The sequence below is a fragment of the Pseudorasbora parva genome, chromosome 4 (assembly GCF_024679245.1).
Source record: "Pseudorasbora parva isolate DD20220531a chromosome 4, ASM2467924v1, whole genome shotgun sequence".
In the NCBI taxonomy this organism is placed as follows: Eukaryota; Metazoa; Chordata; class Actinopteri; order Cypriniformes; family Gobionidae; genus Pseudorasbora; species Pseudorasbora parva.
The window spans coordinates 30,658,537-30,946,894 of NC_090175.1; the positions used below are offsets into that span (position 1 = coordinate 30,658,537).

The following is a 288,358-nucleotide window of genomic DNA, read 5'->3' on the forward strand; positions in this document are numbered from 1 at the left end:
CCGACTCCGTGACTGAGGAAAGATCAGCAGAGGAGAATTGCTGAAGGTATGTAATTAGAGTGTAATTACAGCAGAAGCTGTAATGTGCTGGCAATGACTGTGCTGGTAATGACACTTTTGTCAAAAACTAGCCTAAGCAAAGATCAGGACTTAGAACGATGACAGCTAGCTTTCTACATAATGTACACCATTTTAACTATTAAAGTGATAAAAATAATCCAAAAATGTTTAAAAATACAGAAATACAACACATTAGTGTACATGCCCAACACAAAGAATAGACCTCAAGGCATCAGTCTTGCAGCTTGAAATCCATGTGCTCCACTGTGAAAATAGGTAACCATGGCTACCAAATAAACTTTTGATGAAAAAAAGTTGGAAAGTGCCTATATGCAGAGCATGTGGGTAATAATGACTAAACCATGGGACTAAACCATTAAGCAAAATAAAGTACAAAATGCATATATTTGCTTAATCTGTGCATGTAGTTTATTAGTTCAGGTAACATTTCATTCATATGCATTTTTTTATTTATTATTAATTTGTGATAAATAATGTTTGAGATATGGCATAACATGTGAAAACTCTGGTGACAGACAACACCAAAACAGCTAATGAACCACAAAACACCAATAAAATGTGTTAAAATCATTAGTGAGAGCAGCGAAAAAAAAAAAAAAAAGTCTAGGCTTGTTTTTATTTATACTAGTGGTGCAAAAATGTATTAGATTTCATTTGTTTTTAATAAAATTACACCCTGTGGACAGAAATAGGTCCGAATTCTGGGAAATATCCTGGTATTGGTGTAGGAGTAAATGTGGGGGGAGAGGTTAGGATTAGGCAATCAATAGCGACTTCAAAGAGGGAGGGGGATTATAATTTGGCAATGGATCGAAATTCAGCATCAATACCTGTTCAGGTGGCTATCCAGGTATTTTTCAGTTTATTTGCACCAACCCATAGGCACCATGAAAGTGGTTTGGCTTTTAGCAGTGTTCATCGCCATTTATTTTATGCTCCACGACTAACCTGCTCCAGGACAGGTTATGTTCCAGGTAAGTGAACAGTAATTCTGTTAATTACTTAAGTGGTAAGTAATTCTGACATTCAGTTTGGAGTTCACAGGAGATTGTCTTGACCAGGACCACACCCCTAAATGCATTGAAGCAACTGCCATGTGATTGGTTGATTAGATAATTGCATTAATTAGAAATTGAAAAGGTGTTCCTAATAATCCTTTAGGTGAGTGTAATTAAAATTAGCTGGATAACATCACTGTTTTCTCCAGAGTGGCTGTACAGATGATTGAAATTATGTTGCATTATTTCCTTGTTAGCACTGTGAAGCTGCTTTGAAACAGATGGACTTAAAAAGCGCTATATAAATAAAGGTGACTTGACTTCCTGCCTCCTGAGAGATGATCTGATCGATTTTTGAAGGCAGCATAGATGTATCCTTCGCTACTTTTGATATCCCACAATCCTATGTGTTCCATTCGGTGACAATTGAGCTAGAAAAAGAAAGATGGCTTCAGAAAATTGCAGTTGCTGGCCAGTTTGTGTGTAAATGTAAATTTTTGACCAACATTTTCCACTGCTGATGTCATTTCTAGCGAGAAATAACTATTGTAGTAAAGATAATTTTATTTTGCAGAAGACTGCTTATGCTGCCTCAGAAGTTCATGCACTTACGCTGCCTTACAAGTCTTTAGCTGAACAAGTCCGCTGCCTAGGTTTTCAGATTCTCCTTCAACTATCAGTTAATGATTGTACTAAATAACTTCCATAGCAGCGATATGTAAAATATGTATAGTTTACTATATAGTGCATAATACATTTGATAAACTGTTACTAGTGTAATAGCCTAATAATAACATATTAAGTGAATAATTGAAGATCATTATATTATTCTTATAACTGAATTATGGTCATGGTTTGAAATCATGCATGACATGGAAGGTTCCCCTGCTTAAACCAGCCAGGCCCATCTTAAGTTTGCCAATTGACCATTTGGATGATCCAGAGGAGTCATGGGAGAAAGTCATGTGGTCAGATAAAACCAAAAAAGAACGTTTTGGTCATGATTCCACTAAACGTGTTTGGAGGAAGAAGAATGAAGAGTACCATCCCAAGAACAACATCCCTACTGTGAAGCATGGTGGTAGCATCATGCTTTGGGGGTGTTTTTCTGCACATGGGACAGGGCACTGCACTGTATTAAGGAGGGGATGACCAGGGCCATGTATTGCAAGATTTTGGGGAACAACGTCCTTCCCCCAGTTAGAGCATTGAAGATGGGTCGAGGCTGGGTCTTCCAACATGACAATGACCTTAAGCACACAGCCAGGATAACCAAGGAGTGGTTTTGTAAGAAGCATATCAAGGTTCTGGCATGGCCTAGCCAGTCTCCAGACCTAAACCCAATAGAGAATATTTGGAGGGAGCTCAAACTCCATGTTTCTCAGCAACAGGCCAGAAACCTGACTGATCTAGAGAAGATCTGTGTGGAGGAGTGGGCCAAAATCCCTCCTGCAGTGTGTGCAAACCTGGTGAAAAACAAGAAATGTTTGACCTCTGTAAATGCAAGCAAAGGCTACCGTACCAAATTAACATTGATTTTCTCAGGTGATCAAATACTTATTTGCAGCTGTATCATACACATTTTTATCATATAGATTTTTAGATTATGTCTCTCACAGTGGACACGCACCTACGTTGACAATTTCAGACCCCTCCATGATTTCAAGTGGGAGAACTTGCAAAATAGCAGGGTGTTCAAATACTTATTTTCCTCACTGTATATTTCTCCAAGGTATAAATCTTACACAACCACATCAAGACTCCTTTTGAAATGACACTATCAATGTCTTCCCAATTTAAAGGTTTAATATGAATGTTTTATCAATTATTAATCATACTATAAAGTATCTTCAGAATTCAAATTGGTCTCCTTGAGAGATTTTACTCCACTTAGGTTAAACAAAATTAATCAGAACATTCCTGACATGCACATCAAATGCTCAGCTGATAAAGACACACTTTTGCACTGCATGGTAAATTTGAATCTAAGGTGCAGAAGTTTTGAGATTTTTAAAAATCTGAAACCAGATATTTTTATTTTGGGGATTTTTCTTGAGAATATTGTTCACTGTAGCAGCACATAAACTCAATAACATGAATATACTTCAAGCAAAGCATCTAATGGCTATGTATTCGAAGAAAGTGGAAAAGTGGATCAATAATGTACTTTTGTTTGTTGATGGAAAAGGTTACATATATTTTGAATTTGTCTTTTTTGAGAGTATTTGAAAGCCTTTTATATCCTTTATTTCAAACTCTGATTTAGTAATATAATGAATGAGGTAGAAAGATGTAATATGGCTTGATTTGCTTGTTTTGTATGCATGACCATTTACAGGTCCAAATACAGGTTGTGAGATAGGAATTTTGGGTTTTCATGAGCTGTATGCCAAAATCATCAGTATTAAAACAATAAAAGACCTGAAATATTTCAGTTGGTGTGCAATGAATCTAAAATATATGAAAGTTTAATTTTTATCATTACATTATGGAAAATAATGAACTTTATCACAATATGGTATTTTTTTTGAGAAGGACCTGTATTCTTAATGTGTAGATAAGTGTGCCAAATGTTCTTTTTTTTCTCTTCAACCGCGAGATCCATTTTACACAAACAAAATCGTGATTCTAAATTTATCCAGAATCGTGCGGCTCTAACCTGAAACAAAGAGGTGCTAAACCCTAAGACAAAAAAGGGAGAGATAAATCTAAAACTAAACTCATGGAAACGATTATATTTTCGGTGGTACTGAATAATATTAATTATGTAGCCTACTCACTATAGGTTTTATGGTATAATTAGGGTTTGGTTGCATCTAATTATGCATAAAATACTACTTTGGTAAATCCATGTAACATGTAACAAGGACACTGTGAAATACAGCATTATCTAATTTTCTATTATATTTCTATTATATTATCTTTCCACCTTATTTTTAATGTGAACATACAGTAGCCTACTTGATAGTATTTCCTACTAATTGGTCCTTCAGTAAGTTGCAATACATAATATGTACTCATGGTGTTGCTATTGGTCTACAACAATAATGACAGTGACAGATGCACACTGAGGAATCTAGTCTGTAGGCTGCCCCTCAAACGCAATGAATGTGACATTTTATTAAAATGACAAAAATGTATGTGATGGGAATGTTCTCAATGAAAATATTCAGTTTGACTGGCGTATTGGGAATCACAAGCTTTTTTTTACAGTCATCAGATGGCTGTACAAATCCCTCCTAATATTATTAACTTGAATGTGTAACTGCACTGCGGTTAATCATAAAACATCCTTTGCTTGAGCTAGCAATGAAAAAGTGTCAGCTTTGGTTGTAAACTTCATAACATGGGTTTCATATAAATATTTCAATGTAAATTTGTCCACATCAATTTTTTTTCTTTCTTGCCTCAGTTCCCCAAAAATTACCTTTACTGGAATATGAAGAATAGGCTGTCTGTCTCTTGATCTTGCTCTTCCACCGAATACTGTAACTATATAAATCTATGTTATATGTTCAGACTGTGCATTACAGGCATTACAGTATATCTGAGAGACCCAGCTGCTGTCACATCTTGTTTACAGAGGAGCTCAAACCCAGCAGCTGGCAAGCTCAAGGCATCATCTCTGCTCATTATGTTGTTTTGTTGAAGATTAATTTGACCGTAATTAAACCCTAATTAGGACAAAAATAAACATCAATAAATAGTTGTAGCGTAGTAATTTATCTCTAATAGTGGTCTAATGCCTTGTAATTTATATATATATATATATATATATATATATATATATATATATATATATATATATATATATATATATATTCCTTACTCTATTTATTAAAGGGATAGTTCACTTTAAAATGAAAATTCTGTCATCCTTTACTCACCCTCAAGTTGTTTCAAATGTGTATGTATTCCTTTCTTCAGCTGAACACAAGGGAAGATATTTTGAAGAATGTCAGTAACCAGTTAACTGGAGCCATTGACTTCCATAGTATTTTTTTCCTACTGGAAGTCCATGGTTCCATGCCGTTAACTGTTTGGTTACTGACATTTTTCAAAATATCTTCCCTTGTGTTCAGCTGAAGAAAGGAATATATACAGGTTTGAAACAACTTGAGGGTGAGTAAAGGATGACAGGATTTTTCATTTTAAAGTGAACTATCCTTTTAACACCTGTATGCAACTGTATAGTCCTTCAACCAATCAGACCACAAGAGGCATGATTAACGGGCAACGACCCATCGCTTCTCTGGCTGCGTCCAAAAACCTAGGCAGCTGACTTGTTGCCTCGCTGCCTTATCAGACAATGAGTTGTAAGGCAGTGTTTTGTGCATGAAGGCATCTCACAAAACTAATTTTGGACAGACTTCTAAGGCAGTGTAACAGTTTAATGATATACAGAAAAATAGAGTGAGCTTTGGTGATAACTAAACACATATTAAATTACTACATTAGTAATTTCTTAATGACATCAGAAGTGGAAAATAGTGATAAAAACATACATTTACACACAAACTGACCAGCAAATGCAAGTTTCAGACGCCATCTTTCCCCCCCAGCTCAACTGTCACTGAATGGAAAGCACAGGATTGTGGGATACCAAAGGCAACGAAGGATACATAAATGCTGCCTTCAAAAATCGATCAGATGAAGGTATCTCGGACACAGCCTCTATCCGTCATCATGTTAAATCGGTCAATAGTGCTCAGGTGGATAAGCAGTCTGTGACTGGTTCCCACAAAAGTGTAACAGACACAGTAGAAATTAATGTACAGGTTTCCAGACTGAGTTGCAGGACAAAATAAAATCGCCGGGCCCGGCAGATCAGGCTGGGTTTACCCAGTCCAGACTTATGTTTCACAACATTTTTTTCTGAATTTGGCCCCACCCAATTGTGATTATGCCCGAGATTGAACCCTCTGGCTTCATCACGTGGTTGCTGGCTGGTCTTAAACTACCCCAAAAATGAAATGTATTTATGTTATTCGAATGTGTATTTATTCATAATTTGGATCGCCAATGTCACTGCATGTAATTGATGCATCCGAATAATGAATCAATAAGCTGATTCATGACCGTTTGAATCTTTATTTGAGGATTGAAAAAAAGACAATGCTGAATAAAGTCATAGTTTTTGTTATTTTTGGACCAAAATGTATTTTCGATACTTCAAGAGATTAGATTCCAATTAACCATCTGATGTCACATATGGACTACTTTGATGATGTTTTTATTACCTTTCTGGACATGGACAGTATTGTGTGCATACACTTTTATTGAAGGAACAGAAAAGCTCTTGGACTAAATATAAAATATCTTCAACTGTGTTCTGAAGATGAACGGAGGTCTTATGGTCGTGGAACGACATGAAGCTGTGTCATTAATGACAAATTTCATTTTTGGTGAAATAACCCTTTAAACACCAATACTACACCAAATGCAGAGGTTTGCCCTAACCCGACAGCAAGACATCCACAATCCTTGGCGTCTTTTTACATCAATCTCTGCCATATAATTTTTTTTTTTTTTTTTTTTTTTTTAACGGTTTTAAGTGCTACCTAACTCTTTCCCCTCCAGCGTTTTATTAAAAAAGTTGTCAGACAAATTTGTTACAAAGTTTTCATGGCCCCCAGAATATTTTGTTGTATTAATATCTTAACATGCAATATAGTAAACAAAAGAACAGTGCTTCTGCTTTTATACAAACAAAACACTAAAACATATTTTTTATCCTAGCTTAGTGCATTCTTTTTTATCAACATGAATGTGGGTAAGTTTCACAAAAGCAACATTGAACAAAAAGCTAAGAAAATCTTGTTTTTCCTCCAAAGACTATCCAGATCAGATTCAGAATGATGATCAAAACATGGATGGAGTAGATTTAGCTGAGACTGAAATCAGTTCACATTTACTTCAATCATCTCAATCCACACACATCCACAAATGTGTTGGTTGTGTTTGGATGGAGTAGATTTAGTCCATTAACACCATGTATGGTTGCACCGTCCTATAACTCGTCCTCGGTCAACATTTCATTCGGCAGCACCAACCTACAGTTGGGTTATGTGTTGGGTTATTTTTAACCCAACATTTTTAAGTGAGTATACAGACTTACCATAGTCGGCTAACAGAATGTAAAGTGGCACCAAGCAAACCTGAGATAACACTGCTGGTTCGTCAAGAGGTAGAGAATTAGGAAGAGGATCAACCAGAACCAAAGGCTAGAGGTCATTGATCAGCATCATCTGGACTCCACTGAGGTGCACCAGCTTCTGGACCAGTACCCCTCATTGTTCCATCAGAGGCCTAGGTGGACCAACCTTGTACAAACCCGATTCCAAAAAAAGTTGGGACCCTGTACAAATTGTGAATTAAAACAGAATTCATTGATGTGGAAGTTTCAAATGGCAATATTTTATTCAGAATACAACATAGATGACATTTCAAATGTTTAAACAGATACATGTTTATCATTTTAAGGAAAAAGTATGTTGATTTTAAATTTCATGGCATCAACACATCTCAAAAAAATTGGGACTAGGCCATGTTTACCACTGTGTGGCATCCCCTCTTCTTCTTATAACAGCCTGCAAATGTCTGGGGACTGCGGAGACAAGTTGCTCAAGTTTAGGAGTAGGAATGTTGTCCCATTTTTGTCTAATACAGGCTTCTAGTTGCTCAACTGTCTTAGGTCTTCTTTGTCGCATCTTGGGTATTGCCATTCTTTCTCAGGCCCGATTTTCTTCCAGCCTTATCCAACCCGACACAAACACTCACCTAAAGCATTATTAGGAACACCTGTTCAATTTCTCATTAATGCAATTATCTAATCAACCAATCACATGGAAGTTGCTTCAATGCATTTATGGGTGTGGTCCTGGTCAAGACAATCTCCTGAACTCCAAACTGAATGTCAGAATGGGAAAGAAAAGGTGATTTAGGCAATTTTGAGCGTGACATGTTTGTTGGTGGCAGACGGGCTGGTCTGAGTATTTCACAATCTGCTCAGTTACTGGGATTTTCACACACAACCATTTCTAGGATTTACAAAGAATGGTGTGAAAAGGGAAAAACATCCAGTGTGCCTTGTTGATGCTGGAGGTCAGAGGAGAATGGGCCAACTGATTCAAGCTGATAGAAGAGCAACTTTGACTGAAATAACCACTTGTTATAACCGAGGTATGCAGCAAAGCATTTGTGAAGCCACAACACGCACAACCTTGAGGCGGGTGGGCTACAACAGTAGAAGACCCCACAGGGTACCACTCATCTCCACTACAAATAGGAAAAAGAGGCTACAATTTCCACAAGCTCACCAAAATTGTATCGTTTAAGACTGTAAAAATGTTGCCTGGTCTGATGAGTCTCGATTTCTGTTAAGACATTCAGATGGTAGAGTCAGAATTTGGTGTAAACAGAATGAGAACATGGATCCATCATGCCTTGTTACCACTGTGCAGGCTGGTGGTGGTGATGTAATTGTGTTGGGGATGTTTTCTTGGCACACTTTAGGCCTTATGCTATCCTATCAATATGGGCCAACATTTCTAAAGAATTCAACCTTGTTGAATCAATGCCACATGGAATTAAGGCAGTTCTGAAGGCGAAAGGGGGTCAAAACAGTATTAATATAGTGTTCCTAATAATCCTTTAGGTGAGTGTATAACCTGTGTTCACAAGCATGTGTTTTATATTACATATTATAAGGCTTGACTATTTCCGGTTAAAGTTTTATAATTCACATGGCCGATTCTATCTGGCCTATATATTATGCCCTCATTCGAGGCCCACCTTCGTCTGCCTCCTTGGGGCTCACTGTACCCATCTTACGCGTTATAGGTTTTTTCCTCAGACCATAGTTTTGGGCAGGTAAGCATGCACAGCATTTTGAAAGGGGTTCCGATTCGCAATATGAGAGAAGGGGTCTCGAAAGGGAACGCACTCGGTTGCCCATGTAACCTGAATGAGTATTGCGTAACACCCTTAGCTTGTGCTTCTCAGGATATCGCTTCAGTTGATTTTAACCTAAAATCCTATGGCTGAACACGGTACTTTATGGCCTCAATATGCTAATTCAGGCGACCCTTTAGAGTGGGATTTTACAGCGACCCTTATTGACTCGCTCTCTTAGCCACCTCGCCATAGGTTCCTGCAGTTGCCAGAGAACAACTAATCAGCGCGTAGCTCGCTCTGTCGTATATGCTGTGCAGCTGCACTATTGCTCCACTATTTTTTGCCGCAGCATTGGGGAATCGGTTATCCTCTGCCCATCTTGACTTCTGAGACACTGCCACTCTGAGAGGCTCTTTTTATACCCAATCATGTTGCCAGTTGACCTAAAAATTTGCTAATTGGTCCTCCAGCTGTTTGTTATATGTACATTTAGCTTTTCCGGCCTCTTATTGCCACCTGTCCACTCTTTTTTGGAATGTGTAGCTCTCATGAAATTCAAAATGAGACGATATTTGACATGACATTTCAAAATATCTCACTTTCAACATTTGATATGTTATCTATATTCTATTGTAAATAAAATATAAGTTTATGTGATTCGTAAATTATTTCATTCCTTTTTCATCCTCCTTTTTTCCACAATTTGTAGTGTCCCAACTTTTTTGGAATCGGGTTTGTACAACATTAAATCCACCTTCTTGATCTGACTTTTTTTATTTTTATGGTTTTATTTTTTATTTATAATGCATGAACACATAAATATATAACATTATAATCATTATTTTTCTTATACCAAAAAACAAAAAAGGCACCAAATCTCTAAAGGTTAGAGATTTCTAACATTAATAATAATTTTCTCAGGGGGATCCAACACCTTTTTGACAGAAGCTGTATCAAGTATCTGAGAGGCTGGTGGCAATCCTGGGAGCAGAAATCAAGATGATGCTGGAACTGGGAGCATAATTGGTGTAGAGTCCTTCAAGATAAATGGAGTAGCCCAATTGTAATTGTCCCCCAAAAAATAAGACCCTAAACATCTGCATTGATTTCAGGAAGCTGAATGCTCAATCAAGGATTGCTCCATACCCAATGCCACACATCTATGATTCAGACCCTAGCATTCAGAACCCACTGGGGCTGTATCAGTTCATGTTCCTACCATTTACAATATCAACAGGTATTGTTCCACACAGGCTGTGGAAAACCCCAATAAAATCCAGCTTAATGTGAATGGGCAAAGTCTGAGCCAAACTGTCTTGGGTACCATCTGGGAAACGGAGAGCTTAAACTGCAAGTTGACAAGATCCACAAAGAAGCTGTTAGACTCAGCCCAAGACCAAAGATGAAGGAGGAGGACTGATCTTTTTTGGTACTGGTGGGGTGGTATCATCGATTCATTTCCAACTTCTCTACCACAACCGTCCCACCCCCTGCTAAGGAGGAAGTTTACTCTTGAGACAAATCACCGAAATCTGACATGGATCCATACCATAAAGTATTATAATTCTCATGTGACCATATGGTACCTCTCTCTGCAACCATACCAGTTTAATGTCAGATATCAACCTGGACCCCAAAACAAGACAGCTGACTAGCTGTCTTGGTATCTGGTCAGTTTGCGGCCTGGAGAGGGAGGTGATGTGAAAAGAGCGACTTGTCCCTGTTGGTAAGCGCATACACAGCCTTATCCCTATCAAATTGTTCTAAACTTTCCGGCCAGTTTAATTTTGTGATGCACATAATTCCACAAGGCCGCCTCTTTATATCACACCTTCTCTTGCACGCATCCTTAAAAATCAAATCAAGAGCCTATCGTTTTTCTTCAATAACTTAATTTCTCTACCCATTTTATGTCCATCTATTCCATCAGCATCAGGGGATTTGATCAAGTGCGCTTGGTTTGCCTCTCCTTGGCCTCCCTAGCTTTTGGACATGGCACATGCCTCTTCTTCCTCAGTGTTGTTTGAGCTTTACCCTCTCGTCATAGCAGAGAAGGAAAGTAGGGAGAATGAATATAGTATTCTAGCCTAGGTCGTTTTTACTGTGATTAATTCTAAGTGTGAACATGTAAAATTATGTTAAAGTTTGGAAGAAGCATGTTCAAATTATATAAATATGCAAATGGACATTTATATGCACTTTATAACATATTAAGTGAAGATAAGCCTCACATTGATGATGGTGATTGGCACAAATAATGGGAGCAGGTAGCAGGAACACAGAACATCCAAGATAGTATTTAGCAAATTATTTTTATTTACATGCTGTTGATTAAGGATTAAACATCCCGGGGACCAAAAAGATTTTTTCCATTAGAACTCCTAAGTCTCTGATAGTACTGCCTTTGCCTTCTCATTCCTTGGTTGACTGAGCAGCTCCTCTATTCGTTGAAGGTCATTATCAGTGTTCTGATGTTTCTCACTCCTCATTTCTCCAACAAGATCATCTGTAAGCTTTAGACGATCATTCCTGCAATATCAGATATCAGCTCAATTATCTGTTCAAATGGATAAGTGTCTATTTATCTGTACATTTAAAAATTCAGTTTTCTTGGTGGAACTAACCATTCAGCCACTCTCAGCTCATATAACTCTCGTCTTTCTCGTCGCCTCCTATCACGCATAGTCTCGCCCCCAAGCCTCTGCAGACCCATGATTAAAACCCCAGCCGGCAACCTGTAACATTAATTGAATTAGGAAGAACATATCACATGAGCAAGAGTCTCTACTGAATATGTAGCAGAGACGATCAAAATACACATCCAATATATATATATATGAAATGTATAAACACCAAACAAACAGAATGAATATTTCTTGACAAACTTGAAAGGGGACCTATTATGATGTAATACAAGGCTCTGGTGTCCAATTTCAGCTCAAAATACCATTTATTTCAATATTATAACATGTCCAATTTGCCCCTATTTGGATGTGAGAGCAAAAACAGTTTTTGTACCTTTAAAATGCAAATGAGCTGCTGCTCCCCATCCTCTTTCCATAAGAGGGCAGAGCCTTTACAGCTTATGCTTTGGATACTCTTTTCAGAGGGATATATTGGGCAGCAAGTCAACATTTTGCCCTCAAAGCTGATGTGTTAGAAGCAGGAAAAATTGGCATGCGCAAAGATTTAAATGAGTTTGATAAGGGCCAAATTGTAATGGCTAGACGATCACAGTCTGCAATGGTCTATTAAAAGTGGTCTAAGGAAGGAACAGTGGAACAGTGGGGAACCTGTGATAAGGTCTCAAGGCTCATTGATGCACGTGGGGAGTGAAGACTGGACCATGTGGTCCGATCAAACAGACATGCTACTGAAGCTCAAATTGCTCAAGAAGATAATGCTGGTTCTGATAGCAAGGTGTCAGAATACAGTGCATCACAATTTGCTGCATATGGGGCTGCATAGCCGCAGACCAGTCAGGATTGCTTGGCTTATGTGCAGCTCACTCAGGGTGGGATCTATGCTAATATGGCAGACATGACATCATGACTTTGCGTAAACATACACGCAACTTTCTAAAGCCAACTGGAGTGTTCTCTGTACGCATTTTGAGCTATCAAATGTATAATCAAAATGAAAGATTACCAGCAGAAATACAGCCATCAAGGAATCATTTTCAGCCCCTTGAGGTCCGTAAGTTCTCGCCACCATTGGAAAGCCACGCCGATATTTACTTGCGTTTGATTTCTTTGTCTATCCAAAGACTTTTTGTACATTGCCTTTTCTTGTACTGTCTTCCTTTTTTGCATTGTTTGCCTTTGCTGACTACAAAACCCGGCACTGTGAATTTTGAATGCTTTTGCTCTTCCTAGGGGTGTGCTCATGTGGGCAGATCCTGTAGCAAAAGGGGTGGTAGCCATGGTAGCGAGAGAGAGTGACAGTCGCCCAAGCCAATCACTTGTTTTGTCCCGAACGAAAATAATGAGCGGTTTTTATTGCAGATTAAAAAGTTTAGAGTCCTCGATTTTTATACTCTCTTTTTCAGAGTACTTACATTTTAATTATGTATTGACATATGAAGAGAGTTTAAACAAATTTGGACAAAAGTGTTTTAGATCATTCTTACCTACCTTACCTTTAATAGCACGCCAAAATGGCATACAAATTGGCATGTCATATATACGCCATTTCATGAGACCAGTCTGGGGAAGACTGTCACCTGTCGTGGGCAGGACTTGCCCCTTCTTTGACATCACAGTAGGTGGAAATCTGAAACAGCGCATTTCAAACACTGCCTCTGATTTATGGGGATTATATTAAAAAAAAATATTATAGTATTTGATGTTTTAATTTAATTCTATTGTATGTATTTGTATTGTACATTTAATTTTTCTAGTCTCTGGTTTTTTAACTTTAATTTTAACATTTAAAGGGCTGTCTGTTATTGTGAAGCAATATTGTGTACAAGTTATTATAATAACTGTTATTATTTTTAACAGCATTAATTGTCTTCTCACACAGTCTAGTGTTATCTAGTGGCCTTTTTAGGTTTTATAATACACCATGTATCCAACACTAAAACAAAAAAAGTATGGCCATTCATTTTATTTTAATTCAGTTCATACGAGTTGTACATTTTAAATACATACTTTTAGATGTTGTTTTATTTTTTGTTACGCTTTCCAAGTCCAATAAAAGTGAGCATGTTACTGTATTTACCTTCACACTATGTAGATCATGCTGTACTATATATAGCTCTTTTTCAATTTGCTGCCCATCTTGTTGTACCATTAAACGGTAATAAAGTCTGTTTGCAATGCTAAGCAGTTGTGTGAAACACCTTTAACTTAATAATATCTGGGTTAATAAAGGGAAAGGGGGAACAAGAATGAGGGAAAGAACTAATGAACTTAAAAACAAAAAGAAAAAAGGAAAATAGCAACAACAACAAAATGCAGCCTAGCTTGGTAGTTCGATCACAGTCTTCTGTTAAGCATATGGGTACCTCTGGCAATGCAAAACAAAGAGGGAAAAGAGGACTGGAGGAGAAGAGCAAAATGGGGGGAAGGGAGCTGTTTTGGCTGGGGATGCAGATGCAAGACAGAGGATTACAGGGGAGGCCACAGCTGACTCACAGAATGCCCTCAGACTGGATGAAAATATAGATGGGAAGTGTGAGGAGGAGGGAGGGCAGTGTTGCTGCAGGGCAGACGTATCTCCCCAGAGAGAGCAACAGCACAGCACTGATACTGACTGACTGAGATGCGCGAACACACACACACACATTGGTTTTTCATGTTTTATGGAGACATTTTATAGACTAACTTTATACTGTACAAACTTTATATTCGAGTCTTTAACCCTAAACCCTATCACAGTAAACTTATGCTTTTTTTACATTTTCAAAAAACATTACTTTGTATGATTTCTAGGCCGGTTTCCTTATGATGACCAAAAAATGGTGGGAATACCTGAAACACACACAGACTAGTCATAGTTCTCTCTCTCTTTCTCTCAGAGTTCTACTCACCCCAGTACAGCTCCTATGGCTGTACCAGCCAGCAGTCCTCTAAGTCCAAGATTCAGCCTGAACAATCCTCCTGTTACAGCTAAACACATAAATCTTTCATTCTTTCTTGACATCTTAGTATAAGCAAAAATTCAATGAAAAATGAAAACTACTAAAGTCCAGAGAAAACAAACAGTTTAAGTTTATGAACTTACCTCCTGCAACAGTGAAATGGCTCAGAGCATCTTTGTCTCTATAAACTGTCAAACCAGTATTTACAGTGCTGTGTAAAAAAATAAAAATACATATTTATATATTTGAATAGTATAAAGCATGTTTCATTATTGCTGAAACTGACAGCTTTATATCTGCAGGGGTTTTTCAAATTCAAGGATTTCTGAGATCTTTTAACTGTGCGCACAAAAATCTAAATAACGACTTTATCCACCAAGTTATTGAGGTGAACTTGATGCATGCACGAGAATATGAAGCAGATCCGCCGTTCGAATACATGACCCGGAAGCGAGGAGGAGCACCGCTATGATGTGAATTCACGTCCAAGACCTACATGGAAGACAATAACTTGGTGGATACAGTCGTTATTTAGATGTTTGTGTGCACAATAACTATTTTCGTCGCATTGTAAAATTATTGTACAGCCACTGTAGTGAGATGGACTTTGTATCGATGTGTTTAGTGCCTTTATGGGTCTTGTGAGTGTAAATGTACTGAATGCCAATGGAGGCCTATCTGAAGCCTTTCTCAGTCATCAGCTTTCAACAAAAATATCTTCATTTGTGTTCCAAAGATGAATGAAGGTCTTACGGGTGTCCAACAACATGAGGGTGAGTAATTAATGAAATAATTTTCCTTTTTGGGTGAACTAACCCATTAAGGCAAATTTCTCTGAAATGTGATGAGTTTTTAGTTGACATAAACATTGTAAGGTAAACACATATTATAATTCATCAACAGAAGATCATCACATTAAGCCATATTGCCATTCTTGTTTTTCTGTTCCCAAATTTAAGTGCTCTTGAAATTATAATTAAGACTTTTCTTTAAGTTAATTCAAAAGTATAATTAAATTGATTCACAAATTTGAAATCAGGGTCAAAATCACGGTCAAAGCTGATTCGAAAGACCGCTGTTCGACATCCTCTGTGTTTACTAGTAGCAAGCAAGCGCAACTCAGCCGTCATTATGTTAAGCCCCGCCCACAGACTCTATACACAATGTACAATGTGATTGGCCTGACCAGAATTTGGTTTTTACAGCTCAGAACTGTATTAAGAGTTGCTAGACAATACTCGCGGCAGATTAGATTTGCTGCTGCTAGGGTGCGTCTAGATTTCTAGGCTACAATTCTATACTTACTTAAACAGGGTCACAAATGCTGCTACCCTCCAGCTCCAACGCCAGCCAAAGCTCATAAACCCACGAATAGCTGCATTATGTGCGGAGCGCTGGTAAGACAAAATTGGACATTAGTATTTGCATATTTAAGCCTAGGGCTGGATGATATGGCCAAAATTTATATCACGATATATTTCTTAATTTTGGTCGATACGATATAATTTCAATATCTATATGAACTATATAAAAGCTTTAGAAAAACTACCAAGAACTGCCACAAGGGATTTCTGTACCTACAAACTTCTGAAAAATTAATTTGCCAAGTCTATGAAACCTCCTCCTATAAAACTATATAATATTTTAGAAATAAAAACGGTACAAATAAATTAATGTTCACCTTTTATTTGTATTTAGCCTTTATACGAACAAGAAATGTGAAATCACCGTCAAATAAACAAGACTCTCACTTCGCAGACACAGTTTATTGAGCATTTTCTTTTAAGTTTTAAATTTCAGCGAAGAACGATTCATAGCGCTATATTCTCCTTTTATGCAAAACTATAGACCTTTATCTACTGATGCACAAAAAATAAATAAAAGAAGACTCAATTCAGTGGCCTATTTGTGCTCTGTTTGAGATGAGTGCACGCTGCTTTTTGCAAGGCTTTAAACAGGAGAAAATGATAAATTTTCGTGAAGCCATGTCTGACCGTCTTTCACAAGCTTTGAAAGGTAATTTAAACGAGAATGAACGCATTGGTGTTAATACATGACATTGTGTGCAAATGTGGAAAGTATTAAAACAAATGTGCCACTTGCCTCATACATAAATAGTCTACATGGATTATTTGTAACGCTTGGCATCGTATTGTTAGACATTAGATTGATGCATCTATGTCGATGTATTGTTACACCCCTAGTCGGCACCTCTCCGGCACATTTTTCAGCACACTGAAACCTGAAGTTTAATATCAGCCCCATTCGCACGGGATTCGTATTATCTGGGGACCTCTGGTGATTTGTAATAATTGCAGAGAATGTCTGTGATCTTAATCCCGTGCGAATCGGCCATGTCTGTAATTTGTAAAGTAAAAATTCCCCCGCAAATTACCTCCCATATTTCACCGAACACGAGGTCCTGTGATAATATTATTCCCGTGCGAATCGACATCTCTGTGATTTGGCCAGGATTAGGCGGATTGTATATCATTTTTACAAGCTTTTTCTTCCTGTGAGCATTTCTATCTTTATCTTTCACAAAGAATAAAGTCTGCATTCATAATCCGCACCATTATGAATTCCCGTGCAGCCGCGCCCACATGGATTATACTTTCACTTTAGAATGATTATCAATTTGGGAGTAATCTGATTGAATGGTGTGTTTAATATTAACATCAATACTGTTCTTAATGAAAAACATAACAGAACAGTATAGTACAATTACAATCTTGTTTAAATAGGCGCTTTTACATTTAGTTTTGAAACTGAATCTTCCGCCGTATATCGTCAGCTTTTCACTCGTGATAAATTAAATCTGATTACTGCCACTGGTCTGAGCTCAGTTCATGGCGTTTGTTCACTAACTGAACGAAATTATATTTATTTATTAGGCTACTGTAAAATAATCAAAACTATATCGATGCCTGTTTATGATTTCATACAGCAACAACGAAGTCTTGACATCATATCCGGGAGAAGTCAGTAAATACGGGTAAAATCACAGGCTTTGCTTATCCCGTGCGAATGCGCCACGCAAAACTCAGATGTGGGGGATAGGGCTGGGAATCGATTCCAAAAAGAATCGATTCCTCGATTCCAAGGCGTTGGGAATCGAGAGTCGACCACCGCGGGGAATCGACTCCTCTTTATTCACTTCTCTCTCGCTTACTAATAATGATTGGAAGTCTATTTAATTTTTGCAAAATGTTCTTTTGAACAGTTAGTTTCAAATAAAGAGTTAAAAATAAAGCAATTCAGCTGTTTTTATGCGTCATTGCGCGATGACGTCCCTTAAACTTAATTCTAACTACTTATTTTTATATGTATGAAATGTTCAAATCAAGCCATGTGAACGCATATCGCTGATTATTACTATACCTTTCATTCACTTAGTTTAATAGTGTTTATTGTCATTGTTTCCTTCTGTGATCCTGCATCGTGGACAAGTTTGCTACATTTTGCACACAAAAACTCCATAATTTTAAATTGTGAAATGGTTCTGTTGTCCACAACGGTAGGTTTTGAGCGCTGCTTACAGATGCAGATGTGAGGGTCTTATTTTAATTTTCTATTTTCTTTAATCCATTGATAACTGAAAGAAAATGCGCCTAGACTGGAGTACAGCTTAATGACCGAGTCTAATGTTGCTATAGTAATGAACGCAACTTGCTCGCACATCTTATTGACAAATAAACTGCGCACTCTTATATTATTGTTTTTGTTAATATTGTGGTTATTTTGCCTCGTACATTCTGTGCAAAAGCACTTATTTGAACATAGCCAAGTCATTTAACTTAACTGTGCACATGCATTTTAGACATGTCCTGTAGTTTTAAACATGCAATAAATGCACATCCATGAATAATGTGCTATCCTTTTTATTTATTAGGCTAAATCGCATTTACTTCTGGGCTATATGGGCCATTTCAGGAGAATCCATCATTTAAAATTCATCGAGTTATGGAAATGTATCATCATTTTACAAATAAAGTACGTCATCACGCAAGAAGCCAATCGTGTTCTGCTCTTTCTGATGGCTGCGCGCTGAACGTCAGTCATATCGAAATATCGGAAATGTGTTTAAAAATCATATCACCGTTATTGAAAAAAATTATATCGCGATATATATTGATATTGAATTATTGTCCAGCCGCCTCATAATAATAAGAATAATAAGAATAATAATAAGCTTTACAAATATACCGGTTGTAAAACAAAGCAATTCAAGCCTTTAAAAATGGAAAATTAGAGCAGATATCTGCATGAACAAAACATGACTCTGCTACAAACAGATTAATATATATTCAGCTTCTTTCTTGTGTCTTACCACTGCATCCACCCTGTTTTGGTACATTTCAGCCTGGCTAAGCTGAATAAATCTCTCACGCGCATGTCTGGCTCCTGGTAGGCCTCCATAGACCATCCCTACTATGGCAGCAGCAATTCCACACTTCACTATATTCTTGGACTCCTCTGCGTACATTCCACCTTCACTGTGTGAAGAGCAGAACAGAACTAAAGACAAGCAAATGCACCATGCCCACATAGTCCATAAGAGTGTCTCTTATCTGCGACCACAAAACGGTAACACACACACACGGGTGAAAAGTACATACGAGTAAGTAAATTAACAAAATTTCACCTGCAACAATTACAGTTGCCAAAAACAAACACACAAAAAAACATATCTGAGCCCAAAAGGCATAAATGAAGAAGAAAGCCAAAATATTAAAGTGGTGATGAATTGAGAAATCAACTTTCCCTTGAGCTTTTGATATATAAAAGGTCATGGTAATATAAGATTATCCTGTAAGTTTCAGAGCTGAAAACATCCTTGTTAGTCAAAAGAAAAGCTTTTATAGACACCAGGCCCAGAAAATGAATGTTTGCTTCTACTGATGTCAGTGCGCAACGAAACACCGCCTCTACAGAATAATAAGCTCGTGAAGTTCAGTAGCCCCGCCCACCGACTCATGGGATCACGCAAGCAGCAGCAATAAACAAGCTGAAGATTATAGCAAGACACTGCGCTATTCCTGGTTGTGGAAGAACACAGTCGCTGCATAAGCTTCCTTTAGATCCTAATATTAGGAATGTGTGGTTGAACTTTATTTTTAATGAAGTTCCAGCTCACGTGGGGGAGACATGGTGTTCACTTATTTCACCTCAGGATCGTTTGTAAACAAATCTCACAGTTACAATACTATTCTTTTATATTGGACCCAACAGGAGGAATGTTGCAACACACTTATGTGAGTAAAACGTGTTTTTTTTCTATGTAATAGTATTGCATTGATATAAATCGTTTTGCTTATGTGTAAGTGTCTAAAAGAGCATATGGGCCAGGGGTCGCAAAGCCCAGCGTCCCAGAGCTGTGCGTTTTCCAAAACGGAAGCCCATCGCAGATGAATCTCGTAATATTCTTTTTGTTCTGCTGTCTCTTTCGTGACATTTTAAGGGTGTGCACGTGTATGTGTGCGCGCAGTTCGCGCTTATATCGACCAATCATGTGGGCCATGTAATACAAAAATAATAGTCCAATCAATCGCAGGTAGATGAGAAATAAATCATTGTGTTTGTTTGATAAAGACATACTTGAATTAGTCCGGTTGCCGCTTTCAAATAACCCCTCCCTCATGTGAACTGAACTGACAGGAGGTAGATATGACAGCAGACCTGAGCTTATTAAATATGCAAATATTATCCAAATATGCAAATATTATCCAATCCTAGACATTTATTTCCAAGTCTCAAGTGCGGCACGCCCGTCAAAACACAGCGTTTTGAAGAGAGCCTTAAAACCAGTGTAGAAAATAGCCTATTACTTATTAGTTATGATGTTTTTGAATGTAAAAACCACATGAACGTCATTAGTTGACATCAGACAACAGTATAAAAAATAAAAAAAAGCCAGTTCATGACACCTTTAAATACCATGGATGAATAAGAAGAGTGGGGAAAGACTTTGGAAAGATGGCAGCTTCATACGTTTATGTTTTCACAGAGATTGGCAAGTATATTAGTACAATTTTTGTAATGGGGAAAAAAATATATATATTCCTAGTTTCAAAATCAGCTGTATGCAAGCAAAGTGTACCCGTTTTTGCCCAATTTAAAAATGTACTCATGAAACCACTAATAGACCTACCAATATCTGTGTAGAAATTAAATATGGATGCTGCCATCTTTAGGTTATTTTCCTACTCCTGTAATTTGTCTATCAGGTGAATTTTTTTATTTTGACCCCCTCTACAAAAGTGTGGATTACTCGGCAAATATGAATTAATTCATGGTATTTTATATTTTGGCTTTCATCCCTATTTTTTGTTTGCCTTTTGTCATATTTTATTTTATTTGTATAAATAAAAGAAAAACACAGGAATTACAGAAATGTTTAGTTTTGCTGAAATATTGCTAATGTTTTTACATATACAATTTGTGCTAAGAGTATGTCTGTATGATATTAATCAAATAGCATCACGATAGGCCACATTGCACATCATATTTGACAGTATAATATTATAAACTAGCAGACAAGCCAGCAAACTTTGGGCAGTAGAAAGCAGGAAGTACAGCAGGAAGTATAGTCGCAATATCAAAAGCCCGCCCACACTCTCACAGATGCAGAACAATTAATTATGTTGGTGTGAAATAAACAGTTATGGAAATGTAGAAATTAAAGCTAAAGCTCCAATCTGCTCCCAAAAATCCAAAAAAAAAGTCAGTTTAGTCCCTCAGTGACAACTTAACTCAGAGAAGACGTTGATCTCAGCTATCAATCTTGACGTCACACTCCCCGTTTTTATAGCATCAAATAACTAACTAAAACTAAACTTATTTTAAAAATGAACCCTTGAAATGAAATCATTGTGATGATAACTGCCTTCAATGATATAATCTTACTTTGGGGGGAAAATATTTGAAGTGTAATTTTATTGTTTTGTTTGCCTCGCGTCCATTAGAAAACACAGCGGGGCAACTATACTGTGACCGGTCAGAGGGGGGCGATCGAGGCGCAAAAGCTTAAGTTTCTGAGAGGGGCACTGCAGGCTTGGTCCGAATTCACAGCACTCATAAAAGAGTAGGCAAAAAGTACCTGAATTACCTACTTCTCCCGGTGAGATTGAGAGCATATAACGGACACTTTACTATCCCATGATGCAATGGGAGATGATTTATGAAGTCCAGTAAAGCAAAAGTTACTGCTACTGGTATGCCACATGATAGTGACAACAGGGTAAAGATTATCCAGATTACATCTGTACTGCACACATTCATACAACATATAACATATTTTGTAATTATTAAAGCACCTACTCAAGAGAGTATTGCGATTTCAGACACTGCTTCTGAAGGGAATGGAAGTTATTTTGATTAAGAATTACAAGAGCACATGAATACAAAACATTTCAATAATAAATACTATGTAGATGAATTACGGACCGTCGGACACTACTTACCCCCTGCTGAAAAGATCTTTGATGCGGTCCCATCCTGAGTCAGGGAACTCTGGCTTGCCTATGTGGTGTGGTAAGGTCTGTGCAGAGGTACCATCAGACGCATGTACGCAAGGAAGAGTGAACCCAAGAAGAGCCTTGAGAGGACCCAGATGTGAGCCCCTGGGTCCATTTGCATCTGTCCCTCCACATAAATCCTGCCGCCTTGCAGTACACATCAACAAGCTGTTAATTCATTAAATGAGAGAAATAAGGCCAGAGGTATAAGATCGCGTTTATGCACTTTCATCCACAGTGACATTTATGCCCTATGGTTATGACAGAGAATCATACACACAGGCTACATTTTAACACCTGAAGCAACGCAGCTGTCAAAAAGAATTTCTGCATCACAGAGGAATAAAGGGTCTGTTACCGGAAATAATATCCCGCGACCCCTTAAGAGATGGAGGTTTGTGAAGAATGCGATCTTTACCTTTCAAAGAAAGAAAGAAAAAAGTCAAGTTAACGTTATGCCAGCCGTACATTCGAAGACACGCCACAATATGTTCAAATCATTAGCAAACCATAGTGAATGTTACGGTGAAGGTAGGCAAAACGTCAAACACAAAGTAGTATTAAACATTCTAAACAAGAGCAGAGAAGAATGTTTAAAATAACCAATTCAGCAACAGACACATCGTCGGCGCTTGTCTTCGCTAATTGTTTTTTGTTTATCGCATTTGTCGGGTCTGAGAAGGGACAAATGTATGATGTCCGATATGGGCAGCTTCTCTAGGTGCAGTGCAAGTTAAATACCTTAAACAAGGAGCAAATTATGTTTCACATTCTAAACAAGCTTTATTCTAGTCGTACGTAACGTTAACGTACGCCTTTACAAATAGAGTTGACTCCTTAACTTACTCCACGCACATTAGCAAAAGGTAGCATCAACGTAAATTTACTTAAATTGTTTAACATTTTTAGCATTAATAACTCCTGTTCTGCCGCAAGATCCGACATATCTCACCTTCTTTCATTCAGTACTCCTTCAGCGTCCATTACAATGTCAACATGTTCGCCGTCTTCCTTACACACAAGAGTCCGGTTGCTCCGTCTAGTGGTGGAGGACCCACATTTTCGAAACGATTTCGTGTGTAATAAATGTGATCAGTTTTGCTCGAAAAATATATTTCTAATGTCTTTTTATTAAGGGGTTAGCTCAATGTTTAAAAGGCAAAAACTAAATGTACAATTATGTTCTAAATGCAACACTTGTCATTAAATTTGAAGACACTTACAACCTCAATAGTTCTAGGGTCTTATTCCATTGTCGAAATCAATGAAAGAAATAAACATTTAAATGAAAATAAATCATTTGTAGTGGTATACAAAATAACTTTTATTGGTGATGATTATCTTTACTGACAAATTACCATGATCTGCTCCACACCATCTGGGTGATAAACAAAAATGAAAACAATTTCATATCATGAGTCAAGACAATTTTCTACAGAAATACTGAAGCATATTCAACACCTCAGTTTCAATTTGTCTCTATTCTGCATTCAAATGTTCCTCTAGTGGCACTTGGATGTGCATCCTACACATCAACTGCAAGATGTTGAAGATCTGATTCTAGTGTTGAATCAGACTACCTAATACTGTTGTACTGAGATTTTACTGGTACTGTTGCATTGATAGTGACATAGAAAACATGTTACATTTCTATACAAATTATTAGAAAACTTGGTATCAGTTAATCCAAAAATACTAATAATCTGGACCTGGATATTTCCTTTAAAAAAAAAGAAAAAAAATTCTGCACTGGATCAAAGTAATCAGATTTTTCATGTACCAAATGTATTAAAAATTGTGTTATGTTACAGGATGTTCTGAACCAGCTCCAGTCTTGAATCTTTAAATAACCGGTCCGTTACGCTACCTCTAAAAACACTAAGTAAAGTAACCCCATAAATCTACAATGCAAATATTTTTTTTTTTTTACAAACTAAGAAAACATCTCACAGGAAAAAAGTATGCACTGAAACAATGAGGAAAGAGAAATGTACAGTACTCAAACAACCAAGAACTTCCACCAAAGCCATTATTTCCGATGTGCAATATTGCTGACAATATGCATAAGGGTCTAGACAGGACTTTTTTATATATAAATATGTAGATTGCTGTTAAGAGCTTAAAGCACATGTTTAATTGATTTCCCTTCAGTCTTAACCTTAGAGCAAAATAGAGACATTTGTCAGGATTCACTGGATTAACTACACAGATCTGCCTCTAAATGCTCTATTCAGTGATTAATACCAGTTTAAATGGCAATTGTGAAGTTCAAAAGGATGAAGAGAATAAAGGCAAAGAAAAGGAGAATGATCTCCTCATTAAGATTTCTTCAAGTCAGAGTTCAGATCGGCTGGGTTTGTGGATGATCTGATTGTAGTTTGATTTTCTCTTAGGTTTGTATTTGAGCAGCTTGCTGAAGTCAGTGAGCAATCTCTCCCAGTAACAAGACACATCCTCCATACGGAGATGTTTCAGAATAAAGTTCTGACCCCTAAAGAAATACAGAGTCATGAATATCAGTTTAAGTATCAGCACCTGATGACAATGTTGCAAAATCATTTTGTCATACAAAAATGAAAACGGTCATTTACTTAATCAAAAAAGATTATATTTTGAAAAATGTTTGTAACCAAACAAATATCTTCTTGTATGTTCCACAGAAGAAACATTTAAAACAGGTTTGGAACAACATGAGGGTGAGTAAATGATTTTGGTGAACTATATATTTAAAGCTGTATATGCCTGACAAAGCATTAAGAGAATAAACTCATTAAAAGACTTAACAAACTGTTACCTTGTAGCAATTTCTTCTGCCACTGCATCATTTTCTTTCACAAACTGAAGCAGCTCTCTAACAAACAAAAAATTAAAATGATAATTACATTTTTTTCAACAGGTCCAGAAAAATAGGACAGAACAAATACATCTAAACAAATATATATAATAAATAAATAAATACAAATATAATAACATTTTCAGATTAAAATACTATACATAGATTACACATATACCCCTAATCGTAGACTTTTAACATTTTTCAAAATTGGCACTTTGGCATAACATACTTTGTGAAATGCTAAATATTTTGAGCATGAATTTAGACTGGAACCCCATGGGCTAGATCTGCTTACATGCATTTTTTATAAACTAAAACCTTGTAGTTTTTTGGATTTTATTAAAGGACTTATGCCAACTATGTAAAGCCCAGTGTGCTGAAATGGGACTTTGTATTGTGTGTAATACTGTACTAGTATTTGAGTGAACGATTTTTACGTTTATTCTGCAAAAATAAACTTTAATTCCTTCAGCTCATAGAATTAAAGCCATGTAAATGCAAAACAATCTGAATGTAGTAATAACAAGGGTACAAAGGGAAAAGTTTGGATATCAGCTACCCTTTAAGTTACCTGAGGTCAGACAAGTCCTGCTTGACAGGGATGTAGTGAACCCAGGGCTTGAGCTGAGTGTAGAAGAACTCAAGCCACTCCTCCCCAACATGAAAAACCAGTGAGCCACAGAGGAACAGATGCTTCAAACGGAAACTAGCAGCAACACCTCTGAAGTTAAAGAGGTATCTGAGAAAGATCAAGGGAACAGACAATCTTTTACAAAATATCTTAAATGCTGGTTCACTGACAGACATCTGGCTCACTGCTAGAGCTCTTGCAAAAGCAGAAATGAGGCTGGTCTTACTTGTATTCACAGTGGTCAACTAGGGGAATTTCCTTCGCTGGTGGTCTACCTAAAGTGTCCTAAAAGTTTAACAAAAAACAAAACAGTAGTTCTGTAAAGTCTAGAGCAGAAATACATTTTGATTGAGATATTTCCATAAATATTAAAGCACTTCAAGTTTAGTCTAGATACATGTTTACAAGTCTTTGGCCCCTGTACACTGCTCATTGCAAATTTCTTCTAAATTTAATGGGTTGGCATGAAATGAAAAATTAAAAGAGAAAACAAACCTTCTCAGACTTCCAGGCCTGGTTCTTGGTGTACTCTGCATCCACAAGGTCAGGATTTTCTCTTGAGAGAAGGATCAGAGGGTCCCTCTCTGAACTGGTCCTACAAACATTGGAAAAACTGATCAGCTTTTGCTGAAAACAACTCTGCATTAAACTGAATGCTGGAGACACAACAGACCTAGAGCCTCTGAAGAATCCTTTTGGGCTTTTCTTCTTCCAGGGCCATCGTGCAGCTGATCTGAAGAGTGTAAACTAAAAATTAGAATACATCTAATGGCCTTAAATTGACTATAATGTAGTTTAACCTCTGTATACTCCCAAGCATTCTTAAATCTGAATTTGTATAATATACTGAGATGTTGAGATGAGAAAAAGAATTTAAATATTTTAATTTGTTACCAACTTTTTCAGGTCATCCCTCATCAGGTCCCATCGGCCCAGTCCAGTGGGGTAGATGGGCCATACAGCAGGACCTCCCTCCCAGAATGTCCATGCAGGGTACATGATATCCTGGTATTCTAGCGTCTAAAGAGTGAACAAAAGTATAACTACACTTTAATACAGTTAGAGCCTGACTAATACATATTTAATACAATATGTATACAATATCAAAATATTGATATACACTATATTGCCAAAATGTTTTGGGATGCCTTTAAAATGTAATTGTCACATTCCATCACATTCTTAATCCGTAGGGTTTTATATGGAGTTAGCCCATAATCTGCAGCTTTAATAGCTTCAACTCTTCTTGGAAGGTTTTCCACAAGGTTTAGGAGTGTGTTTATGGGAAATTTTTGACCATTTCTTCTAGAAGCACGTGTAAGGTCAGGCATGTTGGACAAGAAGGCCTGGCTCGCAGTCTCCACTCTAAATCACCCCAAAGGCTTTCTTTTGGGTTGAGGTCAGGACTCTTATGCAGGCCAGTCAAGTTCCTCCACAGTAAACTTGCTTTGTGCACTGGTGCAGTCATGTTGAAGCAGTTTTTGCTTGACTTGGCTGAAGCTTCGTGCTGATGCGACCGTTATAGTGGCAACAGCCAATCACACGTCTGCTCTAGGGTTGCATGAACACAATTGGCTAGCATCTGCTCTAGGGTATTTGCATAGGGCGATCTGATTGGATGACACCTGCGTTGATGCTTAAGTTGATAAATCTTAAACTTCTGCCACTTGTAACGCGAGTGAAGTGGTGCAACGGAACCCACAATTCAGTTTGACAATACATGACGTCACCCATTCAAAGTAAATGAGAAGCATTAACACTGATGCCCTGTGTGAATGCTGCATAAGGGTCCATCTCCAAACTGTTGCCACAATGTAGGGAGCATGACATTGTCCAAAATGTCTTAGTATGCTGAAGCATTAAGAGTTCCTTTCACCGGACCTAAGGGTTAAAAACAACCCAACCCCTGAAAAACAACATAACACCATAATCCCCTAACACCATAATCCAAAAACAAAATTTTACACTTGGCACAATGCAGTCAGGCAAGTACCATTCTCCTGGCTACCGCCAAACCCAGACTCATCCATTGGATTGTCAGACAGAGAACATTGGTCACTCCAGAGAACACGTCTCAACTGCTCTAGAGTCCAGTGGCGCCCTTCTTTACACCACTGCATCCCACACTTTGCATTGTACTTGATGTGTAAGGCTTGGATGCAGCTTCTCAGCCATATAAACCCATTCCATACAGCTAATCTGAAGGCCACACAAAATTTGGAGGTCTGTGTGTTGGTTGGTGACTTCTGCGCACTGCAGTTGGCCATGGAATATTTAGTAGTGAGGAAATACCATGAATGGACTTATGGCACTAAGCACTCTTAAAGGGATAGTTCACCCAAAAATGAAAATTAGCCCATGATTTACTTACCCTCAAGTCATGCTAGGCATATATGACATTCTTCTTTCAGACAAATAAAAGTTGAGATAGATTTAAAAAGTCCTGGCTAATCCAAACTTGATAATGGCAGGGATAGTTGTTCTGTTTTTGAGGTCCATAAAAATGTCCGTCAAATAACGTACTTCACACAGCTTCAGGATGTTAATAAAGTCCTTCTGAAGCAAACTGTTGCACTTGTGTAAGAAAAATATCCATATTTAAAACTTCATTCATTAAAGTTCCGGCCGATCACGGCCCGTGGAAAAGTGTTGAAAGTGCCTTCTCGGAGTTCAAGATGCGTACGCAACGTCAGACGAGCATACCTGGTAGCGTAAGCCTTTGAACTGCATAGGCACTTTTAACACTTTTTCCATAAACTAAATACGGAAGGCGATCGCCGAAACTTTACTTAATAAAGTTTTAAATATGGATATTTATCTTACAATGTGCTTCTGAAGGCATGTATTAACCTCCCGGAGCCACGCGAAGTACGTTATTTGACGGACAGATGTACTTTTATGGACTTCAAAAACAGAACAACAATCCCTGGCATTATAAAGCTTGGATTAGCCAGGTCTTTTTTAATATAACTCAACTTTTATTCATCTGAAAGAAGAATGTCATATACACCTAAGATGACTTGAGGGTGAGTAAATCATGGGCTAATTTTCAGTTGGCTGAACTAACCCTTTAAAGGCGGAAACTCCGGAAAGAGTAAATTACAGTCTGAGAGAGCCCCTGTGAAAGGTGGGCTCACATGAAAATAAAGCCCAGCTTCACTCACTAAACAGGGGATTTTGATCATTCAACACGCAAACTCCAATCATTTTAGAGGGGAGAGAGCTGTGTTCATACATTAATTGGGACTGTGAAGGGACTGTAAAGTGGTACGCTGTGCCCATAAAGCAACCTCAGAAACACTCGTGGTGATCTGAAGCAGGCATTCTCCAGATGCTATGCGATATAAACAATCCTCCGGCCAAACTCCGAGAGGATCGGTTTCTGCGTGAACAGTCTAGGGGGAGCATTCTGATAATACACTCGGACGGGGGCATTTAGAGCTTGAACGACAGATATTATAAACGGGTGAAAGAACTGTCTTGAATTGTGTATTTTCCCCCATCTTAGAGGGGTTATCGTACAAGAGAAAAGAGTTCTGATATAGAAGCACTTTCTGTATTCTTTCAGCTTTGGTCATACCACACAACGCCTGCAACGGGAAGGGAAACCGAAATGGTAATAAGAACGGGTAGACTTTACTGTTGAAGTGTCTACAATGCTACGCAGCACTTTCCTTGTGTTGGGGATGGATTGCGTTTTGGCCACGAGTTCTCTTCATAGCTATGGGGCTGAGGCAGGACTTTGACAGTTGCAGTAGAGCACTGTGCAGAGGAAGAATGCTGAAAACATCATCATAAGAGGGCTATGACCGACGGCAACGCCAGTGTATACAGTGTCTAGTGTAAGCAGCACAGACAGTGTTTATCATAAAAAGGCAATGAACGGCGACAGCACCAGGGTATGAACAGCGGTAGCTTCGGCGTATGTGAATCAGTGGTTAGTGAATGAGTGAGCAGCCAAATTGGCTGGAGCATTTTGTACTCTGTACATGGCAAGTCACCGCACTGAAGCGGGGAGCTGCGTTATGAGATTGAGCGAGCGACCAAAGCACCTTGTGCTTTATGTAAGGCAGACTGCCATTCTCAGGGGGGCGTCATATAAATGTGTCAATAAATGAGTAGTTGTAGCTTTTTGTGCTTTGTACTTGGCGTACCACTGAGTAAGCAGCATACTAGCTCGATGGCATACTGTAGATGGCTTCTTGAAGACAGTGTAGCTGTCTGAAGGAGAAAGAAGGGAATGGCATTCAGCGTCTCTTTACAGAGCAGAGGAGCCCGCCTCTATTTTGCACGCTTTAATGCCATTGGCAGGCGAATTCTCACCTGCAAGATTTCATAGGGCTTCAGTATTCGCGCAGACAAGGTGTTTCCCCATAGCATCATCAGCTACTGACAGAATGTGGAGTGAACCGAATTCGAAAGGGAACAAGTTCTATGTGAATGGCCCTTAACTGATCAAAAGATAAACATACAGCATATTCTTATTTCAGTTTTGCTATTTAAACAGACAGTTTCCCAAATCCATTAATTTTAACAGAAAGCCAGAAGAGAGTTTCAACTGAACTGTAGCACAAAATATTTATGCTAGTTTTTGCTCATATGATTGTCACCCTCTGCTTTTCTGCAACTGAGTGTATAAGCCACCTTGTGAGTGTATAACGCACTTTCAGCTAATATAAAAAAACTGTTTTTTGTTTTTTTTTTTTGATTGGTTGGGGCATTTTACAGCCCTTCATCAAACTTCTCAACACACAGCACCCATCTGGTAGGAAAAAAAAAACAGATTAACACTATCTGTGCCTAAATTGTAATTGGATGGGCATGGCAGATGTTTGGCTAGGCAAAGCACACCCTTTCCCATGCCGAGATCTGGTGCTCAACACACCCCAAACTGATTAATAAAGAGGGTGGTAAAAGATACATTTTGCATTACTTTGCCTACAAAAGAGATGAAAAAGGTGAACCAACAGACCATACCGGACCAGTCATAAACGTTGCTAAAAGGTTGCTTTAGGTTTTGATAAAATTTGCACATGCGTTTTTATCTGAGTTTGGAAAGAATAAAGAGATTAGGAATATTATTTTTAGTAAAAGTAATATGAATATTATTAATATGAATGTTTACAATAAAACGATCTCCGTCAACATTCACAAAGTAACCTGGCTGAACAAAATTAATCTAGGTCAATAATCATTTATAATATACTACTACATGTTTAGCATGTTAACATTACTTCATGCATTAAACTAATATTAACAGGATTAACCAAGATTAATAAATGCTGTAAATGTTGATTATTCACTGTTGATGTATGACAGCTAATGTTTTATATGCTATTTCATTGTGCATTTCTCATTTTGACACCAACAGAAAGGGATGACCTTCAGGTCACCAGCCTCCTATTCTAGAAGTACCATCAGCAACAAGTTTTTATTTTTATTTTTAATGTTGATACATTTTGATTTCATTGCGCCAGTTTGCACCATGTGATATACAAACTACTATAGTGAGTATGAAGCACTTAGAAAGTGCTTTTTTACATTAATTCTTGAAAACAAATTTAATTCAATGTTCTTAATAGATTTGTTTTCAACTCAGTTTTCTTTTGAGGCTGGTTATTTTTCATCTATTATATAGATTTAGTATCAATACTGATATATTAGAAAGACAATTTTGCGCTATTGTTTTTAAAAAAAAACGCTTTTAGCTGCTTTAAATCAAGTGTTAAATATAGGATTGCGTTTTCATTATCATTTAATTTTATTCAAATATACAAAATATTTTTTCAAGGCATTAGACGCGTTGAAGACAGTATTCCAAAAGTGGAGAAAGCAAGGCACAACAATAAAATGATCAAGAACAGAGTGTCCCTCCAAAAGACAAAAGAGAAAACTGGTCAGAGGAGCTGACAAGAGGCTTACAGCAACATTAAAAGAGTTGCAGCTCTTTCTGGCAAGTATCGGCTGTAAGCACATGTGATAACTATATAACTAAGGCTATGGCGCAGGGTAGCAAGACAAGACTTTTCGGACTAAAATATATCCAAGCCCGGCTAGACATAGTCTCTCAAAACCATGTGGAAAAATGTGTTGATTAGACCAAGATCAAACTTTTGGCCAAAATTGTAAAAGGTATGTTTGGCACAAAAACAACAGCACATCAGCAAAAGAACACTATACCCACAGTGAAGCATGGTGGTGGTAGCTTCATGCTCTGGGGCTGCTTTTCTTCAGCTGTAGGAGGGAATTATGAATAGCTCCAAAGTACCAGTTGATTTTGGCACAGAAACTTCTGGCATCTACTAGAAAGCTGAAAATGAAGAGAACTTTCACCTTTTTCAACATGACCATAATCCAAAACAAACATTCAAATCAACAAATGAATTGTTTCAGCAAAGAAAGATTAATATTCTGGAATGACCCATCTAAAACCCAGACCTGCATCTTGTGGGGGACCTAAAGAGGGCTGTGCAGAGGAAATGCCCTAGCAATTTAATAGATTTGGAGCAAAGAAGAGGGACCATATTCCCAAGACAAACTACCAACTACCTGTCTAGACAGTGCTGTAATAAAAATCAAAGTGTACTACTAGTTCAGAAGTGTGCAGATTTATGCAGTTAGTAATCAGCTGTTTTAACAGGGATGTGTCAGTGTTAGTAATCTGAAGGTGGGGGCAAAAAAAATGTAAATAGCCTTACAGGGATGGAAATTAGCACCCGCCACCAGCCAAATGCAGGTGATTTTGAGGTGTGGCAGGTAAACTCGCTTCACCTACAGGCGACAGTTGCGGGTAAATAAAAATTGCTTCTGTTTCACCTCTTTGTAAATTTTGTTCAATGCATGTGAGTGCTGCCTTATGTATGACTATGACCAGTCGTTTTCGCCTTCATCACCCGGATGTAGAGCCAGAAGACGCGAATGAGAACTCGCGCGCGCTGTGAGAAGATCTGTCTCTGTGCAATCATCCGAAAGCACACACTCGTCTCACAGCGCGCAAATATTGAGTTCTCTTTTAAATCTTGTGCTTAAACGGACAAACTCACACAAAAAGTATGTCAACATGTCCATCTTGAAGAGTATCCTGAAATTTATACAGTCGAGAAAGACAACGCATATCCTTGCATTAGGTCTTAAAGGGGCAGTAGCCTTTACTGCTGTCTATTTAATGTCAAACAAAAGGACATCACTCACTGCTCTTGATTGAATAGCTTTTGTAAGTTTAATAAGGATTAATCTTTCATTTAAACTCTTCTGACCTCTTCTGGCTGTAGGATATACAGAGATCATGGCAAAAACTTTAATAAGCAGACTAAACATGGCGATGTCTGGATGCCCAAATAGATCCGTGGACGTACCTCGGTTAAATATGCAGTTATTTTACATTTGAGTACTTTATTCAATTTTTGTAACATTCTGCAGGCCAGTAGGCCTGTACATTATTATTTAATATACACATGAGTGAGGTCATTTTAGTTTGAATTTTATTTTATCCTGCGCATTGTTGCAATGTGCTAAATTATTTTTTGCATAATTTGTAATTTATTTATTATTTGAAGCTTTAATATTAATTTATGCAATTGCAATGCCTTGATTTTTTTGTAAAGTTACACAGTCAAAGCATTAGCCATAAATGCAAAGGTACTAATAATTGTCATAATTTCTTTCAGTGTTTTGGTTTTCGGCCTTGGTCTTCTCTTTTTCAGTTTTGGCCAAGAATTTTGATTTCGGTGCATCTCTGACAATGTTCTGCTCAGTATGTCGTCAACCCGCTTCAGAAGATGCCAAAACGAATAGTTTCATTGTTGGGACTAAAAACTTAAAACTGGAAACCATAAAAGACTACGAATCATCCAAAGGCAGGTGGACAAAAAAGTAAATTTCCATCCCTGTTGCCTTAATATTGTCAAGTTACTGATATACCATAAAATCAATTTAAGTAGATTGTTCTTGGCACTTTGTTGGGGTAGAGGGGGTACGAACCTTACTAAAGGAAAGTACAGGCAAGACTGGCTGAACCCATTCAGGAACCTGTGGATAGTCACGCACATTAATCACCACCTCCAAATCTGGCAACGTGTTAATCACTTTTAGGATGAAGTGTTCAACACCACTGCATCTGCAAAGAAAAGATAGGCTAATACCTATGCATCTTTGCACATATGACAGGATCATGACTACCAAAAAAATTCACTTCACCAACCTTGCTGGAAACATGCAGCTTTGTTCTCTGTACAGCTTGTTACCGATGATCTGGTAGTGCGTACCAACACCTCTTTGGATCGTGTCTGCCATGAGCCCCTCAGATATGCCATTTTTAAATGGTCTAAGGTCCTCTTTTAAGACACTGCAATCAAAAGAGTGATGGAGGAAAGTCTAAATTATACAGTATTTCAACCTGTACAGGCGCATAGGCTATGCATATTCTATTGTAAGATACTCTTTATATTTTCTGACCTCAGATGACAGCTGCAATTCTCCTGACTACATGGTTGGTATTTATTAGTGGCTTCTGTGATCCTCCTGATGAATGACTGCCAACGTTCTGCTAACAGACAGACAAATAGACAGATAGACAGACCAAAGGCATAAATTGCAAACAAAAACGAACGTTCAGAAAAAGTCTCAGACGTGTCTCAACATTAAAAACTTGAATTACAGTGAACTTAAAAAGGTGTACAGTCTCTGCTGATTTAATATTTAGCCTAAACACACAGACGCTGACAATTATGCAAAGACATGCTGCATTTTCAAAAGAGGAATATCAAAAAACATTAGACAGATTTGCTTGGTCTAACTTTACAGAGACGCTAATGCTAAGATATCGCAATCACAGACACGTTAATAAATTAAACCGTTAATAATTTAAAAAAAATATGAAAGACAGATAATTGTCAGTATCAAAACAAAATTCTACAAGTTCTCACCGTTATCAGAAAGACAAAATTCAACTCCATTCAGCAAAAGAATGAAAAACGGCATGAGCAGCCACAGCAGCTCCATTTTTCTGCATCAATTAACTGTGACTGCCTCGATTTGAGGAGAAATCGATCAATGTACTAGTATGGTCTGACACTAGATTAGAAGTCCCCGCCCTATGTCCCCGTCTCGGCTCAAGAATATTGCACTCATATATGGGCCATTCTACAGAATTGGTGCAAACTGCTGTCCTACATCAAAAAAACACATTTTAAAAGCATTTAATTATTCAAATCTTAGATGTTTACTAAGATCCTTCAATTATCTATTGAAACCCACTATAACATTTCAAATATCAATAAGCTTTATATATATAAAATCATAATTTATAGGGTACTTTACATTGGGAGGTGGCTGTCCCAAACCCTAACATCTAAATTTCAACTTGTGAAAATTATATTGAAACATTTTTTGTAATTTTTTTCTTTCTTGTTTTTAAACATATCTTTTTGATTGTTTTAAAAAAATGAAGTATAAAAAAATATACATTTTATATTTTATTTTTAAATCATGAAAATGTATGTAAAAAAATGTGTCCCTTATTTTCATGTCACTACCGAAACAGTGAATGTTTTAGTCCACTGGCTGAGACTGATTTTAACCACTCCCCTAATTTTTTGATGTCCCTCTCTCTCATATGCTACTTGGTGAAAAGATTTGTCCCATCATTTTGATGTAATTGTGTTTTAAAGTCTGAAAATCTGTATGTAACTTTAAGGAATGTCACTACCAAACACATTTTCTCTGCGATTAAGAACACTTTTTTGGATGTTATTCCATAAAATTTAGTTTTTATATGTGTATATCTGTTCTGACCAGTAATTGCTAACCGTGTGCTGATTAGCATCTTCGAACAAGGCTCAAAAATATCTAAAATTGTCACTACCAAAACAGTCACAACCGAAACAAATCTTGAAGTTTCGGTTGTGACATCATTGTTTTGGTAGTGACAAAAGGGAACAAATAATCCTTTATTTTGATAATTAAACTACATTTTAGTACAGTTATGCAAATCATTAGTATTGTAGTATGTTTTAGTAGTGGTTTAGTATGCAAGTTTTAATTCTGTAACCTCATCACATTACAATTACTTAAAGGTGCAGTCCATGATACTAGCGAAGTGTTGTTAGGTTGTTGCCAGTAATGTTAATTTATATAATTAACTTGACAGGGAGAATTACATTTCTCACTCACTCACTCACTCACTCACTCACTCACTCACTCACTCACTCACTCACTCACTCACTCACTCACTCACTCACTCACTCACTCACTCACTCACTCACTCACACACACTCACACACACACTCACTCACTCACTCACTCACACACTCACACTCACTCACACTCACTCACACACACACTCACTCACTCTCACTCACACTCACTCACTCACTCACTCACTCACTCATTCACTCACTCACTCACTCACTCACTCACTCACTCACTCACTCACTCACTCACTCACTCACTCACTCACACTCACTCACACACACACTCACTCACTCTCACTCACACTCACTCACTCACTCACTCACTCACTCACTCACTCACTCACTCACTCACTCATTCACTCACTCACTCACTCACTCACTCACTCACTCACTCACTCACTCACTCACTCACTCACTCACTCACTCACTCACTCACTCACTCACTCACTCACTCACTCACTCACACATACACTCACTCACTCAATTCAATTCAATTGTGCTTTATTGGCATGACATACATGGGTACATATTGCCAAAGCATTTCAACACTCACTCACTCACTCACTCACTCACTCACACACTCACACACTCACTCACTCACACACTCACTCACACACTCACTCACTCACTCACTCACTTCAAAATTAACATGAAATATTGGAATGGAGGTTATATTTGTTCCTTAATTTACTCTAATTTTAGGCTATAGATGGAATCCATTTTATGTCATTTTTAAGTGAGACCATTTTGTACACTTAAATAATTCTGATGTCTATTGCAATGGACATTTTGTAAAAATAAAACAGTGATTCTGAAACAATCTACATTGTAAGACGTTTTTAGGTAAAACAATCTGTGCATACCTCGTCTCACTTGCACCTCAAGACCCAAAGTATAGAATAGCTCTAGTTGTTCTTATCAGATATTTACTGTCAGATGTGTCTGCAATATGTGCTGACTGCATATGTGCAACATAGTTAGTTATTTGTATTAACATAAAATGTTGACAGTCTGAATAAGCTATGACAATTTAAGTATTGTGGTCACTACCAAAACAGTACTGTCACTACCGAAAATGAGCTGTCACAACCGAAACGTGGGATGTTTTGTCAAAAATAACGTATATTGAATTATCAAATAATATGTTATGACAGTGGTTGGTTTAATGCATATGTGAACTAATGAATCCTTATGTTTAGAATCAGTATGATAAACTTTATGCCTTCTACATAAAAAGATTGGATTCAAAATTCAACAAATCTCATAAATTACACTTTAAATATTATTAAAATTGTAATTATTATTGATTTAACCTGTAAAAATATTTTTTAAAAATAGAAAAAAAATATTTTTAGTAGGTAGATGCAAAAAAATCGTAATAGGTCATTATAAGCCTTCTTAATAAATTATATATTATTGTGTTTCGGTAGTGACAAATTTGGGGAGAATGAAAATATTTCAGCATTTTCTGAAAATACAGTATGAGAATTAACTGCACAATTACTATAAATGTGTTCCTTGCATATTATACAATTTGCATACATGCAAAATTTGTGAAAAAAAAAAAAAATTTCAAGATGTTTCCACCTCTGACTTTGCACCAATTCTGTAGAATGGCCCATATCGTAGTTTTTTGTTTTTGTATATAATGTGGTGCTTTGGACCTTTTAATATGACATGGATTCTGCAGTTCTTAACAAGTCTTAATTTAAATCTGCACAAATTAAGGTTTAATAGGCCTAGATACATTAAGGCTACTTGAGATAGGCTAATATGAAGTGGGAAATTGGACAAAATGAATAATAATAATAATTTATGCTTAAAATAATAACATAATAACAGTAAATGAGTTATACAAACTTCCCTTTGAAATTAAGTAGATTTAAGGCCACTGGCAGATATTCTTGTTTTAATCATGGATGACATGTTGCTGTTAAGCCTCTTGACTGCTTCCCTTACCAGTTTTCTCTTTGTCAGCAGCCATATCACCCTGTAGCCCAAGACTGGTTTCCCACTGAAGCTAAGCAGGGCTGAGCCTGGTCAGTACCTAGATGGGAGACCAAATGGGAAAACCAGGTTGCTGCTGGTAGAGGTGTTAGAGAGGCCAGCAGGGGGTGCTCACCCTGTTGTCTGTGTGGGTCCTAACACCCCAGTATAGTGATGGGGACACTGGACTGTCAAAAGAGCACCGTCCTTTGGATGAGGTGTTAAACTGAGGTCCTGACTCTCTGTGGTCATTAAAAATCCCAGGATGTCCTTCGATAAAGAGTAGGGGTGTAACCCTTGCATCCTGGCCAAATTTGCCCATTGGACCCTCATGTGCCCATTGGAGGCACATCATCATGGCCTCCTAATACTCCCCATATAATGATTGGCTTCATCACTCTTTATCCTCTCCACCAATCAGCTGGTGTGTGCTCAGCTGCACATTGGTGGTGGTTGAGGAGAATCCCCCTTCTATATGTAAAGCGCTTTGAGTGTCTAGAAAAGCGCTATATAAATGTACTGAATTATTATTATTATAATTATTTGTCTTCTCATCAATTTTAGAGGGCTCTTTGTTCCTCATAATGTCAACTGTTGACGCTTCTTCGTAAGCTCTCTGTGTGGCCTGTAGCACTTGTAGTAGCATGCAACCAACCATGTCAGAAAAACTTTTAAAATTATGTTCCGTTATTTAGAGGCAGCTCAGGTGAAGAAAAGTGTGTACTTTTTTACATGAGCTTGATGATTAGTTCATTCTGAAGACAGCCATAGCCCCAGTTATAAAGGGTGCATGTGCACACATGCATTTAGGACATTTAAACTTTTTTTTTTGATTGTTCTTCCCCTCTGAAATGAGTCACTGTGGTTTTCGGTGGCAAATGTTCTCATATGATTTATCTTTGTCTATTTTTTAAATAAAAAAAATAAATTAAAAAAGTGGGGCTGTGTAGACGTTTTATATCCACTGTATTGGAATAAAAAGATTCAAAATCTTTTTAATTTTTAGAATGTTTGTTGTTTAAACTGCATGAAGATCAGAAATGTTTTTTTGAAAAAGTTTTTTTTGTGTGTTTATTTTAATATTTGGAACTGTCTTGTCCTCCATGCAACATCTGCATTTCCTTTCATCACATTTGTCTTATGTTTTTGCCGTCCTTATTTGTTGTTTACTCTTTATTTTTGACTTATTGTTTTATTTTACATTTGGTTACCGTTTATTTCAATAGGTCATTATACTAACTATAGGTATCTTTGCAACTACATGTCAAATAACTCTCATTAAAGTATTAGTACAGTGTTATATTAGGGTTAAAGCTACACTGTGTAACTTTTTTAGTTTATTCTTAGCTAAAAACACTTAGTTCTTTCAAAAATATTTGTGCTCATTAATGTATATTTACTTCTTTCAAGTAATAAAGTATTCTCTTAAAGTTTATAATATGCAATTGAAAATACATACTGGTGAGGGGTTTGAATCATAGACAGTAAAAGAAATGGACACAGCGACCCCATTGACGTCAACGGCGAAATAATGAAGTCAACCTAGGGGCACTCACTTCCTGATGGCTGAGCGAACTGCGCAGGCTCAGACTGAGCTTGAGGACGTAGATGTGACGTGAGCCTCCTGTCTGACAGCTGTAGGTCTTCTAGTAGTTGTGGAAAGTGAAAGCTGAATCACGTTGTTTAAATATTTTCTCCCGTTGCTTTTGGCTCACTATGGGCTTCTCCCCATTCTTCCCCCTTGACTTTATCAGACTTTATGTCTCCACGTCCCCCCGACTGTCTCATAGACAGTAAAAGATTGCCTGCGAGCGTCTCCTCAGGTCTATACGGTAATTTCTCCACTGTGCGACAGAGTCGCGTTGGTTATGATGCAATTGTTAGCCTATTTTTACAAAAACAGCTTCTGCGGGGCGATAGTGTAAGATACAAGGTAACGGAGCCTTTTATGCATTGTCGTGTTTCTTTAGAAATAAACAATGGACAAATGGAGTCTTTAAACGTCTCAGATGTAAAGTTATTCATTGTCAAAGTGACTCAAAAATGAATGGGAGTCAATGGGATGCTAACAGCAGGTGATGGCTTGGTTAGCAATGACAGCCCCTAGGGGTGGAACGCTTTCCGAGCGCTAGATTACCCCCTTGGTTCGAATGCTGGTTGCCATGGTGCCCCTCCATCTTGAAAGTACATTAGCCAAAGAAGGACAAACCCGTAAATTCAAGCTTCGCTTTTGCTTTTTTTTAACACTCGATGGCACCATGTCGAATGTGAAGAGGGGGATTGCCATGTTAATCTTGGACTAAATCGGCCACCGAGTTAAAACGAAATCAGAATTGAGAGGAACAGAAACTATTATTCTCTGGATGGTCATATACCTTTTCACCACTAGATGGGGGAAAATATCACACAGTGTAGCTTTAAGGTTAGTATAATAAGTTGACATGAACTTGCAAAGTTACTTAGTCATTATAAGTTTGTATAGACTGTTGGGGGACTATCAAAATTAAGTGATATTAAGCAGATAGTCTACTGATACTCTAAAGACTTGTAATTCTTTGTGACCTATATTTAGATTTTATTCATCTAATTGTTGAGACTTGAGAGACTTGTACTGTGATTCCCTATAGTACTCATGTCTGTCCTCTTTTCCTTCAGCTCATCATTTATTTTTAGCTTTCAAATGACTGGGTCACTAAAAGAGGCCTAAATTCACCAGGGACATACTCATTGGAAAGTCTATCAAATATCCTATCATGGCTTTGCCTAATTGTTAAGAAGAGGTGAAGTCGTAGAATGGGAAAGAGAGCATAACATTTTTTTAGTGCCGAAGAACTGCACGTTGAGTCTCATTTTTGTGTTTAGCCTACTGTCCTGCAAGATCTCACCTGGACTGTTTCCATCAGACTCTTCTTTTTATTCGCTTGTTTAATCATTGCTACTATGCTGGCAGTCTGGATTGTCTTGGTTTCCTACATGGATTTTCTCTTGTACTCCTCTGCAGAAGAGGGTCTGGAGTTTCCCAGTTTTGATGGCAGAGACAGAGTTCTTAATGTCAATGAAAGGAACTACAAGAAGGCATTAAAGAAGTATGACATGATGTGTTTGCTGTTTCACGAACCCCTGCCTTCAGATAAGGAGCTCCAGCATCAGTTTCACATGAGGGAGATGGTTCTGGAGGTAAGGAATTATAAAGAGAAGTGTGCTGACTAAATAATTTAGTGGATGAGTAGGGGCTGATATATAAGATATTTGTTTAGAACCCACCATCCTATCCGTTGAACATGTTGTCAGTTTCTAACACAAACTGAAACACAAACAGTGTTCAAAGCATATGATGGTATGTTCTAAATGTATACCATACCATATCTTCCCCTATACACCCATCTACATTCTTTAGTCATCCCTGTTCTCTTTATAATTTAAATGTAAAATCAACTATTGTTTTAGATGTTTACTCCAAATAAAATATATGTGACTAAAGCTACAATTGACTGCAACAGGGGATCAGACTGTACATCTGTTTTCTGTGTCTAGACAGCACCTGATGTGCAATTTAATGGGAAGACAGACCTGACTTGGAGGCTGACAAAGTCTCCACAAACTTGCTGTGCTCGGTCTGCTTATGATAACACTGCTGTCAAGTATACTTTTGACTATACAAATATCAGCCATCAGAATCTACAAAACTGATTCAGGTTCAAGATTTCTTCTTAGATATACTGTGGAAATGTTGCTCCAGACTGAATTGCTATTACAGATTCAAGTTGGTTGTACAGACTCGCAAACTGGCATGTCTTGACATCTGAATTTTAAAAAAAATTCTTTCTCACGCAATGAATGTACTGATGTGTCTCTTCCATGCATTACTAGCTTGCTGCTCAGGTTCTTGAAGACAAGGACATTGGCTTTGGAATGGTAGACTCACAAAAAGATGCTAAAGTTGCCAAAAAGCTTGGTAAGAAGCTTTGTTTCCACAAATTACTCTGCTAATAATAACATTGCTTTTTAGATTACATTTTCGTACTCTACCCTTTCAAGTAAAATGCCTGACATGTCTTGGTATCTTTGAGGATCCTGATTTAAATGGGATTTTTGTCCATTAGGTCTGGAGGAAGAAGGAAGCATTTATGTTTTTAAGGATGAAAGAGTGATCGAGTTTGATGGAGAGCTGTCTGCAGATACACTGGTTGAATTCCTGCTGGATGTGAGTGAAATTTGCTGGGCTGGATAAGTGTCAGTTCCCTGACTGTAGTTGATTTTCATGATCTTAGGAGAGTGAAGATTACTTATTGATGAACAGCAAGTATTAATAATAAGATTCCTGTTCTGGATCAGTATTATTGTAATTTGTATATACACTGATAAAAACAACTTGTAAGATTTACTTGATAAAATCTTTGTAACAATTTGCACTCAGTTTTTCTAAGTAAAATTTACTGCTGCGATATCAAGTACAACTTACTTGCCAATATCAAGTAAAATGTACTTAACTATAAATGTAACATTTGCAAAGACATTAAGTAAATGTTACTTAATTATATTTAACTTAGCATGTTGTATTTATTAAAAGTAATCAAGTAAATTTTATTTTAAAAGGAGCATAACTATTGTGAATTTTATAAATCTGTATTATTTACTCTTATGAAGTAATTAAGTAGATTTTATAATGTTTGTCCATTTGACATTTTGAATTACTTAGTTTAATTAATTTATATTACTCACTATTATTATGTAAATGTTGCTATTTTAAACCAAATAAATGTAATAATGTTCTCTGCATCAAATACATTTATCACAAATCACACATAAATACAATGAAGTTGAACAGTTTATTATGTCAAAATTTACAATTAACCATTAAATCAGTAATGTTCACATCAACTGATTAAGTAGTTAAGTTACATTCATTATAATTTACAATAACTGTAGAATTAACCATGTATGGTTCAACTAAACATCAGCAGCCAACAGTGGCATAACTAACATTAAAGGGTTAGTTCAGCCAAATATGAAATGTATCACATTTGAGTCCAAAAATAACAAAAACTACGACTTTATTCAGCATTGTCTTCTCTTCCGTGTTTGTGTTCAATCCTCAAATAAAGAATCAAACGGTGAAGAGAAGCCAATGCTGAATAAAGTCGTAGTTTTTGTTATTTTTGGACCCAAATGTATTTTGGATGCTTCAAGAGACTCTAATTAACCCACTGATGTCTCATATGGACTACTTTGATGATGTTTTTATTCCCTTTCTGGACATGGACAGTATAGTGTGCATACACTTGCATACGCTCTCGGACTAAATATAAAATATCTTAAACTGTGTGTTAAGATGAACGGAGGTCTTACGGGTGTGGAGCGACATTAGGGAGAGGAGTTAATGACAGACATTTCATTTTTGACTGAACTGAACTAACTTAACCCTTTAATGACAAGCACATGCATAGTCCAGCTGAAACAGAATGGTCACTTTTCCTTAATGCTCATTCATCGACTGGATCCTCTCAATCAGCTCCATGGACGACCATCTTAAGGATATGTTCAGCGGCAACACTGCGACAGTCCTCCTGCATACAGTTTGTAAGAAAGAAAGAACACAATTCCATTTAAGAAATAGATTTACATTTATAACATTTTATTTTCATTAAAAAGGTGACCGGACCTTCATGTCGTTAGCTCACTAAAATAGAATTGCTGACATTCATGCACTTGTTGCTAACGTTATACATCAATGCTTATTTGGTATTAGAGTTCACCTGCCATCCAAACTTTCCTTCTTTAGTGCAGAGTGCAGACTAACTTATGCTTTGATATAATAATTGCTGTGAAATTTTCAGTGGATATAAAAACAACTTACTTAAGACACTTTTAAAAAATGCTAACATTAGCTAGAGGACACACACACCGGCAGCCAGCACTTAATCACGGCCAGCTAACATTAAATTATTTTGAAGTTAACCAGACAGGGTGACTTTTTCTACAAGAACGTGGCTAACTACATTTAATCCCCTCTATCTTTGACTAAACACCAGTCTCAACTTTATAGAAGTGGATAATGCTTTAGCTTTAGCTACCGTTATTGTGATTAAAACTCACTTTTAGTCAATTTTAAACCGTAACGTCTGTGCAATAATCAAACCATCAAAACGAAGTACATCGTTATCACAAATCTAAAATAGAAAGGTCAGAACTTACCGAGAATAAGTCAGCCATGTAAAAGCAACATCCCAAACCGACCGTCTCTGCCACTGAACCGGGATCTTTTTGAGCAACAACAAAAACGGGCGGGCAGATTCAAACACACTTTGCTTTTCAGATTAAAATTTACTTAGTATTTTTAGGTGAATGTGCTGTGACTATAAAACATTAAATACTATTTGTAAATATATGGTAAAATTTACTCTTTCTTCTCAGTTAATTTATTACATTAATAAATTGTGTAAATTTTACATAAGATATATAGTTCCAACTTAATCTTGATTTTACAATGTATAAATTACATGAATTAATGTAATAGATTTTACAATACCACAAAGTCATTTTTTTCAGTGTACTTATTGCAAGAATATGCACAAACTTTAGAAAAAATAAATAAATGTGCATACTGTGACTGTATGAGTATTCACATTTGACCTACCTTCCCTCTCTTTGTGCATGTCACATCATTCTTTAGCTCCTGGAGGACCCAGTGGAGTTGATCAGTAACCCTATGGAACAACGTGCTTTTGAGCGAATGGATGAAGACATACGCCTTATTGGCTACTTCAAGGGTGAAGAATCTGAGCGTGAGTGGCATTTTTGTGTCTCTCTGAAGTATGTATGTAAATTAATTAAATTATTATATTTTGTGGCCATGATCTAATAAGTATGACTCACTTGTTCTATTCACTGTGGATTCATGAGGTGTTTATGAACTATAGTTATATAGTGTCTTATTTGGTCCAAAGTGTTTGGCATGGTAATAGATGACATGTTGGTCTTGGTGGAATAGATCTGCTTTGCTGCTGCTATTGCAGAGCAAGAATGGGACTTGCTACTGCCAATATATACATGACACACTGCTGTGAGGAAGTAAGCAGCTGTACAAAATATAGCATAAATAAATAACCCGTTATGAAAGTGGTGTTGTACAATGGATGGAGTTGTAAACAAAAAACATCTTTATTATAATCCACGAGGCAAACACAGGACAATGTTGGAGAACACAACCACGAAAACACTGATGATACAGGAAAAGGAACTAAGGGAGACCTCAAACAACTACAAACAATCAAGTTAGAAACAAAACGTGTAAGGGAACTAATTAATAACAACCATAAAAAACTAGAGACTGCAGACTGGAATAAAACCAAAACAGAACATAAACATGACGTGTATAGATCTATACAGGTGGAGCTGGGGAAGGTGGAGGGATTCTGAAAGTGCACTGAAAAATGCTTCAGCAAATGCTGACCAAATATTTGAAGGTTGAGTTGTGAGGTCATATGCTACTGATACAGCAGGAACCAATCAGCTATGCCCTATAGAGAATGAGGGGATTGTAAGCAAATTAAGGATCTATCAGTCTGCGCCAGGTAGTTTCTTGAAAAAACTTTGTATTTATGATATACAGAGCATTATCAAGCGGCAACATCCCACAGTTTCTCTTGAAGCCAATATGGAAGTGACTTAAACTGCAATTCCTCGACTGGCCAATAGGGACAGGCTCCAGAAGGGAGCAGAATCTCATTCAGGCCCCAAGTTAAAATCATAGACTGCAAAAAAACATGGACGTAGAGTCCGTGATGCCACCCATAGGATTCCGAATAGCCATTCTGAAGCAAAAAGTATGGGCGAGTTGGCCGTTTCCATATTGCTAGTGCGTCATCGCGTGTCACTCCCGGATAAGAAAATGGGCAAAGAGGCGGGATGTGGGCAGGGCTTATGTGACGCAATGACTATATACGTTAGATCATTGGCTTCCCACCTACAACTCAGCGTAACCATGCCCTTAATTATGCAGAAATTTAAGGCTTTATATAATTTAAACGAATGAATTATAAAAAAAAATCACCCCCCTCAGAGTTCTAATGAAGGGCAAAACTAGCCGTATAGACCAAAACCACAATTTGTACCAGGCTGAAAACATGTTTTTTTTTTTTTTTTGCTGTAAATTTGGGCATTTTAACATGGGGCTCAATGAGATTCTGCTCCCTTCTGGAGCCTATGACCCTAGTGGCCAGTATAGAAATTGCAGTTTACATGAGAGAGAGAACGTGGGAGGTTGCCGCTTGGTTAAAATGTCCAACATATTTACAGCCTGGTACAAATTGTGGATTTTGGTATATACAGCTAATTTTGCCCTTTATGACAACTGTTAGGGGGGTGAATTTTTTTTATAACTCATTCGTTTACATTATATAAAGCCTTAAAGTTCTGCATAATTAAGGGCGTGGTCACTTTGATTGACATGTTGCTAGTCATTTATCCCCCGTCTGTTGGTCATCATGTCACCTCAACTCCGCCCACGTCCCACCTCTTTGCCCATTTTCTGTTATCGGGCATGACGCGCGATGACGCGTTGCCAAGATGGTCTCTCAGCTCGTTTCTACTTTAGGTTTAAAAACTGGACTTTTTCCATATGGGTGACGTCACAGACACTACGTCCATATTTGTTTACAGTCTACGAGTATGACTTATCACTATCAGTTTATTATCTCTGATTTTGGTGATGTTATGTTTTAACATAATTTGTTGCCATAGGTCTGTTAAGACTTTTCTTACAGTATGTCATGTTAAATCGTACAAGTCCAGATGTCAGCTTAACTGGGCTCTTTGGTAACCCCACATAGGCCTACTATTAAAAGCTGTCTTACTGTTTAAAGAGATTAAAAAAGAAAATCTTTTTTTTTTTTCTCTAAAAAGGGCATTGCAGAGAGTTAATCTTCTTTACATGGCTGCTATACTGCTTTTATTAAAATCCCTTTTCAGCTGGGAGATTGCTGAAGCCTTTCAGATTGTGACCTCTGGATATGATGTGAGAGCACAAGCTGCTTGATGCTTCAGCACTAAAATGTTCAATTTCCAGTGTTTAATGTTTTATTACAGTTTTTAATGGTAAATGGTTAATTATATTTGTGTTTATATTTTTCTTATACTCTCTTTTTATTTTTCAGACTACAAAGCCTTTCAAGTGACTGCAGAGAAGTTCCAACCATATGTGAAGTTTTTTGCTACTTTTGACAAAGGGGTAGGTTTTTTTTTATTCTTTACAATAAAAAAAATAAAGCCATGAGATGTTATTCGGGTGTGTTATTCTGGTATAAGTGACACGATATATGTTGAGGAAACAGGATTATGTGTTGACTCTTTATAACCGTTTCATGCTGCAGGTGGCTAAACAACTGACTCTAAAAATGAATGAAATTGATTTCTATGAGCCCTTCATGGATGAGCCTGTAACCATTCCTGGCAAACCTAACTCAGAAGAGGAGATAGTGGACTTTGTTAATCAACATAGAAGGTAATATCAGTGGTAACCTCAGAACTAGCCAAATACCATCTAGATATTAGCTCAAAGATCATCTAAAATATTCACTTTCCTTCTAAAACACAATGTTTGATTTTCTCCAGACCCACTCTGAGAAAGCTTCGTGCTGAGGACATGTTTGAGACTTGGGTGAGCAAGATCTGTAGATCTGAATCTGTAGGACTCATCTAGTTAATGTAAACTGTTGATTAAATGGCTGCATGTTCACGGCTTGAAGTGATCTTTGCCTACTCAATTAACAGGAGGATGACATGGATGGAATCCACATTATTGCCTTTGCTGAGGAGGAGGATCCAGGTTGTCACTTCAGAAGCTGAAAATTCAGAATGATTGTATTAATAGCTCAATCACTTAATTTGTGCTTTCCCCCCATATCATAGATGGTTATGAATTCCTGGAAATTTTAAAGGACGTTGCAAGGGACAATACTAAAAACCCAGATCTAAGCATAATGTGGATTGATCCTGATGACTTTCCTCTGGTGAGATGTTATCCCATCCATGTCTGCTTGAATTGAAACAGTTGTGATAATGTTGTAATAGTTATTTATCTGCAGTTAACTACCTACTGGGAGAAGACCTTTAAGGTGGATCTTTTCAGACCCCAGATTGGTGTGGTGAATGTGACTGATGTAAGTAACTTTGGCCTTCAATTTTAAAGTTAAGTATTAAGCTTTTTTGTCCTAGCCTTTATCACTGTGAAAACAGCTTGTGTCCCTTTAAAAACTTTTCTTAAGCTATTCTTAATTTATTTTATTGTTTTATTTGGATAAATACACTACAGAATAACATTGCTGCAATAATTTGAGCAGCAGATGCTCTCTGTAAATATGCTTAACTAATCCCTAATTTGCAGCATGTGTGTCTTATGCTTTTTTTCCCTTATGCTTTTTACTAAGAACCCAAGAAGTCTAAAAACCAACAACCAATTTAAAACATATAACAGTAATACAATGTATTAGTAAGAAAAAAAAAAAAAAAAAAAACGCACACTCAGCAAATAACCAATTGTTTAAAGCTTAAATATTCATAATGGTTTGAAATTAAAATCCTGTTTTACTCGTTACCTGAGTGTCTCTGTGTGTGTACAGGAATATGTGGTTTATGAGGGCACAAATGTGTATAATGACAGTGGTATTATTTTTTATGACACTTTCATCTCCCAGTACTTTATAAAAAATCATGTAAATTGAAAGTCTCCAGAAAAACAACCAGTGTGTGCGTGTGTTTTACAGGCTGACAGTGTGTGGTTGAGCATGCCTAATGATGAAGCTCTACCATCAGCGGAGGAGCTGGAGGACTGGATAGAAGATGTTCTTTCTGGAAAAGTCAACACTGAGGATGATGATGACGATTATGATGATGATGATAGCGAACACGATAGTAGCGATGAAGACCATTATAGTGATGATGATTAAGTGGCATACACTGTATATTTATACACTGTAAAAAATCTGTCAAATTCATGGTAAAGAAGCGTCAGCTATGGTTGCCAGACCGTTACTCTAATGACATACGGGAAATATTTTAAGTTTTATAGACTGAACCTAAATTTATAGAAAAAACAAATGTATTTCATTAACTGAAAAAGTGTTAATATATCAAATTATTAAAATCTTTATTATACTGACAACCACACATGAATCAATGAACCTTTATTGCCCCGAAAAAAACACCTCACCTTCAAGAGAAAACCACATGCATCAAAGGCCATCACAAGTAACTGTTTCCACAAGCTGAGGTAAATAATAATATATAAAATGTGCACACATTGTCTTACACACAAATGGAAAAACACAAATTTGAAACCCTTTTAATATAATATAATATAATATTATATAATATAATATAATATATAATATAATATAACATAATATCTATATATATGCTGTAGATGTATGTGTGTGTATATAATAATAACAATAATAATAATAATAATAATAATAATAATAATAATAATAATAATAATAATAATAAAACACCTTTAAATGTGAAGCTTCACAAATGGAATTCTCGGAGTCAATTAATTTTTTTTCATTGTACATTTTTAGAAGTTGTTCTTGTTCTTTTTCACTTCCAAAAACTGTACATTCAACAGTATTTTACTGTAAAATTACATGAAATGTCTCATTATCTCTATTATAGCTTTTCACCATAGAAAGTAAGAAAAAATAATAAAAGTATCAGGTTTTTACTTTAGCATTTTAGTCTTTTACTGTTAAATTTATGATTATGATAATTTTTTACAGTGTAGAAAAGCAACAATCATAGAGTGCTGAAACTCAAAACATATTCTTTACACATTGTATTGATGCTATCCATTTAAATTACTTTATTTACTGCAGTTTACTTAATTCAATTATAGAATTGTCTGCATTGCCAGCAAGAGACATTTGATGACGCAAAATGCAAATATATATTTACTTATATTTTTGGTGTTGTTTATTCATCAGATAACTGGACCTATACATTGTGCATTGTGTGTTACTTGTGATTTGAGGAACATGTCCAGCAAATGTTAACATGACAAATAAAGAACACAAAATTGTATTCTATTCATTCAATCAATCAATCAACTTTATTTATCTAGGGCTTTTACAATGACGGTTGTTCCAAAGCAGCTTCACAGTGTTAAACAGGACAATATTGCAACAAAATTTGATTTGGCTGTAGCAGTTGGTCCAGAGAAAAACAATGTTATCAGCTCATTTTAATTTTTCATATAGCGACAATGTTGGCAGATCAGTATTTTAGTTTATAGAATTAAATAAGACATAAATCATTAATTTTGTTTGTATATTTAGTTGAATAACTTAGATCATAATTTTAGAGTCCCCAACTGAGCAAGCCAAGCCAAAGGCAACAGTGGCAAGGAACCAAAACTCCATCAGGGCATGAGGGAGAAAAATAAACCTTGGGAGAAACCAGGCTCAGTCAGGGTGCCAGTTCTCCTCTGGCCTATTATCAAACAGTGTATGATTATTATTCTGGCCACCTTACAGGTGAGAAATCATATTAGATTGGAATATTCAAAGTTTCTTGGTATCACTCAAGAGATGGTTTTATTTAGGATGGCGCGTCGATTACACAAGAGTATGAATACTTGAAAGATCGGAGTCATCGCACCGGAGACATGTTTATTGAGGATGACGTGCCGCTATTATATAGTCTGTGCATATTAACATTGGTGTGTATTTTGGGGACAAAGATTTTCCTAGAAGTAGGCTAAATCTGACAGAAGAAGAAAGAAAAATGTCCCTTTTGGGGACATCCAGCAATATCCTAATTTGTAAAAACAATATACACCGACGAGGCATAACATTATGACCTAATATTGTGTTGGTCCCCCTTTTGCTGTCAAAACAGCCCTTAAAGTCATGGACTCTAGACCTCTGAAGGTGCAGTGAGTTTAGCTCCACCCTTTTATACTGGATTACTGTGCTAGGTACCCCAACGGAAGGGTGCCAAAAAGTGATACGGTTTGGACTATTCACAACTTCTAACAATGGAAACTGCAAAAATTGCGGTACTGAGATGTACTGAACCGTATCGCTTGGTGGAAACGAGCCATAAGTTGCGATGTGGGCCTCCATGGATCGGACTTGTTTGTTCAGCACATCCCACAGATACTCGATTGGATTTGGAGGTCAAGTCAACACCTCAAACTTGTTTCTGTGCTCTTCAAACTATTCCTGAAGTATTGCTATTGTTGCTTTCTGTTGAAGGAGGCCACAGCCACCAGGGTATACATGTCAAAGTAACATCCACATGGATGGCAATTTCCCAGCAGAACACAAAGCATCACTCTGCCTCTGCCGGCTTGTCTTCTTCCCATAGTGCATCCTGGTACCATGTGTTCCCCAGGTAATTGACACACGCACCCAGCTATCAATGTGATGTAAAAGACGGATTCATCAGATGAAAAATCCAGTCGAATAACAGAAAAGGCGTCACACAAGATAACAGAAAATGGGCAGAGGCAGGAAGTGGGCAGGGCTGAGGTGATGACTAACATACAGCGGATAAATGGCTATCTACCTGTCAATCAAAGTGGCCACATCCTTAATTATTCTGAACTTTAAGGCTTTATATAATGTAAACGAATGAGTTATAAAAAAAATTCATCCCCCTCTGGTGACCAAGCCATCTTTTTCCATTGCTCTGTGGTCCAGTTCTGATGTTCATGCCAGTTGGCAAATTTGGTGGTGGACAGAGGTCATCATGGGCAACCTAACTGGTCAATAGCTATGCAGCCCCATACACAAAAGTGTGATGCACTGTGACTGACACCTTTCTATCAAAACAAGTAATTAACATCTCGATCAATCTGAGCTACAGTAGCTTGTCTGTTTGATTGGACCACACAGGCCAGCCTACACTCCCCATGTGCACCAGTGAGCCTTGGCTGCCCATTTTCCGGTTCCTCATTATTCCTTCCTTGGACCACTTTTAAAGCCATTCTAAATTTAGAGTGTGATATTAGTAATTACACTAAGTATTTACTGTCATAAGGGATGAATAATTATTATCTGGCCTACATGGTGAGGTAATTGCAGTGAGCTTATGAACTAATTAAGACCAAAATGTCAAAATACAGTTGGCATCAAGTAAACAAGACACTTTTTAAGACTCTGCCTATAGCAAAGATGGTTACTTTTAAACCTTAAAGGGGGGGTGAAATGCTGTTTCATGCATACTGATCTTTTTACACTGTTAAAGACTTGGAATCCCATACTAAACATAGACAAAGTTTCAAAAGTTAAGGTGGACGTTTGATGGGAGTATTTCTTTGTCAAAAATACTACTTCCGGTTAGTCAAAAGTTTCTTTCGATCATGGGTCCACTTGACGTTAAAAGGTCGGAATTTCCTTGTATGGGCCGTACGGACAATTCTACCGGAAGAGCGTGAGAGAGAGAGCGAAAGCAACAGGCTACGCCCATCAAAGCGGGGCTCGTAGGCTGCGCTGCACAGGTGATGTGACTTCAAGTCACTAAAAAATTGCGTTTTTGGTTGCTGGACCAAGACAGTCCTGTACAGATTGCCAAAAAACCCCGCGTTAAGGCAACAGTGGATGGAATTTGCTTTTCCGGATCAGCAACTGAGTTGCGCGAATGTTTATATCTGTTCGCTGCATTTCGGTGCCGACTGTTTTATAAACAAGGCCCAGCTCGACGCCGGATTTTCCGATCGCCTAATGCTGAAGGATGGAGCAGTCCCAACGATAAAGGTCCCAACGTTAGAACCGCAGGCTGTGAGTAAGACTGATTCAAATGTCTGTTTTTGCCTATGCTCCTCAAGTAGCCCAAACATGATCACGTATAGTTAATTGATCAATGGAGCATGCGATGTGTAGTGCGTGTACATTTGTTTAGCTGGCCACTATATGTGTAACTTTATGTTTGTGTATTGTAAAAGCACTCCAAACAACAATACAAAAGAGTGGGGAAATATGTTGAACTAAATAAGCGCGCTTCTTCATTGAAATGCGCTACTATTCCATGTCTTTCTATGTAAACACTAGCCTGCCGTGCAAAACCAGTCAAACCACGCGTAAACAAACACACACACGTGCACAACTGCACTTCCCACATGTACACCTTCAAAGACAAAAATACGACGATATAATTCAAGTATAAATATGTAAATAACACAAGCCGCTAAGCATATTATATAGTTAGTGTATAACTTGTACCACATAGAGACGTCCTGCTCTAGTCGTTTTTGCTGCTGCTCCTGTTCAACTTCAGCCTCTGGGTCTGATTCCGGATCATAGATATATGGCTGTATCTGATTAAAAGCCATATTTTTATTTTGAAAAAAGTTTTTTCCCGCTGTTAGGGATGACACAGCTTTACGACGCACTCAACCCAATAACAGCGGCGCGCACACGTCATTATTTAGCTCCGCTCACACGTCACGCCCCCACCCGCTCGGCTTTTTTCGGAAAGACTCGGAACAGCGCATCTTTCTTATATAATTCTAAAAAAAATAAAAGACTTTTCAGAGATATGCAGGATGCAATGCTACTCTATAGGTACTCAAGATTGACATGACACTGACTGAAACTGAGTGTTTCACCCCCCCCCCCTTTAATTACAAATTGCTTACTTGGCGGTAAGAAAAATAATAGATGCAGTTTAGTAAATTTTGTCTATTCTCAAATGCTTTATTTAAGTTTTGAAGCATATTTGCTGCCAAAAAATTAGGCAGAGTGGCCTTTGGTAACTGAGACCGAGTAGGAATGACTTACCACACATTCATACACACATTGTGTAAAAGCAGAGGCACAGTCACTTTATGAGAGTGGTTTATATAAAGTTCACACCAGCACTGTCTTAAAGAAGAAGAAAAAAACCCTCTTAATATAAAAGTTTCAGTAAAAAAAGAAAGAAAGAAAAAAAAGAAGCATTTGATAACATTGGGGAAAAAATGAGAATGAGGGTCAAGTGAAAAATAATGTACCCATAACAGTGTAATTTGAAATGCCAGTCTACAAGCCAAAACCAGATCAATGAAAATATTGGCAGATCCATTTGTCCCCTTAAGAGGGTGCTGTGCTTGTTAATACTTTCAGCAGTGAAAGAATTCCCTACTGAAAAAAAAACAAAAAACAAAAACAAAACAAAAAAAACAACAACATTGATAATCCTTTCCACAAAATATTACAAATGCCCCCACTCTGCTTCAAACAAATTTTGCTATCCTTAACCAGGGCTAACAGCAACAAAATTCTTGTTGAAATGACAACAACATTCTTGTTAAAATTATCATTGTCATGACAAATTATCTTACAGACATTTCTCGATGTTATGGTAGACAAATCATTATAGTTCTCAGAGTGTACATTCTTTTATTTTTTTATAGACCTAGATGACATTCTCATGGGCCACACTCATGAGTTTTTATAGCTACACTGCCATGAAGCATAGAAAAGTAAAGAGGACAAGACACAAGAGATCACACATCTTGACTCCAGCTAAAATTGAATCCTTGTCTAATTACAACTCCCTATTGACTGCTGTAAAGAGCACCTCTTAAAATATAATGATATGCAGGATACAGGCCAAGCACCTCTTTATTCCCAGAGATCTGGGATTTAAGCATATGCTTTTAGTGATCATATTTCCATCATGAGGGAAAAAACAATCAAAAAATGTGAAATGTATAATGTAAATGGTAATTTGCTCTGTTAATAAAATCATGACAGTATCCCTCAGCACAATTAGTAGTCTGTGTAGTAGTAAAACTGTAGTCTCATCGTTTTTTCTCACCAGTCTTACCACTTTGCAGTGTAAAGTTAATAAAAAATGAGGTCTAAAACTTTGATACAACATCTCTGTTTTGTACTGTGCTACATGTGTGTTAAAATGTGGCTGGATGAACATTTGCCTTACTGCTTGAGAAGATATTACAATCTTTGCGTGAGTGGTAATCTTATTAAGATTTGTGCCCTTTCATGCTTAATAATCCAAACAGTCCAACTGTTAATAATGAGAAATGATTAAAAGCATTCTGATCAAGATTTTTGAGTGTGTTAAATGTCTCAAACTCATTCTGTATGATTTATAAGCTTTTGTACCCCTGGGGACCTCAATTTAGGTCTCCACGGTGACTGTCTGTGCGCATTCAGGTTGAATTCCCCACCAGGATAGAAAAACATGCCCCCTGCCCACACCTCCCATTTGTATACAATGTACACGCACGCACACACACACAATAAAATTACATCAGACATTAGAAAACAAGTGTTCTATGAGCAGAAATAGGTTTGTTAAAAATATAAATTGAAAATTTTGATATGCATTTACAGTAGTAAAAGATTGTCATATGGCTATGATATGCTTGAGAAACATATGATGTGAAAACTTGCAGAAAATCTGTGGTCTGTAGAGTTGGATTCCCAGAATGTGGCAGAGAAAATGTGCCCATTTGAGTGAGTCCATCCATTTCTCTGAGTGGTCCACTGAAAGTATTATTGACAAAATAACTTTCCCCAATCCTTTATCCCCAATTTTGTGTTTTACAAAATGTTGTTAAGTAATCTTCAATATTTCTATTTACCCTCCATAACAAATGCATCTGGATTTTGAACACAAAATTCTGCTATTAACACACAAGCACAAACCAAACAAACTCGGAAAAATGAATATTTTCAAATATCTGATATACATTTAACATATATGAGAGGAGATGTGCTCAAGTGTTGTGTCAAGAACTACCACTCCCACTATCCCGAGAAGCTAGGGGGAAAGATTTTAAGGACCGCAAAGTCCAGGGAGCCTGAAAGAGCAGCTGCAGCTAATGAGACTGACAGCATGGTCTAAAAAAAAAAGAATAAAAAAAAAGAAGGTGACGGTGAGTTGTGGGTGTGGCTGGAAAAAGACACGCACCTTTGATAAAAGGAGAAATAAAGATGATTAATAAAATGTTTTGTGTGCTGAAGAGTTTTAAGTTGTAAACCTGAGACTTTCTGTTTGGTTAATATACCACACCTGCATGTTGAAGAGACTGTTGAAGCTGTGTTAATTGAAAAACTACGCAAGTTAAAGATCCTCAACTCTCATGCTATCATATATATTATTTTAAAGTAAAAAAATTGTGGAAAATTGAGATTTCTCTAAACTGAAGTCTCAGACTGCAGTTGAAGCACAAATTTGTGTGACTTTGGGTCAATGAATTCTTCGGCAAGGTGAATGTAAGGTATCTTTTTGGTAGTGACCACTAGGCTAAAGTCAATGCATTTAAGCAGAAAAACAGTCCCTTCTTTTAGACCACTGGTAACTGGGGCTTCGCTGATAAGTGTCCACTGCCGAGCAAGCCAGCGGTCTTGTCCATACTGCAGTGTAGGGCCTGGGGTCAGATAACTCTCCAGAAATGCCTGAGAGACAAAAGTACACAGCGCCTTTAGCATTACAGTAATTTAGCATTACTTTTTATGTCTATGGCTGCACCCAAAAGCATAGGCAGATTATTTGTTGCCTCGATATCAAGCAATGAATTTACAGGTAGCGTTTGCACTGGTACGTCCTGAAACCTCCTGATTTTGGACAGACTTATGAGGAAGTATAATGGTCTAATGATCTATAACAAAACAGAGCTTTAGTCTATGTTTAAAGGAAGTGTATGTAAGATTGTGGCCAAAACTGGTACTTCAATCACTTTCAAATTCCTGTAGAGCGGTATATCCCCTCTCCCCCTCCCCCCTGACTCCAGGTTGCCAGATAGACTGCAGGATCCAGCAGGAACGTTTATAGCTGCAGCTATGGTAACTAGAGCAGAGCTGGCAACCCGGATGCCGGAAAACTACTGACTTTGTGATTGATAGATAGGTGGAGGGCAGAGCTTCAGGCCAAAATACAACATGTCAACATCAACATCAGTTGAGCACTGCAACAACAACTTTTAAATGTCAATATCCTGGCCGGACTATTGTTGACTATTGTATAAGTATTTGAAATGAACATGATATCTTAATGTCTAGGTGACATGTCAGTGCCATTTTATGATTAATTGAAATACATTTCTTACATACAGTTCATTTAATTTCTGCAATACTAATTTCCCATAAAAAAGTGTAAAAAGTTAGTCAAAAACATACATTTACATAAACTGAACTACAACTCTCAATGTGGAATTGTGGGATATCATAGGTAGCAACAAATACATCAAGGCTGCCTTAAAAAAACAGATGAAGGACTCAGTAGACATATTGCATACATTATATTTGATTGAAATGCTTGTAATTCTTTTTACCCATTTTAGATTTACCAATGATAAAACTGCTAGATGGTGAGTTTTGTGAGAAAGGGGCACTGGTACCAGACTTTAAGCTCCTGTGTGTTTATGATTACTACTATATAGTGATTTTCAAGTTTAAATTGTATATAACACATAACAGTGACTGTAATATATCTATTTAAGTTATAGGTGCTGGTCAAATAATGACCTTGTATATTATATTAATTCATTACACGCAGACTGATATATTTCAAACGCTTTAATTTTGATGATTATAACTGACAACTAGGAAAATCCCAAATTCAGTATCTCAGAAAATTAGAATATTGTGAAAAGGTCCAATATTGATATACTTGGTGCCACACTATAATCAGCTAATTAACTCAAAACACCTGCAAATGCCTTTAAATAGTCTCTCAGTCTAGTTCTATAGGCCACACAATCATGGGAAAGACTGCTGACTTGACAGTTGCACAAGAAGGGCAAGACACAAAAGGTCATTGCAAAAGAGGCTGGCTGTTCACAGAGCTCTGTGTCAAGCACATATAGGGGCGAAGGGAAGAAGGGAAGTGTGGTAGAAAAAAAGTGTACAAGCAATAGGGATAACTGCACCCTGGAGAGGATTGTGAAACAAATCCCATTCAAAAATGTGGGGGAGATTCACAAAGAGTGGACTGCAGCTGTAGTCATTGCTTCAAGAACCACTACGCACAAGACGTATGCAAGACATCGGTTTCAACTGTTACATTCCTTGTGTCAAGCTACTCTTGAATAACAGACAGCGTCAGAAGAGTCTCGCCTGGGATAAAGACAAAAAGGACTGCTGAGTGGTCCAGAGTTATGTTCTCTGAGGAAAGAAAATTTTGCATTTCCTTTGGAAATCAAGGTCCCAGAGTCTGGAGGAAGAGAGGAGAGGCCCAAAAAGAGCCCCGACTAAGATGGCCAAGATTTCTAAAAATTCTTTGTATTGGTCTTAAGTAATATTCTAATTTTCTGAGATTTTCATTAGTTGTCAGTTATAATCATCAAAATTAAAAGAAATAAACATTTGAAATATATCAGTCTGTGTGTAATGAATTAATATAATATACAAGTTTCACTTTTTGAATGGAATTAGTGAAATAAACTTTTAGATGATATTCTAATTATATGACCAGCACCTGTATACTATATTTAGTCATATTTTAAGTTTTGATGTTTGGGCTAGGGTCACTGGGCTAGTTTTGTTTCGAAGTTGCCTCTTGTTGCCTTCCTACCTCTGTACGCTGCCTGCGGAGGAAGCATTCACAGCCTTTGGATACAGCCTTTTTATTTACTTATTTGGAAAGTGTAATGTAGGAAAATATACAGTCAGCCAGTCTTTATTGTAAAATTAACCCTTTCAAGATGATACATGATCACCATATCTGGCATCATTTTGCGATGAAAACCATCTGACTGTATCTTCTGTTGGGATGACTCAAGACCTCACCTTGGGTGTCATGTTGTTTGTGATGCAGAAAGCCAAGTGCTGCTGTATGCTTTCCATGCTGTGAAGGTGCTGCTGTCTGGTGGTGCGAAGGTACTTCTGCAGCGCTCGGGCCATGGAGGGGAATATAGCTTGAGCCGCATCGCGAGGGTCCATCACGTCACTAGGTGACTTCTTCTGTTCTTCCTCTTGCATGCGCCGAATGTGTGTGAACGCCTCCTCCACTGCCACCACCAGCCTGGGAAAGTAATGGTGTTGTCACATTGTCTGTATTCAAATTTTCTCCTGACAACTATCTTCAAATCTCTAGAGCAGTGGTTCTTTGAATTTCTTCTTTCCCACCTTATTCCTGTTATATATTATTGAGGGCCCACTGTGCTGCGCTTATGTAAACACACATTCTCATGCATCTGCTACTTTAAAAAATTCAAAATATGAGAACCACTTCTTTAGATACAGTCATCCTAAAATAATATTTTGTCTGATTTAATCAAACAACAGATTAAACTAATTATTTTAGTTTCATGTCATACTATATCGTTTCTACCATTATTCAGTTCATATCATGAGCTGTCACTATCAATGTTAAAAAATCTTATTGTGAGTCTCTATTGCATGGTATATAAAACTTATCTGTCAATATTAAATTGATGAAGAATTCAGTCCTTATAGATATACAAAGTTTTGTCATGAAACTCTAGATGGTGCAGCTAATAGGTCCATTATCTACCCGTTTGTAATCACATCATCATCTTTAGAGCACAGCTGATTTGTTCCTGCTGTATCAGTAGCCAATAGTTGTAGCACGGTTCACAAAAACCTGTTGTTGTTTTTTGTTTTAATTGTTAACCCTCCAGAAATTTTCTACAGCATATGATATAGTTTAATTATCCACAATTTAGGATACAGTATTTTAAAAAAGTTCATGTAGAATCATGTAGAAGTTGTTTCCTAACTGGCTGTCTCCTGCTTATGCTGTCTACTGAGTCCAACACATTGGCAATTTTGATCAGAAAGCACTGTGGCTTTAATTCAGCGTGAGCAGCTTTTTGGCCAAGCTTCAAATGCCTGTTTACATTATTAAAACTAGAAGCTTATCCTAACTTTAATGTTACATTTACCATGTGAACTATACTTATACAACACGTTATATGCATGTGTGTTTGGGACAGAGGGGAACATGGTCGCATTTGCAGCGGATATATGCTGCCCATAATTCAAAGCAGGAGAATGACCGGTGTCAGAGGAGAACCCTGGAAAAGGTGACAGACTAGACAACATTCGTCTGTATTTGCAGTACACAAGCCCCGCGGTTCTGCTGCGAGAGACAAACGCTGCTCTCCATACACACTTCTTCTGCCCTGCCAACACACTGCTTGCATGTGTGGTGTAAAGTCGCCGTTATACGACGCTAGCGCATCCTCCAACTCCGTCCAGTCTTCCTTATCTCTCCCACCTGCCATTTTACACGTGACGTGACCTGCAGCACTCCACTTTAACTGTCTTTTACTTCTTTTACTGTATGTCCACACACCTCTTATTTTGCGCGAAAAGGACACCCACTGTCTAAGGTAACATACGGGCATGAGGCTATGCGCAAGCGTGAGACACGCTCCGAACCTAGACAAGCGAACAGAAGGTTTTTTTTTTTTTTTTTTTTTTTTTTTTTCATGAACCGTGCCACCCCTAGTAGCCAATGAGCTTGCATGCACAACCTTCAAACACTTGGGTAGCATTTGCCTTAGCAGTGCAGCATACTTTCAGAAACCCCCACCTTCCCTAGCTCCACCTGTATAGATCTGCTACAGGTAAATCATGTATGCTCCATTGTATCAGCATGTATTACTTGCTCAAAGCAGTGTTGTGTATTGGCAGTAGCAAGTCCCGTCCCGTAACAATGTCATACCCATTACCATGCCTAACACTCCAAAAGTTATGACAGAACATTATTGCTCATAACTAAAAGAAACAAATTAGCCAATTGGCAAGCATTTGTCTAAATCCCTCCACCAAAGTTCTCTCACCTAGCCTTGCGTTTGCGGACACGTCTCTCATGCTCGGCCTCTTCGTAGTAGAGTTCGTTATGACTGCTGTCTCTGCGGCGGGCAGCAGCAGCAATCATTGCTCGAGACTGAGACTGGGCTATACCAGTTGCAGCATTATTCCCTCCTGGACCTAGCCATGGTGGGACACACATTGCATTTAGATTGTTGAATAGGTTCATGCCAACTGACAGTCAATTCATTTCGAACCATTCAGTTTGTATTAGCAGTTGCTGTGTAATAAGGTGTGTATTGTGGATGCAACTCATATTGTCATAATAGATGAGTATGTTACAGAAAAAGAGTAATGATAGAAACATGCGAGATGCATTTCATGAATTCTAAAATATTTAAAGAAATAATTAAATGAAACATGAAAATTCTGTCATCTTTTAGGTTCCCCTGATGTAGTCCCAAACACATATGACTGAAACAGAAATAGACCTTTTATTTGTAGAATGTCTTGGGCTACATTTCCTGATAATGAAGATCGTTGCTCTTGAGATTGTTCTCTATATGTATGATTGTTTGTCACTTTTTTGAGTTTCTCAAAAATGTACTTAACATATACGTTCAAGTAAGAGCTTTGAGTGTTACTTAACCCTTGTAAAGTCTGGCAAATTAACCAATAGAAAACTTTTTTCTTAAATGGAACAGTTTATTCAACCTGTAGACAAAATAAAAAAATGGAATAAAACATGTTCGCTTGTTTTTTTTTTTAATGTTTTGAATCATATTTGATACTTCAGACTTGTATGGCCAATATAGTATGATATAGAAAGAATATGGAGCTCACACTCAAGGACGAAAAAACACCAACTTTTATTTTAAAAACATGCATTTTGGTGCAGATATACAGCCAAAAATTAAAATGAAATTTCCGACAGCTTGTAATGTAAATTAAAGTTTAAATTGTACTAATGCTACTTATAATATGGTATTAGTAAGATGGTATTTAAATGCTTATTTCCTAAAAAGCCTTTTACATTTTAACATGATTTACAGAAAAAAAGATGCATGGATAATAAAGTAAATCTAAATCCAGTATTTTCAATTTTCATACCAAAAATAATTTCTTTTACCTTATATATATATATATATAGCAAAAAGACACGTATATATATATTACCTGTGTTAATGCATATTTAAACAATCAAACAGTTATTTGCATGAGTGCAATTTGCTCATTTTTGCCTTTCATTGACTTAAGTTAATAGTGTTTGTGTTCACAGTTGATTTATTTATTCTTCACGTGTGTGCAAAACCATAGTATTTTTTTTATTTCTTCATGTTTTGATAAAATGAAGGCTTTTAAAAAAAAACATTTCTCTTAAAGGGATAGTTGAATCCCTTTAAAAAATGAAATTTCTGTTATCATTTACTCACGCTCAAGCTGTATTAGTTTCTTTGTTCTGCTGAACACAAAAGAAAATATTTTGTAAGAAAGCAGATAGAGCAACCATTAATAATAATAATAATAATAATAATAATAATAATAATAATAATAATAATAATAATAATAATAATATAATAATAATAATGCGTTCAATTTATATAGCGCTTTTCAAGGCACTCAAAGCGCTTTACATAGAAGGGGGGAATCTCCTCAACCACCACCAATGTGCAGCATCCACCTGGATGATGCGACGGCAGCCATATTGCGCCAGAATGCCCACCACACACCAGCTGATTGGTGGAGAGGAGACAGAGTGATGAAGCCAATCAGGATATGGGGATTATTAGGAGGCCATGATGGACAGAGGCCAATGGGCAAATTTGGCCAGGATGCCGGGGTTACACCCCTACTCTTTATCGAAGGACATCCTGGGATTTTTAATGACCACAGAGAGTCAGGACCTCGGTTTAACGTCTCATCCGAAAGATGGTTCCGAACTACTACCATTGTATTTTTACCAACTATGGTAGTAAATGGTTGCTCTATCTGCTTGGTTACAAACATTCTTCAAAATACCTTCGTTTGTGTTCAGCAGAACTCATAAAGGTTTGATACAAGTTGAGGGTGAGTAAAGGATGACAGATTTTTCATTTTTGGGTGAACTATCCCTTTAAGTTAATGGAATTTGTGATAACATGATCATTGTAAAGGCCAGCCCAAGTGGATGCTGTCTTCAAAGCAAAAGGGGGACATACCAGATACTACAATGTACAGAAATTCATGTTCATTTTTCAGTTTAACATTCAAATTGTTATTTTTATCATATTATTTGTAATTAAAAATGAATTAAAAAAAGAAAGATACAAAATATAATTATTTTCATCAATGATCTAAGAGGCATTTGGATCCCATTGTATATATCATAATTTAATTATTGAAAAAAAAAAAAAACAAATGAAGTTATGAAAATTCTTATTATTTTATATAATATTTCGTCAAAATTCTTGTAGTACATTCTAAAAAAAGGCTTAGGATGAGCTTGGTAATTGAATTATTCTAATCACAACGCTAAAGTAAATAAACTGTTTATCTTGCTATGGTGACTGGTAGTATGGCATTCCATCACTTTACCAACTCCTTTATTATTACTATTTATTATTATTACCACTTTTATTTGTACACAGGCAAAATAAAGACAAATAAAGTTATGAGAGACGCAAGACAAAAGATTGTTGCAGCCCTCGACTTCTGCATTTTTAAGGCTGTGACACATCAAACTGACTATCTTGTTGCAATTCAACACAGTGTAAAGATTACAGCCAACTAGAACAGCCAAGTAAGCATCCATGTAAGTAGAAATAACTGTCTATACCACATAGACTTTATTAAAAAAAAAAAAGAGTGAAGCTTTGGTTAAAGGTGACTGAATGTCAACTTTACACACAATTGCCAGCCTGTTCTTGAGACTCCAGAGAGACCAGCAGCTTCAAATACCTATTTGCTGCTAAAACAGTGGCTTTTTTATATCCTTTTAATGCAAATTTGTTTTACAGAAACTTTCCTCAATACATGCTGTAAATTATTTAAATCTTATAATTCTTTTATAATCTTCATTCCGTTTCCACGAAATATTAATTATTATTTTTATGCCTTTTGCATAACATTTCACAATTTCACGCTTTTGATTCCAAGTTAACTAAAATACAGGTCCTTCTCAAAAAATTTGCATATTGTGATAAAGTTTATTATTTTCCATAATGTAATGATACAAATTTAAAAAAAATTAGATTCATTGCACACCAACTTAAATATTTCAGGTCTTTTATTGTTTTAATACTGATGATTTTGGCATACAGCTCATGAAAACCCAAAATTCTTATCTCAAAAAATTCATGAAATCATGACAAGGTTCTCTAAACAAGGTTCTATTAACCTAATCATCTGAATCAACCAATTCACTCTAAACACCTGCAAAAGATTCCAGAGGTTTTTAAAAACTCCCAGCCTGGTTCATTACTTAAAGCCGAGTGCTGTATCAAGGCACCTCAGTGGGAAGTCTGTGGGAAGGAAAAAGTGTGGCAAAAAACGCTGCACAACGAGAAGAGGTGACTGGACCCTGAGGAAGATTGTGGAGAAGGACCGATTCCAGACCTTGGGGGACCTGCGGAAGCAGTGGACTGAGTCTGGAGTAGAAACATCCAGAGCCACCGTGCACAGGCGTGGAATGGCCTACAGGTGCCGCATTCCCCAGGTCAAGCCACCTTTGGGCTACAGAGAAGCAGCACTGGAATGTTGCTCAGTGGTCCAAAGTACTTTTTTCAGATGAAAGCAAATTTTGCATGTCTTTCGGAAATCAAGTTGCCAGAGTCTGGAGGAAGACTGGGGAGAAGGAAATGCCAAAATGCCTGAAGTCCAGTGTCAAGTACCCACAGTCAGTGATGGTCTGGAGTGCCATGTTAGCTGTTGGTGTTGGTCCACTGTGTTTTATCAAGGGCAGGGTCAATGCAGCTAGCTATCAGGAGATTTTGGAGCACTTCATGCTTCCATCTGCTGAAAAGCTTTATGGAGATGAAGATTTCGTTTTTCAGCATGACCTGGCACCTGCTCACAGTGCCAAAACCACTGGTAAATGGTTTACTGACGATGGTGTTACTGTTCAATTGGCCTGCCAACTCTCCAGACCTGAACCCCATAGGGAATCTGTGGGATATTGTAAAGAGAAAGTTGAGAGACGCAAGACCCAACACTCTGGATGAGCTTAAGGCCGCTATCGGAGCATCCTGGGCCTCCATAACACCTCAGCAGTGCCACATCCTGCAAAAGGATTACCGACCAAGTATTGAGTGCATAACTCAACATATTATTTGAAGGTTGACTTTTTTTGTATTAAAAACACTTTTCTTTTATTGGTCGGATGAAATATGCTAATTTCTTGAGATAGGAATTTTGGGTTTTCATGAGCTCTATGCCAAAATCATCAGTATTAAAACAATAAAAGACCTGAAATATTTCAGTTGGTGTGCAATGAATCTAAAATATATGAAAGTTTAATTTTTATCATTACATTATGGAAAATAATGAACTTTATAACAATATGCTACTTTTTTGAGAAGGACCTGTATATGGAGAAATAAAACAAGCAACCACTTTCTTTGAAAAACTAAAATCTAAAAGTTTATTGTAAAATCCTATCAATTGCATAATAATTTGGTATTTGGTATAATAAATAGTGTATATTTATAATTCAAAAAGGGACGTCCATACTACAATTGCAGAATTACAAACCAACACTTTTATTTTGAATATGAATCTGTTGGTCTTCACCTCATTACAGATGGCCATGTTGTTATTAAAATATTTGCATAATTGAGTAGAGCATGCCAATTCAACATGCTCAATAAGCCAAAGAAAACAAAAGATGTTATCTCTTTTCGTGTTTTCACTTGTATACGGTAGGGGGCTCTATGGCATCCTCTGAAAAAGTACTGAATCTCCTGACCAGAAGACACATGCACTGTAAAATCCAACAGCTGTTCTTACTAAGACTTTTTAGTAAACTTTATTTAATGTCCAATAATTTGATGAACTTACTTAAAACAATTTAGTAATCTGAACTATTTGCATGCTATGCCTTTGTTACTTAGAAAACCCAAGTAAACATTACTTGACTGGCTTGAGTACCATTTTGCCAAAGGAAAAATAAATAAAATAAAAACAGGTGGGCGGACAAACGGTTGAGACGAGGCAATTCTGAACAGACTTTTCACTAATTTCCTCAACTTTATATACATCTACATTTATATATAATGTGATGCCAAAGAATTATCTTTTAACATTTTATTGCTAACACTTATTACAAACTTTTAATTGTTGATATAATACCTCTATATTTGTGACGATATCCAACAATTGACCATGCTTGAGTCACACACAGACTTCAACATTCAGCATGCAAAACACAACAATGGTAAAACATTTTTTTTTTTTTACACTTAAGACCATTACCAGTTCATTTGCTGTCATTATTGGGGTTTATACTGACAAAAGACAGCAAATAAAATGGTCAAATAAAGCCAAAAATAATAAAACGTAGTTACGATTGTCCTGTGATTAATTTATTCATGCTGCAATGCATTCTTCCTCAAGTGCACTTAAAGTACACTTCCTCAGCTCACAGATAGAATTATGTCGACCCAACTTGAATGGTTTAAGTAAGAAAAACTTGATGCAATTAAGCTTACTTAATTGAGTGTTAAGTTCAGCTTACTTGAGCATTTTAAGGCAATTGGTTTCCTAATATTTTCCTAGTAATGTGAGCACTAATTAAAAGTTAACACAACTAATAATTTTGAGTTAAGTAAACTTCATTAACAAGTTTTCTGTGCAAATTTTGTTAATTTTGCCAACTAAAAAATAATACGCTACTTTACTTGAAAATGCTAAGGCAATTGGTTGCCTCACTTTTTCTAAGTAAAGTCAACTTATTACATTTTACAGTGTGAAGAGGAAGCAAAAACAAGTGATAGTATGGGTGTTTCTAAAACAGAAGGCTGCATCCTATTGAGACTGCATCTTTCCCAGTTTAGTCCTTTTTAGCCATGTAGGATAGTGTCCACCTCAGCAATTAACCACTAGAATGAGACAGTCTAAGTGTGCATGGCTAGGCCACACATGTTCCCAACTGCACGGTAACAGCACGAAAATACTATTAAAACTTAGGTACTTTCCGGTTCACACGGAGACGGGTTTAGCTGTATACATAAAAATTGTGTATCGTATCAGCGTTTTGGGAGCCCGAAACCGGTATTTTTTAAAATCGGGTCCCAGAGTGGATCAATCTGAAACCAACACCTTTGCGTTTTCGTGTGTACTGCAGCCAATCCGTATAGTTTGTGAATGATGATGTCATCACACCATGTTAAGCATGCTCCAAATCTTCTTCTCTATTTTTAGTATATTTCTGTGGTAGAATTACACTGCCACAGGTCTGGCATACTACATTGTTTTGAGTTTCAGTGGTTTCGTGTGTACGCAGATATTTCTTGAGGCTGGGGGAAAAAAGACTGGATAGGGAAAGCTCTGGCTTCGTGTAGATGTGGCCTTTATTTTGGAAAAAATACTTTGTATGACAATTCTTTATATATTAACTCTCTCCCAGGGGCTTACATTATTGTCAGTTTAGTGTTATGGATTAATTTACAGGAAAACAAAAGTTTACATTTATGCTTTTATGTCCGAGAACATTATTTTTGTCTTACATTTCATAATGAACTCAGACAAGGCCAGTACTGACTTGTTTTCTATCAGTTTATTTTCATGAATTTAAATGGGTGCAAAGGATTGTGGTTGATTTAAGGCCGCGAAGGATAGGCCTACATTCGATGCATCCTTCAAAACAGGCCAAAGGAAGGACACGAAACGATGGCTGCCTTCCAAGGATCTTTCATCCTTCTGTGAAGTTTGATGATGTGACAGCTAAGATATGCAGCATTCGTAGGATGCAGCCTTCCATTTGAGAAACACCCTATATGCAAGCAGATGCATATGTAAAATAATGCGATCATCAACAATAAACAGCATATAATCAAAACCGCTTAATGTTACTGAATGAAATGTCAACACAGGAAGTGGTATAGGACTGTGCAAGCTTTGGGGGTGTTGCTGGACTCTCTACTCCGTCTAAGATTTTTATCACCATCCTGAAACCAATCTGATGTAGTCTTTTATGTTGTTCTCAGTTTTTTGCTCAAATGTTGTACACTGTTGTTATGTGTTAATTTTTGCTCAAATGTTGTTAACAAAATACACTGTTAATAAAGCCATACACAAAGTATGAGAGATATAGTCATTTGAAGTCTGTTGAAACATTTAGTTGTACAGGCGTGGACACCAAAAAATTAAATAAATCAATGAAAAAAAAAAAAAAACAATCTGATGAATGAATATTTGTGCTTCCACACTCATAAAAACATCAGTCACTACTGGTGACTAAATGCATCGCTTATCTGAAAGATAAGGAGATCTGAAATACTAGCATGTGCTCAGTGTAGTTTTATGGAAATACACTATATTGCCAAAAGTATTGGGACACTCTTCCAAATCATTGAATTCAGGTGTTTGAATCACTTCCATGGTCAAATGTGTAAAAATCAAGCACCTAGGCATGCAGACTGCTTCTAAAACATTTGCGAAAGAATGGGTCACACTCAGGATCTCAGTGAATTTAAGCATGGTACCATGATGGTTTGCCAGAACTCGCCACCTATGCAATTAGTCCATTCATGAAATTTCCTCACAACCAAATATTCTATGGTTAACTGATAGTGGTATTAGAACAAAGTGGAAGCATTTGTGAACAGCAGCAACTCCGCCACAAGGCGTTAGGCCATGTAAAATCCCAGAGTGGGGTCAGCGCATGCTGGGTTGCACAGTGCACAGAAGTCGCCAACTTCTCCAAAGTCAATTACTACAGACCTCTAAACTTTGTGTGGCCTTTTTAATTAGCTCAAGAACAGCTAGTGTATAGAGAGCTTCATGGAAGGGGTTTCCATAGTCGAGCCGCTGCATTCAAGCTTTACATCAAGTGCAATGCAAAGCGCAAATGATGAAAAGCATGCTGTCACTTTACTCTAGAGCAGTGGAGACCTGTTCTCTGGAATGAGGAATCACACTTCTCTGTCTGGCAATCCAATGGATGAGTCTGGCTTTGGTGGTTGCCAGGAGAACGGTACTTGCCTGAGAGCATTGTGCCAATAATAAAGGTTGGTGAAGGGGGGGTTATGGTGTGGGGTTGTTTTTCAGGGGTTGGGCGTTGCCCTAGCCTGACAAGCCAGACCCACATCAAGATGTTTGGTCTGGAAACTCACCATAGACAGGGCTCAGTCCGAGGGGCGGGATAAACGGTTGTCTTTCAAACTCCCTCTGCACGCGATAGGATAGCGGTACACCAACCGGAGCAACGACGGTGAAGGGAGCTCGCTGACTGATTAAACATTCGCCGTATCTGGTCAGCTAAACTCCGAACACATCTTCCCTTTTTAAGAATGACTTCAGTGCCGCTCTTTGTTCTTTTCTCAGAGGAAAGCTTAACTCCAAGTCTTCCGGAGGCGCGGGCAGAGCTGATTCGAAAGACCGCCGCCGTTCGCCAGTTTCTGTGTTTACTAGAAGACTGTGTTACTAGAAGCACGCAAACGCAACTCGGCCGTCGTCATTATGGCCCCGCCCGCCGACTCTATAGCCTACCTACACGATGTGATTTGGCCGTCCAGATTCTGAGGAATACAGCTCAGATAGGAATTGAGAGTTGCTAGACCACACTTGCGGGCAAATTAAATTTGCTGCCGCTAGGGTGCGTCTAGATTTCTAGGCTAGCGTTGCCCCTTAGTTGCAGTGAAATTAAATCTTAATGCTTCAGCATACCAAGACATTTTGAACAATTTCATTTTCAACAATTTCCCAACTTTGTGGGAACAGTGTAAGGAGGGCCCCTTCCTGTTCCAACATGACTGCGCACCAATACACAATGCAAGGTCCATAAAGACATGGATGAGTGAATTTGGTGTGGAGGAAATTGACTTGCCTGACCTCAACCCAAGTCCTAACCTCAACCCAACAGAACACATTTGGGATGAATTAGAGCAGAGACTGTGGAGCAGTAGCCTGGCTCTGCCCTCCTACGTACTTCCGCTCAATTTTCATTTTCCTTCAGTACTATGTCTGGGACTGCTGTGTAGTCTTAGGTTTTATCCGAACAAATTTTTACCGGTCCAATCAGCGAACAATGGGAGTGGCTGAGTACGATGACGTTGATGTCGAGCGCTAGTTTGAGATGTAGTTCAGTAATGGCGGCAGTGAAAGATGCAAACTAAACCATTCATTGCATTGTGGCACCGCTGCCGAATATCCAAAAGTTAAAGCCAGAGCAATAACAGTCTTTGCTGGGGTTTGTTGGTGGCCATGATGTTGTGGCCCTCCAACAGGGTAAATTCGGGAAAAGTTTGATTTTCCAGATCGCTTCGTTAGTGATGAAGGAGTTGGCTGAAGCTATTCGGATGGTAACGGTTTCTCGTGGGGTCGGAAGGCATTGCCATCATTTAAGTTACAGGGACTGGTCAGTTATTTTATTGCCGTCCGTCTCTCACCACTCGCGTAAAAATCCCCGGCCGAGTTACCTACTGCTTTTGACAAACGCAAGGTCGTGTTGATGTAATAGCTGTCCGAATCCACATCTCTGAGTTTTCAACAATATATCACTTCAAAATTCACTTTTTGTAATCATTTTTGACCACTGCAGAACACCATACGGTTGCTTTGCTGTTATTAGGATGCATTTATAGACTTGTATTTCCTTAAAATGCTGGCAAGTATTTAGAAGAGCAATGTATTTCATCACCGCTCAAACAAATTAAAATAAAAGCACTTAAACATTTGAATTGGTCCGTTATTTATAGCAGCATTTATTATCATACCAAGCATATGACATTTTATTTACAGCATACAATGATGTTACGGACCACGTGAGCGCCACGTTCCCGATCACAAAACTCTCCTCTCCACCGTGGCGTGAATAAATCACAATCCGAATGCACGAGTTTTAGGTTTTATCCTATAGTTTTATTACTGAGGTGGCATGCACATGTGCACTTTTATTTTGTCGGATTTCCATGAGTGAAACAGGCGAAGGGCGCATGACATACGTCACGACCAAACGTTAGCGATTGGTTATGGCAGATCCAGAGTGGTTCAGGGCAGATCCAATAGTTTTAAACCTCAACAGGGTGCCCGCCTTCGCGGAAATAAACCCTTGTCAATGGAGAGTGGCCAGACTCTATGTACAAATGAAATGTACGAGAGTCTGGTAAAACCAGGCTAGTGGAGCAGGCCATCTCATCCAACATCAGTGCCTGACCACACAAATGCCCAAAACAATTCCCATAAACACGTTGAACCTTGTGGAAAGCCTTCCAAGAAGAGTTGAAGCTGTTATAGCTTCAAAGGGTGGGCCAACTCCATATTAAACCCTACAAACTAAGAATGGATGTCATTAAAGTTATGGGCATGTAAAGGTAGGCATCCCAAAACTTTTGGCAATATAGTGTGTGTGACTTCAATAGCCCAGACAAATAAACAAACCAATAAATATAATAATACAATTGTTACAAAACTACCACTTTAGTGCTCGATTATTCACCAGTGTGGTCATTCATGAGTGATTATATGCATTAACAAAGTGTTCAAGGTAAACAAAAAAAAAAGGTACTTATAGTTTAATGATCCACTTACAGTCCAAAAGGTAAGCTTTCAGTTTCAGTTTAAAGACTTTTAGGCAGGGACACAAAACCAGAGATGTTAAATGTTAACAACATGATCTTATAGGTGGACACAAACAATTCACCATAACATTAGTAAAAATCGCAGAACTGGAAAAGTATTTGACAGGATAAACATTTTCTGCAAATGGAAATTATTCTTGTATACCTGAGTGGTTGTGAACTCACCATCCACGTTGTAGACTTTGAGGCCTGCCAGGTGTTTGGTGGCACGGGACTTGGAAGCTGTTAGCATTACAGGGTTATGGACAGGGAAGTCTTTGTAGTAGTTCTCTAATATAACCACAGCTGCCCTCTGGATGCTACACATGAAAAAGACCAGAAGAGGAGTGATCATTATTTTCCTGTTTATCTCTGTAAATATTCTTTAAAACAATCTGTATTATATAAATTGCTATATAAATTAAGGTGGCTTGATTTGACAATATATATAAGGTAACTGTGGTGCGCTAATGACGCAGGTGATGCTCATTAGCACTCGTACCACCGATCTCGCTCTGTTCCCATGGCTCTAGGCTGCACCCTGCTTGCCACAATAACACTTCATTTTGAATGTCCACTTTAGAAATTCTGCTAACTATAAGTAACTTTGCATCTATGTCTCCAACGTTTCTCTGATGAGGAGAACCTTCCAGAAGATCAACCATCTCTGCAGCACTCCAACAATCAGGCCTGAATGTTAGAGCAGCCAGACAGAAGTCACTCCTCAGTAAAAGAAACATGACAGTCCACCTGGAGTTTTCCAAAAGGCACCTGAAGGACTCTCAGACCATCAGAAACAAAATTCTCTGGTCTGATGAAACGAAGATTGACTCTTTGGTCTGAATGACAAGTGTCATATCTGGTCATGCACCGGTCATCACCTGGCCAATACCATCCCTACAGTGAAGCATAGTGGTGGCAGCATCATGCTGTGGGGATGTTTTTCAGCAGCAGGAACTGGGAGATTAGTCAGGATCAAGGCAAAGATGAATGCAGAAATGTACAGAGACATCCTTGATGAAAACCTGCTCCAGAGCACTCTGGACCTCAGACTAGGGCAGATGTTCATTTTCCAACAGGACAATGACCCTAAGCACACAGTCAAGATAACAAAGGAGTGGCTACGAGACAACTCTGTGAACTGTCAACTCTCCCATTTTTTTTTCTTCTAAATTTGCAAAGATTTCAAACAAACTTCTTTCACACTGTCATTATGGGGTATTGTTTGTAGAGTTTTTATGAAAATATTTCAGAGAAGCACATAAAAGTAGACTGAAAGTACTTTCTTAATTTTAGTTTTAAAGAAATATACCAATGACCACTGTTTCACTGTTTTAGTTTTTCTACAGTGAACTCAAAGGATTAAGTATACCATGCAAAAACATCAGTCACACAAATCAGTCTTTTCAAACTATAGACATTACACTGATGTAATTCTGCTTTACTGGAAATTCTGTGCTATACCAGAGGATAAGCAGCAATATAGTGTTGTTCCTGTTTTTCAGACTTATATTATATATCATATTATATTCAATATTAAAATATTATAATCTTATTAGTTAACGGTTAACAATCCATTAATGAGCATCGGTTGTCGGACTCGGGTCGGGAAAATTAACCGAAATGAGCATCCCTATTTCAAATGCATTGATCAATATGCTTGTGTGGACTTCACTGTAGCCTATATGTGCGCTGCTACCTTTCCATGAGAAAATATCAAGCGCTTTAATTTCAGAGTCCCTGTAATCAGATCTGTTGAAGATGCTGTTCATGTTTGTTAGCCCAGGACATTTTACAACACAGTAGGCTACAGTTAGGGTGGTATGATTTAACCCATGATATAAGATTTTGGCCATATACATATCCAAGTCCTCCATCACAGACAGAATCAACATCAGTAGGCTATGCTTATTGTATTTCGGCCACACCACAAGGTGTCGCTGTGGCCTCACCATTTCATTCTCGCCTACTCTGAGCTCGATTGCTATGTCTGAGGTAAACGCTGCCCTGCTCATTACCCTACGCACGAGTAAATGTAGGAAGAAATAAATGCATAAATAAATAAATGTAGAAATAATTAAATGTAGAAATAAATAAATATAGAAAATAAATAAATGTAGAAATAAATAAAAATAGGAATGAATAAATGTAGAAATGAAAGAATAAGAATAGAAATGAATAAATAAATAAATAAATATGGAAATAAATGTATAAATATGCATTTTTTTGGGCTTTTCTATGAATATTTTTGTATACATTTATTTATTTATTTATTTTTGCTTTTTTTTTTTTTTTTTTACATTTCTTTGTATATTTATTTATTTGTAATATCGGCAGCCTTGACTTTCTATACTTGGCAAGTGTTGTAGGATATTTCCTTCTTAAGCTGATCTGGGACTAGTGTTGCAGTGTTTGCGGGATATCAGTATAAAGATTAACAGGCCTATGGGTCTATGGAAGTGTGTAATTATGCATACATGACAGCATCCATGCCAGACGCCTAACAAGAGACACAGATGTATGAGCTCTAGCCCTTCCAATGGTGACAAAGTGAAACTGAGCAGAGAGACCAGGAAGTGCTTAACTTGAACAGTAGTACAGGGAAAAGGAAAAGATGTGTAAATCAAAAAGGATCTGTATGGCTGGTGGATTTGGCACAGATATGTTGTAGTTTGAGTGAATGATTAAATCATGTTTGCAGACATGGAAAAGGGAGGGAAATAGTGGATGAGAAGAGGAAATTAAATAGTAAGACAAAACTAAAAAAAACAAAGCACAAAGCAACTGGTTGTTACACAAATGATCACAAAATAAAATGCACAACTGTATCCATGTTTGTATGGCTTTAGAAGATTATAAACATTGTTTCCTTAGAGGGCACCTATTATGCCCTTTTTTTACAAGATGTGAAATGAATCTCTGAAAAAACATTTATGTGTGTATCCCTATAAATGCAAACGAGCTAGTGCTTCTGGCCCCTTTTAAGAAGAGGATGGGGCTTAAAAAGCTTGTGTCAGGACAATCTCATGTGAAGAATGAAAAAAAAAAGAATGACAATGTCAGAACAGTAACTCTCAGTAGCTGAGTTCAATTTGAACACTGGAGTCGGACAATAATGGCTAAAGAGCCAGAGATAAATGCTGCATGGAGATAGAGCTGATAACGTTTTGTTCAATTACGGTTATAATTTATGTCATTTTGCTTTTATCCACCATTAGTACAAACCTGTTTTAGAGGAGCTCTTCCGAATGATGGCAAAAACTTTACTGATGATTTTTATGAAGTTTATTCTACTTCACACAAAATCAATGTAAGAGCTAAATAAAACACAGTAAGTTACAAGAAGTGTGCATTAAATTATTGTCCATAAACACTCTCTCCCCCACGTATTACGATCAGTATACACAGTGAATTACACAAAAACACTTGTTACAACTAACAGTAAACAATATATACAAAACTTTTCAGGGGGTGCTTGAATGGGTCATATAATGGTACATTCACTTTTACAAGTTGATTGCATGAAATGTGTTGGCAGTGCCTGTACACAACTATCCTATAATGATAAAAATCCATCCAGTGTTTTAAAAAAAAATCTCCTTATATGTTTTCCCTTGTCTCAAATCAAGCCGTTTGAGTAGATGGTTTATAACGGTGTCTGTTACTGTAAAAAAATTGTGTTGTAACAGTTTTTACACTGCATAGATTATGTTAAGCATCACTGACAAGCCTACGTTTACAGAAAAAAAGCTTTTACTGGCATTAGCTGTAACATGTTACCCTACCAGAACAAAATAGATCAAAGTGACATTACGCTAACCATTTAGAAACATACTTTTCGAGCCTTAATTGTCGAATTTCGTTGGGGCTGTCATCTTGTTCTGGGTCCGACTCCTGTTCAAATTGATACAGTTGCACAGATGTGTCCTCAGAGACTCCTGTCGCCATTCTTTCCCCTCAATTGTCAAGGCAACACTCCATGTGTGTTGTGTCAGTAGTGATGTCCGGTTCGCGAACGAATCGTTCTTTTTAACCGGATCTTTATAGTGAACCGGTCGAACCAGTTCACCAAATCGAACTGAATCGTTCTAAACGGTTCGCGTCTCAAATCAGGGCTGATCCCACAAATACTGTAGATATTAACTTTCTGCCATCAGTGACAGTCTCTCAAACTAAAAAATAAAACGAATATCTTGAAGTAGATGTTGTAACTCCAATCGTTAGCTGAAGTGAGACATGTTTTGCTGAGAGATCTGATGAACTCACGAGCAGCTGATACTGAGCATGCGCGTGTAACCGAACGTACCGGTTGTCGGATCCTTGGATCAGCAGTACAGAATCAAAACCGTTTCTGTCGGACACGTTCGATACTTAGAACCGATGAGCCGATGAGCTGCGCATGCGTGTTATTTGTTCAGAGGAACGAAATGCAGGTTAAGTGTATTTAAAACTAATCACGTCTGGAAACATTATAACAAAGCTGTCACTGTATTATTTTAAAGTTTTGGAAACAATAGATTGTAAAACGGTCAAATTAAACATTTATTTGTTTTATCAATAATGCATGATATTTTCAGGAACAGCTTTTATCTTATTTAATTTCTAAGTCGATAAAGATTTTAAAATAGATGTAATCAAAACAGTAGGTTTGATATAGACTATTCAGCTTGCAGCAGTTCGCAGCTCAGCACCCTGTGCTCAACACACACACACACACACACACACACACACACACACACACACACACACACACACACACACACACACACACACACACACACACACACACACACACAGAGGTGGGTAGAGTAGCCAAAATCTTTACTCAAGTAAAAGTACAAGTACTTACGGAAATATTTACTCAAGTAAAAGTAAAAGTAACAATCGTAATAGTTACTTGAGTAAGAGTAAAAAAGTATTAGATGAAAAAACTACTCAAGAACTTAGTTACTAGTTACTTTCGATCTGATTGATAAGATCCAAAAACCCTGAATTTCAGACTACTTAGAGAGCTTTCACACACCTCCAAATATATATATATATATATATATATATATATATATATATATATATATATATATATGTGTGTGTGTGTGTGTGTGTGTGTGTGTGTGTGTGTGTGTGTTTAATGGTTAAACAGTGTAAATTAATGGTGTGCTGGGCTAACCACAGCTCTTTTTAAAACATACTTTGTTCTTATATTTTTATAAGTATATGCATTCTTAAAAATACAGTCCCATTTTTAAACGTATGTATACACTGCAGACTGTTGTCTGTCCGGATATGTGTATAAATGCAAGATGTCACATTAGGCTATTCAATTTGTTTCGTTTTTAGCCTGATCTCATCAGTACCTGTGGCAACGTTTTTGCAAACCACAAAATATGTACCAATACGTACATATTGCGACAGTTTCAAAGTGAAATGTCCACTGGGTGGCGCTAAAAGCTTATTTTTTTCCAGAACAGATTTGCGTGAATCTGACATGTTTTGTTACGTTGTGTTTTTAACCTAGCCTACACCCACACTAAACCTACCCGAAAGTGTTAACAAAAGCACATGTGACAACAATAAAATTGTGTCCATGTATTTTTAGCTTGTGTTTAGAACTCGTCTTTGAGCTCTTATCATGACTCGTTCTACATGGGGTTCGTTCTCAAGCTTTTCGCATTGCAAATACAAATCTGTATCAGCTGAGCTATCGAGCAAGTCTGGTGAATCAGAAAAGCAGAACATGGAGCTGTGACGCAAAATTCAAAATGTTTTACAAACCATAGACTAACAAAAAATGCAGTTTTTCTACCTATAGTGTTCATTTCTGTTGGAATTCCTGCAGTGTGTATTGGTACGTATTTTGTGGTTTGCAAAAACATTGTCACAGGTACATTTTGCCAATGAGGTTGCTCGTTTTATGAGAAAAAAAAAGATATGTAAATGTGCAGATGTGAACGTTTGTTTGTGGACGTGTGTTCGGAGGATTCAAACGATTTGTCAATGCTTGCACAAGAGCGCATATGAGGAAAACACTCGGACAGTGTGTGAAATAGTATTACAATAAAGGAAAAGTGCCCATAGTTACCAAATTACCATTAACAGTGTTCAAATATAGGCATCATTGTTACACTTACCACTGCTCTCTCAGGTTGGAGCTGGAATTGTTGTATGCTGAGATGTCAGTTCATACTGGTGCACACAGCATGCATTAAATTATGAAACTGTTCTTTTTGACGTCTTGGACTGAAAACAGGCTGAACATGAGGCCACGTACGGATGATCTCCCGTAGCTCACACACATCTCCCTCTGCTTCGGCCATCATCTTCTGACTAAACGCGCGCTAATTTTATGCGGGTGATGCGTATCCACCTCTCGCGAAGCAGCCTCTCCAACGTTTCGCGAGACTTCCGAACAAGTCATAACTTATTTTAAAATATATAATTAATTATCACCATTGACAGTAGCGGAGGAACGCCACCGAATGTAACTAAGTAAAAGTACAGTTTTTTCACAAGAAATGTACTTGAGTAAAAGTAAAAGTACCCATTTTTAAATATACTCTAAAAGTACAAGTTACCCAAAAAATGTACTCAAGTAAATGTAACGAAGTAAATGTAATTCGTTACTACCCACCTCTGCACACACACACACACACACACACACACACACACACACACACACTGATACAGCGGTTCTCGAGTCAGATCGACCGGTTGCAACGGATCACCGGTACAGAATCGAGAACCGTTTCTATCGGACACGTTCGATCTTTCGGACATGTTCGATTCTGAGAACCGGTGAGCTGAGATACTGAGCATGCGTGATAGCGTCGTAACCGAACTGTTTCTCTCGGACTGGGACAGCTGATGGTGATAATACATGAGCCCGGGTGAACAATGAGGATTTGTGTAAGTAGGCCTATTATGTCAATGTATGTTTATTTAATCCGTGTAAAACATCAGTGTTTGCACGACAGTGACAGTCTCTCAAACTAGAAATAAAACTAATATCTTGAAGTAGATGTTGTAACAATCGATTCAGTTCGATTTGGTGAACTGTATTTAGTGCAGTTGCAAAACATAAATGAAAAAATGTTTCCAAGATGATGATGATGTCAATTATAATTATTACTATACTAAGTTTTGATTACAAATACTTTATATGGATGTGTTTGAAAGTATTTTCATCCGCCGGGATGATAGAAATGACGTCATTACGTAAAGACGTAAAAGAACCGGTGATCCGGTTTTTTTAACCGGATCATTGAAGCGAACTGTCCGAAAGAACCGGTTCGCGGAAAAGAACCGAACTTCCCATCACTATGTGTCAGAACCATCCCACAGAACAGAGGGGCGGGGTGAGCAAAGCTCATTAGCATTAAAGACACATGCACTGAAATGGCTTACTGAAAACTGAGCTGTTTTTGACCAGGTAAAATTTGTGTTTTCTTACAATACTAATGAGAATTTTTAATTCAAGTATATTACAAAGGTTTCATTTATACACTAAAGAATCATATTAACTTGTACAAAAATTCATTATATGACCCCTTTAATAAACTGGTAAACTTTATATATTTGTAAAACAACTCTCATGAACTGCAATAAAGTGAGTGCTATCCTTTTCATTATTGCTGTATTGTTCCGGAGACTATGAGCTGGATCACAAACAATTGGTGCTGATCCATCCTTGAGTAACAACTTTTTACATGAGACAAAAGAGCACAGCGCAGGTCATATGGACAAGTAGGCGAAGCAGGGCTGGACTGGTAATCTGGCATACCGGGCATTTGCCCGGTGGGCCGACGCACTTTGGGGCGGGTAATGTTTTTTTTCAAAAACAGTTTTCAAAAAAAAAAATGTTGTACCACTGACAAAATGCAGCGACAGCGGCCCATTGGTTTGTCTTCTGAATTGACAAGCCGAAGCGAGAGAGACCTCCCCTCCATATTAGGCGCTTTTTTTCTATTTATTTATTTATTAGTATTTGAGCGCATGGAACTGCAAAGGTGAATATCCGCACAGCACAGCCGCTGACGAACGTACGATGCGTTTAAATGCTGCTCTATACGGCACTGTGACTCCGAATTTTGTTCTATACTATCGTATGATAGCCTATGGGAACATTACAGGTTCTCTTTTGAATCAGCTGAAAACAGCCGCGAGCATGTGTTCATGACGAGGTAAAGTGGAAAACGGCAACACACACAAACGTTTCACTTTAGCAGAACCACAATTTACATGGCAGCTAACAGCGAAGAAATGTGGTGTTTTGGAAGAAACATTTATTAAAAATGTTGCTATATTACTTAAATTAATATTGCAGAATATAAATCACTTTTATAGAGTCTGTTTTCATATTTTCTACAGGTGTTTACATTTTTTAACTTACAAATATAATAGTTTATTATATATGTTTTAGTTTTAGAAACCATATAGCCATATAATGAGAAGCTAGGTTTTTACAGTCTATGTTTTTTACCCTGTGACTGCCATGATCTTACATTTAAATGAAACAGGCCTACAGTTAAACTACAGTCTATAACACAGTTTTAAAGTCTGGATCCCATGAATTAAGGACAAAGCTTTTTTTTCTTTTTAAAAGTTTTATTAACTTTTTTTTTTAAATAGATTTAATGAAATTGAATAGCCTCATGAAAGATATATATCAGTGTCTTACTTAAATGATGTGCTAACTCTTGAAAAATATGATTGTTCAACCCAAAAATGTGATCATTTACTCACTCTCATGTCATTCCAAACCTAAATGAATTTATTTCTGTGTAGCATAAAATAAAATAATTTGAGTGTGTTTTTTTGTTCATGCAATATTCAAATGGTAGCCTAACCAAAATGGCTTGGTTGCCAACATTCTTCAAAACATCTTATTTTGTGTTTCACAGAAGTCATACAGGTTTGGAATGACACGAGAGTGAGTAAATGATGACAGCATTTAAAAGCAGTAAATTTACTTAACTGCATCCTAGCTCAAAATCATCAGTGCTTTACTGCCAAGGGCAATTCTGTGTGACAAAAAAAGTTTATCTGCATTTGCAGCAAATGTGATAATATCTATCATTATTTGTCCTTGTCCTAGTTTTATTTATATACTCCAATTTAAGGCCCCAACCCCAGCAAAAACATTCACGGGGAACTCATGGGCCGGATGCGCTGGGTATGCCAGAGCCGAATTTTAGCCCCAGTCCAGCCCTGAGGCGAAGACAACAAAACATATCGAGTCCATTTACATTCTGCACAGAATGCTGTATATCAAAGCAATTTGGAGGAGATTTTGATGATAAATGGTTAGAGATTCGAAGGAATCTGTGGCTTTACCAAACAGAAAGGCTCTAGTCAAACTGTGGTATTAACAAAACGCTACTGGCGGTTTTAAAAAAGGGGAGGAGCTGCTAACAGCTGGAGTTGTTTCAGGGAAAATTACATCAACACACTGAATAATGCTGTGCGTTTCAAGGCACTTCAGTGGCCCCTTAAACCCCATTGACTTTCACTGTATGACAAACAAAACTGAGACAATTTTGAAACATCATCATTTGTGCGCCACAGAAGAAAGAATTACATACAAGTTCAATTTTTTTCTATTTTTTATTATTTTTCTAAAATATTCTAGCCCTTAATGGACAGCATAAAAGAAAGAGAAAAACTACAGTCTAAAACTCAGTGTACACTGCTTGTCTGTTAAAGCTTGATTCGCTCATAACCACAGATTGTTGCTATGATACAGATAATGCAGTCGCAATCTCTCCAACATCCAACATGTTGAATGTTGAATGGTATTGAATGTGGATTTAACATACACACACACACATTATATATATATATATATATATATATATATATATATATATATATATCACATAAATCTACCAGCACTTGACAATTTTCTTACCTGAGTTGACCCAAATTATAGTGTTTGGTCTCGCCATCCATGGAGCGTGTAACACACAGAGAGAAGAAAGGCTGTAACTGTCTGAGCTCCAGCAGCACGATGGCCAGGTAGTGGATAAAGAGAAGAGCATCCACTAGTGAAACAGCATACTGCACAATCCCCTGGTAGTCCTCATCCTGGGACAGACAGATAGACAGAGTCAGTGCATGTTACATACACTAGAGCAGTCGTTCCCAAATGTTTTCTGCCGGGGGACCACATTTTGCAGAAATAAATATTTTCAAGCTCCCCCCCTATATGCACCCACATAAAGACATTACACTGTTTGCAAAATCCTATTGGATTTATTTGAAACATTGTAATTAATATAATACTACAACTTCTTGAATTCAGTAAGGTTCTCTTGAATGTGAAGTCTTCTGCTTGGGATGTAAAGCGGCATCTTTTCAGCTAAGTTAATATATTGAGGGAAATAAAACAGTGGTCTCCCTTCATTACCCACTGATATGACCTGTCATATTTTCTCACATTGGATGCGACAAAGCAAAAGCTGCAACTCAACTTGTTCTTTGTTTAAGTAGCAGCACAAGAATTTTAGCACAAAGGAAGCTTAGGATTTTTTTTTGTACCTGGCTTGTTTGGAGTGTTTGCTTAGAAACTTTAGTTTGGTTTAACAGCCATATTACCCTGTAGCCCAATACTGGTTGCCCACTGAAGCTAAGCAGGGTTAGGCCTGGTCAGTACCTGGATGGGAGATATTCATGGGGAAATTAGGTTGCTGTTGGAAGTGGTATTAGTGAGTCCAGCAAGGGTTGCTCATCCTATAATGCCCCAGTATAATGATGAGGACACTATACTGTAACAAGCACCGTCCTTTGGATGAGATGTTCAAACCGAGGTCCTTACTCTCTGTGGTCATTAAAAATCCCATGGTACTTGTCGTTAAAGAGTAGGTGTATAAGCATGGTGTCCTTATTGAGGAGATTCCCCCCTTCTATATGTAAAGCGCTTTGAGTGTCTAGAAAAGCGCTATAGAAATGTAACTAATTATTATTATTTTATTATTATTATAAATCATAGCCTCTTAATACTGCCCATTAACTGAATTGGCGCTATCCCTCTATCTCCTCTCCACCTAAAGCTGGTGTGCGGTGAGTGCACTGACACTGTTGCATCATCCAGATAGATGCTACACACTGGTGGAAGTTGAGGAGAGATCAATAACATGATTGTAAAGCACGTGCATATCATGAGTGTACAGCAATACAGGAAATGTGTTATATAAATATTTAATTCTTTCATTCATTCTTTTAGGCATATATGAACATGGCAATCATTGTCTCTGCATAAGGACTCTGGAGCAGTTCAAATATGTTGAGAAAGCAATGCGACCCAACGGATCACACTTTTAACCTCTCACCTGTGAGTCCAGGATGCGTATTCCATAGAACAGCCAATATGAAAGTACAAACAGTAGCACCAATGTGGTCAGTAGGGCTTGAAAGACGAAGATTCTTGGCAAGCTAGTCCGGGGTGGCCTGAAGAATAAAGCCCATACTGCCAACAACAAAATCAGCAGTTTAAATGCCACGGATATAAAGAGACCTTCACAGGCTGTTCCACAGGCTCTCAGTCTATCAGGCCAGAGGAGGTGAGGCAGGATAAGGAAGGCAAGTGGAGTCAGAAAGACCACCAGTCCCAGGATGACAGAAAGAGTGACACTTAGATAACGTTTGCAGTCTAAGCCCACGCTGTCGTCGAGGTCTTTGCTGATACGAACAATGTCCTCCTGGGATAGAGAGTGTTCTGAGGTGCCAGTGACAGCTGTTGTAGTCTCACCCCAGTTATCATCCTGGAAAAAAGAGGGAATAGGGGGAGGGAGAGAGATATTAGACTCTAGTCAATAGTTTAGCTTCATTTGCATTTGGAGATGTAACTATTGGGATATGACTGATAAGAGCTAGAGAGATTAATATTATATGATAATCTTTCTTCAACTTTGGGAACCTTTGGTCCAAAGTTTATGAAAGTAAATACCCACAATTGCATGTCATGGAAATTGTTATTGAAATTACATTTTTGGAAAAAAATCTTCCTGTTGAAAGTCCCGCCCCATTGTTTAAAAGTGTGAAGGAGGATCGTTCAAATTTTATTGCATGTTTAATTACATAGGTTTCATTTATCATTGTTTGACCTGTTTTGTTAAAAAAGCCTTTGAACGTTTGCTTTGTAAACAATGGGGCAGTACAGCTGCCCACGTTCAGCGTGACCTTTTCAACATGCGTTACGTAATGCCTGGCTCATTGCAGACCAGCACAAGTCCATTGTGATGAATACCCCCCCCCCCCCCCCCCCCCCAACAAAAAAACCCTTTTTTCCCCCACTAAAGATAGGAAAAAATTCATTAAGACAAAGACATGGGCATCATTGGGGTGAGTAAATCATTTTGAGGTAAACTAATCCTTTAACAATACTATTACTAGTATTTTAAGAGGTACTGATTGGAATTCTTCCATGCCAGTTAAAGATTCTTATTGAGTGTCACTATTTCTTTAGCACCGAAATGAAACGAAGCATGAATCTGTTCCAATTCCTTCACAATGAACATTGCAGTTTTTCAAGGTAAACCGAGGGTTCATTCCATCTCACTTGCACTTCCCCAAGGGGGAATCTTCCTTGTGGATATTGAAGTGCATAATGTCAAGTGGAAGAGGGTAATTTAAATGGACAGACCCCACACAACTCTAGTGTATAATATATTAACTATTTAATGCAATAATATATATATATATATATATATATATATATATATATATATATATATATATATATATATATATATATATATATTTTTTTTTTTTTTTATATATATTTTTTTTATAAAATAATACTTAAGCTGACTGTTTTTGTCATATTTATTGTATTATTTTTGTGAGGAATATTTATAAAAACATTTTTATTCAACAGCCCAAACATGCATACAGAGAAAACAGAAAGAGGGAAGAGAGAACAAAACTCATAAATAATAATTGAATAAATATGTTCCATAGTGGATTCCCAGTAATGAAGTAATGGCATTTAGTCGCATGGGCTTAGAACATTGCATTTCAACCCACTGATTTCACATTTATTTATATAATGCTTTTCACAATACATATGGTTTCAAAGCAGCTTTACAGAAAATACATATTTATACATTACAATGTATACAATTTAGAGTAATCTGCTATCAGATGTGACTGTGTTCAAGTAATAGTCCATGTCAGAAATGTACAGTTCTAAGATAACACAAATCATTAAAGCAATAATGTTAATTTAGAGTTGGCATCATCTGAAGTCCTGGCAGGGGTTGGTGTTATCTCTTCACATTTGTTGAAATATCTGAAATCTCCGTAAAAGGCTATGTAGTGATTTTACTTTCGTCAATCCAAGGATGCTAAGTAAGGTAGTGATTGGTACTCACGTCACCGCTGACGTGTGATTTTTGGATCACCTGTCACTTGAAGGGGTGGTAAAACATGATTTAACTTTTCTAACTTTAGCTAGTGTGTAATGTTGCTGTTTGAGCATAAACAACATCTGCAAAGTTACAACGCTCAAAGTTTAAAGCAAAGGGAGATCTTTGCTTTTAAAGAAATCAATTTCTAAGAACTACAGCAAACAGCCGGTTGGAAACTGTAGCCTTTTCCTTTAGACTTGCTGACATCAGCAGCTCCAATATTTTTTATAAAACCCTCCTCTTAGAATATTAAATAAGGGGGGTGAGTCAATTTTTTATTGCTCTGGAGAAGAGTAGGCTGGAGTGCGCTAGGCGGTTAGCGAATCACAACACAGCTGGGCCAGCTAACCAATCGGAGCCCATTGCGTATTTTTGAGGGACTGGCTTCATAGAACCAGGAAACAATCAGACTGTTTTTACAAGGAGAGATATAGCAGTGTAGAATAAATGTAAAATATATGCAAACATTTTTTTAAAACGAAGCATGAACACATGTTACAGTGCACCCTGCAAACACAATCAAGCCATCTAAAGAATGTGTTTTACGACCCCTTTAAAATATGGTTATAAATACATCAGATGACCACCTCTTAGTTTGGGAGACTTGTCAAGGTCTTTTACTTTGGCTGTACGAGGACACTCCAAATAGGAGGCTGTTCAATCATTTAGAATGAATGTAAAGTGGGGAGAGTTGGTCAGCAGATTTATCTGTAAGATTTGTACGAATTCTAACTTGTAGAGCCGTTTCTGTGTTATCAGCACAAGGAAGACACAATTGTAAATAAATAAATTAACAAAAGATAAACAACAATAACTAACACAATTACTAAATGAATATAAGGAATGGTAAATGAATTAAGTGCATAAAATGCATACAATACATGTGATTAAGTTGAGTGTGGCTATGGAAGAGTTGCATTATCTTATGGAAAGATAAACTGTTGTTTCTCTGAAACTAAGGTGAATAACCTTATTATTCAGCAAACAAGTAAACAAAAGATGATTTGTTATTAACTAGCATCAGTCGTATTACCTCTAATGTAAATTAGAAAGTCATATATTGATAATATACAACAATGGATGGTCTCTGGAAAGAGGTTTAGTTACTGGCGGTAAGTGATATTTACGTTTCACATGGTCGAGTAAGCAGTCCAATGGTGGTGAATACTGGTTGTGCTGGGAGACAATGCATTGAGAAAAGGAGCTGGAAACATGCAGATGAAGGAACCTTGAGGTGAAGGTTTGCTCTCCTGAGCTTAACCTTGTTGCAAATGTATCTGTGTGTCTTTTGCCTCTCTGGGCTAGACACTCAAGACTTTGTCAATCCGCTTTGGTCTCTCTGGCATGGAGACTCAGGACGTGCTGTAGTTGTCTCACTTGACTAAAACTCAGAACGTAGTGTTTGTTAATGTCTCTTTCCTCGCAGGTTGGAGGCTTAGAATGTGGTTGCATCTGCTGCTGCCTCACCAGCTGTAGACTCAGATCCTCAGATCTTTTGTTGTCTCGCTGATTAAACCAGAGGCTCAGAATGTTACGGTGTATCTGTTGTCTCATCCTTGCAGGACAGACTCAGAACTTGGTGAACTGTCTCTCTCTCTCGAGGGGAGACTCAGAACAAAGGAGTGTCTGTTGAAATGGTACCTTTATCCCTTTCCGATGAGGAGGAGAATGCAATTTGGCGCTTCTCCATTCCAGTGTTACAATTGGCTGCTGGCATTAAAGGGGGCACACAGTGTGGCCCACCATTCCTTTCCCTGTGGAACTCATTTGCATACTGTACACAGTTAGAAGTCTTTAAAGTGTCTTTAAAGTTCACCAATGCATTTACCACTTTAAAAACCACCACCAGAATAATCTTGGCAATATTCTTAACAAACAGTTTGTAATTATAAAATTAATGTAATTATAAAATTACATTAAAAAAATATTAAATTGCTCGTATCATGAAAAATTGTTGGTCATCCCAACCTGTTCAGAAGTGAAAGGTTAGTGAATGATAACATGATTGATAATGTGATCTCTGTAAGGATGTTCACACTGGCATGTAGTTATTATTATAAGAGGAGGCAATGGACAAAAACCAGGGCAGGAACATGCTGGCCAAGTGAATTTTTAGTAAAAAAAATAAAACAATGAATAAAAAGTTCTGTTGTCATATCTGTTTTTTTAAACCGCGGTATCGATTTAGTATCTGTATCGAGGTATTTTAGTCTTGTATCATATCCAAGTCATAATTTTGGTATCATGACAACACTATAGGAGAGTCTCTTGAAGCTGTGACCATCCCTGTCCTGATGATGCTTTCTCTGTTCAAAGCTATACAACAGGGGATCCCTACCAGCTGAACCAATGGTGCGGGGGTGCACACTTAGTGGTTCAGGTTGCTGCTGGGGGAGGCCCTTGACTATCCTTTTGACTATCTCTGTCTTTATGCTCAATTTGAAGCCTCTTTTTCCTCATTGTAGGGGAGATGAGTGGTACCCAGTGGGGTCTTCTGCTGTTGTAGCCCATCCGCCTCAAGGTTGTGCGTGTTGTGGCTCCACAAATGCTTTGCTGCATACCTCGGTTGTAACGAGTGGTTATTTCAGTCAAATTAGCTCTTCTCTCATTTTGAATCAATCGGCCCATTCTCCTCTGACCTCTAGCATAAACAATGCATTTTCGCCCACAGGACTACCGCATACTGGATGTTTTTCACTTTTCACACCATTCTCTGTAAACCCTAGAAATCTTTGCGTGTGAAAATCCCAAGTAACGGAATAACATTTTTGAAATACTCAGACCGGCTGTCTGGCACCAACAACCATGCCATGCTCAAAATTGCTTAAATCACTTTTCTTTCCCATTCTGACATTCAGTTTGGAGTTCTGGAGATTGTTTTGACCAGGACCACACCCCTAAATGCATTGAAGCAACTGCCATGTGATTGGTTGATTAGATAATTGCATTAATGAGAAACTGAACAGGTGTTCTTAATAATCCTTTAGGTGAGTAGTGAAGAAAATACACATTTGAACACAGGAGGGATTTTGGCCCACTCCCCCACACAGATCTCTAGATCAGTCAGGTTTCTTGCCTGTCACTGAGTACGTTTACATGGACTGCAATAATCTAATTATTGACCTTAATCTAAATAAAACAATAATCTGATTAAGCTATTTACATGAGTTTGTTTTAGAATACTCCATTCATGTTCCCGTTTTACATGTTACGGAACATAGCTCGATTAATAGCACACGTCATTGATTACGTCACCATACCACACCGTCCTCAAGAATTTTACGCATACAGTTCGTCTTTTCAATGGTACCACATACAGTTTTCAGTGTTTCATTTTTAATTTTACGAGAGCTTCAAGTGCAGTTAATTCTGCATTCTATACGTGCAAATAGACGTCGGCGGACACAAATTCTACTACAGCAACAAGCCGCCTCTGTGCTTTCAGTTGGCGGAATGTCATTCATGCCACCACGACAAACTCGGAGGTACTGGATGAGAGTACGAAGTAAGGACTGGTGGGAGAGAGTTGTTTTAATGGAATTTAATGACGCCGAATGGAAAGAGAATTTTCGCATGTCCCGGAGATCATTTGTAAAAATGTGTTCCGTGATGGAGGGTGTCATGAGTCCTCATGAGGTGACTGTGCGTGCACCTGTGCCCTTGGAGATGCGGGTTGCACTGGTCCTGTATCGACTCGGTAGTTGCGGTGAATACAGAGTAATAGCCAATCAATTTGGCGTGCACAAATGCACAGTCCAAAAATTTGTGTACATGTTTTGCAAAGGAATGGTATCCTACGCAAAAAATCTCATCCAGGTTCCTAGTCTGGATGACGCAAATGCAATTGCTCGCCGATTCGAAATGAAACATAAGATTCCCCAAGTAATCGGATGCGTTGACGGGACGCACATTCCCATACTACCGCCGAAGGATGGATATAGGGACTTTGTTAATCGCAAAGGGTGGCCATCATATGTGCTACAAGCAGTCGTGGATGAACGATATTGGTAATTAGCCAAGGATACGTTTATTTACTTGTATTGGTCCACATTAATCTTGCCTTTGTGTATCTGCTGAAAAATGATTTTAGTGTTATTTTATTTTGTTACTTGTTTCCTGTCCAAATATATAGAATTTCTTAAAGTAGTAACTACACAAGCAAAAGTTATTGTCTTGGTTTGGGGAAAAATAACTTGCAATTAAGTAAAAAAATTCTCTTAAAATTAGCAAAATAATTTGCCTTAATTCAAACAAGATGATTTTGCAGACCCACTGCCAGATTATTTTGCTAATTTTACCCCCCCCACACACACACACACACACACACACACACATACACACACTTACTTTTCATGAAAGTGTATATACTTTCAATTTCAAACCTTTATATCGTACATAACATATTATAGCCTAATTTGTAGTGTAGGCTTATCTACTAATATGAGCAATAAACTGAGTAGCAGCTATATTTCTGTAATGTTAAGAAATTATTTTTTTCTTTTTAATCTAGCTTTTGGAATGTCAACTGCCAAGTTCCTGGAAGTGCACATGATGCCAATGTACTGCGTCAATCACAACTCTTCAAAAAGGCCCATCTACTCCCCAGGGTAAAAATGTTACAAGAACTCTTTCGTGGTATCATTTTTTCCTCACATTAGTGATATCAATAAATGTATGCTGTTGTATGACATTTAGGGAGTGAGGGAGATTCAGGGGAAACCTGTGCGTTTCTTTCTCCTCGGAGATCCAGCTTATCCACTCATGGACTGGCTGATGAAGTGTTACCCACAGTCTCCAGGCCTAACACCTGAAAAAGAGTCGTTCAATGTTCACCTCAGCTCAGCAAGAACCACGGTGGAAATTGCTTTTGGGAGGCTTAAGTCTAGGTGGCGGGTACTCCTGAAACGCAGTGATTTTCACTTTACCTTCTCACCTTGCATGATTACAACATGTTGTGCACTGCACAATTTTTGTGAAAGAGAAAAAGAGCAGGTCCCCCAAAGCTGGTTGGAGGAGGCAACTGTTACAGAGAGGGCCTTACCTCAGCCCCACAGTGCACCACAGAACCACACTCCCAGTGCAGATGCTGATGTCATGAGAGATGCATTATCGGCATACATGGCAGCACATTTTTCCCTTCGTGACAGTATACATTAGGTACAAGTGGTGAACTTTCAGTCTATTTGCTTTCTTTTAGGAATATGCAACGTCACACTTAGTATTTGTTCAACAGTGTTATGTGTAGTCTCTGAAGTTAACTGCATTCAAGGTATTTTATGAAGAAATGCAATACTTTTATTTTAATGTCAACTATTTATTTGTAATTTGTAAAACAAGTATTTTGTGTAACAAAAAAATTCATCATAGAAAGAAACACAATTTCATTTGGTTTTGTATGCTTTAAATACAGAAACACTGCAAAGAAATGAAGATACAAAAATTACAATAAGACTTCTTAAAGTTCTGGTCACTTGTGTTAATACTTTACACAAAACAAAGGTTTAAATAAAATATTATTTTACAAAAAAAAAATAGTAGTTTCACTTTTTAAGCAATTTCATATAACAAAGGACAAGGCACATTCTTTTCCCTGTAACAGGCAAATAAGAGGTAGGAAAAATTTCAAACATATCTAAACTCAAACCAATACAGGCATTCACAAAATATTTTGCATAAGCAGCTTTTATGCTAGCCTAATGGCAGGCTGCTCACAGGTGACTATATGATCGGGCATAGTTATTTGCTTCTTCTGACCCATGTTCCGGAGTGGATGTGTTTGACACAGTAGATCCATGCATATGAAAGTTAGATGGCTGTGCGTGATACCCTTGAAAGTGTGGGGGGTGCAGTGAAGGAGGTGCAAACATTGGCTGTGTGCTTCGGAATCCCTCAACAAGTACTGACATAATGCGCTCGGTGGAGCGGGCATTGCTCTCTATTAAAGCACTAAGTAGTCTCTCCTCTCTTTGTTCTGATTGTTGGATTTGGTCTTGAACCCATTCATTCTGTTGCCTCATCATCTGCACCATGAACTGTTGATGCTGAGAAATCACAGTGCATCTCGCAGACTTTCTTCGAGTGTTACCTAGACATTTCCATAAATAAAAAAAAGAAAGGTCACTTGATGTAACAGGCTTTGATAGTAGTACCAGCTAAGTCTTGGCAAAACAAACAAACAAAAAAACATTTTAAGTATTTCCAAGTTTTACATTATACATATTTTAAATGTAGGACAAATTTGTGCTGCATAGAGTATATCTAGCCTATTTAACAACTGCTGAACATGATGGACAAGTCTGTTATAAAAGTAATATCCTACAACGAGTTGTCTTATAGGCCTACTTAAATATATAGGCATAGATGTATTATATTTAAATCCAGTTTACTACTTTCCTTGCTTTTGCAAGTTTAGACTTGTAACCGAAATTACATTTACATTAAAAACATGTCACCTTTTGTCCGGGGTGGATCAACGTCTGGTGCAGTGGCTGAAAAGCTTTCCTCTCCACTAACGTTAACAGACGTATCAGCTGATGATGCGTCTTCATCTCTTTCCTCATACATTTCCTCCGGGAGAACTGGAGAAGTTGCATCATTTCCAGTGCTACTCTCTATGTGGCAAAGTAAATACATAAAATTAGCAATATACGGTATAGATTATTTACTGTAACATACTAGTTAATTAATAGCAGAAAAACAAATACAACCAGCTCAAACATAGCCTACTTACCATCAACTGCATTCGAGTGTTCCGCCTCATTCATGTCCCCGTCAAACCCAATGTCCACTCCATTTTCAGATACGTTAGACAAAGGTCGATGGCCGAGTATGTCATGCATAGTTTCCAAATATGGGAAGGATGAAGGGTTGGAACCGCTGGTGTTATTCTGTGTTTTCGCCCTATAGTAGCTACTTTTTAGGATTTTCCATCGGGTGCGAACTTGTTCAGCCGAACGTACGTAATTCTCCTCCCCCATTCGTTCTGCGACTCTTTTAAATATGTCGCCATTCCTGTTCTTACGGCCATCAAAGCACTTCATAATATCCATTTCGTTCAGAATTCGTAACATTAACATCGTTTCCCGCTCACACCAAAAATGTGCCTTCTTGCTTGAAGCCATGCTCTCTTGTTTGCCGTCAAACGTTTGACCACCGACTGTGTGTGTCCTGTCGCAAAATGCAGCGAAAAATCCCACACTAGGTTAATAGTTAGATTAAGGTGTGTACATGTCTGTAATGGTCTCTGATAATGCGACTAAAATAGGCATACTCCACATGTCTTAATCCGATTTCTGGTTAGTTAGATTATGACTTTAATTAGATTAAGGTAATTAGAAATCGCTGTCTACATGGTAGCCTCTTAATCAGAGTATTGTCTTAATCAGATTAATATCGGAGTATTGTTGTCCATGTAAACGTACTCACTGAGAAACAGTGTGTGCTCTCTCCAAAGATTCTCTATTGGGTTTAGGTCTGGAGACTGGCTAGGCCATGCCAGAACCTTGATATGATTCTTACAGAGCCACTCCTTGGTTATCCTGGCTGTGTGCTTCGTCATTGTCATGTTGGAAAACTCAGCCTCGAACTATCCATCTTCAATGCTCTAACTGGGGAAAGGAGGTCCCCAAAATCTTGCAATACATGGCCCATGTCATCCTCTCCTTAATACAGTGCAGTCGCCCTATCCCATGTGCAGAAAAACTCCCCCAAAACATGATTCTACCACCCCAATGCTTCACAGGAGATGATTAAATCATGTTTGCTGACATGGAAAAGGGAGGGAAAGAGTGGATGAGAAGAGGAAATTAAATAGTACGACAAAACAAAAAAAGCAAAGCACAAAACAATTGGTTGTTACACAAATGATCACAAAATAAAGTGCACAACCGTATCCATTTTTGTATGGCTTTAGAAGATTATAAACATTGTTTCCTTAGAGGGCACCTCTAAGATGTGAAATGAATCTCTGAAAAAAACATTTATGTGTGTATCCCTATAAATGCAAACGAGCTAGTGCTTCTGGCCCCTTTTTGCAGAAGAGGGTGGGGCTTAAAAAGCTTGTGTCAGGACTAGGGATGCGCGATATACCGGTACTGGAAAAATACCGGTATATATTTTATTTAAAACGGTACGATATCATGATTTGGCACATTTCGGTATATGCTGCTGTTCCGAAGTTCACCGCTAGATGGCAGCGCTCTACCCAAACTGACCCGAAACAACCGGCAAATGTGACAACAACATAGACGGACAAAATGGATAAATCAGTTGAATCTCACTCAAGATGCCCAAAACGAATTAATAAAGAGAGGAGTAGAAGTGACATTTGTAATGACTTTGCTTATAAAACTGATGAAGAACCATCAAACCTAGCCAAGAAGCATCTGTCACTATCCTGACTTTAAGACTTCTTAAGACATCGACAGGTCAGTGAATAGTTCAAACCATCTCATTTAGACATTTATTTTCTTTTAACACTGATCAACGCACACACATAGCCTAACTTAAGATCGAATATCACAATCTCCAGCGTTTGTTTCAACCAATGACATTTAGATCTCATTATATTTGCACGCGTACTATTGCACTATTTACATTCGCGTTAGACACAACCGCCTGTGTTTATGTGAATACTCACTAAAGACGGACATTTGTACATAATTCTGTGTATTTAACTGTTTAAGGAAACTTAATGTGTAATGTGCGAGCGTGACTAAGTGACAGGTGTGTGTGTGTGTGTGTGTGTGTGTGTGTGTGTCGTATGAGCTCATATCTCCTGTAACTTACGAAATGCTATAAAATCTCTTGCGTGTTCAAATGATTTCCGTTCTCCATCCCGAGACGAGCGTGAAATGTTGAATCGGATTATGCAGATTGCTTTAGTGTAGTGCGATGTCTTTTGAAACCAGAAGCAATTTGTTAATTTTGAGAGATTTTTGCTGAAATTATTTCTCACAAGAAAGTTTTCAAATGACTGATTTGATGTGATAAGCTTTGCTAATTAATTTACTAATAAACATTTGTGGTAATTTCCCACTTTATAAACTCAAAACGTGCATAATTGTTCTCATTCGCGTGTAATAAACCCGCGCTAATATCAGACCTTGTGGTATCGATTTAATATCGGTATTTCGGTATTAGATTGTGGTACCGTACCGAAGCCAAAATTGTGGTATCGAGCCATCCCTAGTCAGGACAATCTCATCTCAAAGAATGAACATGTCAGAACAGTAACTCTCAGTAGCTGAGTTCAGTTTGAACACTGGAGTCGGACAATAATGGCTAAAGAGCCAGAGATAAATGCTGCATGGAGATAGAGCTGATAACGTTTTGTTTAATTACGGTTATAATTTATGTCATTTTGCTTTTATCCACCATTAGTACAAACCTGTTTTAGAGGACCTCTTCCGAATGATGGCAAAAACTTTTTTATGAAGTTTATTCTACTATTCGACTAACAGGTCCGACTCCTGTTCAAATTGATACAGTTGCACAGATGTGTCCTCAGAGACTCCTGTCGCCATTCTTTCCCCTCAACTGTCAAGGCAACACTCCATGTGTGTTGTGTCAGAACCATCCCACAGAACAGAGGGGCGGGGTGAGCAAAGCTCATTAGCATTAAAGACACATGCACTGAAATGGCTTACTGAAAACTGAGCTGTTTTTGACCAGGTAAAATTTGTGTTTTCTTACAATACTAATGAGAATTTTTAATTCAAGTATATTACAAAGTTTTCATTTATACACTAAAGAATCATATTAACTTGTACAAAAATGCATTATATGACCCCTTTAATAAACTGGTAAACATTATATATTTGTAAAACAACTCTCATGAACTGCAAAAAGTGAGTGCTATCCTTTTCATTATTGCTGTATTGTTCCGGAGACTATGAGCTGGATCACAAACAATTGGTGCTGATCCATCCTTGAGAAACAACTTTTTACATGAGACACAAGAGAACAGCGCAGATCATTTGGACAAGTAGGCGAAGACAACAAAACATATCGAGCCCATTTACATTCTGCACAGAATGCTGTATATCAAAGCAATTTGGAGGAGATTTTGATGATAAATGGTTAGATGGTGTTCTTGGGATAGTACTCATCATTCTTCTTCCTCCAAACATGTTTAGTGGATATTTTGGTCTCATCTGACCACATTAATTTCTTCCATGACTCATGGATCATCCAAATGGTCATTGGCAAAATTAAGACAGGCCTGGACATGTGCTGGTTTAAGCAGGGGAACCTTCCGTGCCATGCATGATTTCAAACCATGATGTCTTAATGTATTACCAAGAGTAACCTTGGAAACGGTGGTCCCAGCTCTTTTCAGGTCATTGACCAGCTCCCATGTGGTCATACTCCCATGTAGTTCTGGGCTGATTTCTCACCTTTCTTAGGATCATTGAGACCCCATGAGGTGAGATCTTGCATGGAGCCCCAGTTCAAGGGAGATCGACCGTCATGTTTAGCTTCTTCCATTTTGTAATGATTCCAACAGTGGACCTTTTTTCACCAAGCTGCTTGGTAATTTCCCCATAGTCCTTTCCAGCCTTGTGGAGGTGTACAGTTTTATGCAGCTAACGACCTCAAACAGGTGCAAATACTTATTTGCAGCTGTATCATACAAATAAATAGTTAAAAAATCATATATTGTTATTTCTGAATTTTAAAAAAAAAAATTAGATTATGTCTCTCACAGTGGACATGCACATACGATGACAAATTCAGACCCCTCTGTGAAGTGGGAGCACTGCTGAGGTGTTATGGGGGCCCAGGATGCTTCAATAGTGGCCTTAAGCTCATCCAGAGTGTTGGGTCTTGCTTCTCTCAACTTTCTCTTCACAATATCCCACAGATTCTCTATGGGGTTCAGGTCAGGAGAGTTGGCAGGCCAATTGAGAACAGTAATACCATGGTCAGTAAACCATTTACCAGTGGTTTTGGCACTGTGAGCAGGTGCCAGGTTGTGCTGAAAAACTAAATCTTCATCTACGTAAAGCTTTTCAGCAGATAGAAGCATGAAGTGCTCCAAAATCACATGATAACTAGCTGCATTGACCCTGCCCTTGATAAAACACAGTGGACCAACACCAGCAGCTGACATGACACCCCAGACCATCACTGACTGTGGGTACTTGACACTGGACGTCAGGCATTTTGGCATTTCCTTCTCTCCAGTCTACCTCCAGACTCTGGCACCTTGATTTCCGAATGACATGCAAAATTTGCTTTTACATGAAAAAAGTACTTTGAACCACTGAGCAACAGTCCAGTGCTGCTTCTCTGTAGCCCCAGAGTGGCTTGACCTGGGGAATGCAGCACCTGTAGCCCATTTCCTGCACACGCCTGTGCACGGTGGCTCTGGATGTTTCTACTCCAGACTCAGTCCACTGCTTCCGCAGGTCCCCCAAGGTCTGGAATCGGTCCTTCTCCACAATCTTCCTCAGGGTCTGATCACCTCTTCTCGTTATGCAGTGTTTTTTGCCACACTTTTTCCTTCCCACAGACTTCCCACTGAGGTGCCTTGATACAGCACTCTGGGAACAGCCTATTAATTCAGAAATTTCTTTCTGTGTCTTACACTCTCGCTTTGAGGGTGTCAATGATGGCCTTCTGGACAGCAGTCAGGTCGGCAGTCTTACCCATGATTGCGGTTTTGAGTAATGAACCAGGCTGGGAGATTTTAAAAGCCTCAGGAGGTGGCTTTTGCAGGTGTTTAGAGTTAATTAGTTGATTCAGATGATTAGGTTAATAGCTCGTTTAGAGAACATTTTCATGATATGCAAATTTTTTGAGATAGGAATTTGGGGTTTTCATGAGCTCTATGCCAAAGTCATTAGTATTAAAACAATAAAAGACCTGAAATATTTCAGTTGGTGTGCAATGAATCTAAAATATATGAAAGTCTAATTTTTATCATTACATTATGAAAAAAAATAATGAACTATCACAATATGCAAATTTTTTGAGAAGGACCTGTATACTAGAGAAGATTGTGCCTATACTAGTAATCATTTCACTAAGTTATTGTGTTTGGGTACACTGAGCAGCTGAGGCAGGTTATTTGTGAATCTATCTTTAGGGTTTGGGATAATTGTTCTACCTGGTCAATAACGCTGAGTGATATGTGCGCACGCACGCACGCACACACGCACGCGCACACGCGCGCACACACGCACACACACACACACGCACACACACACACGCGCAAAGGATCAGTTAAAGATTGTTTTACCAGTTAGTTGAGTCCCCAAAAACCTTGAGGAATACTGGTTTTTACTGGTCAAAAACAACATTTGTATAATGTAATAATTGTTTTATTTTTCTCTTGATTTTTTAACTGTTAAAGTAATACATTAGAAAAAGACATCTGGCTGCCAATTAAGCCTTTCGGTAGCCTACAGTAAAGTAAAAAAGAAATTTTGTTGCCATAAAATAATCCCCAAACAGCCATAAATATCAAACAAAAATAGAATATTTAAAGTATTTTTTTTTTTTTTTTAACACTGTCACTACATTGGCACAATCATATGAGATTTACAAGTCAAAAGTTCTTTGCAAGCAAGTGCAAAGTTTCTATGTCCCTTTAGGGGCTCCGTAGAACACTAACAATCCAGATTTGGTCATCTCAAAAGGTGTATATCTAGATCAGGGTGATCAAATCTGATTTTGCAGATTTTAGAAAACCATGGGATTTCCAAATCCAGATCATTCTGGTCCAGATTAAACTTTTTGTAAAGAATAAGGTATACTTTGGGCTTTAGAGAAAAGCAGAACACAGACCTCATATTTAAATAGCAGTCTTTTGTGTTTTAATGATCAAAGACATAAGTCTGTATCACAATTTGAATTAGTTTTAGAGTTTAACCCTATTTTTAGTTTATTAAAACATAATTTGCCAAATGCTGTTATATTTTTGGAAAGATATTAAATAAATTAGAGAAGGATAAAAAAAAAAAAAAAAAAAAATTCATCCAAAAGCAAAAACGGTTACATAATTGTAACACAATTATTTGCAAGTTGCAAGTTTGTTTACTTTCCCCCTCAGTAAGTATAAAATAAACAGCCTACATTTATGTGATCACATAAGCACAGGCTGAGCCCAGAAAAAGACAGTCACTGAAGCATTCAGTGCCTTGGGCTAAAGTTATAGTGGTGTAGTAAATACAAGGGTGCAAGGGAAACTTAGTTAGAAGGAGGGTATCTGAATAAGTAAAGGGAAAGTCTTTATCCATGTATTCAAATTTGCTCAGAGGCTGAGAAATTTTAAAATAGACAGCTGATTTAATTAAGCAGATCTATATTATTCAGAATGACTGTATATTAAATTAATTACCTGCAACCCTACATATATGACAAGCTGTTTGAAGAATGGATGAATGCAATGCAGTACTGTCAAGTAATACATCAGTCACAGATGAAAATGAACCCAATTGAAAGGTGACTTTAGAGAGGACTTTGTTCAAGGTTTTTCAGAATGAACAGAGCTGTGATTCTCAACAGCATTTTGAGCTAAGTTGACAGTATAATATGGAAGCAGAAAAGACTCATTTCACGCAAAAAACGCGATGCACACGTAGCCAATTTCACATGTATGAAACCAAATTCACATGCACAAAAATGATTCACGTGCGCAAAATGTGATATATTCATAAAATAAATTTCTAAAATGTAAAACACAATTCATAGATTTGCAACTGCACAAAAAACTTTTGAATGTTTAAAATTTACAAGTTTGTCGTTGAATGTGAATGTGCAAACCGTCATTGGCGTGTGAATTGCCTTGGATTTGTTTGTGTGTATTTTGAGACTTTCCTTGCAGTGCTCTCCTCCCACCCGGATCGGTCATATTCTTTAGCCAATCAGATTTAGGCTTTTTAATCGGTGTTATGTCATCAGCTTTCAACCACAGTTCATCATGGCTAAGCAGAGGTATGCACAATTTGTTCTGATAATTTCTGTTTAGTTAAACTTGACGTTAGAGATCAGTTGTAGTGATAGCTTATTAAATATTAACAGGTGTAAGCAACTGCTGTGGTAATCAGATGTCCCACATGAAGAGGAAATTATGCTTGTTTTGTTGTATATTAGCTGCAGGTACAGAGCCCCTCAGACAGCTCTCTCAGCTCATCTGGGTGGCCAATAGCTCCCACTCAGCACTGACCTCATCAAGATTGTTTTTTAAATAGTGGAACATTTTTTTATGAGCACTCATTGTTTAGTGATAAAGATATTTTGCCATTTGTGCAACAGTATACGGTGTTCAATTATTACACACTTATTTTTCCCCTGTATTTTTTAGGATTACACACCCTTGCCATCTGGATAGCAGTCACCTTTCTGTATTTGTGTTTATGTTTATATATATATATATATATATATATATATATATATATATATATATATATATATATATATATATATATATATATATATATATATATATATATATATATATATATATATATATATATATATATATATTTCTCTGTACTATATGTTGTGCTTCTTCCTCCTTGAGATTGTCAGTTCATCATTTACTCATCCTCAAAGTTGTTCCATACCTGTATGTATGCATTTCTTTGCTCTGCTGAACACAAACGAAGATGTTTGAAAGAATATTTGTAACCAAGCCATTGATTACTATAATAAAAAAAATTGAATTAATAAAAACGTATACATCAACTGTAGCAAAAATCTTTTAATTCTGACATAAAACAAGAACATTTAATAATGCACCCGTAGCTTTATTCCTTGAATGTGTACATTAATTCAGTAACAATGCATTACTTGCAACATGACTGTTTTGAAAGAATTACAGTAGTAATGGTAAGGCTAAGGTACTTTTGTCCAAATTTGTTTAAACTTTATTAATATGTCAATACATAATCATAATTAAAATGTAAGTACTCTGAAAAAGAGAGTATAAAAATCGAGGACTCTAGACTTTTTAATCTGCAATAAACACTGTTCATTATTTTCGTCCGGGACGAAACAAGTGATTGGCTTGGGCGACTGTCATTCTCTCTTGCTACCATGGCTACCACACCTTTTGCTACAGGATCTGCCCACATGAGCACACCCGTAGGCCTGTCGTGATAGTCAATAAATCAATTTATCTCACGATAAAAAAAAATGTGCTTGATCATTTTCTCAGTCGCGATAATTTCCATTTGAATGCTTGTTTGTTTTCCTCGTCTCTCGCGCTGACTGCGCGCGCCTCGTCCATTTAGGGAGGTGTTCATACTTGACGCACAGACTGGGTGCGGCATGATGGGACGTCATGCTAGGCCAGATTCGCCTGGACCTCGTGCTTCGGTTGTGGAGCCGCACGCAAAATTACAAAATTTGACATGCACACCGCCAAGCGAAATGGGGTCTCGCGCACATTTTTGCAATGTTGATGTCATTTTTGCCGCGCATGCCCTCGCGCTCATATGGATGCGCGTCAAATATAAACAAGGCTTAAAGCTACACTGAAGTTGGCAGTTTGATAAATGTTAATTCTTCAGTTCAATCTTTGTGTGCTAAAAAGGCACATAAGTTCCTGTGGAGAGCAATACACATTCTCCTTTTTTCCCCACATAAATGAAAAGCATGTCATCAAGGTCTTCTCTCTTGTTGTATCAAAATCTCGCATAGCTTTCCTCAGAGATGGTCAAGTTCAGTTTGTGCATGATTACATGATATAACAGTTTTTTTTTTATATATTGTATCCTAAATTGTGGATAATTTAGCTATATATCATATGCTGAAGTACATTTCTGGAGTGTTAACGATTAAAAGAAAAAAACAACAAGAACCATACAGAACTGAAAACAGTGAAATGAACCGAAACGTGGGTTTTGTGAACTGTGCCACCCCTAATATGCACCTAAAACACAATCATCCGTCTGCACAGCGTCAAACACACCTCTTGTCTAGTCCTCATTCCTTTAATTGCTCTCATCAGTTCCCTATGTGATTTCCTCCTTTTATGTTGTGCTTACTTTCCTCTGATGCTTGCTGGTTTGTTTTGTGCCTCTCTGTTTCCCATCTCTGGATTTTTGCTGAGCTGTTTACGAGTGGCCTGACTGTAGCACTAACCCTTTTATGGCCTTGCAGATTGGAGCTTTTTGTTCAGAGCTAAAAGAGGTGCACTTTACAGTCTCAAAGAAAAAGAGAGAGAGAGAAGGATGTAGGTGCTTTCAGATGGAAAGTTATTGACATATATAGCACAAAAAATAAATAAATAAGGACAGTCTGTTTCCACAGAATTACATCATTCACCCATTGAAATCTCTTAAACTAACAAACATGTATCGGAAATGTGATATAAGGTAGTAATAAAAGATATGTGACAAGCAAAGGATAAAAACAAATCTACATAAGCAAGCAGTCCTCAATCATATTCAATTTTTTTTTTATAATTCAGTAGATAGATTAATCTACAGTGTTCTACCATGTGTGCTTGTTTAAATGCATTAGTCTAATGTATCTCAATTAATGTTCATTTGACTGCCTTAATGTTGAGTTCTAATATTACCAGTAACCTGTCTTTGGAGTCATACAGAAAAAAATACATAGTGACTCACGCTACTCTATAAAAGTATTGTTGGCAAACCTTAAGCAGTCAAGAGATTTCAAAGCAGGCACCTTCTCAACATACTGTAATTACTGAGATTAAATAGCTATATGGGAATAGATGTGTCCTACCTGACAAGGTTCTCTAGGCAGTGATCTCTGCTGTTCTGAAGGTGCACTACCTAATACCGGTTCTTCCATATTGATCTCAGTCAACCCAGGTTATTCAGTTACAATGTAAAGTATAAATAGGTTTTTAATCATGGTTTTCCACTCCCCGAAACAGAAATCAAAAGCATTGTCAAGCGAAGCAAACACTCCACTCGGAATCTTCTCACTGACTTGATTGCTTTTGTATCAATGCAAAAAGATACCCATCATGCGATCTGAGCTGCTTCATGCCCATATTCTCAGGTTCAATAAAAACGTTTCAAAGAGTTGAGGGAGGGTAGGTCACATGTTATGTCCGAGGAGAGAAGAGAGAGAAGCTGGGAAGAAAGAAGAGGGAGGCAAGTCCATTAAATAAAAAATTCTGCTCCCCAGGGAGACAGGGCAAACAACAAAAGTGAACCATTAGGATTGCTTAGGGGAAGGGCTCACAAAAATAAACACATACATACATACATACATATTATATATATATATATATATGTTTGACACTTTTGCCTTCAGAAATGTTGCTTTCAGAACTGCCTTAATTCTACGTGGCATTGATTCAACAAGGTGCTGAAAGCATTCTTTAGAAATGTTGGCCCATATTGATAGGACAGCATCTTGCAGTTGATGGAGATTTGTAGGATGCACATCCAGGGCAGGAAGCTCCCGTTCCATCACATCGCAAAGACGCTCTATTGGGTTGAGAGCTGGTGCATGTGGGGGCCATTTTAATACAGTGAACTCATTGTCATGTTCAAGAAACCAATTTGAAATGATTCGAGCTTTGTGACATGGTACATTATCCTGCTGGAAGTAGCCATCAGAGGATGGGTACATGGTGTTCATAAAGGGATGGACATATGTCAGAAACAATGCTCAGGTAGCCCATGGCATTTAAACGATGCCCAATTGGCACTAAGGTACCTAAAGTGTACAAAGAAAACATCCCCCACAACATTACACCACCACCAGCCTGTAAGTGGTAACAAGGCATGATGGATTCATGTTTTCATTCTGTTTACGCCAAATTCTGACTCTACCATCTGAATGTCTCAACAGAAATCGAGACTCATCAGATCAGGCAACATTTTTCCAATCTTCAACTGTCCAATTTTGGTGAGCTTGTGCAAATTGTAGCCTCTTTTTCCTATTTGTAGTGGAGATAAATGGTACCCGGTGAGGTCTTCTGCTGTTGCAGCCCACCTGCCTCAAGGCTTTCTCGATAACGATAATTAGACAATATTTTGCTGAGCGTGTTATCGTGCTGGAATATTGGTGCTGGTGTTTTTTATATTCTTCATATTCTGTGTGGTGGTCAGTTCACAGCAGTGACAGAAATCATCTTTTCCAAAAAGTTTAAATGTATTTTTTCCTTTTATGAGCATTTATAGATTTCGCGGTGAGCATTTTCTAACACAGAAGTGGCATTTACACAGACTTAGAGGTGACAAATAACCTGCAGTTATGCATAAATGTTTTGATGTTTTAAATGCATAACGTTGAATACTGATAATTGAAATTATTTAAAACATAAAACAATACTTTAAAACCGCCAGTAGGTGGCAGGAAGTCACTGTTAATTAGAGAGTCATTGAGAATCAAATGATTCATTCAAACAACTGATTCATTCAGGAATTAATAATTTGATTTTAGTCACTGAATCATTGATTCAACTGATTCGTTCAGAAAGCTGATTCATTCAGTAAGGAAACACTACGTGTTGCTCAGAGACGCAATTACAGTGCTCTGACTTTGTTTTAAACTACTGGCTTCCTCAGTTGGGGACACTCAAATTATGATCCAAGTTATTCAACTAAATATACAAATTAAATGTATTAATTAGGGCATATTTAATTCTATAAACTATCCAAATCAAACTATCCAAATCAAATTTTGTTGCAATATTGTCCTGTTTAACACTGTGAAGCTGTTTTGAAACAACCGTCATTGTAAAAGCGCTATATAAATAAAGTTGATTGATTGATAGATATTCTCGTTGGCGAAATAGAGTAAAATGTAAGTCACCTAATATTAAATTCTTGTTTAGCAAACTTGTATAAAATAAATATCACATTTACGATATAAATATAGACTCACACAGTGAAAGTGTGCACTCGCACTAATCTAATCTTCAAGACTACATCACAGTGGCCCTCATTCATCAATCTTGCGTAGAAACGGGCGTATATGTTGGCGTAAGATTATGCTTATACTCCTCTCACCGCCTGATTTATGAAGTGTTGCGCACCTCTGCAATCCAGGTGTACGCAATACTTGCCCTTGATAAATGCATTTTACACCATGGACACACGGAAGACGGCAAAGAAGCGAAACTTCTCCGACGTGGAGATCGGGCGCGCCTCAATCATCTTACTAGTCCACAAGTCAGGGCACTGATTAGGCATTAGTCAATAGGCTGACTCCCTGATCAGTGCCCTGACTACTGAACTAGTGAGATGATTGAGACGCGCCCATCGAGACAATTAACAGGGAAGTGGAAAAAAGCTAAATTGTTTTATTTGGGAGTTTAAAGAGTGGGATTATTAAAGGCACCCAAAAAACAAACAAATATAGACCCAAATTACGAGTACTGTTAATAGTGTGGAGGTTGAGAAGCACACTCCAGCAGTTTTAAGCTGTTTGGATGATAAATTAGGCCTACCTCACAGTGCATTATTTTACAGCACATGTTTTGAAACAATTAGCGTTTAATTTCGTATCACAGCACATGTGTACGATATGATGATGTGATGTGGAGTAGCCTATCATTCATTCACATTAAAGGTCCCATGGCATGGGTTGTTTTATTGTTTTATACTGTTTCCTGGGGTGTACTTATATTGTTAGTATAGTTTTTACATCAAAAAATGTCATAATTTAGAAATAAAAGCCATTTTTCTGTACTAATACTAGCCCTCGGTTTAGAATGCTCTGTTTCAAGAGGCGTGTCTGCTGTGAGTCGTCAGTGAAAACACCCACTGTTGTGATTGGCTGACATCTTTGCATTTGAAATGAGATTACGTGTGGAGGGGGCGTGGTTTAGTTATGCATGAGCTGGAGCAGCTGCAGCGCTGCCAGTGGAGAGAGACAGACAAGAGAGGGAGCTGGGGAAAGATTGCTGAGGAAGTGTTATTGTACCGACTTTTTGAGAGCGCGAGTTTATTTTGCTTGTATCTGAGAGCTCTGAATAAACACGAGTTAACTTTGCAATGTTATTTCTCTCACAAAATGCTTTCACCATAGCTAACAACAAACACGACATCGACATGAATACAGTAAGAGCTTTTGTTGAGCATAATTACTAGAGCAGCGTCATTCAAAAGGGTGATTGACCAATCCGAACATAAAAAAAGAGTGTTCTTTGAATGCTCTCTCTAGCCTGACAAGCCAGACCCACATCAAGATGTTTGGTCTGGAAACTCACCATAGACAGGGCTCAATCCGAGGGGCGGGATAAACGGTTGTCTTTCAAACTCCCTCTGCACGCGATAGCGCTACACCAACCAGAGCAACAAAGGTGAAATAGAGCTTGTTGATAGATTGAACATTCGCCGTATCCGGTCGGCTAAACTCCGAACACATCCTCCCTTTTTAAGAATGACTTCAGTGCCGTTCTTTGTTCTTTTCTCAGAGAAAAGCTTAACTCCAAGTCTTCCAGAGTCGCGGTCAAAGCTGATTCGAAAGACCGCCGCCGTTCGCCAGTTTCTGTATTTACTAGAAGCACGCAAACGCAACTCGGCCGTCGTCATTATGGCCCCGCCCGCCGACTCTATACACGACGTGATTGGCCCGTCCAGATTGTGAGGAATACAGCTCAGAAGGGTATTGAGAGTTCCGACACTTGCGGGCAGATTAAATTTGCTGCCGCTAGGATGCGTCTAGATTTCTAGGCTATGCTCTCTCTAGTTTAATCATTTAAATAACATATTTGTTTCATGCTACAAACAGAAATGACGTGAAGTTGATGGTTTTAGTCACTGGCTTGATTCACTGATGCATCAAGACGGCCAGCAGCGGGACTAACAGTTTTAAACGACTTAGAAAGAAAGTCTGAACTTGAATGATTAGCTACACATCAGAACTCACTGATCCCAGATCAGGCATTAATGAACACTGCTACTCACTGTTTGTGGTGGTGCTGTTGAATCCGTATGATAAAGCCTGTGCTGCTGACATCCACTGATAAACTGACTCCTTTCTCTACTAATTCTCTGGGCGGGCAAAGCAGAGGAAGGGGCGGTAACCTTTCCTGGTATGACCTCATAACAGGAGAATTCAAGATCAGCTCGTCTGAGCTCTCATTTTCTCAAAGGCAGAGAAAGACAGCCAGAACACGTTTTACACTGATCAAAATTTCTAGCTACTTGAGGACAACATTTAGGCTAGGAGAATTCATATTAATGTTGAAAAACCTGTCATGCCATGGGACCTTTAATAATTGCATGACAATTTGTAAGATTCTTTTTATTGTATTATTATGATTTTTTTTTATTAATGATGCTTATTGTTATTTAGAAGAAGAATGTCATTATTATTTATTTTATTAATATTTAAAAGAAGAAGAATGTAGTTTTTATTATTTTGTCAGTCTGAATTATTCAGTCCCAGTCCGTGCGCAGCTTCCGCACAGGCTCGCAACTGGAGGAATACATGCCTCAAATGCTTTGGTAGCCTATAGTCATACAAATTAAACATTGAAGTCTACTTTGCACAAAAATAAAAACTGAAGTTTATAATTACAATGTTGTTGTTGCTGTTTTTTTTACAGTGGGTCATAATATAGCATATATTTGTCAGTGCGTTTTGTGGTGTTAGAAATTGTTTTTCTGCGCATTTTCGCACTAACTCCAAACGTGCGTACACCACCTCCTGAGCTGGCGTAGGATTTTTAGCGTGCCGGACGCCAACGTCCATATTGATAAATCTCAAAGTCACCGTGGGTTTGGGTGTATGCAATGTGTACGATGGACCTGGCCTGTAGACCCGTTCGCAATTTGGTGTTGGGGGAATTTCTCATTTGAACTGAGTTAGTGGGTCCCTAGACATGAAAAATTACAGAGGTGCTCGTCCGCCATAGTGCCACGAATGACGTAGAGGTCCAATCAAATATGGCTGCCATCGGATGACGATGAAAATCCAACATATTTGTTTCTGAATGTTTATACACATGTAATACCTCTATTTTGACTAATTATGGTATGTGGAATTCATTTCTGCTATTGATATGACCATATTGGGTGATTTTGACCTTAAAGGGGGGGTGAAAAACAAAGAATTTCAGTCATTCTCATGTCAGTCTTGAGTACCTATAGAGTAGTATTGCATCCTTCATATCTCCGAAAAGTCTTTTCTAGTCTAAAAAGTCTAGTTTTATTATATTTATAAAAGAAATATGGGCTGTACAGAGTCTTTCCGGAAAAAAACGAGCGCCTGGAGGCGTATCGAGTGGGCGGAGCTAAAGAATGACGAGAGCGGACAAAGCGTTGACGTCCTCAAGCGTGGAGAAACCCATGGCTATCTCAGCTAATAGATATATGATCCAGAATCAGATTCGGAGGCTGAAATAAATTGAACAGGAGAAAAATTAACAGCAGGATTTGTGTGTGTTTACTCGCAGTTTGATTCGGTTTATGGACTATTGTGTGCGACTAAACTTAGCAGTAGCAAGCAAAACGGTTTTGCACGTCATACTAGTGTAACGTTATACATAGAACAACAATGGAGTAACCGTTAGCGCATTTGAATGACGAATCACGCGATCGTGTCGTTTACTGATGTTTACTCATGCGACGATAGCCAACAGCACAGACATTTGAAGCAGTTTTACTCACCGGCTGCTTCCAAAGCAGGACCGAACCTTTATCGCTGGGACCGCTCCATCAAAAACACACTTCTTTGTATGATTTGGTGAAGTCCTGACAGCAGTAAGTGTAGAGATCCACTTTGCGACGCGACTGAAGCGATGTTGTGAAGCTTCCCGTAATTTCTGCGTTCAAACCGGTTCAAATGCAGCACAGCCTTCCCAGAATGCTGTGCTGAAGCATTGAAGTCGCTTGATGTCACTCATAGGAATAAAGTGGAGAGCGGCGCGAAGTGTTTATGGGCGTGCATTTCCTCTCTCGCTCTAGTCACACGCGCGCGCTCACCCTACCGGGAGAAGAGCCCGTACGGCCCATACAAGGACCTTCCGCTCTGTCCACGTCAAGCCGAGCCATACTCGAAAAAAACTCTCCGAAACTTGTGAGAAACCGGAAGGAGTATTTTTGACACAGAAATACTCCATCAAACGTCCAACATTAGTTTTTGAAACTTTGTCTATGTTTAGGATGGGAATCCAAGTCTTTAACAGTGGTAAAAGCTCAGTATGCATGAAACAGCATTTCACCCCCCCCCCCCCCCCCCAAAAAATGGCATGGTCATAGTCATTTTCCTATTTTGAAGAATCTCAAAAGACATGTACATGCGAACTAACTAAATTTATAGTCTGCCCTTATACTGTGTATTGTGTATACAATACTAGAGTTCACAAAAAATAAGAGGACAAGATTTAACTTTTCTTGTATTTTACCAGGAGTATCAAAAGATACTTCTCACTTCATCTCACTATTGAGCATCGCACCAATTGATCAACAGTGAGCATGCTATCATCTTGATGCGTCACTGACAAAGACAGTGGTTAAAGGACATATTCTGACTGGAGATGACTGTATGAGCAACGTGGGGACTAAACATACTGCTATGGCTTCTGACCCAGTGCAATACTTAGCCAACTTTGAAGAGGCAGACACCTTGACAGAGCAAGATGCAGCTAAGACATTTGATGATTTCAGGATAGAAATCTACACCAGTGGAAGTTCTGGAATTGATGCTCTCCCTTCCACAAGTAGTGGGATCAGAGGCCACATCCAACGAGGGGCTTTTCTGGTTCATACAACATGCCACTTGCTTGCAACTGTGGCACACCCCTGCCATCAAAATGTCTGAAGTCCATACCACCAAGTCTGCTCACAGTGAAGCCCTTTTCACACTGCGATTCCGGCAAATACACGAATAATGTGACCCGGCATTTGTTCCCGGGCCGCTAGATTTGGCCCATTCACACGGCCAGCGAAATGCCGTAATATGTGCGCTTTCACACACAACGCTTAACGGTCCCGGGTCGAGTTGACACGTGACATCCTGATGTGACGTATAGCGGCGAGCGATCTCAGCTTCAGCGCAGATAGTAAGGAGCTCCGTGGTCTCGACTTGTGTCCAGTTTGCACACATTTCTGCTTGTTTCATTTTAGTTTCTTTTGTATACGAACACTCTGCGTTTAAAAAACAGACTAGCTCTTCTGGCACTGCAGGGTTGTATTATTGAAAAAACAAGCTCTAGGAGTCGCACGATAACTATGTACACGTTGCGGCATTAGTTTCGGCTTTTGTTCACACAGCGCACGTCCCGGGTCGAATACCGCAATATTACTAGGTCCCCGACCCGGGTCGAATTCGGTAATCAATCCCGGGACGTGGTTGCTTTCACACAGAAGGCGACCCGGCAATGTTCCGGGAATATTGCGGGTCCGACATGCAGTGTGAAAGGGGCTTAAGTAAGTGTGCAGGCAAGTGTGACAATCGCCGATGTGGCTTTTGTGCTGCTGAAGTTCATGCACCATATTCTGCCATGGAAAAATCATCCTGTAAAAACCCATCCCACTAACATGCATGAACACATACAGCACACTTTGAGAGAAATCAGACTATATTGTGCACTTTTAGTTAATTTGATATGATGTAATTTGTATCAGTGTTATTGCTTCTTTAGCTTAGAAATCTAGACACACCCTAGCGGCAGCAAAGCTAATTTGCAGCCCGGGTAGTCTAGCAACTCTTCGTTGAATTGTGAGCTGTAAAAAACAAACTCTGGTCAGGCCAATCAAATTGTGTATAGATTCGGTGGGCGGGCTTAATATAATGACGGCAGAGTTGCGGAGGTTCCGCGTGCTACTTGTAAACAAAGAAGCTGGCAAACAGCGTTCTTTCGAATTGGCTTTGGCCGCGACTCTGGAAGACTCAGAGTTAAGCTTTTCTTTGAGAAAAGAACGGTACTGAAATCATTCTTAAGAAAGGAAGATGTGTTCGGAGTTTTGCCGACCGGATACAGCGAAAGTTTAATCTATCAACTAGTTCCACTTCACCTTCTTCGTTGCTCTGGTTGGTTGTAGCTCTATCCTATTGCGTGCAGAGTGAATTTGAAAGACAACCGTTTATCCCGCCTCTCAGATTGAGCCCTGCCAATGGGAAGTTCCCAGGCCCAACATCTTGTCAGGCTATTGCTACATTGTTTTATTTGCACCCAATTGTTTTATTTTATATCATTGTACTAACACCCAATTAAACTAAAACTTCAAAGAGGATGTTTATAATTGTTACATTTCTTCTCTTCATGTCTTGTTATAATTAAAACAAATAATTGAAGGAAACAATAATAAGTGACTATAAAGAAAAAATATTTTTTTATAAAAAAATATGTTGACCTTGATATTTCAATGACAAGATGATCCTTAATGTTAAAAAAAAATATTAGCAATGAATGTTAAATGTCAGATTTAGTAGAATTAAATTTATTGCATCTGGCTTTTATTCCTAATAATGGCCAAGTTATGGCCAAGGTCTTCTGAATAGGAAAATTACCTTGACCATGCCTGTTAAAGGTCAAAATTCAACCATTATGGTCATAACAATATCAGAAATTAATTCCACATACAATAGGAAGTCTAAATGGAGGTATTACATGTGTATATACATTCAGAAACATAGAAGTTGGATTTTCATCATCATCCATCGGCGGCCATATTTGATTTGACCACTACGTCATTCGTGGCACTATGGCGGACGAGCACCTCTGTAATTTTTCATGTCTAGGGACCCACTAACTCAGTTCAAATGAGAAATTCCCCCAACACCAAATTGCGAACGGGTCTACAGGACAGGTACTGGATTTGCGAACGGGTCTACAGGACAGGTACTGGATTAATACTCTGGGTGTGTGTGAGGGATATACTCGATAATGTCAGATTGCATATCGTTAAAACAACGATTACGATATTATCGCAGACAATATATATTGCACACTCCTACATTCAAATAGAGATTTTAAAAAGTAGGCTAAGTGTTACTAATTAAACAAGTATATGTTCAGCTAATTATTAGCCTCTTACATGTCTTCATCTCGAGAAATTGCACAATTTAAACGACTAATGATGTTTTTTATAAATAAAGTTCAGGAGGAGCACTATCTAATCAGCTTGAGTATATTATACACAGCATACTCACCTAGTTACTTCGAAAGCTTTCTGCATCCCTCAGCCCCCCCGCGCACCCAAGCCGCCCCCCCAAAACCGAATATTTTATTTCACCATTTGAGATTTCACCTGCTGACAGGCTTAAGTTTTGGTAGCTCGTCTTGAAAACACAGTTTCGGGACTACTCTTACATATAAAAAAGACGTATTACTCACATAAGTGTGTTGTACTATTCCTGTTGGATCAGATATAGAAGGCACAGCATTGTGTTTTAATCGCAGTTTGTCTGCAAATCCAGCTCGTACTGAGACTTGTTTACAAATGATTCCAAAGTGAAATTAAGCGAACACACGTCTTCACCACATGAACTGGAACGTCATTAAAGGACAACTCCGGTGAGAAATGAACCTAAGGGTAATTAACAGATGGTTACAGAGTAGATTGTTCTCTGGGATGCGTTTTCATGGAAATCGAATGTAAAGAGTTTTATCTTTAAAAACAGATTAGCTTATAACACTAGTCTATGGGGCACAGAGTAGTGAAATTAAATCGCTAGTTAATACCACTAACAAGGCTAAAAATAGCCTCTCACTAACACAGTAGCATAATGAGGGTCCCTACATGCAAACCGAAGCATTGAGAACTTTGTAAGAGTACAAACAGTTTAATAAGAAGACACTTTATAAACAGAGCGCATTTCGCGTTCACGAACAGGCGCCATCTTGGAAAACAGTCTCGACTCATCGAGCGACGAGAGCTCTGCTAAGTGATGAACTGTGACTTGGAATCTCATATGGTCCGTTGTTTCCGGAAGAAAACACTGAACACAACAGAGAAAATAAATAAATAAAAATAAAAATGTCCATGTTATTACATTTCACAAACTTAATTCCTATCGACCAGCTCACTTAGAACAGCGCTCGTAGATCGATTCATCGAGACTGTTTTTCGAGATGGTGCCTGTCCGCGAATGCGTAAGGCACTATGTTTACAACGTATCTTCTTATTAAACTGTTTGTACTCTTACAAAGTTCTCAATGCTTCGGTTTGCATGTAGGGACCCTCATTATGCTACTGTGTTAGTGTGAGGCTATTTTGAGCCTTGTTAGTGGTATTAACTAGCGATTTAATTTTACCACCCTGTGTCTACCCTGTGCCCCATAGACTAGTGTTATTAGCTAATCTGTTTTTAGAGATAAAACTCTTTACATTCGATTTTCAAGAAAACGCATCCCAGAGAACGATCTACTCGGTAACCATCTGTTAATTACCCCTAGGTTCATTTCTCACCGGAGTTGTCCTTTAAAAAGAAATGAAGTATCACACATTCCTAATATTAGGATCCGAAAGAAGCTTATGCAGTGACTGTGTTCTTCCACAACCAGAAATAGCACTAGGACTGCAACAAACGATTATTTTGATAATCGACTAATCTACTGATTATTAGAACGATTAATTGACTAATCATCGATTATTGCCATCACCGTTGACGACTAATCTGTACATTTTGAACGATTATTCAATTAGTTAAAACATTGAGGTATACATATTCTAACAATAATATAAAAAAAGAAAATCACTTTAGCTTTTCGAAATGGTTGTTTTAATGAACTTTGAACCAACTAAACAGGTCATTCTCTCAAGTCAAGTTCTCAGATTTCTGTCCAACACAAATGCTTTCTACGCATTGTTTAAATATTCTGTTCTCTTCCAGTTGAAAAATAAAAAAAATAAAAAATCAGCTGCAATTGCTCTGACGAAAAAAAGTGATCAATAATAGGTGCTGCTTAAACTGGACATTTACTTCAGGAAACAAAGCATGGTAAAATATTAATCTGCAAACAATTATTACAAGTATACAAATTACACATTTTTTACATGACAATTGAGCTGACAGATTCTTATCCGCTTAAACTCTGGGACCACTTTTGGGGATTTTCGCCTGGATTTGGCCTACCCAAATTGAAAAGATTCCTATACACACATACAGTGGTCTAAGTTCAAAATGTTGGTGTCATTTTACAGGAAACCCTTTGAAGTTACATAAAACACTGCTAAAAGTGATAAACATGTAAGTATGTTGTCTAAGCTGTAATAACCCCCTCAAAAAGTAGGCGTTTTTTTTTAAATATATAAATTCATTTTTGAAAGTGTGTAACTCAGGCTCTGTGTGCTCTAGGTTCATGCAGACAGTTTGGGCTGTTTCCACCAAATTCCCGAAAATAGTGGGAAAAAAAAAAGTTTGTGTCATGTTGTATGCAAGATTTATTCAAATGGCAATGAAGGGATGACCCCCCTTTTCATTTAACAGTATGAAACAGTAACTGACATGAATGATCCTATTTCCTTTTGTAAGTCTTCAAGCATATGGAACAAAATACAGGCAAGTGATAAGACCATAATACCTAATAGTGTTACAATAAGGACTCCTAAACTCGATCAAGCTTTATTCTATCCAAAATAAATCACATTACTGTAATTATTATTAATAGTTTAATCATTATTATTAATATTATTACTATTATTATTAGCAGTATTGCCTTCTCTAATAAAGAGATTTTCCACTAATCAGTTAGCTTCAGCTGGAGAATTCTCCTCTCACCGGCTCCTGGTTTCATCTTTAAGTGCAACAGCCTGCACATCGTGCTCCCATTAAAAGTAAGTTGCCCCTTGTATGTATTGCACACGACAACATTCTTGGTTCAAAGTTTTAACATTCAACATTCAACAACTCTGTTAACAAACAGAGCACTTCTGTGAGGTAGCTTGAACAATCAAGTAATAAATAACTAGGGGTGTCCATGGTTAACCGATTGACCGATTAACCGTTAAAAATTGCGTAACCGAGTGAAACATTTTGCTCGGTTAAGTGGCGTCAATGACGTGCCTTGAATTTAGTTGTAATATATGTTTGCACCCCTAGAGACCGCCAGAGCGCTCCCAGACATTTGTAATATCCACAAGAAGAAGTCATGACCAGCTTTCTAAGCGGGCAAAGAAAGCGTGGGAGCACTTTAAAAATGAGAGTGACGGGGCAAAATGCAAGTATTGCAATGCAGTGCTTACCGCATTTTTCAGGCTATAAGTTGCTCCGGAGTATGAGTCGCATCAGTCAAAATATGCGTCATGAAGAGGAAAATAACATACGTCGCACTGGACTAAAAGTCGCATTAGGGCAGAAGCAGAGCGCGAGTCGCGCGCGCTGTGCATAACGGAGCAGAAGAAAGAAAGTTTGAAGTGAGAAACTTGTGAATGACTAGAGAAAAGCAGACGTTACTTTAATGGTAATGAAGAAAACAAAAAAGCTAATCGCGGACTGAAAGCAAGATGGCCAGAGCTGAAGGGACGAGACCACAGATGCTTGAACTCTGCCGGGAGAGGCTCAGCCCCGCGAGTCAAACGCTGTGCGAATCATTCTCGCCTGCATATTTTAGTACATGCCCTAATCATGCAGGCGCCCTCGCGGCCACTTGCATTGCTCGTGAACTGGAGCGCATCTCATCCTAATTTAACGAAACTCAGCGTACGCCTCGCAGACATGAAATAGATCTTAAGAAACTTGAAATGTCTTTTAACAATTTAAAACGAAAAGAAATAGGCTACTCTCTGATTGTGTAATCCATGATGTGCATTTCTCTATATAGGCGCGTTCACTACGGAGATGGTGGTCGTCAAATTAATAAACTAAAAATAACCCTGACGCACACTATGGTTAACCGAGTATTAACCGCTAAGGACCTCGGTTAACGGTTAATGAAAAACTTGAAAACGTGCAGCCCTATAAATAACATAAATTCTTCACTTTTGGATTTTAGTGCAACAGCAAATATAAAAAAATTCTGGGACCGGAGTTGCGCAGTAGAGAGCAGGAAGTACAACGGCGATATCAAAAGCACACCCACACTCTCACAGATGCAGAACAATAAATTATGTTGGTGTGAAATAAACAGTTATGGAAATATAGAAATTAAAGCTAAAGCTCCAATCTGCTCCCAAAAATCCCCAAAAAAGTGTTAGTGCCTCAGTGACAAATACACTCAAAGAAGAAATCGTTCTCAGCTGTCAATCATGACATCACACACCTGTTTTTATAGCATCAAATAACTAACTAAAACTAAACTTATTTAAAAAACGAACACTTGAAATGAAATCCTTGTGACGATAACTGCCTACAATGACAAAAAAATTACTTTGGGGAAAAAATATTTGAAGTGTAATTTGATTGTTTAGTTTGCCTCACGTCCATTAGAAAAAACTGAGGGGCGGCTATACTGGGACTGGCCACCGGGGGGCGATCGAGGCACCAGTGCTGCAGGCTTGGTTTAAAAAACAAAAAGTGATGTCATTCCGTACATTGCTGTTTCTGTGTGGAGTTAAAGGAACACTACACTTTTTTGAAAATAGGCTCATTTTCCAAGTCCCTTAGAGTTAAACAGTTGAGTTTAACCGTTTTTTGAATCCATTCAGCTGATCTCTGTATCTGTCGGTAGCACTTTTTGCATAGCTTAGCATACATCATTGAATCATACAGGTCCATTAGCATCGCTCTCAAAAATGACCAAAGACTTTATTTTTTCAAAGATAATATTTTTCCTAATTAAAACTTGACTAATTTGTAGTTACATCGTGTACTAAGACCAATGGAAAATTAAAAGTTTAGATTTTTATACCAATTTAGATAGGACCTATTTTTTTCGTTCCTGCGTAAGAATTATGGAACTTTGCGGCTGTACCGTGGGTTCAGCGGCGCGATGATATTACGCAGCGCCTGAAAGTAGTCCTCAGATAGGTAACTTCCAATGACCGGCACTATGTTTGTGTGGTTGCAGCCAGCAAATTATGTAGTGGATTTACTGTGAGATTAACCATATGGTTCTGTGTGTAGTAAAAAGCTGTGATAGTGAGTCAAAGGTGTATACTACTACCATCATGTTTCACAGACCAATGAAAATCAAGTAATGAAAGAATCAGTGGTTGACTGCTCTGAGCCATAGATTTCAAAACACCGGTAGAGTCAAACAAGAAACTGTGTGTTTGCTCAAAGCATTTTGGACCAGATGACTATTTGGAAAACATGGACAGTGTTACCACAGTGCGGCATATCTAAAGGATATGGCCAGACAGGGCGAAGTGCATCATCCCCCATGGCTGTAAGTATAACAATATTTAACATATAAATATTATAAAAGCAATATTTTTTTGTTAGCTTGAACGACCAGATTGAAAAGCACTCTTATTGTCTTTAAGTTAGCTAACCTGTGAATGAAATCACTAAGCGTTGGGGTTTTGCCCGGCCATTTGGTTTATACAGTATATAACGTTAGTAGTTTTATTTTTAGCATTCTGGTGAGATAGTGCATAGTTTTGATTAATACAATGTTGAATTGCCGGTATTATTTATCTACAGTTTCTATGGTACAAAATACTACGTTAGTGATGTTACATTCTGTTCCAAGGCTTCGGAGTGTCTCTCATGCATTGAAAATCATTTGGGGGCCACAGAAACAACGGAGAGCACGCACTCTCTCTGTCTTTATAATAAGCAGTCTTAGCATATTTCATTCACATATTACGTTAACAGTTAGTTAAAATCAAAAGATCGGCAGACCGAATCCATGTCAGACCATTTTTCCTTGAATTTTGACTCTTCTTTGACTCACCAGTTTGAATCTGCTCTCCTCGTCCCTTCTGCCTCAATCTGTTCAGCCACACTTTCTCTTTCACATTTCAAAAGCTTGTCTTCAGTGTAACTGTTATTCCGGTTCAAATAGATACGGTTCGGGATCTGCACCAAAGTAAATATCTTCTGAATCGTCTCTCACAAACGTCTCCATGGTTACAACGCACTCTCTGAGCAAGCAGATCGTCATGCTGGTTATGTTGACAGAAGAAGGCGCTGTGTAATCATTGCGCCGCTGCACCAATGACGGCCACAAAGTTCCTACGCCGGAATGAGAAAGTAGTTCCTAGCTATAACGGTCTAAAAAAATAGAAACTTTTAATTTTTCATTGGTCTTAGTACACGATGTAACTATAGAAGAGTCAAGTCTTAAATAGGAATGCTAATGGACCTGTATGATTCAATGATGTATGCTAAGCTATGTTAAAAGTGCTACCGCCAGATACAGTGATTGGCTAAATGGATTCAAAAAGGGTAAAACTCAACTGTTTAACTCTAAGGGACATGGAAAATGAGCCTATTTTCAAAAAAAGTGGAGTGTTCCTTTAAAAGGGTCTAATGCTGTGACACTGCATAACTATTGATGTGTTAAAAAAAATATGAGAATATACATATATATCCGAGTCCGGACAGGGAGGTAATGTCCGATTCCGATCGAGTCTGAAATCACGTGATCGGGCCCGATTTCAGATCACGTGATTGGATAGGGACATCCCTACTTGTTAACTATATCTTACCAAAATTTGAGTGTGCAACTGATTTTTACATCCAGTTGGACGTGTGACCAGTAAATTTGTGCGTGTTTATTCAATAGATCACTCCAATTACATGCTCTCTAGAATGCTATATTTGCTTATGTGACACAAATGAGATCTATTAAACCAATACTGTCATTTTTTTTTTTTTCCAGACATTTTATAGAAGTACATAACTCAAACGTAATGGTAATTTTATTTAAAAGAAGAAACCTGTTCAAACATGCAAAATACAGTTCATGCAAAATTGAATTCGTTCATGAACTAGATCTCTCGTTCAGACTCAAAAGTATCTTGGTCAGTAAAGGGCATATTCGTTCACTGAATTTAACAAATCACATGCTCCGTCACATCTCACACTCGAAACGCTATTGACTCGAGATTGTCATTCTTTGAGTATTTATTAGTAATACAGTGGAAATTAGCATTTTGATTTATGGTATGTGCCCCTAGCCCCTTACATTTTCTGGAAATGTTAGCCTGGAGCCCTAAAGCATGTGTCATGTTTAGGACAAATTGTATCACGCAGTTTTTTGCATCAGCTCATTCTACATTCTTCAATATTTTTCAGATGCGCTCATATCAATCTACTGTATATCGATATACAGGGTATTGCCTCATTCGGTATCATTTAAAAAAAAAAAATATTGATATATTGTACAAACTCGATATACTGCCCAGCCCTATCTGGTGTTTTACTTCCAATATGCAATCTGACAGCCATGGGTGACAACCTCTTGCCCACGGATGATCTAAAAACGCCAATAAACAAGTAAATCTCCATTTGAGATTTTCTGCTTAATGTGTCATTCAGGTGGTCTATATTCTGTCAAGACTCACAAGGAGCTTGTGCAGTTTGTGCGACTAAAACCAAATAACTCATATTAACTGATATTGTCTTCTATACTCATTGCTAAACTGACATCAAACCTTCTCAGTGGTGAACTGTAATAAATCCAAGCATGGATCTCTTAACTATTTGCGATTGTGTTTGCTGAATATTTGCACTTGTATGAGCTACTGAAATGAGCCTTGCTGTAAAACAGCCAATCAGCACAGAGCTCAAAATCATTATTCATGACTTTCAAATAAAAACAAACCATTTAATCCTAGGGTTGTAAATAGACATTTAAAACCGTATCTGGAGAATTTTTGCCCTTACCTGAGCCACATAACTTCTATGTAGTTGTCAGAGAACAATCTGAAATATTGTTGTATCAATGCATTCTATGGCATCGGTTCCCAACAGGGGGGTCCCGGCCCACAAGGGGGCCTCAGCAAGTTCTGCGGGGGGGTCGCATCATATTTTTTTAAACTGTTGAGCGGTGAGCATTAAAGCCTAGTTCACACTGCGCGATTTTTCCCCCCGATTTTGAGTCGCCGACAGGTTTTCGAAATAGCTGACAAATACCCGAGATCACAGGCAAATTGGTGCTCGTGCACGCGAGTGACAATCACGCAGTGTGAATAATCAAAGACGTGATCAGAGAGAATCGCCGACGAGTGGCCGACGCCGGTGAGATATTTGGCATGCTAAATATCTGGACCTGTAGGCGATTCAAACTCCTGCTGTGTGAACTGCGTTCTGACTGAAAATTACATCGGCGATGACCGACAGCCAATGAAAGAGTGAGATACGGGGCAGCAGGACATTCAGAGAGGAGTTATAGAGCAGAATATCAGTATTTTAATAGATATATTTACAATTCTATCAAACAGAAACAAAGCCCAAACATTTGCACATCCAGCCGCAGCAGTACATTACAAAATGGTTTATTTACCTCAAACTGTCTTTGCAGAACACAATCCTGGCTCCCTCTGTCTCTCCAACAATTTCTTCCGCCATAATCTTTTTTCTTTTTCTCCACAAATCAGCGGACATACAGTTTGAAGCAAACGTTGTGCAGTTTATCATTTTAAATAACAATTCAAAGTCTCGCGCGAGAACTCCGGTCTGACGCACGTGTGATCTCGTGTTGTTTACTCGGCACATCGCACGTGTAGTTGGGAAACGTAGTTTGCGCACCGGAGAGAGAGAGAGTTGTCGGCAATTCTTCCTCTTGTTCAGTCATGCAGTGTGAACTCCTCTGTCGTCAAACCATCGTGCAGTGTGAACACAGCAGTGACTGAATGATACCCCAGATAGTCATGCAGTGTGAATAGAGCAGTGACCCGACTAGTTTGAAAATCGTGCAGTCTGAACTAGGCTTAAGGAGAACGATCGATCACATTACATGAGCTAATTGTAACCATGACCCCGTGGCTGACCAAAAATGGACAAATTTGTAATTCGTCCTCCACAAAAACGACAGAGTCCCACTGATTCGCCTACAACAGCTGATGGTAATGACCCAGGTGAGGAAGCTCCCACCAATGCAGGTCGCAGCAGCAGTGCTAGCAATACTGGAAACTCGAAATGCAGAAAATACCAAGATAGTTACCTGAACTATGGTTTTATTTTATTTTCTCGTAGCAAAGAGTCCCTGCCCCAGCCACAGTGCATTATCTGCGCCAAAGTCCTTGCTAACGAATGCATGAGGCCAACTAATAAGACATTTGCAGACAACTCATCCGCAATACCGCGACAAGCCCAGGGCAATTTTTGAGCGCAAGACAAAAGAATTGACACACTCCCAAAATGAGATGAGGGAAGTCACAGCTACTGACAAGAAACTTTTAAAAATATCGTATACAGTTGCTGAAAAAATTGCCAAACAAAGAAAGGGCACACAATTGCAGAAACTTTGATTTTGCATTGCATATGTTCGTTATGAATGGGAAAAAGAGATAAAAGAAGATTTTTTGTTTTGTAAAGAGCTCCGTACTACAACGATGGCAAACGACATTTTTGAAACTTTGGATAATTTCATAAAATCAAATGAGATTAACTGGAGCGACTGCATTGGGATCTGTACTGATGGAGCTGCCGCGATGACTGGCAGGCAGTCCGGGGTAGTTCAGCGCATCAAAACGGTTGCTCCCCTTGCAGTTTCAACGCACTGCTTTCTGCACAGAGAGGCGCTTGCCACAAAAGAAATGGAACCTAGTCTTCATGGAGTTTTAGATGTGGCCGTAAAAATCGTGAACTTTGTGAAAGCCAGAGCCACCAACTCCCGGTTATTCACTGCTCTCTTCGAAGAGGTAAGCGCTGATTACCATACCCTGCTGATGCACACTGACGTGAGGTGGCTGTCCAGAGGGCGGGTGCTGATACGCCTGTTCAGCCTGAGGGAGGAGTTGACTTTCTTGTGGACAAGAGACCAGACCTTGCAGAGTTTTTGGACGATGACAAATGGCTTGCTCAACTCAGCTACCTTTCAGACATATTCTGTGAAATTAACAAGCTTTTCCCCCATCATTTCTATAGATATTGCTATATTTGGCCATGATACTTGTGTAAGGAAAATCTAATATTGCGGCCCTAACTTGACCCAAGACAGCACTATGGGGTTAGTGGACTTCAGTTTGAAAACCTTTACACTATATAATCCTATAAATAATAGTAAAACTCTCTCACCTGAACCTCTTCTCCTCTCACTGACTGGTCTCCTAACAGTGGCTCTGCTGTTGGAGCGTTGATAGTAACAGACTTCTCAGAGCGACTGCTCCCCTTACTTCGGGATTTGTGGCGGTCCCGGCTACGCTCTCTGAGAAACAGGAACACAACAGTAAATGTCAAGGAGATAAATTTTCCTTTAAAAAAGGAATAATTCAACCAAAAATGTTAATTCTTTTAGAAATTGCACTTAGGTTGGGGATGATATAACAAAAACAAATTTTCCCACGATAATGATACATATCACAATATAGTTATTTTTGCTTAAAATAAGGTTTTTACAATGTTGATTTTCGTCATCAATAGTAATACCAAAAAAAAAAGAGAAGAAAATACTAGCCTAACTAACATAAGTAAAACTACAATTATATATCTTCCAACTTCCGGTGCGCTGCACAATGGAGAACTGCATTTGTATACTATTTTTGCAGTTTGTTTGTCTAACGTCTATTTTCAAGTGTTTGTTTGGAGGCCTGTAAAAGTGGAATAATTAAGGCTGGAAGAAATGTACTCTTGATTTAGATTATGTGGACAATTAGCCTCTTTGGACTATGTTTGAGGACGCAATTTCCAACTGAAAGTGGAACCTCAACAACATGCAGTATCACAATGCCATCTACACGCATATACAGCCAAGAGACTTTGCTGGAGTTAAACTTCAAGACAACTCAAGGGATGTTAACAGGCCAATTCAAAGATGTGTTTAAAGATATTCCATGTCAGCTGGTGAGAAAGAAACGAAAGAAAAGAGGAAGAAGAGGTAGAATTCAGAGTCAACTGCGAAGGAGATTTAATCAACCACCGCTGCAGTTTATTGTCTTCAATAATCTGCGTTCTCTGGATAAAGTGGATATGATAAGATTGCACACAAAGTACTGTTATGGATTTTGTGAGGCATCTTTGCTTTGCTTTACAGAAAGTTGGCAGCAGTCTACAAGCCCGACTTACTGTTTGCGGTTCATGGATTTACATTAGAATGAGCTGACAGACACAATGGTTCTGGGAAAGTAAAGGAGGTGGCATTTTGTGTATATAAATGACACACACACACACACACACACACACACACACACACACACACACACACACACACACACACACACACACACACACACACACACACACACACACACACACACACACACACACACACACACACACACACACTTATATGTTATATAAAACAGAAACGTTAAAAAATACTAATGTATTTTTAAATAAAAATAAAAAGTATTTAGGAGTTATAATAGAAGATATGTTATCTTGGAAAGACACATTGATACTCTCTGTAAAAGAACAAAGCAGATAATTTACTTACTTCGTCGTCTTAGGTCATTTGGAGTAAGAAAGCACATTCTTCTGCTTTTCTTAATGTGTGTGATAATGAGTATACTGCAATATTGCAACTCTGTTTGGTATAAGAGCCTGTCTGTTGTGCTAAAACGTTGTCGTCTAATCAATTAAAAATCAGCTTGAAGATTGTAGGTCAGCCTGTTGAGAAGCTTTATGAGTCAGGTTATTATACCAGTTTGCCAGGGCTGGCTAATCATATAGTTTCTGATCCTAATCATGTTCCAAAATCTACTAATGGACACATTCCTTGCCCACCCCTAACACTGGCTTGAAATGGTAAGTTAGTTTTGCCACGGAAATGAATTAGTTTATGTGTTATAGTGGATAAGATTTCATTTGTATCCACAAACTGTGTTGTGTGTCAAACCATTTGAAAAATACCCTAAAGCCTTTTTAAGGTCTAGCTAAATATTAGGTTTCATAAACAAAGAGGAACACGTTAAACAATCTACCCAAATCAGCACGAGAGGAGACCTATGTATATAACTCACCTAATATGCGTCTCAACATTTTTTCCGCATCCCTTTGCCACCACGAACTCCTCACTCTTGGCTAGTTCCTATCCCAGCCAGAGATACAGGGGGAGTACTCTGGGTTCAGGCCTAATTCCGAGCTTGGAGCCCTCCCCTCGGATCTGATTATTTGTAAGTGTGAACTCGTGAAATTAACTATGGATTATGGATTATGAATGTAAAAATGGCAGAACACAGGAAATCCTGCTGTTTTGCCTGTAAAGAGAAAAATATAATGCTCTTGGTGTTCTGACTATGTGCATACTTTGAACACGCCATGTCAGTCTCTCTAAAAACATAACCAGCAACTAGGGCTATGCGATTAATCAAAATCATAATAAAATCGCGATTTGAGCATGCGCGATTTCTAAATCACTTCATAGGACGTTTTTTTCTGCACTCCTGGCCCCAACCTCCCAGTATGCTATCTGAACCAATCAGAATGCAGTGCGCTTAAATTGAGTTCGAGAACAAAACAGACCAGGCATAACAAATCAACATATGAAATAAATATATATATATATATATATATATATATATATATATATATATATATATATATATATATATATATATATATATATATATTATAGGCTAATATTTAAACAAAGCCTAATAAAATAGTTACGATTTTTACAAACTTTTTCTTTAACCTATGGCCGACAAATTTGGCGCATTCTGATAGACATTGTCCTTTATGTGTTATGGTTTATGGGATATAACTCACAATACAATAGACATTTTTAGCCATGTGCAATAATTATAAACTATAAACTATCTACTTTTATTTGTGTACACTTACAAAGGTCGTTGATTTAGAGAACGGATTATTTTGCATCCACTCACTCCAAACACTTTTGTTTATTTTGTTTCCAAATTCAGTTCATATTTCTAACAAACGAAATTCAAAGCTAAAATAACGAAAAAATAAAACTTTGAATTACCACCAACCAACCAATCAATCAATCAACTTTATTTATATAGCGCTTTTACAATCACGATTGTGTCAAAGCAGCTCCACAACGTCCAACAGGACAACACTGCAACAAAACTAGACTCGGCCAAACTAGACTTCAACAAAACTAGACTAGACCATTCAAATTCAAACATTTTGTTCTTTTAATTTTAAATAATGCGTGGATAACACCCTTCCATTAAAAACAATGGCTATTGCGGTGCTGGGATATATACAAAATTACCAATTTTAGAGACTTTAGTCTGGGTTGTTTGTTGTTGTTGGTTTGATTACTCACATTAATCATTGATGGACAGGTCGATCCAAAATGAGCTGGTGCCTGCAGTCACCCGCGGTTACTAGTCATTCAAAAATATTTTTAATGATATTAGGGTCGCGGTTTGAAATAAAGATGGCAATTAAATCTTTGTAATTTATATAGTACTATAGACACAATTTACTATAAAAATCCATTGGCATGGAGGATCCTCTGCATTCAAGCATGCAGCATAAGTGCAGCTGACACACATTCAGCTCCGCAGGTCGAGTCATAGAGGCGAGAAGAAACCGTCTCAACCCAAGGACTGCTGATTCATTATTTTTTCACAGCGCGAGGAAAGCTAAAAATAAGTAGACTAATCTTTTATTTTAGGCCACCAACGGCACCTTATAGACCTTTTAACCCCTTTCCTGACGCGGGACAAAATGCCCTATTGGCGATATCCCAACACGTTGAACTGAGCAATGCCATTGTTTAATTTTAATAAGCTACTTTTAAACGAATAGTTGAGTAATGTCAAATTTATGTATTTTCTGAGTGGGCGGGATTAGAGCCCTGCACGGGCCTCAAATCTAGGCCCTAGCCCGGCCCGTGTTCGACAGCTTATACAAATTCTCGGCCCGAGTCCGACTGGAGCCGGATTTTGTAATTTTTTTTTTTTTTTTTACATTGTTGCAGTCATTAAAATAGTTCAGTTTTGTTTTTAATGTCAAAGTAGTTATATTTTGTTTAGTTTCTTTATTACGTTCATTTAGAAAAATGTTTAGAGCGATTTTTTTGTTTGTTAAATTAAAGTTTTGATTTCTTTAAGTGATGGCCAATGGCCGACAGTGAGTTAACCGCATGTTTAATCTATTTAGCCTTTTAAATCAACTCTTGACTTATCTTGCCTATAATAAAATCCATAGATATAAAACACTTCAAGCATCACAATGTTAGTTCATTTAGCTTACTATTACCACCACAGTAAAAGGCATTTTTGACGAGCTGAAGCAGGCTGATAGCCTACTGCTTGCGCAAACAAAACAAGCTAAACAATCTAAACAAATAAGAATAAAAAAGAACATGCAGGTTTTCTTATACCTTACAACTATATAAAACCGATCTTTAATTCCCGTGGTACTATAACCATTTAACGGAGTTCACATCAACGAAACCAAAAGATTCAAGATGCATTTATTCAGCAGCTCATTTCAAATTCAAAGACAGCAATACGAGAAAGAGCGACCTAAGCACTGGTAAGATCATTAGTCTCATACATTTTTTTATTGAAGATGATTGAGTTTTTGAGCACGTAAGACTTATTTTAAGTTTAATTTACGGCCATTTGCGTTGGCTTGCTTTACAGGGCTCTAGACAGGATTTTTTATGGGAAGGTCGGGGGAGAGACACACTTCGATTATGGATAAACACATGCAGCATCTTAATTGTTAAGAAAATGAAACAAAATAAATTAATAAATTGATACTACGATGAGCATATGCTACTTTTAAAAAATGCTGGTCAGGAAGCGGGTTCGGTAGCCTACAATATTTTTATTTTATTTTTTTCGCGGTTGCGGTTGGTTGAAAACGTCGGTCAAGAGCAAGTTGTTTATTCATTATTCTGCTGTGAATGATTTTCACTGCTGAAATAGAACAAAAACACTAAATATTGCATCTAAAATGTAAGTGACTAAGTGAATGTTAATTAGTTGTTTATGGAATTGTCATATGGAATCAGTGTCCTTTTCAGTCGTGATGGTATTCAGGAAAACGCTCAAATGTTGTAATTTCTCCTCGAGAGGCTGCACAAGCGTCAACAGCCCGACCTTATTATCGTCAGTTAATTATATATTATTATTCACTATCGATCGCCACTTACACTAAATGAAAAAAAAAATTGTTTTAATCAGGCTCTTGTCTGTCGGCAAGTAAAATTCTCGACTTTCACTTGTCCCCTCAAAAAATCCACTTGTCCCTTACAAGCGTTAATTTCGAGCTCCGCTTTGTATTCGTTATAAAGAGCTTTGTGGTGCCGCTTTAAGTGATCAGACAAATTGGTGTTTCTTATCTTGTGGCAACAGCTTTCTGACACTCCATGCAAAGTACCTCTTTTTGGTCAACATTCTCCTTTTTGTAGCCGAAATAGACCCAAAAAGATGATTTCTGGTACGAAACCTATTTTTGCGGCGGATCTTCTTCGTCGCGCATTTTAGATGTTAAAACAGTATATCGTTCAGCCCTACCACACATCTACATACACCACACTATCTACATCTACCTTACAGTAGGGGTGTAACGATACACTTATGTCACGATTCAATATGTATCTCGATACTGAACTCACAATACGATATGCATCCCGATATTTAAAGCCAAAATAACGTTTATTATTATTATTATTATTTGTGTTTTATTATCAGGACCCACAAATATTCCCCCATTGCATTATTATACATATTCAACATTATGTATAGTTGTAATATAGATATGTAATAAGATTATTAATGTAATAATGTCACAAACTCTAAACTTGAATTTTTTTCCCTCACACATTATTCACGCTTTCAATGCAGGCAGCATCTCTGCCCATGCCTGCTATGCCCTGCCTCTCCCGCTATTAATGTAGTGTGCAAAAATGAACCATCTGAAATGCTTTGAATAATCATACTACTAAAACTAAATGTGATCTGGTTATTTAAATGATGTTTGCGCTTTCACTAATGAGGGTTGCTTTAAATGGTGTTTGCGCTTTGACTTTGAGGAGTGTCGCTTTAAATAATGTTTGCACTTTGCACTTTTCACTACAGTATGTGCGTCGTGTTAAATATATCACATAAATTCATTGTTTCTCTTCAGAAGACTTGAAGACTAAAGAAGATTTGGATTAGACACTCGATTACTTATTTTTACTTGCCTTATGACATTCTTTGCATCTTTTAAGTTTGAGAGGAATGGACTTTAAAAATGGAGGGACATAAATCCCTCTGGTTTCATAAAGAATATCTTCATTTGTGTTTGGAAGTTAAATAAAAAAAACGACATGATGGTGAGTACATGATGACAGAGTTTACATTTGTGGTAGCCTACATTTGTTAATTTGTGTTTGGGTGAATTATACATTATAAATAGGCCTACTACAGCAAGTTGAGCCTTGGATAAAACAACTATATCGTGAATCATATCGTTTCCATCAACGATACACATCGTCATATTTTTATATCGTTACACCCCTACCTTACAGTACAAGCTGCTCAACAGAGCACTAGTCACTCTCTGCTCTCTCCAACGACGACATTTTTACCCTGTGTCAGCCCCCATAGCTTCTCTCTGAGCGGTGGGTTATTGGAATTTCCAACCTCACCACTAGATGCTGCTAAAATTCACACAGGGTATCTGCAGGTTTCACCAAGTCAACGGGGAAAGACAAGACGTTTTAGTTGCGTCATTAAAGCAGGAAGTGCAAGGGTGTAGTCCAAACCGGCCGTTCGCTGTAGGCTTTTAAAGGGAACTTCTGTTAAATAAAATATCTCACTTGGCATTGAACTTTGAGCTTTATAATTTTACAGGTATTATTTATGCTCTAACAGCAACATTACACACTAACTAAAGTTTGAAAGATGGAATCGCAAAGAATGGGACCTTTAAGTTTAGGTAGGCTACAGTTTTTTTCCCCTGTTGTTGTTGTTGTTGGTTGTTTAACATTAACACACATACTGTCACATGCCTGTCCTGTCTTGTGTGCACATGTGGGTTTTGTCATGTCTCCGGTCTACTGTCAACCCCGCCCTTCTTGTTATCTGATTATTGGTTTATTTGTCCCACCTGTTCTCCCTCATTATCTGCCTTGTTTGTTCCCTTTATAATCTCCTTGTGTTTGTCAGTCTGTGTTGGATCCTTGTGTAATGTCTGCGTCTCCCCCCCAGTGACTTCTGTTGGTATGTTTTGAGTTTTAGTTTATGTTCTATTATGTGTTTTGCCCCCTCGTGGGTGTTTGTTTTGTATTTATGTTTTATTTGTTATAAATAAATATATCCTTTTCTGCACTTGAGTCCTCGCACCATTTCCTTTGTGTGTACGTGACAGAAGGATCCAACCATACAATGAGGACTCAGCAGAGAAGTTCTCCCTCGGTGCCAGTTCCGGGGGTCCCGAGTCCGGGAATCCCGAGTCCGGACATGGCCTGGAGGGCCGTAATGGGAGGGTTTGTGGTGGCAGTCCTGCATGCTTGGGAAAAGCACAGGGTGTCATCCACCACTCCGGTGGTCCCAGTTCCGGTGGATCGTGCTCCGGTGGTCCCTGTGCCGGTGGATCGTGTTCCGGTGGTCCCTGTGCCGGTGGACTCCGTTCCGGTGGTCCCGAGTCCGGAAACGGCCTGGAGGGCTGTGATGGGATGCTTTGTGGTGGCAGTCCTGCATGCGTGGAAGGAGCACAGGGCTTTATCCGAAGCCCCGGAGGCAGTTCCGGTGGTCCCAGTTCCGGTGGATCGTGTGCCGGTGGTCTCAGTTCCAGCGGATCGTGTTCCGGTGGTCCCTGTGCCGGTGGATCGTGTTCCGGTGGTCCCTGTGCCGGTGGATCGTGTTCCGGTGGTCCCAGTTCCGGCAGATCATGTTCCGGTGGTCCCAATGCCAGCAGATCGTATTCCGGTGGTCCCAGTGCTGGTGGATACTGCTGGACTGGAGAAGTTTCCCCAACGCCCTGCCTGCGCCGCTGAGGCGTCCTGCTCTCCGTGCGCCGCTGAGGCGTCCTGCTCTCCGTGCGCCGCTGAGGCGTCCTGCTCTCCGTGCGCCGCTGAGGCGTCCTGCTCTCCGTGCGCCGCTGAGGCGTCCTGCTCTCCGTGCGCCGCTGAGGCGTCCTGCTCTCCGTGCGCCGCTGAGGCGTCCTGCTCTCCGTGCGCCGCTGAGGCGTCCTGCTCTCCGTGCGCCGCTGAGGCGTCCTGCTCTCACCGCTCCTCCCTGGCGCCCCCTGCACTCACCGCGCCACCCAGGAGTCCTGCTCTCACCGCGCCACCCTGGCCGCCTGAACTCTGCAGGCCGCCTGAACTCGGTGGGCCTCCCGACCTCGGCGGGCCGTCCTGGCCATTCGAACTTTGTGTGCCACCGTGGCCTCTTGAACTTTTTGTTTTTGTCCCTCCCTTGTTTACCCCTCCCTTGTCTGTTTCTTCCTGGTCTGTCCCTCCCGTGCCCCCCTGGTCAGTCCCTCCCGTGCCCCCCTGGTCAGTCCCTCCCGTGCCCCCCTGGTCTGTCCCTCCCGTGCCGCCCTGGTCTGTCCCTCCCGTCCCGCCCTGGTCTGTCCCTCCCGTCCCGCCCTGGTCTGTCCCGCCCGTCCCTAGTGGAGCGTCTGGTAGCCGCTCCTTAAGGAGGGGGTAATGTCACATGCCTGTCCTGTCTTGTGTGCACATGTGGGTTTTGTCATGTCTCCGGTCTACTGTCAACCCCGCCCTTCTTGTTATCTGATTATTGGTTTATTTGCCCCACCTGTTCTCCCTCATTATCTGCCTTGTTTGTTCCCTTTATAATCTCCTTGTGTTTGTCAGTCTGTGTTGGATCCTTGTGTAATGTCTGCGTCTCCCGTTCCCCCAGTGACTTCTGTTGGTATGTTTTGAGTTTTAGTTTATGTTCTATTATGTGTTTTGCCCCCTCGTGGGTGTTTGTTTTGTATTTATGTTTTATTTGTTATAAATAAATATATCCTTTTCTGCACTTGAGTCCTCGCACCATTTCCTTTGTGTGTACGTGACACATACACAGCGGCGTAGCACCAAATTTTGGGCCCTGGGTACAAACCATCTTGCTGGGCCCCCGTACCATGTATGTGTTACGTATAGAACTGTTGTTGTTGGTTGTTTAACATTAACACACATACACAGTGGCGTAGCACCATGATATTGTATGATACAGCTGCAAATATGTATTTGAACACCTGAGAAAATCAATGTTAATATTTGGTACAGTAGCCTTTGTTTGCAATTACAGAGGTGAAACGTTTTTTGTAGTTTTTCACCATGTTTGCACACACTGCAGGAGGGATTTTGGCCCACTCCTCCACAAAGATATTCTCTAGATCAGTCAGGTTTCTGGCCTGTCGCTGAGAGTTTGAGCTCCCTCCAAAGATTTTCTATTGGGTTTCAGGTCTGGAGACTGGCTAGTCCATGCCAGAACCTTGATTAAACTTCAGTAAACTGAGGGAAAGAGGTCGTTCCCCAAAATCTCACAATACATGGCCCGGTCAACCTCTCCTTAAAACAATGCAGTCGCCCTGTCCCATGTGCAGAAAAAAACCCCCAAAGCATGATGCTACCACCCCCATGTTCACAGTAGGGATGGTGTTCTAGGGACGGTACTCATCATTCTTCTTCCTCAAAGCACATTTAGTGGAATTATGACCAAAAAGTGCTACTTTGGTCTCATCTAACCACATGACTTTTTCCCATGACTCCTCTGGATCATCCAAATGGTCAGTGGCAAACTTGTGGCAAACTGTGCTGGTTTAAGCAAGGGGAACCTCCGTGACATGCATGACAGTAACCTTAGTTACTGTTGGTAAACCAGCTCTTCCAGCAACGGTGGTCCCAGCTCTATTCAGGTCATTGACCAGCTCCTCCTGTGTAGTTCTGGGCTGATTTCTCGCCTTTCTTAGGATAATTGAGACCCCACGAGGTGAGATCTTGCATGGAGCCCCAGTCCGAGGGAGATGTTTAGAGCAGTTATGTTTAGCTTTTTCCATTTTCTAATGGTTGCTCCAACAGTGGACCTTTTTTCAAGTTGCTTGGCAATTTCCCCGTAGCCCTTTCCAGCCTTGTGGAGGTGTACAATTTTGTGTCTAGTGTCATTGGATAGCTCTTTGGTCTTGGCCATGTTAGTAGTTAGATTCTTATTGATTGTATGGGGTGGACAGGTGTCTTTATGCAGCTAACAACCTCAAATAGGTGCATCTAATTTAAGATAACAAATGGAGTGGAGGTGGACATTTTAAAGGCAAATGGCCACATTTCAAATGGCCACAAATTCTCCAAATATTATCAGATTTCCATGGGTTACACATTGTTGGAGAGCTTGAAGACTACACCCTCAGAATCTGTGAATTAACTCAAAATGCCCCAGAAGCAACTTTTGTCCCTACTTTCCATGATTGGTCACATATCTTTACAATTAAAGGTCTGATTTAAAGGTAGTTATTGCTGAAGATTCACTGAATGAAATTGTGCAGACTAATTTCATAGCAACCAGCTCGATGGGAGTTAATCACTCAGCAGCGTTGTGTTTTTAATGTGCCGTGTCAAGTTAAAATCATTATTTCAAAAGAGCTTGTCTCAATATGCAGCTCTCTATTCCACTGATTTGTGCTTCATTTTTCTTGTGCTCTCTCTAGAGTGAATGGGTCCTGTATATGTGTGTGTGTGTGTGTGTGTTGCTGCCTGTTCTAGCTTGAGTAAGCACGTCATCTATGCGCAAATGTGTTGCTTCAAAGTACTCTCAAACAACTCAATTAATTAATTACTTTTTTTTTATTACATCTTTTTTGGTATTTAAAGATAGGTTGGAGGTTATCATTTACAATGATTTCTAAGAACTTTCTTAAGAAAAAAAAGGTAAGAACATTTTTAAGGAAAGTTTTTTGAATACAATTATCACCTTTTTTTTAGATAAGAATTGGAATTTTCAATTTGAATTGTCAATTTGAATGACAGAACACATTTAATATACTATTTTTCAGACCTTGAAATATGATACTAAATGTTAAAATGCTCTGAAGTCTGATTTCTGAATAAAAAAATAAAAAACTGCCATACAAATCAATAAGTAAAACTCAATCATCTAAAAAAGCCACAAGCAAATTATTATCTATAATAATTGCATGACTACTAATTTAATATAATGGTGGTTTATAATGATGTTATGTAATGCTGCAGAACCTAAAGGAACATTTGGTGCATGCTGCAAGTCACTGATAATATATGGGCTATACCAGTTTAGTGACAAGTTATTTCATAATTGAGTCAGTCGAAACCACCTTCTGTCTCAAAAATTGTCATGCAATAGTATGTGTAGCCATATAATTCTTACTGTGTTGCACTGCACATGTGTGTGTGTGTCTTCTGACCGCATACATTAGTGAGTTTTGTATGGTTTCTCCAGATGCTTGCAACTATGAATCAAAACTTGGCAGAATGACAAAGGAGAAACCAGGATAACCAGTTTCATGTTTCAAATGCAGTCTACTCCCACCTAACCTGGTACGGCTCACAGATTATCAGTGTAATGACTAAGATTCACTTCATGATCACAGCATTCACTAATAGTTGAGTACATTTGACTACAACTAGTGTATTTAAAAGTTATACAATTGTGTATGCACTGAAAAAAACTTTTCAAGAACAAAATATTACATTATGGTGGTGGTGGTGATGATAGATGTTAATTTGTTTTAATAAATTCAACGTTCTGTCATTAAATTCTAGATGTTGCAAGCTGATAGAGCTAACTCAGTCTGGTAGCAAATACACTATTCTCTACTTGTTGCAGCTGATTGTTTTTTGTTGCATCAGCAGGCAATGAGATTGCTGCTCAACAGAAATACTTGTTCAGTGTTTGGTCTAGCCTTTTATAACATGCTTTCAGAAAGATTCTGAAGCACACTTCTAGAAGTCCTCTGAAATTTAACATCCAAGATAAGTGAATGTTCTTTTACTCAATATCACCGTGCATGATTGCGTGGTCTGCCTTATTAATTCCTAAATGAGCAACTATACACAGTTTATTACATTAAGCCATGGTGAGATTTATTTTTCCACAAAGCGTTTTGTCCCACACACTTAACATTGTACGCAGTGAAATGCGCAACCTTGTGCCAAATTTCCAGAACTGTGAGATACAGATCATCTAGGAAGCAGAAATCAGAAATTTACCATAACATGTTTCTTCAAATTAGAGGAAGAATTAAATACTGATATCTTGACTGAATTATTTTTGTCCTGTTTACATTCACATAAGACATAACAGACTGTGTTTGCATTAATGCTTGGCATGATGGGCTCATACAGACACTTGGAGTAATGCATAGCCAAGCCATATAGCACAAGATGTGACTGTTCTTCACAGCATGTCAGCATTTAAAAGCAGCCAACTGTCAGACAGAAAGTGCAAGGGAAAATGCACATTTTCGGAAACATTTAAACTTGGGGTGGGCAATATAGCCTTAAAATGATATCACGATATTTCAAGAACATTTGCAATAACGATATTTCGGACGATATAGAAAAAAATATGGAACGTTTTATTGGTGACAGCCTTTATTAGTGCAAAAAAAATTAAGGGCATTTGTTATCCTTTTCCAATGAGCTACTGTCACTGATCAATGTACGAAAACTTGATACGAAGTGTCAAATGTATTGTCATAAGGTGGCAGGGAAATACTGGATTTCCGGAGTGTTGGACATTGTTCAGTACGGCACTACCGGATACTGGAACATCTGAGACTAAGGAGAAGTTAGCAGCTGTTTATATACTCTGGCTGTTGGCTGTTGATTGGAATATTAGATGGGCTCACTCCCTAAATTACGTTTAAAATTATTTCACTTAATGCACAGGTAGTTCCAAATCAGTTAAATCACTGTTCTATATTAATACACCATTCTATATTAATGCACTGTTTTCATTGAAGTGCACTCGCACGCACACACACACACACACACACACACACACACACACACACACACACACACACACACACACACACACACACACACACACACACACACACACACACACACACACACACACACACACACACACACACACACACACACACACACACACACACACACACACACACACACAGAGCGGAGATCTCTCTGCACATTCAGGAGCACAGAAACTTGTTATCAATGGACTTCCAGGACTTTTAGCAATAAAATGGGTAAGCTACTGCATCACTACATTATATTTCTCAGCAACGATTGGGTTATATTGCTATTTTTAAGTAATGAACGTACATCTTCGTTGTTAAGAGAGGCGCTGAACAGACACAGTCAAGCATGTATGAATCTCTCTCTCTCTCTTTCTCTCTCTCTCTCTCTCTCTCTCTCTCTCTTTAATTAAATGTACTAGTACTACCCTATCTCTGTGTCTGATTCAAAGGAGGCAGAATGCTCGAATGCCGGTCAAATATTGCCTTGAAAACATCAATAAAAGCTTTAAGTTGTCAATGTTTTGTCAGTTGTCAAGAGGTCTGACCACAAGTAGCTCTTTTTTTAGTTACGAAATCTGCTGCTCTTATTCTCAGACAGGTGTTGTCGCTGTGCGCACTAGGGAATGTAAATGCACCATACGTTATTGCATCGCTATATCATTGATATTGCGATATGTATGGAAGTAAAACTGTGCCACTGGATTTTGAATTCTAATTTTTAGCACTGAATTTTTTTACATCGAATTTTTAACAGTGAATTTTATTTTGCATCTAAATCAGACTTTGAATTTTAAAAGCCATCGAATTTCTAGCACTGTTTTTTTTGCCTATGACATTTTTTCAATGTTTAAAAAAAATTCAGTGTAAAAAGAAATTCAACGTCTCAAAAAATTCAGTGTAAAAAAATTCAACGTCTCAAAAGATTCAGTGTAAAATAATTCAACGTCTCAAAAAATTCAGTGTAAAAATATTCAGAGTCAACATCCGGGTAACCAAGGAGAAGCAATCGATCCCTGTATCAAATCATCCAACATCCAGCCAATCATTTACGCTCCATTGGTCATGAGTAAACTCACCGAAGCGCCATCGTGTGTGTTCTGAGCCATGCTGCTGAGCTCTGGAGCTCACCTGAAGTGAACTTCCCCGCCTTCCTGTGCTGCGTTCCACTCCACTTTAAGACACGCACTTGCAAACTTCCCTAAGCACTTCCCCTTGGGGGAATCCCTACCGCCATTTTAAAGTGCGTTCCACTTCGTGAAGTGGACAAGGGAAGTTTATATGGACAGACCCTTGCTCCCTCGATTTTGACCGAGTGAGCGAGTCTACTTCATATGTACACTTCAGGCAGCTTCATATACCACAATGCAGCGCGATTGTGACGTCACCACATATCACGTTTAATTTACCCCACCACAAACAACTATAACTATTTTTAAAAACATTTAAAACAACACAAACACATCCATATACATATAGAATGCTGCATTAAACAATTTCGTAAAGGTAAAAAATAAATAATAAATCAACTCCATAGTGGATTCCAAGTGATCAAGGGCTTAGGGAGTTCCAGTTCAGTCCATTTGCAAAGTTTCCGCCAGTAGTGGGCACTCATGCAACGTAGGCATGACGCACATCCGAGTGAACGAGACAGAGGGAAGTTTGCGAGTGAAGGGCATGATAAAAACGAACTGGAACGCAGCACTGTTTCAGCGTCACATGACCAATGGAGCGTAAATGATTGGCTGGATGTTGGATGATTTGATACAGGGATCGATTGCTTCTCCTTGGTTACCCGGATGTTGACTCTGAATATTTTTACACTGAATTTTTTGAGACGTTGAATTATTTTACACTGAATCTTTTGAGACGTTGAATTTTTTTACACTGAATCTTTTGAGACGTTGAATTTTTTTACACTGAATTTTTTGAGACGTTGAATTTTTTTACACTGAATTTTTTTAAAACATTGAAAAAATGTCATAGGCAAAAAAAACAGTGCTAGAAATTCGATGGCTTTTAAAATTCAAAGTCTGATTTAGATGCAAAATAAAATTCAGTGTTAAAAATTCGATGTAAAAAAATTCAGTGCTAAAAATTAGAATTCAAAATCCAGTGGCACAGTTTTACTTCCATAGATATGACACTATTTATCATTTAAACATTTATACCAGTGTTATTGTGAATGGTATGACCCCTAAATGAAACATACGTTTCAATATTTGTGGTAAATTAAACTTCAAAATTTAAGCACAGTGAACTTGGATCTATAGTGTGTAAAAGCATTATTATTTTTTAGGTTGAGTTAAAATTAAAGTTCAGTAAACTTAAAAGAGGCCTGTCATTATGTTTTCTAAAATTCTGATGTTTACATAATTTTTTTTCCTAAACTGATTCTTCTCCACTAGAATTACCAAACGGAATTGTAAAAATAATGGTCAAATAATGCTTAAATTGAATCAGAGCTCTCTCAATGTAAGAAATTACAGTTTTTCCTCCAACTGTATCTCTCAATGTCTTATGGTGACACCAAAGAATCTTAGTGTCTTATGGTGACACCAAAGAATGGTAGTGTACAGCAACAGACTTGAGAGAATGGATCTGCTGGACCAATCTGTGTTGCAATCCATGTCGAACATTTAAAGTGTTAGGCAAAAGGGACCTGAGTGAGCCTTATAATAAGTAACCAGATGTTGGCCCATCTGCTGAATAAGAGACGTGGCAAATGACACAGGGAACTAGAGATTAAATGGAAGATGAATGAGAGGGCAAAGACAAAAGATTGACAATCTCAAAGGAGGACAAGGGGGATAGTATTCAGTAACCTGCTGAATATCATTGTATCCTCTTAAGAACTTGCCACTTAACATCCGATAGAAAAAAAGATCCCTCATGGATATTCTTACCCATGCCTTTGAGATCCCCTCGACCGGCCTGAGTAGTACGAGTAGCCAGAGTAGGTGGACTCTGTATCCATGGTGATGGTGTTTTGCCCCAGCGAGTGGCTGAGGGCTTTTTAGATTTTGACAGGTTGGAGAGCAGTCTTTGGGCAGCCTTATCTGAAGGAGGAATTTACTCAGGAGAACAACAAAGAGACCAGCCAGCTATCGATCCTGAAAGTTCAATCTGAAAAGACAAATAATTTGATTTTTAGTTTTAGTCAAATGAGTCAACCCTCAAGTGCAGCAGAAGATGGTTGTCAGTCCTGTTTCCTGTATTTAAATCAATAGATATCATTTAGAAGTCAGTTAACTTTCCCAGACTTTTTTTTTTTTTCCTTCTGGTGTCTAAATGCGTGTATTACAGCAACAAAGTGTGAATAGGGTCCAAATCGTTTTGTGATCTGATTCATCAAATCAAGCACTTTCAGAGTTATCCATGTGCTGCATTATGCCAATATAGCAAAAACATCAAATCACATTTTTTTCACCATCCACAATTTTATCACAATTTGTTTTATTTATTTTTTTATTGATGGCTCATATTATTTTGCAAGTTACTGAGTAGTGTATCAAAACTAATTTCCTTATTTTAAAAACGTACAATACAAGTGATACAAGGTAACAAAATATAAAAGAAAAAAAGCATAAGGCCAAAGTAGAGGTGGACCAAAACATATTTCATTCATTTTACTTCCTTATTTTATCTTTATTAAAAATAAGAATATGCAAATTACAAATAAGACAAATACACCATACAATACAAATGAAATAAATAAAGTGCTTAAATGGTGTAATTAAGTAGCATTTGATAGCATTTTCATAGACTTAGTTTCATGGATTCCTATAAAGATGGTTAAGTTATTTAGTAAAGAGCAGGATGTGATTTTCTCTTTGTATTTTGTTGTTTGATTAACATTAAATGACAAGCAGTAGGTTTATTAGGCTTCGGTCGCTAAGACCAAATGCACAGATAAAATACACAAAGACATCTGATTTTCTCCCAAATTTTTACGTTCACTAAAGACACAACTGACTGCATTTATGAAAATCTTGTATGTTTTTGAGCATTTGAATGAAATGTGAAGAGACAACTAAAGGGATTTATATTCAGCAGAAGAAAGAAATTCATACAGGTTTGGAACTTGAGGGTGAGTAAATGATGAAATTTTGGGTGAACTATCCCTTTAGTTTATTAGTCACATGCTGTTTGACAGGCTTTTAACGTGCTTGCACTTCAGGTGTATGCGCTCAAAAAAGCTTATGTGTTTTAAGAACAGTGTGCAAATAAAAAAAAAGTGCTTAAATAGCAAGACTTTATAACACATGTAAATAATAAACTTTAGGGACTGCAAAGAACTGCAATGTCATGTGTGTGAAATAGGGCTGAACGACATATCGTTATCGTATCTATATTTAGGTATGAACTTTCAAGATATTACTATCGAAAAAGCAACGATATCGGCGATATAGATTTCCCCTCTCCGCGCTCACCCTGCATACAACTCTGGCAGTCACAACAAACATCAGTTTTACGAGTGCTCTTGAATACATCGCTAAAGCCAGTGCGCACACACTACCAGGGACGTGGGAACTAGAGAGGGGGGTGGCATTTCCATGGTGACGCGTCATTGCTCGTCACGTGACACCGCAGCCGCAACAGCACTGAATGAATGAGGATCTGCTTTTATGTAATTTTTCCTTTTTTATTCAGAATATTCACAAATGTGTTAGCTATGGCATGAAATATCTGATATTCCGATTGTCAAATACATGCGAGTGTAAGTATATTTTTGTTTAAACCCCTTTAACGATCGCGTTAGTTGAGCTGTGTGCGCAATGGGCGCTGGCGTGTTATGTGCCGCAGACGCAGTTCAGAGAATCGGATCTGTTGGATTTACAACCTCTATGATTACAACACGTGAATTCATCCAGTAAACATTGAAGTTACTTACACAATGTGTATCTGATATGAATAAAACATGTCGAATTATAATGGAAAGGATTATTATTACCTCTTCCATAGACATCAGTGTGTATTTTACAAACTCTAAATGTATTGTTTTTTTTAGTACTTATGTGAATTTATATGTTTGAAACCTAAAATAAACAGTATGTGGTTGAAAACACTGAAAAGTTGTGATATATGACAGCTCTGAGCGCGCCTGTCTCTGGCTAAACTCAACATTTGGATTTAGCAGATTGTTGATCGGGATGCACTTGATCATAAGCTCCAGGGACCAGTCTAGAATGATTACACCTATGTGATAGTACATGCGAAAGGCTTAAAAACAATACATTTTCTGACACAAATTTTTTAAATGTAGGCTTAAATCTTTTTATTTTTCTGAGAAATGCTTGGTTTTCACCGAACACATAGTATTATCATATTGTATCGATAATATCAAGATATCTGGCATGAAAATCGTGATATGAAATTTTGTCCATAGCGTTCAGCCCTAGTATGAAACCCTGCCACTACATTACTTGTGATGTGAATGTACAGTCCGGAAAGAATTCACAGCGAAAACATAAATCGGCGCCTATGAACACAAGGGAAGATTTTTTTGAAGAATGTCAGTAACCAAACGGTTACTGGAGCCATTGACTTCCATAGTAGGAAAAAATAAATACTATGGAAGTCAATGGCTTCAGTTAACTGTTTGGTTACTGACATTCTTCAAAATATCTTCCTTTGTGTTCAGCTGAAGAAAGAAATTCATACAGGTTTGAAACAACTTGAGGGTGAGTAAAGGATGGCAGAATTTTCATTTTAAAGTAAACTATCCCTTTAAGCTCGACCTAATATTATGTGTGATTAATGTTAATCAAACACCAATTAAAAATTGAAAACCACCACATGCTTGGCTAAATAACTGAAATATATTTATTAAGAATCAGTGTCTAGTTAAATTATAGAGTGAAGACAAAGTAAGCAGTTTTATATTTGATTATAAAAAAAAATTAGTTAAATAGACCTAATGTAGCTGAAAAATAAAGCACTGTTTTTGTCATATTGTGTGTAATTTGCACTTTATGCTTATTTTTAAAAACAAAGATACAATTAAAAATCTAAAATTACATTTAAAAAAATTTAAATCGGTATCAAGGTATTTTAGTCTGGTATCATAATTTTGGTATCGTGACAACACTAGAGCCAATCAATTATTTATTTTTACGATGCCTTTATGACTTTGTTGGGATCTTTTACATTTTGTTTGCTACATTCAAGAAGCATGTTTTCTTTGAGCAGGTAAAATTAAAGTTCAGTTAATATAACTGACTGACAAATTTGTATACATTTTTCGATACTCATTGTATTGGAGTTTTTCGTTCGATACCATAAAAGTATCCTCATTCTGTGCCCATCCCTATATCGAATTGAACTGAATCAATGACATGATAATCGTAATCAAACCAAACAGAGAGACCAGTGTAGGTTCACACCCCTATTGGACAGAAAAACATCCACAACTCCACTTCTAGCATCTGTAAAACTGCATTCTACCATCTTAAAAATATATCTAAAAGCATTTTGCATTGAAAGCATGTGCAGTAAAAATATATCTAAATTACTGCACATGCTTTCAATGCAAAATGCGTTCATGACCTCAAGGCTAGATTATTGTAATGCTCTACTGGGTGGTTGCCCTGCTCGCTTATTAAATAAAATGCAGCTAGTCCAAAACGCAGCAGCTGGAGTTCTTACTGGAATCAGGAAGTATGATCATATTAGTTCAGTTCTGTCAACAACAGTGCACTGGCTCTCTTTTAAACATCGCATACATTTTAAAATCTTACTTACTGCTTACAAAGCACTTAATAGTTTAGCTCCCCAGTACTTGAACGAGCTCTTAAAACAGAAAAAAAAAACGGTACAGTGCTGTCACTGGGGTGGTACCCTAAGGCCACCCTTAAAAATATTTTGGTTTGCAGTAACAGTAAAAAAAATTATAAAAAAAAGGGTCGGTAGGTCTATTTTTTTTTTCTTTTAAAATTTTAATGTAAAAAAAAAAGTCAATTTTTGGTGATGGTGATTATGTAGGTATTCAGACAGTCTTCAAAACGATCACCGTCTTTTTCTCACTTGCACATATCAATCAAAATCAACTGAACCGACACAATGGTAAAAGGTCGGAAGACTGAATCCATGTTCCACGTGGCGCTTCCGCTGGCGCTTCTGCCGGAGCACGCTTACGTCATTATGGTGCGACGGTTTCGGGTTTCAGCATTCGTGCCGGAGCACGCTTACGTCATTATGGTGCGATGGTTTCGGGATAAACAGAAAGAGCGGCGCTCTCTGAACACAATGGAGTAGGGATGGCTCGATACCACAATTTTGGCTTCGGTACGGTACCACAATCTAATACCGAAGTACCGATATTAAATCGATACCACACGGTCTGATATTAGCGCGGGTATATTGCACGCGAATGAGTACAATTATGCAAGTTTTGAGTTTATAAAGTGGGAAATTACCACAAATGTTTATTAGTAAATTAATCAGCAAAGCTTATCACATCAAATCAGTCATTTGAAAACTTTCTTGCGAGAAATAATTTCAGGAAAATATCTCTCAAAATGAGCACCTACACTAAAGCAATCAGCACAATCTGATTTAACATTTCACGCTCGTCTCGGGATGGAGAACGGAAATCATTTAAGCGATTTTATAGCATTTCGCAATAACAGTTACAGGAGTTATGAGCTCATAACAACGACACACACACACACACACACGCCTGTAACTTAAAGCTCGCACATTACACATTAAGTTTCCTTAAACCGTCAAATACACAGAATTATGTACAAATGTCCGTCTTTAGTGAGTATTCACATAAACACAGGCGGTTGTGTCTAACGCGGATGTAAATAGTGCAATAGTATGCATGCAAATATTATGAGATCTAAATGTCATTGGTTGAAACGAAAGCTGGAGATTGTGATATTCGATCTTATGTTAGGCTGTGTGTGTGTGTGTTGATCAGTGTTAAAAGAAAATAAATGTCTAAATGAGATGGTTTGAATGATCACTGACCTGTCGATCTCTTCAGAAGTCTTAAAGTCAGGACAGTGACAGATGCTTGGCTAGGTTTGATGGCTCTTCATCAGTTTTATAAGCAAAGTCATTACAAATGTCACTTCTACTCCTCTCTTTATTAATTCGTTTTGGGCATCTTGAGTGAGATTCGAATGCTTTATCCATTTTGTTCGTCTATGTTGTTGTCACATTTGCCCGGTTGTTTCGGGTCAGTTTGTGTAGCACGCTGCCATCTAGCGGTGAACTTCGGAACAGCAGCATATACCGAAATGTGCAAAATCATGATATCGTACCGTTTTAAATAAAATATATACCGGTATTTTTCCAGTACCGGTATACCGCGCATCCCTACAATGGAGTCCATCGCTCTGTTTTCTTTGTGGATAATTTTGTGTCGTTTGGTCCACGGTGGTCCACAGCCCTCTCACACAGCCCTCTCACAGCCTGTTGTTAAACAGATGTGTCGCCTTAGTGGCGCGAAAATGTTCACGTAATCGTGCTGCTCGTATTATGAGGTTTGCAAGGTACCAGCTGAAGTGCAGCAAGGACTTTGCAGCTTTGATTACGGACTCCAGCACGGTTAGCGCTCACACTGCATGTGAACCGTGCCCGAGTCCAACTGAATCGCGCTCTGGCCCACCTCTTCCAAGCGGGCCAGGGCCGGCTAATCGAGCCGCGCCCGGGCATGGTTCGGAGCACTCACACTAGTCAAACGAACCGCGCTTTGGTAGTCAAACGCACTCGGGCACGGTTCAAACTGGCTAGTGTGAGTACACCCTCTTAGGTTTTTTTAATGTTTTCAGTGGTTGTGATACTGCTATTTTACCTATCCCTGTATCCCTACTGTTGCTAAATGCAATTTCCCTATTGTGAGACAAATAAAGGCTTAAATACTACTACTAAACTCCAATGGTGGAATGTAACGAAGTACAAATACTTCTTTACTTTACTTAAGTACATTTTTCACGTATCTGTACTTTACTTAAGCAGAATAAATAGTGCATACTTTTTACTTTTACTTCGTTACATTTTGCAGCAATTATTATACTTTCTACTCCCACTACATTTCTACAACGTTTCGTTACATTTTCGTTTCATTTTCTGATCAGTTTCAGGGCTCGAGATTAAGGCTTGCCCGGATAATAATATATAATGTACGTTATAGGCTAATGAATTGACGGTTGCACTGTTGAGGCTCGCGCAGCCTCTCGAGCAGAAATGGAAACAAATCAGCCCCGCTCACACAAAGAAACTCAGTAACATACTGCATTAAAAATTCTAAATGTTTAGTTTTTATATTTTATAACAGTTGTAAAAACATCACATGACACGACCAACGAGTGTAGTTTTCCTGAATACCATCACGACAGAAAATGTGACACTGATTTCATTTGACAGTTCCATAAACAATTAATTAACATCAAGTCACTTACATTTGATTGATTGCTTTATTGCTTTTGTTCTATTTCAGCAGCGAAAATATTTCCAAGATCAGATTTCCACATCCGAACCATAACGTATTGCACAGCAACAGTGCGTTACTGAATCAAAGATTCAATGCCCTATTCATAAACGACTGCCTCATTTATGAACGAATCAGCCGTTTGAACGAATCGACTCAATGACTCTCTCATAAGGATTCACCTGCCGCCATCTACTGGTGGTTTAGTTAACTTTTTTTAGTTAAAACAATCTCATAGCATTATTTAGTGCAGATGTAATTTTTCAGTGTAATTTATCAAATTATTTAATTTGATTGGTAACAACCCTATTGTATCTTATTCTAATTTAATTTATTAATCAAATTTAAGAATATAAAGGGAAAGCTAAAGCAAAGCCTATATTTAATAAGATTAGGGGAAAATGTCCTTTATAAAAGGTAAAAATATCATAAATATGAAGATTTAAATTCATCAAAGCTGATGAGAATGTTGCTTCAGAAAAATGACATTTAACTTTGCAGATAACCAGAATTGTAAGTCAGAATGTAAACTAGGCAAAAGATGGTAAGAACAATTACATTAACCCAAAACTAACTAAATTAAAATGCCACCGCTCATACTGTTTTCTTCTTTTTAATTATTAGAATTTGAATTATTAGAGAAAAGAATACATTTTTATGCAAGTACTTTTACTTTTAATACTTAAAGTACATTTAAAATCAGGTACTTTTTACTTTTTACTTAAGTAGGGTTGTCGTTGTAGTACTTCTACTTTTACTAAAGTAAATATATTTCTGGTTACTTGTACTTTTACTTAAGTACTGAGATTCAGTACTTCCTCCACCACTGCTAAACTCACAGTCTTTCAGACGGAGCAGAGTTTGCTCCTGATCACAGAGACGCTCTTCACTAACACACTGGGCATATATTTATTTAATAAAAATCGCAGCCTTTACGTTTTTATAATCGCACATTACCCAAACCGCGATTGAGGTTCGATTTCGATTAATCGTGCAATCATACTGGGAAGCAAAAACTACTGCAAAAACAAATATGCCATATACCACAAAATCTTTTTATTTTATTTTATTGAAGTGCAAGAGGTAGTCAGTTCATGTAGGAACAAAGTGCTTTTGTGACATTTAAAAAAAAAATCCCTGATTACATAAATAATAATCATGTAACTGTAAAATAAAATAATAAATAGTGCCTTATTTTCATTAATTTTTATGCTTTCAAAAGATAAATCAAAGACTCCCTTTTTACAGTTAAAGTAAACTAGGCATGTGCCGATATCCATTTTTCAGTTTGCGATTAATTGCTGAAGCTGAAATAAGTTGCAAAAAAAGTGTTGTCATAGCATAACAGCTTTAAGGACTATTTTTGTAATAACAAAAATAAATGAATTTTTAAATACAATAATACAATGCACCAAAAATATATACAGCTCTGGAAAAAATTAAGAGACCACTTACCAATTAAGAGACTGCTTACCATTGAGAAATCAATGTTAAGTGGTCTCTTAATTTATTCCAGAGCTGTAAAAGTACAATTTTTAAACAGATTAAAGTGCAAAAGAATTAGGCTATAAAGAACAACAGGTAACAAATTACAATAAGTTCTCATTATTTAATGCATTAAAAAAGATTGAACAATAGCTACATTTGTAGGGCCCTATAAAATCTGTTTTTATTTTTCCCCAAATTCCTTTTTTCCGTTTTAATTTTTGCAGATTCCTTTTTTTCCGTTAAAATTTTTGGGAATTCATTTTTTTTACCCTTTACTGTTATAGTCAAAAAAGAGTGTGCTTTTAATGTAAATTTAATAGAACATAAAACAAAAAATAGGAATGACCTTAAATTTATTGAGGTAACAAACCACATTTACTTTTTAGGACAAATACTGCATGACGCAACATAACACTGCACTTCAAATATTAATGGTTATGAGCTTTAAACTTTCCAGGAAAATACATTATATTAGTTTACATGAAAGTGCTCCATTAGCTTTTTCTTTCAAGTAAAAAAATTAATAAAGAACTAAAAAAAATCATAAATCATCTTTTACATACAGTACATTAAGTAAAACCTTTAAAGCTGACAATTAACATAAAAAAATAACACATTTCACCATGAAATCATCTAGTGAATTGTTCTGTGGGTTTAACAATCACCATTATTATATCCAGAGCTGTGAAAAATAAAAAATTAAATACACGAAAACACAACACTGCCAGAAGTTTATTTCCCAACTTCAAAGGCCCCTTTAAATGATTAAAACGAGAGGCTTATCTTAACTTTAAGGTTACTTTTATCATGCAAACTACCCATATACAGCATGTTATAGCCTATGCATATGTGTTTGGAACAGAGGGGAACACCATCACATTTGCAGCAGATATGCTGCCTAATGTGCCTATCATAAATCAAAGCACGAGAATGATATGGGTCAAGCAGACCATCGGAAAATCTGACAGAATGGACAATATTTGTCTGTCTTTGCAATATACGAGGTGTGGTTCAGCTGCGCGCGACCAATGCTGCCTGAGCACAACGGGCGTGTGGCTCCCGCTAGGGCTGCAACGATTCATCGAGTAACTCGAGTTAATCGAATCAAAAAAATCCTCGAGGCAAAATCATCTGCCTCGACGCTTCGCTTAGTCCATTTAACTACACACAGATATTGGAGAAAGACATTTTTTGTGTAAGGACTCGGAGTATGAGCGGATTGCGGTTATATCCGCGGTTCAGGTGCGTAAACATCCCAAACATTGCAGGTGGATGAGAGAAATCGTTAATATGTTGATTTTAATAAAGACGCGGAACTCTCATATCACGCTAAAACACAATGAATGCGTGTCGTTCTTTAACTTTCGTTTTCAGCTCATGTCGAGATCCAAAGACCGCAATGCGAGAGAGAGAGAGAGAGAGAGAGAGAGAAGAGAGAGAGAGAGAGAGAGAGAGAGAGAGCGGGCGGGCATCAGCACTGGTAATATCATTTAATATCGCTGTTTTTAAATGAAGAAAACTGTGTGTTGAGCTTCAGGATGCGACGCTGAACATTTAAGTTTCATTTGCGGCAGTTCACGCGTCAGCTGAGGAGATACGAGCAACTCCAAACACATGAACGCGATGGAGTTTGCAGCTTTGCACATGGATCACCGTCATTGTGATGTGTGTGAAATCTTTAATGAGACTTTATATATCCTACTTGATAATATCTTCGAAATGCACCATTAGATGTTCTCAATACTAGGCGCAACAAATATCAGAACAAGCTGTAACGCGCGCGTGTGCGTGTGTGTGTGTGCGTGTGTGTGTGTGTGTGTGTGTGTGATTAGCAGCGCTCGTGCTTTCAGAGCTCAGAGCTGCATGCTTTCATTGATTTGTGTAATTTAAATATCACACTTTAATCATATTTATAGCTACTAACTTAAAGCAAGCTGTGTTACAATGATGAATGATTAGCTCAAAAGATCAGCATGTGTGATGTACTTTATCTGAATTAAACATATCTCGCGTTTGATCACGTTCTAGCGGTTATTCCTCCCTGTGATGTATAGGTTGTCGACCCTGGTTTATGTAAATGTAATTTTGCCAAAATAATTTTTTTTGTTTTGTTTAGCAACCTACTTCAGTGTAGCTAATATGTGACGATCGGGTGCGGGAGGATGGTTTGCTTCTAACAGCTGATTCGGTGACGATAGAGCTGATCCACACATCTCTTGTTCCAAGTTAACCTGTCCAATATGTTTTGCTCCAGTAAAGGAGTAAACAAGACAGTAAATGCTTATGTCATGCCTGAGCTGAAGCTGATACATGAAAGTTAAGTTGCACAACATAAATACAATGTTTAGTTATTTATATTATTTATAGAATATTTATAGAATATTAGAATATTTATATTATATAGAATTTATAGAATATTTATATTATTTATATTGGCATTATTGTTATTTATATTACTACTATTTAGATTTATTGGTTTTAGGTTTAGTTTTAGATTGAACTATGTTTACCCTTTTAAAGTAATCTGAAATAGATTTTTATTTAATATAATATGGCAATTGTATGCATTAAAATTGTTTAGTTTCACAGTTATTAATGTATGCAATTTCAGCAATAAAACTTAATTTTTCTAAAAAGAAGACAAATTAGATGTTAATTTTAAGATACCCGTCTTATTGTCTCTTATTGCTCTTTAATAAAGAAAAAGTAATTATTATCCGATTAATCGATTAATCGATCGATTAAGTGGTAGATTAATCGATTACAAAAAGAATCGATAGCTGCAGCCCTAGCTCCCGCTCTCCATATGCAAAGCTTCTCTGCCTGCGCGTGCAGTAAAACCGCCGTTAGCTTTGAGTTTCTTCAACTTTTCGCTAGGCATGCACCGATACCATTTTTTCAGAACCGATCCGATCTGAAAATTTCAGATGGGATCGGTTCTGAAATTTCAGATGAGAGTATCTGTCGATACTAGGGGTGTAAGAAAATATCGATACACGTGAATATTATGTTTGTATAAGAACGTATAACTGACGCGGAGCCGGAGAAGCGCAAGGTGAAAGTGCGCGCATCACTAGTGCTTAGATTAGCAAACCCAGCTCTCAAGACGATAGAATTATTCCGCTCCTGCAGTATACAGAGCTGAAGTGTGGACTCATGTTGGCTTCAGCTAAAAAGAAGCCACTAAGGAAATCGACAAGAATCATTTTGTTTGTAAAATAGGCCAAGTTATAATCTAATACTCGGGAAACACATTGAAACAGAGCTCGCTTAACATCCTGATGTCACCCGCGCTGCTGAGAAGTGTTTCGATAGAATGTACTGCACGTTTTCCTCTCAGTAACAAAATAAACACACACCAAAACTGACAGCGGTGGCAGGAGAACGAAAGATAATAGCGATGTGGATATGGATGCACCAGCTCTGCAGCTCAGTAACGTTACTTGATATAGACTGCTTTATAGAAAACAGCTTTAGGGTCCGATCACACAGAACGCGTTTTTCAGGTTCGAAAACGCGAGGCGCACTGCACTCCCTTTTTTGGTCGGCATTTTCTCATTCAAAAATGAGCAGTGCGCTTCAATGTTTCTAGGCAACCCCCGAATCACCTGTAATGTCAGTCAAATCAATGTAACGGTCAACACAACGGAAGGCCCGCCGCTTCATTCATTCGATTGGACAACAGAAAATAAGCGCAATGATGTTGCACACTTTTCCGCTCAGAGTTGACTTTTTTTCAACTTCATGCGCTCGGAGCGCCAAGGTTATTATAGTTTTGCTTTTTGAAATTAGTTTTTATTTTAGTATCGTTTTCAATTTTGCTACAAATTTCAGTTTAGTTTTAGTTAGTTTTACAAATGGTTTTGCTAGTTTTAGTTTAGTTTTTATTTTGCAAATACATTTCTATTTAGTTTTTATTTATTTAGTTTCAGTTTTAGTTTTAGTAATTATAGTTTAGCAGAGTTACCATAATGAAGTGTAGAGACCAAATCAAGGTTTTTAATTTCAGCAAAGTTTAATGTTTGCACAGATTAGAGTTTAATCTTACTAAACATCCTTAAGTGAAATAACTTGATAAACGAGCATTATTGTTTATACCCAGGAAGGTCTTACAAAACATGCATAAAGTTGGGTCTTCACCTTTGAGCAAAAAAGCTTGAGTCAAACTATGACCTATACAAACAACGATCTGGAGATTAAAAATGAAATAAATTATATTTTGATATTAAAAAATTATATTTGACAGTTTTGACATAGATCCTCTGAATATTAGCCTATCTTAAAGAATAAAATAAATGCAACGTAAAAAATATAAAAGTAAAAATTATAAATTCCAGACAAACTCATTCATAACAAAGATGAAATATTGTTAAACAATTAAAAGCTTATTTTCATTTCTTCAGTAGTACAATGTAGACTAGCAGTGTAAGACCACAGCTATAGTCATCTGAATACAGCCAACACACACTGTTGTGCTCTGTGTGTGTGTGTTGTGCTATAATTGTAAAGGGGACCAATGTCCTCACTTATCTAGTAAAATATTATGATAACTGACTAAGTTAGTGAGGACATTTGACTGGTCCTCACTAGTTAAAAAGGCTTATAAATCGGCCAAAACATGTTTTTATTTAAATCTATTGTTTTGCACGTTCTTGGGATGGGTAGGTTTAGGGATAGGGATTGGGTTAGGGGATATAAAATATCATTAACCTGATATAAAATCAATGGAAGTCCATGCAATGTCCTCACTTATATATAGTGAAACAAACACGTGTGTGTGTGTCCTGGTATTCCCTACTTTGTGGGGAAATGTCTCCACACAGATAATAATATTAGTAGTAGTAAATGATTATGAAAACACCTTTGAGCCTGTCAATATTATGCAAACATGAAATCTCAAATGCACAGTAGGCTAGTACTTGCTATTAGTTGCTGACTTTTGTGCCTGCATCTCTCGTCGCGTAAGAAACGGCATTCTAAAACAGTGAGCTTAAGTTAAAAGAAGTTCAACGTGCATCTCATTACCTTGTGTTATTTCCCATTTCACTGCCACGGACGCATTGATTCTTTGTGAACTGCCGTTTAGCGATGTGTTGCCTCTCTGCACGTGTCCGTCACTCAGATCACTTCACGCGCCGTAGCGCATATATACAGACACTCCCTCTACCGCCACTGTCAGATTCTCCACCACATTAAAGAGAGCTTATTAATAACGAAAACGAATATTTATTTTTGCTAATTATTATTTTATTTCAGTTAGTTTTTTAGTAAGAGTAGTTAGTTTCGTTTAGTTTTAGTTTTTTATTTATTCAGATTTTTTAATTTTATTTCAGTTTACGAAAATGTTTTTTGACCAATAGTTTTAGTCTTAGTTTCAGTTTTCGTTTACGAAAATAACCTTGCGGAGCGCTACTTCAAAAACGCGAGGCGCAGCAAGTGGTTTAAACGCGAGGCGCCCAGGGCGCATAAGCAGCGCGCATAACGCTCTCTGCCAAACGAAATCCATTCAAAAAAGCCGCCTCTCGCTGCAAAAACGTGTTCTGTGTGATCGGGGCTACTGTGTTAAATATAAAACAAACAGTCATTCAGTCATGAAATGGACTGCACTTTCTGTTGTTAAATAGCCACTGCTATACTGTGAACCTTTAATTTACACAAAGAATCCTGCAGTCACTTTACATTTCCCTCAACTTAGATTGCACATTGCATATGATTAGTGATACAAATTATACTGTATTAATTAAATAAAATACTTTGTCTCGTGTTTTAGGCTCATGGTTGTGTTCTTTATTCTTTTAAATTATAAAAAACAAAAACACACAAAAAAGAAATATCGCAATATATTGCCTCTCTTACAATATCGCAATATATTGCAATATATCGTATCGTAACCCATGTATCGTGATACGTATTGTATCGCCAGAGTCTTGGCAATACACAGCCCTAGTCGATACCGATACTAAACCAATCCGATACCAACGCAGTTTTGTTTAAAAATGTGTGTTGAATTGAAAAATCCCTTTTTTTTTAGTTAAACACAATCAACTAAATACAGACTTCATTACAAAGAAAAACAACAAATAAAAAAAATAAAATAAAATCACAATCTATGACAAAAATAGCCTACTACTAGATGGTGAATAAATTAGATTAGTGACTAATTCAGCAGCAAAGGTTACAAAATGACGAGTGCACAATAATTGTATAAAATCTAAACATAGTGGGGGGGGGGGGGGGGTAAAGGAAACCCACATAAGTGAATAAGTGTAGCTGTAAATCTGGTAAAATGTTATACAAAATACATTCATGAAAAACAAGTAAATATATTTATAGAAATAGGGCCTATATACTAAGAAATTACATTTATTTTAAATTTATAGCGCATTTTTTTAAGGGCAGAACAAGAAAGGCTATTAATAAGGCTTCCATAGCGCAAAAGTATTATAATATAGAGTGGCACAAAGCACGTATGTGCATCCCGTGCGCAGGATGATCCGCTTGAAGCAACACAGAGTCACATGCTCACAGCCATAGACGCACACAGCGCGCCACGCTCAGTCCGCATTGAGAAGTTCAAAACAAGATATATCGAACGCTTAATGTATCTATGCAGTATTCTTATAAGCCATTTATTTTAACAGTTTAACATTTCAGTTACTGTGTGTGAAGAACAATACAATAACTAGTCCAGTGTTGTGATCTAACACACCCGGTAGAAAGTAACACGATTTACAGCAATAAACGCCAGCAGATAGTCATTTTTTGATAAATCAAACCATAGAGCGTTATCTACAGATCAAGCATAATAACAGAAACAATAAATAATCTTGGAGACAGTTTCATCGCGTTGACTGTCGTAACTGAACGCGACACAGTTTGAAAGCTGAATGGGAAGTAACTGACAGCCACAGCGGAGGGAAGCATGCATTGACGTGAACTTGAATTTAATGACTTAAATATTCATCAGTACCTCACATTTAACTATGGAATGGCTTCAGAACACTTATAATATAGTGCACGAATCATTGATGATGCTTTATAATGTTTCTGTGCCTTTTGTGGGGCGCTGGGGCTTAACAATAACACAGAATATTATGCGCACAGTATCGAATTTGGATCGGCCCTGTCTGTCCGATACCCGATCCGGGAAAAATAATGGCGGATTGGAGCCGATACCGATCCATAGTAACGGATCGGTGCATCCCTACTTTTCGCTGACGAAAGCAGAGCTGTGGAGACCAACTTCGCCATACTTTCATTGTTTTGAAGAGCGAGCTAAAAATGACGAGAGGGGTTGTGTCGCCAAGATTTGCTTCCCCCGGTCTGCATTTTCCTCAGACATACGTTCTCCTCCCACACAAAACAGAATTTCATTACAAATATGTAATATTCAGAGAAAATCTGCGTAAACACTAGATTCCGCGTTAATATGCAAATTCCGCGATTCCGTCCGCGATTCCGTGATTGCGGAAGTTATAGGGCCCTACATTTGTTACAGAAAGTATAATATTTTTGGTAATGTTAAGGCATCTTTACACAGCAAACGCGGCACAGAAACCGATTCTGAAGCGGCATAAAATCACAAAAATTTGCATTTACACAGACCGTTTAATCCTTCTCTGAAGCGGCATAAATGCATTTACACAGGAATTAAAATCGCGGGTCACAATGCCTTGAACATTATTTAAAACTACAGTTTTAACAAAGTGTTATAAATTAATTTAAAACAAATAATAAAATGTTAAAAAATAGACCTAAAATAAAAATACGGAATTTTAAATCGTTTTTTTCTGCCTTCTATAAAGCGCTTTTGATGTTTGGCATAATTTTGTAGGTCTAGCCTCCTGTAATTCTGCAATTCTTCTATTGTAGGCTACGGTATAGTTATTTTATATTTCTTAATAAAATTGTGCCTGATTGACAACGCTACAAAGAAAGTATAGCCTACATTATTACGGGTAGAATACCGCATATTAAAAGAGGTCCAAAGTTTTTTTCAAAGAAACAGAAAGTCACTTTAGAGCATTCACAACATGTAGGCTAGGCTACAGGGGCGTCGCATCCGTGGGGGATACACCCACTCTTTTCTCGGTGACAGGTTTCAACACCCGCTCTTTTTCTGCAGTTTTTCCGCAGTTTTGCACAAACATCATAGCCTACTGCAGTCGCTCCCCCGTTTCTCTGGCCGCTCTGTGTCTGCGCTCGCAGCGGCTGCTTCCCCTCCCCACATAATACATATTTTTTATAGCTTAATGCTCTTTAAATATGTTGTTGCATTGTGAAAAGTTTCGGTGCATAGGACGGACCTGTCCGCGGTCGTTCTCCGAGGTTCTGACCAAAGAAGAGCGATCTGGAATCTCCATTATAGCACCAGGCTGCATACCCCATCTCTCTGAGCCCATAGACTGTAAAAGTGGTCAGGATTGTAATATTTCCCCAAAACGAAGTTTAGTTCTCAGCTCGTATAACATGAACCCGAATATTTGACAGTTCTGTCTAATTGTGAACAGAAAAACGTTACACGTCAATCCATTACCGACGATTTTTGTTCGCGTCTTTATTAAATAGGTCTATAGCCTACAGACAGTTAGGCTATTTAATTAAAAAATAATGTTATAGGCTAATATTTAAACATAGCCTAACTATGACATTATAGTTTTCTTTAACCCTTTGTCCAACGAAATTAAGCGCCGGCGCATTCCGTTCCTTTATGACAGCGGGAACAACTCACTCTGTAATTTTTTGCCATATAATACAGATAGCCTAGGTGATATACATAATTATAAACTATACATTTTCTACTTTTATGTCACAATAACAAAAAAGATTCTGGGAATATTGTTTATGCACTTCAAAATTTCCACACGCTGTCTTAATTAATTTTTTTATTATTAGGCTAATAAAATTTTTTCAAAAGCATTTCTAAATTAAGGTAATATTTCCAAAAAACGAATTTTTGAGCCAAAATAACGAAATGGTAAAAACTACCACCATGCAAATTAAATTTAGCCCTTCTCTGGCAGTTAGGCTACAACCCAACCGGGGAACTAACGGTAATAAGCTAAATGTTCTAAATAAATATTCACATAGCCTAATAATAATGATAATTAAAAAATACACAACTTTAAATAAACTCAAATATTCTACAATGTTGCTTATAGACAAATTAGCCTACAACCATAATGATTGAGTGCCTAGGCTATTTCAAGTTTTTAGGCTGCACTATGCCTAAGGGAAAAATCCAAACTTCAGTCTATTTTAACGAAATGTAGGACAACAGATAGAATATATCAGAAAATATCAAATCTAATATAAAATATCGTTCTCTCCAAGAGATTATAATACTGGGTTGCAGTGACGCCGACTGGGTTAAGCATTTACCGTTTCTGAGGGGAAATGTTGCAGTGCGTTGATCTTGCCTGTCTTTTCAAAGGAAGATTACAAACGGGGAACACTAGTGGTTAGCTTGACGTGAGTACAGAAAGCATTTACTTTAATTCCTAGATGGTTCTCCTTGCTGCTTCTTGATTCTCGCGCCTAGTGAGCTGGCTGACAGGTGGTTGTCATGACAATGATATAGTTTAAGGCGGCACAGGTTCGCGTTCATTTACACTGAATCAAAACCGCCTCTATGTCGCCTTTGATACTAGGGGCCGAGGTGGGTCAGACCCGGCATATTTTAAGTCTGCTTTAATGCGGCATCGCGTATTTACACCGAATTTTGAGCAGACACAGACCCGCGTTAGACCCGCCTTAACTCGGCTGTGTAAAGATGCCTTTAGTTAAGAAATACTGATCATTGTTAGTTTTATCTTAGGTCCATTAAAGAAGTTATTTTGATTTTGATTTTAATGTTATTAAACAGTAACTAAGAAATTAACATTACTTAGAATAATTAATTATTTTTAATTTTTAATAATTAATAATTAAGTATTTTTCATTGTCAGTTTGATAATAATGAATTAACATGTTAACTAATGAAGTCGTATATGTCTGAACAATAACAAATAATAATAAAAAATCTACTCATTAGATCATGTTGCAGTCCAGATTAAAACATAAAAATGTTTAAGTTTGAAAATAAATATGGGGCGGCAGTGGCTCAGTGGTTCATGTAGGTTGTCTACAAACCAGAAGGTTGGTGGTTCAATCCCCGGTTCCACCTGACCAAGTGCCGAAGTGTCCATGAGCAAGACACCTAACCCCAGCTGCTCCCGACGAGCTAGATGGCACCTTACATGGCTGACATCGCCGTCGGTGTATGAATGGGTGAATGTGAGGCAAAAATGTAAAGCGCTTTGGATAAAAGCGCTATATAAATGCAGTCCATTGGCAGTCCAAATAGCCTATTAAGTCTTTAAGTATTAAGTAGTTGGTGCTGTGATGAACAACATGAAGATTACAAAAAACTAATGGCTGTTTTAAAAACTTCTTCACTAGCGCAGTTGCTTTTGTTTGCGGGGTTTCTGGGGTAATCGCAGCATTCTGCAGTTCATCAGCGCCCTCTGCCTCATTGAGCGGCACTTCATTAGCGCGTCTCCTTAACTTGTTTATGTGCTTCTCATTTACATCTGAGAGTGTCCCTTTGACGCAGAATACAGCGGTGTTGAGCATTTATAGTATTCTTGAGTGCATTATAACAAATTTAATAATTGTTTATTTAAAATTATTTACATTTATTTAAAATTATTAAAAAATGATTATTTACAATATTTTGAAGTGCCCACGATAACAATATTGTGCATATTAATTATCATGATATATCGCATTACTGAAAATCAGCACGTCTAAAGTAAACAGTAAGCATTTTGCAGAAAGATGAGTGCATGAGTGAGATATAAATAAAATGATTTTGTCATAACACCACTTCCTGATGAATTTATAAGGACTATAAATAAGAGGTCACGGCACTTCAGTGCTCTGTCACATCAATAAACGTTTTAAAGGTTAAGTTTATATAATATGTAATTTCAAAAAGCTAAATTATGTCTATGCTTATTAGGATCGACAATTCACCTACTTTGCTCTGAACAACCATAAAAAATATGTCACGGACTTGACCGTTTACGGAGACTTCATTTTAAGTCATGCACAGGCCAATGTCTATTAGCCTACTGTGATCAGGCGTAGCCTACCGTAGGCTATATCCGTGCATTTCCAATAATCGCAATAATCTTTGCGCTGTTAGTTTTAATAAGAAAAAAAGGTTTCATCTTTCAAGTTCGGTTTAATTTGTATCAATATTTAAATGGTAGATGTCGCACTGTTTACTAAAGCGTGACTGAGTGCCTCAGTGTAAGTGGCAGATCAGGCGGATCACGTGCACATGAGCCGATATTCACTTTTTTTCAAGTTACAGAACGAAATATGAATGTCAGAAGGTAAGCTATATGACACAGTACAACTTACAAAAGAATACTGTCTCATAGGACACTTGGGATGTCGTGTATTTCCCTCTTGGTTAAAACATGAATAGACCTAATAATCATAATCCTGTGATAAAGCTGACAAAATAATAATAATGATACAGCAATAATTTTTTAATTTTTTAAAATAATATGCAATCATTTTGACTCACGACTTGTACTTTTGAATCAATAAACTGGCCGAAAACTATGCAATCAGTTAGACACACACATAAACTGACATGATTGCGACTGTGGGTGAAACCTGCTATTTGAACTATGATGAACATTCATATTTCTTTATGAATTGTAGCATAAATTGTGTTAGAAGGAAAATCATGGTCTCTAAACTGAGTCTTAAACAACGCACACGTTTGTCAACATGATAAATAATCCTAATCTGGTGATGATGCCGTCGTGTTTAATGAGACAGCACGCTAGAGGAGGGGGGACAAAAGCAACGAGGGGGGAGGCGTGCGAGCCGGGGCGAGCAGAGCACAGAGAAGGCAAACAAGCAAAGTAGCGGAACAGAATTACATATAAACAATATATCGATATATACGATATGTCAAAATCCATATCGAGTTAAAAAAATATCTCGATATATTTAGGGTCCCTATGATGAACATTTATTTATTTCTATAAAGTGTTCTAACAAATTTTACAAACAAACTTTTTAACTCTCCTTACTATAGTTTGAGTTATGAGTCTTTACATTTGTTTATGTCACTCAGAATTTTTTTTTAATTATAAATGTCAAGGACTGAACTACCTTTATTCCAAATGTTGTTGGGTTTTTTCACCAAATATCACCAAAAAAAATGTTATGCAGAGGCAGGTCACATAGAGGAATATCACCAGACAGCAGAATAGTCATACTACCTTATTTTCTTCCTGAGATTTTGCATGTCAAATAAGAAATATTTGTAAAATTATTTAAAAAAATATATAGAGATATAATAATTTTTGTCTTTTATCAGCATTAGATTGTCCAAATGTAATAAAAATATTAAAAAGTTTGCTAACAAATGATTTGACTCTCCTTGCTATCATGAGTCATGAATGTCTTTAAATGTATGTATGTCACTCAGACAAAAAAAAAAAAAAAAACTTTACTTTAGGGGTTAAATCTCTGAAACTTCAACTAAACATTATGTGGTTGATAGGGGTGTAACGATATATCGCTAAACAATATATCACGATATAAAACAGGACGATATGTATGGTTGATGGAAACTATATGAATCACGATATAGTTGTTTTATCCAAGGCTCAACTTGCTGTAGTAGGCCCTTTTTATAAGGTATAATTCACCCAAACACAAATGAACAAATCAAGGCTACCACAAATGGAAACTCTGTCATCATGTACTCACCATCATGTTGTTTATTTTATTTAAAGGGGGGGTGAAACACTCAGTTTCAGTCAATCTCATGTCAATCTTGAGTACCTATGAAGTAGTATTGCATCCTTCATATCTCCAAAAAGTCTTTAGTTTTATTATATTTATAAAAGAAAGATAGGCTGTAACGAGTCTTTCCGGAAAAAAAAACAAGCGGCTGGAGGCGTATCGTGTGGGCGGAGCTAAAGAATCACGAGCGCACAGCTACTGCACGAGAGCATCTGAAAGCTGACATCGTCAAACGTGGAAAAGAAAACGTTACCCTAAATAAACCATGGCTATCTATCAGATTCAACATACATACATGATCCAGAATCGGATCTGGAGGCTAAAATAAACTGAACAGGAGAAGCAGCAACATCAGGACGTCCATCTCTGTGGTATGTACAGTATTTAGTGTCTTGTCAACATTTGCGTTTGTTTACTTGTGGATTGTGAGCACAATGGCTTTATGTGATGAATATATTTAACACGACACACATACTGTAGTAAACACGGACGTTCAAATGATTGCGTGATGCGCGAAAACAACATGAGAGAGAGGAAATGCAGAATTAAAATTCTTGCATGAGCTAAACGTTTACAGTTTGAGAGCGGTCATTTTGACGAGCTTTCTTGCGATTAGAGCTGTGGCGGATTGCATTGATCATTTGAAGTGCACGCGCTACGTTAGTTAAAGCACAAACACCATTTAAAGCGACACTCCTTAGTGAACGCGCAAACATAATTTAAAATACCAGATCACATTTAGTTTTAGTAGTATGATTATTAAAAGCATTTTAGATGGTTCACTCTTACATTCTGCATTAATAGCGGGAGAGGCAGGGCATAGCAGGCATGGGGAGAGATGCTGCCTGCATTGAAAGTGTGAATAATGTGTGAGGGGAATTTTTTTTTACGTTTAGTGTTTCAGTAACATACATTATTACATTATTAATATTATTACATAAAATCATACAACAACTATAAATAATGTATAATATTTGTGGGTCCTGATAATAAAACACAAATAATAATATTATATAATAATAAAAAAGTACAAAAAAAGAAAACCTTTTTTTTTTGGCTTAAAATATTGGGATACATATCGTATCGTGAGTTCAGTATCGAGATACATATCGAATCGTGACACGAGTGTATCGTTACACCCCTAGTGGTTGAATATGGTGATATATGAATGTGACACACAATTATTAAAATGAATACGTATGGATTTTTATTCCCCTCATATTAACATGGGTGTTCAGAGCAGAGCAGAGGTCACCGTTATTTTATTCCAAATGGAAATATATTATTATTTCGTGATGTTTTCTAGTTCAAAAGGTAGTGAAAAATAAAACTTTAAAATCTAAGGTGTTCAAGTGATTTCATACATTGTTGTGAAATTAATTAATGCATAACCATGATAATCGTAAAACGTGATTTCTTAGAATAATAGTCGTACCAACAAAATCTATAATCGTTGCAGTAAATTATGGGATAATTTTCATGTTTGGGGAAACTAACCCTTTAAGCCTAGGTCACAGAATCAGATGTATTTAAGCTGTTTTAACTGAAAGCAACTTGTACTGACAAATCTTAACATATTGCGATAGTTTTGTATCAAGATGAAAATCAGGTAATGTTTTTTGTTGTTGTTGTTTGTTTTATCACTATGAGTTTATAAAAAATATCTTAAATGTCCCAATTGAATCCTGGCCTACACCCCCTAAAATCTCTAAACCCAGTTGAAACCTGTGAAACCAGGCCTATGAGATTTAAAACTGCAGTTAAATAGGCCTTTCATTGTTGTTTTTCAAAAACAAAAGGGTGCAGCCATCATTATTAAATTGCTTTGAAATTGTTGAGGCATGACAGGTAGCCTACCTATCTGACATTTTGACAGTCCTGTGTAATGCTGTGTTAAACTGTATAAATTATGACATTTCTAGCCTCAGGGGTTCAAGCACAGGTATAATCTATATTTACAGTGTTAAATAATTCATACGAGGGTGGGAAAGAATCTGGTTTTAAATTTGGAGGCAGGTTGTGCATGTTTTAAAACAAAACACATTACCACACAGTGTTTTTCTGTATAACAAGCTACAAAGCATCGAGCTTCAGGAAATGACTGCTGGAATGTTTTGGATAGCCACAGATAGATGACAAAGATGGGATTATTATTGCATATTGTTTGTGTATAATAATACACAATATATAATGTCTAGGGTGAATTTGATGTGATTGGGAAACTTTTTGTCATTGAGATGATAAGATATCCCCGGAAACTGAACATAACTCTGCCAGTTATGTTTCAAATGAAGATTCTGCAAGTCAAGTCAAGCCTGAGTTTGATTTACTGACGAGAAACTCAACTGTTTGTTTGCCAACTCTCAATTGTACCTGTAGCCACCCGCAGCTCAAACAAATGGTGCGCGCTGTAGGAAAAACCCAGGTCTGTTCAAGGCCTCAAGCGTCTTGCCCTATTCCAACCATAAAATATATTATAAACACCCTTCGACTAACCGACACATACCGATAAAAAAAAATTAAAAAAAACTTCCCAGGCAAGAGAGAATTACGTCTGGAAAGGAAGGAGCGACTTTCTTGTCACGTAGAAGCGTCAGCGACACCTGTGTTTCTCCGATGTGCCCAACAAGTATCCACTTAATCCACTATTCTATCGTTGTAACAATACTGGCCCCAAAGAGATCAATTTAGGATAGGTAAAGTCGCAAAGAGAAAGCTTCTGCAAAGCTACACATTTCCAAAACATTTCACTGTAACTCTAACTGTGAGAACTTGCTGGAAAAAAGCTTGTCATTTTCAGTCCTGTAAAAATCACTGTACAGCGTAGCCTATATGGGTGTTTGCTTTAGGTGACCAACAGAATGAGAGTATTGTCCAAAATTAATCATTTGCGTAACTACACTGATTAAAAATAAATAAAACAGTATACGGGGGAAACACATCTTTAATAGCCAGTTAAGGAGAGGATCGAAATCTTGACCATTCAAAAGCACTTCTAGAACAAGCTAAGCTCACAGCCACAGAATGCTTGTCGTGATCAGAGAGAAAACATGCTGGATAACAAATATAACAAATCAACTCACCTTTACCGAATCGTTGAATTCCGATGCAGATGCATGGAGCAACGAATTTCTTTTATATTTAATCCGTGGACACGTCCCACACTGAAAGTGACCGACATTCTTGAGGTAGAAGCAGCTCGATACATTGGGATTTGCTAAGGGGCAGTGCTTCCTTTAGAAGTAAGAAGAAAGTGCAATACGAGAATGACGCACTAGGGGGAAAACGGTGACAACTAACGCCTGCTGTAGGTAACTAGGAATTTAGAATAGAATAGAATAGAATAGAATAGAATAGAATAGAATAGAATAGAATAGAATAGAATAGAATAGAATAGAATACAATACAATACAATACAATACAATACAATACAATACAATACGCGGAACAAAAACAATACACTGTAGGCTATAACACCAATATACTGCACCAAACAACATGAATTATAAACAACATGTAGGCCCATTCCCTATGTTCTAAGACTTTTTCTAAGTAAAAAAAGAAAAACAAGTATAATAATAATAATAATAATAATAATAATACTATGTGTAAAGTAGCCTATTAAAGCCAAACCAAAAATTCGGTTGAAAAAAATGCCACCATAGACTATAATTACATACAGAATGGTTGCTTAAACCTCACTTTGAACCACATTTAAACTTGTTCAACTAAATGTTTTCATAAATAAGTAAACAAGGATACTTGCAACACCCTACATATACACTTTTTTAATCTGTAATTTTATGAAATTGTACTGTTTTCACTAAGAAATAGACTGTTAATGTACATGTCTAATGTAAAATAACATAAAAAACCATACAATTAAATAAAAAAATTCACATAACAATATCCTACTATTAACATTCCAGATACTATTAACATGCATGAATCGAACGTTTGATTTGAATGATGGGTGAAATCTAAATCCAGACAGAAGCAGACTTAAGAATTCTAAAACTCCAAATGTTGTGAACTCCAAAAGTGGGCAGCCAGTACCTCCAAAAGAGAAAGAGTCTCCACACACAAACACTTTCGCTACTGCCAAATGTGATTGACATTTTTAAATAAAATGGTGCAGGGATTTTTTCAGCAAACATGCCTGTTGGCCCACTGTGTTTTTTTTCCGTTTTTTTTCTGTGTGACAGTGTGGGAAAAGGCCAATATGGGCTAGCCCACACAGTTTTGCCCTTTAGGGCGTCATGAGGATTTATTGTGGGCTTGCTTGCCCACAGAAAGCCCACACGGCCCCCCTCTTGGTTACACTAGTTCGACGCAGTAAGCTCTGAGTAACAATTTTAACGTAAGATGAAAGTGTTCCAGAGCCCCTTGGCTCTGTGCATGATACGCGGTTTTCAGATTATGTTTAATTCCTAAATGACAAAGCACTTCGGCAAACAAATTCCAAGTAAAATTACGATTTGAGGTAGTTCAAAGACAGAAGCAAACTTCATGAAAGCTTTTACGACATTTCATGTTAATGGAGCGCAACGGGTAAGCAGCTGGATAGCGAGTGACCTGGCACATTACCGTCAACAGATACTCACTTCCAGCTTTCGAGTGAGGAAGCGGGCCGACGCAGTCATTGATGAGATGCTTGAATGGTTGGCACACCGCTGGAATTGGACGAAGAGGGGCCCGTTTCAAAGGCTGGTATGGTTTGCTGGTGAACTGTCACATAGGCAGGTTTTAACAGAAGTGGCAACATCCTTTTTAACATGAGGCCAGCAAAAATAACAGAGAATTTTGTCATGCATTTTCTTTATACCAACGTGTACTGCGAGCTGGTCATGGGCAATTTTTAGAACTAAAGGACGTAACTTTAGGGGTATTATGACCTGCGCAATGGGATCACCCACACAATCGCCAGTGTGAGAGGACCACTTTCTCAACAGCATACCCTCTTTAACGAAATAACCCAGTGCACTGTTACAAATTTTAGCATTGTCAATTACTTGTTCGTACTGTGGCTTTAAAGCTACACTGTGAAAACCTTTTTAGTTTATTCTGGGCTAAAACACTTAGTTCTTTCAAAATATGTGCTCATTAATGTATATTTACTTCTTTCAAGTAAGAGATGCGGGTAAATGAAGCAGTGTAATGACCTGCATACTGAAAGAGGTTGATAGCACTTTGGGTATAAAACCATGTCTCGGTTTGAGCACAACCAAGTTGTTGGACCCGAACTCAAGACAGGAAGGGCTCACGGAGAGTGCGTGTAAGCCACCCAATCGCTTAACCGAGGCCAAAGCCAGCAGAAAAGCGGTTTTGAGTGATAAGTGCTATAAGCTCATGGTCTGAAGTGGTAAGGAGGGGGGACCCTTCACGGCTTCTAAAACCACGCCGAGGTTCCAAATAGGGACTGTGGAAGGGTGACGCGGGTTTAATCTCCTGGCTCCTTTAAGAAAACATACAATAAGATCACTTTTTCCTAGTGAATGTCCCGCGATCTGAGCATGGTTAGCTGCTATGGTGGCGACATAAACTTTCAGCGTGGAGGGGGAATGGCCCGCGTCCATTAGCTCTTGGAGAAAGCGAGCAGTTCCGCCACTTTGCATGAGCATGCGTCGATGTTTTGCACAGCACACTGATTAGAAAACCACTGACCACTTCAAAGCAGAGCCGCCTGATAGCGGGGGCTCTAGCTTCCGAAATAGTGTTCATAACTTGTCAGAGAGGTTTCAGGATACCCGTTGATGGGCCATACGTGGAGGGCCCACAGCTCGGGACTGGGATGCCGTGACGTGAGGAGGTATTTCCTCAGCGGAATGGGCTATGGGGCTGTGTCTGACAGCTGAATCAGTTCGGAGAACCATGTGCGGTTCTTCCAAAGTGGGGCTATAAAAAGCACTGAAAAAGTCTCCCTGATCTTTTTTGAGTTTGCGGCAGCATTGCGATCGGAGGGAGCCTATAGAGGGAGTCTGGGCCAAACATGGGCCAGGGCGTCCCTGCATTTGGAGAAAAATACTGGGCAGTGTTGTCTTCTGAGGCGAAGAAGTCTACTTCCGCTCTGCCAAAGGTGTTCCAAATGAACTGAATCATTTGCGGGTGAAGAGACCATTCCCCTGGGGGAATGGGTTCTCTGGATAACATATCTGGACCCTGATTTAGAATACCTGGCACGTGAGCTGCCCTTAAGGAGCTCAGATTGTGCTCTGCCCATAAAAGGAGATGCTTAGCCATGCGGTGAAGAGAGTCTGATCTTGGCCGCCCTGGCGATTGTATGTACGTTACCAAGACGTGGTGGTTCTTTATGACGTAAGCCGCTCATTCATGAGTCTTGAGTCTATGACAGTGCCCAGAAAAGATACTGTACTGATAAGCCTGCCCCTCGAAGGCGAATCTCAAGAATGGCCTGTAGTGGGGGGCTATGTGAACGTGAATGTACAGTCCCTGACAAAAGTCTTGTCGCTTATCCATTTTCTAGAAATACCTGATATTAACCTGACTTTTAATTAATTCATTGGTGTTAGAAATAGCTCATATGAAAAGCTAAAACCCTCCTAAATGATGTTTAATGCACTGAAATAAATAATTTTCATAGAAAAAATATTTATCATTTAATCAAGACAGATAGGTCAAATTTTGGCAAGACAAAAGTTTTGTCGCCTATACAGAAATTGAACAAATTTACTGCAAATACAAAAATATTTCAGCAAATTAATTTGTGGTGCTGTGAGATCCAAATTTAATATCTTGTATGACTTCCATGAGCTTGAAGGACTGCATCCATGCGGTTTGGCAAGGATTCATACAATTTATTGATGAAGTCATCAGGAATAGCTAAGAAAGCAGTCTTGCATGCCTCCCATAGTTCATCAATATTCTTATGTTTCGTCTTCCATGCGTCCTCTTTCATCCTACCCCACATATGCTCAATGATGTTCATCTCTGGTGACTGGGCTGGCCAATCCTGGAGCATCTTGATCTTCTTCGCCTTGAGGAACTTTGATGTGGAGATGGAAGTATGCGATGGAGCACCGTCCTGCTGCAGAATTTGGCCTCTTTTATGGTTGGGAATATAAAAGGTAGCTAAGATTTCTTGGTATTTTAGACTATTGATGTTGCCTTCCACCCTGCAGATCTCTCGCACACCCCCATACTGGATGTAACCCCAGACCATGATTTTTCCACCACCAAACTTCACTGTTTTTTGGGTGAATCTCAGATCCATTTGGGCACCAGTAGGTCTCCTGCAATATTTGCGGCGACTGTGGTGTAATTCAACAGAAGATTCATCTGAAAAATCCACCTTCTGCTACTTTTCCTGCGTCCATCCTTTTAGCAGGCTGTGGGCCTTGGCAAATGCCACACGGTTTTTCAATTGTCTTTTGTTTAGTGCTGGCTTCTGGGCACTAATTCGACCATGGAGGCCATTTCGAGACAGAATCCGACAACCTGTTCTGGTTGACACAGGCACTTCAGGTGACCAGGTCTTGTGGAGCTCTGCTGCAGTGGAAAATGGGCTGGCCTTGGATTTTCAAACCAACAAACGGTCCTCTCGAGCAGTTGTCTTGCGGGGTCTGCCTGACCTGGGCTTGTCAAAAACGTCTCCAGTCTCTTCAAATCTTTTTTTTATCCTCTGTACTTGACGCTGAGACACATTGAAGGTGTCTGCCACATCAGCAGTGGATCTGGTCTTCAGCCTCTTGATTATCAAAACTTTAGTCTCAGGGTGAATCTTAGGCATGTTTACAGAGGTCTAGTTGGTGTAAAGGTCTAGTGTACTGGGGTTCTTTTTAAACACACTTGAGACCTAATTGATCCATTATTAGTCAGAAGTGAAGCTCATATGACAAGGTGACAACACTTATCTCTTTGCAAAAATTGACTCAATGGGCTTTACCAAGCTGTGAATATTAGAATACTTTTTGAAAGTTTAGTTTTTCACTGAAACATTATCACAAAAGCTGGTGGGATTAAAATGAGCCATTTCTTGTAAAAAAAAAAAATCTTGATTAGAAATATATTTCAGCGGCACCTTAGGTCAATTTGTACACAAGTGACAAGACTTTTGTCAGGGACTGTATGCGTTTTTCAGATCTATTGTGAAAAACCAATCCTTGGGGCGAATGTGCACGAGGATTTGTTTCACCGTCAGCATCTTGAATGTGCATGTTATAAGTTCTTTGTTCAGATGTCTGACGCATGGGCCTGAGACCACAATCCATTTTCGGGACGAGGAATTAGCGACAGTAAAAACCTGACTCGCTAGCGTCGGGTGCACTGTTTCCACCACTCTCTCCTTTAACAGTTTTAACACCTTAGCGTGAAGCACGTGACTGACACTGCTTCTCACTGAGGGCTCGACCACGGCGTGAATCGCAGGGGTCTGCGAGCAAAACTGTAGCGAGTAACCTCCTTTTATATGTTCAACTCCCAATTTGATATACCAGGAATGGCCTGCCAGGCCTGGGCTCGTGAAGCCAGGGGTTGAATTAGATTCAGGAGCAGGCTGTTTAGTAATAGGGACCTGGTAGCCCGATTACTTATGCTGTAACACTGTGAGTTTGTAACACGGTGGGGATAGTGTTTAGGTTTTGGCGGCGCAGGCTTTGCAGTGGGCGCGCGCCTCACATTTATAGTGCTCGTGGCGCGAGTGCGCTTAGTGAAAAGTGCTTGGGTGCAGGAGTGCAGACTGTAAAGGGGGCACATTTCCTACATGTGTAGTGGATGTCTATAGTGTAAAAACCTCTCCAGCCGCCTGAATAGAGGGAACTGGGAGAAGTGATAGAGTGAAAAAAGACTTAGCTTGGCAGCCATATTCCAACGCTGTTATGCTCTGACATAGTGAGAGCATGCTATGACGTAAGTCGCGCTCTAGTCAGCAAACGCACGCTGTGGAGAGGACGCGCGCTATCATGACAAGGCAGCCATTACACCCAGTGGGAATCTGCCGTCCTCAGGACTGCAGGGAAGTTCCGCTGGTTGCTTTTCGACGGCAGTTTGCTCGATTCCGGAGGTCAGCGATGATGTCGCTGAAGGAGATAAAATCTGATACCTATGGCGAATGAGGGTCTTATATAGCCTCCTGTATGCTAATATAAGCCCCTTTTTCGGCAGTCTCTCTGGAGTGCCAATTGGATCATTCCTCTCAGCCGCCTCACCATAGGTTCCTGCAGTTGCCGCGGCCCGGCCAATCAGAGCACTCCTCGTGCCAGGCTATTGCCGTGCAGCTGCACTGAGCTTTACATAGATAACTTTATTAATACATTTTGCTTCGTATTCTCGAGAAAAGGAGTTTTTCCCATACGCAACACAAGGAATCTCTCGATAGGGAATTAATATTCATTGCATGGTCATATACCTTTTCACTGCTGAATGGGGGAAAATATCACACAATGTAGCTTTAACATCTCATGATTTTGTTGTTCTTTTGACAGCTCATCATGAGAAACTGATAGCAGGTAATCATTCAGAGAAAAGAGCTGTTCAGCCTCCTTAGCTTTTCCCTTCATCCTAGCCTGGCTCGCAGAGCAGGTTACCGCACAGGCAAACAAACACCTTTGGATACTGTTGTACCTTCTCTGAGCAATAACTGCAAGTAGAATCGTAAACTTTTGACAAATTCTTTGTGGGATGTTTCCCTAAGTTCAGAGGAACAAACAGATGGTTTACATGTGAATAAGATGGACGTTCAGTCTTGAATCTTTCTACATGGAACTTATGGAAGTTCCCAATCATCAGCCAGCAGTGCAGCCTCCACAGCGGTCCCAACTTGATGATCTGCAATGTAGGTGGCAACTACTTCAGGAAGTGTGTTTTTGTATCGTTCCACTAACATTAAATTAGTTAGTTCCTCCAGTGTTTCAATGTTTGCCGACACACACCACTGTTTAAACTGCAGAATTAAATCTCTAACAAATTCGACATGGGTTTGGTCAGGTTTACGTATAAAACTGCTGATGATAGCTCTCCGGTACGCGCTCATACATTTTTTGAATGGACGATTTAATGGTTCATAAGTTTCAGCCAAACTTCATCACTTCAAACTTCAAGTTTGGAGGAATAGGCTTGATGAGCCTTACCAGTCAAAACACACTAAAGCAACAGGGCGCACTCAAGATCACCCCAATCATAGGCTTTAGCAACTCTTTCAAATAGAACAAAAAATGTTTCTACAACCAACTCGTTAAAAGAAGGGACCAACCACAAACTATTGACTTCAATTTTATAATGGGCAGCTACCACCAAAAGTTGCTCTTTAGTCATTTCATCTATTAACTCATCCGATGGAGCCTGAACAAATGCTTCAACCCCAGTTGCCATTTTACGCCTATAAACGATGAACTGAACGGACTTTCAATGAAACGCACCTAATAAAAGTCAATAACTCCTATGGAGATTTAACAAATTAAAGAAACCAAACTATTCCCTCTTTAAACAATGTAAACCCCAAACCTCGGCCGTGCTCCCAAGACAATTGCTACTAAGCCCAGAGCCAACCAAAAATAACAAACCAAAATAATAAATAACGTGCTCGAAAACACGTTCTTCACCTACCAGATAATAGTTCGTTCCTTGGCAAAAAAACAAGCCATTAACTGAAAACAACAGGACAAATTATTTTATCTTTTAACGACACCGTACCAAGCAAACATTAGCTACACTACAAGTTACTATCCAAAATTAGCTACCTACATTGAAACTATTTTTTCTTTTGGTCTTTTTTCTTTTCTTTTTTTTTTACAATGACATGGTTACAAATAACTAAACTATATAGTTAATAAAGAATTTTATAATATTTAGGGTTTCAAGCAACATCATGCAATGTGATTATGATTTCAAATTAGGTGAATGGCCTATACCTCAAACTGGCTCTAAAATTGCAAAATTACAAAAAAATTAGCATCATGTATGCAATATGAATGCAACTTAAATTAAATATTCAGTCAGGATTAGTCAAAAATATAGGTTAAACTCATGCAGATGCAGTGATTGAGCATGCAGAATTTTAAACAGAACAACTCTGAAAGGCCAATCATGAGCTGCTTGTATGAACAACAGCGTGCTATTTTCATAACTATTTCAAATTACATTACAAGCTTTCTAAACCTACAGTATTTCTAATGTTTCTCTAAGTTTCGATTCATTTATGAGATGAACCTGTTTACGTGCAATGCAAGTAATCGTGCTGGCGCCTCCATGTCATAATTATTGTCTGATATAGCTGTCACATGTCTAGTCTTGGTGTGCGTCTCAATCAGCTCCCTAGTTCAGTTGTCAGGGCACTGATCAGGGAGTCAGCCCATTGACTTATGTCCTGATCAGTGCCCTGACTAGTGAACTAGGGAGCTGATTGAGACGCAGGGTCAGTCTGCCGTGTTTTCCCCATGTTCTTCCTGGGTTCAGTTAGTCACATGTTCCTTTGTTCCAGTTTTCCCACCTCAGTCCAGTCCCATCGTTTGTTTAGTTATGTCAGCTGTGTTTAGTCATCTGTGCCACCTGTTCCCTTCACTAGTCAAGTCATCAGTGTTAGTATTTAAGTTCCTTGTGTTCACCCTGTCTTTGTCCAGTCTTGATGTTATCACTGTTGATGTTACTCAATGTGTTCTATGTTTTGGTATGTGTTAGATGTTCATGAGAAATCCAGTTTATTGTAAATAAAGGATCTTTTGTGTTTTGGAAGTCTTGAACTCTCCTTGTTTTCGTTGACATCTACACACCCGTAACAATAGCCTATTTGCTATATTTATTAAATCCAGGCAATTGGATGATGAAAATTATGATATAATTTATACAAAACGCAATTCACTTTTAAGAAAGGCTTTCTACAAAAAACAAAACTTAATGAAGTGGTCAGATGTGGTTCTGACCCAGTCCATGTCTTTGACATTTATTTTGGCATATCTTTGCACTTTTCATAATCATCAGATAAAAATAACATTTGAAAATAACATTATAATATTTAATATTTAACATTATTATACATAAATATGAAACAAAATACTTAAAAAATATTGTTTTAATGGTGCAGTGTGTTGTATTCATGAGGATCTATTGACAGAAATGCAATATAATATACATAACTATGTTTTCAATGGTGTATAAAGACCTTACTTAATGTATCATTATATTTTTATTATCTTAGAATGAGCCATCTACATACACCGCCGGTCCCCATACATTTAAATCGGCATTTAGCACCGTCATGTTTCTACAGTAGCCCTAAACGGACATCCTTTTCTACAGAAGTTTGTCCGTTTGGTTCTTGGCCAAACGAACAAAGAGCCTAGTCACTCTTGGCTCTCTCCGACGACAACATCTTTGTCCATATAGCTTCTCTATGAGCTTCAAAAGGTAGAGGTAAGCAATGTGTTATAGCAATTTACAACCTCATCGCTATGCCACTAAAATTCACACTCACTGCACCTTTAATGGCTACAACATGTATAGTAGGCGACAGTATGAAATGTCATGTATCAGCAAGCAGTTCATGAGTGGAGCGTGCCTGCACAGAGCAGAACATTGAGCATTGTTTCGCTCATTACAGGCTTGTAAACTCGTCAGAACCAAAACAGAATGTAGCTTTTGACCGTGCTCCACTACTTGCTGGATAAAGTAGTAGATACTGGAAAATATACTGTTATTAAAAAATAAACTGAGCTACTGAAAAATATAGTTAAGATAGTAGCTTCGCTACTTGTAGCAAGCTACTGTCCAACACTGATATTTACTCTCCTTATTAGTTTTTGACTTTGCATAACTTTTTTTCTATTAACTTTTACTAATATTTCAGTTAAATTAATGTGTTATGTTTTACAATATAGTGTACAACAGGGCTACATTCAAAGCACAAAGGAAAGAGTTATCAATGTGTACTGTAGGCCTAATATAGCCTATCTATGCAATATTTTGTTAAGCTTTTTCTGTAAACTATTTTAAGTATAATAATAGGCATATTGAATCATCGTGTTGACTGTCATAAAGCAACACAGTTTAAAAAAGACTGACAGTCGCAGCAGAGGGAGGGAAACATTTACATGCATTTACAAAACTTAAATTTGATGACTTATTTAATATTTGTCTGTACCTCACATTTAACTATGAAAAAGCTTAAGATAATTGTGTGTAAAGTCTTGAACTTTCATGTTACATATTCATGTCATTTCACAATGCCATCATTAATCACACATCATCGTTTCAAAGGACCATGTCACCAGTTGAGGGGCCACAAACACGATGAAGTCATGAGAAGCTAATTCTTCGTTAATGATGACTACTGTGTTCCTCACATTAATTGATATACTGGTCTAGCCTGTGCATGCATAAGGTGTGGATTGTGGTTGGTATATTCCTTAAATTATTCACAAGTTCACATTTACATTACACAAACAGAGTAAAGCAAATTAATTAGGTTAATTGTCTGAATGTGCTCCTCTCAATAAATAAAATAAAACATAATTTAAAGTAGTCTTATTTTTATTTTATTTGTTTATTTTAATGGATCTCATTAGCTGAAAGTCTATGCAATCAGCTAGTCTTCATGGGATCCATTCTAAAATGTTACATTGCAACAACAACAACATTATATCATAGCAGGCAAAATTTACCCAAACTGGTAACACTTTATAATAACTACACACTTTGAAATATTAGTTAAGCATTGGTAAATAGTTAATTCATAATTATAAAGCATTAATACATATTAAAAGGCAGTTTATAAATACAGATATAAATGCTTGTTCTTGATTTATAAGCATATCTATAATGTGTTTCATAATTGTATTTTACTACTTTATAAATGATCAATTTATCATTCCTGAATTAATTTAATTATTACATTATTTACAGAGCAGTTATTTAGTTGTCGTCAGTGGGTCAAATGATCATTTAGAAAGTGTAAGTAAAGGGTTAATAAACTATTTAAATGTACATTTATACATTGCATTATTTAGACATATAGTAATAGTTACTCAGTGTGTTAATAAAGCATTTATTAACACACTGAGTAACTATTACTATATGTCTAAATAATGCGATGTATAAATGTACATTTAAATAGTGCCTAGTGTAGTTTATGATTAATTCAGGTTATAAAACATTTAGTAGTTGGCAGTTAACTATTTCTGTGAGCTCATCTAAAGTGATGACTATTTATGCCTCGTAAGGCTTTTACAAAGGCTCAGTTTTCTTCTGCGCTGCTGTTCTCTAATGTTTTAAAGTAGTACTGTTTTAATGTTTTAAAGTAGTACTGTTAACTATCTGAATTAATCATGAACTACAATAGGAATACATGTTAATAAAGCATGTATTAACACACTGTGTAACTATTACTATATGTCTAAATGTATAAATGTACATTTAAATAATTTATTAACCCTTTACTTACACTTTCTAAATGATCATATGAACCACTGACAACTCCTAAATAACGGTTTTGTAAATAATGTAATACTTCATTTAGAAATGATAAATTAATAATTTATAAAGTATGAAAATACAATTATTAAACACATTATGCATATAATTATAAATCAAGAATATAACATTTATAGTTGTATTTATAAACTGCCTATTAATGCAAATGAATGCTTTATAATTGATGAAATAACTATTTACTAATGCTTTATTAATGCTTCGTAGCGTTAGTTATTATGAAATGTTATCCAAACGACATACCTACACTCATACATACATACATACATACATACATACATACATACATAGATACATACATACATACATACATACATACATACATACATACATACATACATACATACATACAGAAATTCTGTTTTCGAAAGTAGTCTTGCATGCATGAATAAGACAAATTTTTAAACATAGAAAACATCATAATCATGTGTAATAAACCTAAATTTATGATGATTTACTCACCTAGTTCATGTTTTAATTAAGGTGTTGTTCATCCATGAAGTCATGAATGAAAGACTTTGAATTCCTGTTAGTTCCTGATGATTAATGATATATTAATGCATGTAGTAATGCATAAGTCATGCATGAATTAATGCATGAATTCATGATAATTCATGTACCATTACCGTAAAGTGTTACCAACTAACCATATAAACATATCTGTTCAGCATTAGCTATTCTTTGTTTAATATTAGTTCATAAAAATACAGGTGTATTTTAAACATGTTTTTTTCCCATGTTTTTCATTTTTTCCATGTATTTCATCAATGTTTTCATGTTGTCACATTTACAAAGATTAATACATGCTTTATAGGTGCAGTTCATCATTAGTTCATGTTAATGTAGTTAACTTATGTTAATTAATGAACCTTATTGTAAAGTGTTACCAAATTTGTAATAATGTTTAAGTTAATACTTGTTTAAAGCAATCACTTTAGCTACGTTTGTACTATTTTCTGTTTATTTTGATAAAATAAAAGATTACTTTTTTTTGTTAAATAAATATGCTGTCATTAAAATATAAATACATGTTAAAATATTATTTTATTAGTAGCAACAGTAAATTATATATATTGTGCCATTCTGAATTCTACACTGACTTGATTTGGCTATATATATATTACAGCAATTTTTTACAGTGGTGTGTCTGTATGTTAATGTATGCATTTGTGTGTACAGATGGCCTGAGCATGAGCTTGAATAAGACAGAGCCTACCCGACACTGACGTATTGTGAGCGTGTCGCTCTCAATATGCGAGGTAATGAGAACAGACTGACTTCTTTTTTCTGTATTCCCTTTCTACTCTTCTCTCCTTCTCTCTCACTCGCTCTACTCTAGTGTATTTCCATCTGTTTGGAGACAAAGGGCCATGAGCCAGCTCCAGCCTGGGTCCCTGCTGGTGAAGTGGGCAAGCATAATGTGGCCCATCCTGGGGGCCACATTTCAACACATGGATCTGCCTTTGTACCTCACTGCTAGTGCAACACACATATACACTCACTCTACAACACACATCTCTGATAGATATCAAGGGAATGAGTAAAAAAGGGTAGGCTGAAAATTGAAGGTGTATTGGGAGATGGGCTTAAGGCATTGAAGACAGAGCACAATTATAATGGAAGAAGATGAAAGACGCAGACACTCCCTTCTGCTTTTTAAGTGCTAAGACCTGTGGACATATGGCTGCTTCTTCTTGTGTTTCTTTAGTCAGAAGAAAAGAAGCTTAATTTGGAACACATGTAAATGTGTTTCATATGTATATTGTGCCATTCTGAATTCTAGAAAAGTGTACTTGAATTATGATGGTGTAAGAACACACAAACAGGACAATAGTGAATAGAATTATTGGCCGTCTGTATACTTCCTGACATATGGTCACTTGAAGGTCTTTGCCATTACATAATCCATGGTGAACAGAGATGCAATATGGCCTTTTCTCATAAACAAACACACGTGCCGGCTACATTCACAGTCTGTTACCCACTCAAAACAGGGCTACAGCTGGCAGTTTTAGATTAGGGTATATTTTGGAGTTACAGCATGGGCAAACATTAACTGAATGGCCCTCCTTGATAAAATCAAATATTAAATCAAAAAATAAAAAAGTTTTAATTTAGTGTTTTACATTTCATTCCTTTCATTGTAATAATTTCAGTAAAATTTAAAACATCATTGGTGAACCCAATCAATCCACACAGCATTACAGCAAGTTTGACATAAAGCTAATCAGTCACTTGTGCTTGATCTTGATCTTTCAGGCATAAATGTATTGGAAAGTACCATTTAATAAAATGTCAGAGGATAAAATATTTTCATAATATTTTTCTTTCTCCCCAGAAAAAAAATCATACTCACTGACTTGATTTGGCAACTCTTGTGCATAATTGTTGCAAGGTCTACATATGAAATATGCTGCTCTGTTCTCTTCCCATAATTTTATTTTAACTAGTGTTTATTTCATGATGCACTGCTACTTTTTTTGCCAATTTGTAGAGTATTGCCAATTTGTAGAGACATTAGCCTACAATAAATATAAAGTTAATTATCACCTGGAAAAAGCATGTTAATCCTTGGATTACAAGCGATGCACTTTTAAATCCTTTCTAGTGGTCCCAAGACATTACAAAGTTGCATTAACCTCTCTATCATTCAATCACTGAGCCAGTGTATGAATTTGAGTGCTGTTGTGTAAAACAAAAAATTTGATCAAGGAAAGTGATGCTTCTAAAACCATTGACTGTGTACTGTTGTACATTTACAAGGATACTGAGAGAACTGAGGTTTTGAATGAGTGATAATCCAAACATGTATTCCCAGTGGTTTGCTTGAGAAACCATGAATTTACTCAAAAAAAAAAAAAAAAAAAAAAAACTGGATTGTTTCAACTCATGTTTGGGTAAAATATAGGACAAAGCCAACCATCGGGTTTATATATTTTGAAACACTTTAGTTGAGGGTCCATTTCTCACTGTTAAATAGTTGCTTATTAACATGCATCAGGATATTGGCTGTTTATATAAAGCACATATTAATGTCTTATTCTGCATGATCATATTCTACATCCCTTAATCCTACCTATTAACAACTACCTTACTAACTTTTAATAAGCAGTAATTTGGAGTTTGTTGAGTCAGGCAAATTTAATAAAGATAATAGTGATATTGAACCTTAATCTAAAGTGTAACCAAAAAAAAAAAAAAAAAAAAAACCTGCTGTTTTGTTTGTCCATATTTGACCCCACAATGGTCTGAAACAATGCAGCATTTTTTAGCGAGTGTAGTGGTAACTATACTAGTTTGCTTATTCTATCTGTGAGAATTCCGTTTGTTTTATACTGTACACACACCTAAAGTATTATTAGGAACACCATACTAATACTGTGTTTGATCCCCTTTCGGCTTCAGAACTGCCTTAATTCTAAAAGGCATTGATTCAAAAAGGTGCTGTAAACATTCTTTAGAAATGTCAGCCCATAATAATAGGATAGCGTCTTGCAGTTGATGGAGATTTGTGGGATGCACATCCAGGGCACGAAGCTCCCGTTCCACCACATCCTAAAGATGCTCTTTTGGGTTGAGATCTGGTGACTATGGGGGCCATTTTAGTACAGTGAACTCATTGTCATGTTCAAGAAACCAATTTGAAATCATTCAAGCTTTGTGACCTGGTGCATCATCCTGCTGGAAGTAGCCATCAGAGGATGGTACATGGTAGTCATAAAGGGATGGACATGTTCAGAAACAATGCTCAAGTAGGCTTTGCCATCAAGTAATGCCCAATTGGCACTAAGAGGCCTAAAGTGTGCCAAGAAAACATCCCCCACACCATTACACCAGCCTGCACAGTGGGAACAAGGCATGATGGATCCATGTTCTCATTCTGTCTCTACCATCTGAATGTCTCAACAGAAATCGACACTCATCAGACCAGGCAACATTTTCCAGTCATCAACAAGTAAGTATATCTTGATATAAGCTTTCTTGATTTTAAATTGAACAGCTCTTATTACGGTGTATTTAGTTTATTCGCAGATAGGATACACGCACTATGGACTCAGGAGGTGAATTAATCATGTTTCCTGTCATGTGTTACGGGTTGTTGTCCCAAGGAAGGAGATACCAAGAATTCCAAACTCAAAGACTCTTTATTATAGATATACTAGACTTCACCAGAAACACTGAACACTATAAAAACATGAACAGCAACAACGTAGGTATAACGGAGACCGGACAAGGAAGGACTGAACACGAGGGAACTAAATACACACACTGATGACTAGACAAACAAGGGGAACAGGTGAAACAGATGACTAGACATAGCTGACATAACTAAAGCTAACGAGGGGACTGAACAGTGGCGGGAAACTCAGAACAAAGGAACATGTGACAAAACCGAAAACCAGGAAGTACAGGGGAAAAACACAGGTGACGACGACATCACATGTGACACGTGTATCTAAGATTGCATTATAATAATTTATTATATCAGAATGTGATCGTGGGTGTGGGCGTGTTCGATGAATTTGCCTGCTGTAAATTTAATATTTTAATCAAACTCATACTTTTTAAACGACTAAGGGCCCTATTTTAACAATCTGAAACGCAAGTGTCAAAGCGTGAAGCGCAAGTAACTTTGTGGGCGGGTCTCTGCGCTGTTGCTATTTTCCCGGCGGGATAAATGGCTCTTGCGGCTGGCGCAAATCTAAAATGGGTTGGTCTGAAGTAGCATCATTATTCATAGGTGTGGTTTGAGCGTAACGTGAATAAACCAATCAGAGTGTCATCCAACATTCCCTTTAAAAGCAGGTGTGCAAGTTCCATTATGGATTGCTATTATTATGGCGTATTTACCAGGCGCACGCCAGGAGCAGTTCACAGCCGAGGAGACTGATGTTCTTGTAAGAGCAGTGAAAGACAGAGAAGTTGTGTTGTATGGGGATGGGAGAAACCCACCCAAAATAGCGTCGGTTTAACAGTTTTTTTAGTTTTTCAGTTGATTTTTTTTCCTGGTTCTTGACGGACAAACCAATTTGTCAGATGTCCTTATATACATATATGTCTTGCCACTATTGGGCAAACAGGTCTGATCCTTAATTATGACAATTAGCCTGAATAATTTGTAAACTAGATTAAAATTTAATTTTTTTTCACATCTTCGTGGCACACCACAATGATTTCTGTCATCTCATGTGTTAATATTTTTTTAGTGTAACAATTTATGATTTGCAAAAATAACTGTTGCATCTGTGTAGATTACATGAGCAAAGTGTATGCGCGTTGTGCACTATAAATTAACTCCCCCCTCCACTGGGCGATGTACTACAGCAGACCATTGTTGACCACAAAGTGCAGAGCGGGGCCCCTCGGTGGGCATGGGTTCGTCTGCCGGGCCGGGAACCGCTGGTCTGCTGACTGGTCACGGGGTGCCCTCCGGTGCGTCGCTCCTGGACCACTCTCCGGGGAAAAGGTGACGCTCGCTCCCCAATCTCCTGGTGTTGGGCGACCTCCGCCAGCTCAATGGCCTCTGCCAGCTCGTCGATGTTGCCAGGGTTCCGCATACCTGCTGCTTGACGAAGCGACCGAGGGAGGGCTCGCAGAAGGCGGTCCACCACAACTCGCTCCGCTACCTGGTGGGCGGTGGGACCCCCGGCCAATAGCCAGTGTTGGGCCAGACGGGAGAGGTTCGTGGCCTGAGCCCGGACGGGCTGGCGCTTTGTAGGTCCACTTGTGAAACAGCTGGGCCACGCTCAGCGGTGACAGGCCGGCTCGGCCTAAGATCTCCTTTTTCAACTCGTCATAAGATGCACTCTGTTCGGCTTGTAACAGTTTTACTGTTACTTTTGTCCCATTAGCTTGTGGTGCATGCAATATTTGATTATGCCACTAGGGAGTGCTCTAGCCACTGAACTACCTGTTAGCATAAATAGGAGAAGAGAAGAAGCAGGAGATAGGAAGGATGTGTTAACCACATGGTGATACCTTCTCAGAAGATTAGCTTGTGTTTGTACCCGGTTTTGAGGAACTTCTAGTTCTTGAACTCAATTGTGAGTACTACTGTTGTTTGTCTTGTTTGGATGCATGATGTTTGGTAAAGTGCATTTAAATATGTTATGTGTAAATGTGTTAATGGTGGCACTAAGTTTTTCTGTTTGTTTGATGCAGAGGGTTCCTTGAGTAAGCATGAGGAAACTGCTCAACTAAATAAGAACTTGTACAAAGAACTATTGAGATTCAACAATGCCCTGAACATCCAGTGTTCTCTGTATGAAATACTTCAGCTTATCTACAGCTACTAGGAGTCCTGGTCACTGGCTGATGTGGTTTCATCAGTAATGATCTCAAGTACTGTTCCATCTCACTAACAAAGACTGAGCTCTTAGTAGCCAAGGAGTTACTATAAAAGACAGAACTTTTGGGGGGTTCATTTGCATCTGGACATTAATGTGTTGTGTATCTGAGGGTATGGTGATTGGAAAATAAATGACTCATTGAAACGTAGAAGTCTCTGGTCCCTTAATTGTTTATGTAACAACTAGAGTGCTTTTAAAGGCCGATTTTACATAAAATATGGCGCCCGAACAGGGACCTGAAAAGAAAAGGTAAAATCTAATTGAATCTTGATGAGATGTATTCTACTTTCAATGAGTCATGTTGTAGATGTGTGTTCATATTTTGAGGAGTCACTGCCTTAGAGTCTCTTTGAATCTAAAGTAACCTTAGATGGTTTGTTAGTTGTGAAATGGCCACCTTGGAAACTGAGACAGAGGGTGATGTTCTTTTAAACCCAGACTACTCTTCAGACCCTTTCACTATACGTCGTGAGCCTGTCCAGGACCTCATTCATTCCCTTAGTAATTTGTATCTGGAAAATGAAGAACAAGAATGTGATTTTGATGACTCTCTGTTACCTCCACCTCCACCAAGTGATGAAGATGATAGCTTGTTAACGATGATAATGGCTTCAAGAATGCATAAAGTGGAATGTAGAATGGATGGGTTAGAAAATTCCTCTGGTATTCATTTTAAAGATGTGCAACACCAGTTGGATGTGCAAAGTAATCGGATGACTGCCATTGAAGGTCACCTGCAACACTTGTTAAACCAGCACAAAGACCATCACACAGAGATACAGTGCTTAGAAAATTCCTCTGGTATTCATTTTAAAGATGTGCAACACCAGTTGGATGTACAAAGTAATCGAATGACTGCCATTGAAGGTAACCTGCAACACTTGTTAAACCAGCATAAAGACCATCACACAGAGATACAGCGCTTAGAAAATTCATTAACCGCCAAGCTCAAGGATGAATGCGGCCAAGTAAAAGACACCTTGGAAAATAAAGTCCAGGAGTTGGGACAAACGGTTATGGATTGCCTGAAAAGGAGAGATGGCCAGCTAAGATCTCTAATTCAGTCTTCTGGGGGAGCCACTTCTACTCCAGGTTTTGACCATACAGTAGCAACCCATAGTTCTTTTCGACCTGTACATTGCCAGACACCCATCAAGTTAGAGTTTCCAAAGTTCGGAAGTTTAGACGGAGAAGATCCCATTACATATCTGGAGCGATGCGATGAGTATCTAGCTATGCAGCCTTTGAATGATGCTGAAATCTTATCCCTGCTTCCTGCGGTATTAACACACACACAGCTAAGGACTGGTGGGTGGCAGAGAAGAAGAAAGTAAGAACTTGGGCACAATTTAAGTCTGCTTTTTGTCAATCCTTTTTATCGGATGATCATGAGGCTGAGGTGGAGAGAAAGATTAGAGAAAGAAAACAAAGAGTTGATGAAAGCATCAGGACATTTGCATACCAGTACAGAGCGTTATGTCTGAGGTTGAAGCCGGCTATAGCAGAGCGGGAGATCCTCCAATCAACACTTCGCAATTGCAATCCAAGAATAGCAAGTATCTTAAGAGGAACTGCCACTACAGTAGATGAGCTGGTACGTGTAGGAACACTCATAGAGCGAGACCTTAGTGAGGAGAGAGCCTTCTGGAGGCAAAGGCAACAAGAAACCACCTCTAGGCCTGCTGAGGCAAATAAGTTCACAAGAGGACGGTCATCTTATCCACACATTGCAGTCTTTTCAGAGAGTAAGGTAAAGCCCCTAACGACATTAACATTACCCATAACCGTCCAAGGCCACCAATATCAGGCAATATTGGACACTGGCAGCACTTATTCATTAGTACAAGAGTCATGCTGGAAAGAATTGAAGTTAAATCAAGAAGCCATGCAGTCAAGTAGAGGACAGTCATTTTCCCTTGCTAATGGATATGTACAGTCAGCCTTGGGGAAGATAGCTTGGCAGGGTACAATCCATGGTCACAGCTACCCTTTGAGAGCATATGTGATGAGAGACTGTGATTTGACTTTCTCAGTTGTACTGGGTCTTGAGTTTCTGATGACCTCAGGAATCCTTATTGATTTTAAAAACTCCACGTATACACTGCCTGAAGAATGTGATGTAGTTCACCCCTTCACAGCGTCTTCACCCTCGCCAACGGTCAGTCTGCACCTTGCACTACCCTTAGTGCCAACGACTTCCACTACGCTAACTACCATAAAGGAGTTGGTGGATCGAGCTGATGCTTCCAAAGCGCAGAGACGTCAACTAGAGGGCCTAATGCTTGATTGGCCAACAGTATGTACAGATAGTTTGGGACAGACCACTTTAATTCGCCACCAAATCCATACCATCGACGAAATTCCTGTGCGTAAGAAAGCTTACCCTGTTTCTGTCACCAAACAACAGCTCATAGACGATGAAGTGGCAAATATGCTGAGTAAAGGTATTATAAGGCCTTCTGTTTCCCCTTGGGCAGCCCCAGTGGTCCTAGTGCCAAAGAATGATGGTAGTACTCGCTTCTGCGTTGATTACAGAGCATTGAATTCCAAGACTCCTCTTGATGGATTTCCCATGCCACAGATTCAAGATATTTTAGAGTCCTTGTATGGAGCTGTCGTATTCAGTACAATAGACCTTAAGTCCGGTTATTGGCAGGTGGGAATGGAGGAAGACAGTGTCAAAAAAACCGCATTTGTCACAAAAAACAATCAATTTGAGTTTGTTCGCCTTCCTTTCGGCCTCAAAAACGCTGCGGCAACCTTTCAAAGGCTCATGAACAACATTCTGAGGGATTTTTTAGGGAAGTTCTGCTTTGTCTATCTTGATGACATAGTAATTTATTCTAAAACCATTCAAGACCACTTCCAGCATCTTAAGCAACTCTTTGCGAAACTGGAAGCCGCAGGATTGACTCTTAACCTCAAGAAATGTTCCATGCTGCAAAAGACCATCACATATCTGGGACATGTTGTTTCGGAGGAAGGGGTCCGTACTGAAGCCTCTAAAGTCACCGCAGTACAAGATTTCCCGGTACCTAAGAGTCTCAAGGAGATACAGAGATTTGTAGGTCTTGCAAGCTGGTACCATCGCTTCATTTCCCACTTTTCTGAGCGAGCAGCACCTTTGTATGCACTTAAGGCTAAAGATGCAGCTTGGGATTGGACGAGTGAATGCCAAAGTGCTTTTGATGATCTTAAAAATGCCCTCCAACGAGCCCCAGTTTTAATGCCACCTGATTTCACTAAAGATTTTAAAGTACAAACTGATGCTAGTGATATAGGATTAGGAGCTGTGCTGACACAAGACTTTGATGGTTTTGAACATGTCATTGCCTATGCGTCACGACTTCTACACGGAGCAGAGAAATCGTACTCCACTGCAGAAAAAGAGTGTCTAGCGGTAGTGTGGGCTGTAGAAAAGTGGAGGCAGTATTTGGAGGGAAGGAACTTCGAAGTATTCACAGACCATTCCGCTCTGACTTGGGTGTTCAATCAGCCTAAGCCATCCTCACGCTTGACCAGGTGGGCTTTACGTCTGCAAGGTTTTAACTTCATTGTTAAGTACCGTAAGGGATCCTGTAATGTAGTACCCGATGCTCTATCCAGAGGAATGCCCATGCAAGAGGTGGTAAGCCACATTGCCCTATGTCAACCCACAAAACCGGACCCTAACTTGCCAGTAAGCTGGGATGAGATTGGGAGAGCTCAAAAGACTGATTCGTCTTTACAGTCTTTATGGGAGGCAGCGAAGCAACCTACAACAGACTCTAATCGCATTGTTTACATCGTACAGAATGATTATTTGTTTCGTAGTGTACCTGACAAGCACACTTTTTACACTTTGCACATTCAAACCCGTTGAGTGGGCATTTGGGAAGAATGAAAACTTTGAGGAGACTACTCGACAGTGTCTATTGGCCTGAGATTCGCAAGGATGTTTGGAGCTTCTGTACTCAATGTAAGACGTGTCAAGCTTATAAACCTAGGATCTCAAAACTTTCTGGATTGTTGCAGTCAACCCCAGTAGTAGAGCCTGGCTATATGCTCGGAGTGGATCTGATGAGCCCATTCCCAAGAAGCCCGCGATCTAACGAGTTCTTATTAGTCTTTGTAGATTATTGCAGCAAGTGGGTAGAACTCTTTCCACTACGGTCTGCAAAAACTCACTTAATAACCAGCATTCTGACAAAGGAAATGTTCACACGATGGGGAGCTCCAGCATACCTAGTTTCAGATCGTGGGCCTCAGTTCACTGCCCAGTTACTCAATGATACTTGCAAACGATGGGGGGTAGTTCAAAAGCTCACTACAGCCTATCATCCCCAGACCAACTTAACCGAAAGGGTCTACAGGACATTGAAGACGATGATATCTTCTTACGTTCATGACAATCATCGTGAATGGGACAAGTGGGTACCAGAATTCAGGTATGCCGTTAATTCAGCATGGCAAGAGAGCACGGGTCTCACTCCGGCGGAGATTGCTCTAGGTCGTAAGCTGAAAGGTCCACTTGAGCGATTAATACGCAAGCCGCCTGATCCCGACCATCTAGCCTATAACACTGTTGAAAGGCAGAAAAATCTTCTTGACCAAGTGAGGGAAAAGACTAGCCAAGCTCAGGAGAGGCAAAGCAGATACTACAATAAACGTAGGAAGCCTGAGTCCTTTGAGGAGGGAGATCTAGTTTGGATCCTTACTCACCCTCTGTCTCGTGCCGCTGATTATTTTATGGCCAAGTTAGCTCCCAAATGGCAAGGTCCTGCAAAGATTTTGAGAAAGGTTAATAATGTCAATTACAAAGTTGTAATGCTTGACAACTCACACCAAAGCGATACCTACCATGTAGAAAAGTTAAAGAGATTTTATGGGACTGTGTAATTTTTCTCTTGGAGGAGGGGTGTGTAACAGTTTTACTGTTACTTTTGTCCCATTAGCTTGTGGTGCATGCAATATTTGATTATGCCACTAGGGAGTGCTCTAGCCACTGAACTACCTGTTAGCATAAATAGGAGAAGAGAAGAAGCAGGAGGTAGGAAGGATGTGTTAACCACATGGTGATACCTTCTCAGAAGATTAGCTTGTGTTTGTACCCGGTTTTGAGGAACTTCTAGTTCTTGATCTCAAATGTGAGTACTACTGTTGTTTGTCTTGTTTGGATGCATGATGTTTGGTAAAGTGCATTTAAATATGTTATGTGTAAATGTGTTAATGGTGGCACTAAGTTTTTCTGTTTGTTTGATGCAGAGGGTTCCTTGAGTAAGCATGAGGAAACTGCTCAACTAAATAAGAACTTGTACAAAGAACTATTGAGATTCAACAATGCCCTGAACATCCAGTGTTCTCTGTATGAAATAATTCAGCTTATCTACAGCTACTAGGAGTCCTGGTCACTGGCTGATGTGGTTTCATCAGTAATGATCTCAAGTACTGTTCCATCTCACTAACAAAGACTGAGCTCTTAGTAGCCAAGGAGTTACTATAAAAGACAGAACTTTTGGGGGGTTCATTTGCATCTGGACATTAATGTGTTGTGTATCTGACGGTATGGTGATTGGAAAATAAATGACTCATTGAAACGTAGAAATCTCTGGTCCCTTAATTGTTTATGTAACAACTAGAGTGCTTTTAAAGGCCGATGTTACAGGCTGTCAGGGCGAAATAGGCGCGCTATGCCTCTCCTGTCAGTAGTGGCGTTAGGATCCGGACCCACTCATCTCTGGGCCATGCCTCTCGGATGGCAATCGCCTCAAACATCTGCAGATACAGCGCCACATCATCATGAACTGTCATCCGCGGCAGTAATTGTGTCGCTTGGGCCCGGGGGTCAGGTAGCGGAGTTCGCTGGGCGGCAGCAGTGCGGAGTGCGGCAAGCTCCCGCGCGGCTTCCCCTTGGCGGGCGGCCATATGTTCCATTATTTACTGCTGGCAGATGCTCACCTCGGTGAGGTGTTTGAGGAGTTCGTCCATGTTGGGGGAGGAGCCTGAGGAAACAGAAAAGGGACGTGAGCCAAATGAAAACCAAAAATTTCGGGACGTTTGTCATACTATGTTTGTCAATTACCTTTTTTCCATGACTAAGACGAGACGATGATGAGACTGCACCAATGTCCAAAAACGCTGACTAAAGTCCTATTTAGATGGGATTAGATTAACCTGGGGACGTGGGGGTAAAGTAATTTTACCTCAGGACGTCTGTAATATTAATGGCCAATTCGCACAGGATAAGACATCTCAGTAAAACTAGCAGAAGTGGGAGGAGTAACTCGCTTTACGCACCACATTAACCTCCGTGTCGTCATGTGCGTATGGCGTTGCTGTTATCACGTGAGCAAACACAACATGAGCGCAAGTCTGAACACCGTCTCAGGCTATATGTGTGTTTAAATAAAAAGTTAGGTACAGTCTAACGATTCTTATTGGATTGTGTTGGTAATAGACACTTTCCTAGAGCTAAAATAAGTGTTGTGCCTCTAATAAGTGCTTTTGATCTTCTTTTTGCTTTAACCCTTTAGAACCTGAAGCTAAAAAGGGGCGTTTTCACATATTTTGTTTTTTTGACTGTAGAATTATAACAGAATGTGCTATCCTCAAGTGCAAGGTGTTATTTTTTTCAGAAGACAACTGGCTTTCAATAAATTACAGTTATTGAGCCTCACTATATGTGGTAAGTTTGAAAATAGAATTTAAATAGGCAAAAACTGCAAAAACAGGAATACATTTTACTGCTTTTTATTGAGAAAAAATCAGAAACCCACTGAACGAAAGAATCTAACACTTTAAACTTGAAGAATAAACTATAATACATATATACAAGTCTTTTTGTGACACTGGGTTGCAGAGTTTTCACTCAGGAGCCTTTTTCTTTACCCCACGGCCCCTCTGAGGTGGTGGTGTGGAGGGCCCGTTTGCTTTTGTACAAGCCACACTGGGGGAAAAAAACAAAACAAGCTTGTATTACAAACTCACAATAAATTTATAAATGTATTTTCCATTATAAAATAATACATTAGTTAAAGCAAAATTGTAAACAAAACAAAATAAACACTTATAAATGCAACCAAATAACAATGACGTAATAATACAAAATAATTATTTACACACATGCCAACACACACATGTACACATCACACACATGTAAACACATGAACACAGACAAACACATGAATGCCATGCATGCAAACACATGAACACATGAACGACATGCATGCAAACACATTTGAACACACGCAAACACATGAATGTAGTGCATGTAAACACATGAACGACACATGCAACGCATACGCGTGTGTACACACATAAACACACACTATGATGCATGAAACAGTGATATTTTGAACTAAAACATTGAATCTATGCCTATTTCACCGACATTTCTCACAGTTTCAGCATAGAAAAGACAAGCTTCACTTACCAATCCATGTCTAGATCAAGGGTAGCAACAAATGCCTCCTCAACATCTGAATATGCAGTCTCTGGGTCTGAAGAGTCCCTCTCAGCCGCCTTCCAAGTGTCAAAGTTAAACTCAATAGCCTCCTATCTTGTATACACTGTCTTCGCCATCTTTTTGTCCTTTTTTAATTGTGTTTTGGAATCTAAAAATCCTCTAAAACTCTGCCGCGCTCCGTATCTCCGTTCTATTCGCCCCTTCCCGCTCCCCCCCGAAAGCCGCGGTGATTTGCCGATGGAAAACATTACCGTACCGGACATTACCGTAATAAGCCGTATATAGGCGGAAAGCGCAGGATGTCTACTTTCAGGAGCAATTTAAATTATGATGATAGTGCAAAGGGTTGAAGAGTTACGGTAACTTTAATGCAGCTTGGTTGGCTGTCGTCGACGACACGTTCGGTTTTAAAGGGTTAAATAATATGCGGAAAATACTGGACGTTTGCCACAGAGTTGTCCCTCCACCTAGCCTAGAAATCTAGACGCACCCTAGCGGCAGTAAATTTAATCTCCCCGCGAGTGTCGTCTAGCAACTCTCAATACCCTTCTGAGCTGTAATCGCCTAACTCTTGCCGGGCCAATCACATTGTGTATAGAGTCTGTGTCGGCTTAACATAGTGTCGGCTTAACATTAACATAATAGAGGCGGCTTTACATAATGACGACGGCCAAGTTGCGTTTGTGTGCTTCTAGTAAACACAGAAACTGGCGAACGGCGGTCTTTCGAATCAGCTTTGACCGCAACTCTGGAAGACTTGGAGTTAAGCTTTTCTCTGAGAAAAGAACAAAGAACGGCACTGAAGTCATTATTAAAAAGGAAAGATGTGTTCGGAGTTTTGCCGACCGGATACGGCGAATGTTTAATCTATCAACAAGCTCTGCTTCACCTTCGTTGCTCTGGTTGGTTGTAGCACTATCCTATCGCGTGCAGAGGGAGTTTGAAAGACAACCATTTATCCCGCCCCTCGGATTGAGCCTTGTCAATGGTGAGTTTCCAGACCAAACATCTTGATGTGGGTCTGGCTTGTCAGGCTAGGGGGTACCCACATCCAGTCTAACACCAGCTTACCTGTACAAATAAGTGGACCAGCGAGGTGTCCAAATGTCTACAAATTACTTATACATATTTATTCTATTTTATTATTAGTTATTTATAAAATGTAATTATTGTATTTATTAGAAGTTTGGGACAGCTTTACACAACAGATCTGTCCGATACAGGCCAAGTACATGGCCAACTCCATCACCCCCTCTGAATGCCTTGAAAGGTTGACCAAAACTTGTTACCTGGCAAAATGAACGTCTGGTGTTATCAGTTTACCATTGCTTGATGTGGCCCCTCAACCTGTTGACATCGGCATATCAGCAGTCCAGAAGATGGACTCAAAGGCTAACAAATATATCTGTAAGTGGCTGGGCCTTTCCCAATGTCTGTCAAATGTAGCCCTGTTTGAAGAAACTCCTTGAGGCTCCCAATAAAATCCATCTTGGACTACAAGCTGGAGAAGGTGCATCTGGTATACGAGCAGAACGACTTACTGGATCCGGCAGTGCAATACACCAAGGCTCAAAAGTAGACTGGAAGGAAATGGAAAGCATCACAGTCAGCATACACCTGGCCATTACCTGCCTACAACACCAGGAGGTTGTCGGATTGGTGCAATATGGCAGGGCAGGCTTTGGTTGGGGAACACCACCTAAAGATGGGGTCCAAAGCCTCAAAGATAGAGAGAAAAAACCTGGTATATCTGAAGTTGTAAGGGAGGAATAAAATCAAAGCCATGAACTAATGCCAACAAGGGAGATGGACACCCTGGGAGGTTGTCATTGACAAGGCTGTGACGTGATGCTGATTTGTGGAGGATGCCTCAGGCAAGGCTTAGCTTCCTAATCAGGGCCACTAACAATACCCTACCAAGCCCCCAGAAACTGTACCTTTGGTATAGCTCAGAGGAGACCTGCCAGCTTTGTGGACATCAGAACCCCAGCTTACAGCACATCCTATCCAGCTGCAAAACGGCACTGACCCAAGGACATTATGGTTGGCGTCACGACCAGGTCCTGCGAAAAGTAGCTGAAGTCATCGAGGCACGCAGATTGGAAGCCAACAGGCCCAGCGCAGCAGCAACTTACGTGCTGATCCAATTTGTAAGGGAAGGGGTTGAGGATTAAGAAGCACCTCAAAGAAGTTGTCTTTACTGTCACTCTGAGGCAACTGGAAATTGAAAGCTGATCTTGATCACCAACTGAAGTTTCCACAGCAGATCACCGTAACCTCCCTCTGACCAGACATTGTGCTCTGGTCTACCATTACAAGAACTGTTATTATTGTTGAACTGACTGTGCCTTGGGAAGACGGCCTAGAGTCTGCTTTTTAGAGGAAAAGGGAGAAGTATGCAGACCTATCAACTGCATACACAGAGGCAGGGTGGCACGTTACCACATACCCAATGGAAGTCGGCTGTCGAGACTTCACTGGAACCTCCATGCAACGGCTCCTGAAGTCCGTAGGTATGAGAGATGCCAGGTTATCAAAGACACTAAATGGGCTAGCAGAGATGGCAGAGCAAGGGGGCTTCTGGCTCTGGCCCTGGAGAAAGGACAAGGTGTTGGGGAGAGAAGGATCCTAAGACTGGCTTCAGGGTGCAGTAGGGAGATGTCCCAGAGATGTTCCTGGATTAAAGGAGCGAAACATCAACTAAGGGTGGCTCCCGGCTGACGACTCTGCAGCCAGCCCAAGGAGGTATACGGAGGTATACGTCAGGCAGAATTGCCTTGCAGGTATTCCTATGCTGTGCTTACAACTAACTGAGCATACCTTTGTCATCGCATTCTATCATCTTAAAAATATATCTAAATTACGGCACATGCTTTCAATGCAAAATGCTGAACAGTTAGTACATGCGTTCATGAGCTCAAGGCTAGATTATTGTAATGCTCTACTGGGTGGTTGCCCTGCTCGCTTAATAAACAAACTCCAGCTAGTCCAAAATGCAGCAGCTAGAGTTCTTACTAGAACCAGGAAGTATGATCATATTAGTCCAGTTCTGTCAACACTGCACTGGCTCCCTATTAAACATTGCATACATTTTAAAATTTTGCTTATTACTTACAAAGCACTAAATAGTTTAGCTCCCCGGTACTTAAGCGAGCTCTTAACGCATTATACTTCATCACGTCTATTGCGGTCTCAAAACTCTGGCCTGTTGATAATACCAAGAATATCTAAATCAACTGCAGGCGGTCGATCATTTTTTCTATTTAGCTCCTAAACTGTGGAATAGTCTTCCTAGCATTGTTCGGGAAGCAGACACACTCTGTCAGTTTACATCTAGACTAAAAACACATCTCTTTACTATGGCATACACATAGAACATTTTTAACTTTCATTATTCAATTCAATTGACTGATTGTTAGGCTGCATTAACTAGGTCAGCCGGAACCGGGAACACTTCCCATAACACCTGATGTACTCGTTACATCATAAAAAGAGTGGCATCTACGCTAATGTTAGTCTCTCTGTTTATCCCGTGGTTTATCCCGGAACTGGGCCCTGTCCGGATCGGATGGTGGACCTGCCTGGACATGACCAACGCATCCTGGAGTGTCTGCTGAGCCGTGTCAAATGGTGTCTCCTCCGAATTTGCCTCACTGGCACGACATGCTCAAAACCCGTCTTCGGCGCAATAATTCCGATCTTTCATGTATTCATACTCTTGTGTAATCGACGCCCCATCCTAAATAAATCTGTCTCTTCCGTGATACCCTGAAAATTTTGAATAATCCGATCTAATATGATTTCCGACCTGTAAGGTTGCCAGAATAATAATCTTACACGGTGTGTTAATAGGCCAGAGTAGAACTGGCACCCCGACTGAGTCTGGTTTCTTCCAAGGTTTATTTTTCTCCATCACACCCTGATGGAGTTTTGGTTCCTTGCCACTGTCGCCTTTGGCTTGGCTTGCTCAGTTGGGGACACTAAAAAATATGATTAAAGTTATTCAACTTATTATACAAATAAAATGTATGAATTAGGTCTTATTTAATTCTATAAACTATAATACTGATCTGCCAACATTTTCGCTATATTATAAATTAAAATAAGCTGATATCCTCACTGTTTTCTCCAGTACGACTGTACAGCCAAATCTAATTTTGTTGCAATATCATCCTGTTTGACACTGTGAAGCTGCTTTGACACAATCGTGATTGTAAAAGCGCTATATAAATAAAGTTGATTGATTGATTGATTGATCAGTTGTCCATCCATGTCCATTCTGTTGTCACCTTTCCTGACAGCTGCTCTCCTGTTTGTATCATCAGCTCTCAACTCTGTGCATTTTGTCAGGCTCTCGTTTGTCCTTTGACCTTTCAATTACTTCCTACATTTGTCACATAGTATACATTTGCCCTCATACACCCTTGATGCCAATGGACCTAGTCTAGTGGATTTTCTTGAATCTTCTGTGAGAGCTCTTTCTGAGGAACTTTCTTTTGCAAGGATGCCGTCAAGCAGTTTCTTCATAGTGAAGATGCTACAACATTTCCTGTGATGCAATACTGATGGTATGCTACCTTTAGCAAGATCAATGATGGGGCTGTAGCCTCTTATTTTAGCTTCTCTGAGTAGTGTGTTACATGAATCTTTATTCATAGGTGCCACAAGGTTAGAGTCATCTTCCGAACAGTGTATTAATAATTCTGGCTTTGCACTTTGTTCTGCCATACTTCTCTATTCTGTGATGTACATTACTCTGAAAATAACAGAAATACTGGGATATCAAGAACAAGGAACATTTAAATATATGGTGCTAAAAATAGCATCAGGACTAACAATTTCCAATTATGCTATGTGCTAGTCTGTGCAACAAAGTATTGTGAAGTAATCTGGTTTTAAAATTTCAGCCATCTTAAAATACTTCTAAAATCTCTGTATCTCCACAGCAAAAAACATGTTGGGAGATTTATCACCACGGGTGTTAAAATTATCACTTTCCGGGTGAACATACAGGTCCATCTTTGCTAGTGTTAAAACAACACTGACGAAAGTGTTCGTTATACAAACACTGTGTTAGTGTTTCTTTTTAGTCACTCAAGGTGTTGAGAAATGTATTACTCATAAGTGTACATTTAACACTTTATGGTGATTAATCTCACACACCCAGTGTATTTAATGTTTATTTAATGTAAATACTTAAATACTAAAATGGCACTGTGAATGAAATTTAAAACAATTTATATATATTATTTTATTTTTTCCCCCAAAAAATCAAGTGACTACAAATTTATTTAGGATAGGATAGATCTTTATTGTCATTGTCACATGTACAATGAAATTAAAAGTGCTTCCGGTCAGTGCATCTTTCATTGAATCTATATCTAAAAAAAAATAATAAAAATTAAGTATTAAAATTACTAAGAAAATAAGAATAAACACAGCACCATAAACAAACACACACACACAGTCATACACACACAGTCATTACATTATACATAACACTGTGCACATTATTTTTTGGCAGCATTTACAGTGGTTATTGCAGTTGGATAGAAACTGTGTTTGAGTCTGTTTGTCCTTGCATTGATTAGTCTGTATCGTCTGCCTGAAGGCAGAATTTCAAACAGGGAGTGCCCAGGGTGTGAAGTGTCTTTTATGATGTTCTGCGTTTTTTTGAGACAATGCAATTTGTGTAGGACTTCCAGTGTGGGGAGAGGGCAGCCCACAATCTTTTCAGCGTTGTTGATGACCCTCTGGAGCGCATTCCTCTGAGCCACTGTACAGCTGGCATACCAAATGCATATGCAATAAGTAAGTATGCTTTCAATAGAAGCTCGATAAAAGGACACCAACAGTCTCTGTATGATGTTATTCCTCCTGAGTATTCTCAGGAAGTACAGTCTCTGATTGGCCTTTTTCAGTACCTCAGAGGTATTCACACTCCAGGATAGGCTGTCTTGTATGTGGACTCCCAAAAAGCGGAAGTCTGCCACCCTCTCCACACTGTCCCCGCTAATGAGCAATGGTGTAATCTCCGTCTTCTTTCTCCTGTAGTCTATTATGAGTTCTTTTGTCTTTGCAGTGTTAAGAAGAAGGTTGTTGGCCATACACCAATTCGACAGGTGTTCCACTTCTTCTCTATAGGCGGACTCATTCCCCCCAGAGATGAGCCCCACCACTGTGGTATCATCTGCAAACTTCACAATGGTGTTACTGTGATGGACAGGGGTGCAGTCATGTGTATATAGGGAGTAGAGCAGGGGACTCAGCACACAGCCCTGAGGAGAGCCAGTGCTGAGGCTAAGGGCCGTGGATATATGATGTCCCAATCTGACTCTCTGTCTACGACCAGAGAGGAAGCTGCTGATCCACCTGCATGTGGTATGTGGGAGCCCGAGGTCTCCAAGCTTGACCACCAGCTTGTGTGGGAGGATGGTGTTAAATGCAGAGCTATAATCCACAAAGAGCATCCGCACATAGCTCCCCTGCCGCTCCAGGTGTGAAAGTGTGGCATGGAGTGCTGTTGCCACTGCATCTCCTGTGGATCTATTCGCTCTGTAAGCAAACTGGTGGGGGTCAAGCCTGAGGGGCAGGGCTGCTGTAATGTGACTACGGACCAGTTTTTCAAAGCACTTCATCACCACCGGAGTGAGTGCCACTGGTCTGTAGTCGTTGAGGCTGGTGATGTGTGGCTTTTTGGGCAGTGGGACTATGATGGAGGACTTTAGGCAGGGTGGAACAAAGGACTGTGCCAGGGATTGGTTGAAAATCCTTGTAAAGACTCCAGCCAGTTGGTCTGCACACTCCCTCAACACACGTCCTGGGATGCCATCCGGACCAGCCGCCATTTGAATATTTATTGAAATTGTAATATATCAATTCCATTACATTTATGTATTTGGCAGACACTTTTATCCAATGTGACTTACACTGCATTCAATACCATTTTTAATAAATAAAAAAAAAACATTTTTGTCAGTTCTTGCTTTCGCCGGGAATCGCTACAGTAAAGCCATTGTAGTCACACATACAATTGAATAAAACAATTTCTTGTTATACTCCAATGCTATAACATCTTACCATGATAAATCTCTACTGCGTTTCAAACAAGATTAAACAAAGAAACATTCCTCAAGTAATGTTTTAATTGAAAATACAAAAATTCAACATTGTATATATTAAATCAACCTTAATGTTAAAAAACTGTCTGGTTTGTAATTCATTCTGATAAAAAATATTATTCCTTTATAAATTAATACATTTACATTTGGCAGATGATTTTATCCAAAGAGACTTACATTGCATTCAATGTACGCATTTTTACATTTTGTCAGTTCTTGCTTTCCCAATTAATCGATCCCACGATCTTGGCGTTGATAGCACTCCTCAAAATGATCCAAACACATAGTATCGTTCCTGTTAAAGAGACACATTTGGTTAAAACAAACACATTAAAAAAATCTAAGATATAAAGTTTCAAACATCTTCAATCAACAAGCAGAGATACTTACATAGCCTGTCTTCCTTTCAGGATCGTTTAGGTTTGTAGAGTAATAATGCCAAGGGCATACATAGATTGTGGCCTTAAGTGGTTTCCTTCTGCAATAATAAACAATATTCCATGAAACAAAAATCCTCCAAAGCAGAAAGCAAACTAAAAGACTCAAAATAATCAGGTCACTTTGTGTTTTACTTCAGGTTATCTTTATACCAACACATAGCAAGAAAACGTTATATTCAAAACATAAGCACCCCAGATAGCAAAATTGCTCTGGCCCAGATCCGGCCCACACTTTACACTTTCATCTGGCCCACTACCCGCGTGGAATGATGGCACTTGGGCGGTCCGCTCCCGTTTGCCAGATTTAGGCCGCAATCAAGCCATAGCAACGCCGCATGTCAGCCATGAACAAAACGCATGAAGCAGAACTGGCCCACATCTGGCCCAGATAGCAAAATTGCTCTGGCTCAGATCCGGCCCACACTTGACACTTTCATCTGGCCCACTACCCGCGTGGAATGATGGCACTTGGGCGGTCCACTCCCGTTTGCCAGATTTAGGCCGCAATCAAGCCATAGCAACGCTGCATGTCAGCCATGAACAAAACGCATGAAGCAGAACTGGCCCACATCTGTTACAGATTTACAATACTACAACTAGAAAAGGCTGTTGTAAAGTTGTACAGAAAAAATCGCGCATGGAAGGGCACTAATGCATGTCTGCTCAACTAATACAAAATAAGACGAAAAATGTCAAATAGTATGAGTGTGCAATGTCGTGGAATGTATACGCCAAAACTCATTTCGGCGTGGGGTGGGGGGTTCGTATGTATAATACGCCATAAATTGCGTATCATATGCACGCAAAAAACAGCGTATCATATGCACGCCAAAATGAGTTTTGGCGTATAGATTCCACGACATTGCACACTCCTACTCGATCCTGAGTTTATATATGACTGAAGCAGTTCATGAAGAAAAGCGTGTCCTACGATGTTTTCGACATTTTGGAGCGCTGTACAGAATGGTCGGCGTATGTTATCAAAGTACAACGAGAAGATTGCTAGAACACACAGAGCATTTCACTCGCAAAATGTTGCAGGCCGATCAGTATGCGCAGCGCCGACAATGATGGACCGTGCTATCCGTGGGTGCTCGGCCAGGGATCGAGCCCCGGCGTCACACAAGAAAAAAAAAATTAAGAGCAATTAATTCATTCGATTAACGTCTGCTTTCTCATTTGAATGACATTTCAAAACACCAGAATTAACTCGTAGTTACGGGGTGAAAGATATAAACGGTCTTATAAAGGTTGGAAGCCCTAAAGATACTTAACGTTATGCCAAATGAGAAGAAATAACTATCCAAGTCCAGTGAGTTAAAAAATGACACATAATGTTAATGCTGCTACATTATTACAAAATTAATACAACGAAATTAAGTCACTTACGTAAATCTCGTCCTCCATTAACGAATTTAGTGTGTTAGTGGGGGTTATTCAGTTATGTTAAACTGAATGGCGGATCAAAAGCGCGCTAAATTTAAACTGAGGTAAAAAAAAAAAAAAAAAACGCTAAGAGTTAAGTCATCCACATCGGCTACGTTACTCATTATACAAGCTCATTAATAAATCACAAGTTGATAAGATAATAATACTATACTATACCTTGTCCTTGTAACCGTTGTGTGTGCAGGGAAATCCATAAAGATGGAGAGACCGAAGGATGAGCTGGGAAATTTAAAATTCTCTGCACATGCGCAGATGTTGATTGTTAACACCCAAAGGAAACACTGTGCTTTAACACCCAAAGGAAACACTGTGCTTTAACACTAAACAAGTGATAAAGCATATAATATTTGTAAATTAACACCAGATTTTATCACTAGATGCCCAACACCAGGTTTTTATCCCTCAGTAATTTGCTGTGTCCACACACTCATCAATATTAAAAAAAAAATGCTTCCATTCCTTCATCTCTGCACACTCAATCTTTTATTTAATTACTCATGAAGTTGTTATTGTATTAAACAGGTATCAAATGAAAGAGTGGACTTTCTGCTTCACGGTGGCACTAGTACCTTGCTTGTAGAACAAACATGATCGGAGTACAACAGGACTCACCTTTTCAGATGATGCTAGTGGCTTATCTGTTCAACAAAGTATGGTGGTTTAATCTGGTTTTGAAACTAGCACCAGTCGTTGTTGTTGCATAAAATACTATTTCATATACAGTATATGTAATAGTATACCAAATATAGTATAGTATAGTACCAAATAGTATACAGTATATGTAATAGTATACCATAGTAATATAAAATTACTATTTCATGGATTGTCCCACTATCATGGTTCTCATATCACCAGATTACAGACAGTCTTGTCAATCCATATCTGAAAAGATATATTCCCTATCATCAATATCTTTTGAGATCGATATTCAAATTGAATTATTATATTATATTAATATATAATATTGAATTATTATATTGTATTATTGAGAGGACGCTGGCGTCGTCTGTTCGCCGCTTCTCCACCCACAAATCATGTTACTGTATTATTAGATTTAGATTTTATTTTATTTTATTATGTTTGTGACTAGTCTAACAGTCAGAGCTATAATTGGGACTTATGCTGATTGTTGGCAGCCACTGAGAGGACGTTGTTCACCGTTCGCCGTTTTCCACCGCTTCTCTGATGTTTTTGTTTGAATTGCTGCGGTTGGTTCTGGTTTGAAGGACATTTGATGTTGCTCGCCGCGGCTGCTCACTGGTGGTCTCCCTCAGGCTTGAGCTGCATGGTGTCTGAAGTTTGCACCGGGCTAGCGTCATTCGGGCCAGCGTCATCGGCGTCCAGCATGATGTTGGGATGCTCCGCTTCTCGGCTGCGCCGCTGTTCCGACTCTTGCATCGCGGCCGTGGAGCGGCTTGGACTTCTGCGCCGACCCCGGTGTGTCCACAGAAGTGCCCGGAAAAATGTTCTGCCTCCTGCATGGTGCTGCGGCGATCCCCATCATTTGAATCGTCATGAAGACCCATCATCTCTGGTCTTCAGCTGTCATGCCTCAACGACATCATCGGGACACTGCCGCTGGGAGAAATTTAAAACATGGAGTGGACCACAGTGTGCTGCGGAGCTAACAGAGACTTCCACCATCAGCTCTGTTTCTGTTCACCATCAGCTGTTTTCTGTTCACCATCAGCTCTGTTTCTGTTCACCATCAGCTCTGTTTCTGTTCTGTTTTGTTGGTTGATTGTTTGTAGTATCCATTTTTACTTATTATTCATTGTTTTGTTTTGGGTTTTTTTCCCCCCTTTGTTGCACTTTGAGATTCTTCGGAATGAAAAGTGCATTATAAATAAAATCTATTATTATTATTATTATTATTATTAAATATAACAATTTAAGATGCAAAAATATGTTTTCTTTTATATGAAGGCTAATATAAAACATATACAACAAAATAACATAAAACTATGGCAGATCTGGATATACTGATGGCAGATCTGGGACTGTCCTGAAAAAATCAACATATAGCATGTATGGCTGCCTCTTACAATATATACTTCATTTAAACCTGCTGTGCAGAAACTGTAGGACGATAATAGCAAAAATAATGATTGTCCCAAAAAATTTGTAAAGTTACTCATTTGAAATGGTTATCATGTTTCAAAGTACTTGTATGGACTCTACAAACAAACTGGTACCAAAGAGATTTTGCCACCTTAGGTGGTACCAAATTCTGGCTTGGCCCATGGACTAAAACAATCAGTGATAGTTTTTCATTTGGCCTCTAGAGGCCTCTCTCGCGCTATATAATGCCAATAGACCCTTCTCAGAGCTCTCGTAGGCTACTACGAAAAACTATCGGTATTGATTTTTGCCGATAACCGATTGTTCCACCAATCAGCTATCGGTACCAATTAATCGGCAAATCCGATGAATCGGTTGACCTCTAATCTTAATCCTGTTATTTCTTCCCCTGCCCCCCCCCCCTCCCCCTTGCTTAGTGAATGGCGCTCCTGTTTACACTGTCAGGAGACTGTTGGATGTCAGACGCCGGGGCAGGGGCTTCCAGTATCTTGTGGACTGGGAGGGCTACGTTCCGGAGGAGAAGAGCTGGGTTCCGGTTCGGGACATCTTGGACCAGATGTTGGTCGGGGACTTCCGTCTGCGATGAGGTGAGCCCCTCCCTGGGGCGCCTATGTCCCATGTTGTCATGTCTCGTTGTTTTGTGTTGACAGTTTGCCATGTTCGCTGCTGTCAGTGTGGCGTTTGTCCCACCCCCTTGTTACCCATCAGCACTATCGCGCACCAATCTCACCTGTGATTAATCTGACTTCCCTTTGTAGCGACTCAGGCGAATCAAACACACAATCGCCAGTTACATTTAACAAATATGTTTTTGAAAGCTTTGTGCTTACAGACAGACCTTCCCCCAACACAACAGAGAAAGATTCTTCGTTACCCTGGAAACCATCTGATAAGATGTTTTATGGCCCAAAAGAATTTGGCCACATGAAGTTTCAGACACAAAGAGTTTAAGACACAGAGCTTTTGCCTCAAATTATAGACAAACCATCTATAAATGAACATGCACCCCAGGACATTATATGTAAACACATAACTGTTTTGTAAAATGTTTCTTCTGTATGGTATTTTGCATTTTTCTATCTTTGTCTTAACAAATTACTAGTTCAGATAACCTCATATATGTCATGTCTCCTATCAAATTAATGCTCACTTCACGACTTACACTTCCATGTATATCACTTATTCAGAAAAAGCAGTGTGTGTTTGTTGCATTAATTAGAGTATGAATGGTCAGAGACCCACTGATTCGAGCTTTGAAACAAAGGGCCATAAAATCTTCTGAGGAATTTCCCGCCTGGAAATCCCAACAATCTCATTGGTTAAGTCTAACCCTGGAGGGTGGGACTACTTTCAGACCTTAAAAGGGAGATGCTCGGATGCCCTTTCGCTCTCTTACTTCTCCAACTCTCTCCCTGTGGGAGCCAACACCCACGGTGGCTGGCACTTAAGCCATGCCACCAATGCAGGCCCTCCAAGCAGGCCCCAGCTCTTCCTCTCTTCCCCTCTTCCCTGGTTCTCCTCGCTTCCCTACTGAGTCATCAAATTACTAGCCCCAAGGGCATTCTTCAGAAGGAGAACACAGAGCATCCCTAAAAGCAACCAGCCGCTCCCTCTCGACCTCGGAAAGAACCACCGGACACCAGAGGTGGTAAAAGTACTCAAAAGTTATACTCGAGTGAAAGTATATATACCTAAATAAAAAAATACTCCAGTAAAAGTAGAAAGTCCTCCATTCAAACATCACTTGAGTAAAAGTACAAAAGTATCAGATTTAAAACATACTCAAGTACCGAAAGTAAAAAGTAAATATTCAAATTAACTGTAAATATCAATAATTAAGCAGATAAAATCTTTTGGGACTGATATGCAATGCTTTAATTGAACAAATTATAAGATTAGATACTGCAATTAAGAATTTGTTAGATTTGCAATTAATAGGAGACAATGAAGCACCTTGACGCAGTATAGGGGTTAAACTTAAAACAGACATGTTCCATAACATTAGCTCCATAAAACAGATGAGGAGCAAGATACTATTAACTAATTCAAAATTAATTCAAAAGCCATAACCACAATGACATATTACGTAACAATTAGTTAATAGTCATGTGCCTCAACAAGTAAAGTCATATTATAATTTTGCCAATTGTTATGATTAATGATGAATTAAACAGACAACTGAGAGTCGGAATGCATGCTTTGAATACATGAATTTACATTATTAGTTCATGTAATATGTTATTATGGAATTAATGATGTCATATTTAATTAATAGCAATTCATATATTACTTAATCTATTAATCATAGAGAATGTTCATTAGTTGCTGATAATCATTAATAAATGGTTTAGTTCTTCGTTAGTAATACATTAACTCATGATTATCTGTGCATTAGTTAGGCATGAATTATAATAGTGCACCTGTATTGTAAAATGTTACCGATGTTTTCATAGTAAATTGTGTGCCGCAAAATAATAAAGTTGGGGAAACACTGAGCTAACGTTAGTGTGGCAAACCTGACTTGCCAGCTTTTCCAAGTCTATACCCGGGCCGACTGGATCATCCATGACCGACCACACCGGTTTGGAAATCAAGTGTAATAAATACTTAATACTTGGAGCGGGCATGGGGAAATGTATTGGAGTAAAAAGTAATCTTTGCCTTTAATATTGTAGTGGAGTAAGAGTAAAAGTAGATGCAAATAAAATATACTCAAGTAAAGTACAGATCCCCGAAAAAAATACTTAAGTAAAGTATCAAAGTATTTTTACTTGATTACTTACCACCCCTGCCGGACACGCAGGGCATTTGAAATCGGAACACGCACACACGCGAGAAGCCACAACTAGAGCAAGTATTATCTTCCAAACTCAAACTGCTGTTAAGAGGGTGTGTTATTTTCCCGTTGGGACAAGTTAACTCCGTGAAGGTTGTATTTGATGAACTGAAGGAAAGCTGCTTCTTATCCCCCCCACTCTCTTTCTCTCTCTCTCTCTCTCTCTCTCTCTCTCTCTCTCTCTCTCTCTCTCTCTCTCTCTCTCTCTCTCTCTCTCTCTCATCTCTCTCTCTCTCTCTCTTTTATCTCTCTCTAATTTCAGTCTATTCATTATTCTCTTTTATGTATTCTTTCGTTAATATCTATACTTCTACTCTCTTGATGCATATTTAGTATGTACTTTCTGTGTGAATTGTAGTGTTATTTTTAGTCTGTGTTTATTAAACCTCCAAAAGACATTTAATGAGTTGAATCTGTTATTCTGCCACATACACAAAGTCAATGAAACTTGCGATCTAACGTTACCTAACTGATTATGCTACTATGTTAGTAAAGTAAACTGTATGACCATTTGAAATATTGAACTTGTCCTGATCAGTAAAGTTAATGTTTCTTATGCGCTCGTAAAGCAGTAATCCCTTATTGAGAATTGATTTGAAAAGTCTATAACTAATTTGCAGGACAAACTTAGTAGGATAATTTCAAGCAATTCCATAAAGGGTTACTTGTATTTAATTAAACAATTTTCCCTATCGGAAAATTTTAATACGTAATGAACGACTAGCAAATTATATTCATAAATTCATGAATATTGAATATTAAATCCCTTTTGAGTTAATTATTCCCCGAGACATTAAACCCAACAGTATTCTCGCACTAATTATTATTTGGTGGAGAAATTACCGGGCAAGTTTCAAACGTTTGTGTGTGTGTGCATGATATTCATATTCTATTCATTGTGTATTTTTGAGGTATTAATAACCTGCACGCGCGTTTTTGTTTCGTTTTGTTTTGGTGTTGTTTTGTGAATTGTGAGGTACGCGCAAAGCGAACCCAAGCATAAACAGATGCTGAGAAATGTTGAAGTAGCCGGATTATATTAATGAAAATATGAACGGTACGAAAATCCAATATTAAAACGAAACCTCTGCGGCCGTAGGCGCAATAGGGTTTATCCGCGTGATTTCCAAACAAATGTATTGTAGAAAACCCATACATTTGACTCGAGCAATATATTATGTGTTCCATCAAAATAATGAGATTTTGATGTAGTCTGTAGACACGTACGTTGCGGTATCCCGCTTGATCTGAACTACGGAAAGTTTCTATCATTGCGGAAGATTGGGACAGGGCGAGACTCTCCTGTACAATAAGAGATATTATTATATCGTTAAGATAAACGATAACTCCTGGTTTAAGTCTGGCGTAGCTAACCAAAGACCTGAGACCTAAAACATTTGAATCAAAGATGCTGAAAACCGTCAGCCATATTGATAAATGTCTATTGGAGTCCATGTAAAATGCGTGAATAGGCAGACGATAAATTCCTGTTTTCACCCGTTTCGTTGCTCGTGCACCAGAGTCATTTTTAAATGATTGCAAAAGCCAGTAAAGTGTAGAAAACGCCGCTTGCAGAACGCCAGGGCGACTCAAAAAGTGCAACGCCGCTTGCAGAACGCCAGAGGGCGACTCAAAAATTGCAACGCCGCTTGCAGAACGCCAGAGGGCGACTCTAAAACCAGACAAAGCCATCTGGTGAGCATTTCCGCCTAACTAACTTTAGTCTAGGGCGGGCGCAACAGCGCCATCGTGTGGATAAATTCGGATAGTTTCACTCTCCGTTATTTGATTCTGCCTTAACAAAATAAGTTTGAGCCTATAAATTGTTTATTGCCTACTGTTGTACACAGTTTCAGTTATACAATTTTTCTAGCAACAACCAAGTCTCCTTTCTCGCTGATTAAACACCCTTATTCGAATTTGAAGTTTAAAAAAAAGAAAAAAGAAAAAAAGAAACATAACTTCCTCTAACTCAAAGTGAAATTAGGTTTAAGTCACAGACAGTCCAATTGGAAGGAAGAACGCCGCCGTGTGGCTATACCCTGCTAAGTCAGCGCACCACTAACTCCCTAATCCCTTTCTGATTAATTCTTTTATTTGGATAACTCCCACTTAGAGATTAATCGTTATAGGATAGGATTTTTGATTGGCTTTCTTTTATTTGATTTTCCTTACAGGCTTATTTAAATTTCATTTAAACTTGCTTTGGATTTAATTAATTAATTAAGTTGAGCTTCTAATTTTTTTTAATTTTTTTTATTTTATTTATAATTTTATTTTAATTTTTAATTTTTAATTTTTAATTTTAATTTTAATTTTAATTTTAATTTTAATTTTTAATTTTAATTAAAAAATTTTTTTTTTTTTTTTTTATTTAAAAAAAAAAAATATATATATATATATATATATATATTTTTATTTTTATTTTTCCTCTGCAAAAGTTTTTCTTTTCCCCTCCCATTGGGAATAAAGCTCAGTCTGGTAATTACAAACGGTATCAAAAGTGCTTTTTGTTTTATCATTACTTGACAGAAACTTTTGCCTTCTTCTAAATTGCTCTTGATATTTAATCTTCCACTTAAGCGACCTCAATTCACCCCGGATGAGCTAAATGGTATAACCCATAGTACAAGCCGAATTTTAGTATATCTTGAGCATTTAGCCTATTAATTTCCCTAACACTCCCGGCGCGCACGCTGACATTCCTTTCATTCCAGACCAATTCATCTTGTGTTTGTTTCCACTGTGCTCTTTCCTATCCTCACTGTTGGACTATCACGTTTGTGTTTCTTTCAGTTCACCAAGAGACCCCAAGGAGAATTAGATAGTCCCGGGATGACCGAGCAGCAGTTCATCAAGTGACCCCCCAGGGCTACCGCCCACCTAATTGTCTAAATTGTCTAATTATCTAACTGTCTACATCAGTTAGCCAAAATTCCCAGCTATCCGTACGATAGCTCGTCAGCTTAGAACAAGCTTGCATTGGCTCTCTCTCTCTGTGTGTGTGTGTGCTGTGTTTCTCTCGTCCACAGTAATGTTTCGGGCACCCAGTTCCGCCGTCCCGTGGGATCGCCTAACGACATGGCTGGAAGCGCTAATGGCCACCAGTCAAGGAAGTCTGGGGCAGCCGAGCCAGGAGCAACTGGACACCGAGCTAGACCAGCTGATGACACACGACCCCACGCACAGCTACTCCAACAAGGAAGTGGCCAAGATCCTCGAAAGCCTCGCCCACGTCCTCATCGCACAGGCACGTCTAAGCGAAGGGAGCTACGCCAACCTGGAACAGGAGGCAGCAACGCTAAAGCTTCAAGCCGAGGAGGCCCGGAGAGACCAAGCCCTCACCCAGCTTCGTCTAGATCAGCTTCTAGACACAGAGAAAGACGACGAAACAGACAAAGAACAAAGAAAAGAAATAGAAAGACTTCAAAAGACCCTGGAGGAGCTCCGTCGTGACACCGACCGACGAGAACAGTCAGAGAAAGACGCCAGGAAACACCTCGATGAACAGCTTCGGCGTGGCGAATCCCTCCTGGAGAGAGCCCATGATGAACTTAAAGACAGAGACATTAAAGCTAAAGTCTATGCAAAACATTTGCAGTCGGCACAAGCCGAGATCGACGAGCTCATCCAGCAAAGACACGAGCTCGAAGATGAACTTGACATGGTGCAAAGAGAACTGAGACAATCATATATAGTGCAACGTTACCGGAAGGGGGAAACACACAACACAGAGTTTCCCCTGACCAGTTACTCCGCACATCTTAGCCATGAAGCAAGAGCTACGAAGGGGGACGACAGCCCCCTGTTTAAAAGATCACCCGCCAGTCTCCACGAATCCCCGTCAGCAGCAGAGGAAAGGACGCCCTTCCAGGAAGTCAAGGTCAACAGCCACGAAGCTTCAAAGAACCTTGACAAGCTGGCCAGAAATATTCCTACGTTCAGCCCAGACCTGGCAGGAGGACACGACGTCCACGCATACTTAAAAGACATAGACTTTTACTTGCAAACTGTCGCTCACGCGAACAACTGGGACAGACTGTACCTGCTCAGGGCCACGTCTAATCGTGACGTACGGTGCTTTCTGGATCGACAACCAGAGGCCATCAAAGCGGAATACTGGCATCTATGACAAGCTCTAATTCGTGAGTGCTCCGACCCCGAGTCAGACCAGGGGCTCATTACTGCCATGGACCTCAAGCAAGCTCGACGTGAGACCTCACAGAACTTTTATAACAGACTGCGACGTGCCTACTTCGGGGCACGTAACGACCCAGGCATGGAGGAGGACATCAACTTCAAAACTCTTTTCCTCCGAAACCTGCACCCTACCATCAGTTACCACCTGGGGGTGCTAGCGTGCCCGCGCAGCATGGGCACGCAACAGTTAAGAGACTTGGCTCACAAAGCTTACGTCAAACAGAAAACCATTTCTGAAAAGACTGTAAAACAGCCCACCATCTGCCCTGTCTCTGAGCACCACCCAGAGCTAACCCTAGAGGGCGCCAAACAGAACCACAGTTACCGACCCGTCAACAGAGAGTCCAAACCACTCCAAGCCAGCAGAGGGCAGCGTGGTCATAATGGCGACCGTCCACGGTACCAGAGCGATCGCTCTGAAGGATCCTGGGACCCGCCTTGCCCAGAAAGCCAGCAAAGAGGCCACTCTCGACGGGACAATGGTAGGCCCAGACCTGAACCCACGTCTGGCAAAGAAAGTGTAGCTGCTTCTGAAGTTACAGAGCTCATAAAGATCCTAAAAGAGTTCCTCCGTCAGAAACCTCACAAGGAAGACAAGAAGGACGGACCAGGTACAGCACGACTAGACATGATACCTGAAATCAACCTTCCCGCCCTTCCTGCAACTGAATCATCCACCCTGAACACTGTTCCCCAACCATGGACTAGTGTACTAACTGTTGCACCCCCACACGTCAGCAGCACACACTCACTACAGCTGACAGCAACAGCCTCTAATCAGGACAGCATCATGGGGCAGCCCAGCGTACCAGAAAGCGCTGTTTTGATTATGTGCACGCATAATGAGACACTTGACACATATCCAGACGGCTTATCAGGCAACACACAGGTCCCCACACCAAGACTCCTGGGAAACCTAAAGGTCACGGGAACTCCCACAGAGCCAGACTGCCAGGTCACAAAGGCCACGGGACCCCCTGCAGCACACTGTGACAACACAGCCTCAGCCCCAAAGCCAAGTTCAAGTTCGCTACTCTGCACATTTCAGCTATCCAAAGACTCCTATGCCTTCTGCCCCCAGGTCATGAATGACCTACAGCTGAATGACATTATCACAACGAACAGTATCCCTGCACTGTGGGCAGACAACTCAACCAAAAGTCTCTCACTGTGCAATGGAATCAGTAAAAACACATCACACGGCGACATGTGGGCACCCCCGAACCCCACATCCAGCCCCATTGTTGCAGTGCTAACCCACAGCAAGCGATCGACACCAGCTACAATGCCTGCCTTGCAGTCGCTATCGCTAACTCCGCAAATTTCCAACAACGATATTGCGGATATGCAAGCCTCTGACACTGCAATAAAGACAATTCTTGACCACCTCTCAGACCCCTCCAACCACCCTATCACTGACTCTGAGCTCATTGATGACTCTAGCCACAAGCATCTACATAACTCCAGACACATGAGGCGTATTATGGACAACATTCTCTGGTTTGCACCCGATGGCAACACAGCGCCACAGCTTGTAGTGCCACGGTCGCAAAGGGGGGTGATGCTAATGTACGCCCACAACAACCCATGTGCTGGACACCACAGCACCAGAGCCACGTATGACACACTGAAACAGGTGGCATATTGGCCTGGGATGCATCAAGAGACAGCAGAGTATGTTAGAGAATGGCTAGTTCGCTGCCAGTTCCAACCAGCAAACCCGAGCCACAGAGCTCCACTGCAACACAGAGGGATCACGTTCCCATGGTCAAACCTACAAATCGACCGGGTAGAACCCCTGCCCAGGTCCACAAAAGGCAAAAAGTACTTTCTCACAGTGGTGTGCCAGTTTACCAAGTGGGTGGAGTGTCGACCAGCACCCAACGACACCGCCCAGACCACGGCATACCCCCTGATGAATCACATCTTTTTCCTGTCAAGGTTGCCACTGAGAATCAACTCAGACAGAGGCATCCACTTCACTACTGAGGCCATGCAACAGATCTGGAAATGCCTAAGAAACGCGGCCGTGATCATGCTCCTGTGCCTCCAGACAATCAGAGGCCAGCCACCACCAGACATCACACCGGGTCCAGCCTCGGGCATCGTACTGAGAGAGCAACCTGGACTCCTGATCACCAACTGCAAAAGAATCCTCAAAAGAAAGACGTACTCTCCTGAACTTCACATCAGCAGCGCAAGCTCCTCCAGCCCTGCACACCGACGCAAAGGGGGGGAGGAGCCCAAGCCCTCTGCTTAACCTTTCACCAGCCATTTTCCTGAAAGCCCCTGCAGCCGCAGAAGGAAAAGGATGCATTCAGACAAACCCTGAAATGGCACATGAAGACCTCAAGCAAATGGACAGATCCTTTCCTGCACTCACACCACAGAGTGCAGGAAACCACAACATCCATGCCTATCTATGAGACATGGACCTTCACCTGAAGTCTTCGATGACTGTGAACCACCAAGATAGACTCTATCTGCTCTGGATCACATCCAGCCCAGAGATGCGACGCTTTCTGGCTCGGCAGCCAGGAAACCTCCATTCGGACCACCCGCAGCTGAAACAGGCCAACAAAGAGAACTTTTCGGACTTCTCGTGACTGAGAGGCTAACAACAGCCTGCTGCCCTCCTGCTACGAGCACTAGGTCAGTCTAAAACCCTCTTCAGGTCACACAGACCCCTAAACACTTCCTGAGACTAGACACCAGCTTCAAGAACCTTCTCCTCCACCACCAGTTAGTCACCTTGTAGGCAATACTGCCAAGCCCCACACTGTCATGCATGTGATTTGAGAAAGAAGGCCTTTAACGAACACAAGGCTGCCTCTGAAGGGATTCTCAAAACCCCAATGACTTTGAACTTTGAAACAGAGAAACCAAAGTGGATCACCAGAAGGCACCCAGCCTGGCCACAATGCGAGGCACCCTCTGGAAAAGTTCCTAGTCAGCATAGGACATAAAAGTGTCAAGATGCACAGTCCATCTTCCTAGGCAGGAGACCTAAAGGACTGACTGGCCATTGCGAGGAACATGGTTCCACCCAGGGCTGCAGAAAGCCCACAGCACACCTGCACCACACAAACGGACTTCTGGATGACAGGTGACGCACCGTCAGGGCACCTGCTGCCTCGGCACCTGCTGCACAAGCACAGAGACCTGAACGTGGCTACTGTCTGCCTTATCTGCCGTGGAACGACCATCACTTCAGGAGACACAAACAACTGGAGCCTAACATTGCTATGGTGTGTCTGATCTTCCTGAACCTTTGATATCGCTCGTTGTTGTCCATAGGAGGGACAACAACTAGCGAAAGGGGGGATTATGTAGCGACTCAGGCGAATCAAACACACAATCGCCAGTTACATTTAACAAATATGTTTTTGAAAGCTTTGTGCTTACTGACAGACCATCCCCCAACACAACAGAGAAAGATTCTTCGTTACCCTGGAAACCATCTGATAAGATGTTTTATGGCCCAAAAGAATTTGGCCACATGAAGTTTCAGACACAAAGAGTTTAAGACACAGAGCTTTTGCCTCAAATTATAGACAAACCATCTATAAATGAACATGCACCCCAGGACATTATATGTAAACACATAACTGTTTTGTAAAATGTTTCTTCTGTATGGTATTTTGCATTTTTCTATCTTTGTCTTAACAAATTACTAGTTCAGATAACCTCATATATGTCATGTCTCCTATCAAATTAATGCTCACTTCACGACTTACACTTCCATGTATATCACTTATTCAGAAAAAGCAGTGTGTGTTTGTTGCATTAATTAGAGTATTAATGGTCAGAGACCCACTGATTCGAGCTTTGAAACAAAGGGCCATAAAATCTTCTGAGGAATTTCCCACCTGGAAATCCCAACAATCTCATTGGTTAAGTCTAACCCTGGAGGGTGGGACTACTTCCAGACCTTAAAAGGGAGATGCTCGGATGCCCTTTCGCTCTCTTACTTCTCCAACTCTCTCCCTGTGGGAGCCAACACCCACGGTGGCTGGCACTTAAGCCATGCCACCAATGCAGGCCCTCCAAGCAGGCCCCAGCTCTTCCTCTCTTCCCCTCTTCCCTGGTTCTCCTCGCTTCCCTACTGAGTCATCAAATTACTAGCCCCAAGGGCATTCTTCAGAAGGAGAACACGGAGCATCCCTAAAAGCAACCAGCCGCTCCCTCTCGACCTCGGAAAGAACCACCGGACACGCAGGGCATTTGAAATCGGAACACGCACACACGCGAGAAGCCACAACTAGAGCAAGTATTATCTTCCAAACTCAAACTGCTGTTAAGAGGGTGTGTTATTTTCCCGTTGGGACAAGTTAACTCCGTGAAGGTTGTATTTGATGAACTGAAGGAAAGCTGCTTCTTATCCCCCCCACTCTCTTTGTCTCTCTCTCTCTCTCTCTCTCTCTCTCTCTCTCTCTCTCTCTCTCTCTCTCTCTCTCTCTCTCTCTCATCTCTCTCTCTCTCTTTTATCTCTCTCTAATTTCAGTCTATTCATTATTCTCTTTTATGTATTCTTTCGTTAATATCTATACTTCTACTCTCTTGATGCATATTTAGTATGTACTTTCTGTGTGAATTGTAGTGTTATTTTTAGTCTGTGTTTATTAAACCTCCAAAAGACATTTAATGAGTTGAATCTGTCATTCTGCCACATACACAAAGTCAATGAAACTTGCGATCTAACGTTACCTAACTGCTTATGCTACTATGTTAGTAAAGTAAACTGTATGACCATTTGAAATATTGAACTTGTCCTGATCAGTAAAGTTAATGTTTCTTATGCGCTCGTAAAGCAGTAATCCCTTATTGAGAATTGATTTGAAAAGTCTATAACTAATTTGCAGGACAAACTTAGTAGGATAATTTCAAGCAATTCCATAAAGGGTTACTTGTATTTAATTAAACAATTTTCCCTATCGGAAAATTTTAATACGTACTGAACGACTAGCAAATTATATTCATAAATTCATGAATATTGAATATTAAATCCCTTTTGAGTTAATAATTCCCCGAGACATTAAACTCATGAGTCATTGTCGTTACACCTTATTATTTCTCTATTTAATCCTCTCGTGTTTTGCTGTCTTGTGCCAGATTGTCTGTGTTTGTTTACCTTGTGATTTGGCCAGCCATATATATATATATATATATATATATATATATATATATATATATATATATATATATATATATACACACTCAAAAAATGAACTTATGATGCTGTTCACTTTATTTAAGCAATTCACCTTGATTTAACACACTGTAAAACCCAACAAGTTATGGTAACTCAAACACCTTGAGGAAACCGATTGCTTCAAACCAATTAAGTTTTAAAACCATTAAGTATGAGTACTGAAAACTCATATACATTGATATACATTCCCGGTAGGGTGCGTGCACGCGTGACTAGAGCAAGAGAGGAAATGCACGCCCATAAACACTCGCTCAGCTGCAGATGCAGTCGTCCGTGAACACTTATGTCGTTATAGTCGTTATAGAGTGGTCGCTCGGCCCAGGGCCTATGGCAGGAACACCATCATTTCGTGGCATAATTGTCTAGAATGCTGGCAGTGTTTCAGGTGCTGAAACACTTCCTGCCGTATCTCAGGGGCCATGTGCTCGTTCACAAAGACAGCACATCGGTGGTCTTGTATATCAACCATCAGGGAGGTCCGGGGTCACGCCAGTTATACAAGCTGGTGCGCCTTATTTCCCTCTGGTCTCAGTGGAACTGCTCTCAGTGAGGGCTATGTACATTCCTGGGCAGTTGAATGTGGAAGCAGACATCCTGTCGAGGCAGGGGCCGAGGCCCGGGGAGTGGAGACTCCACACCGAGGTGGTGGAGCTCCTTTGGGAGAGATTTGGCAGGGCTCAAGTGACCTGCTTGCCACTCACGAGAATACGCATTGTCGTCTGTGGTTTTCCCTAGTGTCTCCAGTTCCTCTCGGACTGAATACTATGGTACAGGAGTGGCCGAGGCTGCCTCTGTACATCTTTCCCCCGATTGCTCTGCTTCCGGGAGTTCTAGAGAGACTGCGTCGGGACAGGGCCCGTCTTCTGTTAGTAGCCCCGTTCTGGCCAGGCCGAGTATGGTTCTCGGACCTTGTGTCTCTCCTCGATGGCTCTCCCCTGGAGATTCCGATCAGGAGGGACATTCTCTCTCGCCAGGAGTTGTGGAAACCATGGGCTTGGCCCCTGAGGGGGCCCAGCTCAAGAATTCTGGTCTCTCAACCGAGGTTGTTGTGACCATTCTACACTCTAGAGCTCTTTCCACGAGGAAACTGTACACAGTAAGTGGAGGCTCTTCACCTTATGGTGCACAGATCGCCTGTGGGATCCAGTTAACTGCCCTGCGAGCGCAGTGCTGGAGTTCCTGCAGGGGAGATTCTTCGCTGGGCTAGCTCCCCCCACATTAAAGGTGTACGTGGCGGCTTCAGGTGCTTACCACACTCCTTTGGGTGGGGTTTCTTGGGGCGACTCCCTCTGGTTACTCGTTTCCTTCGTGGCGCTTGGAGGCTGAGGCCTGCAGTTCGCACCAGAGTGCCGACCTTGGATCTCTTGGTCCTTCAAGGTCTTTCCGAGGCTCCCTTTGAGCCGCTTGAGGAAGTTTCCGAGAAGTTTGTTGTTCTAAAGACGCTTTTCTCTCTAGGAGTATAGGAGATTTACAAGCTCTCACAGTGGCACCCTTGTGTCTGGAATGTGTGCCCAGTATGGCCAAGGCCTTCTTGTACCCTAGGCCGGGCTATGTTCCTAAGGCTCTCCGAACCTTTGTGCTGCAAGCCTTTGTCCTCCGTCTCAGGTGATGTCAGACCAGGACATCTTATCTGCTCGTGCACTGTTTGTGCCTAGACACTTATGGCCACATAGCTGCCTTGTCGAGGAGAACAGTACAGTTATTTGTCTGTTATGGACCTTCCTAGAGGGGGGCAGTTTTAAAGCAGAGGATGAGCAAGTGGGTGGTCGAGGCTATTTCACTTGCTTATGTGACAGCCGAATAGCCTTCTCCTTGGCCATCCGGTCCCACTCTACTAGGAGAATGGCTGCTTCACAGGCACTCTTGTCAGGTTCCTACCTGCAGGATGTCTGTGATGCGGCAGGTTGGTCTTTGCCGCATACCTTCGTCAGATTCTATGAACTTGACATTTATTCTACTCCTGGGGCTCGGGTGCTTGCCTCCTGACACTTCACAGGCAGGCATCCCGCTCCTATGGGGGCGTGGGTATTCTCGTTCCCAAAGCGGTGACACAGCTCGAGTTCCTATGATAGGGAACGTCTCGGTTACGTCTGTAACCTTGTCCCCTGAATTGGGAACGAGATGCTGCGTCACCGTGCCATACTCCCCGCATGCCCGCAAGCGCCTTGTTTCATCCTGTTCAGAAGCTAACGGCATGTGTTTGCCGGTGTGCTTTATAGTTTCCGGGTCCGTGACGTCACCCGCCTATGATGTTCTGTCTTCCTATTGGACTGATGACATACGTGCTTCACGACGCAAACACGCAGAGGCGTTCCCAAAGCGGTGACACAGCGTCTCGTTCCTAATTCAGGGAACTAAGGTTACAGACGTAACCGAGACGTTTCCGAAACAACGATGACGTCGGACATAGCTTAAAAAAACATTACTGCAACGGCGTTGACGGCGGATGCAGCGTAAAAAACATAAATGATGCGACGATGACGTCCGGCGTTGCACAAGCGTTTTGAATCGAGAGGATATTTTTTTTACACAAACCCATCGATTTAATTCAGAAGGCCTTTATTATCCCTCCGGAGCCGTGTGGAGCACTTTTAAAATGGATGGATGCACTTTCTTGGGCTACAAATTTTAGGCTGCCATTCACTGCCATTATAGAGCTTGGATGAGCCAGGATATGTATTAATATAACTCTGATTGTATTCGTCTGAAAGAAGAATGTCATTTACACCTAGGAGGACTTGAGAGTAAATCAGGGTGAACGATTACTTTAAGATTGAGCTGAGATTGGTTTATTATGTGTCAAACAAGCTTTTGTATGTGTGAATGAAAGCCTAAATAAAACGTTTTGAAGCTTGAAAATAAAGACTAGATTTTCAATGGACAGGCAAAAATTTAAGAATTCAAAAATAAAAAATAATAATTCTGAAGAGGAATAAAATTCTTATGTGTTTGGAACAATATGAGGGTTAGTAATTTATGAATCATGACCAAATTTTTATTGGCAAGTGGACTATCCATTTAAGACAACTTGAATGATCAACTATCAGTCACTGTATCCACACCATGCATTTATGCTGATGGCAGCTGAAAGGTTAACATGTTGCTAAATTAATGTAATGTAGTTTTGACATGTGTCCTACCTTGTGTCTTGAAAACATCTGCTGACTCTTCCTTTTAAATAGTAATAGACCTGCCAGGATCATAGTTCAAATGACATCAATGCCATTATTGTCATTGAAGACAAAATACAAAATTATTAGGGTAATTTAACTCACAATTAATCAAAATTTATGGGCAGTTTATTTTTATGATTCATGACAAGACTTCTTTTAACCACTGCAAATCTAGCATTGCCAATTACCTGACACCTTTACAAACCCAAGGCAACTTCAGGATAACTGCCAGTGAAAATATAACACAGGAAAAGTTTCTGTTTATATTAAGAAAGTCGACTATAACCACAACTTTCAAGACTTGACCAGTATTCTCCTGAAGCAATACAACATGACTTTGAATGATAGATAGACTGGACTTTGGACTTTAAGCTTTAAAAAAAATCATATTGCTTCAGAATGGGGTGGACTTCTTCCGTTGACTCCACCTCAAGAAGATCCCCTGCCTGCAGATCCTGAGAATTAACACCCTTCTAGGTAAACTGCTGGGTCGTGGCATCATCACACACTGTACACCTACTGTCACACTCCAGATTAGATGTTTACACATTGAACAGATCTCATTCATGGTGCTGGAGGGCTCAATGGCCGACGTCTTTCTGGGACCCCCGTGGATTGAACAACATTCTCCACAAATTGCCTGGTCCACCGGTGATATCTTGCAATGGGGGAGTGACTGTTTCCACCAGTGCATTCTCCGAAGACTGATGCCAACATTCAGCCATTTCCAAGACAAAGCCTCTCTAGTTATCAGCTCAACTTCCATCGAAAGTCCAGAATCCCTTTTGCAAGTCAAAATACCTCTCGAATACCAGCCGTTCCAGGATGTCTTCAGTAAGCAGCGTTCCACGAGACTTCCATCACACTGGCCATTGGACTGCGCTATCGACCTGTTGCCTGGGGCCATTCCACCCAAAGGAAGGATTTATCCTCTGTCCATCCTGGAGCAAAAGGCCGTGGAGGAGTATGTGAAAGAAACACTCGCTCAAGGGTTCATACGTCCATCTACGTCCCCTGCTGCATCCAGTTTTTTTTTTGTGGCCAAGAAGGATGGAGGCTTGCGGCACTGTATTGATTATCGAGCACTCAACTCACAAACATTGAAATACCAGTATCCACTTCCCCTGGTCCCATCTGCCAATCAATCAACTTTATATATACAGGTCCTTCTAAAAAAATAGCATATTGTGATACAATTCATTATTTTCCATAATGTAATGATAAAAATTAAACTTTCATATATTTTAGATTCATTGCACACCAACGGAAATATTTCAGGTCTTTTGTTTTAATACTGATGATTTTGGCATACAGCTCATGAAAACCCAACATTCCTATCTCAAAAAATTAGCATATTTCATCCGACCAATAAAAGAAAAGTGTTAATACAAAACTCAATACTTGGTCGGGAATTGTTTTGCAAAAAATGACTGCTTCAATGCGGCGTGGCATGGAGGATTTCAGCCTGTGGCAACTTCTAAGGTGTTATGGAGGCCCAGGCTAAGAGCCGTCCTGTGACACAAATATTCATACTCTTGTGTAATCGATGCACTATCCAACATAAACTCGTCTCTTGCGTGATACCCAGAAATTTTGAATATTCTGATCTAATATGATTTCTGACCTGTAAGGTTGCCAGAATAATAACCATACACTGTTTGTTAATAGGCCAGAGGAGAAATGGCACCCTGACTGAGTCTGGTTTCTCCCATGGTTTATTTTTCTCCATCATGCCCTGATGGAGTTTTGGTTCCTTGCCTTTGGCTTGGCAGCACAGTGTTCCAAAGTACTTTTTTCGGATGAAAGCAAATTTTGCATGTCATTCGGAAATCAAGGTGCCAGAGTCTGGAGGAAGACTGGGGAGAAGGAAGTGCCTGAAGTCCAGTGTCAAGTACCCACAGTCAGTGATGGTCTGGGGTGCCATGTCAGCTTGGTCCACTGTGTTTTATCAAGGGCAGGGTCAATGCAGCTAGCTATCAGGAGATTTGATCACTTCATGCTTCCATCTGCTGAAAAGCTTTATGGAGATGAAGATTTCGTTTTTCAGCATGACCTGGCACCTGCTCACTTGGTAAATGGATGGACTGCATTTATATAGCGCTTTTATCCAAAGACTTTATCCAAAGCGCTTTACATTTTTGCCTCCCATTCATACACCGACGGCGATGTCAGCCATGTAAGGCGCCATCCAGCTCGTCGGGAGCAGCTGGGGTTAGGTGTCTTGCTCAAGGACACCTCGACACTTGGTCAAGTGGAACCGGGGATCGAACCACCAACCTTCTAGTTTGTAGACAATCTACATGAACCACTGAGCCACTGCCGCCCCCGCTCACTTAGATCATAAATTTAGTGTTATAGTATGAGTGTCCCCAACTGAGCAAGCCAAGCCAAAGGCGACATTGGCAAGGAACCAAAACTCCATCAGGGCATGATGAAGAAAAATAAACCATTGGAGAAACCAGACTCAGTCAAATAATGAGGAGACACTTACAACAGGTATAGGCCAAACAAGATTATTTTATTGTAAATCAAAACTATTAACTATAAACAAGGCAAACAGGATGAGGTGTGAACATGTCATAATGTAGAGTGTATGTAAAGTGCATGGATGCATGAATCTCTGTGTGTGTGAACATGTCTGAGTGGAAACTAAATAAAATTACAAAGGAACAAACAAGACATGATCATACCTGGAGGAGCAGAGAGAGACAGATGTTAGTGAGTCAGTTTAAATACTCCGAGCCCAGGTGGCTCCAATCACTAAGGACCCTCCTCTGCCTGCAGGAAGCACTGCCCCCGCAAGGCAGGGGAGGGGCCGTAACACCCCTCCTTAAAATGTGGGTCCCACCCTCAGCCCAAAAATTGGCCCAACTTATTTTAACGATCCAAAGATTACCAAAATAATAAAAACAGACAATACCAGTCCTGGCTCTTACAAGTCACCCCATAGACTCTGACATACTGTCCAACCCGCCAACTCAGCAGCGCTGGTACCTGGGGAGCAATTTAAGAGAACGAGCAGACAGCCAGCAGGGGTCAGAGAGAAAAGATCCCAACTAGGTTAAAGGAGCACGGGACAGGGCATCAGCAATGATATTATCCTTTCCCCTAAAATGTTTAATATCAAAGTTGAATGGTTGCAAGAACAAAGCCCAACACATCACGCACTGGTTAGGATTCTACAAAGACTTCAGAAAAATGAGCAGGTTGTGACCTACTGTAAACACAGTTAAAAGGTCAAACCGGAATCAGACAACTTTGAAGTGCTGTAAAGACCAAAGGAGTTCCAAAGCCTGGTGTCTAACTGCAATTTGGGTAACAAGCACAAAAGAACCTTAACTGCATCAAATACCTCTTGACACTGGGTGGACCAGATAAATTCAGCCTTGAGCCTAGCCAAATTCAGCCTAGCCAAATTACTGGAAAGTATTGTTGCCTCCCAGCTTCAGTCTTTTCTAGTTGAAAATAATGTTTTCGATCCTTTTCAATCTGGTTTTCGCCCTTTGCATAGTACTGAAACTGCTCTAGTTAAGGTACTTAATAATTTGCTTCTCTCTGGTGATTCTGGTTCTCTGTCTATGCTTTTGCTGCTTGACCTTAGCTCTGCCTTTGATACCATCTCCCATCAACTACTCATTCTGCGCCCTTCGGATGTGGGTATTTCTGGTGCTGCTCTTTCCTGGTTCTCCTCCTATCTCTCTGACAGACTGTTCTACGTTTCTCTTCAGATTTCCGCTCACCCATTGTCCCCCTGAAGCAAGGTGTCCCTCAGGGATCTGTTCTTGGGCCATTATTATTTATAATCTATATCATACCTCTTGGTGAGATCCTACGCCGTCATGGTTTTAACTATAATTTTTATGCTGACGACATTCAATTATACACTACCTGTACATCCACTTTATCATTCACAACTGACAAAATCTCTGCTTGTGTACATGAAATAAAACATTGGCTTCATTCAAATTTTCTAAAACTCAACATGGACAAAACTGAGATTATTTTCACTGGACCTTCATCACTCACTAATAAAATTCCCACCAACTTCACCTGTGAGACTGCTGGCACTCTTATCAAACCATCTACTACTGTTAAAAATCTTGGTGTAATTTTTGATTCCTCTTTATCTTTCTACTCTCACATTAATTCCGTCACCAAATTAGCATTCTTTCATCTACGTCGCATCGCTCAGCTCTGTCCCTTTATCAGTATCTCTGATGCTGAAACACTCATCCATGCGTTTGTCACATCACGTCTTGATTACTGCAATGCACTTTTCATTGGCCTACCAGCTAGCTCCATTTCAAAATTACAATATATTCAGAACTCTGCTGCCAGACTACTCACCCACACTAAACGTTCTGCTCATATTTCCCCAATTCTGCATGACCTTCACTGGCTTCCTGTGTCTTACCGTATTAAATTCAAAATTCTTCTTCTCACTTTTAAGTCTCTGCACGGCCTTGCTCCCCCTTTCCTCTGTAACTTGCTTCTCCCCTTCAACCCTACTCGCTCTCTACGATCTGCTGATTCCAACTTTCTCGTTGTCCCTCGGCATCGCCTTGCTTCAATGGGGGGCAGATCATTCAGTGTAATAGCACCCAAATTATGGAACTCTCTACCCCGATCACTCCGTTTTGTTGCCACTATCTCTGATTTCAAATCCATGCTCAAAACACACCTCTTTTCTGAATGTTATAGGTCTTAGAATTATTTTTTTTTCTCCACTCCCGATTTCTCAATTATTGTACCTGCACTCTCAATTGCCTACTGTTGTTCTGTCTACTCTGTTTGTCAATTGGCTTTATTGTTGTTTGTTTATTGTAAAGTGTCCTTAAGCTCTGGAAAGGCGCTATATAAATAAAACTTATTATTATTATTATTATTATTATTATTATTATTATTATTATTATTATTATTATTGAGGGACACTACAGAACAGTTTTTACAGAAAACACAGTAGGACCTCACCAGTCCTAAGCAGCACATCAGTTCTTGCTTTGTAGAGGGCTGTGGAAACTGCTTCACAGCCTGGACCTTGGCCTCCACAGGACAGACAAAACCCTGCCCCACAACCTAGCCAAGGTATGTGACTCTAGCTTTAACAAACTCACATTTTGCCAAATTGATTGGGTCAGCCTGGCCCACACCAATCTTTCAAACAAGACTTGAACTCTCCTGCACCTACACCACAGCACCTCAGTTTCCAATTGTCGTCTCTTCGCCTCAGATGCACAATAGAATCTCTGTTTGATAGGCTTAACATCTCTGATGTATAGGTCATGCTCAATCAAGTGCGTCTGCGATGGGCTGTCAGAAAACAAACCAGGGTAACTTCTAATAAGAGCTACCAATTCATCACGTTTCTCAGAGTTAAAATGATCTATCAAAACCCTGAGGTTTTCCGAAGTCTGGGAGTGTCGCAAACGACCTTGTAAGACCTCCTCCGAAACCATATCAACCTTCTCTTCTCCCCGATCCACTAAGTTAGAGCCACAAGATGCAGTGACTGGAGCAGTAAGCAACGCTGACCTCACTGCTGGAGTGCCTTCCAGAGTTAAATCACAGGAAATATAACCCTTTAACAGGTTCACATGGCACACTTTAGAGGACTTATGACCCAGAGTTTCAACTACTTGAAATACTGATTCTCCTAGACCTTGGTTACAGTATGGAACCCATTTCCTGACCAACAGCCCATCCAGACGAGAATAACCCTGAGCACTATTCCTCACCACTGAATCAGGAACAACTTTATCAAACAGATCAGCCAAAACAGTATCAGCCTTTTTCCCAGCCATCAATGAATCTCTAGAACTAGTTAACTGTTCTATCTGGAGTTTAACCTCACGACTTTCCGGCTTACTCTCAGTCTCCTACCAAGATGCAGAGCGGGTAACAGCACAAACTGGAAATACATCAGAAGACACACTACAATCTGAGGATTCACTTGCAGAGGGCACTTAAGGTTGCTTCAGAATGTTTGGTTTGCCAGCTGCCCACACCTTACTACCTGCCAAATCATTCTCCAAAATCATGTGGACTCCCTCTACTGGCAAATGGGGTCTAACCCCAACAGCTATAACCCCCTTTACCAGACCACATTTTAGGGTAACTTCATGTAAAGGAGAAGAAAATGGAACTAAACCCATACCACGTACCATTGCACAACTGCCAGTATCAGACTCCTTAGAGAACAACAACACAGATTCCAGAATAACAGAATCTAAAGCTCCAGTATCTCTTTGATTTTAATTGGAACCTTTTGGTTGCCATCTACCAGTGACACGACCCCAACCAAAATAATGGCTAAAAAAAAATCACAATGGGAAGACTGAGAACCAAACTTAACTAGTGGCTGAAAAGACTTACCCTGATGGTCAGAGGCTGTAACAAGAACTGCCATCACAGCAGGTTTAACGTGACCTGATCTCGTCGATTTAAGTATAGGACAATCATTTTTCCAGTGACCTTCAACTAAACAGTAGCGACAGGTATTATCATTAACTGGTGGTTTATGTCCCCCAGAACCAAACTTCTGCTGAGGCCTTTGAAAAGAACCTCCAGAAAAAGGTGACCTACTATGCCTAGGAGCAAAACTATTTTTATGGTGCATGTCACTATTTGACTCAAAATGACATGTGTTAGTCTGCACTCATCTGCAAGAACTGCTGCATCACTTGGAGACTTAACTTTACGTTCATTAAAGGGGGGGTGAAATGCTGTTTCATGCATACTGAGCTTTTTACACTGTTAAAGACTTGGATTCCCATCCTAAACATAGACAAAGTTTCAAAAACTACTGTTGGACGTTTGATGGAGTATTTCTGTGTTAAAAATACTCCTTCCGGTTTCTCACAAGTTTCGGAGAGTTTTTCGAGTATGGCTCGACTTGACATTAATAGACCGGAAGGTCCTTGTATGGGCCGTACGGGCACTTCTCCCGGTAGGGTGCGCGCGCGTGTGACTAGAGCGAGAGAGGAAATGCATGCCCAGAAACATTGCTCTCAAGCTGCAGATCCAGTCGTCCTTGAACACATGTCGGTTATAGTCTGCGCCGCACTCCACTTGATTCCTCCACTTTGACATTAAGCGACTTCAACGCTTCAGCACAGCATTCCAGGAAGGCAGCGCTGCTTTTGAACCGATTTGAACGCAGAAATGATGAAAAGCTTCACAACATCGCTTAAGTCGCATCGCAAAGTGGATCTCCACACTCTTTTTGACGGAGCGGTCCCAGCGATAAAGGTTCGGTCCTGCTTTGGAAGCAGCCGGTGAGTAAAACTGCTTCAAATGTCTGTGCTGTTGGCTCGTCGCGTGAGTAAACATCAGTAAACGACATGATCGCGTGCTTCATCATTTAAATGCGCTAACGGTTAGTCCATTGCTGTTCTATATATATAACGTTACACTAGTCTGACGTGCAAAACCGTTTTGCTTGCTACTGCTAAGGTTAGTCGCATACAGCCCATATTTTTTTATAAATATAATAAAACTAAAGACTTTTCGTAGATATGAAGGATGCAATGCTACTCTATAGGTACTCAAGATTGACATGAGATTGACTGAAACTGGGTGTTTCACCCCCCCTTTAATCTATGTAGCAACCTGGTCAGACACGGAATCTTTGAACTGTTCTAACACAATCAAGTTAAACAAACCCTCAAAAGTGCTAACGTCAGAAGCTGTATACCACAGATTAAAAGCAGAAATCAAATCCCAAACAAACTCAGAACAGGTTTGTGAATGTAGCTTTTCCCTGTAACGAAAACGTTGATGATATGCCTCTGGCACAAGCTCGTAGACCTTCAGAACTGCTGATTTAACTGTAGCATAAACTTTACTGTCAGCTACACTTAGTGCCAAAAAAACCTCACGTGCCTTGCCTGTAAGTACACATTGCAACAACCAGGGATCTACTGGAGGCTAAACGGACGTAAATGCCGTTTACGCACCTCCCAAAATTCGGAAATGGCGTTTACCCAGCTCCAAAGTGTGTTTATCCACCTCTAAATTGAGTTTATCCACCTCTAAATAGCCTTCCCCTTCCTTAGCCATTTTAAATTAAGCTTATGTCATTTTAGTTTCATATTGTTCATTTTCATTGGTTGTTTGTTGTACAGTTAGACAAAGCCTTTCATATTGCGCTGCAACTGTCAGCGAGAGTAGTGGGAAGTTCGGATCATTTTACTGACTCGGATCTTTGAGTCTTGTTCAGCAAAATGAACCAATCTTTTCTCTTTCCGTCTCGATGGGACTGACAGGAAGAACAAAAGACTCGGATCTCACCTGTCGATTCAGATTCAGAACGATCAGAACCCATATGTTGCGTAATGCGCATGGTGGTCAACACAAAATGAACGAATCATTTTCTGAGACAACTCGGGAGTCCCGAGTCATATTAAAGATTTGTTCAAAATGAACGAATCATTCATGAACGACACGTAACAAAGATTCAAAAATGGATATCCGGTAGTTTTCAAAATTACATAATTAACCATTTGTAGTAGGACATTTAATCATCTTGTGACACTTTTCAATCACTTTTCATTGTTGTGATATTAATTAATCACAGGCAGCTGGTTTAATGTAGAGAGCATGTCGAAACCCTGTAATAAAGCTGTAATGATGCACTGTATTTGGAACATTTCTGGTTTTATTGTTTTTTTAGTTTAGCAAAATCGTCTGTTAATGTCGGCAGCCATTAGGCTACACTTGTGGAAACTACAGTGCAACTTATACTGTCTTTCTTCAGTTAATTACACAAACTGAGTTTTCTTTAAATTAAAATATGTGGCACCAAATTCATCCTTCTGTCGTTAATCTGCACCTGCCTCATTAGCAATGGGCAAAAACTGTAATCGACAACTATTTTGATAATCGATTAGTCAGCTTGAGTAACTTGTAAAAGACAAAAGTAAAATTATTTGATTCCAGCTTGTTTAATGTGAATATGTTCTAGTGTGTTCTCTCGTATGTGCTCAAATTAGCCACCTCGTAAAATTAGTATGAATTGCCGTGAGATCGGGCTGCATACACCGTTAGGCAGTGGCCCACCTCACCGTGACCACGATGCGGTCACCCAGAATTTATAGTTTACCCACCTCTTTTTTTTACCACTACACCTCTGGCAACAACATAATCCTGTCCAAATCTGACCAAGCTCTAGCCTCTGCCATACACTCAAATAAAATAAAGTACGTATCTGGAGCAGACTCATCAAATTTAAGCAACAATTGAAGAGTCTGTGAAACGTCAAACTGTGGTACTACTTCTGGTCTACTGCCGTTTTGCAATTGCGCTAGCTTTCTCTGCTGCGCAAAAGTTAATGAAGGGCTAGCCTGAAAACTTGCCCCCTTACCACTAGCTAACTAACCAAAACAAATGCCTACCTCCCGAAGACCTTGCTTTAATCCAGCTTTAACAGTCTCGTTAAATTTTCTATCAACAATCACAATCTGATAATGTTCAGCTATTTCAATTAACTGCTCCTTAGTACACAGATCTAAGGTTAACTCTGAATGAGCCTTAACAAAACTGCTCAAAATGGAAGACATTTTTTCTCAACCCATACAACTACTACAAATGCCCCCCCAAAAAACTCATCTGCTGCCAGTCTGGGTTTAAGGTTAGGAGCCACACCCCACTGCCATCCAAAAACAACTAACTAACTGGACCCTGGTCTTTGTGCAGTCACATGTGGTGGGTTTTTATGCACACAAAACCAGTGGCGTGGAAAAAGACAACCAGAAACTGGCGGCCCCCCCAACATCCACAGAGTTGCTTCCGAGCCGATGTATATATATATATATATATATATGTCGTCTGAAACAAATAAAAAGTGGGTGGGTGGGTAATTTAATTTTTACAACCCTTTAACGTTTGACGCCATATTTACATTAAATACAAATATACTGCCGTTTACTAAACGACTGATTGGAGCAGACAAAATTACGGAAATCACCAAGTGTTAAACTGTGACTATAGTGTAGCGGTAAAATGCATGACAAAGTTCTGACGCAAATCAATCAGGGGTTCTAATCCGCCTGTAGTCACACTTGTTCTACTCCCTTTTCACATCACATATCATATCGGAAAGGCATTTATTTTTAATAAAAATTGAGAAAATATTAGAAAAGTGGAAATAAAGCATCTAACATGTGTTTAATAATAAGTGTTTTTTGGTTAGGGGTAGTTAAACAGACATGTACTGAATTAGAGACAATAAAAGGAAGTGGTCCAACATCGTTGGTCGTAAAAAGTGGGTGGGTCTTGTCTATATATATAAAATAAATTTTTTGCTTGACCAGCAGGTGTCTAGTGTGCATTCGAAGTCTCAAGAAATGAACCACTTTTCAACACATCAGGCTGGAAAGCTTCAAAGCTTCATGAAGCTTCATTTCGCCACCACTAGTAAACATGTCATAATGTAGAGTGTATGTAAAGTCCATGGATGCATGAATCTGTGTGTGTGTGAACATGTCTGAGTGGAAACTAAATAAAACTACAAAGGAACAAACAAGACACGCCCATACCTGTAGGAGCAGAGAGAGAGAGAGACAGAGGTTAGTGAGGCAGTTTAAATACTTTGAGCCCAGGTGGCTCCAATCACTAACGACCCTCTTCTGCCTGCAGGAGGCACCGCCCCTGCAAGGCAGGGGAGGGGCCATGACAATTTGAAAGATCTGAGAAGTTGCGCCAGAGACGGGTTTATTGAGGATGACGTGCCGGTGAGGCAAATTCAGAGGAGACACCAATAGAGGGAATGCATCGACGTCACTTTCCCGCCATAAAACACCCCTCAGCCGGGGCTGAGTGGCAGAAGAGCTGCTGCGTGACTGGAGTTAATGGAGGAAAACACGAGTAGAGCAAACGATCCTTATAACTTACCAAAGATTCAGTGATCCATGGATAATGATATGCAGCCAGGAATCGTGTTTTCCTGACATTTTTAGGAGCCTCATTTCGACAAGAATGTTTATAACTGTCATTCATCACATTTTTCAAGTGAATCCCGCATGTATATGTGGATGGGTCCGTGTTTTGAAGCATGTAGTGGTGGTAATATATTTTATATTCACTAAAAGCTGTCACTGTCTGCACTTACAGAGGATTGCTGCGCGTGTTTAACTGAACTCAGCGCCTGGACAAACGCTCGAGCGGTGACTGATTCCAAATTAAACACCTGTGATTGGCCAATTCCGTTGTAGAAGTCCACAAACATGTCCGTGATTGGCTACATTACTCACCGAGGCGAAAACACATTGGAAATGTAATCATTTGACGAGTGCAAATACAGATAAACACTGGATCTTTTGCTAGCTCCTTTTTGCTGATAATATGCAATTATTATGAATTCTTACAGAGGATTACAGATCACAGACAAGCAGTTGGGGGAAGCTTTTGGGAAGCTTTTCAATCTAAAAGCAGAAGCAGCAGCAGGCTCAGAGCAGCGTCCGTCCGTCTCAAGCTCAGAACAGCGATGTCTATGCGGTCCGTGGACAAGCCTCCCCCTACCCCCCTTCTGGCGCAGGGCCTGGTTTTGTGTGTTTTCGCTGCATTCGCGCTGTAAACCAATGCTGCCTCTCAGTCTTTCTGCCACTCAGCGGGGCGTAATCACAGTCGCTCCAGCTGACGATGACGTCACGTGCATTCCCTCTATTGACATGGTCTCAGCAGACACTCCAGGATGTGTTGGTGATGTCTGGGCGAAGTCCACCCTCCAATCCGGACACGGCCTGGATCCGGCTGACTGCAGTAAACCTTGGGATAAACAGAGAGCCTAACATTAATGTAGATGCCACTCTTTTTATGATGTAACAAATACATCAGGTGTTATTATTGGATTTGTTCCCGGTTCCGGCTGACCTAGTTAATGCAGCTTAAAGGGTAACTAAACCCTAAACCAACTTTTTTTAGTTAACGATCTGCAAGACTGGGGCTTTTTTTAATGCTGTTTATTAATTTGAGTAAATGTTTTTACATTTGGGTATAAAGTGTTTTAATTCTATAATATATGGTGTAAAACCGTCTTAGTGCTGCCCTCTTAAGGTTGAACGGTGGCTACTGCAGTCGAATTTTCCTTTCACGTTGTGGTGCTTCATAACGTAGGATGGCACTTCCAACGGCTCACTACCATGCCCCTGGCACAAGCTCAGCCTTCCCTTTCAGCTTCCCACCATAACAGACAAAGAGCTGGTCTGAGGTCCTTAAAACACTGCGTCCTGTCTACGTAAGCGCGAAGGGCGCGTACTGGACAGAGCAATGCCAAGGCTGGGTCTGCCTCCTCCAAGGGCAGCGCTTGAAGGTTCACCACCTGGTCTCTGAACGGAGTGGTGGGAACCTTGGGCACATATCCAGGCCAGGGTCTCAGGATCACGTGAGAGTCAGCCGGCCCGAATTCCAGGCACGCTTCGTCAACCGAAAATGCCTGCAGGTCCCTTACCCTCTTGATGGAGGCCAATGCGGTCAGGAGCGCTGTCTTCATAGACAAGAACTTAACATCTACTGACCGCAAAGGCTCAAATCTGATCAGACTAGAAAGTGTTGACCCTTCAACAACGCTAGGAAGCGGTGCAGGGCGAACCGTACTGCCAGCAACTCGAGGCAATTGATATGCAGGCGGCTCTGGCTCTCTGACCAAGAGCCGGCTGCTGCATGTCCATTGCACATGGCACCCCAGCCCGTGGTGGACGCATCTGTTGACACAACAACATGCCGGGAAACTCGTTCTAAGGGCACACCTGCCCGTAGAAAGCTGAGGTTCGACCACTGGGTGAGTGTCTGTCTGCAGGCCCGAGTCACTGGGATGCGGAGCGTGTCAGACTGCCATGCCCATCTCGGGACTCAATCGCAAAGCCAGTGCTGAAGCGGTCTCATATGAAGCAATCCGAGCGGCATCACCGCGGCTGCAGATGCCATATGCCCCAGGAGCCTCTGAAACAGTTTCAGTGGAACCGCACTCTTGCTCTCTATCTGACGGAGGCAAGTCAGCAGTGACTGTGCGCGCACGCCGGTAAGCTGCGCACACATGGCGACCGAGTCGATCTCCATACCGGAAGCAGGGAGGAGCTCGCGTGATCTGAATCGCATAGCCGAGCCGGATGGTCCGTGCGACCCAGCGGGACAGTACCGGCAGCTGTAGCCACGCTCCCAGGGAGTGTACCAACGGGGTCATGCGGAGCACCGGCGTACCCTCGGTGGGGCAGCGAGGCAGCGTTACCGGCCCGGATTCGGGTGGCGTAGCGACCCGGTGTCGGGGCGGCGGTAACGGCTGCGCCCTGACAGAGGAGACCAGGGAAGGACTTGCTTCCACTGGGGTCTGCTCTGAGAGGGGGCTGGCGACAGAGAAGGACGAGAGCGGCGTGGCCCGGAGGCGGCGCACACTGCCGTCACCGGTCTCTGGGTGTTCAAGGATGGGTTAATCAGTTCCTTCTTACAAAGGGTGCTGCTGCTCCCGTGGGCCAGCAGCTGGACAAAGGATTCCCCCCCGGCCCTCCACCGGGGGAAGGGGCGGACCTGCCACCGTCCCCTGAAAGAACTGCCCATCCCAGAGCTGTCCACGTCCGGAGCGCCGCTGGCCTCTTTTTTTTTTTTTTTAGAAAGCTGCGGGGCTGGCGTGGACTGGGACAGCTTCCTGCAGCGCGCTCCGCGGCGTGGCCAGGGTGAAGGCTGCTGCTGTGGCCACGCGGGAGGGGGTCGCCGGAAGTCACCCTGGCGGCGAGGAGGCTGAGGCAACTGTGCCGGCGGCGCTTAGGTGCAGCAGCGGGCCGCCGGGGCAGATGGCCTCAGTCTGCCTCTGGGGACGGCCAAGAACTGTTGGGCGCAGTCCCTGACCGTGCCGCCGATAAGGCCGGCCTGGGATATGGGCGAGCTGAGGAGGCGGGCTCACTCAGCCTTCCCACATCTACCAAGTAAGGCCAATTGTCTTTCCCGGACCACAGCTGTGGACATCTCCTGACCCAGGGGGCATGTGGTCACCTACGCCGCGTTGGGCGGGATCGGTGGCGGCACGCCTTTCTAGAGGCAGTGTTACCGGCCCGGACTCGGGTGGCATAGCGGCCCGGTGTCGGGGCACTGGTAACCACTGCGTCCTGACAGAGGAGACCAGGGAAGGACTCGCATTCCACTGGGGTCTGCTCTGCGAGGGAGCTCATAGCCCTGATCAGCTCTGTCCTCGTGCATACGCATCGGGGCGGCAGCTTACCCCATAGCACTGCTGGACTACGCCACCGAAGTAGACGAGCCAACAGGCTTGGGAGGGTGCTTAGGATAGCTTCACCGCGTCAAGTCAAAGCACTCAGTAGACACCGTAGTGCGCAACAGAGCACCTGACTGAGGGGGAGGGACCCCAGTGTACCCTTAGGCCGCGACCCCTTGAGGGCAGAGAAGGCGGAGGAGACCACCAAACGGTCGCGGGAAGACCCGAAGATCTCCCGGACCACGTGCACTCCTCATGCATCTCGGGAGCGAAATGGCATTGGGGGTGGGGCGCGCAGCTGTCGGGTGCCACCTCCAAAAACCAATTGCCCAACCGCGAGCACTCGTGACAGGGTGGAGATTCACACCAGCCCGAGGCTTGCAGCTGCCCGAGATAACATGGCTGTCAACTCTAGGTCAGATTCTACAGTGCTACCACACCCGGAGGCGGAGCATAGCCGAATCGTCATCCCCAAAGGACTCTAGCCCACCTTGAGATGCGGCAATCGACCTCTCGCTGCTATCTGGAGTATGAACGAAACGAACGGGGCGTCAGCAGACGGTCCCGCTGCTTCAGTCCAACACTCACTGGAAGCGATGTGCAAGAGGGCGGGAGTGGCCCGAGGAATGATCGCCGGGGTTCTTAATACCACAGCACCGCCCTCAGGTAACCTCTCGACAAGACACTGCAGAGCGGGAGCTGCTCACACTGAGGGCGGCCGCTGCCCAACGCGCTCCGCTGCCTGACCCTCGCGCCCAAGCAACCCAACTAATGCCTCGAATGACTGATCACGACGATGTCGCCATGTACCTCGAGATGTTTGAGACGATCGCTACCCGCGAGGCGTGGCCGGAGGACGAGTGGGCTCGCATCGTCGCCCCACTGTTGACCGGGGAAGCGCAGCGGGCGTACTTCACGCTTCCCCCTGCGCAAAGCACTTCGTATGCGGTGTTAAAGAAAGAGATCCTCGGCCGCGTCGGGCTATCATCGATCAGCGCTGCACAACTCTTCCATGACTGGTCCTACGACCCACGGCGCCCACCCCGACTCCAAGCCGCGGATCTCTCTCGTTTGGCACAACACTGGTTGCTGGCTGAGGGTTCCACCACCATCCAGGTAGCGGAGCGCGTCGTCATTGACCGCCTCCTGCGCGCGCTCCTGCGCGCGCTCCCGCGCCACCTCCGTCAAGCCGTGGGGATGCGGAAGCCCACCACCAAGGATGAGCTGGTCAAGGCCGTTGAGCTGGCGGATGCCACCTTCCACCGGGAGGTCGGGGAGCGAGCGTCGCCTTTTCCCCGAAGGGTGGTCCAGGAGCGACGCACGCCGGAGGGTACCTCGCGACCAGTAGGCAGGCCGGCGGTTCCCGGGCCTCCGGACGAGCCCATGCCCACCGAAGCCCCGCGATCCCCTGGACGAGCATGGCTGGCAGGCTGCACCGTGCACACCGAGAACGCGCCCCGGGCGGAGGTGAAGATCAACGGCCGTCCCTTCCTGGCTCTCCTGGACTCCGGCAGCGTTATCAGCCTCGTACAGGCGGCCATCTTGCCGCCGCAAGTGGATTCGAAGACCTCCGTCCCCATTGTGTGTGTGCACGGCAATACCCGAGAAGTCCCCGCATGTCGCGTGTCCATCGAGGCCGCCCCGGGCACCTGGGCCATCGAAGTTGGAATCGTCAAGGATCTGCCGGTCCCCGTGTTGCTCGGAAGGGACTGGCCGGGGTTCGACCGTCTCCTCACCACCGCCACTCAGCCTGTCAGCCAGCCCGGGAGCCGCCCAAAGCGCCGGACTGCGCAGAGACCCAGACGGCGTCCTGTGCTGCTGGCCTCCGACAGCCCCCGAGACGGTGAGTCAACCCCCCAAGCTGCTAATCTGTTCTACGATCTCTTCCAGCAGGTCTCGGGGGCCGGGGCGTTCGCCCGCGAGCAGCACGAGGACGACCGTCTGAAGCACTGCTGGGCTCAGGTACGGGTCGCGGAGGGGAAGGACCTACGGCCCGCACCGCACCCTACGACCCACTTCAAAATTGAGCAGGGCCTGCTCTACTGTGTCGCTCAGCGGAGGGGGGAGGAAAAAAATCTGCTCGTCGTGTCCCGCAGCAAGACCGAGGCAGTGATGGAGATCGCACACCCCATGGCAGGCCACCTCGGGGCTCAGAATACCATCCAACGGATCCGAGATCGCTTTCACTGGCCCGGCCTGGAGGCCGAGGTGAAGCGTTTCTGCCAAGCCTGCCCCACCTGCCAGCAGGCATCGCGGACCGCTGCCGAAGTCCGCCCGGGGGTTCGAACACATCCTCGTCATCGTGGACTATGCCACCCGCTACCCAGAGGCCATTCCCCTCCAGAAAGCCACCACCAAGGCCATCGGCCAGGAGCTTTTCCCTCTGTGTAGCCGGGTGGGCATCCCCGCCCAGATTCTGACTGACCAGGGCACCCCGTTCATGTCCCGGATGATGGCCGATCTCTGCAGGCTCCTGAAGGTCCAACAGCTCCGCACAACGGTGTACCACCCCCAGACCGACGGCCTCGTCGAGCGGTTTAACCAAACGCTCAAGCAGATGCTGCGGCGGGTGGCCCCCGAAGACCCACGGGACTGGGACAAGATGCTGCCCTATGTCCTCTTTGGCATCCGGGAAGTCCCCCAAGCGTCCACCGGCTTCACCCCCTTTGAGCTCCTCTTCGGCCGGCAACCCCGTGGACTGCTCGACGTGGCCAAGGAGGCCTGGGAGCAACAACCGGGGGTACACCGTTCCACAATCGAGCACGTGCGGCAGATGCGCGACAGGATCGACCGCGTGATGCCCATCGTCCGGGAGCACCTGGCCAAAGCCCAGCAGGCCCAGCGGAGGCACTTCGACCGGGCCGCCCAACCCAGAGAGTTCCAGCGCAGGGACCACGTCTTGGTCCTAGTCCCGACAGCCGCCTGTAAGTTCTTGGCCACCTGGCAGGGTCCCTTCACAGTCGCCGAGAAGGTCGGGCCCGTCACCTACCGGGTCCGGCAGCCTGGGAAGAGGAGAGCCGACCAGCTGTACCACATCAACCTCCTCAAACACTGGGGCGGGACCGGGCCCCAGCTCTCCGTGTTCTCGGAACCCCCACCGGTGATGTAGACATGGACCCCCAGCTGTCGGCGGCCCAAAAGTCGGAGTTGCAGCACCTGGTCAGTCAGTTTTCTGCGGTGTTCTCCCCTCGCCCCGGGCGGACTCACGTCCTGGAGCACGACGTCCGGACGCCCCCAGGAGTCGTCGTTCGGCAGCGGCCCTACCGTGTTCCGGAGGCTCGGCGACACGCCATCGAGGCAGAGGTACAGGAGATGCTGAAGTTAGGGGTCATATAACCATCACGCAGCCCGTGGTCCAGCCCGATTGTGATGGTCCCAAAGCCCGACGGCACCTTCTGCTTCTGCAACGACTTCCGCCGGCTCAACGAGGTCTCGGAGTTCGACGGCTATCCCATGCCCCGCGTAGATGAGCTGCTGGACCGCCTGGGGAGGGCGCGGTACATCTCCACCCTCGACCTCACGAAAGGGTATTGGCAGGTACCCCTCTCCAGTCAGGCCAAGCCAAAGACAGCCTTCTCCACTCCGAGCGGCCACTGGCAATACCGCGTCCTCCCTTTCGGCCTGCACGGAGAACCCGCCACCTTCCAGCGGCTCATGGACATCCTGCTCCGACCCCACCAAGCCTACGCGGCGGCCTACCTGGATGACGTGGTGGTACACTCCGAGACCTGGGAGGACCACCTGGACCGGCTGCGGAAGGTGCTATCGGAGTTACGTCGGGCTGGGCTGGCCGCCAACCCCCGGAAATGCAACCTAGGACTCGTGGAGGCCAAGTACCTCGGCTACCAGGTGGGACGGGGCCTGTTCCGACCCCAAGAGAAGAAGGTTACGGCGATTCTCTCCGCTCCCCATCCCACCACGAAGACGCAGGTACGAGCCTTTTTGGGGTTGGCGGGGTACTACCGGTGCTTTATCCCTGACTTCTCCTCCTTAGCCTCTCCCCTGACAGACCTGACCAGGAAGGGGCAGCCCGAGAAGATGCCGTGGAGTGTTCCACCGCATCAAGTCGGCCCTCACCTCGGCTCCTGTCCTACGAGCGCCCGACTTCAATAGCCCCTTCCTGCTGCAGACGGACGCCTCCGACACCGGGTTGGGAGCCGTCCTCTCCCAGTTTACCGACGGCGAGGAACACCCGGTGCTCTACATCAGCCGAAAGCTGACCCCAGCAGAACAGCGCTATGCAACCGTGGAACGGGAGGCGTTGGCCGTCAAGTGGGCAGTCCTGGAGCTACGGTACTACCTCCTGGGCCGCCACTTCACCCTGACCACTGACCACGCACCACTTCAAAGGATGGCCCGGGCCAAGGAGACGAATGCCAGGGTGACGCGGTGGTTCCTGGTGCTCCAGGACTTCAACTTCACCGTCCAACACCGAGCCGGGACGGCCAACGCCAACGCCGATGGTCTTTCCCGGATGTGGTCAGCTTTCGCAGGTCTGTCAGGCTCCACTCCCTGACAGATATATATATATATATATATATATATATATATATATATATATATATATATATATATATATATATATATATATAGCCTATATATATATTTCTAATGTCTGTGAGACAAGTAACCTATATGATGAGTTTCGGTTTATTTATAGTACCGGAAGGCTCAGTGTTAGGACCGCTGCTCTTCACCCTGTATATGCTACCACTGGGAGATATCATTAGGAAGCATGGCGTTAGTTTTCATTGTTATGCTGACGATACTCAGCTCTATATTTCCTCACGCCCTGACGAAACCTACCTAATTCACAAGATTAATGGAATGCATAACTAATATAAAAAAAATGGATGAATAGTAATTTCCTGACTCTTAATTCAGATAAAACTGAATTTTTAATTATTGGACAGAAAAGCTCCACAAGTAGTAACCGAGAATACTGTCTAACACTTGATGACTTCTCTGTCAAGCCCTCTTCGTCAGTGAGGAACCTGGGTGTTCTCTTTGATACCAATCTTTTATTTGAAAGCCACGTTTCTAGCATCTGTAAAACCGCATTCTACCATCTTAAAAATATATCTAAATTACGGCACATGCTCTTAATGCAAAATGCTGAACAGTTAGTACATGCGTTCATTAGCTCAAGGTTAGATTATTGTAATGCTCTACTGGGTGGTTGCCATGCTCGCTTAATAAACAAACTCCAGCTAGTCCAAAATGCAGCAGCTAGAGTTCTTACTAGAACCAGGAAGTATGATCATATTAGTCCAGTTCTGTCAACACTGCACTAGCTCCCTATTAAACATTGCATACATTTTATCTTGCTTATTACTTACAAAGCACTGAATGGTTTAGCTCCCCAGTACTTAAGCGAGCTCTTAACACATTATACTCCATCACGTCTATTGCGGTCTCAAAACTCTGGCCAGTTGATAATACCTAGAATATCTAAATCAACTGCAGGCGGTCGATCCTTTTCCTATTTAGCACCTAAACTCTGGAATAGTCTTCCTAGCATTGTTCGGGAAGCAGACACTCTGTCAGTTTAAATCTAGACTAAAAACACATCTCTTTACTATGGCATACACATAGAACATTGTGGCAAGGGGGGCGTGGTTCAGCGAGGTCTGCAGCGGGAGAGAGCCGCGGGACGAGCGGTAAGTGAGTGGGTTGGACGCAGATTAATAACACCTGTATCTTGTTCCAGTAATGAGCGCGGAGAGGGGATAAAACGCCAGCGGAACCAGAGACCAGGGAGAGAGAGAGGGACTGTTGACATGAACAGTTCTTATCTACGAACTTTGTTACACTGGTGCCGAAACCCGGGAAGGAAGTAGGACCGCGCCGCCACCATGCAGACGCCCTCCGCCACGCCATTTGCGGACATTATCAACTCCCTCGCGGCCCTCCACCAAGACCAACATCAGGCGATGCTGGACCTTCGGGCGGATCAGGAGCGCCGCTTCGCGGCGATAGTCCAAGGCCAGCAAGAGGCCCGCGAGAGGTTCCGGAGCTGGATGGATCGGGAGGTTCGCGCCGAGGCCGCCGGGCTGGCCAGCGCACCGGTACATGTGCCCCTCCACAAGATGGGGCCAGAAGACGACCCGGAGGCCTTCATTGACTTGTTCCAGAAGGCCGCGGAGGCCTGCGGGTGGTCCCGGGCACAGTGGCCGGTGCGCCTCATCCCACTGCTATCAGGAGAAGCCCAGGCGGCCGCACAACAGCTACCGGGGGCGAACCTCCTGAAATACGACGACCTCAAGAGGGCCATCCTTCAGCGGGTCGGCCGGACCCCGGAGCAGCACAGACAGCGGTTCCGCTCCATGGAGTGGGGCGAGGCCGGCCGACCCTTCGCAATGGCCCAACAGCTCCGGGACTCGTGCCGCAGATGGCTCCTGGCCGGCGGAAGCGACGTGGACCATATCGTCGATCTGGTGGTGCTGGAGCAGTTTATCGCTCGGCTCCCAAGGAAGACCGCCGAGTGGGTCCAGTGCCACCGGCCCACGTCGCTGGAGACGGCCATCAACCTGGCGGAGGACCACCTGGTGGCGTGCCCGGGGGTCGGCGAGCCACCGCTAACCTCTCACTCTCTCTCTCCCCCCTCTGTCTCTCCCTCTCGCCCTGTCCCTCTCCCCAGGTCCCGCCCTCCAGGCCCTCCTCGAGTCACCTCCAGAGGCCGGGGTGGGATGGGCCTAGGACCGTCCGGGAGTTTGCGGGCTCCGCCCAGGGGGGCGGGGCCGCTGGGGGCGGGTGGTGACAATGGCTCTGGTTCCACCCCCTCCCCGCGCTCATTCTCCAACCCACTCCCCGCCGCAGGGGCGGCGGGTAGGCCTGGGCTGGCCTGCTGGCGGTGCGGTACGGTGCGGTGATCCGGATCATTTTGTGGACCGATGCCCGATGATGGACATCGGAACAATGATACGGATCCCGAACGTCCAGTGGACCACCCCCTGATCAAGCGGGAGAGTACCAAATTCCTGTGAGTATCAAGGGGGGTACATATCAGGCCTTGGTGGATTCAGGATGTAACCAAACCTCGATCCATCAAAGCCTGATGCAGCCTGGGGCATTGGATACAAGCCGCATGGTTAAGGTGCGGTGTGTGCACGGGATGTGGTGGAATATCCGGTTGTCCCAGTCACGATACAGTTTCGGGGGAAAAAGCATAATATAGAGGTCGCGGTTAGTCCACACCTCCGGCATCCGCTAATTCTGGGGAAGAATTGGCCCGCCTTTCCGGCTTTATTGGGGTCGTTATGCGCGGATGCCGCTTGGGAGAAAATGGCGAGGAGGGGGGCGGCGCGAGTACAGCTTGGGGAGACTGAGACGGGACCCTTGGGGACAGCTTCAGAGGAACCGAGCGGGATCGAGAGACTGATTCTCTCGGACCGCGATGACTTTCCTCTGGAGCAGTCACAAGATGAGACCCTCAAAAATGCCTTCCAGCAGGTCCGATCGATTGACGGCCAGTCTCTCCAACCTGCCTTGCCTGCCTCGTATCCGTATTTTGCCATAATAAAGGATCGGTTGTATCGAGTGACCCAAGACACTCAGACAAAGGTAGATACAACCCAGTTGTTAGTACCAAAGAGCCGCCGGGAAATGCTTTTCAGGCGGCTCACTCTAATCCAATGGCGGGCCACCTGGGACAGGCGGCCACGCTGAATCGCCTCATGACCCGATTTTTTTGGCCAGGAATTCATGACAATGTGCGCAGGTGGTGCGCGTCTTGTCCGGAATGTCAGTTGGTGAATCCACTGGCCGCCCCAAAAGCGCCGTTGCGCCCTCTTCCATTAATGCAGGTCCCCTTCGAGAGAATTGCGATGGACCTCATCGGGCCATTAGAGCAATCCGCACGCGGACATCGTTTTGCATTAGTCATCGTGGACTACGCAACACGATATCCGGAGGCAGTGGCTCTCCGCAACATCTCAGCGAAGAGTGTTGCGGACGCACTGTTTCGACTAATCTCCCGAGTGGGGATTCCGACAGAAATCCTCACTGATCAAGGCACGGCGTTTATGTCACGCACGTTAAGCGAACTCTACGGATTATTGGGCATTAAATCCATTCGAACAAGCGTCTATCACCCACAAACGGACGGCTTGGTCGAACGATTTAATCGCACTCTTAAATCCATGATCCGTAAGTTCGTACAGGAGGACGCCAAAAATTGGGATCGGTGGTTAGAACCCCTCTTATTTGCCGTGCGGGAGGTTCCACAAGCCTCCACGGGGTTTTCCCCCTTCGAGCTTCTCTACGGACGGCAGCCACGGGGGGTGCTGGACGTCCTACGAGAAACTTGGGAGGGGGGACCTTCTTTGGCAAAGAACGAAATTCAGTACGTGCTGGACTTGAGAACAAAACTCCACACACTGGGGCGGCTATCCAGGGAGAATTTGTTACAAGCCCAGGACCGCCAAAGCCGGTCATATAACAGGGGTATGAAGCTACGCAAATTCACACCGGGAGAGAAAGTGCTCATACTACTCCCTACGTCAAGCTCGAAATTAATGTCAAATTGGCAGGGGCCGTTTGAGGTCGCACGACAGATAGGAGAGCTCGATTATGAAGTGATACGATCCGATAGGAACGGGGCGCGTCAAATATATCACCTCAACCTGCTTAAGAAATGGAATGAGGTGGAATCAGTGTTGTTGGCAACGGTGATCGGGGGAGAGGATGATCTCGGGCCAGAGGCGAGCATTAAAGCACAATCGGTCGCACTGGCCCCTGGTGGAGATCACCTCTCACTGTTCCAACTCACTGATTTATCAAAACTACAGGCGAAGTTCGCCGACGTGTTCTCGCCCCTACCGGGACGTACCGACTTGATTCAGCACCATATTGAGACCGAGCCGGGCGTGGTAGTTCGCAGCCGGCCGTATCGTTTGCCTGAACACAAGAAAAAGGTGGTTCAGGAGGAATTAGGGGCAATGCTCGACATGGGAGTAATCGAGGAGTCCACCAGTGACTGGGCGAGCCCGATAGTTTTTGTCCCCAAAACCGACGGCTCGGTCAGGTTCTGTGTGGACTATCGCAAGGTGAACGCAGTGTCGAAGTTCGACGCGTATCCAATGCCGCGGGTTGACGAGTTGCTTGATCGGTTGGGCACGGCTCGATTTTATTCGACACTGGACTTAACAAAGGGCTATTGGCAGATCCCCTTGTCTCCATTGTCCAAAGAAAAGACAGCTTTCACCACGCCGTTTGGATTGCACCAATTTGTCACGCTTCCTTTCGGCTTGTTCGGGGCAACCGCTACCTTCCAGCGACTCATGGATAGGATTTTGCGTCCCCATGCCGCATATGCTGCTGCGTATCTGTATGACATCGTGATTTACAGTCACGATTGGCAGCGGCATATGCAGCATGTTAGGGCGGTCCTGAGGTCGCTGAGGGGAGTGGGGCTCACGGCCAACCCAAAGAAGTGTGCGATTGGGCGGGTGGAAGTAAGGTATCTGGGCTTCCACTTGGGTCATGGACAGGTGCGTCCCCAAATTGATAAGACTGCCGCGATTGCAACCTGTCCGAGACCCAAGACCAAAAAGGAGGTAAGGCAGTTCTTGGGGCTGGCGGTATATTACAGACGGTTTATTCATACCCTTGTATAATCGATGCCCCATCCTAAATAAACCCGTCTCTTCCGGGATACCCTGAAATTTTGAATATTCCGATCTAATATGATTTCTGACCTGTAAGGTTGCCAGAATAATAATCATACACGGTGTGTTAATAGGCCAGAGGAGAACTGGCACCCCGACTGAGTCTGGTTTCTCCCAAGGTTTATTTTTCTCCATCATGCCCTGATGGAGTTTTGGTTCCTTGCCACTGTCACCTTTGGCTTGGCTTGCTCAGTTGGGGACACTAAAATTATGATTAAAGTGAATCAACTAATTATACAAATAAAATGTATGTATTAGGTTTTATTTAATTCTATAAACTATAATACTGATATGCCAACATTGTCGCTATATGATAAATTAAAATAAGCTGATAACATCACTGTTTTCTCCAGTACGACTGTACAGCCAAATCTAATTTTGTTGCAATATTATCCTGTTTGACTCTGTGAAGCTGCTTTGACACAATCATGATTGTAAAAGCGCTATATAAATAAAGTTGATTGATTGATTGATTGATTTATGAGACCGCTCCAGTTCATGTGCAATGCAAATAATCGCTCCGTCACGGGATGTCTGCTATATTATTTATTTAAGCTTATTTATTAAATTCAGGCAAATGATGAAACATTTATTAAAATTAAGAAACAAATCTTAATGAAGTGGTCAAAATTATTTCTGACTCGATGTCTTTGACATATATTGCACATCTGTGCACGTTTAATAATCAATATAGCCTAGATGAAATTTAAAAATAACATTATAATATTTAAACATAACTATAAAATAAAATACATTGTTTGGCTAAAAAGCCTATCTTCTAGGAGCTCCTCCTTTCCTTTCGGCGCCGATCAAATGTTTGAACGAGGACGTTCATTTGGTGAATTTGCCTCGAGTATAGTTGGTGCTGCAAATAGTAATCCCATAATATTAAGAGTATTGGCAACGATATGCGTCTGTTCATTTATTCTTGTCAAAGTTAGCCGCTTAATTGACAACACACTGACGTCAGACGCATGTCCGCTAACAAACCAATCAATGTTCAGATCAGCCCACATAGAAGATGACGATGATGTAAAGTTCTTTGGTGTGCTGACATAACTGCAATGTGAAAGCAAACCAAAAATAACCAAATGTCCAAACACGAACTTTGGTTCAGACCTTGGTGCGGACTTTCAGGTGTGAAAACGCCCTTAGATGACCGCTCTGTTGCAAAGCTACTGTCCTCACTCCAGTCACTATCCAATTTTGCGAGTCTGACAGCTGTCAAACAAGTTGTCACTACGGGTCTCAGGTGCACCCGCCCCCCCGCTCAGCCCCGCCCTCGTCTCGTCCCCTCTGCCTCCGTTGGGCTCTGCCCACTTTTGCAGTATTTTTCAAATATTGCCAGTTAGGCTGTGAACATGAACGCATGTAATAACTGTTCAGAATTTTGCATTGAAAGCATGTGCTGTAATTTAGATATATTTTTTAGATGGTAGAATGCAGTTTTACAAATGCTAGAAACATGATTTTCAAATGAAAGATTGGTATAAAAGAACACACTTTTTTAAAATAAGTGGTTTAATTATAGCCAACTTAAAAGTTTTCGGTACATATCCTAATGTCAAGGATGAATAAATGATATTAAGTAAAGGATCTATGACCTCTGGAAACATCTCTTTTAATAGCCTAGTCAGTATAGGGTCAAGCATATATGTTGTTGATTTTGATGATTTAACAAGTTTAGCCAATTTTTCTCCTCCTATAGCAGTGAATGAGTGTAATTTTTCCTCAGTGACACTACAATGCTCTATCTGAAGTGATACTGTAGTAGATGGCTGCATGGTTATAATTTTTCCTAATATTATCAGTCTTACTAGTAAAGAAGTTCATAAAGTCATTACTGCTGTGCTGTTTACAAACATCAGAAGTTGAAGCATTATTTTTTTGTTAATTTAGCCACTGTATCGAATAAAGAGTTGAGAAATAAACATGGCCTTTCTATATGCAATCATGCTCTCTTTCCACAAATTGCGCAAAACCTCCAGTTTTGTTTTCTTTCAGCTGCATTTTTCTGGCTGCTGTTTTAAGGGCCCTGGTGTGCTCGTTATACCACAGCGTTGGATTATTTGCTTTAATCTTCTTTAAGCGCAGGGGAGCAACTATGTCTAAAGTGCTGGTAAAGAAAGAGTCAATAGTTTCTGTTGCAACATCAAGTTCCTCTGGGCTGCCCTTGAACAGCTGCAAGGAGCCCACTTCTTCACCAAGCTGGACCTGTGTAGCGCATACAATCTCATCTGATACAGAAAGGGGACGAGAGGAATACAGGCCACTATGAATACCTTGTTATGCCATATGGGCTGGCCAACTCCCCTTCCGTATGCCAAGGGTTTATGAACAAGGTGTTCTGGGAGTTCTCCATCACGTTTGTCATCGTCTACATTGACGATATCCTCATCTACTCCCGCACCCTGGCCAACCACCGCCATCACGTCACACCATCTTTACGTCAAGCTGGAGAAGTGTGAATTTCACAAGTCCAACATCTCATTCCTACATCATCAGTGCACAAGGCATCAAGATGGACCAGGGGAAGGTACGTGCTATCCACAACTGGCCACAACCCCCAATACAATGATATCGGGAACTGGGAATTGTTAGCCATCAAACTAACCCTCGAAGAATGGAGTCACTGGCTGGAGGGAGCCAGATATCCATTTGAAGTAATTACAGACCATCGAAACTTAGAGTACTTACGGGAAGTTTGTCATCTCAACCCAAAGCAAGCACGCTGGGCCCTTTTTTCACACATTTCCACTTTAAGATTACTTAAAGACTGGAAAAGAAGAACCTAAAAGCAGATGCATTTTCTCGTCTTTATTCCACCGAATTCTGTCCATCTCCTCCCGAACCCATCCTCCCTCCAGCCATCATTGCCAGTCCCATTTAATGGGCTCTGGAAGAACAGCTCTGCTGGGAGGTCCTGAGGGAAGGTTGAATGTTTCCACCTCCTTACGTCTCACCCTCATGAACTCAGTACACTCTAGACTGATAGACTGACAAACCCTCTCACTCCTCCATAACCATTCCTGGTGGCCCAAGATGACCCAGGATGTCGCTCAGTTTGTGAGAGGCTGTCCAAACTGCGGCATCACAAAGACCCCCCATCGTCTAACAGAACGTAAACTAGTTCCTCTGCCAATCCCCAGGCGACCATGGTCCCACATTAGTGTTGACTTCATGACTGACCTACCCTCCTCTGATGGTAATACCTGTATACTCATCACTGTAGACAGATTCTCCAAAACCTGTCGTCTGATTCAACTCAGGGTCTACCACCCGCCATCGAGACAGCTGAGGCCGTGTCTCATCATGTGTTCAGAAACTTTGGCATTCCAGAAGAGGTGGTGTCTGACCGTGGGGTGCAGTTCACTTCCCGGGTATGGAAATCTTTCCTCCAACTCCTGGGGGTCTTGGTCAGCCTCTCTTCAGGATACAAGCCACAAACCAACCGACAAACCGAGCGATCCAAGAAATCAGCCATTACCTGAGGTCATATTGTCACAACCATCAACACAGCTGGAACTGATTCCTGCCGTGGGCCGAGTACGCACAGAATTCACTGTGTCAGCCCACTACAGGTTTAACACCATTTCAAAGCGTACTTTGTTTCCAACCGCCTCTATCCCCCTGGTCGGGAGAACCATCAGATGTTCCAGCTGTGGGCCACTGGTTTGAGGTGAGTAAGAGGGTTTGGGACTTAGCACATGTACACCTGCAGAGGGCAGTATGGAGACATAAGAAACAGGCTGATGCTAGAAGATCTGCTACTCCCAGCTTCCTCCGAGTCAAAAGGACTGGCTCTCCACCCGAGACATCAATCTACGTCTCCTCTGTCGCAAGCTGAGTCCTCGATACATCGGCCCATTCACCATCCAGTGACAAATCAATGAAGTCTCGTATAGACTCAACTTACCCACTCATTATTGTATTTCACCTACCTTTCATGTCTCACTGCTAAAACCCTATACTAATCCTCTGGTCTCCTTTCCAACAGGATCTGGTGATGATGACATACCTCCTCCTCCAGTGGAATTTGAGGAAGGATCCATATACAAGGTGAACACAATCCTGGACTCACGACAGCAAGTCAGTCAACTACAGTACCTCATAGACTTGGAGGGATACGGACCAGAGGAATGGTCATGGGTCATTCGGAGGGACATTCTAGACCCATTATTACTCTCTGAATTCCACAACAACCACCCAGATTGTCCGGGACCCAGGGCTAGAGGCCCCCCCCGTTGCCGGGCATCAGGAGCCGCCCATGGAGGGAGGGGGTACTGTAAAAGAACCAGTAAAGTCACCTGTCTCTGCGATCACTTGAACTGCTAAGAGCTATGTTTACTTACGTCTCCTCTTCTGTGTGTGCGTGACAACAGGCAAATATGAAATGTATTAAAATGAGTTTATGATTGTTTTATATTCACTTAAGTTAAAAGTTGTTAAGGCCTAATAAATGCTGAAATTCATAACTTTCAGTTGTAGTTTTGAAATGTCTTTCATTAATGTTTAAAAAATATAAATTTCATAGACAACAGTAGATCAGTGATACTAGCCGTCATAAAAGTGTGTGTGTATATATATATATATATATACATATATATATATATATATATATATATATATATACACACACACACACACACACACACACACACACACATATATATATATATATATATATACACACACTTTTATGACACTTTTTATATATTGTCACAGTGTTTTGGGTTCTTTTTTCATGTTCTTCTTTCACGTCATGCCTTCTTTCACGTCATGCCTGTCTAAATTCACACTGAGAATTTAAAGAGTTGTGAGAAAATGAGATGCATATGACAGCACCTCAGATCAGTCGTGTTCGGCAGCAGCAGATCTTAAAGTGATATATATACAGTGGAAAATAACTATTTCTGCATTGATTATTACAAAAATACAGTATAACATAAAAATATTTACTTTTCTATTTATTTATTTTTTAAGTTTTATTGAAATTGATTTTTGACACAGCAGGCTTTAACAAAAATATAATAACCTAAAAAATAGTTTTCTTCTAAAGCTTATTGGGGTCAGTTAAAGACATGAGAAGTAATTGGAAGTGTGGGTTACCTGCTCTTCAAATAAAGGGACACAAAGCCTGGGTACAAAATCTGTTTTTTTCAAGAAAAATTAAGCCATGTTTCCCATTCCATGTATTGAGTTAAGCTGATCCTATAGGGAACACTGACATGGTCTCCGCAACCATGGTCTTCACAATGCTTTTAGGGAAACACTGTCCTGGTTAGTATGGGTTTTGATGTTAGTTTCAGTGTTTCAACTCAAAATATCAACTCAAAAGCTTTAAAAATACTGAGTCCACAATGCTCAAAAAAGACCCGGTTGTTTATGAATCCACTGTAATCCACCCTGTCTGCAAATGCATACAGTTCTGAACTCTTACTACTCTTGTTATGAGAGGGCATCCTGCAAAAATCACTCTAAGAACACAGATAATCCTGAAAGAAGTGAGAAAGAACCCCATGACAACAGAAAAAGACCTACAGAAATAAACATATGTGAAACTCTTTGTTCATCTACAGTCACTGAACAACACTGATAATATTTTTTTGTATATTTTTAAGATAATAGTGTATACATTCTCAATTCTTCATTTTTTAAACATTAAAAAAATACAGATAAACCATGCTATTGGTCTAATTGGTTAGGTTTTATGTTTTAGCATACTTGTCAGTGATAAAATAAGCTTTTTTTTAACATAGGCTACTTATGGCATATTGCATTTCATAATTTCATCTCTCTCTCTCTCTCTCTCTCTCTCTCTCTCTCTCTCTCTCTCTCTCTCTCTCTCTCTCTCTCTGTGTGTGTGTGTGTGTGTGTGTGTGTGTGTGTGTTTGTGTGCTGTTGTGTCCACAAAGATGGCAATATCCGACATTCTTGTCCTTGTGGGAACACTTGGTCCCCAAGAAGAAGATAACAACCGCTAATGTTGAAAATGCTGAAAATGTAGGGTTAGGGCCAAACATCATTATGTATTTACAATGTCCGCATTAAACATGGAAACGTATGCATGCGCTGTGCGTGTGCGTGTGTGTGTGCGCGCGTGCGCGTGTGCGTGTGCGTGTGCGCGTGTGTGTGTGTGTGTGTGTGTGTGTGTGTGTGTGTGTGTGTGTGTGTGTGTGTGTGTGTGTGTTTCCCACGGGAGGTGCCAGACGGCCAGTAATTTGGTTGTCTTGGCTCGTCTGGAGCAACACCTGCCCCCTCTCTGGGGAAACGGCCTTTCAGCCAAGAGGGAGAACAAGAAGCAAACACACGTAATGCAAAACCCACACTCCAATGCTTCGTCACTGACCACTCTTCAATCATTTTCCACTGAATTTACATATCTTGGCAAATGTATCTGTATTTAATCTTATTAAATTTAATAAAAAATACACTATTTTATTTTATTAGGCTATTCGTCATTTGTGATTAAAGAATCAACATGTTTTATTGTTATTTTATTTAAAAAAAGATAAATGAATAAACAACAACATTTGAAAAACAAAACCTACCGGCTACTGGCTGTCACTGCGATTTTACTACAAAATATGCACATAAAGCAATAAAGGACACGACCCTGAAAAGTCAAGAAAGATCTTTGGATACCAGATATGGAAAAAACAAACACACACACGCACGTACACACACACACACACACACACACACACACACACACACACACACACACACACACACACACACACACACAACGTATTGTATATTTTTTGTGTGTTTATGAATATAAAACGTTGAAAAAAAATGTTTTTGGTCATACAAAGAATTGCCGGTCTTTTGTTTCATAAATCACAGACCTACAATTCAGTCGAGATTAGTGGACCATTGATTTAAATATTTGTTATTCAAAAAAAAAAAAAAAAAAAAAAAAAAAAAAAAAAAAAGAAAAGAAAAAAAGAGAGAGATTTCGTTGTAATAAATTCGTTGTTCTAATGCATGTCAAACTTGTGCAGAAAACAACAGATTTGTCTAACTAATTGCATCACAAAATATATAGATTAATCCAATAAATGAACACTAAAGGTGTTAGTTAATGCTTAACATTTTTCTCATAATTACTGAATGCCAAAGTCTAACACACGATAACTTTTCTTTTAGCTACATCGCCTACAACCAACTTACATTATTCTAGACAACAATCTTTAAAACAAACCATAAATAAATAAAGAATATTGACGTGAATCATATATCAAAACATATTTAACAAGAGGCCTATAATAAATAACAAATAAATATTTAAATACGAGTGGACACGATGTCATAATTCAAGTGGCACTTGTACGTAATTTCATCCTGATTGAAATAATAATAAGATATACAGAGCAGCTATTAGAGGAGAGCGACTGATTTTTCTCCTCATTGATATACGTGATGTAACGGGTTAGCCAATCTCTGTACTTTTCCCAGAAGAAAATACATTGGTGTGTCCATAGCATATAATAACATAAGTTATTCAATTTGTTTTAAGTCCCTCTCGACCTTATTGCATCATTTATTCTGTGTATACAGCTTAAAGCAGGGACCACAGTCTTGAATGGTTCTCAACTCTTTGAGCAATCACCATTTTGGTTAAAAGAGGGTAGCCTATTATTTTCGCTCTAAGCTATAATATCTCATTAATTTCATCAATACCTGTCTAATGAACACTTGGGTGGTAGCCATCTTATGTAGGCTAGTTTCAATCTCTTCCGATTGCACTTACAAAGTAACCTATAGGTAGCGCAAAAAGCCAAAATGTCAGACCACAAACTGAAAAATTACGATATGTTGTTTGCCGAAAATAGCCCCCTATATGTCCTTAGGGTAGGCCTATGTTCATAAATAGGGACCTTCTGTTAAACATCCAACACATGATTTAGATATGAAATGTAACAAATAGCTAGTCTCAGAATTTCAATCTTCGACAGCTTTTTGTCAGGGGGCAGGGTAGGTAACAGCTTCCTCAGTTCGGCAAAGGCAACATTGAAGGCTTCAACCCGGATTCTCTCGCGGGTGGCATGGGCAGAACGATATTTGGCTGTGGCGCGTCTGCGCCTCCTCTTTTCCTCCCTGCTGAGGGTTTGAGGGACCAGAGACTTCGTCTTGCCCTCTCCCTCCATGGGCTCATCTGTTATGCATCCAACCTTGATATCGTTCAGCATAGTTTCAGCGTCTGACTGGCTCCACGGCAGATCTGAATCAGTTTGTTCCGGACTTAACATCATTTTCGGTTTTAACCCGTTTCTCCTTATGTAGCCTATCAGTTTCACAAAGTCCTGAAACACAAAAATGTCATACTCAATTACAATTAGGTCAATAAAACAACACTTGTTTTTTTTTTTTTTTTTTTTTTTTACATAGTTGCGTTGTTTTTCCCCTCCCAGATTCTTTATCTGCCGTTTCTTTTTGCCTTCCCTAATTCTCTTTTTGCACATTCTTTTTGATTATCTTTGGTTGTCACTTAAGAATAAGATATTTCCTGGATAAACAATAGCATTTTCATCATAACAGCTCTAACAAAAATTCAGTGGTCGTGGCAATGTAGGCTATTTGCAGATAGTGCATGGCAAATATTGTGGAACATTTTAATACATTTTATACCACTTATTGCAGTTACTGGGAAAACTGCACATTTCAAGCGTCTAAAATTTTGATTACATTTTTTTAATTTGTTTTTTTTAATGTTTAAAATATGTCTATTTAAATATGTTTTATGTACAATATTAAGTGCAAATATGATAATTCTGGAATCTGTTCTACAATTAGAGTCATCCATCTGTCACACTAACGCTTGGCACGTGCTGCCCGACAGGACAAAACGGAACCAGAATAATAAATGGTTCAAAAGGTTAACATCTGTTCTGGGAACTTTGGTTTTAGATCAGCATAAATTCTCACTCACAATTGATAATGGAAAGCCACGATATTTGTAAGGTTACATCCTACATATTTACAACATCTATAGATGTTGTCGATATAGGCTACGTTTCATTTAGTCTATTGCAATAGGTTAAATTCAATTTTAGATTATTGTTAGTTTGGAAAAAAAATATGCTCAATGTGAAAAGGCAATGGGAAATTTTTAAAGATTGGTTTGTGAACTATATTTATACAGTTAAACTATAAAACTTAAATAGAAGAACATTTTTAAACAACAATTGTTCAAATAATGGTTAATTCATTTGGACGGGACAGTTTTCAAAATAATTTAGCCAAACTCAAAGTTATAAACATTTTACAAACACGAATATTAAAATGACTATATAGCCTAAACCATAATAAACCTTACCTAACTATACCTTTCAGAGAATACAAGTATAGATATAATATAACAGTGAAGTAGCCTATAATTTACACGAAAAAGTGAACAAACCGTGTTATGACACCTCCAGAAAGAAGGACCTGTACAAGCTGTCCAACTCTTTACTCTATCCTCGTGTCTTTATGCAATTTCTTTCATTAAGCATCTTCCCGCCGCGTTGTTATATTTCTTCATTTACATTGAGATCCAACGATAACAAAATTATATCTGTTTCTGTCAAAATTGTGATGCTGATCAATTCTGCCTTTCACCGTTTCTCGTTTTTAAAAATAATGGATGGTTCCTTCGATCTTGAGATAAAAATCTGATGCATCGTTACCCGAGGCTCTAGACAACAGAGATGCTCTACCGATAAGACTGTAGAAAAAGTAATTAAATGTTGTTAGTCCTTTTGAGAGAGACTTCGATTACTTGAGAATGAACTGGCGGTAAAACAGCTCTTTAATAGAAAACCATCTCCGTTAAATCCTGCCTTCTCTTCTATTTCGCTAGAGCTCCGTCGCCTGATCAGAGTATAACGGATCAGGGTATGATAGAATAGTTTTAAGTAAAAGCTGTTCAGAATGACAGAGGGTTGGAATATATTTATGGGGTGGTATTGTCTAACACCGCCCCTTCGCATCATACCTTCCTGTCTTGTCTCTCTCCACCCATCTCCTCCAGGTTAGCTGGAAAGGAAAAAACAAAAACAACAACAACAAAAAACAGGCTTACTATATTTACCACCCACACACTCACACTCACACGCACCTATAGCAATAACATAACATAACATAACATAACATAACATAACATAACATAACATAACATAACATAACATAACATATAGCCTATAGCCATGTATTTAGCTACAACATTTCTTAGCCTTTGTAGTTGAAAAAAAAATCTGTGTTAGTTCACAGTGCATTACATTTTAAATCATCATATTTTGAGGAAAAAAAATTCTAAGTAGATGTTCAGATTAACCCTAAAATAATAAATGCTGTGTGTGTGTGTGTGTGTGTGTGTGTGTGTGTGTGTATATATATATATACACACACACACACACACACACACACACACACACACACACACACACACACAGCATTTTAGGATATATATATATATATATATATATATATATATATATATATATATATATATATATATATATATATATATATATATATATATATATTCTAAAATAAATAAATAAATAAATAAATAAATATGTAGCAAATACCCAGCAAACACAACGTTGGCAAAACGTACTAAACCTAACGCCTGTTTCACACCGCAAGCGTGAGCAGCGCGTGAGCAGCACTTCAGCGTAACTACACCGTGACTGCAGCTGCAGACGCGCGAGTGTATTCACACTGGAAGCGTTGGTGCAGCGTCACAGCAGCGGCTCCCACAATGATAGAGCCTATAGCTGTCTGAGTATTAAATACTAAACTAAAATAAATTATTATATTTTCTGGCTAGTTTACTTTACTTTTTATAATACTTTCACCCAAACTGAATAATTAAAACAAATTTAAATGGGTAAATCTTCTACAGATGATTTTTATTCTTCGTTTTCTTTTTCTGCATTTTGAGCGCTTTTGTGGTATTATATTTATTTTGTCCATCAAAAGTGTGCTTTCGCTTTACACCCGTGACTGCAGCTGCAGACCGAGAGCCTTTACCTGTCTGAATATTAAATACTAAACTAAACGAAAGTTTGTTTCATTTTCTGGCTAGTTTACTTTATTTTTTATAATCATAACCATACTTTCACCCAAACTGAATTATCAAAACAAGTTTAAATTGCTAAAATCTTCCACAGATATTTTTATTCTTCGTGTTCTTCTCTGACATACTCCAGTTTTTGTTCAAATACACTACACGTGCTTCCTGCGTGCATTTTAGGCACTTTTTGTGTGAAATCACATTTATTTTGTCCTTCAAAAGTGTGCTTTCACTTTAATTGAGCGTCAGAAGCGTCAGCAGCGCAGCAAAAATAGGCTCGCAGCCGAAACCCCCGCTTCACTGCTGCTCACGCGACGCTCCTGCTTGACGCTCACGTGCTGCTCCTGCTCCCGGTGTGAATGCACTCATTGATTAACATGGGCGCCGAAAAAAATACGCGCCGCTCACGCTTGCGGTGTGAAACGGCCGTAACAACGTTGACACAACATGACCAAAAGGTTGCTATAATACGTTGTGTGGTGAAGGTTGTTACAGTGTTGTCACAACGTTGACATTGAACCACCGTCCAGGGCCATATAGAAGCATATATAAGCAATATTGCTTAAAGTTGTGCCAAGGTATCTGGACAACCACTGGGCGACCTGTACTCGTCATCACTGTCCTGAAGCGTGAATATCAGCCTTCTAAATTTCAACTAACAGGGCTAATAACTTGATACGCGGCTACGTGAGTATTGCTTTTAATTTACCTTAGCTTATATGTAAATATTTAAACAAGCTACAATTTCCATGTCTACGTGACATTCATTCGTTCTTTATTTTACAAACTATAATTTAAAAAAAATAAAAAATAAATGGATAAATCATGTTATTATTCATGGAGTTGCGATTTCTTTTAAAGTTACCAGATTTACTCAGATCCTTACCGTTAAGAAAAGTGTTCAACATCTCATACCTGCTGGTTTCTGGACTTGCATTTCTCCTTTGGATTTGTTGATATTTCCTGGACATGATTCCGGTTACCGATCTCATATCACCCTAGCCTAGAAATCTAGACGCACCCTAGCGGCAGCAAATTTAATTTGCCCGCAAGTGTGGTCTAGCAACTCTCAATTCCTATCTGAGCTGTATTCCTCAGAATCTGGACGGCCCAATCACATCGTGTATAGAGTCGGTGGGCGGGGCCATAATGACGACGGCTGAGTTGCGTTTGCGTGCTTCTAGTAACACAGTCTTCTAGTAAACACAGAACCGGCGAACGGCGGCGGTCTTTCGAATCAGCTCTGCCCGCGCCTCCGGAAGACTTGGAGTTAAGCTTTCCTCTGAGAAAAGAACAAAGAGCGGCACTGAAGTCATTCTTTAAAAGGGAAGATGTGTTCGGAGTTTAGCCGACCGGATACGGCGAATGTTTAATCAGTCAGCGAGCTCCCCTTCACCGTCGTTGCTCCGGTTGGTGTACCGCTATCCTATCGCGTGCAGCGGGAGTTTGAAAGACAACCGTTTATCCCGCCCCTCGGATTGAGCCCTGTCTATGGTGAGTTTCCTGACCAAACATCTTGATATGGGTCTGGCTTGTCAGGCTAATATCACCCTTCATTCGAATACAATTTTCTTCCATCTACAAAACCCGTTTTTTTCCCTTAAATGTTCTGTCCTATCTTTCCTTTTTTTGTGTGCTTGATGTATTATACTTAAACTAAATATTTGTTTATTCTATTTTATTTATTTTTTACAAAATGTATCTGTAAGTATGATCGCTTACCACATGCTGTTATAATAAAGTTGAATTAGTTGAATAATTGTGTATGTCATTTTTACTCTTCAAAAGTGTGTTGCAGGTGTTGATTATAAATAATTTACTGTTAGGCCCATAAATAATAGGATAAACAGGCATATAAAAAGTATAATGTCTGAAATTAAAAATGAACCACTATGGGGAATGGGGAATATAGCATTAAAAAAATAAGTTGTCAGAATGTCGTCTTGAAGTTGCTGAATGTTGCGCAACAACATTGCTACAGCCCCGTCGCGTCTTACAATTCTACTTTGTTACAATGTTGCGAACACGTCGACATGCAACGTTGCAATAGTAGAAATGCAACGTGCCACAGACGTTGCCACAACGTAAACGTGTTTGCTGGGTAGGTGGCGCTGTTACGAAATATATGTGGTGTTGTCAGAGAGAAGTGACAATGACACATGCGAAGTTTGGTATCATTATGAAAAAGCATTGCAGAGATACATCTTCAAGATTATATCGTCACTGCGGTATACGAACGGTTTGTCTATCGACACCAAATCACACTTTTGTCAGCACAGTCTGAAGATGATACAATTGATTTTGGTGAAAATTGGACAAATGGTCTAGGTTAAATTAGAAAAGGGTTTTTAAAGAAAAACAAAATGGCGAACAGGAAGTTAGAATCTATGTTACTTGGCATCTAAGGAATATATACAGACCAGTTTTATTACAACAGGCAACTCTAATCAAAAGTTATTTGCAATTTTTGGGAAATTTCATTGTAACTTCGCACCAAAGCTTTTTGAGTACCTTCAGGCAATGGTGTCAGAGACACATACCAATGTTTTAAGATATAGCATTGCCATTTTTTCACATAATGGTCAACACCCAAAATGGCCGATATGGGAAAACTGGGTATCGTATGACTCACTGTATGATGCACTGAATCTAAAGAGACCAATTTTTGGTCAAAGCATTCAGAAGTTAAAAGCAAAAATTTTACATTTTCTCCCTGCTGAGATTCACCACAAGCAAAATCTACTAGCTGCAGCCCAGGTTCCAGAATCAAATCACTGAGGGTGCTTCTGAAATTACATCACATTAAATTACATTTATGATTATTTATATTCTTTATTCTTTATTTTTTCTGAAATGGGTAATTTATTTTATAAATAATTTTTGATACAATTTTTTTTTTTTTTTTTTTTTTGAGATTTGTAGTTGCTCATGATTTGTTGGAAGTGTAAATAACCCTCAGTCATTTAAATTAGTTTGGGGATTAGCATATTATTCTCATATTATTCCTTGTTATGTATCATAATTCTACATATTCTTAATATTAGTTATGTGTTTTATTATATTTTGGAAAGTTACTTTGCACTGTTTATGTTATTGAGACGAAATTTTGAATATTCCAATCTAATATGATTTATGACCTGTAAGATTTGACCAGAATTGGCTTATGTTTGTCTCTTATTGACAGAAGCGATGGAGATCTTTTTTTTTGTTGCCATTACATCTCTCAGCCCCGGCACAAGAATTTTCTCTTCATTACCACAACCTTGTCCAATCTATAACCTTGATTAAAGATGTGGTTGCAGTGGTTTTCTCACCAAATTCTACATCACGTCTGCATTTAAAATGCTGCCTATCCACCCAGATTTGGTGTACGCTGGCACAGAAAATTCTACTTTGCTGTCCATTTAACTTTTAGCTGCAAAAGTAGCCCAAGATTTTTGACATGCTATCAGAAGCTATTTGCTGGATTTTTTCCAACAACTACTCAATTCCCTATACATAATTAATCTGCTAGAGGATTTCCTGATCATCCTCCACCCAACTCCATTTTAACCGTGCATATTTTCACAGTCCAAAAGGTCTTCTCTGAGCTTGGGATTCCAAACGCCCAAGACCAGCGACAGCAATCAAATTCCTGGGCATTAATTTGGATACAGGCCTCATTGTCCAAGGAAAAAATCGACAGGATAATTCTGGTAGCATCTAGCCAGAGACTGAGTGAGTGATAGACTAACTGAGCTCAGTGTCTTTTAATGTTTATTTTAGGTTTCATACACTTCAAATAACATTACACAATCATAAAAATGTCACAGGTGGCGGCGCGGACACTCAGTAACACAATCATTTACTACCCAGTTCCCTCACGTAATGTCATATAGGGTGAATTCAGGGTGATTGGGACACTTTTCATCTCTTTTTATCACTTTTCACTTTTCACTTGACATCTCAATGTCAAAAAGTGTCCCAATCTCCTTGAATTCACCCTATATCAGGAGAAGTGGATAATCTTGTAAACCCAGAAAGCTACATCAGTGTTGTAAACATATAATGGCGGTGCGGACACCCACAGCCCATGATAACTGATGTAATGTCACATATATCAGGAGAAGTGGATGATCTTGTGTTGTAAATCCAGCAGGCTCTGACTCCCTGTCAATATTGAAAACATTTAATGGCGGCACTCCACCCCGCCCACACCCTGTCACAACTTGCCGATCAACAAACATATCATTTTTTTTTAAACTATAAGGTGGTCACTTGCATGTATTTAATTTAGTCAGTAAATATTTGGTATAAATATTTGGTATATTCATATTAAATATTTGGTATATTCATACTCTTGTGTAATCAACGCCCCATCCTAAATAAACCCGTCTCTTCCGGGATACCCTGAAATTTGAATATTCCGATCTAATATGATTTCTGACCTGTAAGGTTGCCAGAATAATAATCATACACTGTGTGTTAATGGGCCAGAGGAGAACTGGCACCCCGACTGAGTCTGGTTTCTCCCAAGGTTTATTTTTCTCCATCATGCCCTGATGGAGTTTTGGTTCCTTGCCACTGTCGCCTTTGGCTTGGCTTGCTCAGTTGGGGACACTAAAATTATGATTAAAGTTATTCAACTAATTATACAAATAAAATTTATGAATTAGGTTTTATTTAATTCTATAAACTATAATACTGATATGCCAACATTGTCGCTATATGATAAATTAAAATAAGCTGATAACATCACTGTTTTCTCCAGTACGACTGTACAGCCAAATCTAATTTTGTTGCAATATTATCCTGTTTGACACTGTGAAGCTGCTTTGACACAATCGTGATTGTAAAAGCGCTATATAAATAAAGTTGATTGATAAAAATAATACAAAATAAAACATCACATGTTAAGTTTGATGTGTTACCATGGAAATTAGAACACGTCATTTTATAATAGCGTTGGCATTAAAAAACTCAGGCCAGGCTGCCAGTCTGGATATTTAGAACATACGTGGGTATGATACATGGGTTAAGCAATGTAAAAGACTGTTCTTTTTCTATAATAATCTGGTTCCCTTTCGAAAGGGAACTCGCGCTGCCTCAGCTGACGCTATGGGGAACGCCTTCAGCGTGAAAGGTGTCTGAAATCGCTATCAAATCACAATCCTACTGACCGTCGGCAGCTGGTGATGTCATCACCGTGCGACCAGGAAGTATAAAAAGGCACCGTGCCAACATGACAACATCCTTTCGTCTTCAGGGACTGTCTTGTCTGGTTCGCTAGAAAGTCTTTCTAAAGTGGAATGAAGTGCACACGCAAAGTGAAGGGAGCGTACAGGAAGTGCGCTGATCCGTGTCTCAGGTTTCTCACGCCTGGGGACACACACACCCTTTGTGTGCTCTGCCTGGGGGAAGAGCACGCGCGGGAGGTTCTCGAGGGGGCTTCCTGCGCAAACTGCGAGCGTTTTTCCGACTGAGGACGCTCCGCTCTCGCTTGGCCTTCTTCTCGAGGGAAGAAGAGCCAGCATTTGGGAGCGGTCCCGCTCATGCCGAGGCTGAGCGGCGCCGTTTGTCCTGGGGCTCCCAGATGGATCTGGCTCATCGTCTGGAGAACACAGTGCTCGCGGACGATCAGCCAGGTCGCGAGAGCAGGCGGACGGAGGAGGAGTCGGATGGAGACTCCTCCTCTTCGTCAGCCCGTGCTTTTCCAGTTGGCCTACCCCCTGATGCGATGGCAAAATGGGGCGGCGCCCAGGCAGGAGGGTGTCCCTGGCCCATCAAGATCCGAGGATCATCAAAAAAAAAAAAAATATATAAATAAATGGGCCAACGCAGTAGCGTGGCCTCTCGTGCGCCCCCTCCGTGGAGGAGTAGGACGTGGAAGAGGCGGGACACCCGCAACACGAGGAGGGACATCGGGGAGAAGATCCGCTTCCAGCGCCCAAAGCGAGGTAGTGAGTCTCCGCCCCCGAGGGCGCGGAAGTGATGTTGTGTCCCCTCCTTTGTTGTTCTGTTGTTTTTCTTTTTTCTCCCCGGGCGCGCTTTACACCAGGCCGCGCGGGCTGATGATGAGCGGAGGTGAGACTCTGACGAAAGCCTGCCAGGCCGGTGTGTGCTCTGCCCGCACACAGTGCATCGTCTCTGGGAAAAGCGGCATTTCGCGGCCACCTCCTTGGCCTTACATGTGAGAATAAAGCGCCCCACCCTCAGGTTAGTGCGCCGAAGCATGCATGTTACATGAAGCGATGAGGCACTGAAAACAGCGGGTGAGTCCCCTTTTAGGGCAAACATTCTTCTTTTTTGCCGTATGTTCGGACTCTATGCTTCCCTGAGGGATATTTTGTCTACAAAAGATGAAGAAAAGTGTAACAGTTGGAGAAGTGGGCCTGTAGTTCCCCGGTAAAGGTGGCTAGAACGATGTTTGTGATAAACACAGTGTGTTTATGTAGGCTGTATGTTTGCTAGTGTAGCAACAGTAGTTTATAAGGCTGGTTTCTCTTCTGGATATGTGTAATATGAGCAGTTGAGGCCTCCGCACATGCCGCGGGCATGTAGCGGCGATATAAACTAACGTATGTTCTCCTGGCGAACGTTTTTAGCCGTAGCCACCTCTGGGTAGCGTTGGCACCTCTGCTAGTGAAATACCTAGATGAATTTGTGAGGTTAGGCTAGCGCATGAACTGCAGTAAGGTCTGTCCCAGTCCTTTTTAGGGCCGTTGTTGTGGGATTATCAGACCGATGCTAGTGCATCAGGTTGGCCTAGGCTGCTCATGAGTAAGAGCGATGTCCGGAGGCTCTGTTTTGACAGACAGGGTTGGCCAAGCTGGGGTGTCCCACAGAAGTGATGCCAGGTGAGGCCTCCCTGGTGGCATTCGGTGAAGGTTTTTCCCGAATTAGTGACGGCTGGTGGCGCCCTCGGGTCCCCTAGCCACATTCCCTTAAGGGACTCCTTCCTTCGGAAGTAGTAGGTCCCAGGCCCTCGAGCAAGCCGAGAGTAGGAAACCTCAGTTGAAACTTGTTTAGGTTCTCTCTTAGGCATATAGCTTGGGCTATGACCGTAGGGAATGATGTCACTGGCAGCCTGTGTGGCTAGAGGGGGAGTGGTTCAGACTTTCCGCGAACACTCGTCCAGGCAGTTCTCACTGCCAGTAAGGGGCGTGCACTCCCCTCAGCATGGCGGCGTGGGTATATTGTTCCCCATAGCGTCAGCTGACGCAGCGCGAATTCCCTTTCGAAAGGGAACGTCCCCGGTTACGTATGTAACCTTAGTTCCCTGAGAACAGGGAACGAGACGCTGCGTCACATGGCCATGCTTCAAGGTGTGCCTGCCCACAGTCCCTTCAGACGAAGCGGATGTTGTCATGTTGGCACGGTGCCTTTTTATACTTCCTGGTCGCACGGTGATGACATCACCAGCTGCCGACGGTCAGTAGGATTGTGATTTGATAGCGATTTCAGACACCTGTCATGCTGAAGGCGTTCCCCATAGCGTCAGCTGACGCAGCGTCTCGTTCCCTGTTCTCAGGGAACTAAGGTTACATACGTAACCGGGGACGTTTCTCCCCTGTGGATATTCAACTGTTTACCGACTCGGCCTCTTCCATTGGTTTCGGGGGATATTACCAAGGCTGTACCCAGCTAACAAAAAGTTGTTTATCAGAACGTTTTGTTAACATGCCCTTTAAGTTATGAAAACGTTATTTGTGAATGTTTTGTACACGTTGAAAACGTCCAGTTTTTTTAATGTATTAAGAAAGTTTAGTTGTTTTATGTGTACATTATAGAAACATTCCATTTTATCATCTTAAAAACGTTATGAAAATGTAGGCTAATTAGTTAAATGTTTCAAATGTAGGTTTTTTCCATGTATTGAGAACGTTTTTTCTTGGTTTATGTGAACGTTATATTCTATCATCTTGAAAAAGTTGTGAAAATGTAATTAGCTAATGTTCTTTAAATGTTTCAAATGTGCGTTTTTTCTATGCATTAAAGGTGCCCTAGAATGATTTGAAACAATATGTTAAATTGTTCTCTGATATCTACATAGAGGGTATGTGGCTTATTTAACCCTCAGGTGGTGTTCAAAACCCTATAACACCTGAAATGTTCCCGGTCAAAAATGACCAGCCCATAAAAAATATCGGTAACGCTTTAGATTACGGCCCGCAAAGTACTGCATAATTAAAGTAAATTTACAGCATAACTTTCAGTAATTATAGTGTAACTATAAAGTAATTATATGGGAACAATATGTAATATTGGGGGAATAAAGGGGTAACTATCAGGAAAATTTACAAATTATTTATACTGTAAGTATTTTTTAATTAAGGGGTAATTATACTGTAAGTATTTTTTAATCAAGGGGTAATTATACTGTAAGTATTTTTAATTAAGGGGTAATTATACTGTAAGTATTTTTAATAAAGGGGTAATTATACTGTAAGTATTTTTTAATTAAGGGGTAATTATACGGGGTAATTATACTGTAAGTATTCTTTAATTAAGGGGTAATTATACTGTAAGTATTTTTTAATTAAGGGGTAATTATACTGTAAGTATTTTTTTATTAAGGGGTAATCATCCGTGTAGTTACAGGGTAAGTATGGATGTGCAGGGTGTAAATTAAAGTGGCTCTTGTTCTCCTCTTGTTTCATGTAGTTACAGTAAGTATGGATGTGCAGGCTGTAAATTAAAGTGGCTCTTGTTCTCCTCTTGTTTCATGTAGTTACGGGGTAAGTATGTGCGGGCTGTAAATTAAAGTGGCTCTTGTTCCCCTCTTGTTTCATGTAATTATAGGTTAAGTACAATAAAAACACGAATAAAATCTGACATCACTCAGAAACCTTTATTTAAAAAATTAAAAATAAAAACTTAAAAAAAAAACAGATTTAGAACATTCATTTGCTTCACCCTCCTCATGTTCCTCTTCTTTTTCTTCCTTGCCACAGATGAATCTTAAGAAGGATCCCACATGTCTCTAGCTATTATTCTGTAACTGTTACACTGAAAATACAGTGTGCGCAGAAATGTCCTCACCGTTTACTCGTCTTTTACCATCATGCTTTATTTCCTCAGATTAACACAGATAAATAAATAATCTCTGCTATTATTAAAACTCATTTGGGTTTCTAAGAGTTAAGGCATCAAACAGCACATACAGCAATAACGTACTCGGTTACTTTCGTAACCTCGGTTCCCTGAGAGAGAGGAACGAGTATTACGTATGGGGAAAACTCCTTTTCTCGAGAATATGAAGCAAAACTTTATTAATAAAGGTATCCATTTAAAGCGTAGTGCCGCTGTACGGCCATAGCCCAGCGCGAGGAGTGCTCTGATTGGCTGGGCCGCGGCAACTGCAGGAACCTATGGTGAGGCGGCTGAGAGGAACGAACCAATGGGGGGCGTTCCAGAAAGCCCGCCGTAAAAGGTGCTTATATTTGTATACAGGAGGCTATATAAGACCCTAATTCGCCATAGGTGTCAGGTTTTAAGATCGACTGAAGTGATACCTGAGAGGCATAAACACGGCACGAAACCCTTGAAAAAGAGGCCTGGTCGAAAACCCTTTCGAGAGAGGTTCCTCGTATTACGTATGGGGAACACAATGTAAAGCGTCGTGTGTGCTGACTGACCCAGTATACCCAAAGCACATGTTAATAAACCCCCGAGAGACCGACAGAGGCGGCTTACAAGGGGAATGAAGAACCGGAAGAGTCGGTTCATTTGAACAGCTGATCGGACATAGCCGGATCTTATGATGAATGAATAGTGCTTAGGGACTAATGTGTACAGGCCAAAAAACGTAAGGCAATCTGTTTGCCAGGGTCAAGATAGAGCCTAGATGAAGAGAAGCCCTGCTTGTAGAGCTAGAACCTCCAATTTGTAGAATCTGATAAAAGTGGACAGAGAGGCCCAGCCTGCCGCCGCACAGATATCTTCCAAAGAAATGCCACACGACCAAGCCCAAGATGAGGCCATGCCTCTAGTGGAGTGGGCTTTAATGCCTATAGGGCAAGTCAGGTTTTTAGACTCATATGCCAGCGAGATCGCGTCCACTATCCAGTGTGAGAGTCTTTGCTTCGTGACAGCACAACCTTTAGTGCGGCCGCTGAAGCAGACAAGCTGTCCGACTGCCTGAAGGGGGAGGAGCGCTCCAGATACAGTATCAAAGCTCTGACCGGGCAGAGTAGGTTCGCGTCCTGTTCACCCTGAGACGCGGGTAATGGAAGCAGAGTAATAACCTGTGCTCTAAAAGGGGTAGAAAGCACTTTGGGTATAAAACCATGTCTTGGTTTGAGAACAACTTTGGAGTTGTTGGGCCCGAACTCGAGACAGGACGGGCTCACTGAGAGTGCGTGTAAGTCACTCACACGTTTAACCGAGGCCAGAGCCAGCAGAAACGCGGTTTTGAGTGATAAAAGCTTTATGGTCGCGGTCTTGAGTGGCTCGAAGGGGGGACCCTTCATAGCGTCTAAAACCACCGCGAGGTCCCAAATAGGGACCGAGGGAGGGCGAGGGGGGTTCAATCTCCTAGCCCCTTTAAGAAAACGTACAATGAGCTCACTTTTCCCTAGTGAATGTCCCGCAATCTGAGCGTGGTTGGCTGCTATGGCGGCAACATAAACTTTGAGCGTGGAGGGGGAACGACCCGCATCCAGTAGCTCTTGGAGAAAAGCGAGCACTTCTGCTGTTTCGCATGAGCGTGCGTCGATATTTCGGACGGCACACCAGTTAGAAAACACCGACCACTTCAGAGTATAGAGCCGCCTAGTCGCGGGGGCTCTAGCTTCCGCAATAGTGTTCATAACTCTGTCAGAGAGGTTTCCCGATACCAGTTGATGGGCCATATGTGGAGGGCCCATAGTTCGGGACTGGGATGCCAGATCTTCCCCTTCGCCTGCGTGAGGAGGTCTTTCCTCAGCGGAATGGGCCATGTGGCTGTGTCTGACAGCTGGATCAGATCGGAGAACCACGTTCGGTTCCTCCAGAGCGGGGCTATTAAAAGCATCGTGGATGCTGTCTCCCTGATTTTCTTGATGGTTTGCGGCAGCATCGCGATCGGGGGGAAAGCATATAGTGGGAGACTGGGCCAGACATGGGCCAGGGCGTCCCTGCGTTTGTAGAAAAATATTGGGCAGTGAGTGTTGTCTTCTGAGGCGAAGAGATCCACCTTCGCTCTGCCGATCAAATTTTGATCAAGGTTTCAAATTAAGAGAACCGTTTGCAGGTGAAGAGACCATTCCCCTGGGGGAATGGGTCCCCTGGATAACATATCCGGACCCAGATTCAGAATACCTGGCACGTGAGCCGCCCTCAGGGAGCTCAGGTTGTGCTCTGCCCATAAAAGGAGATGCTTCGCCATGCGGTGAAGGCCATGCAGGCCGCCCCTGGCGATTTATATACGCTACCACCGACATGTTGTCTGTACGAACCAAGACATGGTGGTTCTTTATATGTGGAAGGAAAGCTCTCAGAGATAAGGCGACCGCTTTCATCTCTAGACAGTTTATGTGCAGCCGTTTCTCTGTTTCTGTCCACAGGCCAGAGATCGGCTTGCCCTCATGTAGGGCTCCCCACCCTCGAGTGGAGGCATCTGTCGAGACCACTTTCAACTTCGTAACCGTGCCCATAAGCACGCCCCTCCGATACCACTCTGTCCCCGTCCAAGGAGCCAAAGCTTTGACAACGCTGTGGTTTACTTTGACAGGAAGACGGCCCCATTTCCATGCGTAAGGAGGGACACGGGCGTGTAGCCAAAGCTGGAGGGGACGCGTGTGTAACAGTCCCAGCCTGAGCACTGACGATGCGGAGGCCATAAGGCCGAGCATCCTCTGAAAATGTTTCAGGGGAACACGAGTCCCGGCTTTGAATGAAGCCGCCCTGTTCTGGACGGATAGCGCACTGTGTCGTTAGCCACGCGTTCATGAGTCTCGAGTCTAGAATTATGCCCAGAAAATATATCTTTTGAGTGGGGGACAGCGAGCTCTTGGCGATATTGATCCTGAGACCCAAACAGTCTAAATGGTTGAGGAGCCAGGATCTGTGTGTTAGTAGTTGTGCTCGAGACTGGGCTATCACTAGCCAGTCGTCGAGGTAGTTGAGCACCCGCATCCCTTTCAGCCTGAGCGGGGCTAATGCCGCGTCCATACATTTCGTAAACGTGCGAGGCGCCAGGGATAACCCGAATGGCAGGACCGTGTACTGATAAGCCTGCTCCTCGAAGGCGAATCTCAAGAATGGCCTGTGGTGGGGGGCTACCTGAACGTGAAAGTACGCATCTTTCAGATCTATCGTGAAAAACCAGTCCCCGGGGCGAATGTGCGCGAGGATCTCACCGTCACCGTCAGCATTTAGAAAGAGCGAGACATTAGAGCTTTGTTCAAATGCCTTAGATCTAGGATTGGCCTGAGCCCTCCGTCCTTCTTCGGAATGAGAAAGTATCGGCTGTAGAAGCCCGACTCGCTTCGGGATGGGGGAACGGGCTCCACCGCTCCCTTCTCTAACAGTTTTGAAATCTCGGTGCGAAGCACGTGACTGACGCTGCTTTTCACCGAGGTCTCGACCACAGCGCGAAAGCGCGGGGGCCTGCGAGCGAACTGTAGCGAGTAGCCCCTTTTTACTATGTTCACAACCCAATTGGATACACCGGGCATGGCTTGCCAGGCCTGAGCCCGACGCGATAGTGGCTGGAGCTGGCACAGATAAGGGTCGCCTACTAGAGGGAACTCGGTAGCCATGCCATTTTGTGCTTGTGACATAGAGGGGGTAATTCTTATGTGTGGTGGCGTGCACTGTGGAGTGGCCGCCGGGACATTTATAGCATGGGTGGGAGGGGTATATGAGTGTAGGAGTGCAGACTGATAAGTGGGCACATTTACTACAGAGAAAAAGTTATTTTTGAGATTCCCCGGCGTTCAGGCTGCCTGCTGCGGTTCGTGGAGCGGGAGCGTTGGCGCGTTCCAGAAGAGGAGCCAGGCCGAGAAGGTGGCGCAACCGGCTTAGCGGGTTGAGAGGGTGGCGGTCTACCTTGAGGGCATCCCCGGCCTGAAGAAGAGCTGGAGCGCTTGGGTAGGAAGTGCCTCATAGCCTGAGAAGCCTTTTGCGCTTCGGTGAAACGCTCCACGAAGCCCACGACTGACGGACCGAAGAGACCGGTAGTAGAGATAAAGGTTTCCAAGAAGGAGGCTTTATCCGCGTCCTTCATCTCGGTCAAATTCAGCCAAAGGTGCCTCTCTAAGACCGTCAGGTTAGCCATATTCTTTCCAATGGCTTGCGCGGTGGCTTTAGTAGCACTAAGGGCCAAGTCCGTCGCGCTGCGAAGGTCCTTCAAAACTTCAGAGTCGGGGACAGACTCGTCCAAAGAGCGAAGTCTGGCCTGGAACACCTGAAGGACAGCCATGGTGTGAAGGGCCGCGGAAGCCTGGCCAGCGGAGGCATACGCTCGGCCAGCGAGAGCAGAGGTGGTGCGGCAGGGCTTGGAAGGGTGCTGTGCCCTGGCCTGCCATCCTCTGGAGGGCGGGCAGACGTGTGCGGCGACAGCCTCTTTGAGGGGGGGAAGAGACTCGTAGCCTTTTTCCTTGGCGCCGTCGACGGTAGAGAGCGCTGAGGAAAAGGCGGATCTTGCGCGAGCAGCGTAGGGAGACTTCCAAGATTTAGTAAGCTCGTCGTGTACCTCAGGGAAGAAAGGCGCGGGCTTCTGAGGAGAAGAGAGGCGGCGGCTTTCTAGGTACCACTCGTCCAGTCTGCTGCGCGTTGGCTCTTCGGGCTGGGACCACTCGAGTCCGAGGTCTTCCACGGCCTTAGAGAGCACGCGGATAAGCTCCGCGTCAGCATTGTTTTTGGAGCTCGTGGCGGTCTGCGTCGAAGCGGGGGGCTCCGAGACAGAAACTGACCACTCGCTACCCGAAGCGGCAGTGGAGAGACTGTCCTCGTCTTCCTCTGGCCACGGGCCACCGAAGGAAACCGAACAGGCCGCTGCATGAGAGGGGCGCTGTTCCTCCTGAGTGAAGGTGACCGGCGAAGGCGAGGCACGCGGGGAATCATCCGGCGTGCAGTCGCCCGACCGCTCTGGCAGCCTCTGGTCGCGGCGTTTCTTACGGCGCGGCCCAGCGGCAGGAGGAGTGACCTGGTCGAAGGTCACAAGGCGAGCCCAAAGGGTCTGCAGCGCCATCACAACACACTCGGGGCAGCCGCCCCTGGAAAGCGCGAGCTGCGTGTGGTCCCGTCTGAGGCATGTCACACAGATGATGTGACGGTCGTCGCCGAGGAGAGGGGCTCTGCACGAGCCGCAGGAAATGCGAGGCATTTGCAACAACGCCTCGTGCTCTTTTAGAAAGAAGAGAGAATAAAAGGATACTGGCGCCGGATGGCGTAGTTGGAACGGCAGAAAAGGTGGAGACCGGGGGAATCCGTCGTCCTCAGCTGCAGGTTCCGCTGGTGCTTGTTCGATGGCGGTGCTTCTTCCGGAGGTCAGCGAAGGTGTCGCTGAAGGAGATAAAATTTGACACCTATGGCGAATTAAGGTCTTATATAGCCTCCTGTATGCAAATATAAGCACCTTTTACGGAGGGCTTTCTGGAACGCCCCCCATTGGTTCGTTCCTCTCAGCCGCCTCACCATAGGTTCCTGCAGTTGCCGCGGCCCCGCCAATCAGAGCGCTCCTCGCGCTGGGCTATGGCCGTACAGCGGCACTACGCTTTACATGGATACCTTTATTAATAAAGTTTTGCTTCATATTCTCGAGAAAAGGAGTTTTCCCCATACGTAATACGAGGAACCTCTCTCGAAAGGGAACTACAGTAATCCATACTATCCCAATAGATAAGTGTTTGTAAGCAAAATAACAATATATCGCATCCGACCAGCTGTTATCTGCGTGTGCATGCGAGGGTTGATTTCACGCTTGACGTAACTTGAAGGGTCAAGCGTGACGTGCCGAAAAACTCTGGTCATGTGGATGTCTGATGCTGTCGTTTTTTTATGCTCACAACAGTATACAAACAATAACATAATATATGATAATAGCAATTAGAAACAAACAAGAATAAAATACTATATTACTATATTACTATAAAATACTATATTTGTTTGTTCTTGCGTGTGCTGAATGAAATGAAACGGATGAAACGTGCATGAGAACGTCATGAAAGTTTGAAGCGTCTCATGCACGCGCTTGGTAACAGGCAAGCTTTCATGACGTTATAATGCACGTTTCATCTGAAACACACCTGAGATCGGACATCTCTTGTATTTTATTCTTGTTTGTTTCTAATTGCTATCATCATATATTATGTTATTGTTTGTATACTGTTGAACTTGTGACGCTTGACCCTTCAAGTTACGTCAGCGTAAAATCAACCCTCACATGCACACGCAGATAACTGCTGGTCGTATGCGATATATTTTTATTTTTCTTACAAACACTCATCGTTTAACTTCAGAAGACATTGATTCATCCATTGGGATTGTATGGATTATTGTACTTATTGCTGTATGTGCTGTTTGATGCCTTAACTCTTAGAAACCCAAATGAGTTTTAATTAACAGAGATTATTTATTTATCTGTGTTCATCTGAGGAAATAAAGTCGTATACATCTCGGATTGCATGAGCGTAAAAGACGAGTAAATGGTGAGGATATTTCTGCGCACACTGCATTTTCAGTGTAACAGTTACAGAATACTAGCTAGAGACATGTGGGATCCTTTTTAAGATTCATCTGTGGCAAGGAAGAAAAAGAAGAAGAATATGAGGAGGATGAAGCCAAGCAAGAGAAATTAATGTGTTCTAAATCTGTTATTTTTTAAAAAGTTTTTATTTTTCATCTTTTAAATAAAGGTTTCTGAGTGATATCAGATTGTATTTGTGTTTTTATTGTACTTACCTTGTAATTACATGAAACAAGAGGAGAACAAGAGCCACTTTAATTTACAGCCTGTACATTCATACTTACCCTGTAACTACATGAAACAAGAGGAGAACAAGAGCCACTTTAATTTAAAAGTTCCAAAACAAAATTCCTGGTGAAACATTAGAGTAGACTAGTGTGATCAACAATACCAATTTTCTTTAGATTTTATTTAATATTTCTAAAATTATTCAAAAAATGAAATGCCTACTCATGAAGATTGAATCCAAGATTGGGTGAAAATATGGTATAATGAGTGATTTATAAGATATTTTTTTTATAGGCCGGTCATTTTCGACCGGGAACACCATAAGTGTAACAAGGTAACAAAACTCCCACAAAAAAATTCCAAAAAGTTTTTGAGATTTAGTTTTACCCTTTGGGAACAAAGTCACTAAGTTTCAGTCCAAAGCGATAACATTAACTAGCATTTTCGGGGAAAAGAAAATCTCCGGGTCAAATTGACCCGAACACCACATGAGGGGGAAAAAATGTCCAGATGAAGTTTTACAGGTCCATTTACAACTCTATAAATTGTCCCTAGGATGTAATGCTCTGTTTTTGCCTTATTTGTAAGAGTCATGAATATTAATGTTGAGCTCTGCTTTGATTGGCTTATTTCAGCAGGTCACAGCTCACAGCAGTTCAGTAAAGCGGCTAGTGAGTCCTCAGTCCTGACCGCTCTGACAGAACAAGACCGAATAAATGACGACACTAAGCAAAACATCTCAAATGGAGATTGATAAAATGCTTATTTACTTGCTTAGATATTTGACTCTACATACAAATGTCTTTTATGTCTTAACTCTAATGTTTTCCTGAAGGTTTTTGTATTTGTACATTCTTGAATAAAAAAAAAAATAAAAAAAAAAAAAAAAAATTGATAAAAATGCAGCTTACTTGTTTATTTGGTGTTTTCAGATCATTTGCGCGCGAGAAAGCGCTCGCGTTCGTGCACTCTAAAAACTCCAATTAATAAAATGTTGGAAGAGCAAAAAAATATATGTTGAACTAATTTTCTTGTGCTTAGTTAAGAAGACTAATTATATTAAGTCTGCAGAAATATATTTGAAAAACATTAAATGAATTGATATTTTCAAATCCAGTTAACATTTAGAATTGCAAATGTTGACTGGACTAAAAAACGCAAATCCAGTCAACATTTTATAAAAGTAGGCTATATGGCCAACACAATATTTTACTATGGTAAATAGATTTTAGTTTGTGCTGTTGAAACAGGCTTTTAGAAACATTTGATAAAATAGCCTATATCAGAACAATATTTGTGAAATTAGATGTATTTTCGATGTTTTGTTTATGATGGTAGGCCCTATCTGCATTATGAGAAGATGGATCCTACAACACTTACATATTAGATATTTAATATACATATATAATTCATGAACATATGTAGTTAATTGTGGCATTTAATCTGCCTAATTTTAATGAATACGTACAAGAGCTTGTTTGACTATGCGAAAGGATTTGTATTGCTCGTTTGATTTCGGGGAAGCATCTCTGGAGTACTTTGATCCGCGGAAGGATACAGATCAAAGGACTTCGCGAGGTTCACCAGAGAGGCAGCAGTAGCAATTTTGAGGATGCAGTTCGCGTCAGGTAAGTGTTAATGATTAAACTGCAGACAAATATGTCGAACATATTAGGCTTGTGTGGATATTTAACGTTAGAAGTGAAGTAATAAGTAAATTAGAAGTAAATATATCCAAGGGAAATAGGGATTATTTAGGCCTAAGTGATGTCTACGTCAAGTTCACTCCTCATCGAATAAATGATTTACATTACGTTAATGTGGTCTTTAACCATGTTTAAGTAATAATACATAATTTTGTTTAAAAACTATAATACTATATAATGTATTTTAGATTTAATCTCAGCGTGTTGTGTGCTATTTTTGTGTCAGAAAAACTTTCTCTCATTAGCTATAGGCCATGGTGCTGTGGTGATTTTTATACGTGCAAATTTACTGAAACATGTCAAACGTGTAACTTAATGTAGGCCAAATAATGTATGCTATTTAGGGTTACTTGGTTGTGTTGAACGTGATTTTTTTCTCGTTCCAACTTTTGAAATGTCCCGTAAATTAAGGGAACAACATAACCATGAATACTATGAAAAAATGGCGCTCATTTCATCGTTCTCACAAGTGGGACGAATTCTAAACTTTAGTTTAGTCACATATGGAAGTAAATTCTTAATATTGATAAAATGTATAAAGAATATATATATTTTTTTATTATTATAAATTTTTCTCTTTCTTTCTCTAACAGGGTGTGACCAAGATATCCATTGATGCTGACTCATTGCAAAGTTTCTCATCCAAGCCAGTCAGTTCTTCTTAAAGGGATAGTTAACCCAAAAATGAAAATTCTGTCATTTACCCTCATGTTGTTCCAAACCTGTATGAGTTTTTTTGTTCTGCTGAGCACAAACTAAGATATTTGTAAGAATGTTTGTAACCAAGCAGATGGAGCAACCAATCACTACCATAGTAGGAAGGTAATACTATGGTAGAAAATGGTTGCTCCATCTGCTTGGTTACAAACATTCTTCCAAATATCTTATTTTGTGTTCAGCAGAACAAAGAAAATTATACAGTATTTGAACAACATGAGGGCAAATAAATGAGGACAGAATTTTCATTTTTGTTGAACTATCCCTTTTCCAGCTGAAACACTGACAAGTAGCAAGAATGCTCCACTGTATCTACTTTGACTGTGTGTGTATTTTCAAAACTAAAGGTGCATTAAAGACATTATAGAAAAGTGACAAGGGCTTTGGTCATTTTTTTATTATTTAAAGAAATTTGAAATTAATTCTTATGAAAATGTATTGTTTGTAAGCCAAATGTTATAAATGCAGATGATACAATGTGCTTTAATTTGTTTTTATCCTCACTATAACATTTTGTAACTAGTTCCACCACTGCAATTTCTAGTAACAATTAAAACCATTTCAAAATGAAACCCCTAATTAAAACGTTTTAGTTGAATTAATTATAAAAACAGGTTGAGTAAACGTACATTTTAAAGTTGAAGTCAAGTTTGAGCCAACTAAAAATTATTAATTCAGGTAACAATTTCTAGAACGAAATTGAGTGAACGTAAAATATCTGTGGAACTAGTTACTAAATAATAATTTGTTGAAAGCACTAGAAATTTTTTACAGTGTGCGGTTGCTAGATTTCATTAATTAAATCCCCCAAACAGCTTTTCTGTGCAAAGAAACCTGTATACACTCCAGTTTTTATCTAAACATGTCCAATCTGGCAACTATATGCACTCTCTTTCTCGTTCTCTCTCGTTCTCTCTCTCTCTGTCTCTCTCTCTCTTTCTCGCGCACGGACGATCTGAAAACACCAATAAACAAGTAATTGCTGCATTTGATCAATCTCCATTTGAGATGTTGTGCTTAAAGTGTGTCGTTCAGCCTACATTTTAGACTTGTCTTTTTTCGTCAACGATATTGCATGTTTATATAACGTTAGTCACAATGTAGGCTAAGGTTACGCAGTGACTGTAATGTAGCCTAATCTGAAATACAAATAGGCAAAAACATAATAGGAAACACCATACTTCAGTTCCCTTTCGTTCAGTCACTCCGACGTAACGTCAGTGACTGACGAATGGGGGTTTCGCCTAGAAGCCAATCATCTTCGAGATCTTAGAAAACGCCCAATGGCAGTGCCAATGCCATGGGCATGCGAGATGTGCATGCGTAACTCCGCCTACCCACATGGGTATATAAGGAAGTAGCTGGCATGTATCGCATTATGTTTCTGCTTCGGAGCCAAGAGCATCTCTTCACTCCTGCAAGCCTGAATTCTGAAGTCCTCTCTTCAGTCTTCGAGACGAGCGGTTCTCCAGGGTGTTGTGCAATGGCGTGTTCCAGCGATCTCACATTGCCTGCCTGCTGATCTTTGCAGTGATCTGCAACAGCTGTGTGTGTTTTCCCTGGGCGCTTCAGCACTCTGCAGAGCTTCCTCTCACAAAAAGAGCTTGCGTGTGGCATGTCTTTTTCAAGACGGTTTGCCCACGCACTTCTGGGTGCGGTTGATATCTGTTGCTGTCTTTGGGACGCATTCACTGCTCGACGTGTTTGGGCCCAGCACGTTCGGACAGTGTTTGTAGATGTGCTGTGTTCCCTCTGCGGGACCATGACCATCGCGATGTTGTGGTCGAGACTCAATGATCTCTGTAAAGAGAGAGAGTCCCCTCTGCCACACCCCGATCTACCATCTCCGAGAGAGGTGGTACTTTGGCTGGTGGCCAGGGTGACCTGAGCGGTGCTGTGGTATTAAGAACCCCGACGATCATTCCTCGGGCCACTCCCGCCCTCTTGCACATCGCGAGTGTTGGACTGAAGCAGCGGGACCGTCTGCTGACGCCCCGTTCATTTCGTTCATACTCCAGATAGCGGCGAGAGGTTGATTGCCGCATCTCAAGGTGGACTAGAGTCCTTTGGGGATGACGATTCGGCTATGCTCTGCCTCCGGGTGTGGTAGCACTGTAGAATCTGACTTAGAGTTGACAGCCATGTTATCTCGGGCAGCCGCGAGCCTCGGGCTGGTGTGAATCTCCACCCTGTCACGAGTGCTGGCGGTTGGGCGATTGGTTTATGGAGGTGGCACCCGACAGCTGCGGGCCCCGCCCCCTATGCCATTTCGCGGTCCGGGAGATCTCTGGGTCTTCCCGCGACCGTTCGGTGGCCTCCTCCACCTTCTCTGCCCTCGAGGGGTCGTGGCTTAAGGGTACACTGGGGTCTCTCCCCCTCAGTCAGATGCTCTGTTGCGCACTACGGTGTCCACTGAGTGCTTTGACCTGACGCGGTGAGGCTATCCTAAGCGCCCTCCCAAGCCTGTTGGTTCGTCTACTTCGGTGGCGTAGTCCAGCAGTGCTAAGCTGCCGCCCCGATACGTATGCACGAGGACAGAGCTGATGGCTTACGAGCTGCGTGCCTCCACCGATCCCGCCCAGCGTGGCGTAGGTGACCATACGCCCCCTGGGTCAGGAGATGTCCACAGCTGTGGTCTGGGAAAGACAATTGGCCTTACTTGGTCAATGTGGGAAGGCTGAGTGAGCCCGCCTCCTCAGCTCGCCCATATCCCAGGCTGGCCTTATCGGCGGCACGGTCAAGGACTGCGCCAAACAGTTCTTGGCCGTCCCCAGAGGCAGACTGAGGCCATCTGCCCTGGTGGCCCGCTGCTGCACCTTAGCGCCGCCAGCACAGTTGCCTCAGCCTCCTCGCCGCCAGGGCGACTTTCTATGACACCCTCCAGCGTGACCACAGCAGCAGCCTTCACCCTGGCCACACCCTGTTTCAGATGCTCCTGGGGCATATGGCATCCGCAGCCGCGGTGACGCCGTTCGGATTGCTTCATATGAGACCGCTTCAGCACTGGCTTCGCGATCGAGTTCCGAGATGGGCATGGGAGTCTGGCACGCTCCAGTTCCGAGGGACTCGGGCCTGCAGACAGACACTCACCCAGTGGTCGAACCTGAGTTTTCTACGAGCAGGTGTGCCCTTAGAGCGAGCTTCTAGGTATGTTGTTGTGTCAACAGATGCTTCCACTACGGGTTGGGGTGCCATGTGCAATGGACGTGTGGCCGCGGGCTCCTGGACAGAGAGCCAGCGCCGCCTGCATGTCAATTGCCTCGAGTTGCTGGCAGTACGGTCACCCTGCACCACTTCCTAGCGTTGCTGAAGGGTTAACACGTACTAGTCAGGTCGGACAACACGCCGTTGTAGCGTACATCAACCACCAGGGCGGTCTACGCTCCCGCTGCATGTCCTAACTCGCCCGCCATCTCGTATTATGGAGTCAGAAGCGCCTGAGATCCCTTCGTGCTGTTCATATCGCGGGGATCCTGAACCGTGCAGCTGACGAGCTCTCACGGATTCAGCCAATCCCTGGGGAGTGGAGACTCCATCCCCAGTCGGTCCAGCTGATCTGGGATCAGTTCGGGGACGCACAGGTAGATCTGTTTGCCTCCCACGACTCGTCCCATTGCAGCCTGTACCATTCCCGGACCGAGGGCACGCTCAACACGGATGCACTGGCGCACAGCTGGCCGCAGGGCCTATGCAATATGCGTTCCCCCAGTGAGCCTTCTTCCACGTGTTTGTGCAAGGTCAGGGAGGACAAGGAGCAGGTCATGTTGGTTGCCCCGTTTTGGCACGGCCGGACCTGGTTCCAGAACTAGTACTCCTTGCGACAGCCGCTCTCTGGCCGATTCCTCTGAGACAGGATCTCCTCTCTCAGAGACGGGGCACCCTGTGGCACCCACGTCCCGATCTTGGAACCTCCACGTGTGGCTCCTGGACGGGACGCGGCAGGTTTGAGTACCCTACCACCTCCGGTGGTGGCTACCATCACTTCCGCTCGGACCAAGTCCACGAGACAGGCCGATGCGTTGAAGTGGAAGCTCTTCGTCAGTTGGTATTCTTCTCGCCTAGAAGACCCCTGGAAATGCCCAATCGGGTCTGTGCTCTCATTTCTCCAAGAAGGGTTGAATCGAAGGCTGTCTCCTTCCACCCTGAAGGTTTATGTGGCCGCTATCGCCGCCTACCATGACCTCTTGGACGGTAAACCGGTAAGTAAGCACGACCTGGTCATCAGGTTCCCGAGGGGTGCGAGGAGACTACTTTCTCCTCGTGCTCCTCTCGTACCCTCTTGGGACCTCTCAGTAGTTTAAGTGACTGCAGAGGGCCCCGTTTGAGCCTTTGCGGTCAGTAGACGTAAGTTCTTGTCGTTGAAGACAGTGATCCTGACCGCATCGGTCTCCATCTAGAGGGTAGGAGACCTGCAGGCATTTTCGGTTGACGAAGCGTGCCTGGAATTCGGGCCGGGTGACTTTCACGTGATCCTGAGACCCCGGCCTGGATATGTGCCCAAGGTTCCCGCCACTCCGTTCAGAGACCAGGTGGTGAACCTGCAAGCGCTGCCCTTGGAGGGGGCAGACCCAGCCTTGGCACTGCCTTGTCCAGTACGCGCCCTTCGCGCTTACGTAGACAGGACGCAGTGTTTCAGGACATCAGACCAGCTCGTTGTCTGTTATGGTGGGAAGCTGAAAGGGAAGGCTCTCTCAAGTAAAGGTTGTCTCACTGGTTAGTGGACACCATTGTTTGGCTACCAGCAGCAGCGGTGCCTATGCCCCCTTGGGGTCAGGGCACACTCCTCTCGGAGTGTGGCCTCCTGTTGGGCTTTAGCGCATGGCGCTCCGCTGACAGACATCTGCAGAGCTGCAGGCTGGGAGACATCACACACATTCACCAGATTTTACAATCTCTGAGTGGAGACTGTATTTGACTATGTACTCGCCTCTACAAGTGGCCGGTAATGGATTGGCTCAGGTTTCTTCGCTTGCTCGCCATTCCACTCTATGGACTGGATACGTGCGATATTCTTCTCAGGTGAGCTCCCCGAGAGCCCTGAGCTCCTCCAGCATTGACGACGCCGACGCCAGTAAGTCTGCCCTTAGCCCAGACACTCGTGTCCGGCCAGGTGCCCCATGTGCATGGTTCCCCTCCGGTGACCCCCACATGTGTATTTCCACCGTAAGCCTCCTTGAGCGGGTGTATTCCCTTGGCAACCTTGCCACCCCCTGGGGTTAAAAATCCACCTGCGGCTGGTACCCCAGTGTTCTCTGTATGCAGCCCCTCGGGTCATACGTGTATCCTTAAGTCCTCCCTACGGGTAGGCATTTTGGCGCATATCTCCAACTGGAATATGCCTCCCAGTGTACCTTGGTATTCCTGCGTTAAGTAGAGGCCTTTGACCGTCCTTCTTGCATCACGGCACTCACGCTTGCGCAGGGCACTGGAAGACAGCCGAGTGGCGTGATTACATTGGGACCTCCAGCCTTATATACCCATGTGGGTAGGCAGAGTTACGCATGCAAATCTCGCATGCCCATAGCATTGGCACTGCCATTGGGTTTTTTCTAAGATCTCAAAGATGATTGGCTTCTAGGCGAAACCCCCATTCATCAGTCACTGACGTTACGTCTCCGTTCCCTCCTCAGGGAACGAGGGTTACATATGTAACCGAGACGTTCTCATATTATTACCCTTTTTCATTAGACACACTATTTAGTTGGTTTCCTATTGTTACTGTACTAGCATCTTGCGTTATCTAGACAATGCTTTCTCTCTGAACTTTCAATTTAATCAGATATTGATCAAACAGTCAATAAGTGGATAAAATTGCTACTTACTGCTTGTAGGAATATAGCTGCCACTTTCTTCAGTTTAAGATGCTGAGCGAAGCTTGCTTGAAATGGGCCGAACAAACAAACGATCTTGGATTAAATTGTTGTGGTATCGGAATATAAACATCAACCATTACTGTAATGTAAAGTCCTCAGGTCTCCTGAACAGGCTGGAGCATAAGTGTGTCCATGCGCAGCTTGTTTTGATGATTCGCTCCATTTCCGCCTGACAATGCACATGTTTGGACAGATGCAAATGCTGCATGAAAAAAAATGTTTTTCATGCTGCTGGCTGGCGTTTTCAAATGTTTTCAATGAGAGCACCACGTTTTTCGAACGCCTGGAGGGCAGCGAGGCACTGACTGTAGGGCTGGGAATCGATTCCAAAAAGAATCGATTCCCAGGCGCTGGGAATCGAGAGTCGATTCCAACGTTTAGAATTGATTCCATCGCGGGGAATCGACTCCTCTTTATTCACTTGTCTCTCGCTTACTAATAATGATTGGAAGTCTATTTAATTTTTGCAAAAGGTTCTTTTGAACAGATAGTTTCAAATAACCAGTTAAAAATAAAGCAATTCAGCTGTTTTTTTTTGCGTCATTGCGTGATGACGTCACAAGAACGTAATTCTAACTACTTATTTTTATGGCATCAAGCCATATGTGAACGCATATAGCTGATTATTACTATACCTTTCATTCACTTAGTTTAATAGTGTTTATTGTCATTGTTTCCTTCTGTGATCCTGCATCGTGGACAAGTTTGCTACACAAAAACTACATCATTTTTAATTGTGAAATGGTTCTGTTGTCCACAACGGTAGGTTTAGCTTACAGATGCAGATGTGAGGGTCTTATTTTTAATTTTCTATTTTCTTTTATTTTCTTTAATCCATTGATAACAAAGAAAATGCGCCTAGACTAGAGTACAGCTTAATGACCGAGTCTAATGTTGCTATAGTAATTAACGTAACTTGCTCGCGCATCTGATCTACAGCACACTCTTATATTATTGTTTTTGTTAATATTGTGGTTATTTTGCCTCGTACATTATGAGCAAAAGCACTTATTTGAACATAGTCATTTAACTTAACTGTGCACATGCATTTTAGACATGTCATGTAGTTTTAAACATGCAATAAATGCACATCCTTGAATAATGTGCTATGCTTTTTATTTATTAGGCTAAATCGCATTTACTTCTGGGCCATTTCAGGAGAATCCATCATTTAAAATTCATCAGAGTTATGGAAATGTATCATCATTTTACAAATAAAGTTTCGGAGAAGGATACTTTCTACATCCTTGTATCCTGCTGTCACTCCGGAACTAGGTTCCTACATCGATTTTGTTAAAAAAAGAAGAATCGAAAAGGAATCGAAAACACGATTCCTTTTCGACTCCGTCGATTTCGGAAACAGGAATTGGAATCGGAACCGATTCCAAAAATTTCAGAATCGACCAGCCCTAGCGCTGAGCGAGTGCGCTCAAGCGCTCAAGCGCTAAGTGTTCAGCGTTTTTAACTGGTCGCCGAGAGTTGAAGAATGTTCAACTTTGAGTAAAACGCAGCGCTCATCACTGTCACTCTTCACTCAGCCGTCCAATCGCAGTGGAGGAGGGGCGGGACAAAAACAACACAGACCAACTGCCACATTATGCATGTCGTCATCAGATGAAAACAAGCAATAATAACGGAAAAAAATGATTCAAAACAAAAGCCAGAGCAAATACTTTACATTGGATCTGCAGTTTTATATAGAATAAATACAGAAACAAACAACCTGTGAAATTAATAAGACTTCCGTGGATTTTCTGTATCATAACAAGCAAAGATTCTTATATCTTATATCGAACTTATATCTCGTTGGTTCCTGCAGATAATAGAAAGGGGGTACACCATTCAATTCAAAAGGCGGCCACCTCCGTTCAGTGGCGTCCTACCCACAGAGGTGGGCCCGGAGCAGGCTTTGGTAATGGCACAGGAAGTAGAGACACTCCTGCGAAAGGGGGCTATAGAAAGGGTTCCTCCTCCCGGCAGGGAGTCAGGGTTTGGTCTGAGGTCCCGTCCCTTATACAAACTGCCGTGTCAGATCCTCCTGTGGGCCCAAGGGAAACTGCTTTCCATCAGGGAAGTTTACATCCCAGGGGTCCTAAATCAGGAAGCGGACATCCTGTCGAGGCAGGGGCCGAGGCCCGGGGAATGGAGACTCCATCCCGAGGCGGTGGAGCTCCTGTGGCAAAGATTTGGGAGAGCAGAGATAGATCTGTTTGCTTCGTAGAGTTTAGATTCTCTACCCGAGCCCGAGCCCGAACCTGACCCGAACTGACCCGCGGGCCGAGTCGGGCTGAGATTTCCCTGCACTATCCTCGGGTCGGGTAGGGCCGGGCCCGTGATCAAGCGTTTGTTTTTTTAATCATTAGCCTACTTTACTAGTCTAATTGGGTGGGCAGAAAGCTATGCTATAATCAGAAATTATATGTATATTTAGCAAAGTAAGAACTAATACAACAACTAAGAAACAAATGTGTAGGCTACAAAGTTGCACTAGTCAGGATTAGTGTAAAAATGCGTGTTAAACTCACAGCTCGAGCAGTGATGGAGCGCAGCATTATAAACAGAAATGCTCTGTGTCAAGAGCTGCTCGCGTGAACACTGCACTTTGCTTAATAAAATATCTTTGAATCGTTTCGTTTAAAAAGTGGACATTTCAAGCTTTCTATACGCATATTTGTCATGTCTGTGAGGCAAGCACCCTGCTGAGTTTCAGTTTATTTATGAGACGCGCGCTCCAGTTCATGAGATGAAATGAAAGCAGTCACTCCCACGACTTCACCTCGCGATTATAGTCTGCTATTTGCTTTTTATTTATTAAATCCAGGCAATTGGCCCAAGAAACCTTTTTTAAAATTAAGATACAATTTAAACAAAAATATGAAGGAAAAAACACATTGTTTAATGGCTACAACAAAGTAAGCTACAGATAAATGTCTGAGCTGGATTTGAGCAAACATCAGTTTACCGGTGAGCGGATCATGAGCGCGCGCCTGGGGATTATTGAGTGTAGTCAAGTCAACTTTATTTATAGCCTATAGCGCTTTTACAATGATGATTGTTTCAAAGCAGCTTCAAAGTGTTAAACATGAAAATATTGCAACAAAATGTTTTGCGGCTGTACAGTCGCTGTGGAGAAAACTGAAAACTAAATGTAGTTTAATCATGAGCCTCACCAGTCCGTGTCGCTGCGCTTTGCTCATTACAGGCTCGTTCTCGTCAAAACGCCCATGTATTGAACAATGGTCGGGTTTAAATCAGGCTCGGGCTCATAATTAAAGTTAATGTGTCGGGCCGGGCTCGGACACAACGTGCACAGGCTCGGGTAGGGTCGGGCTTGATTTTTTGAGCCCGATCTAACCTCTATTGCTTCGGCAGAGAATTCACACTTTCCTCAGTGGTTTTCTCTGTCACACCCAGCCCCACTGGGGTTGGACGCCATGGTACAGTAGTGGCCGAGGCTGCCCCTGTACGCATTTCCCCCGATTGCTCTGCTTCCGAGAGTTCTGGAGAGGGTACGCCAGGACTGAGTCCGTGTACTTCTAGTGACTCCGTACTGGCCAACCAGAATCTGGTTCTCAGACCCAATATCTCTCCTGGAAGGCTCTCCCATGGAGATTCCGACCAGGAGGGATCTCCTCTCTCAGGCGGGCGGGAGATTCCTTCATCCCCGCCCCGAGTTGTGGAAACTGTGGGCCTGGCCTCTGAGGGGGCCAGGCTCCTAGAGGAGGGTCTCTCGACTGAGGTCGTAGAGTCCATCCTGCACTCCAGGGCTCCATCCACGAGGAAACTGTATGCTCTGAAATGAAGATTGTTCTCAGCCTGGTGCAGAGAATGCCAGTTGGACCCAGTTATCTGCCCGGTTGGTACAGTGCTGGAGTTCCTGCAGGCGAGGTTCTCGGCAGGGTTGACCCCCTCCACAATAAAGGTGTACGTGGCAGCCTTAGCTGCTTTCCACACTCCTTTGGGTGGAGTGTCTTTTCCTTCGTGGCACTTTAAGGTTGAGGCCGGTGGTTCATTTGAGGGTCCCGATCTGGGATTTGGCCATTGTTTTACAGGGCTTGTCTGAGCCCCCGTTCGAATCGATAGAGGAAGTATCAGAGAAGTTCCTCACCCTGAAAACTATCTTTCTACTGGCCATCTCGTCCCTTAAAAGAATTGGGGATATTCAGTCCCTGTCGGTAGGGCCCTCATGTCTAGAGTTTGCGCCTGGCATGGTAAAGGCTTTCCTTCACTCCAGACCAGGTTATATCCCCAAGGTTCCTACGAGCCCTAGGGGTCCCATCACTCTGCAAGCCTTCTGTCCTCCGCCTTTCGTGACGTCAGACCAGGAAAAATTAAATCTGCTGTGCCCAGTTAGGGCACTTGACGCGTACGTCCACAGAGCTGCCCTGTGGAGAAAGACTGATCAGCTATTTGTCTGTTTTGGAGCCCCGAAAAAGGGGGCACCCTTGTCTAAGCAGAGAATGAGCAAGTGGTTGGTCGAGGCCATTTCACTTGCTTATGAAGCGGTCAGACAGCCGTCTCCTCTGGCTGTCCGGGCACATTCTACCAGGGGTATGGCTGCTTCTAAAGCACTTCTGTCGGGGGCTTTCCTCCAAGATATATGTAACGCGGCAGGCTGGTCTTCGCCGCTAACTTTCGTAAGGTTTTACGAATTGGATGTTGCATCTACAGTTGGGGCGCAGGCGCAGCCGTGTGCGCTACGGTTTCACACATACGAGGCACTTGGTCCTATGGCGATGTGGGTATAAGCGTTGTCACAGCGTTTCGACGCAGCTCGAGTTCCCAGATAGGGAAGGTCTCGGATACCTATGTAACCCTAGTTCCCTGAGGGGAACGAGACGCTGCGTCGCCCGGCCATACTCCCGGCATGCCCGTGATCACTTACTTCAGGTTTCAGAAGCTAGTTCATGTTTGTGTTCGCGGACGCTTTATAGTTTCTGGTTGATGATGTCACCACGTCGATGACGATCTATCTCCCGAATGGACTGGTTCTACACGCGCTTCACGACGCAGTCACGCAGAGGCGTTCACACAGCGCTTCGATGCAATGGGACTAGATTATTTTTTCAAAAAACTCAATTTGATTGTTTAAGCAGCAGGTGATAAATGGAGACACATACATAGGTGTAATGTATTTCCAGCTCAAACTAGCTGCTGAAACACAAAGTTACAGTGAAATTAATTGGCACAGAAAACATATCCTTCACCCTCTGGAAACATGGGACCACATACATACAACACTAGTTATACACATACAAATAAGTCACAATTCAATATAGCCATTTCTTTATTTCCATCTTTATTCAAAAAAAATAAATCAGGGCATAGTGAATCCTCCGCCTCCAAGTCTTTGTGGTGCATGCTTGAGGTGCTCAGAAACATTGAATTTGATGTAGTCCTCAGTGGCTGCAGAATCACATTTCATGATCCCTTCTGTACAAGAAAAAAGACAAATGATTTATATATATATGCAAAAGCAATATGCAGTCATACAGGTAAATCCCCATATTTGTGAGCAAAAATTTTTAGTTAAGGGAATAACAGTTTAATATGAAAATATGGTGGAGTATCCCTTTAATACTGTAACACCTTAATTCCCTCTTGTGGATGAATAAAGTATCTATCAAGATGGTATAGCTTTTTATTTTTTTAAGTCAGAAGGGAAGGAAATGTTGTCCAAAGTTATTTATAGACTGGTCAACATGAAACTTGACTTACCTTTTATTGCTCGATAAATCTTGGTTCCCTCTATAGGATGTTTCCCCCCTTTCCCCTTGCCTTTCAAATTAAATTTGGCCATGAGGCTGTTGGTAAAGAGCCTAAAGAAAAATACATTTCAATAAGTTAATGTGAAGGATAGATGTAGGAACCAACAACATTACACATGCAATAAACCCTTTCACTAGTTGATCAGTGTCCCCCAGGGTGGTCCTCCTTGTACCCCTCTCCTTGTCAAGCACAGCTAATCTCTCACACAATGCATTTGGTTGTGAGCTTGTATTTTCATTTCATTTTCACCTATTCTGACATGCTCATAAAGGCTGCAAATGAGAACATGCAAAAAAAGCGAAAGCGATGCAGGCTGAATGTGCCGTCTTGCACGCAGAATCGCGCCAAATGCCTGGCTGGTGTGTTGCCTCGGCCAATCAGAATAGCGTTTACTGGTTGGGTTATGATGATGTGCTACCCAGCCAATCAGATTGACGTTGTGTGACGTTGACTGGTTTTTGACTCAATTTGAAATCCAAACTATATTAAATCTTTTCAAAAGGTCCAGTTATATTAGAATTTGTAATTGTAAAGAGTAGTTTTTTATTCAAAATAATTTTGCTGTAAACTGCTAATTAAAATGCATTTACAGTCCCTGGAAAACTAAAGCAACTACTTAAAATCAAAGAACAAATGTAACAGAGAAGATTATAATTTATAGAAGGATTCATCTAAATGTAATTTTGTTAACTGTTTGATAACTTTATTCAATTTCTATATATTTCCTACCTGCTAGACAAGTAGGAAGGCCACACTATTACAGTTTTTTTTGGATTGCTTACACACACTGTAAGAAATTGCTGTTAATTTACAGCTGAAATTCAACAGTATAATCCTGTTAAGTTCAAAAGCAGTACATTAATGTTTTTTTTTGTTTTTGTCAAATGACGTAGACAAAATATAACGGCATTTTACCGTATTTATTAGTTGAAGGAAAAAAAACATTACTATCCAGTATTTTTGAAAACTGCTGAGCACGCATGGACTTTCATCCGCCATCATACTGTTAATAGGTGAGTTTTGCACGATATCGTAGACAAAATACATTACATTTGCTACAGCAACTAATCTGTATTGTGGATATTGGAAGTGAAATTATCTTTTATTTGTTCTTTTCAGAGACTCGCCAGAGTTTCGAGTCTCTCGAAACTCTTTTCAGAGATGCAACATCTTGGATAGGATTTCTGACTCGGATTATATTATTCCCAGTTACAGGGTGAGTTACATGAGATAATAATTCTTCTGCATCTATTTTATTTTATTTAATCCAAACACTGTTGCATTGAAATCATATTGATGAATCTGTAGCGCGCTGAAAAGAAAGGTTGTTTACTAACTGGCTAGCTTGCTTTTCTGTAATCTGCGAAACCTCTAGAGTTAGAAAAAAAACTTAATTTCGATGTCATTGTGATTGCAAACTTGGGTAAGCATGTTCTAATATGCACATCTTTATTCTTAGGTGCATTTATTGTAGTACTGTTGTGCTTTTATTCCGGTTATATTTTTTTCATCAATCCAAGTTGGTTTTGAAGTTAAATGATATAGTACTTATTAAAAGTAATTCTTATTCGTAGTTTTGGTATTGCTTTGTACAGTAATGCTGCTTTGGCCAGCATAGTATTCTTAAGGCCATTTTATTTTGTTGGATATATTTTTGGCTGATATTTTTTTCCAGACTTGTCAGCATGTTTTCATGTCAGTTCTGTGGACATCAATGTAGTACTACAGCATATTAATATTAATAAATCAAATTTAAGCAACATAATTTCACAATACAAAATCTATAGGCCTACACATTTACACTTAAAGGTCTGTACTTACCAGTCTATGTTGAAATGCATTTATGTTAGAAGGACAGGACTCTGTGACTGTTTTAATTTATAGCTTTCCATGCATTAATTTGCAATTGGCAATGTCAAATTAATGTTATGTCAGTGCTGAAATTGTTTTTACTTTTTTAAGGTACAGGTAAAACACCAGGAAGCAGTATCCAGCAGTGGATGATCAGCCTTGAGGAGCACATCATTTGCGAGGGCATCCAACCGTCTTTCCTGTCTGGGCTTGCAGCTCTTTTCTCTACTTACTACAATCTCAATCTTCAGTACCAAGCTGAAGCCGCATGCACACTGGAATTCATCCAAAGGTCAGATATTTGGATGCATACATTAAATTTACTTCAGATTTTATTTGTATATCTCTTATTAAAATACATATAGATTTAAAGCCGCTTTACAGAAAATGTGTTTATTTAAACACTTGGCCCTAATAAACAGAGAATATAGCATCAAATAGATATATTTCCTATCAAATATTTGAGCCCTATTACGTAAACATAAGTGACTGTCAAGGAAATAAAATGTCCATCGGTGGTGAGGTTGAAACCTTGCAAGGAAGCAGACTCATCCAGTACCCATCTTTTGTTGCCATTAAAATGCTGACCATGTGCATTTGTTACAATTTTTTCAGTCAAGATGTTATGTCAGTGTTTGAACAAAGAGATATCTTTAATCTAGACTGAAACACATCATTCAGCCCAAAAGAGTGCTGGAGCTTGTTAAGAGAATTTTCTTTCCTGACAATGTAAAGCAAAGTGTTCTTAATACAAGAATAGACTTACTATATTTATATATGCTATATTCATATGTTCCCCATGAGTAATTTTTTCCCCCTCCACACTAATTCTAAACACACACATTTGTTTTGCAGGCGGGTCATTGGGATAAATCCGGAAAAGGGCACCAAGGCCGGAGGATTCATTTCAAAACGGACGGGGAAGGTCACTCAGAAAAAGAAAACCGTGAACCCTCGTGTCTCCAGTCTGCTTAAAAAATTGATGGATTTTGAGTGGGACTTTATCTAAGTATTACACACCACAGACCCCACACACATCTCACACATGCATCACACATATGCGCATCTCATGCACACTCACATCGCACACATCGGACACGCATCACGCACACACACACACACACACGCACGCACGCACGCACATGTCGCACGCACGCACACACACACACACACACTCTGTTTTCTCAGGTATTCAGTAATTCTTATTCACTTACAAACATTTACTCAGTTGTTTTATAATTTGTTCACTTAATCTCTGTGTCCTGAGTTCATTTTTTGGACAGCCTGTATGACTTGAACAGCCAGAATAATTTGTTAAAAACTTGTTAAAGCAGTTGATTTTACATTAACAAATGTAATAATTTTGTTTAACCTTTTGCTTTCATTTTGTACAAATGTCAGAATTCGATTAGGGGAATATTTTAAGTTTATTTCTGTATAACCAATTCTTCCCCATACATTTTCATTTCTTTTCCTAAGAAAGTTATTCAAAAGTTTAATAAAACAAGACATGTTTTCAAACAATACTTTAAAGCTGCTTTCCTTCTGTTACATTTTTAAGTCACTGTTTCAAAAAGTACACACTGTACACTTATACTTACATATACACACTGTAGTAAAACATGGTATTTTGTAGTAAGACTGTTAGGGGCAATTTGCTAAATCACACTGTTTAGAAAATAAATAATATGTATATATATATATATATATATATATATATATATATATATATATATATATATATATATATATATATATATATATAATATACTTTGAATGTAGAAACAGCATTATGCTGTATTTGCAAAAACAGTCTCCAACTGTAAATTTCACCAACAGTAAGATACAGTTAATTTTACAGTGCCTTGCTGGCAACCGTGCTGCCAGTTCTTTACTGTTTTTTTATAAACAGTAGGTCACTGTAATTTTAATTAACAGTTAAACACTGTTAATTTTACAGTGCCTAGCTGGCAACCGTGCTGCCAGTTCTTTACTGTTTTTTAACGGGAAATTTTTTTACAGTGCACTAAAATGAAAAGTAGTACACTATTAGCAAAACCTTACACTCAAGAAGCGAAACATCAGCCCATATTTGCACAACTATAAGCACATTGTCAACCTCACACTTGTTGCAAAACTGTACACACAATGACTTTCAAAACATTAAGCACACTTAACATACATTACACACAAAAATCTATCATGTCTCTATCACGTAGACACTATCACATGTATCTATCACGACTCATCTAACACAATAGAAAGAGTCAGAAAATAGAGTAAGACAAGGAGGAGGCCTGGGACCAGATGGAGGTAGCAGCAATGCAAGGATGGATTTGTCATTCAAGACTTTTCTTTCCAAGGTGTCTTGCTAATGATAACATTACCTGCGCTGTTGATGAAAATCTCTGGCCAGATTCAGCTAGGCGAAGAGACAATGTAGTTATTAAAAAAAAAAAAAAAATTAATAACAGTAAGCTTACACATTAAAAAATAAAGACGGAAATTGTACTGGTAATTTTCTGCCAGGACATTATCCAGTAATTTGACGGAAATTTCTGTTCATTTTTTTGGATTCCTTACACACTAAAATTAAAAGTAGTACACTATTAGCAAAATCTTAGATTCAAGAAGCAAAACATCAGCCCATATTTGCACAACTATAAGCACACTGTCAACCTCACACTTGTTGCAAAACTCTACACACAGAGATTTGCAAAACATTAAACACACTTAACATACATTACACACAAAAATCTATCATGAAATCGCTTCCTTGCAATACCAAAGCACTGACTGTCAAATTACTGCACCGGCCAACCAATTGGTTGAACACAGTCATCAGGTGTGCAAAGAGTAAGATGTAAGGAAAGAGTAAAATGAGGAGGACAAGGAGGAAGCCTGTGACCAGATGGAGGTCAAGACACTTTCCAAGGTGTCTTGCTAATGACAACATTACTTGCGCTGTTGATGAAAATCTCTGGCCAGATCCAGCTAGGCAAAGAGACAATGTCTAGTTTTTTTTTTTTTTTTAAAGTAAGCTTGCAGTATAATATGTAAAGTGACATTTTGTTACAGTATTATGAATGTCCATGTTAGCATTTTGGGCATGTTGAAATAAATGATTTTTTTCAGTCGGCAACATTGGTTTTATGTAGTGTTTGGTGGATTTACATTATATTTGTACTTGGTGTATGGTAGCCTACTCTAATCATAGGGATGTAGAAGTGCTAAAAGTGTTTTGTGTTTATCACAGCAGAGTGTAACTTGTGCAAAGAGAGTATAGAAATTTGAAACGTGTGTGTTTTATATGGTAACAAAGTGTGGTTTTTAAACAGAAGTGTATAGTTTTTACAAGAGTGTTTACAGTTTTTCTCCATTAACAAACAGATGGACCAAACAGAAATTACCTTCTCAAAATTTTAAGATCATTTGGCAAAACAGTCTTACAGTTCAGCTCAACCCTATAGCTCACTTGCAAAAGCCAATATCTCTCCCAAAACTGTTCACTCATTCTTCAGAACTAAATTCCTTTCCCATATAAATAGTCAGTGCCACCAAAATGGCAAAGATCCTTCTCAATTGCTTTGGCTCATTTCTTGAAACAGACCGGACGTTCTCAACACTTTTGTTGCTTTTGCCACAATAACATGGATGATTCTGCACAACACCATGGTTCACCTGCAACATCTCATACCTCTTCCAAAACAGTTCACTCATATGTCAAAACTAAATTGCCTTCTCATTTAAACAGTCAGTGCCCCCAAAATGCTTTATCCCTTTGGCATTGTGTAAGCTCCGCAAGTCAAATTTTTTAGACGTTTTGTCACTATGAGAAGGACCATTGAAATATTCTTCATGTCCACCTTTCAGTCTTAGCCCAGTCATGCATTGACAATGGTTACTGTACTTTTTTTTATCTAGCTAACAGAATACAATTGTGCATACAAGTGAAAAAAAAAAAAGAAATAGGATTTTAGGGTAAGAGTAGCCTCCAAGGTTTGACATTGCACATTGCACTCATACTGCCAAGGAAATTATAACCTTTTGTATTCACACACAGTAACTTCCATACATCAGAGTAAAAAGAAAAGGTATACAGCATAATATACTGTAATATAAACACACAAAGAAAAAACAATGAAAATATATATATAATTTCAATATACTACTGGCCACTACTCCAGTGGTTCTAAACCTGGGGTACATATGCAAAGGTACTGTATGGGGTATTTGACAGAAAGGGGAGGGGGGAAATCATAAATGAATAGGCTTAATGAAATGTTACAGTAAAACCCACAGTATTAGATAGATTTACATGGCATGCACTAATTGCAGATCTTTGACCCCTTTTCTTATTGTGTTATATTCTTCAAAATAAGGATTACAACTTTTTACGATTGCTTACAGTAGCACAATCTGACAAAAAAAAGAAAAAAAGAAAAAAGAAAACAAGGCTTGTTTTGTCAAAACACTACACACAATTCACACATCCACACACACAATTAGGAGAACACCCCAGATCTTTTGCAAAGTGAAACACTTATTTCAAAATTTTACAATAATTTAACAAAACCTAATTTTGACACCATGTGGCGCACAAACATGGTTCATACAATATAACCCTTCCCCTCTCAACTCCTTCCCCTCTCATCCCTTCTATACCCCTCTCTACCCCTCTCAATCCCTTCCCCTGTCTTTCCTTCTCTACCCCTCTCTACCCCTCTCAACCGCTTCCCCTATCTTCCCCTCTACCCCTCTTCTCCTCTCTGCCCTCCTCTCTGAAGACTGGTGAACTTACCTTTTGCCTTTTTATGAAATTGCAATGAAATTACATCATGATAAATTACCTCATGATAAATTTCATCCTGATAAATTACCTGACAGCACCTGTCAGGTAACTAAACATACCGTTTGATTGGTCATCTGAGATGTATGAAACTCCTCCTTCATTTGTCAAGTTCTAGTGTCACCTGACTGTCAATTGCTGTAATAAATGTATCAAATGTTCCAAGGGATCCATATATTCATAGTATTATGTTCTTGACAAATTTTGACAATTGAACAGACTATTGTAGCCTGGCTCTGCCCTCCTACGTACTTCCGCTCAATTTTCATTTTCCTTCAGTACTACGTCTGGGACTGCTGTGTAGTCTTAGGCTGCGTTCGGAACCGCATACTTCCCTACTATATAGTATGGAAAAAGCAGTAGGCGAGCGAAAAGTATGTCCGAATCCTTAGTATTCATAAAAGAGTAGGCGAGAACTACCAGGCGTTTGGACTATTTCTCGCGAGATTCGGACGTACGTGTACTCAAGTTGCGTTCGAATATGCCTACTAACCTACTATATAGTAGACGAAAACAGTATGTGAAAGGAGTAGTATGTTCGAAACCTCAGTAATCATAAAAGAGTAGGCGAGAAATCCCCGGATGGCCTACTGCGCTCCGCCCAGATTGTGAAGCGCTCATCGTCGGATACTTTTCTATCCCTGCCTTCCCATAAGGCCACAGGAAAGGATACGTCAGGTGGAGGAAAATGATGCGGGTGTTTTCAAACGTGAGTATTACAAACGAAAATCACAATTCTCTTGTGTTCAAATCACGTTTGTTGAGCTTCTGTAGAGTAAACTTTTGAATTGTTGAAGGTGTAAAGTTGTCTAAATAGTTGTGATTGTACTGTAAAAACACGTTTTATTGTGTAGGCTATAGCTAACAGGGGAGCTCCAGTAACACACATACGTCTCCAAAGTGGATTACATATGCATGTTAAAGATAAAGATACTTACTAAATGTTTATTTAACATCTGACAGGAATTTTTGATAAGTATTGCAGATGAGCACATCACACCATAAAATAGACATCTGATACATCTGAATAGATCAGAATGGTGTGTGTGTGCGCTACAATGAAGAGTTCACTGTTGTCAACTCTGCTTACTTTACATGAACCTGAGCAATGTAAATAAACAAATCTACATAAAGTAACTAAACATAAGTTATCAATTTAATTTGTCCATTAGTACTGTTGATAAACTGAGGAACATTAACACATCAGCAACTACATTTCACCAGTTTGTGTGCCCATATAATCTTAGTGAAAGTGGTAAACAGATTTGGCTTGCTGTCTGCTATAGAGGGGCTCGGAGAGGATATTCTACCCGAGCTCCGATTGCCCCCCTATAACAGGCAAATTGAATGAATAAAATAATGAATGAATGAGTCATTTATATAGCACTTTCATATGTACTACTGTACACCCAAAGCGCTTTACACTCATGTCAGGGATCTCTCCTCAACCACCACCAATGTGGTGTACAAAAGGAGGAGCAGGGGAGGAGGAGGGATGCTTCAGGAACCAAAAAGGGGGAGAGGTAAGCTGCTGGTTTTATACCTTGGTATTAATTGAAAGATTAGATGGGCGTACTCCTCCCGAAATTACGTTTATTAACTTCACTTCACGAGTTTGTGTGCCCATATAATCTTAGTGAAAGTGGTAAACAGATTTGGCTTGCTGTCTGCTATAGAGGGGCTCGGAGAGGATATTCTACCCGAGCTCCGATTGCCCCCCAAAAATATAATGCAGAAATAGACAGCAAGCAAGAATCATGGAAATTTGAACAGCTCATGATTACGGGAGGAGTCTGCATAATTATTCCAGAAGACCCCCCAAAATTGTTAAATAGACTGAATGGAAGATGGCACTGTAGCAGTACTGAGGTAGGTAACTGCTGTGGCAGTTTATGAAATAGGTGAGGGGTTGCAGCAGCATCAAGCAGAGCACTGCAGCAACATTCTCGAATTGGCGAGGCGCTGCAGCAGCATCAAGCAAAGCACTGCAGCAACATTCTCGAATTGACGGGGCATTGCAGCAGCATCAAGCAAAACGCTGCAGCAAACATTCTCAAATTGGCGGGGCACTGCAGCAGCAGTCTTAAAAATGGTGGGGCACTGCAGCAGCTTTCCCAAATTGGCAGGGCACTGCAGCGGCAGTCTCAAAATGGCGGGGCACTGCAGCAGCATCGAGCAAAGCACTGTGACAGCATTCTCAAACTGGCGGGGCACTGCAGCTGCCTCCAACATTCTCGAATTGGTGGGGCACTGCAGCAGCTTCAAGCAAAGCACTGCAGCAGCATTCTCAAAATGGCGGGGCACTGCAGCAGCATCGAGCAAAGCACTGCAGCCGCATTCTCAAACTGGCGGGGCACTGCAGCAGCTTCAAGCAAAGCACTGCAGCAGCATTCTCAAACTGGCGGGGAACTGCAGCAGCCTCCAGCATTCTCAAATTGGTGGGGCACTGCAGCAGCTTCAAGCAAAGCACTGCAGCAGCATTCTCAAACTGGCGGGGAACTGCAGCAGCCTCCAGCATTCTTAAATTGGCGGGGCACTGGGGCGGCAGTCTCAAAATGGTGTGGCACTGCAGCGGCAGTCTCAAAATGTCGGGGCAATGCAGCAGCATTGAGCAAAACACTGCAGCAGCAGTCTCAAGATGGCAGGGCACTGCAGCGGCAGTCTCAAGATGGCGGGGCACTGCAGCGGCAGTCTCAAGATGGCGGGGCACTGCAGCGGCAGTCTCAAGATGGCAGGGCACTGCAGCGGCAGTCTCAAGATGGCAGGGCACTGCAGCGGCAGTCTCAAGATGGCAGGGCACTGCAGCGGCAGTCTCGAATTGGCGGGGCACTGCAGCGGCAGTCTCGAATTGGCGGGGCACTGCAGCGGCAGTCTCGAATTGGCGGGGCACTGCAGCGGCAGTCTCGAATTGGCGGGGCACTGCAACGGCAGTCTCAAATTGGCGGGGCACTGCAGCGGCAGTCTCAAAATGTCATGGCACTGCTGCGGCAGTCTCAAATTGGCAGGGCACTGTAGCAGCGGTCTCAAATTAGCGGGGCACTGCAGCGGCAGTATCAAGCAAAGCATGGCAATGGCAGTCACAAATAACGAAGCACTGCAGTGGCAGTATCAAATTGAGAAGCACTACAGCGGCTGCATCAAATTGGAGGAGCACTACAGTGGCAATATTAAATTGTGGAGCACTGGGCACTGCAGCGGCAGTATCAAGCAAAGGATTGCAGCGGAAGTCACGAATTAGCGAAGTACTGCAGTAGCAGCATCAAATAGGAGAATCACTGCAGCATAAAATTGGCGCAGCACTGCAGTGGCAGAATCAAATTGCGGAGCACTGCGGCATCGAACTGCGAAGCACTGCAGCGGCTGCATCAAATGGTGGAGCACTGCAGTGGCAGAATCAAATTGCGGAGCACTGCGGCATCGAACTGCGAAGCACTGCAGCGGCTGCATCAAATGGTGGAGCACTGCAGTGGCAGTATCAAATTGTGGAGCACTGGAGGGGCAGCATCAAAATAGAGGAGCAGTGCATCGGCAGCATAAAATTGGAGGAGCATTGCAGCGGCGGTATCGAATTGCGGCTCACTGCAGTATCGAAAAAGGGGGAGCACTGCAGTGGCAGCATCAAATAGGAGTAGCACAGCAGAGGCAGCATTAAATAGGAGGAACACTGCAACGGCAGTATTAAATAGGAGGTGCACTGCAGTGGCAGTATTAAATAGGAGGTGCACTGCAGTGGCAGCATTAAACTGGAGGAGAACTGCAGCATCAAATTGGTGGAGCACTGCAGCAGCGTCAAATTGCGGAACATTGCAGCAGCAGCATTAAAAAGGAGGAGCCCTGGAGTGGCAGCATGAAACTGGAGGAGCACTGTAGCGGCAGCATCAAATAGAAGGAGCACTGCAGCGACAGTGTCAAAAAGGAGGAGCACTGTAGCATCAAAATAGGAGGAACACTGCAACGGCAGCATCAAATAGGAGGAGAACTGCAGTGGCAGAAACAAATAGCAGGAAAACTGCAGCATCAATATAAGAGGAGAACTGCATTGGCAGTGTAAAAATGGCGGAGCACTGCAGCGGCAGTATCAAAATGGAGGAGCACTTTAGCATCAAAATAGGAGGAACACTGTAGCGGCAGCGTAAAATAGGAGGAGAACTGAAGTGGCAGAATCAAATAGGAGGAAAACTGCAGCATCAAATAGGAGGAGAACTGCAGGGGCAGTATTAAACTGGAGCAGCACTGCAGCAGCAGCATTAAAAGGGAGGAGCCCTGCAAGTGGCAGCATTAAACTGGAAGAGCACTATAGCGGCAGCATCAAATAAGAGGAGCACTGCAGCGGCAGTGTCAAAGTGGCGGAGCACTGTAGCATCAAAATAGGAGGAGCACTGCAGCGGCAGCATCAAACTGGAGGAGCAACGCAGCGGCAGCATCAAATAGGAGGAGCACTGCAGCAGCGGCAAAATGACAGATCACTGCAGTGGCAGCATTAAATAGTAGGGGCACTGCAGTGGCAGCATCAAAGTGGAGGAGCACTGCAGTGGCAGCATCAAAATTACGGAGCACTGCAGTGGCAGCATTAAATAGTAGGAGCACTGTAGTGGCAGCATTAAATAGTAAGGGCACTGCAGTGGCAGCATTAAACTGGAGGAGCACTGTAGCATCAAAATAGGAGGAGCACTGCAGAGGCAGCATCAAATAGGAGGAGAACTGCAGTGGCAGTATCAAATAGGAGGAGCACTGCAGCAGCAGCATTAAACTGGAGGAGCAATGCAGCGGCAGCATCAAATATGAGGAGCACTGCAGCGGCAGCGTCAAAAAAGACGGATCACTGCAGTGGCAGCATTAAATAGTAGGGGCACTGTAGTGGCAGCATCAAACAGGAGGAGCACTGCAGTGGCAGCATCAAATAAGAGGAGC

General features: G+C 40.4%; 7 protein-coding genes and 1 long non-coding RNA gene across 13 annotated transcripts; 3 read left to right on the plus strand and 5 right to left on the minus strand.

Moving 5' to 3' along the window:
* Positions 1-11,268: 11,268 nt before the first annotated feature.
* Positions 11,269-23,125, minus strand: timmdc1 (translocase of inner mitochondrial membrane domain containing 1). Of its 3 annotated transcripts, none has more exons than XM_067441551.1 (9): positions 23,029-23,125; positions 22,435-22,494; positions 22,023-22,244; positions 18,890-19,055; positions 15,865-15,953; positions 14,703-14,770; positions 14,509-14,587; positions 11,600-11,710; positions 11,269-11,504 (listed from the first exon to the last, which is right to left on the minus strand). In XM_067441551.1, the coding sequence occupies exons 3-9, from the start codon at positions 22,235-22,237 to the stop codon at positions 11,357-11,359; spliced, it is 876 nt and encodes a 291-aa protein (XP_067297652.1). In that variant the 5' UTR covers positions 22,238-22,244; positions 22,435-22,494; positions 23,029-23,125; the 3' UTR covers positions 11,269-11,356. The 3 variants fall into 3 exon arrangements, with proteins under 3 accessions (XP_067297652.1, XP_067297653.1, XP_067297651.1); XM_067441552.1 differs by having other exon boundaries at positions 22,374-22,494; positions 23,029-23,046; XM_067441550.1 differs by lacking the exon at positions 22,435-22,494 and having other exon boundaries at positions 23,029-23,113.
* Positions 23,126-23,660: 535 nt separating this feature from the next.
* Positions 23,661-37,732, minus strand: poglut1 (protein O-glucosyltransferase 1). 3 transcript variants are annotated; one of them, XM_067441549.1, is made up of 11 exons: positions 37,693-37,732; positions 33,998-34,085; positions 33,744-33,887; positions 33,524-33,659; positions 26,442-26,563; positions 26,217-26,276; positions 26,039-26,138; positions 25,770-25,828; positions 25,484-25,651; positions 24,871-24,927; positions 23,661-24,567 (listed from the first exon to the last, which is right to left on the minus strand). In XM_067441549.1, exons 1-11 carry the CDS (start codon positions 37,715-37,717, stop codon positions 24,411-24,413), a joined length of 1,116 nt encoding a protein of 371 aa, XP_067297650.1. In that variant the 5' UTR covers positions 37,718-37,732; the 3' UTR covers positions 23,661-24,410. The 3 variants fall into 3 exon arrangements, with proteins under 3 accessions (XP_067297650.1, XP_067297647.1, XP_067297648.1); XM_067441546.1 differs by lacking the exon at positions 37,693-37,732 and adding an exon at positions 34,468-34,618 and having other exon boundaries at positions 33,998-34,088; XM_067441547.1 differs by lacking the exon at positions 37,693-37,732 and adding an exon at positions 34,468-34,611.
* A 2,737-nt stretch (positions 37,733-40,469) lies between these two features.
* LOC137073248 (calsequestrin-2-like) lies at positions 40,470-48,883 on the plus strand. The gene is made up of 11 exons (XM_067441544.1): positions 40,470-40,896; positions 41,590-41,674; positions 41,823-41,923; positions 44,393-44,504; positions 46,875-46,948; positions 47,091-47,221; positions 47,332-47,377; positions 47,491-47,545; positions 47,629-47,729; positions 47,805-47,879; positions 48,483-48,883. Exons 1-11 carry the CDS (start codon positions 40,660-40,662, stop codon positions 48,663-48,665), a joined length of 1,200 nt encoding a protein of 399 aa, XP_067297645.1. The 5' UTR covers positions 40,470-40,659; the 3' UTR covers positions 48,666-48,883.
* Positions 48,884-55,011: 6,128 nt separating this feature from the next.
* On the minus strand, positions 55,012-160,358 carry LOC137073247 (vang-like protein 1). 2 transcript variants are annotated; one of them, XM_067441542.1, is made up of 10 exons: positions 160,210-160,358; positions 136,287-136,506; positions 120,574-120,703; positions 82,528-82,959; positions 81,108-81,283; positions 71,390-71,523; positions 71,175-71,210; positions 60,479-60,629; positions 58,458-58,692; positions 55,012-56,126 (listed from the first exon to the last, which is right to left on the minus strand). In XM_067441542.1, the coding sequence occupies exons 2-10, from the start codon at positions 136,355-136,357 to the stop codon at positions 55,866-55,868; spliced, it is 1,626 nt and encodes a 541-aa protein (XP_067297643.1). In that variant the 5' UTR covers positions 136,358-136,506; positions 160,210-160,358; the 3' UTR covers positions 55,012-55,865. The 2 variants fall into 2 exon arrangements, with proteins under 2 accessions (XP_067297643.1, XP_067297644.1); XM_067441543.1 differs by lacking the exon at positions 71,175-71,210.
* LOC137073680 (uncharacterized) lies at positions 90,315-92,023 on the minus strand. Its single transcript, XM_067442389.1, has 3 exons — positions 91,337-92,023; positions 91,059-91,217; positions 90,315-90,691 (listed from the first exon to the last, which is right to left on the minus strand). The coding sequence occupies exons 1-3, from the start codon at positions 91,725-91,727 to the stop codon at positions 90,315-90,317; spliced, it is 927 nt and encodes a 308-aa protein (XP_067298490.1). The 5' UTR covers positions 91,728-92,023.
* Positions 115,737-133,169, plus strand: LOC137073681 (uncharacterized). The gene is made up of 3 exons (XM_067442390.1): positions 115,737-115,771; positions 127,780-128,480; positions 133,095-133,169. The coding sequence occupies exons 2-3, from the start codon at positions 127,797-127,799 to the stop codon at positions 133,167-133,169; spliced, it is 759 nt and encodes a 252-aa protein (XP_067298491.1). The 5' UTR covers positions 115,737-115,771; positions 127,780-127,796.
* Positions 160,359-242,683: 82,325 nt separating the features above from the next.
* LOC137073258 (helix-loop-helix protein 2-like) lies at positions 242,684-245,634 on the minus strand. Its single transcript, XM_067441572.1, has 2 exons — positions 245,144-245,634; positions 242,684-244,046 (listed from the first exon to the last, which is right to left on the minus strand). Exon 2 carries the CDS (start codon positions 243,993-243,995, stop codon positions 243,627-243,629), a length of 369 nt encoding a protein of 122 aa, XP_067297673.1. The 5' UTR covers positions 243,996-244,046; positions 245,144-245,634; the 3' UTR covers positions 242,684-243,626.
* Positions 245,635-277,599: 31,965 nt separating this feature from the next.
* On the plus strand, positions 277,600-280,131 carry LOC137073261 (uncharacterized). Its single transcript, XR_010904758.1, has 4 exons — positions 277,600-277,760; positions 277,867-277,963; positions 278,710-278,890; positions 279,454-280,131. It is a non-coding gene; the product is annotated as an uncharacterized lncRNA (long non-coding RNA).
* The last annotated feature ends 8,227 nt before the right edge of the window (positions 280,132-288,358 follow it).

Bases quoted from the DNA above. Each gene is read 5' to 3' on its own strand.
- LOC137073258 (XM_067441572.1), bottom strand. From the start codon at position 243,995: ATGATGTTAAGTCCGGAACAAACTGATTCAGATCTGCCGTGGAGCCAG.
- LOC137073248 (XM_067441544.1), top strand. From the start codon at position 40,660: ATGCTGGCAGTCTGGATTGTCTTGGTTTCCTACATGGATTTTCTCTTG. The intron at 47,222-47,331 runs GTAATATCAGTG...GATTTTCTCCAG, and splicing joins TTTGTTAATCAACATAGAAG to ACCCACTCTGAGAAAGCTTC. The intron at 47,378-47,490 runs GTGAGCAAGATC...CTCAATTAACAG, and splicing joins AGGACATGTTTGAGACTTGG to GAGGATGACATGGATGGAAT.
- poglut1 (XM_067441546.1), bottom strand. From the start codon at position 34,543: ATGGAGCTGCTGTGGCTGCTCATGCCGTTTTTCATTCTTTTGCTGAAT. The intron at 33,888-33,997 runs GTCAGAAAATAT...TTTTGATTGCAG, and splicing joins AATTGCAGCTGTCATCTGAG to TGTCTTAAAAGAGGACCTTA. The intron at 24,928-25,483 runs GTAACTTAAAGG...TTTGTTTGTTAG, and splicing joins CAGGACTTGTCTGACCTCAG to AGAGCTGCTTCAGTTTGTGA.
- LOC137073681 (XM_067442390.1), top strand. From the start codon at position 127,797: ATGAGGACTCAGCAGAGAAGTTCTCCCTCGGTGCCAGTTCCGGGGGTC. The intron at 128,481-133,094 runs GCCGCTGAGGCG...TATTGTCATAAG, and splicing joins AGGCGTCCTGCTCTCCGTGC to GTGGCAGGGAAATACTGGAT.
- timmdc1 (XM_067441550.1), bottom strand. From the start codon at position 23,060: ATGGACGCTGAAGGAGTACTGAATGAAAGAAG. The intron at 22,245-23,028 runs GTGAGATATGTC...ATGAATTAACAG, and splicing joins GGAGTACTGAATGAAAGAAG to CTTGTTGATGTGTACTGCAA. The intron at 19,056-22,022 runs GTAAGTAGTGTC...CTCTTCACACAG, and splicing joins AAAGATCTTTTCAGCAGGGG to TGAAGGTGGAATGTACGCAG.
- LOC137073680 (XM_067442389.1), bottom strand. From the start codon at position 91,727: ATGGCTTCAAGCAAGAAGGCACATTTTTGGTGTGAGCGGGAAACGATG. The intron at 91,218-91,336 runs GTAAGTAGGCTA...TTTGCCACATAG, and splicing joins ACACTCGAATGCAGTTGATG to AGAGTAGCACTGGAAATGAT. The intron at 90,692-91,058 runs GTGACATGTTTT...GGAAATGTCTAG, and splicing joins TGATCCACCCCGGACAAAAG to GTAACACTCGAAGAAAGTCT.
- LOC137073247 (XM_067441542.1), bottom strand. From the start codon at position 136,357: ATGGATACAGAGTCCACCTACTCTGGCTACTCGTACTACTCAGGCCGG. The intron at 82,960-120,573 runs GTGAGAGAGTTT...TCTTTTTTCCAG, and splicing joins TGAGAGGAGAAGAGGTTCAG to GATGATAACTGGGGTGAGAC. The intron at 71,524-81,107 runs GTAAGAAAATTG...TTTCATGTGTAG, and splicing joins TATAATTTGGGTCAACTCAG to CATCCAGAGGGCAGCTGTGG.